Source organism: Syngnathus acus, chromosome 13 (genome assembly GCF_901709675.1).
Source record: "Syngnathus acus chromosome 13, fSynAcu1.2, whole genome shotgun sequence".
NCBI classification, from domain to species: Eukaryota; Metazoa; Chordata; class Actinopteri; order Syngnathiformes; family Syngnathidae; genus Syngnathus; species Syngnathus acus.
Window position 1 is genome coordinate 14,051,014 of NC_051098.1, and position 236,207 is coordinate 14,287,220.

General features: G+C 43.6%; 8 protein-coding genes and 5 long non-coding RNA genes across 20 annotated transcripts; 9 read left to right on the forward strand and 4 right to left on the reverse strand.

Moving 5' to 3' along the window:
- Positions 1-289: 289 nt before the first annotated feature.
- On the reverse strand, positions 290-69,021 carry rtn4rl1b (reticulon 4 receptor-like 1b). Its single transcript, XM_037268641.1, has 3 exons — positions 68,498-69,021; positions 2,707-3,158; positions 290-2,078 (listed from the first exon to the last, which is right to left on the reverse strand). Exons 1-3 carry the CDS (start codon positions 68,508-68,510, stop codon positions 1,191-1,193), a joined length of 1,353 nt encoding a protein of 450 aa, XP_037124536.1. The 5' UTR covers positions 68,511-69,021; the 3' UTR covers positions 290-1,190.
- Positions 31,134-46,707, forward strand: LOC119133020. The gene is made up of 2 exons (XR_005100032.1): positions 31,134-31,467; positions 46,387-46,707. It is a non-coding gene; the product is annotated as an uncharacterized LOC119133020 (long non-coding RNA).
- A 255-nt stretch (positions 69,022-69,276) lies between the features above and the next one.
- Positions 69,277-103,723, forward strand: dph1 (diphthamide biosynthesis 1). Its single transcript, XM_037268642.1, has 12 exons — positions 69,277-69,456; positions 70,189-70,338; positions 77,319-77,382; positions 88,316-88,437; positions 90,613-90,767; positions 92,210-92,331; positions 95,349-95,417; positions 96,102-96,258; positions 97,143-97,243; positions 101,018-101,096; positions 102,976-103,104; positions 103,240-103,723. The coding sequence occupies exons 1-12, from the start codon at positions 69,402-69,404 to the stop codon at positions 103,324-103,326; spliced, it is 1,290 nt and encodes a 429-aa protein (XP_037124537.1). The 5' UTR covers positions 69,277-69,401; the 3' UTR covers positions 103,327-103,723.
- A 2,329-nt stretch (positions 103,724-106,052) lies between these two features.
- Positions 106,053-117,349, forward strand: LOC119132837. Of its 3 annotated transcripts, none has more exons than XR_005099951.1 (3): positions 106,053-106,538; positions 111,842-111,986; positions 117,142-117,349. It is a non-coding gene; the product is annotated as an uncharacterized LOC119132837 (long non-coding RNA). The 3 variants fall into 3 exon arrangements; XR_005099950.1 differs by lacking the exon at positions 117,142-117,349 and adding an exon at positions 112,804-113,329; XR_005099949.1 differs by lacking the exon at positions 117,142-117,349 and having other exon boundaries at positions 111,842-112,075.
- Positions 117,350-119,360: 2,011 nt separating this feature from the next.
- LOC119132929 lies at positions 119,361-139,006 on the forward strand. Its single transcript, XR_005100011.1, has 4 exons — positions 119,361-119,863; positions 124,334-124,567; positions 130,925-131,090; positions 138,584-139,006. It is a non-coding gene; the product is annotated as an uncharacterized LOC119132929 (long non-coding RNA).
- On the reverse strand, positions 126,430-127,267 carry LOC119132930. Its single transcript, XR_005100012.1, has 3 exons — positions 127,171-127,267; positions 126,687-126,856; positions 126,430-126,592 (listed from the first exon to the last, which is right to left on the reverse strand). It is a non-coding gene; the product is annotated as an uncharacterized LOC119132930 (long non-coding RNA).
- Positions 139,007-158,362: 19,356 nt separating the features above from the next.
- Positions 158,363-158,985, forward strand: LOC119132383. 2 transcript variants are annotated; one of them, XR_005099861.1, is made up of 2 exons: positions 158,363-158,545; positions 158,672-158,985. It is a non-coding gene; the product is annotated as an uncharacterized LOC119132383 (long non-coding RNA). The 2 variants fall into 2 exon arrangements; XR_005099860.1 differs by having other exon boundaries at positions 158,380-158,535.
- Positions 158,986-161,563: 2,578 nt separating this feature from the next.
- On the reverse strand, positions 161,564-174,183 carry hic1 (hypermethylated in cancer 1). The gene is made up of 2 exons (XM_037267330.1): positions 173,753-174,183; positions 161,564-169,306 (listed from the first exon to the last, which is right to left on the reverse strand). The coding sequence occupies exons 1-2, from the start codon at positions 173,802-173,804 to the stop codon at positions 167,094-167,096; spliced, it is 2,265 nt and encodes a 754-aa protein (XP_037123225.1). The 5' UTR covers positions 173,805-174,183; the 3' UTR covers positions 161,564-167,093.
- Positions 174,184-179,715: 5,532 nt separating this feature from the next.
- On the reverse strand, positions 179,716-184,713 carry tsr1 (TSR1 ribosome maturation factor). Of its 3 annotated transcripts, XM_037268011.1 has the most exons (16): positions 184,540-184,712; positions 184,203-184,306; positions 183,875-184,103; positions 183,638-183,772; positions 183,120-183,550; positions 182,907-183,051; positions 182,658-182,827; positions 181,763-181,992; positions 181,543-181,702; positions 181,356-181,466; positions 181,145-181,277; positions 180,972-181,088; positions 180,448-180,588; positions 180,303-180,377; positions 179,996-180,206; positions 179,716-179,951 (listed from the first exon to the last, which is right to left on the reverse strand). In XM_037268011.1, the coding sequence occupies exons 1-15, from the start codon at positions 184,655-184,657 to the stop codon at positions 180,028-180,030; spliced, it is 2,478 nt and encodes an 825-aa protein (XP_037123906.1). In that variant the 5' UTR covers positions 184,658-184,712; the 3' UTR covers positions 179,716-179,951; positions 179,996-180,027. The 3 variants fall into 3 exon arrangements, with proteins under 3 accessions (XP_037123906.1, XP_037123907.1, XP_037123905.1); XM_037268012.1 differs by having other exon boundaries at positions 179,716-180,206; positions 181,763-181,996; positions 182,662-182,827; positions 184,540-184,713; XM_037268010.1 differs by having other exon boundaries at positions 179,716-180,206.
- Positions 184,714-186,212: 1,499 nt separating this feature from the next.
- On the forward strand, positions 186,213-197,345 carry taok1a (TAO kinase 1a). 2 transcript variants are annotated; one of them, XM_037268588.1, is made up of 20 exons: positions 186,213-186,556; positions 189,129-189,409; positions 189,533-189,604; positions 189,692-189,793; positions 189,895-189,940; positions 190,029-190,125; positions 190,250-190,363; positions 190,454-190,545; positions 190,629-190,722; positions 190,800-190,881; positions 190,957-191,124; positions 191,216-191,416; positions 191,552-191,680; positions 191,779-192,015; positions 192,098-192,226; positions 192,385-192,588; positions 192,669-192,908; positions 193,132-193,344; positions 193,443-193,625; positions 193,889-197,345. In XM_037268588.1, exons 2-20 carry the CDS (start codon positions 189,278-189,280, stop codon positions 194,447-194,449), a joined length of 3,096 nt encoding a protein of 1,031 aa, XP_037124483.1. In that variant the 5' UTR covers positions 186,213-186,556; positions 189,129-189,277; the 3' UTR covers positions 194,450-197,345. The 2 variants fall into 2 exon arrangements, with proteins under 2 accessions (XP_037124483.1, XP_037124484.1); XM_037268589.1 differs by lacking the exon at positions 186,213-186,556 and adding an exon at positions 186,591-186,802.
- A 1,667-nt stretch (positions 197,346-199,012) lies between these two features.
- On the forward strand, positions 199,013-203,131 carry paf1 (PAF1 homolog, Paf1/RNA polymerase II complex component). 2 transcript variants are annotated; one of them, XM_037268592.1, is made up of 15 exons: positions 199,013-199,225; positions 199,559-199,591; positions 199,675-199,767; positions 199,847-199,968; positions 200,086-200,152; positions 200,245-200,346; positions 200,420-200,525; positions 200,867-200,935; positions 201,046-201,149; positions 201,216-201,332; positions 201,408-201,536; positions 201,621-201,726; positions 201,824-201,874; positions 201,905-201,929; positions 202,188-203,131. In XM_037268592.1, the coding sequence occupies exons 1-15, from the start codon at positions 199,179-199,181 to the stop codon at positions 202,625-202,627; spliced, it is 1,611 nt and encodes a 536-aa protein (XP_037124487.1). In that variant the 5' UTR covers positions 199,013-199,178; the 3' UTR covers positions 202,628-203,131. The 2 variants fall into 2 exon arrangements, with proteins under 2 accessions (XP_037124487.1, XP_037124486.1); XM_037268591.1 differs by having other exon boundaries at positions 201,824-201,929.
- Positions 203,132-204,306: 1,175 nt separating this feature from the next.
- On the forward strand, positions 204,307-209,693 carry LOC119132989 (protein Smaug homolog 2). The gene is given in 13 exon segments (XM_037268590.1): positions 204,307-204,808; positions 205,060-205,536; positions 205,628-205,864; positions 205,931-206,040; positions 206,513-206,599; positions 206,740-206,995; positions 207,231-207,316; positions 207,497-207,612; positions 207,693-207,894; positions 207,978-208,104; positions 209,370-209,453; positions 209,550-209,560; positions 209,562-209,693. Coding segments are annotated over 13 exon segments (2,007 nt in total). The 5' UTR covers positions 204,307-204,612; the 3' UTR covers positions 209,580-209,693.
- A 3,169-nt stretch (positions 209,694-212,862) lies between these two features.
- Positions 212,863-215,134, forward strand: socs9 (suppressor of cytokine signaling 9). The gene is made up of 2 exons (XM_037268593.1): positions 212,863-213,010; positions 213,505-215,134. The coding sequence occupies exon 2, from the start codon at positions 213,511-213,513 to the stop codon at positions 215,005-215,007; it is 1,497 nt and encodes a 498-aa protein (XP_037124488.1). The 5' UTR covers positions 212,863-213,010; positions 213,505-213,510; the 3' UTR covers positions 215,008-215,134.
- Positions 215,135-236,207: the final 21,073 nt, after the last annotated feature.

The following is a 236,207-nucleotide window of genomic DNA, read 5'->3' on the forward strand; positions in this document are numbered from 1 at the left end:
AATATCCCGCACTGTAGTCCGTTCCAATGTTACATCATCAATACAAACTCTGTCGTAGTCCATCAGAGGGAGGCACATAAGTTCGCCGGCACATCTCCTACTTGTCCTCCGGTCAGCGTGTGCTTTACGGAATTCCTTTCGGACCTCGCTTACAACTGTCCTGGAACGCGGCGGTCCCAGAATGAGGGCAAAAGTCTTTTCCCTTTAGCCGTGCTCCTTTTTGAATTCTTCTTTTGTGTTTGGATTAAATCGCACAAGTCAGTTCAAATAGCACACACAGCCCACCAACTTCCCCCCCCCTTGAGTCTTGTATGACCAAGTGATTCAGGAAAAAATGTTTTCCTCAGTAAGTGATGAGCAGCCGGCAGGCAGGCGGGCTCAGTTCGACACCAGGGAAACTGACAAAGCCCTGTTTCACTTGTCCGTGCGGCGCGGGTTCATCGCTAGGTCCACTCTGTGTCTTGGAAAGTAACAAAAAAAACAAACGAGTACAACACACAGACACTCCCCGAGCGAATGGACAGCGGTCCGCAGTTTCGTGACTCAATTAGCAGCTTCGTATCCAGTCGGGCAGGAGCAAATGTGTCAATGAAAAGGCAGCCTCACGTGTTGGATTGCTAGCTTACCGTGTCGTTGGATTGCTAGCTTACCGTGTAGTTAGCTGTTAGCTGTAGCCATTTCTTGCTGTGAATACGCTTATTAGCCGTGCTATTTATGGCCTTGACTCATCAGTGGCTTTAAATTCCTTTTTTTTTTTAGAATTCATATTTACATTTCCACTTCTGTTAATGAATATTTCTGCTCTTTTTTTTGGGACCAACTGCTAGCAAGAAAGGGATTGGAGCTTAATAGAGGCTACACGGGACAGTCAGTCTCGCATGTTGAAGACCAAATTTGATTATATTGACGCCTTTGCCCAATATTTGGTTCTTGGAGCTCCAGAGCTGAAACAGACCAACAAAAAAACACATGAACCTGAAACCTGGCTTTAGTGGCAGTGCACGCTTGGTCTGCATCAACCTTAGGACTCCCTGTGAGTCCTTCTGATGTTTTTATGCTTGTGCTCATCTGAATGGTTACGGTTCCTATACAACAGAGTCACACTCACACATAAAAGACACAGGGGCCAGGAGCGAGTGTGTGTTAAGGGCTTGTTCTTTCCGGTAAACCTTTACCAGACCCGCCGAAGATCAGCGCAGAATAATGTCAATATTTGTTGTCGTCAAGGCAACCGCGAGGGCGAAGACGTACAATAAAGGCCGGAATGAGGTTGCCCTGTTGTTGGCTTGTTGAACCCCGCTCGGGGGTCGAACAGTGGTCCGGGGAACACACTTGTGCTTTCTTCTCGTGACGGTGCCGTCAGGGGACGTATGGTCGTGTTTTCCTCCGTCGGAAAAATCCGGAGAAGAATCCTCCTTGTCTGCCATGACCTCCTTGGAGTGGTGGACCTCGTTGTCACCCTTGCTCTTGCTCCCTCGATTGCGGTTCTTTGAGCAGTTGCGAGGACGGCCGGCCCTGGAGGGGTTCACCACGTTGCTCTGGCCCCCAGAGCCCGCCACTACCCCGCGATTCATGGATGGCGGGCTGACCGTGCCGGATAAGTTGTTGGTCTGGGCTCTGGATTCAGAACTTGAGGAACAGCTGGAGAAGTTCTCCTTGCGCAGATCCTTCAGATCGTTCCCAACCATGTCCACAGGCGCCTGGCAGACCACCGTGGACGTCGAGCCCCTGAATCGTTTCAGCCACTCCCACAGCGTGAGGGCCTTGCAGTCACATGACCAGGGGTTGTCATTGAGACGCAAGTACTCCAGAGAGGGCAACGTGTCCAGGCTCTCTCCTGACAGTTGCATGAGGGAGTTGTTAAACAGATAGAGGGTGGTGAGACGTTTGAGGTCGTGGAACGCCAGGTGGTGAACCCACTCGATCTGGTTTTGGTGCAAAAGCAGACGATCCAGGGCGTTCAGACCCCGAAAAGTGTTCTGGTTGAGTCTCCATAGATGATTTCCGTGGAGGAACAGGTGGCTCAGGTTATGGAGGTCAGCGAATGTGTCATCCTGCAGGAATTTCAGATGATTTTGCTGAGGAGACAAGATGACAAAATCGTGTCATTTATATTCGCTATGGGTTTCTTCAGTACGAGAATGTGTGTGTGGTTGTCATCTGTGTTCTAGTTCTTCCCAAAGGTAGTAATTGTTTTGGTCTCGGTCATGTCCCATAGAAAACAGGTCCTGCAAATTTGAATGATTTAAAATATTTTTGAAGACTTCAGAGGTCTGAAGGGGGACCAAGTCCATTCAAGATCTATTAGTTCAATAATTCAGATGTGCATCTTTAATAGTTTCGGTATGGTGTATGTTCAACCGGTTGTCCTGTGCGGGTGACATTGTCGACCCCGATAAACCGGCTTTTGATTTGAACTCATGCAAAATGTAGAAACCTAATGAGCTGTGCCCAATGAATAGTAATGACTCCGCCTGTCGAAGACGGAAAATCCGAGAAAACATCTGCCGCCCTAAAACACAGTCGGAAATGTTGTGCTGACTTTGGAAAATGACGCCTCCTCACTTATGTAGTCTTGACCCTCAAGCAAAGAAGCGGAAGCATTGCAGATGAACCCATTAAAGATTATTTAAAGAAGCCAGCGTTGATTAAATTAAAATGTTTTCAAGTCAGTCAAAGTGGATTTGAGCAAAGATCTTGGATTACCTGCAAGTGGAGATACTGCAGGCTCCTTAATCCTTGAAAGATGTTATTCGGGAGCGAGCTAAGTCCGCAGCGGTACAGGTGCAGAGCATTCAGCCGGCTCAACCCGTGGAAGGTGTCTTCAGCCAGGGAACGCAGGTGGCGGTTATCTCCCAGATCCAGCTCCTCGAGTAGCGTGAAGCCGCGGAACGTCGACGGCTCGATGTACGTGATGTTGTTGGAGTAAATCCAGAGAGTCACCGTGTTGGTGCTGAAGTGACCTCGGAGCAACCGGTGGATCTTGTTGTTCTGCAGGAAGATCCGTTCGCTATCAGGCGGGATGCCTTCGGGGACCGTCAGGAAGTTGTGGGCCTGGCAGGAGACGGTGCTGGGTGCCGTGTAGCAGATACAGTGACGCGGGCAGGACCAGGAAAACTCCAGGCCGCAGAGAACCAGCAGGAACTCTAGCCCACAGCCTGTGTTGAGCACAAAAGCAAATTAGAATTTCTTGTTGATGAAATCAAAGCCAAGCAGGAATCAAGAGGGACCGTTTCCCAATTTGCTTCTAATTTGTACACAAACATAAGGATTGTCTCCGTTGGCCCATACAGCCCAAAGTCGTTACGTTTAGGCTGACGGCGCCCGAAGAGAACAAATAATCGCTCCGGCGAGTCACCGAGCAACACAAACGGAGGTATTTCAAGCAGACCTAATGAGGACGTGCTATTACGAGGCCATTGCTCTCCATTCTATCGGCGCCACTTGTCAGCCAGCGTACGTCGGGCGCCATCTCTCCATTTGCCAGTTAAATTGGCCGTGGAGCGCTTATTTAAACTTGTGTTAAGAAGCTTCCAGGCACTTCCTGATCGGTGACATGATTTGCCGTCTCCTGGGGGACAGGGGGGGAGATGTGACTTAGCCACATTTCTTCGCCTCTGAAATGAGCTTGACGCTCGGGCCGTTTGGCAAGCTCCGTCTGACAAACCTCCGGCTGCCTTCCACTCACTTTATTATTCAGCGCGCACAAGACGGCTGATTCACTGCCTCTAATCGATACGCCTCCGTTGCCTTTTAACTAACCCTCTAATCCCGGGGTCCTTTATGCCGAGAACTTTCTGCCAAGGAGGCTAGCGTATTTTTCTGCCCGTTCGCAACGAAGCTGTGACCAAATGGTGACATTGAGCGTCTGATTCCACCGACCTTTAACAGTCATTCTGCTTGCTGTTGTGCCACCCGAACAGGCGTGTGCTCGACTTTAATCCCGATCGCTAAACCCTGCCAGTGGGCAACGTATCCTCCTGAACCGGCAACATTTTTCATGTCGACGAGCACTGTCAGAATCTATCTCGGAAAAAAACTATTTTGACCTCTATCAAAACACGGTATCCATTTTTTTCTTCAGTCACCCGGAAAGTAGTTTCTCAATCTTTTGCCGACGTATAGTAATCCCTCGTTTATCGCGGATAATTGGTTCCAAAAACCACCCGCGATAAGTGAAATTTGCGAAGTACGGTCACCAAGTACTGGGCAGGCTAACGAGTTATCGGAAAGATGCTAATTCGCGATTGTGCTAACACGCGAAAACGGACATCTAAAGCAATGTAAACGAACATTTGGAGCAATACTACATTGTCCTAAAGGTTAGACATATGTTTCCTCAATTTAGAAGTTTTATTTTTACTTTTAAATTTGTTTTTATTTGGGAAAAAAATCCGCGATGTAGTGAAGCCGCGATAAACGAAACGCGAAGTAGATCACTGTATCGTGCTCGGCTTCGACCGACGGAGTAAATAGCTTTGCTCGCTCTCGGGAAATAAAAGGTTTGCTTTATTTATTCAACATGTTTTTTTTTTTCCCACTTGAGTTTAGTGTGGTAATTAAGATGGATCTTTCTCATCTTGGTCTGTTTAACGCGAAATAAACATCAAGGCAACAGCCAAAACATTGGCGCAAAGTTTCAGTTTCAAATTTACATAGTTGTTATTACAGTTTCCTGACTGCGACGGCGCATCCATCCAAGAGATTCCATTATTCAGGAAAATGATCTGGCTCTCCTTTCACTAATTCTATTCCTTTTGTACTATTCCCATTAACGTTTTGCTCCATGCATGTCGTCGATGGAATTAGATAATGTCAGGAGAAAGACAGGCGGACGGAGATAAGCATGATACAAAAAGGAGTGTGACGGAATGATAATGTGGAGATTTTGACACACTTTTGACTTGCAACTCGTTTTACGCAGGGAGGGAAGGGAGGGAAGCCCCGCCCCCTTGCTGCACTGATTCTTCCGACTCTCCTGATGCCTTTCATTTGCATGACTGGTTGTCTTTAAAAAAATTCAGAACACAGAGAATCTCGTCATTTTACAAAATGGACTTGCAAGGTTATGATTTGACAATACTACACAAACCCTGCTGATTGTTTCCGGGTCGTGTTAGCTCATTACAAGCCCTGACCCTTCCTGACTGACCAGAAATGACAGACCCTGTCAATTTCTTTTTTTTTTTTCCCCCTGCGGAAGGTTGTTTTGCCCTCTTTTGCCCCCTTCATCATCAAGCTCACCCTTTTTTTTCCCCCTGCGAGGCTGAGCAGTGGAAAATAGATAAAGGAACCCAAATGGAATGGATATAGTCCCTTGATAGACAATGAGAAGGCATCACACAGAATACAAATGCAACAAGGTTCAAACCGGATTTGCCCTTATGAATAAAGCATGTGTGCTAATGGGAAGGACTGCCCAGCTGCATTACGGTGGCTTCATTAAACGGGACAAACTCCTTTTTCCCCCCGTTTCTCCCCAAAGATCGGACCCATTTCCAGCGTACGATGATTGGAACGAACATGGCTTCCCATGCCGTGTTTACAACTGATATCTGTGCTTCATTGCTCAAGTGCATGTCTTGAATTGAGACTTATAAATTAGTGTTTAGATGAGGTTTTCTTAGATGGTATCAAGTGTTTGGCTACCATTCAAAGGTTTAGGGTCTCCCAGAAAATTTTGTATATTCCATGAAAACTAACAAAGTTGATTAAGGGTTTTCTTATCGTACATTAGCCTTCTTGGAAAATTAGCAATGAGCCATTGGAACTCTTGAGGGATGGTTTCTGGGAATGGGCCTTTGGAGCTGTTGCGTAAAAAAAAAAATGTTTGAAGCCAGAGTAGTCATTTACCACATTCACAATATATAGAGTGTATTCCTGATTAATGTTATTGAAAAAATAGCAAATTTATTTGAAGACCTCAATTTTTTTTCAACGGTAGTGTACACAATCATATCTCGAACCGGACTTCGATACGATTCAAGGATGGTTTTATTTTAAAACGACCTTAAGAGGTAGACGAGGCAGTTGCATAGACTACAAGCTAGCTGGTTGCTAGATTAAGCTAGTCTGGCATCTCTCACTGAATTGCAAGAAGACGGACGCCTCAGGGATCAGCTGGCTCCATATGTCAACATCATACAACATGTATGAACACAGTCGTTGATCCCTCCCACCGTTGTAAACACACGACATCGTCATGTGTGTGTAAAGCTGATGTCAAATTGGCACGGGAAGCTGTTTGCCATCATTCAATGATCTATCTAGCTTGTTTACGTGAAGCTTATTTGGCTTTTTTGTTCCCGGTGACAACGCTCAGGCGTGTGGACTGAATGCTAAAACGGCTAACGCTAATGTTGTCGTTTGTGTCGACGGAGGAATCGATGGAGGGCAGCTTCAGTATTGTCCCAACCTGCATTATTAATAAGACTTGTTCTCTTTGTGTCATAACACGCTATGCGAGTCTCTTCAAGTGCAATTAATTATCACGGGCGCAGACTCGAGTCGAGTTGGCAAGTGACCTCGACCGTCCCGCGTCAGCAGAAAATGTCAGACTGTCCGAGATATAGAAGAAAGCAATGTCAAGAACAGTAACATGCCTCCACCCTTGCATCATCTCATTTTATTGAATTTTTAGGATTTAAAAATCTAAAAATAAGATGCGACGTCGATAAGGTTTACGTAGAAACACGCTCTAAATATTCGACTTTATATAAAATGTCCCAGCGGGGAATACATTCCTCTGAATAAAACATCCTCTTCTAAGGTTTTCCTGTGTGAGTCAGTGATTGCATATTTATGCTAATTCAGTTGCGCAGAACACACGAAAGGCAGCCGATTGCTCGCAGGCTTTCCAAAACACCAATCATCTGACGTTGACATTTCCGAATGTTTATGATAATGTTAGTAACGCTGCTTGCCGCCATCTTTGTCTGTATGTCTCTTTTGTCAGGGGGCGGGGCATAAAGTTGTGTCGGGAGTCAGGAACGAAAAAGTAGCAGGCATGGCCATGGAATGAACATTCCAGAAAAGTATAATTGCATTTTGTTGAAGATGTTGGCAAAGTGTTTGCCTTCAATTAAACGTGCACCCATCTATTGTTGTTGTCGCCTTTTGCCAACACTTTAAGAGCTTCATTAGGGACCTTTTTCCTAATAACAAGTAAAAGAGCCATTAAAAAAACTGCTTTAGCTTTGTCAAATAGTCTTTTTTTTCCCATTTGGTGGTTTTTGTGGCTGAGCTTCTGGGTGATTGAGTTTTTCATGCAAATGATGCTCAGAAATGCGGCATTAGAATCCAAATGGCTGCTTTTTAGTTTAATCAGTTCCTGCGGTGGCCCCGCCCACATTAGACCGTGCCCATGGATTTCTTGTCAGTCGTTTGGCTCCTAACGTTCTGCCGTTTGATTAAATCCCCAATGTTGGATTGTTTTCAACTTGAAGTGGCAATAAAAAGCACGAAGCAAGCACACTTGGCCTCTTTTTTTCCCCCCTCTTTAAACTGTTCTCTATTTGCCAGCTCCACTATTAAGCCAAACCTTTTGGGGAATTTTTTTGATAAAAATATTCTTCTTCAAAGTCTTCCTCCATATAAATAAACACCTCCATTTCATATAAGCGTAGCATCAGCTTGCTTTTGTCTCCTTTTTTGTAAGGAGATGGGTGATAAAAGTAACAGTAACATTGTTTGTGCGTGGGAGAACAATAAGAGTCAACTGAAAGGTGGGAAACACACGGATAAAAATCGAATTTGTGCTTATTAGCAAACAAAAGCTAGCAAGTTAAAACAAGCGGAGATGCTAAACATTAAACAAGATGAGAGCCAAATGTATCTGTCAAGAAGCTCAAAATCTGCTTGGAACGATGCAGGCGGATGAGGTTGATTTATTTCAAAGATGGAATTAAATCAAGTACGTTGACATTGATTCTTGACTTAATCAACATTGAATAGTCACTAATTCACCCGCTGACTTTGTCAGACGCTTCTTCGCATCTTCTCTTCATAGAACCCAACCACGCGTACGTTTGGCCTTCACTTCAAAATGAGTCTTGTGACCAGCATCATTTTCATTCATCAAGTGGAAAAACCACTACAGCGCCCGTTGATGCTAGCGAGCTAATGGCTCCTTTTGACAAACATAAATCACCCAAAGTGTTCCTACAGTTTATATACTGTAGTGCCATTACATTGATGGAAAGCGTTGCCGATGCAATTGTCGCCGATCGCAAAGCCGATAAACAACCGTTGTACAGGCGTGCAAATGCGAGCCCTAACTCAACCTTTACGACAGAGTTCCGTTCGCATCGGCCCATCGGTTAACACGCTAATGTGGTTTGTTGCTACCACGCTACTTGCATTAGCTATGGAGGTGAGATTTTCTTAAAGACCTCCCGGGTTCCTTTTCATCGTCGATTATTTCCCGTCCCCAACCTCGAGGTGACCCGGCGCGTTCGTGACACTCTTGAGCCATGAAGACAAGCGTTCAGATGGCATTCTTGAACGCCGCTAAAAGCTTTTTGTGGTTTAATATCTAGCACTGGCACGCTAGCACTTTGGGACCATCGGGTCTCTTTGAAACTGCTCCTGCTTGGAAAAAATCCGATGGGGGGGGGGTCCACTTGAGTGCCCCCCCACCCTGCATCTCCTTGCTGCTGCCTCCTTGCATATAAAATGCACTAGATCCAAACAGATCAATTATTCATAGCAGGTGAGAGACGCTCGCTGCGCTGAGTTACAAGAATCTTCAAAGAGGCAAGAAAAAAAAAAACAGCAAATCAAGCAGAACGATGTTTGTCTCTTTGCGTTGTGACTGATTAGGTGGAGCCACAGGCGGCGGACCCGGCGACCAAGACTGAGCGAGTTGAAAGACACACCTTGAGGGAGGTCCTGTCATTTGGTGGATTGTTATTCTAAGATTAGATTGACATGGCAGCAAGTAGAGGCTTAAAGCTGATTGGACAACAAGAGTAAAAAGGCTAGGGGGCGCTATTTCCCCTTCAGAAATCGATGTAGCTCCAGTTATGGCCCTCTAGCATTTTATTTGATATTGTAAAATATATTTATGAATTATTTTCTCAGCCCCGAGCGCCGTGCCCTCGGTAAACGTTTGATTTCGAAAGTGGATCTTTGCATTCTTCCGCGTCTCCCTTATGGTGCTTTATCCTGGCGCGATTTAATTGATTCCGTCGCTCCTTTCCTAAAAGTACAAAGCGCCGAGGTTCGGCGCACAAGACCTCGTCGCTGTCTAGCGGTGATTAAAGGCAACACGGCCTGGCTGCAGGAGATACCGTGGCGGCTTACGGGATTTAGTGAGTCACGCACACGGCACAATGTAGCCAACCCAAGATTCACTTCAAAGGACTCCCGTCTTCGGAACCTTGCAACATCCAGGCCGCCTTTTCGGGTCCTTTGGCCCGAGCGCTCACTGCCGTTCGCAAGTCTCTGTTTTGCATTTGTCACGCTGAAGCCGATTTGAGTTGCTAGCATGCTAAACACTTTGACTTACATTTCTCTAAGGTGCCTGTGCTGAAATCAGACAACCTGACTTTTGGAGTCGGAGAAGAATAAAAGTAGCGGACATACTTTGATTAAAACTGTAAAAAAAAAAAAAAAAAAAAGTCAGCTCTGGTTGACAGCGATCGGCAAATAACAAACACAGGTTTCTTCCATTAACAAAACAACACTCGGTTTGGCTCTGAGGCGCTTGACTGTATTCTCTGCCGCCGTTCAATATTGACTGGAGGAAGAAATGGCTTCGAAAACAATGTTAGATCAGGTCACTGCCTGAGGACAAGAATAATAAAGTATATATTTTTTAAAGCTGCATTTGGCTGAAGATAAAAGTATGTATTCTCCTGGCATCACTCACAATGCAAGTGCAGTAGATTTGTTTTGAAAGACGTCAAGTCCTCAGTTTGTATTGGAGCAGCTTTACACCCACATTTACAGTCCAGTGTTAAAACTGCACAAAAAATGTGAAATCAATAAAACATCGTTGAGGTATTTTGATCAAAATTTCTTCGTGACAAGAAAAACTGTGTGCGACCATTAAAGATATTCGTCAATTTTGTAACCTTGAATAAACCCTGACAAAAAGTCAACATTCAGTCTGTCTGCAAGTAGGTCGGGCTTTTGTTTTGACTTTTCTTGTCACGCCGTAGTGGTGATTAGTGGTGATAAGACCGCAAGCAAGAACTGAACTTAATGGTCTCTTTGCCATCACCCCGACCCACAACCTCATTGCACTAAATCCAAAAAGTAATTCCAAAAAGCAAGAAGAGGGACGGCTAGATCCGCTCCCAGGAAAAAAAAAAAAGTTCAAGTGGACTGTTTGTCTTTCAGTGTGCAATGCAAAACTCCTTCACAGGAGAGCAGCCAAGCTTCCGATACGGCGAGTTTAGCGCCGTGTGGCGCCCCATCGGGACCATTATCTTCACACCCCTGTGCCCTCTGCGCCTCCCCCCTCATCTCACCGCCAACCTGCCGGTCGGGTCCTTTCCAAGGTTCCAGCGGGCCTCACTCAACCATGGGGGAGCTGTAATGGCCAAAAGCCCAAACTCAAATATGTGGCGTTTGCAAAACTGATTCTTTCTGTTGAACTTGACAAATGGCACTTGTGTCTGTTTGTGTAACCTAGTGGGGTCCTATTTTTTATTTTTTTTTGTAACCTCTCCCCTCCACCAAGACTTCAGACTTTACGATTTAAAAATAGCATTCTACCACTTCACAATGCTTCCACTTCAGTTTCAGGGTTCGCTCGAACCCAGAACCCCCAGACTGCGAGCCGCCACCACTACTCTACCACGCCGCCTGCAATCATGAAATCAATTTCCCATAACGTGTCCTGTTTACTAACCCGCTGAACAGTAAATCAATATGAAAACGATGTTGACGATAATCACCGTCTATTTAATCTTTAATTTCCCGACATTGAAGCCCATTAGCGAATCGCAATAATCTCTCTGCGATTCCCATAAAAATGTAAATAAATCATCAACGACGTCACGTTTTAGCGCCATGCCATAAAACCACTTTGCGGCTTATGTGGCTCGCTCTCACTGCATCGGGCTTTTTGCAAAACAATGCCGCTTTCTCAGCGGCGCGCTAAACGCCCCGCTAATCCTCGGCTACACTCAACAAGTCAACTATCTAGCGCACTCCTGTTTCCCTTGCAGATGTTCTGCTCCACTCCAACCCGCTCACCATTTATTTATTTATTTATTTTCGGGCCCACTGCAGAAAAACACGTGGGCGTCCGAGAGATAAATCAAGAGGTGGGTAGTTTAGCCCGGGGTTTGTTAATATGCGGCGTGCAAGTTATCTTGTCTGGAAAAGCAAATTGGGAGGGGGAGAGGGGGATTAGTATCATGTTAATGATAATTAGAGGTAAAGACAATGAGCACATTTCATGGTGGGATAATGGAGAGGGAATATCATTCATGATGCAAACGCTCGGCTCGGCGCTTTAGTCACGATAAAGGATTCACATAAAGTTTTAGAGCTGCTGCAAGAGTTTTTTTTTTTTCTTTCTCCCCTCCTTCTGCAAGGCGCTGAATAATTGAAAAGCAGAGCTGAAGAAAACAGCCTAAATGAGCAGGCTTATTCTTAAATCATTCGTATGATGTTTGCTAGTGTTTTAATGATCTTGCAATATAAATATCATTTGACTTTTTTTTCTGCACTAGCGGCACTAATCGGTATTAAATAGGTCATTTCTTCGTTTACCATTCATGAAAATCACAAGTAATGATATAAAAATGTTATTGTCAAAAGGGGCTCGCTTTTTAAAGTGTTGCGCCACTAAATTAAATTTAATAATTTAAAGCGGCTTTAAAAACTATTACATTTAGCAAGCATTCAGTAGATTTCAGAGTATTTAATAACTTTTAGGAATTGTTTGATTACATCTAGGATAGTGGGAATTTTAATATATTTAACAGTATTTAGGTAACCATTTGATTATGTCTTATATTTAAATGTCTCTAAATATTTAGAGTACATTTTGTATTTCAGCAAATTAAAGTGCGTTTCAGTAAACCGGCGCTTATGTCATAGAATTAATTAAGTCACTTTCACACTCCGGGTTCTATTTTTGTAGGCAGCCGCTCATGATGCAGCTCCAGCCTCTCAATCAAGAAGAATTATTTGTTGTGTAAATGTTAGATTTGGGACTTTTTAGGTCAGGAAGAAAGTTTGTTACTCTGGGAACAACTCCATTCGATTGGCCCAGTTTGAAATGACGAGAGAAACCGTCAATCCACTTGCCCCAAAGACATTATCATATTAGCGCTGATGTGCACATTTGCTTTTCGGCGGCCGTAAAAGCAGCGGGAGTGCTTTTTATTCCGCTCGTAGATGGTGAACTAGAATCTGTGCAGAATCAATAATTTGATATTGTGTGTTTGTGCGAAGACCGTACTTTCATCAGCAATTCAATATTTGGAAGCATCAATAAGACTGGCAGGCAACACCCAGAGGAAGATTCAATTCAAAATGAGAGCCTTCATTTCTTCCACAGAAAAACGGGGAAAGGCTGCAGATAGAAAGTTTTGCTTCTGATCCTCGGGCAAACCGGAAAACACTCAATAATAATGAATATTGTCTCTAAGAGTCTGATTTCGAGTAAAGATTGAAACAGATTTTCTTGAATGCACTCCCGATGATGGAAATAATACATAGCTTATATTACGATGGTTGTCTTACTTCCTGGTTGCATTTTTAAAATTTTTTTTTTTGCCATTACCCGAATGAAACGATGGATTCCACCGGTTTACTGTTTTGAATGGTGCCTACACATTAGTTTACGGTTGCTAGCATGCAAGCGAGTGCGCTTGCTAGCTTGCTTGCTAGCTCGCTAGCTAAAGAACAGAATGGCGATGGGCTCATCCAATGCGTCACTGACCTGTTTGGTATTTTGTGGGTCAACATAAACTGTCACATAGTTTGGAGTCTTGTTTTATATATTTTGTGATTCATGAAAAAATATATATAACAACCAGCATTCAAAGAAAAGCTGAACATCGCTGAAATGTAATTCCCTCGATTATACCTAATTTCATATCGATTTAATTGTTGAAGTGTTCTTATCTTTCATTGCTAATGATGTTGTTCTCATACAAGTTTTTTTTTTTAACTGCTGCTCCAAAATGCAGTGTACATCTGACTTTTATAATATTGTTTTACTTAATAACCCCCTCCACGTTTTTTCATTTCCAATCGGAAATAATCGACAAGCTCAAACGTGATCAGTGAGAAATGCAATGCAATGCAAAGTCGCTACAGCGAGGCGGAGAACACCTTGCATGACATTGAGGTAATAAACTTGCAGTTGGAATTGAAATGTCCCACCTGATGCAATGTCACGCATGAGTCATTGCAGGTACTGGACTCGAATTTCCCCACGGTTACAAAGCCTCACCTCGGAGCGGTTCGGCAATGCAAACCAAGTAGCAGTAGAAGAATATTTATTCGAACGTCTGCTACGGAGAAAGCGTTCGTGCTTGAGGCCCTTTTACACTCCAAACAATCTTCTTAATGGCTGTCCTAACATACGACAGGCGCTCATTATCTCCGGACAGCAGCTTTTCTTTCAGCCAGCTAATGCTTTTCCCTCCAGAAAATACACGAAAAAAAAGCCCAAATGATTTTTTTTTCCATTCCCGTAGCCTCACACAAACTCCTACCGGCGTCTCGTAGCTCTGATCCGGTGCCATAAATTAGATGTTTAATCGTATCATTAGTAATCAACACAAGAAGCGTCTCTTTGCCGCGCTCTCCTCTGGCGCGTGTGATGAAAGCGGGCGAATGCAAAGCGCCGTGCTGTTTTTTTCCGCGAACCTACATTTGTATTTGCAACTGCAAATTAGGCTGTCGGTGCCAGAGAAGGTACGAACACAAATATTTTAATACTTTCTTGCTCGCAGTGGAAAGGAAATAATAATGCGGAGCCTCGTCGAAGGAAGAGCAAGGCTAACTGCTAGCTTGTATGCTAGCTACATTTTGGTTGCCAACTCATGTTTTATTATTATTTTTAATTTGAGTAGGGACTTGTGACTTGTGAGACAAAACCAGCTTCTCTTTTATTTTCGGGCTGAATAATCGAATTTAAATCGACATCGCAGTGTCGTGGAATGCAATTTCCAAATCGCAAAGGCTGCGGTTTTTGGGGAAGGCTAATCAGCAGAGACATCTAACAATTGGGTCACTGCTGACTTAAGGAGAAAAAAATGTTCAAATTTGGGATCAGCATGTGGGCCTTAATAACGTCTTACATTAGTTTGCTAGCAGGCAGACGAAAACGTTGATGAATCCCAATCAGAATGAACTTGAGTATATTTTCGACTTGATTTGGTGCAATGATGCTGCTTGATGATGCAAATATTTTCATACGAGCTACGGCAGGCCGTCGAGCCGTGTCATCTTAAATTGCGAGAGTAGCGAGCCGCAACCAAACAAAAAGTTGAAAGAGAAGCTCTGTGCTTTGCTTGTTTGCACCAACGTGCTCAGAACTCATTGTAAGTTCTGACTGGGCTCCGTTTAAAGCCTTTCTGAACCTGTCGGCCTCGCTTGCAAATCTCCTGAAAAGCTTAATGTTGATTTTTTTTTTGGAGAGTTTAAGATCCAAGACAAGCAATCTGGCAACAGGCCGAACTTCTCCAGTGCCAGACGTTAATGGATCCCCTTTAATAGCAACTTTACGGCACTGTTGGGAAATGTTCCACTTTATTCTCATGTTCTTTTGGACCCATTTGTCATCTCCACGATGAATTTTTAATAACAACCACGGGAGTTGGAGATCAAACTCGGCGGCAAACGCGACTACTAAGTTTCTTGGAAGAGGAATAGTGAAGAGGGGGGAAAAAAAAATCCTCTTTAAGTCGAAGCGCTCTACACTTTTCTCCTCCGAGGCTTGATTGACTGCAGGAGGATCTTCACGCTCAAACATCGCTAGTCATGGCACATTTCTTCAAGTATCCCCGTGCTAACACGTGTTGCGTTGTAGCAAGCTCCTTCAGGGGCGACAGTTATTGGGAAGAGCAACCGGTCATATTCTTATCTCTCAAGTTGTCCTATTTATTTATTTAATTTTTAGAATTATTTTTATTATGAATCTATTTTTTGTTTTATTTTTCATTATTTATTTATGTACCCATCTAAAAAAAACAAGAGCAACTGGTCATATTCTTATCTCTCAAGCGGTCCTATTTATTTCTTTTTAATTTGTAAAATTATTTTTATTAATTTATCTTGGTTTTTGTTTTATTTTTCATCATTTATTTATATTTATATGTATTTATTTTTTCCATCTACCCATCTAAAAAAATAAAAAACACATCAGCCTTTTATCAATCTTATTCCTCTATATAATAAGCACGACTGAAGGGATCGTCAGCCTTTGCAGGGCGAAAGTCGCCGCTGAGTGGCAGCTCACACCGATGTACTCACCCAGAGTGACTGCCGGCTGAACTCCATGACAAGTGAAGGCACCAACACTCACTCCTACCTGAAGTGCAAACACCTGCAGAATATTCTGGGCAAAGCAGGACTTTGCCTTATAAATCATGAGCCTAACCTAAAAAAAAATGAGTCAATGCATAAGCCTCAGCATTTTGTCCGCACTTTTCTTTGTTTATGCAAAGTAAGAAATGTTTGAGATTGCCGTCTGGACTCAACTTTCAAAAAGCAATTGCTTCCTTTCGAAATACGTCAGCGCCATGATTGATGTTACGACGCCGTTTCACAAAATAGCTTTCACGTCATATTTCATAGTATTATTTTTTCTCGCCTGCACTGCACACTCAGAGCCCAGAGTGATGTAATTATATAATATTATATCGTAATTATTTAGTCAATTACTGACGATTGGCAGCAGGGCTCCATCCCGAGCCCCCTTCAATTCTATAATGCAAACTGAAGACTTGTTTTATTTCTGATTGTACTTTCAATGCACACACAATTTTTTAAAAAAATTTTTATGAATAATGATTTTCTTAACTTCTCACACTCGGCATACAACAGAAAAAATTGTCGTTAAATGGATGATTGTTTCAACTCATCCACTTCGTTTTATCTGAAACGGGGGAAAGTGACGCTCTTTTATCGACTGCGGAAAAAAACATTTGGAGCGATAGATACTTTCAACAACTGCCTTCCATGTTCTCTTATTTGACTTCTCGTTCATTTATTTTTTTTCCCCACCTGTGGCTTATTTGTTTGTCTGCCCTCGTCCTGTTTCCATCAGTGATTGTTCCAGTTCACAGTCTGTTTCTTATTTTCTACCCCGCTTGGGTTTTGAGGGCAGCGAGTCCAGGTGTTCAGTTTTTTTTTTTTTGTGTTCATAAAATTAGGGCAGCTTTTCCATTCCATCCTAACTGTAGAATGGATTTTCAAATTATTAGGGTACAGCCAGACTGAGAAGTATATGTCAAAATCGATATTTCTGTACCAGGTTTTTGTCAATCTTTTTTGGCCTCGGTTGATTTTTAAGCTCTCCGCTGCATCACCCCCTCCGTGTGTCCGCTTCTGTTCTTTGTCTCAGCAGTGTCTCTTTCCTTCCCTTCTAAATTGATTTGTTGGGAAGGATTTAAGTCGGATATATCAGCGAGAGTGTGCATGACTTGAAAAAGACTCCTGTGGAAAAGATTGGCCGGCAAGCTCAGCACTTTGTCATATAATGAGATAGCGAGTGATTTAAGCAGAAGATAATTATAGATTAAACGTGTAATCCTCGTTCTCCAAAGGAAGATGAAGATACCTCGGCAAGATTAGCGCGACAGTTGGGGGACACCTGCGCTACATTTTGGTTGTTGTTGCTTTGTTTTGAAGCACAGTGGGTGGTGTGGTTTGGATTGTTTCCGTCCTCATTTACCTGCCGTGTGGTTACTGCTTGGTTGTGGATTTTTGCCAAGGGCTCCTGTTTTGTGGTTAACCCACAAGAGCGCATGGCGGCAAGCACCACTTTGCTGCTTTTGTTTTTTTTTGGTGGTTTGTCATGTTTTCTGGTGGATATTTGATATTTTTTGTTTTATTGCATTGTGGTAATAGAAACTCAAAATATTTGCTTTTAACGCGTTGACTACCATTGACGGATATAAACGTCAAATGATCAATTTATATACTATATTTTATTTTATTTTATTGTATTTTATTATATATTATATTATATTATATATTATGTTATATTATATATTATATTATATTTGATTATTTTTCACAACACACAACTGGGAATGCATGCCTCAACAAAGAGTTTGTCGCAAACAACAAAAATAATCAGTCTTAACTATTTGGAGTCTTTGATTGGCCGCTGTCACTTTTGCATCATTCTTCTCGCACTTAGAGGACGTTGCGCTGTTCCTTTTTGAAAGCAGGGCAATGACGCTTTCTCACCGCGCAAGTGACGAGTCCCCCGAGAGTGCAGAGATGGAGCTAACTCCATTAATTGATCTGAGGGAGCAGCAAGGCTTTCAAGGGAGCCTGACTATTTTTGCTTTGAGTTATGTAATAGATCCTCTTCATGTGTGTGTATATCTGTGTGTGCGTTTGCACATTTGTATTTTTATTAATGACGCTGCAGTCTGTCAGGGCTGATGACAAAGCACTGGTGGAGTTTTTTTTCTTCCCAGCAGCACAGACAGAACGCCTTGATTGAGATTTCCCTTTGTTGCCGCCGATTGTTTTTGACAGGCTGCGCTTTGCCATTGACAGCCCGCTCCTACTTTTAGTCAATGTATCATTACTTTGGCTGTTTATCATCCGAAGCAAACGCTGACTTCATCTCTCTCTGTCTCTGACATCAATCTGTCCACATGAATATTTTTCTGAGTCTCCAGGTTAAAAAAATAATAATTCAAGCCTCACGAGTGTGAACACTAGGTGGCACTATAACAGTTACTCGGAGCAGTTTTTAGCTAACTAGAATCCTGAAGGATTCTAAGTTATGCAGTACTTTTGTGTAATAGGTATCACTGAATTGACCCACATAGCCGACTGGTATTCACAACTACACACACACACACACACACACACACACACACACACACACACACACACACACACACACACACACACACACACACACACTCTTGCAGTGCTTTGACAGGTTGATGAATCTTTTATGTGTTTATCCATTTTAACTCCATGGCTAGTGTATTATTCAAGTGCTAGTGTGCAGCGTGCATTAACCCTCTCAGACGGAGACCAGACAAGCTCGGACACAGCAAAGCACCCACTGGACCAAGCCCCGCCCCCCTCACGCCACTGCCCCCCCCTTCCCCATCTCCGTTCGCCATATCCTGCCATCCATCATCTCTCATCATCTCTTCATGTGCCCATGTTTACTCGGCTTTCTCTATCCATCTCATCCCCTTATCATTTCCGCCTCCATCTTCACCGTGCTGTCAGAGTCCCCCCCTCTTGTTCACGAGCCGTCAATCAACTTCAAACTGGCCGTCTGTCTTTCGGCCGCGCTTCCTTTGTGTAGGCCTCGCGTCGTGGATGGCAAAGGCCAGACGAGACGGCTTTGAATTCCGCCGTCAGTCGGGTTCCTCTGTCCTGCTTGTTATGATCTGTGACATAAAGCGGCACCAAGGGCGGCTGCATGAAGGCCCATTTGAATCATTATTTACAAAAATCCGACCAGGTTAAGAAAATACAACACTCATTCCTTGCCAGCCCACTTAAAATCGTCTATATCCGTCATTGGCAGTGAATGAGTCACAAAGTCACAAAACAAAAAACACATCAGCAACTTTATATGCTGCTAACGATGCAGAAATGCTACATTTCCAGTACCGACACCCCAAAAATGCACTTGATTTATAGTCGATGTGTTTTACACCAAACGTAAAAGGTCACCATCATTTTCGCTAACGCCCAAGAGGGCCCTCGGCGGACTTTCTCAGCCAAAAACACTTGACTGGCGATCCCTGGTGAACTAGTCACATGCCGACACGCTCGCCTACACACTCAAGTGCGGCGGCGGCTCGTTCCGATCTCATTTGCAGTAAAAAGGGGAAGCGGCCGTTACCACGCGATGAGCCGTACATTCCAGACCGGACACTTATTTGATAAAAACAGAAGAGTGTGTAGGCTGCGCGAAGCTTTATGGCAAGAAAATAATTTGTCGTCTGCTGTTCCAACTAATTGAGGTTGTGCGTGCGAATCAATTCATCGCACTTAATTAGCAACATAAAATGAAGCACGCATAATGATTTGAATTTAATTTGTGTAACTGTTGTTTTCCCTTGTCTCATATCTCTCTATATTTAAGTCACTGACCGTTCCCAATGGATTTTACTCGCTGCAGTTTTTCGGAATTATTCTTTTATTTTGTCAACGGCATACTCCATATTTCCAAAGTATTGTTGTCAATCATTTCAACAACGTAGTGTTACGACGACATGGTGTATCATCTTCTGTTGCTTATAGGATTTCCTCGGGGGAATATTTTACACCGTATTTAACACATTTTATGGAAGGTATTTTCTCACCTTGGCAACACCTCCATAAACACCCACCTTGGCATAGTTGCTATTAAGATTTGACAAGTTTGTGAACAGCTGTAGCTTATTGCCTCTGCAGCTAACAAGATAATAAAAGGATCCAGAACACCAAAAATTTAGCAGCATATATATTTTTTTGTGCGTTGACTTCAGATACGAACATTTATTTATTTATAGAGGCATTTGACTTATATTATTATCATAACTTATATAATTGTAGAAATGTCTTTTCTTCGTTTGTATCTACATCACAGGTGTCAAACTCAAGGCCCGGGGGCCAGATACGGCCCACCACATCATTTTATGTGGCCCGCGAAGACAAATTCGTGTGTCATTACTAGAATTGCAAATTGTCTTCACTTTTAATATCTTTTTTTTAATATTTGACCAGTTTTTACTCGTCTGATTTGAAAACGAGTTATTTGTTTTGTAGCTTTTACTGTGGCCAGGAGGGGCAGTACAAAAAATTAAATTCACCTTATTGACTGTTTTCATAAGGTTGCGGCTTTCTAAATTCCAGAGGTCCTTAAAGGTAGCAAAAGTCATTGGGTTGTGTAAGTAGACTAGACTGAGCTAAAGTTAAGAGCAAACATCTGCCATCTGGAGACTGTCCACGCATCACCCACAATGGCAGATGAACAGGATTCATGAATGGCGTAGCAATTTAGTTGTCCCTCGCTAAGCGGGCTGCGGGCTCATAAACCGGCGGGAGAGCGGAAGGAGAAGAGAGAAGGTGTTAAATGAAAAAGCAGCCTCTGTTCAACATCATCACTTTCTGAGCTTTATTGGATTTCAACCCTGATCTCTTCTTTCTGCTTCCTCTCCAAAAAGACAGATTTTTCTCATCACCTTTCAGCATACGCACAATGTCAAATTTAATCATCCGCCGTGTTGAAATCCCGCCGTACATGATTTCAGAATGACGGGGACATTATTGTTCAGTAAACAGCGTTTTTAACAAATTCTTTGAGATAGAACGTGAACATCTTCATGTGCTATATCACTTTTTTTTTTTTAAATGGGACCCTAATGAGGACCAGCGTTACAGAAAAGCGACAGATAGGATGTTGAGACCTTCAAGTGCAGCTCCAAGACTCCTCTCCTTATGTGACATATCTGCTGCGGGCTAAAATCCAAGCCTAATCTTATCAGGGCATGAAAAGCAGAGCGGGCGGCCTTGCCTCTCACTGTATCTGTTTGACCGGCTTTGACTGAGATTTGCCTCATTCAAGTCCCTCCTAAATTCTCTGTGACATGCCTGAGTGAAGCGAAGAGAAAGACACACAGAGCGCAAGATGGTGCAAATGCTTCCCAGTTCTGTAATCCAAGCGTAAATCAGGCCTTATGTTCAGTTACTTAAACAGAGTTCTGACTCACGGGCCTAATTTGAGCATTTGGCCCCGGCCTCCCCTTTCTTCTCTAAAAGATTCCCCTGTGGTTGAAGGTGATTCCCTTACAGCCACTTCCAATGGCTGGGAAACAAGATCACACCCACAACGGCGCATACACCCCTATGCCTGTCTATGAAACTATAAAAAAAAAAACTCAATCTACTTTGTGCTGGATTTGGCACCAAAATAGAATCCCGAGAGGTGATATGGATGTGAACTTGAGTAATTGTTCCGTCCTACCGCCGCTTAAAGCCCGCAAAGGTCTAATTATCAGATGTCCCTAAAAGATTACCCCGTGGTGTGCTCGTAAATGAGTCCGTCCCGACAGCCGTAAATGTTAAGCCCGTTCGATATTTCCCATCGCAAATCCTTCTGTGATCGGTCAACACCGAGGCCGCTTTTGAAATCATCCGGCTCCAGTCGGCCTGAGCCACTGTAATGAGAACTGATTAGTTAGGAGACGATAGTCGGAGTGAGGAAACGTCGTCCGTCCCTCGGATTAGCGTGATAAACATCGGGATTCTATCTGGTTGAAACGTTTTAATAGCGTGAAGTGGAATCACTGATAGGGCGGACCGAGGGAATGTGCTGACTTTGTAAAGTTCCAACTTTTGCTCCTTGTATCTGCGAGTAAAGGACTTCTTCCTCTCCTGCGGCACTTCCGAAGATGTAAAGGGGATAGTTGGCATTTTAAAATGTCTACACCTTAGCTTGGCTCTTTTATTTATTTATTTTAATGGGAACTCTTATTCAGTGACAAAGAGCACATTTCTTCTTTGCTACAAACAAACACATGAATCCTTGATCTATTTTTAGAACATTTATTCGAAACAATCTTTTTCCACAAATGCTGTGTTTCGTCTCATGGGGGCACGAAGAATATATTAATGCAAATAATTTTTTATTTCTTTTTTGCCTTGAGTTCTCTTTTAAAGTCAGTTGCATGGTTGACAATTACTTTAACATCTATGCTAATTTCCATTAGCTTGTATTTCATGTGAGAATAAAGCAAGTAGATGAAACGATATAATTTGGTCGGTCTACTTTAATTTTAGTGTCCCACATGAGAAATAAGCAGTTTGAAGCAAGCATGCTCCAAATCTTCCGTGAGCAAGAGAACAGGTTGCTAAGGAATCCTTTGAAATCTGTGCTTTATTCATCTTTTAACAGGTGCGAATGGATTTAAAGCGCGCAAGAGGATTAAAACTGCAAAATAAAAATGTTATGGTCTCTCTATATTGCATATTTTCACCTATTGTGGGTGCGTTTCGAATGTATCCCCTGCGATCAACGGGAACTCGCTAATTAGCTTTACTGCTACGATGCTAATGAGCTCCAGCGATGTCCGCGCGCATCCGTTAGCGAACTGACGCTAAAAGCCAAACCGAGGCGACTCGTAGGCACACGGGTGACCTATCAAAGCCTTTTGAAGAATCCGAAAAAGTCTTTCTCTTATAGCGCCCGCTAATGAAGATTTATGGCTGACGGTGTCAAATCTGTGATCATTTACATATCACAACAGGCAGCCTGCCGCCGTTGGGGGCGGAGAGGAGAGCGAGGAGCGAGGCCGCTAACAGCTTGGTGGGTCTCTTGCGGGAAGCGTCAGCCGCCATTAGCATGCGTGCATGGCATTAATTTGCACGCACGTGTGCGTGGACTCATTTCAGGCAGGTGGTCATATCTGTCAGCACATGTGAGCAGGATGCCATTCATTCAAATGGAATCAACTCGTAATTAATCACGACACCTTAATGGTGTTGCGCCTTGAAAATGGCTCGAAAAAACGTCCTTGGTTCTCATTTGCATGTTTGCAGGTAAAACACGTGACGGGAATGCCGAGTACTGCACGACTTGTGTGTTTTATATTTGTGCCGGCAGAAATGACGGTTGTGTTTATTGATCATGACTTAAGTGTGCAATTCCAGTGGGCTGCCTCTAGGGGGAAGCACTGTGTCTTAGGTGCAAGGTCATGTTAGCAAAGTGTATATCAGCACAATCTGCACTTTATCACACCGGTGCAGCGTACTCCTGTGATGATACGTCAAGATGACATCTCTTGTGGCTTGTTCGTCTTTTTTTTTTTTCTTTTTTTATGCCGTTGCAGCAGGAAGAGGGTCACGGAGTTGGAGGAGAAGGATGAATAATTAGAGCTATGTGACAAAAGTTGCAGCTTTGCATTTTTTTTTTTGGGCACATCCATCAACTGTCAAGTTGCCCGCCTTCTCCGTCACCCGCCCCCCATGTCTAGACAGGCGGTTCACAATCCATGGATCACCCGCGGTGACACGCGCCGCTCAGCGGGGCGCCGCCGGCAATCACAAAGCAAGCAAACGAGCGCAGCCCTCGCCGGAGCCGACACGTGTCACGGGTCAGAATATACGGTACGCCTAGAGCCGGCCGCACACAGAGCGTATAAAAAATGGATCCTCCAAAGTCTGCGTTCATGCAGTTAATGAACGAGCTATAATCTCATTAAATGACATACCTAAGGAAGCAAATTCATGTGCCTGCGCAAGCTCCCTGTTAGTGTGCCTGCTTTTTAATCAAAGCACATACAGCATAATAGTTGCTGTGAAGGGTTCGGATGGCCTTCCAAAGAAAGAAATAAGGGCAATCCAAGGGCAGCTATGTCCCAAGAGATGCGAAGACAACACATGAATTAGTGATAGTGTCGACACACACGCACACATTCGCTTAACCCCTCTCTCGCCGCCATTTGTCGTCACATGACCCCAGGCACACTCCAGCCTCGATTCGCCGGCCTTGTTTGAGTGCGGGGAGCATGTTGACACACAATTAAAACTGCAAACAGAGATGTCATTTTTAATTTTTCATTTCGCTGGTGCACAAACACATGTTTTTGTGTGTGTGTGTGTGTGTGTGTGCGGGCGGGAAGGGAACGGAAGGTGAGGAGGATCTCACATAGATTGCGTGAGTGTGTCGAGAGGTTTTGATTTCCTCACACTAAACGTACTTGATGATGATGATGATGTCATCCTGATATTTGCACAAATGTCAAATCTATACATCTAATCAATCCTCCTGATTTACCAACCATACCCATCAGCAACTCGGCGATCACACCGAGTGTTTAAGTCAAACGGCGGCCATATTCTCTCTCGGGGGCATTTTGTCTTCTGTCTAATTTCAGGGAGGTTCTTCGGGATCGCTCAACAATAGATAATACAGTCTTCATATTTTGTTTCGTTGATAGGCGACGTCTCCTCTCTGTTTTGTAAGCTCATGTTATTTTTAGGCGGCTCCTCACAGCCTGCCAGCCGTTGCGTAAGCGCACCTTGAAAAGCCAGAACAGAACTGGCCCGTTCGGACCAACTTTCCCCGTCGGATGTCTTTGATCGCTCTTTTTTTAATTTGGGCGGTTCCATGAGAAAAAGTCATTATTAATAATTGCTGGAGCGCTCAGGTTTTTCAAAAGTTGCTTTGAGCAAAAGCAGAGCACAAAGTAGAGCTGGTCTACATTTCCTCTTCTTATGTGACGGCGAGGTCCAATTCGACCCTGATGATTGGTGAAAACCCGGCTCATAGAGCGACATCCTATGATCTTAAAAAAGAAATGACAAGATTGGAGGATTAGATCCAACCCGCCTCGCCGCCCAGCTCGACTGGAAGATAGCATAGCGGCCACCTCTCGACCTTGCCTGAAGTGTGAGCGCTCAAGAGCTCTATCATCATGCTCATATTTTTTAGAGTGATCAGGCGGATTGGGTTAAGAGTCTTGTGCTCGCTTTCTTCTATTGGCTCATCTTGTCGCCATCTGCGACCTCAGGTGACATCGCTAGGCTGTATCGGGGAAAGTTCCACTACTGCCACAAAATGGGCCAGCGACGTGATGGGAAAATGAAGCTTCGGATTTGCTTCATGAACCAGTTGTATATTTTTTTTACTCCTTCAGATGTCACTGTTGGTTTAAATCGAGGTTTAAGAAATGACAAGTCGGTGTGTTTTCAGCCCAATATTGAACAGACGCTGCCACCTAGAGGAGTCCAAAAATACAACTGGTTCATGAAACACATTTGAAGCTTCATTTGACCAATCACGAGTAGCTCATCCTGCAGCACAATGCCAGATAAAGAAATCTTCTCACATTTCTCACATTTCACCTTATTGAGAATTTGACTAGATATCGGGAAAATGAACTCCAATTAAAAAGATGAACCGTTATTTGAGAGGAAATGGATACATTAGCGACAAGCTTGTCACCAAAAATTAGCGCATTGAAATTCTAATAAGACTTCTGAGCATGTCTGCAAGGACATGAGTCAATATTGTGAGTAAAATATCCCCGTCTGTTTGAGAAGCTGACTGGCTTGAGAGACGCGGTGACAAAGGCTCATTTTCCTGCATCGACTCGGCGCCATCAAAAAGGCTGAGCTCACGCAATCACTGGCTGTCAACGCAGGGCCAGTCGATTGTTGCGGAATAAAATTAGCTGCTAAACCAGCCCCGCGGTGACAAATGTTCACTTTTTTCCTCTCCCTTCTCCTCCTACCGCAGTGTTGTGTTGAGCTCTTTACATCTACAAGGCTATTTGCCGCTAAATAAAGATCAATAGCAAACAAAAGATTTGTGCAGATACGAGGACTCCGGGACAGTCACGGCGCAACGGGCTTACAAGATCGCAATTGTGATTATATGAAAAAGGATGAGCGCATGAATAGTTAAAATGGACAAAAGGGGAGCAATAAACGAGTGTACATATAACACGGAACACTTAACAAGGCAAAATGATACAATTCTGCTAAGTCAGCAACATTTAGGCTGCTAGCCTAAAGCTAGATCCTGTTAGTGCTTTTATTTGTATTACATTATTGCTGCTTTTAGAATTAATTAATTATTTGAGAATTTTGTATTCTTTTTTTTGAAAGGCAGGGAAGAAAAGGATTTTTCTTTTGAATTATGAGGCAGAACAAAAAGAATATCCAAAACATATAAATATAAAAACGTATAACAAAAACGATTATATAACAAAAACAATTCGATTAATCACATTTTGTTGAATATAGCGACACAAAAAAAAAAACTACTCATCTCACTGGTGAGTCATTTTTTCAAACAGCCCCGCAACACTGGTCGATTAAGCTAGCTTGTGACCACTAGCGACCTTGTAACTCCCTCTGTCAGCCTTGTTTCTTTTACTGTTGTCATTTTAAACATTGACTCTTGGAAAGAGTCTCAGCGAGGGTAAATAAACGGAGTCGAGAAATTATTTTCAGAATTCAAATGTCAGGATAATTTAGCTCTAATTAGAGATGACAAGATGCTATCAAGGATGCGAAGGTGCTATGCTAAGTTAGCACCCGAATGTCGACAAGGACTTAAGAAAATGGATGGACTGTCACTACTATTTATTCGCTGTTAGCGCTCTGATTCATTTGTCCTTAGTACCAGTCAGCTTGCCGAAGCCCGGCGTCACCGCAATTGTAATCCAGTCGTTTATTGGAGGCACTGAGAATCTGTTTACTCGTGATAGCGGTTTAAAATGCAATCAAACGCGGCTAAAACCCGCAAATCTCTAAACGCTCAATACTGCCTTTCACAAGCGCTACACCTTTTAGCAGGCAGAGCTTTCACGGATTGAAACCCAAACATGCAGAAGCAAAAGCCTTTCCTCTTCTCAACAGGTACTTGAACTTGAGGCGTGAAATGGTCTTACTGGTCGATATCAATGAGCTGTCCTGGATGATAAAGGCTTAGAGTAGCAACTTTTCAATTTGAAGGCTTCCTCCATGGCTGGATGGAGCTTCCGGACAGCTCGAATAAAACGAACAGCATCAGATGAGCCCCGTGATAGAAATACAGAAATCGCTTGATGTCAGTTCATGGCCGACATTGTAGAAGAAATGGCCTACATTCACCAAATGTGTTTTTAAATCCTACTTTTAGATGACAGCTGTGGCATTTACGATATTCCGTCGGGGATTTGGGAATCCTACAAACAGTGGGACTGTTGTGTTCTCCTCGCTATGGCATCAGAAGGGCCGTTTACCGTTTTGAACTGAAAAAGCTTCAGCCGCTTTTATCTCAATGCAAAAAAACAAAACAAAAGACAGTAATTTTCTCCATTAAAGTGTTCTCGGAATCCACTTGAAACAAGACAAAAAAATTTCCTTGGATTTCTTCCGCAGCTTGTTTTAAGCATTTCTTATCGATTTTACATTTTTATGCGGCGGCTGTTCCTGAAAATGGAAAAAAACAGAACTTGGCACTGATATTCAATCAGTTCCTGCGGGGGTGATGTATGAATGGGACTAAACCACCGGGGGGGGGGGAGGGGTCATAGCAACTGATTGATATAGGCGAGCATAAACCTGCCTTCTTCTCAGTTTTGAGAAATTACTAAGCAGTCCTTCCATCTCGAGTCATTCCGCAGACACTCGCTTGCTTCCACAGACGTCGGCGTGATTATCTCTGACGGCTCGTGGCAGACTTCGGAACGAAAGTAGAGCCGTCTCGAGAAAAGTGAGAAGCTCATCAAACGAGCCGTATTTGCAGCTAACGACGAGCCGGTGTGAAGTCGGACGGTAATGGCTGCGATGAAGAGACGAAGGGCCCCATTACGTATCGTGACGTCCATTTCGCGACAACTTTAAAAGCCACGAAGAGAAAATATTGCATGTCATCTTCACTTAAACATATGCGTAGAAGAAATGATCTGGTTCTCCATGCGAATAATTTCTTTCACTGCGCCCAAATATTGTCTATTTATTGAAAAACGACTTCTGAATCGGAGTTCACTACGATAACGACTCTCGGCTATAATTAGGGCAATGAATAATTCATAATTTGTCCCCACCCAAAAAAAAAATTCACGTGCTTGCTTGCTCCTCACTCTGTGTAAAAACGATAAGAGACGTGATGAATGAATGATGAAATGTGGCTCGGGTTCTTTTGAATAGGACCACATAAAGAGAAGGACTTGTTTCTATTTTCCTGTAGGGCTACTATTAGAAGCTTCTTGGGTCGAGAACCACATGCGGTTTGTAAATGAAAGGCTCAGTCCTTAATGGTCAAGGTATTCTTTTTTTTTCCGGTCGTATACCTCGTTTTTTAGGCTTTCGTTACCATGACGACAGGGCTTATATGTTCAAGCTGAACACACTTCAGAGGCTTTGGTGGCAATTGTTGCTCTCTCGTCGTGATTCAGTCCAACAAGTACACGACATGGAGACGTGAGCACATGCATGGGCCTGTCTCTGATCCATGCGCCTCGTTTACATTTCAACCCGCCGCCAGTCTGTTTCTGAAGGGCGGGGAGTCGAGAGTCGGGAGTCTTCCCCTTTGGGTCGTGAAGCGATTAACGTTTGAAAGATCCAATCCCTTGCATCACACCTCGCAAAACCTCCTCTGTGGGAACCCGCCCTTCGCTCCCTGTTTCCTCAGCTTTTCTTATCTTTTTTTATTCTGCTAGCACGTCGCCCTTGCTCAATCCTGCCAAAATAAGGCGTTTCCTCGATTGCTCATGAACGATCAATTCAATATTTCTTCCGAGAATAAATTTGAATCCAAATTTAATAAATAATAGGATAAATAATTAGGAATAAATAATAAAATAATATAAATACAATTAAAATCATTTAATAAATTCGTCCAAAGTAACTCAGTTGTCCGAGCTATCCTCACAATATTCACATTAACTTGAAAGACATTTTAATGTCATTTGTCCTCTCCTGCACATCCAGAAAATTATGAATCCCACTCAAGAAGCTCAGGTCAAACAATCAGGAAATGGAAAAACTTTCAATTCAATTCCACATAAGCTATATAGATGGCTTTGCTAGGCCATAACGGCTCCGCGTTCATGAGCGCATGTAGCATGTTAGCAGTTAGCATCATGCTTGCAAAGCTTTCTCCTCCAGTCTTATCAGGCTAAGGGCAAAAGTTGACTTGTCCCAAAGCAGAAGTAGAGCTTAAGTGACAGAGTGCTAATCCTCCTTGTCCGAGTCCTCTCCGGTAAACATCACTCCTGCACAACCGAGCCGATATGTGTGCAACGTACGCTGCTTCTGTGTGTGTGTTATGTTCCCGTATTAAATATTGGATGGGAAAAGAGGCTTTTTCCTATCGGCACACAGCAGGAGAATTTCAGAAAAGCGAGGTAGAGTCTGTGTGCACTTAGTGCATCAATACAAAAAACAAAAAAAAATCCCACAAAGATGTCAAGTCCCAGATGAAGGTGGAGCCAGCGATTATTGTGCAGCAATTCAAACGGCACGTGGAAGCTCGCCGGCAGCCATCGCAAAGTTCTGAGAAAAACTCTCAAAAGCTATTTTCAATCTAATGGCATTTAATGTTTTTTTTTTTACTCCGTCGTGATGGTCGTCACGATTCAATTTCTTGGCAATTCTTAAATGACATCTTGAATTAAAAAATGCAATTTACCACAAAACTGGAATTAGATGGAAGACGATTTAAGAAATGTCATTTCCCTGCTACAGCCCGTTATCGAAATATAACAAGATACAAGGGCTCAATAATTCTGCCTTGATGAAAATAATGATCGTCCATTTTGATTGACACGACCAGGGAATTAGTATTTGTGTTTGTACAATCAAGACGGAGAACTTTTAGCTCAGATTAGATGGACATGTAAACATCCTTGTTCGTTTCCTCGACATTTTGAATGGAATTTTGCACAAGCGCTGCTCATTAGCCAGATGAAGTTTCCTTGTTTGCATCTTAATGAATCGATTTAGAGAAAGCAATTTAATTAAAGCAATGAATAGGTTGGAAAACCCTGAAAATGAACATCAAACTTGTCTTCATAGAAAGCAGAGAAAATATTTTTTGCAATTCAGCTTAGGGGGTTGAGCAAGTTTTTTTTCATTTTTCACCTCTTGTTCATTTTGGGTGTAAATTTCACTGTCTATCACTAGATGGCGCCAGACAAATAAATACTCATTTGCTGAAATCAAAAGATATTTCAATCCCGATTGTGTTTCCAGGTAGATGCCTGATTCAGTTTTCGCTTCCATTCATGTGTGCTTGCAAGTGACCCGCATCATCCACTTCTCCATGGTTGGCGTCACCTTTGACCTTAAGGTAATCGTGTCGTTACAGAACGATTATGTGGCTATCGTGGTATGACAATGTGCTCGTTACTGAACCACATCGCCTGCGGAGTCCCACGTATGTGCTGCGCTGCTCTGTTTGGAGGTGTTGATTAATTTTTTTCACTCCCCACGTCCAAAAATATTTCAGCAGCTGTGAAGTCTTGAAGGAATTTAGCAGAAGCGCTGTTGATTGTATTGCCATCAAAAGAAAACAAATGTGACATCTGCCATGCAGGGAGAAGGAAATATAGATGCAGCTGCTTGTCACCTTTCAATGGCATTATTGAACAAAATTAAATACAATTAAATTATTAATAAAATTAGCCGACCTGACGCCGCCACTCAACACGCCAACATTCTAACTCGGCCAGCCAACCTTGACTCCGCCCAACATCACCAAAATCACACCTCAAGATAATCGTTGACGGTAATTATTCAGTGAATTGGAATTTGCCTGCTCGAATTAGGGTTAATCAAAGTTTAAACCCATTCGCATCCCTCAAGGAGTCACTGGGGGGGGATCAGAGTTGGAATCATGATGCGAGACGAGGTGAAGCTGAGAGAGGACGAAAGGAGACACGAAGGATCAGAGACGGACAAAAGTATTGGGACACCACATTGCCTGCGTAGTTATAAAAAAAGGTTTTGAAATGAACTTTGGGAAATGACTGATTGACCCTGTCCAAATACTTTTCACTAAAGTGTGCATCTGTTGAGTCAGGAGTCTACAGCTTCCATTAGTAGTTCCCCCACTTCACACCGCCCCACTCATCCATCTTTTACAACTCAGAAGGAGCTGCAGAGCGCCTCCGAATATTTCGGCCCCGTTTGACAGTTTGCCTAACGCAAGGAGGAGGCTGCTATTTTGCCAGACAATGCATCAAAGAGCATGTGGCCCTCACGACGCGGCGGGGGGTGGATATGAAAAGTTAAGACGACTTAGCGGGCATTGAGCTGGCGCACCCTCGTGCTTGCGTGCGGGCATCCGCCTGACAGTTAACCCACGCAGTACTTTGATCCACTCATTTTCCTCCATCCCAACACAAAATATGAAACCCCCTGTCGACCTTGTACCGTCTCACTTTAAATTCCAAACTTTCACCGTTGATTTGTAGATCTGTGACGCGCGTCGACTTCCAAAGAACTCCAATTTTAAAATGATAATGGAAAGCAAATCAGTCTGTTTTCTTTGAAGTCAAGCTATTTATCAGGTTTAGATATAATTTACAATTCCGACGACTCGCTTAAAAAAACAAATTAGTGCATAAACTGTAGATGTTAAAGCCCAATTAGAGGCAGGCAAAAACAAAGACGACCTCAAGAGAAATGCAATGAAGTCACTTTCCAAACACTATCAATGTAAATAATTGGCTCTTCTCTTCTTTTCAGGCCCAGTTAAAAACAAACTGTTTGTTCTTAAGTGGACCCGACGTTTAAATTGGTGTTGGAAGCCACTACAATCATGTCATCATGAAGAGATGCGCCCACCCGTCTGAAAAGGTGCCGACCACCATTGTCGAATGCAACCACTTTGGGGCTGCCGTGCCAATTTGCTTATCAGCTTTTATGGAAAACTGTTGGGTGTTAAAAGGACAAATTGCTTTGCTCCCTATTCTCTCTTGTGTAAAAAGGAACTAATAACAAATACTGTGCAATTCAATCAATCTTCCTTCAGTGAAATGAATAGAAACACCAATAATGTCTTCCAATCTCTCATAAAATGCATGCAAAAAATTTACAATATTTGCCTAGAACAATATTACCTTACATTATTGTACTTTATAAAAGCACACAATAATGTCAATTAAATAGAATTAAAAAGATTGTAATTTTAAATTCATATTATCTCATTGTTATATGATCTGTCTACATGTTGCTGCACCATTTGTGTTTCTGTTGCCTAAACGGTACCAACGACGCCACGTAAATGCTAACTGTTAGCCCGTTAGCCCACGGAGTTTCACATTGTAGCGTTAAGCTCGCGGAGGCTACGCGGTTGTTTTAAATACACAACATGGCAGCTCTGCTCGCTTTGTTTTGAGTTTTACTTTCACAGTAACCTGCTGAGAGAGTCAAAAACACAGCTTGAAGCCTCTTTTGGGGAAGAATATTTACAAGTGTTATCTGCCAAACTGTTATGCAACTTTAGTCTTCTGCTACCATAAATCGGCTTTAGCGTGGCTCGTATCATCTTGTCTGTTCCAAATGTTACGGTCGCATCATTCAAACAACCAAGCAGGCTCCAAAGTAAAGCGAAGAATCAGATGAAACTTGAAAGAATTGACAGTAAAGGTTGAATGTATAACTATGATGAATCATCAGCGGAAAACCATTTAAAAGCAGCCAGCAAAGCAGAAGAATGGCACTAATGGTGTGTGGCGCTATCAATTAAAGTCGTCAAGTGGATATGGAAGAGTGCAAGAAGGTGTGCCGGGGGCACAGAAAGATTAAAAAAAAAGTGATTAAAAAATGATGAGAGGCCGTTTTGAATTTTAAACTCCATTTTGTGAAATATTTAAGGAGACACCCTGTATTTTCCTTTCACAATAATTATTCTACCGAGCATCAATGTAGCAACATTTAAGAATCGAATTCATTAAGCAAACTAAACTAATTTCCCTCTTGCAGTGCTTCCTAAAGTTAAAGTCCCACAGCTACAGTTTGTTTGTTTGTGTGTGCCCATGTGTGTGCGCGCCAATTGTATCCCCCTAATCGCTTTATCTCATTTTGCAGTGTTAATACGCAATGAGCTGCTGAATTAATTTTCACACCATCGGCGACACAACTGGGTGGCGGCAGACGGCCATCTTTAATGGGCGGAGGGGACAACTGGTCCGGTCGAGCGCTGGGAAAAGTCCGCGTGCGCTAGCAGCTCGTCACATGGCTTTTATTATAAATGAGCGCGGCGCACAGAGGGCAGCTGTACCGAGCCAGGGGCAGCTGGATAATTTAGAGAGTTCCGCGGGCCGCTTTGTCCGTCCCGCTGTGTTAGCTGAGCTGGCAAAGTGGCTCTGTGTCGCATGATAACGCGTGCAAACGGAAAGTGTGTGCTCGCATGTTTGCGCACTCCTGGAAAGGGAAATAATAAAACGTCCGTACGCGGCGGAAAGACGAGAGAAGCCTACTTGATTTCTAATAGTTTGTAGGGTTGGAAAAAAGTTGGTGCATAATGCATTCTGACGGCCTCAGTGTTGACACCTCATATAGGATGCTATTATGTTGAATAAATAAAGAGAAATGAAGCGGGGAAATGAAGCGGTGGACCACAAACAAATACATTATTCAACCTGCAATCAACCCAACGTACACTAAAGGTGGCGAGTCGAGGGCGGGACACGATGGCGGAGATTGTTATTCCTGTTTTTGACTTGAGACAACTATTGGAGTATAAGTTGAGGGAAACTTTTGCTTTCAACAAATTCAACATTCAAAGAATGCAGATAAATGTTCATCATCTACTGGAGACAGGTGGAAATTGTCAAAAGAAAATCCTGAAAATAGCCAAAAGTCAATTAACTGGGGGGGCAGTGCCCCCGCTGCCCCCTTCCTAGCGCCGCCAGTGGTTGCCATACTTTCACAGTCATATCTTGCTGAAATATTTCGGAAATTATTTTCCTGACTGTGTGCTTATTCTTGTGTGTGGAAGACATTCTGCTGTGGGCGGATTTGTCAGCAGGACCCTCGACCTGGGCGTACCCGAGTACCACTTCATAGCCTTACTGGGATTTGTGCCAAAATCTTTTAGTGTCCTCAAGAAATAATAATAAAAAAAAAAACTTTCCTGAAATCTGCTCATGTTGCACTATTTGGAGCCCAATTCAAATCAAACTACAAACTCTAAAAACCGTACAGCCCCATTTTCATTTTGTTGCTTTCACTTTTGAGAAAGTCAAGACACGTCCGACACAAGAAGGAACGGCACAATGATGATCTGACGTGATTGATGATTTGGCTGAGGCCCAGACAAGGAGAAGGCCAATTCTCTGTAGATTCATTTAAGCAGTGAATGTCAGCGGCGACGTGACGATCAACAGTGTTGAAAGGAGAGAAAATGATTCCTGCAAATTGGAAGAGTGAGATCACGTGGGAACTTGTGAACATTCGACTTTCTTTTCTTCGATACTTTTCAAAAATTGCAGATAGTTCAGTCTGACTTTCCCCGAATGGAATGACATCGCAAGTCCAAGTGGCCATTTTTTGATTCCATGATTTTTTGAATAGCGAGTATATCCAATCTGTTCGCCGGCGCATATTTAATATTTTTCCTCATTTGGAAAAAAGTCTTATCATCTTCTGATTCCAAGTGTTATTTTCTCTCATCACCGCCATTAGGCATCTTTTAATAGTGCCATTTGAGAGCAAAAACATTGAAATGATGTCACTTGAAGCATGAAACGTAAAAGCAGACAGCTCTTTCATGGCTGAGCTTTTTTTTTTTTTTAATTAATTAGCAGATTGGGAACTCGTCTAAAAAAAAATCGCCTCTGCGTCAAACAGCACAATTACCTGAATGTAATACGAGGCTGGAAGAGAATAGACGGGATTGTTTGGAGGATTATCTGCCTGCAGTGAAAGGAATATGATTTTTTTTTTTTTTTTTCTCCCAGCCGGGTGTCATTTTGAGACACGTCTGGGTTGAATTGGAATGTAATATAGGCCAGAGTGACAACTCAAGTGGCAAGTGCGCCCCTTTCGAAACCATGAAGGAGAATATTACAGAGCGCCTGTTTGAAGCCCCTCAAAAAATGTTGAGACTAACTCAAAAGTGGGGCTACTAAATTAAATAAGTCGGGGTGTAACTTTACTGCTCTGTGACAGCCAATGCTAGTCCAATGATGCTTGGTGGTGTTATTCCACTTCAGGCCACTAGGTAATCGAAGCAGTCGGCCATTTTGTGCAGATTTTTTTAAAAACGCATTAGCACGACATCAACCCTCTCTGCACTAAACAAAATATTTAATCATATTTTTAACTGTTCTTCCTGTTTAAAATTTACACCATCTCAAATGAAATAAGTATGCCGCCATCTAGAGGTAGACATTGAAATTACACCCAACATAAATGAAAGTTGGACCATATTGGTGATTAATTTCACACAAAAAAAAAATAGGATCGCAAACATGGAAACTAGATTGCACCACTCTTTAAAACCCAGAACAAGAGCTTGAGACTCAACAATTCCTTTTAAAAGGCTCATGAACTCCCGAACTTCGCTCACGTCGTTATAAGAAACCCATTTGAAATCCACTTCCATCCAAAATCCAAAAAACAAGAAAGTATTATATATGAAATCAGAGCAGTTCAACTGTTGGTTAATTACCCCGCTTGTATTTATACGATGGTTGTGCTGGGTCCATCAAATATTCAGCGCCGTTTCAAACCGTCGCGCCGTGATCCGGAGAGACAAGCCCTCCTTAAAAAGCGAGGTCAGCTATCCAGCTCACACCTGTCCCAACACTTTTGATTCAATAATACGCAACGTCCTGTCTGGCCTTGCACTTGACATGTTAAAAAAATAAATAATGGAGATGTGGGAATTATATAACCGATTTTAACTTCCCCACGTCGCTTATAGATTGCCGTGCATACATTTTAATTCCTGAAGGTCGTATTGAATGTTGGAGAGTCGCATTTTCCTCAACATCCTGTCTGGAGAACAATTCGAGTCCGAAAAAAATCTTTCCATCTGATTCAATAGCAGTAATTAAATTCCATAACAATCCAGACATAATAACAAGGAGGTTGCTGGTGTAAGTGGTGATTGGACTCGTAAATTACGATCAAGACCCCGATAATGTGGCTTGGTTAGCAATGAAGAAATAATTTCCTGAGAAAAGATTGTTCATATAAAAATGGAAGTGAAATCCCCTTCTTATTCACTAACGACACTTTGTGCAGTTCAAGTACTGCTACGTGTGATGTATGAAAGTCATGTATATTTTTGTAAAGCACAGGTTGTCATAACAACCAAAACACCCGGATAATATGGCCTTGAGGCAGGAAACGCGTGTCGTTACCTTGTCAACCTTCGTGTTAGAACCTTCGGATTAAGGTAAAAATAAATGCGGTGAATTGTATAACCCCCATTAGAGAACGCTAATCTCCGTAGCCACCAAATGACCCGACAATATTGATAAATAAAATTAAATGAAGGTATGATTAAGTGCATGTGTGGCGACGACGGTAATTTAATTGAATGTTGCGCACGTCACAGACACAAGGCATGTTTTTTAATGAGGAAAGCAATTAAGGGTGGGATTTCAGGAGTCCATGAGCAAGAGATGGTTCATTTTAATTACACAACCGGCATACACCTCACTGTCATCTGAGAGGGAAGTCAAAAATTCTACCAATGGGAAATTAAACAGGGTAGAAACTTGAGATGTGTGAGAGCACTTGAAGTACATTTACTAGTACCTTCTTTGTGCTCACTAGTAAAACAATTCAGTGTACTAGTAGTAAAAATAATAATAAAAAAAAAACTCGAATCAATCGGTGATTTTCTTGACATTACATGTCAGTAGTGAAAGATTTTAGTTTGGCTTCTGTTAGCTTGTTTTGACCGTTCATGGTGGTGGCCATTTTGTAAAGTTGTTAGCATTATAGCCTAGCTTTGTATTCAAGAGTCTTTGTAAAATGTGATTTAATATTGATACAATTATTGAATGGTGTCTTTTTAAGTCACATGAATCTTGCTTGAGTACTTGTGTCGTTCATGTATGAGATCATAAATTCTTTCTAGTAGCAAGCGGTTTTGCTGTCTCGCAAGTTACTGCAAGCGCTGGGTTGACCTTCTGGCTCACATCATCCATTTGGTTTCGCAGGAGCGAATCGCTCATGTCCGCCGGGCTCCGTTACAAGCATCGACGGTGACTTTATAATCGGCGAAACAGGAAAATGTGCACTTTTCTGCTCCTTCCATGCGTTTCAAAGGCTGTAACAAGAAGGATCAAGCGGTCAACAAGGAGCGTCTGCTTCACTTTTGATACAGAAATGGGAGAGATGTTGTTTGGCTTTATATGTGTTGTCAGATTTTGTATTGGAGTGAATTTGTAGCAACAGTGTGAAGTCAGTGCGAATAAAAACATCAAATCAGCGAGAACTCCAGCAGAGTTGCGTACACGTTGCTTGCCGCATACGGAACTAGTTAAACGAGAACGTAAACAACTTCTGTGCTGTGAGACGCATTGTAAATAAATGGATGTAAACGCCCATGCAGTCTTAACACACACATCAGTTTTTCATAATGATAATAATCATTTTTGCATATTTTTCAGAGCAGCCTTGGCTACTCCACCAACGTGGTAAGGCAGTAAAAATAGGTGACCCGGAGGCGGCATGGCTGTGACGACGCGCCACGCTAACAATGGCTCTAATGCTGTTATTATTGGCGGAATGATGTCGGATGAAAAAGCCTCGATACAACACGTCGGACTGTTTATAGTCAGACGCGGAGCGGAGCTGGGCGAGAGGAAAATAGAAATTAATCTAACGAGCTTTGGCTTGTTAAGTACGCCGTCTGTCTCTGGCTGAATGACAATGACGAGCATCCGCTCACCACCAAACGTATTCCGTTGGGACTTCATGACGACGTGAGCAGCAGGCAAAACAAAAGGCGGATGGGGGGGGAATTAATTCAATGACATGAAAAGCCCACGTTGTTGGATAAGCCAAGAAAGCGAAACGGACCAGGTATAAAATACGAGGTGGCGTCCGCTGTTGTGGCTCGCTCGCTTCCCGCATCAATAATTCAGCGTGTCCCCGGTGTTATGTTTTTGGCTGCCTTTTTCGGATAAGCACAATGTAAATGCCAGGACATTTGAAAGGTCAGAGAGCGGTCTGAACAGGAGACAAATTAACCAAAAATGTAACGAGCTCTCGCAGGGTTACGACTACTGGGAATGATGTGTTGCAGCAGAAAATGCAATACGCCAAACGGAAGTAGTAATCGAGCTCCCTCTAGTGGTAGATGATAGTATTACTGAATTGAATGCTCAAACAATTCATCTAGTTATCGTGGCTATAAACGTTTTTTTTTTTTAAATCCACACATGTATGTACATAAGTAATTATTTTCATTATCGATCAGATTTTTTTGTTTGTTTGCAATTAATCGATATATCGGATAAACATTTTTAATTTGGCATTATTATAAAATGACAGTGCAGAAGATGCACAAAATCCAGTTACTGTTCTGGTCTGTTTTGGAAGCTTAAATTCTAGCCTCGAGGTTTGGTGTTTTGGGGGTTAAGATTTTGTGGCCGCATGTCCAGCTTTAATGAGGCCACCAGGCTCTCAATCGGGGCAGCTAAAACAGGCATCTTTGGATGCCGGCCCGCAGAGGAGCCGAAGCCGGAGCCGGCAGGGCTGCTTGTGTCTGATGAGGAAGTGATAAAGACGAAGCTTCTCGCTGCCAACCTCCTCTGAGTCATGAGGCTTGGCTCGGGGGGTTGCGTCCGAAGGGAGTGGGGAAAAAAAAAAATGGCAGCAAAATAGAAGATTTCTGATGTGTTGAACTGCAGTTGGCTGGGATGAATGAGAGGAAAGACTTTAAAGATCCTTTTGTGGCTTCTTATTGTATCTTATTCAATATTTTTAAAAATATTTTATTTTTAAATATTTTTAAAAATATTTTATTAAATATATAATATTAAATAAATTTGAATTTATTGTCATTCTAAACCAATCAATATTTTTGAATCAAACTTAAGTGTAGATGATAACCCAAATGTTCGTTATAAAACCTTTTGTGGGTGAAGTCAACGGAAATATGGAGCGGATTCCTCTCGCCCTCTTGAAATGCCTGCCGAAAAAAGGCGACATAGTATTTAGGCACACCGGTGGAGGTGGAATTAGTGCAAGCCTAAGAATACGCCTGTCAGAAATCCCCTCCGCTTAGACCGTTGCCTGCGGCCCGTCTCGAAAGCTCGAAGTAAATCGACGTGCTATTAGAAATAGTCACGCAAAAGCATTTCAACACAATCGTTTTCCGTCTGGCAAATCTTTCCATAATAATTCCGACTGATATTTTTCAATGATTCAATCACAAAGACTTGCAAGGAGAACGTTTTTTTTGTGTGTGTTTTTTGAGGGGGAGGCGAGGTAATCTGACACCTCTTACTTCTGAAAACACCCACTTAAAGGAAAGAAATGTCTAGACTCAGTTGCGGTGGTGACAACAACAAAAAAAAGACGTTATTTTCCCCTTCCCTGTTGCGCGATGTTAAAAACACTTGAGTCTCAGTCGTGTCAAACAAAGACGAAATGAGTCATAGAGTTCTTGCGAGTATTGAAGCCTTCCCAGGTGAGGACGTCTCCCAGAATAGCGTTTCGTCTGTTGTCGCTTTAAATAACGTTGACGGGTTTGACACAAAAGACGCTCGTGCACTATGGTAAGGCTTAAAAAGCTCGTTTTGTGTTAATCAACTCCATTGTCTTCTATTTTCACTTTCCTGACGTCGAATGGCCTGTCTGGAAGATCTTGCTGGTTGTGGTGGTTGGCGGGAAAAGAATCGTTAACAGTAGTTGTTAGGTGCGGCCACAATGAACACGATTCATTTCGCAAGTTGTTCAGAAGAATCACAACAAACTCTGCGAGAGTTGTTTCTTCTCTTCTGGGTCCTAAAAACGCAAACTGGACGAAGTTCAGGTCTAGTAATTACTGACTGAATTGATTACCGCCCTCTTGTGGCCATTTTGCCACCAGGAAGTACATATTCAAAATAGGAAGAATGGAAAACAAATGCTATAGATCTTTAAAATGATCTTTTATTTTTATTAAACAACATTTTTTGTTAGGGGAGGTGGTATCAAGAGTGGTATCGATACTTGGTATCGGTATCAGACACTTGTACCGGTATCGTTTTTTTTATCATTATTTTGCTCAGAAATGTTACAGGAGTAGTTTGAAATCATCCTTGGACTTCCTCGATCACACCCTTCTCACTATTTCACTTTGAGAGCAGTCTCGCCCGACTCGTCTTTGTCCACATGCCCGAATGTCATGTCTCCATAATGGATGTTGCAAATTTACTCTGACATCGGCTGGCACTAGGCGAGGTGGAAGGACTCGGAGGGGATGGGGGGGGCGGTACTAAATATATATCTCCAACCTCGGTGACTTGGATCCAGTATGAAGCGGCAGATCACAAGCGATGTCGACTGGCCTACTTCTTTTTCTGGTCGTCCATCACTGATACGTGGCCACGCTGCATGATTTATATTGTCCGCACAACACGGCAAAGAAAAGCATGGCAGGCCGCTCCGCCTTTTCCCAGCCTGCTCCGACGCAACGTATCCTTTTTCATTTAGAGAACAAAGAAGGGAGATTGGATGCCGAGCTGCTTTTGTTTTGGATCCCATCCGTTTAATCGGGTCAAATGTGATCACCGGACCCGGGAAAATCGGACAAAGCTTCTCTTCTTAGCATAGTGAAAAAACACGACAATGCTTTTCTAAGATCACACCAGCCGCAAAATTCCAAAATCCAATCAATATTTATGAGCTTCAGCGCTGAATGTGGTGCATTAAGGTTAACATCCCAAACCCCCCCCCGCGTTCGTATTTCAATTCATCATTTAAGTTTGCTCATCAGCGCCTCTGTGTGAAATGACACTAACTCCAAATGGAATGTGTTCCTCTAATCAGAGTTGTGCATTACTTTTTTTATAATCCACACACAATCAAAGTACAGTCATCACAATTAACTTGAAGTCACGCACACTCGGCACGTTTTTTTCTTTTCTTTTTAGCCTTCAACTCTACACGGTCAAAGATGGTTATCATTTGCCAATCAATTCCCTGAGTGTGTTCAACAGAAGAAAAAAAAAAAAAACGAGAGAGGTGCACGTCTCCGTGACCTCCTCACACGATTCTCGTGTATTGATTGATTCCCAAGACCACAACTCAGCACACATACAAGGACACACACACACCTATATCTATATTTATATACCCTCCCACCAAAGATCTCTCAGGTAAACTTAAATAAAAGAAATGTTATTATTATCTGCGCAAGGAAGACAGATCAAACACCAAGTGCGTGAGGAGCTGCAGTGTTTATTTGTTCTCGTCGGAGCAAAGAGCGTAGATGTTAAACCTGAACCATGTCAAAGATTTGTTTTGATTTATGCATAAATCGGTGGGAAATTTTAATTTTGATGACACGGGAGCTTTGAACAATGGGAATCCCGACTAATCCCCATAGATTTGATTTTTTTTTTGTGGTACAAATTAATTAATACACCATTAATTTCCCCTTTCCACAGCACTGACGCATTTATGGTGCACAAGTATTACGGAAAAAGCAGCAAAATATTAAAACATTGCAAAATTAATAATAAAATCTAAAATAATGATAAATGAAATAAAACGCTAAAATAATATTTAAAAAAAATGGTGTGCAAATGGGAATGAAAGCAAGAAAGTGGTCTAAGAATTGACCCCTGTGGAACCTCACATCTGACTGAGACGAAGAAATCCCAATCTTTGAACCTATTTAAAACACTACCAATAAGCTCCACCCATTCTTTTTTTATTCTGATGAACAGCATGTCATTATCAACCGTGTCAAATTCATCGCTGAGAGCAAATATGTAATTTTGGTTGAGGCATGCGTGTTGGAATATATGAGCGCTGCACGGCGTCGTATAGGTCGGAACAACAGGGCAGGGCTCATCGGGGGATGAATGAAAGGTGATGCCGGGGGGTGAGGCAGGGTGCCATGAAGCAGCTGTGCTCTGGACATGATGTGAAGTAGGTCAGCATCTCTGCTCCGACTCTCCGAATACCATCTAAATACGTATCAAGATTTCCAGCACAAAATCAGTCGTGCTCCCACTCTGAGCTAGATAAAGGCCTGCATGAAATCCAAAGTACTGATTTGATTCTTAAGTACATCCAAGAGTCTGTACTTGTTTGCTTGAGCACAAAATGAAGCTTTAGCCTCAATCCTATGTAAGACCCCTATTGCACAAAGACACAATAAAGACTTTGTTTCATGCTGAGTCATCAAGTTTTTTTTTTGAACAACTGCAGGATTTGGTTCTTTTTATACGTTTCGAGTGCCTCGAGTCTCCATCAGTCATCTCGAAATGGCCTCAGTCACAATGGTGATGGCTGTAACCTCGGGGCGGGACGAAGGGCTTTATTCTCGCAGCCTGGTTGCTAGGATACGACATTTGGATGCGATAAAAAAAGAGCACCTGTCTTGGACTTGCACCTGCTACATGAATGAATTTGACGCCAGGATTCTTTAAATCTCTCATGATTTCATGTTGCTCGTTTTAATTCCTACGGTCTGACTCAAAGGGCAAAATCTTCTTTCTATTCGAATATTCTTGTGCCTTGGCGGCGTAAAGTTTTCGAAATAGAGATGAAGTAGCGCCAGCAATTCTCGCAGCTGTTTGTTTTTCAAATGTTGCTCTCTTCTCATTTACTTTACCACCTGCAGGCTTTTCTCTCACATAATGCAATACTTGCGTTTAGCCCGAGAGGCGGTAATAGAACCTTTGAGAGATTCCATAGAAATGAAAAGTAGCAGCGCTTGATATAAAGAACAGATCACTGAAATCTGGCCACAAGTAGCTAGAAATGTCACTGATGCTATATTCCTCCACTCTAACTATCCATCAGGAAGAAGAAAAAAATCCTGGAAATATCTAAAAATACCCCAAAGTCATTTTAATGGCCTGGCACCTGGGTGGCCAGTGCCCCCCACGGCCCCCTCTCTAGCACCGCTACTGATCCGTTATAAAAAAGTGGGCAGCTTTTGCGCTTTGTCATATATATTTTTCTTTGATTTATTCTTTTATGATTTATCAGCACGACTGCAAGTCCATGGGGCAAAATGAAAAGCAATAGCGTAGTAAAGACCTCGCGGAGCTGTACATGAATGCCAACCACGGGCCGCACAAATAGCGCACGTCCCGTTGGAGCGATGCTCCTTGCTGACATTTACCGTATGTACTGCAAAAATGTGCACCCCCCGCCTTCCTCTCCTGCTGATCCTCCTCCGCTCATAAAGTTACTGTATGTCCATCTGTCACTTCATCTTCCACCCCGCTTCTCCTCAAGGATTATTTTTTAATAACCTTGAGTTGTGTTGTGCCTTAGTTTGTGTGTTTTATTTCCCACTTTCCCCTTTGTATCTTGGATCGACAGAGAATGTAACACATTAAGGGTGGTTCCTATTGTGACTAATAGTCGTGTTTGAATTGATTTTTTTTTTTTTTTTAGTGGGGTGAATGTCAATCAATGGAAGGTGCAGGAATTCAATTGAACATTTAATCTCTTTTATTAATTATATTATTACAATTAATGCGTACAAATAATTTTATATAATAATTTAGTTTTCCTACACACTTAAAAAAAACCTTATTTAAATATGTACATATAATATATTTGATAACTTAATATAAAATCCCTAATTGAATTTTAATAAGGGCGGCTCGATGGCGCACTGGGTAGCACGTCCGCCTCACAGTTAGGAGGGTGCGGGTTCGATTCCACCTCCGGCCCTCCCTGTGTGGAGTTTGCATGTTCTCCCCGGGCCCGCGTGGGTTTTCTCCGGGCACTCCGGTTTCCTCCCACATCCCAAAAACATGCTTGGTAGGCTGATTGAGCGCTACAAATTGTCCCTAGGTGTGAGTGCGAGTGCGAATGGTTGTTTGTCTCTGTGTGCCCTGCGATTGGCTGGCAACCGGTTCAGGGTGTCCCCCGCCTACTGCCCGATGACGCTGGGATAGGCTCCAGCACGCCCGCGACCCCCGTGGGGACTAAGCGGTACAGAAGATGGATGGATGGATGAATTTTAATAAGATTAGTAACTAAAAATACAAAATGAAAATTATTTATTTAAGCTAATTAAATGGCCAGCGCTACCTTAACGTTATGCTAATAGTAGCATAGAATGGAATAAATTAGCCGCACCAGCTGAGCAAAACACTCAAAATGGCATTTATACACAAATAATTAACATGTTGTGAAAGCATCTTTTGTATACGATGGAAACTGACTTTTGCGCTCACGCAACATATTGCCTTTCATGTACGCCATTTAAATGCATGCAGCTGATGTCAAGTAGTTTGTCAGATATTGTGTATAGGAATCACATCTTTTCAAACCCACTGAGCCCCCCCCCCCCCCCCCCCCCACACAGTTATGCAGCGTTCCATCTAAAACACTACACTTGTCTCTACTCAGTACCACGGACAGCTCCCTCGAGACATTCCCTGCCTTTTTTTTCTTTTCTTCCAGTCCCCGAATTCGTGTCGCGAAGCTTCCGTCTCCATTTGCCTAGGTCGGCGATGGAGAGGAGATGACAGACGTATGAGCAGAAGAAAAGGCGAAACCAGCTGTGGCCTGAATGTGTCACGTTCAAACGTCACTTTGTGCACCGCCGGGTGCGGGATGGAACGTAAGCGGGCAGAGCACCGGAATGCTTCACGAGCGCCGCCACGTCACCCTTAATGGAGTCTGAGAGGCAGCGACACAATCCATGCATCGTCTCTATTCTCCACAACATTGTAACTTCTGCTCCATTAGAAGAAGAAAATATTTCTATACTTGTCGTAGCGACAATGGAAGATTTCATATTAGAGTGATTTCAGTTTTGCCGTGTATTCATTGTGGATGTTTACCCCTTTGGGTGTTTGATGACATGCAGCACAATCCTTAATGTGTTTTCTAAAGTGTTCTTTCTTCTACTTTGTTGTCCCTTTAAACTTCCTCCATTCTTCATATTAGCGCCAAGAAATGCAAAACGTGTATTGATCGTACGGGTGACATTTGAAGACACGTTTTTCTTTTATATTTGTGTAAAGTAACCTAGGGCTAAAATGGTCATTTAAGTTGGAGCAGCTTTAAAATATAAATTATTGACATTGACATGAGCATCAAAGCAAGCAAGATGTGGTTTTTATTTAACAATAAAAGGAAACTTATTTCTTGTCAAATGCGGGAAAGCCAATTATCACAACAGCTTCAAATCTAACTTAAAATATCTAGTTGGATTCCCCAACTTAACTTTTTGATTGAAATCTTATGCAACTTTATTTTGTGATAGTGAACTGTGGACTATTAATATCTCACACATTTTATTTAATTGTCTTAGCCACTGTCAAAATAAACAAAACTCCGTTATGATAACAATGCATAGGGTGATGCTTGAGAAAGCCGAAGAAAAGACAAAGACACTTTTCTGGCTCAACTGAAGCCTCGAAATGTATGATGACATCTTGCATCACGGTATTGAAAAATATGGTATCATGTGATGTCTGCCAAGTTGTGATCCGGAAAGTTTTGCAGAACTTGCGCTGTACTGTTTTTAAAGCAGTACAGTAAACCTTCACAATAAGCTCATCCCTAAGCAGTCACCAAAAAAAAAAGGCTTAATATGAACTACACACAAAATGCAAAACATGCAAGTGTTTTTTTAATTTTTTGGGGGAGGTTGAACAAATGCCATTGCTGTCTCGGAGGCATTTCAAGAGTACAAAGTGTGAAATTAACAATAGAAAAACAAACACAGGCCTGAGTGAAGGAATTTATCGTCCAGCATGTCCGGCCGGCGACAGGAACATTTTTTGGCAGCGCTTGTTGCGTCAGCTCGATGTAGTTGTAAAGAACTCTGGAATATTTCTAAAGAATGAAATAAATATACAATCCGGGAGTGCTTTGAGGATATTGTGCCTTTGATGCATTCAGGGTTGATGCAAATGAGAATAGATCATTGGCGGCGCCATTTTTTTATTTCTTTTTTTGCTCCCGTCTCACGAAAGTGATGAGTTCAGACAGACGGGAAGACGAGCGGTGGCTGGGAAAAAAAAGCTTGGAAACAATATTGGCTTCGGTCGGCGTAAGCAGCGTGACACTTATTAGAAGCTTATCTGAATACTCTGCACTAGACGCGGAGGAGAAAAAATAGGATGTGCTCAAATTACCCCGGCAAAGTCTGCTGCAAATAGAAGCACGAAATGCAGCTCAACATGATATTTACACTGGCAGAGTAGAAGTTGCTGTTTTATTTCTTGTTAGTTTGCACAAGGCTTCGGTTAAAAACTGTACAATTGTTTGCAATTAGTACGTAGAAGAACGACAAGGAGTCACATGCTGCTTCATGTCAAATGAATTTTCATGACAAAATATTTAATAAGGATGGGCAACAATTTTTTTTATTAATGCCACATAGAACCAATTATTCCTAACCAGACGTATGACAAAGATGTCTCTTTAATTAAATATATGCATATGTTTGTTTATTTATATATATATATATTTTTTTACTTTCTTTTTTTGTTTTATTTATTTATTATGATACATCTCTCTATATGTGTATAAAAAGATCTGCTGTCCTAACCCAACAACAAAAGGTTTGAAGTAAACAAAATAACCACATTTGTTTGTTTTTCTTTCTTTCAGTGAATAAAAAAAAAAAAATCACCATTCAAGGATGGCACAAAACCACTCAACCAACAAAAAAACACAAGATCAGGTATGTTCATCCTTCATATGCTTACTTGGAACAGAACATACTTGGGCATTGAGCCGCATGCTGCTTCACTCCTGTTACATCTTGCACAGTCTAAAAAGTTCATTTGTGTTTCTAAAATTGCTTTATGACGAATCCAACAAGTATGAACACTTGCCGCCATTTGCAAACAGGCCTCATGTATCTGCATGGACAGCCAGCCGCTAGAGGTGATTAAAGCGCAGATGTGTGAATTATGAAACATCAAGCAAGCAAAAAAAAAAAATCCAAGGTGGAGGCAGAATTTGGTGAGCAGCTGTGCTTCGCTGCAGGAAACACAGGTGGAAGATGGCCAGATGAGCCATGTGGACTCAATTGGCTCATCTGTTGCCACCCGCCATGACTCCCTCGGGGGTCACTTTCACTCCTAAACTGCCTCATTTTACAAGCCGGATGGAAAAGTCAGCCAAGTGTCATCCAAAATGAAGCATTGAATTAAGAGTGGAGGTCACAAGAGTGAAGATGACTTATCAAAGTCTTATCATATTTGCTTATGAGATTACGTCCGGGTCTTAATGAGACGAGGCTACCTGAGATTAGCGGCCGTGGGGCGTTTCAACGTCCCGGTGGGATGTGAACCGCGTCGCTATGCTAACGAGGGATGATAAGAGTCAAAACATATGTGCGGAACTGAAAAGTTACTTTGAGACAGGTTTCTCGAGATGTTGCCGTTAAAAGCTTCCGAGTGGTTTGCGTGTCTTGCGTTATTTGACCTCGGCACGGATCGAGGTTGTATTTGCTACAGATGGCCTGCGAGTCACTTTGCTGCTCATTGCTCACCAAGGTAACACTGCTGTCACCTTGCACACACACACACACACACACACACACACACACGCACACACACACACGCACACGAATAGCACCGGCAGCTGACATTGCTCCGAGAGTGCCAAAGGGCCTCGGGCGGGTCCCGGTGCTGCTGGCAAAGATCTCGCGCAAGTCACTCGAGAGAGCTCTCCATGTGTAAACTAATTCCCTCCATCTCGAGAGCTAACTAGCATCGCTCACGGAAAAACATTTTTTATTCATGAGACCGAAACATCGGTGGTGCAAAAATCGGCATGTGACCAACATGGGTTTGATTCCGATGAACGGTTTGTTGTTAGCTTACATCGGCTAACCAAAGGATTAACTTCAGAATAAAAGCTTTTTTGACCCCAATGAGCCACCGTAGTCAAAATCGGTCATGGGCTTCCTGGTAAACTGTCGCCTGCTTATTTCCTTCCACCATCTAATGTGGACGGATCATAACGTTAGTCTTTCTCTCTGGAAAGCTAGGCAAAAATATTCCGCTATCATCCGTTTCCCAAATTGGGCGGACATGTCGATCATAACGGGATGCATAAAAAAGCAGCCATGCCTGAAATTGAACAGGAAGTTGATCATGTTGGTGTCGAAGCTGCCATTTTGGGATACTTCCACGGCTTATCAAGCCCAAATGAGCTTCAATCGGAAGCAGATATCCTCGACAGATGGCCGTGTTAATTTGCCAAGCCGACACCAAATAACGTCGGCGGCGTCCAAACTTGATGTGATCTTGTCGAGGATTGTCTAATAAAAAATGTTGACTCGAGTCACTTCTGGCCTTCGCGAGCTACCGTCAGCCAAATGATCGATAACGTAACGAGACAACAGGCCCGCCGCCGCCATGTTATGCCAGCTGTCGTGTCACGGCTTGTAAAAACGCACGGCACGAACGCCGCCGAGGTTATTAATAGCGTCCTTGTTGAAATCGTGCCACGCAAAGGTCACTTTGTGTGTTTGCGCAAGGAGTGCGCACGTGTGCGATCTTTTGACATCCCGCGGGCGTGTTAAGAGTGTTAATGTGTTCCGAGCGCAGCCCGTTTTCTTTGAAGACTTTGAAGTCGTCAGACAGATGAAAGCGTTTTCGCTCATTGATGCCTCCCGCCGCATCTCGGTCCTCGCTCTCCTGCCGTAATCCGCCGCCGTGTCAGAGAGGCTCCGCCTTCCGCCCTCGCCGTCACGTTGACGCGCACCAAGCCGCTCATTTTCTTTTGGAAGGAAAATGGATTTAAGAGGAGAAAGCCTGAGAGCGTTTTTGTCAGGTGAAAGTCCCTCAGGGGAGCGCGCGGATGGCTACGACCGCGCTAAGAGCAGGTTGAAGGAGGACAACCCTACTTCAAACATGTTTTTAAAACTTCCCATCCACTTTCTACTTCGCTAAATAGATTACCGGAGAAAATGATGAGCGCTGACCACATCAGAAAAAGAAGTATGCTAACATCTGTGCGCGGGCTAGCATGCGCACATTCGCTGAAGACGAGGACGTTGGGCTATGACGTCCCGCATTCATCAGCGTGAATGTCAGCGAGAAGAGATTAGCGTGCCGACGACCTCGGTGAAGGTTAATTCGGGAGCTGGCCAAGCGTTTGTAACCCCGAAAAAAAGAGATTAATTACTGTGACGACGTCCATGAAGCTAGCTGCTTCTGTTGACGCTTGTTTTCAGGCTTGAAAATGTGTGCGGTGATACAGATCACACTTGACTCTTCCTGTTAGAAAGGGCGAGGCAACTTTCTAAAGATAGAAGTTGTTAAAGACACCACAAGGATAACTGGAGCACAAAACAATTCAAACGAGAAGTGACAAGCATGTGGCAGCTAGCCAGTGTCCGGATAGCCCGAGAAGCTAAAGCAACAATCTGCATCTTCATTCCGTGTCTCTTCTTAGAATACAAGTCACAGGCGATCCCAATCAAAGTCGGTTGTTTACAAAATGTTCTGACTGCGAAGGTCACATAACTAGAACATCCAAGCCTTCATTCATTTTTATCAAACGTCATCAACAGATGCTAACCGTATCGTTAGCCTCACAGTAACTTTGCCTCCAACGTTTTTGGAGATATTGAATATTTGCTTCCCTGGATTCGAGTGACTCATTGTGCCATTTCCAAATCCTTAATCCAAATGAGCCTCCCGGCGGTTTAATGATCCTGACGAGCTGTGGCGTCGCACAGTTGCAATTCAAGCCCAACGAGGACTGATCGGAAGCTTCAAAGACGACAAAACAAATATTCGCAGGGGATTCCTCACTATGGCCGCCTTCCAGCCAGGTGAGCAAATATCAGCCGTCTAATTGAGGGAATGACTTTTCGCTGTTTGGCTGATGACAGTCGGGCAACAGGCCATTTTCAATTACCCGCAGAGCAAAGCTGTGTTTGAATACCGTTGAAGTGAGCAATGGGCCGGTTTTAGGGCTTTGCCGATGTACGTTCGCCTCTTTCTTCTCCGGTAATAGAGTGCTGAGTTGAAGTGAACTTTTCAAAAAAAAAAAGTCTGTGATAACTTGCAGATGAGTAATGACGAAGAAAGGATGAGAGGCAATAATAGAAATGTAGAGGTTGTGGCAAGGAGAGGAATACTTTGGAAGTGGATTTAATGGATTTTTGGCATGTCAATCATTAAATTAATCACCTGACCTCGCTTCTTTTTTTTTTTATATAGGATCTGTTTCCTAAAATTTCAAAAGATGTCCCTCAGATCTTTTTTCACAGCGGTATGACAAATATTTGACATATGAAACATTTTTTTTGTGCGCTACCAGAATATTTTGAAACTACATTCAAATGAATTCGATCCAATTAGTTTCTTTTCTCTAAAAGATGTTTTGAAGGATCATTGGAAACTTTTGTCTTCACACTGCGCCTTAGGTTGAAGTCGATTCTTCAATTTAAAAAAAAAAAAAAGAAACACTTAAAAATATTCTCCCACAAGAATTAATGCTGCAATACAATTAATCGTGCTGCTCCCTCCGGTGTACTCACACTGACCACCGGGAGGCAGTATAATACACTAAGTCAGACAAAAATGAGGAAGAATAGTACTTCCACTATTTTTCTTTGCTTATTCGTCATCCTCTTATATTTATATCATCTGTCTACCTGTGTTGCTCCACTCTTTGTATTTAAATATCCGTTGCCTCTTTAACCATGACTATCGATGCTAACTGTTCGCCTGTCAATGACGTTTTGCGTTGTTTGTTAGCATTAAGCTAAGAGGACTTATGGATTGAAGCTACTATATGAGGAAACAGACTAATTCTGTCTCTTTTGCATTCGGCTATTCATAAAATAAGCATAAGGCGTCCACATCGGCAAGCTTCCACTGAGCTCCATCCCGCATCCACATATCCTAAAAAGCAATCTACCCCATTAGCGCTCCTACCGAAAACGCACCTGAGTGGGATTGTCAACGTGCACAATGGACTTTAAATCCAAACGTTCCCTGCGGACACTGCAGCGGTTTAAAAAAAAAAAAAAAGAAAAAAAAAAAGGCAGCTCCAGGCTCGGATTTGTCGTTGTCGCTCTTAAATAATACACCTAAAGAGCATTAAGGGAAACGCAATGTGCAGAGTCACCCTTCAGGAAGGAGAACTATGGCTCAATTTTCTAAACTAAGAACTCATTTGCATACATCAGCATTTTTATTTTTTATTGCGTGCGCTGTGGGGAGTGTTTACTTCATTATCTCGCAAAGACGGCCAGACTTTCTGTTCCTGGATAGCTCACAATGGAAGGAGAAGGAGAAAAAAATAAATAGACAGGATGAAATAGGATCTGCAACGTGGTGCTTTGGAAAGACCATGTGAGCGTGGAGGTCTGATCATCTGGGGAAGGCCTTCAATCACACAGACGTGGATCAGAAACGGGTTCTATCTGGAATTAATTGGGTTTCCTCTTCTTTTAACGACTTTCTGATACCAAAAAAAAAGGCAACGGGAAAAAGGATAGAGAGTTCTTTTTTTTTTTTCCCCCCATCCTCATCTCATCCCAGTCTGTCAAAAGAGACGGATGGATCGCTAGGAGGGAATGGTGATGAATCCTGGAATCCGAATTACACGCAAGAGAACAAGCAGGGCAATAAAAGGCCGCTCTATCGGAGACTCTAATCACTGGACTGCGGCGCTGCAGGTGAACCCGACTCTGATCCGTCATGATAAGAGCGGCGGCGGCGGCGCTGCTGACCTGTAAACTCATTCACAAGAAATGTTCAGCTCTTGCTTGTCAGCTCAAACTTATTAAAATACATTTTCTGCCACAGGAGCAATTTATATTGTAACACAGCGGACGTGGATTTATTAGCCGGTGTTGAAATGTTCAATGTTTAATTAGCTGTTCGCCAACGATTAATCAGTGTCACTTTGGGACTTGAGCGACATCCGTTTGGTCCAAAGGCTTTAGTCCCTTAAGGGGTATCGTTCATTGCTGCTCAAGTTTGTCAGTGAAACTTGAACCCTGAGAATGGAAAAAGGCTCCGAGTTTTGGAAGAAAAGCGGCATCAGCAGCTTTTTGAAATCCTAGCATGGCAACATTTTATCCAAAACAACATCAGAAATGAAGTATTGATTAAGTTACATTGATTGGAAAAGCCAGAAGGGCAACAGCCGAGGGAGACTGTAAAGTGTTTGTGATTATATTTTCGGCTGGTTATTTAAAATCTTTCTGGTTGAAGGAAAAATACAAAAGTTGTGAGAAGAACTAGATGTACTGGAATCTACCATTTTTCGCTGTGGAGGGGGAAGCAACTCCATTGTGATTTGAATGACAAAGTTGGAATACATAAGAAAATGCTGAAATGTAGACTGTACCATTTTTGTTTTTTGGGGGGGGCAGTTACATTGGCACTTAGTATAAAGAGGAATTAATTTCTATAACATTTTTTTTTTCCATTATTTATGGCTACGTTGGGCTAATGGCACATTGGGGTATTTTGGAAAATGGCTCAATAAATAAATAAATAAAAATTGGGAAAAAATGTGACGAGAATTGCTGCAAAATGGGTTTGTCCTAGAATTTAAAAAAAATAAAAACTAACAGCCCGAACAACCGCAATATGTCAAAACATCTAACCTGGAAACAAATAAGTGAGCTGCTTATAAAAATGCCTGGTGGCTGGAATTTGTGTTGTTGCTGCATTGCTGCCATCCGCTGTTAGCGTTAGCCGTGATTGCTTTGCTTTCCCCCTCGACAGTCTGACACCCCGCCACTCACAACCTCGGCCCCGTTTGGGCATTCCAAACCAATTAGTCCGTCCTTGGTCGCGGGAGGCCACGCCCCCTACCCCCACAATCTGCTATCATAAATTGATTTCATTCACTAACGAAAACCCCAGAAAGAAAAAATAACAATGTATCGCCCCTCCTCGATGGAGGTGGCCTTTTTTACGTAAGCTTGTTGTGAGACCGGCGATATTTTTTCCACTCGGAATGGCTCGGGTGTACTAATAAATCAGCAGAAACTGCAGGAAAAAAAAAAAGAAAAAACAGACAGCACACGCTTGTGTCGTTTCCGAGCTGTCACGCAGCAAAAGTAGGAGTCGAGATGTGAGGCGTTTTGAAGTTCATTAGTGCACAAGCATGTCTGCGTGGCGGAAAGAACGCCGGCGCAGCGGGGCTCTTGTGCTCCCTGCTCCTCCTCACATCGCTTCTAATTCGGCATCAATCAAACATTGGAGCGTGCGCAGGGGCAAGCCGAGCAAATAAGCGCAAATGTGGGACATTTATACAATAGTTTATGACATGGCACACACGCAGGAAAAAGACAAAATTGCGAGACCCCCAAGCTTGAAAATTGGAAATCTTTGATGCATAAAACGTCTTGAAGCAAGAAGAATAAATCGAGTTGCCTCAATTCAAAAATGAAACTTGAAGGCACCAGATCTCAAATGTTGGCCTATTGACAAGTCCAAATCCATTTGAATCGGGTCCGTCTATCCGTGGTCGTCGCTGACTGTTCCAATTGATCCATCAATAACAAGCAAAAGTCGTTCAACTTTTACTCTGCCCCGTGGCTCGCACTTTTAGAAGACTCAGCGGACTCTAAAACGGAACCGTTCTCAATTTGTTTGCTTTATAACGGTCAGCGTGGGGGCAGTCCGTTTTATTTGCGACGGCGCTTTACTTATGAGGTTGTGAGCCTGAATGATTGTTCCGCATTTTGGCAATTTGATGACACCCCCATCCCCCAGTCAATTACAGCCTTGCACAGATAAAACATTAATTTATGTGCCCGTCGCCGCGGCATCCTGTCCATCAATGCATCGGGATTGCTGAACTCAAGCCAATAGACGGGCCACCTATAGAAAAGCAATTACATTTTATCTTGGGCCAAAAAACAACAGCACATCCCTGAAAATGTCACAATATTTATTTATTTATTATTTATTTATTCATTCATTCATTTTTTTAAAAAATCTGTTTTTCTGAACTGCTTGGTCATGAAGCGCTGCAAAATGGCCGTCATATCGCCCACCGCTCGTTAGAACTGCCACAACGTATTCAATTTGCAGAGAAATCACACTCTTGACTACTTCACACATACAAATCAGTCGCTAATGGAAGAGACTTCACCTCATCTTTCCGACGCACCGAGAGATAGATTTTATAGAGCGAGCAAGAGACCATCGGCAATATTTATAGACCTCCGACCATCAGATGAGTTTGTTTAAATCACGCTGTGACCTTCAAGAGGCGGCGCGGGGAATTAGGAACATCCAGTCGATGGCCAGGTAACGCTTAGATGACGGCTTGCGGGTAATGAATACGCTCCTATACCACATCAAAAGCTTGCTCCTCGGTGAGAGAGCCTCTTCAAGGACCATTTGCTTTCCCACCTCCCCTACGCGTAAACTCGTTACCTGGTTGCAGTTTTATTGCGGTAAAATACAACCAAATACGGCCGTCCCGCGGTGAGTGAATCTAAAGAAGATATAGTGCGGTAATTAGTGCAGGATTGAATCGCTATTTCTTGCATGGCTGACCTTAAAGCCGCCATTCGCTATACACTATATTTATTATTATATCCGTATTATACAGGGAGGTTTGATAGCGAAGCGCTATTTTTTAACGGCTGGAATTTAGTGGTTGTGTCCTTTGAAGTGCTATTATGACTGTCAATGCCTCATATTATATACAGTTTAGGCTACAAGATGAAATAATAAATCACTCGTAAAAAGTATTTTATTTATTTATATTTTAAACAGATGAATGCTAATAAAAAAAATAGCATTTTTATTAGCATTTATTTTTATTTTTTATATTTTTATTAGCATTTTTTTTTCGAAAAGCGAATTTTTTTATTAGCATTTTTTTTTCCCAAAAGTGAAGACAATTTGCAATTTCAGTTTTGACACATGAATTCGATGCACAATTTGTTTTGGCGGGCCACTTAAAATGATGCGGCGGGTTATATTTGGCCCCCGGGCCTTGGGTTTGACACCGGTGTTCTACACGGATGGTATTTCATGACAGCTGTCAAAACAAGTGTTTGCTCCCCAAAGCGCAGTATCAAAATCTGTGGATTGAATGCTAATGGCTAACTGGAATCACATGGAAAAAACAACAACAAGCTTCTCGGTGCTCTCCAGTGTCTCTTGAGCAAGGCTGATCACGGGGCGCCTCCACCAAGATCTCATTCCAGCGGTCCTTCTCACACTCCAAATTGCAGCTCCTGCGGGGGTGCGATTGGCTGCAATTAGGCAGCTTGTATTTACCCAACACGCCGTTGGCAGCCGGCGTCGACAGATAATATCGAGACGAGCCGTGTCTGAGAGCCTCACGAACAAAAGGCAAGCAAGGCTCCTTATGTCGTCGAGTGCGCGTGGCTGAAATGCGGAGGCGGCACCGACGCTCTCTTCTCAAATAAAGCGAATGTACAAGTTGTGAGAGTCCATGTTCTCCTGATGTCCATATTTTGAACAAGCCGTATCGCTCCCTCATTAGTTCATATTGATCGTAATAAAGGGTTCGACACCGAGACGCTCCGGGCGCCGCGATCCCGCGACATCCACCTCTTTGTTTTCAATTAAAGCGCAGTGCATTAAGCTTTTTTGGGTACTCTTCATTAACGACACTTAACCAAATGTAATTTTCCCCGGTGTGATAGCTCAATCTCTTTGTATTTGATATTAAATGCCCAAATGGTGAGGATCAATTAAGTGTCGCACGAGACTATGAATTAGCAACACCGCTAATGTTTTTGTGTGTTCAACGTTTTTTAAATAATGCGCCAGAAGTGCTGATGGAAAAATCTGAAAAGAAAATTGTTACCTTTGTTGTTTGCTAGCTGCTTGTTAATTGCCACCAAGTAGATTAAAAACATGCACCGCTAACAACCCAGGCTAAACTTAGCCCCCCACCCCCAGCTCCCCAGATCTCTCCTATGAACCTGCCTCAAAGTGGTAAAGAAATGTCTGACTGCGGGTCAAATTGACCCGTATTGGGTGGGTTGGATTTCTAAAGCTACTATACTGAACCCAGCTGCCAACGGATTGTCTTGATTTAACAATCCAACTCAACTCAACACCAAAAAAGCCCCGGGGTCAAATTGACCCGCTAACCTCATTTCTGTTTGTCATGAAACTGCAAGATGTAAAAAAACACTTTCTGATAGATTATTCAAACATATTGCGCTTTAAATTACTTAGATGATATTCAAAAGCACATTATTAATGCAGTCGGGCCTGCAAAATAAAATTTAAATTCATGCGTGAGTTACAAGTCCGGGGCCTGGCAAGCTCGAGAGACCTTGCGAGTCGCCATGTCTTCTTCAATGGCGCTCTCCGTGTATGCAGCTCGTGTTTTCCCTCACCCGCTTATTAGAGCGTTCGTTCTGCCAGGGCCATATTCAAATCCCTACTCGCTATTTTTTTTTTTAGTTTTATCCAGCTCCAACAGCACACACGACATTAATATTCACCCGCAGATCATAGACAAAAGAGCCTCGGACCGCCGTTTGTTGCTCGGACCGGTTTGTCGTGCGTTAAGCGGAGAGGCATGGTGGAGGACGCTTAAATCAAATGCTCGCAGCATGAATTTTTCATCTGCCAGCAGCTGTTTTTGTAACCTTTTCTTAGGACAGCCGCAGTCCCTCGGAGACGTTGGCGCATCAACGTTGGCATCACTGCTTGGCATTTGTTTTTATTATGAGGGAGGGGGGGGGGGATTTTTATTATAAACAAAGGACTCAGTGTTATTAGTTTTGCAATAATGTTTTATGCAACACATTAATGTACACATACTATTCATGAATGCACCTATTTGTTTTTTTGTGTGGAACCTGTCTAAAAAGGGAAAGTAGTACAATAATATAGCTCTCATTTGTATGTTGGCGAGAGGAAAAGTGTAGCCTGGGTTGTTAGCGGAAATTATTGGGAGTCTTCACTCACATGAAATTCTGGTGTTTTTTTTTTTTTTCGGATTTGAATAATCTGGAAGCCATTTTATTTTTCAGCTTAAAATGAGTTTGAAATGTCATTATTTATTTATTTAAATTTTTATGTTGACAGTAACTTTTTTTTCCACTTCACTCAACCAACCACGTCAAGTCACGATATCTCATAACAGTGAATGAAACTTTCACAAGTTTCACACTGGAGAAATTTTACATCATTTTCTTGAGCCAAAATTGCATTTGCGCTCAAATAGGATTTAGACGAGCATCCCGAAACAAATTTCCTTCGACCTTGGAGATTCTACCGCATGTTTGGGTAGAAAACAAGCGTGTGTGTGTTGTGTTGAACGGCCGCCGTTGGCAGGTTCTCCCTCTTGGGGAGGCGACTGGGGCTTGGAGACGGGAGGGAGGCGTATCCCCTGAGAAACCGCCCCGAGACTGTGTGTGCCAATTCGGGTCCCACGGCTGCTGCTACCCATGCATGCTGGGAAATGAAAAAAATATCCATCCTCATCCCCTGTCCTCTGACATGAATACAGATCCAAATGAATAATATTCACACTTAGGACTACGCCTTTTTTTTTTTTTTTTTTAGTAGTCCTCATTCTGCTTCAGGGTTACATTTGCACGTTCCGGAGGACTGCAGCATCACGATCAGGTTTTAGAGATGGCGGGATGATGAGCGGTGGGCGGAGAAGTCGGTGAATAGAAGAAAAACAAACATGTTAAGAGCCTCAGCCCCAGATTCACAATCACACAGGGAATCACAACAGGTTTTTAATAATTCAAGATGAAGAGTGCAAGTCTGCAGTGAGCGAGAGAAGCTAGAGGAATGACAGGTTGGGAGGGGGGGGGAGTAGAATCTAACAAGCGCTATGTGTGTGCGCTACAAGGCTAAGCTATTCATCAATGCAGAGAATCCATTTGCTTTTTTTTGTTGTTTACAACCTTGACTTGTTCAAACTCACCCGAGTCGGGAGTCCATCTCGCTTTGATGACATCATCACAATTTGCCGCTTTGAACCGACAAATGTCGGACGTCTTACATCACGAGCAATTTAACACAGCTAACGAAAGCCTTCAAGTAAATCTCAACAAATGAATCAATTTTTATCGGCTCGCAAGTCTATTAACTCGGTTGCTCCGCTTCCTCCCAATTCTGACCTAAAACACGTCTCATTATGCCGCGCTAATTTTCAGTTCTTACCACAGGCAAGAAGGTATGAGCAGAAGTGAGGAAAATAACAACCTCACCCCCCCAAAAGGAAAAAAAAAATTGCCAATTAGCACAAGTCCTTGCAATTTCTCAACTCTTGCCAACGCTTCCAATTAACATTAATTATTCATTATTTGCGATTGAGTGTCTGCCAGGGAGGCTTGGAAGAGCGGAAGCTGCCGAGGTGAGATCTTTGTGTCGTTAGTACACTACTTGACATCCCATTTTTCTTATCTCGTGTGTGTTCCGCGTGACTAATGCGTGCATCATCCTCAAATCTACGATGTTTTGTTGCTAATAGCATTAGCGTCGAGACGACTAATTGCTTGATGATCCCTTTCGGTTGCTGTAACATTTTTCCCTTACGAACCGCTGTTTACGCTAACGGAGAGTAACGGCCTACTGTTTATCTGTTTCCCACAAAATGCTGTTTATTCTCGTGCCCGGAGATAAACCGGAGCCCCTTTGCAAATGTTTACAACGCAGCGGGCACCCGACACGCTGACCTGTGGCGCCTCCGCAGCCTTTATGGAGCACACGTAAATGGAAAATTCAGACCTTTGCGCATACGACAAGCACACTAGTGCTATTAATTAGCGCCTGACGATACGAATATTTCTTTTTAGGACTATGCCTGTAATTAATCGGTTGATTCTATATAAATATATATGTACGATGAAAATACGATAACTTCTCATTTAGTCCCTTTACGCATACAATAATAAAAATATCAATTACCGGCAGAATTATTAAATGCTTTCCAAATACCTGATTAATTGGTTGAGCCCAACTTTTAATCACATGCCAAAGTTTACCTATACCCGCAGCAGTGATACTGAGAGGAAAAATGAATTGAACTGTGATCCAGATTTAATACACTGATGCCAAATTGATGATTGACAGCTCGTCGTCAATGGTGGCTAATTAGGAGAAACCGCAATGGAAAGGTTCTGCGGGTTCATTAAGGCAAATTGGAAACTCTGAGTCAGGACCAAATTTGGAAACTCAATTTATTAACAGAGTAAAGGTTGTCACTCTTACTAATCCTGAGATTTCGTGAGGACTGGATGAAGGTTAAATGGAGTGCACGAAGTTGTCGCGACTAGCAAGGCACTAGCCTCAACTAGCTTGAAATATTCTTTGCTTCTAAAACCGCAACTTACGATGCTAGCTGTTAGCATGTCAATGATGTCGCTTGTTAGCATTAGCAAAGCTGTGACTTTGTTTTATGTTTAGTTTGGGAGTGACTTTTAACACAATTAAGCCTTTTTGTTGAATTATTATTCACTATTACTGCTGATTGTTAAGTTTACTACCACCAAAGAGCGCTTGTATCTCAAGTCTATGCTCCCAAGTCAAAGCAAAACAATAAATCGTGTCACTTGTATCTCAAGTAAATAAATACAGTATGTCTCCTTTAATATAACTCTGGTCGGGAAACAGGAGAACATCTAGCGAGAGATTGAAGAGAAGCAGCCTGTTCCATGTACCGTATTTTATTTTGTTCCCGTCATACTCACTTGAGTGGGACGAGAGGGTCAGGTCGAGAGGATGAGAGGTAGAGGAAGTCCGGCACACACCTGCTAGGTGGGAGGCAGCGGGAACATCGAGGCTGTCGCATTCGCATATGCAAAATAACAATAGCCTGCATCTTTGTGCATCCGCGGCCAGACAACGCTAAGTGCTCCCACACAGCGACAAGAAACGTTTCCATTAGCGCCATAATATTATCAGAACCCGCTTCAATGTCTGTATGGAATGTGAGTGTTGGCACCTTATTTGTACATACCGTACACTTTTACTTATTCCTGTAATTTGCCAACCAGAAGATTCTCCAGTTCCTTGAAAGCAATATTGTTGCGGCATTGAAAACACTCCAAGCATTGTTCTGTTTGTCACAAAGACGGAATATCAGGGGACCGAGCAAAACAGCCCTCCCCACCACGTATACTTTTGTTCTCCATAATAAGACATTCACAACACAAAAGCCTTGCTCAAGGACAACTTACCAATACCCAGGATGTAAAGCGTTCGTAAACTAATGAGTCGTTTCGTTATTGGAGCTCGTTTCCTTCGTCCAAGCAGACCAGGAGAACTTGATTATTGGTCTTCTCTTTGACTGGACTCCATCAAAAGAGCATCAAATAGCTGCAGCTCATGCAGAAATTCTGACCACACCGAGGAGAGGAGGAAATATAACTCCAGTCCTAAATGCCTTCAAGTAGCCCCAATTGACGATGCCAGATGCTTTGTGGCCGACTATAAACTGAGACAACTCTTTTAAAGTTTTCTTTCTGACTCATCAGCACCTTCAAAGTTGTAGAAGTAGATTGTGTCGGGCTTCTCAGGTCAATAACACGTGTCATTATCGCCCACTTTAGCCCCCGTCACCATTCGATTCCCATTCTTACACCCCATACACACTCTCTTAATGAAGTCAGAAAATCTATTGACCACATATGAACCTCTGGCTACCTTTAATGGAAATCCTATCAACTTAAAAGGGTACTTAAAAAAAAAAGTGTGTATATATATATATATATATATATATATATATATATATATATATATATATATATATTGTTATTTTTTATTTTTTTTATTTAGCACACACAAAATAACACAAATGTCACATGAAGAAATATATATATTTTTATATATATATATATATATTTTTTTTAGCACACACAAAATAACACAAATGTCACATGAAGAAATATATATATTTACATATGTATATATATAATATATATTATATATATTAATATATAATATTAAATATATATATAATATATAAATATATATTTTTAATGACATTCTAATGATATATTTTGCCATCATCTTATATGCTTCCTTTTCTCTGTCAATTACCTCCACAAACAAAATATTCTGGAGATAAGTGTGAGTGGGCTGGGCTCTGCCTGTCAATCTCCATCCAGAGGAGACCATGCACGTTGACTGTCATCTGCAACCTCTTCATCTAGAGGTGGCAAGAGCGGGTGTGACACCAACGCAAAAAGCAAGACCAAAATAAACATCTTTCTTCCATTACTTCCATTAGAGCCCTGACATATTGTGTCCTTGGACTCTCTCTCTCTCTCGCCCTCTCTCTCGCTCTCTCTCTCTCGCAATAAATAAATAAATTTAAAATGTCTAAAAAAAAATAATCTAAGAAAAATGGCAACAGTTTCAAATTTTTGTTTAATAAATCAATTTAAAATTTCTCAAAATCCAATTGTTTCGCGATCTGCTATTTACCCTTTCGATTCGTTTTCGATTCCGAGCAAAACATGGAGCGACGCGACGATGTGGGGTTAGCGGCTTCATTAGCGATATCGCTAAGGGCAAAGTGACTGGTGGTTCTTCTGGGGAAGGGAAAAAAGTATTGATATGGCATTGATTGGGCAGTCCTTCTGTCCGCCTTCCTGTGAGAATTGAACTGCACTAGGCAAGGCCTTGAAGAGGAGCAGCTAGACTGCACGTTAGCGCTTATCTATTCACTCTGCTCTTTTTTATACCCCCCACCCTCTCTCTCATACTGCGGGCGAGGCAAGAAGCGGCTTTCTCTTGAAGGTTCCTCGCCAAAGCAAAGCAGATGGAAATCTCTTTTTGGAATAAAAACAGCTCTGAGCTTTCCCCTTTTGCTCGCTATTCAAATCGGAACAATGAAGGGAGGAGACTTGACAACGCGAGTTTTCCCACACTGACGAGGAGAAATATAACAGAATAAAGTTTCTGTTTCAGTGCGAAACAAAAAATTTTTGTGAAAGACCGATTGGAAAGTCAAACAAATGTGTGTTTGACCTCTTAGAGCTTCATCCGCACTTTTCAAAGGACTTTCCGAGCGTGGATTTAAGCTGCTGAGCAAGGTGGGAGGAGAAGCCTGTCATTGGGATGCAAGAGCGAATCCCTGCAGGGTGAAGGTGGACGGAATGTAAAACAAGCAGCTGCCAGCTTCGCTCGTTCCTCACTATGTGGTCTTCTCCGGCGTGAGAAGAGGACCTCAGGAAGTCAGCCATGGAGCTTTTTACGTTCTTCCCTCGGAGGACATCTTGTTACAGCGGTCAGGCCACCATGTTGTTGATCAATTATCGTGCGCTCCAAACGACACCTTGCACTTGGGTAGGACTTGAGTCGTGATCAAGGACGTAAGTCCAGACAAGTGCACGAGAGGTGTAAATCTGATGTATGCCAAAAATCCAATTTCACAAAGGTGGCCTTTGCGCCGAGTGAAAATGACGTGAGATGAAAACAGCTAATTCCACTTATCCGCGTCCTCACGCAAAGCGTAATAAGGTCAAAACATGCTTCTGCTGCTGTAAATAAGTGGCTTTAAGAGTCTTCTAAGACAATTAAGAGGGATTTGGATCTGAGAACTATGTGACTGGGGAAAGAGTCTTGGAGGATTCTAATCGAAGAAATCACAAGTCAGCCAACCACCAGGGGGCGAACTAGAGGTGAGCTAGATGTCACGTGCAGGTGATGTTGCTCAACAGGTCTAAAACATACATTATCTCAAGTCGGCATATATTCACATCCCCGGTGCAGGACTTTTAACTCGCAGGTTAAGCAATTACCGTGAAAGCGATTGGCGCTAAAGCTCGACACGAACGACGGCAGACACACGAATGGCGGCAAGGCGACAGATGCTCGGAGCTCAGGTGACACGCTGACAGCAGGCTGGCTCATTAAAGTGTGAGCGGGGAGGGCCAACTCTCAGTGAGAGGAGACCTCGTATAGCTGCGAGGTGATGATTACCTACGCCGCCTGTGAAAGGCCGGTGGCTTTTGACTGACGTTTGGTTAGCATGGGATCAAAAAGTAGCCGTTGAGGAATGACTTTTGGAAGTTGACATTGGGAGCCAGTAGATGGAGCTGTGGTGGGAAAGGGAATTGAACACTATTTAATTCATTGATTATCGTTAATATTCAATCATTCACAATCAGCTTAGGTACAAATTGACGTCTATCGTCGTCAATGGCAGCGAACGAGTAAATCATTTTCATTTATGTGACGACTCTGATTTGATGAGTTCTCCCCTGAATTTCGAAACAGGTCAAAACTAAGATCCAACAATCAAACTGGCGGAGTAGTCTGGGTCATTAGCGGAGAGTCATCATCGCATGTACACACACTGAAGTTGTAATTATGTTTCAAATCATCTCTGAGCCACAGTCCTCGGAGTGTATTTCACACATACTTGAGATAATTTGGCGTGAAGTGAGATCAACCTCCGAGATGAACCCTACTTGTTGTTTGCTTCATCGCATCTTCAACCCCGCGTTGGAATTTCCCGCCCGTCGAAATCGTTCATTTCTGAGCCCTCCCTAAATCCGCATGTACTCTCGGGAACGAATTAGCCGGCGTCGGAATGCCGACTCGGACGTGGATGGAGTGCGGGATTAATGGGATGCAAGATAAACAAGCGCAATCGGGGTGGTGGATGTTTCCCCGAAAACAAATGGTGGATACCCGTGCCGCTTGTTCCCTTCTGTCACCGCTTGGCCTTGAGGACACGCTACGGTTCAATGGCACAAGGGCAGACGTCCAGGTGCTGATGCAGAATTGCTTTGCTCAGCACACAGAAGACAAAAGTCCCCGAAGCTTCGGGAAGGAGAAGGGGTGGCGGGAGCAGGAGGGCGGCTGTCACAGTAACAGGAGAACACCTGGGAGAACTCCCGACTCCTCCATGCCTCCTCCTTGCTTCCTTGCCATCTACGCAAGTCACATTGACCTTTAAAGTCCTATTTACCACATCATTAGAAATTCATTATTAATAATGATTAAAAAAACAAAAGGGCTCATAGGTTGTTTATTGCTTTCACCTCATTATCCTCAGCTAAAGACTGGCCTTGCATCTGATTTACGCAATAATGGCGGATACAGTCGATTGCAAATATTCGCAGGGGAAAATGCCGAAAAGCAAAAACATGACCCCTAGAAAATATTATTAATCACATTTATTGATATGTTCTTAAAGCATCTGGTTTCTAAGTAAAGTGGTATCAGTGTCGTTGTATCGGAACTTTTTTTTTTAGTACCGATACTGGTGCCGGAAACTCTGATGTCATCAAAGTTAAATATTCTTTGTAACTCATTACATAATAAAACATTACTAATAGCAATTAATAATTTACACGTTATTTAATTTAAAAAAAAACATGCATGTAACTTCCACTAACAACACAGGCTAAATTTTTGAATGAGAAGGGGGCGGGGCTATGAGCACAGCATTTGTTTGAACAAATTTGCATATTCATATACTTACATGACCATTTCTACTTCCATTATTTCGCTACGGAAAAATTGCCGATCCAAACAACTCCGAGATGGACCCGCATGACTGACTACATTTTGCTTCAACTTAAATATGCTTTTCTTTTGTGGATGGCTCCTTGTGCAAATGTGATGCTTGAGATGCACATCGGTGCCCAGCAGCGCATTATGTGAAAGCCATAGCAATGATTTTTTTTTTTTCCCCGGCATAAGTAAATGTCAGACATCCAATTATTGGTGATGCTCTTCAGTAAATTACTGTTGACACCATGTGCTCCAGGTGAGATCTTCAGACTACCAATTCATCAATTTGCTTCTACTTTTTCATTGCTTTGTTGTTATAGAACGGAAGTATTCCCTCCAGTAGTCAACTTTTTTTTTTACCTCGGTCGTTTTGATTGGCTTAATCTTTATAAATGAACACATTCTGTAACAAGGCAGGAAAGGCAAAGCCCACTCGGGTCCTGATTCGCTTCTCATTTTTCAACCGGCTTATCGACAGCTTTAGGAGATTGCTTTTGGGGGGTTGATATTTTTTATTTTTTTTGCTCAGCTCTCTACATTATCCGAGCCCTCCCGTCAGCGGTCCGAAACGCGAGTCCGACAATGGCGACTTGACACCGAGTGACACTGAGAGGATTAGACAAGCTATTCTCTTGAAATAGAATTAAGGCTCGCCGGGTTTGGACGCCACCTCGAGATGTTGCGACGTAGTTAAGTGACAGACGGGCATTTATTGCTTTCGTGCAAATTCATGTCATCGTACTTAATCACTCGCCCGCTCCCGGGGGCTCGGTATCTCCGGTAAAGCGGCTGTTTGTCCTTTGCTAATGAGCGTAGATTTGCGGCTGTTACGGCGGCCGTTTTTTAACGTGTTATCGTAAACACTTGACGTCCGCGGGTCATAGCTGCGCTCTGAAGGATGGAGGACTAAGAGGGTGTCGGATAAGCAGCTCAGAAGATGATGTTAAAGATGAGATAAACTTGACATTGGAAGGTCCTCACTGATCCGGCCTCGATTAATCCTCCAGAACATGTCGCTGGAATTACATGCCGTGGTCCTGTACATACGGTGGACCTCTTGTATTTTTTTTTTCCGCTGCTGTCAGATGGTAGCATGTGCCGTCTTTACGGACTGACGCTTTCTTGAGAAATATGTGCGGTTGTGAAAAGAATCGCTCGCATGCTTGCAACCTTGTTATAGGTGTCAAGGCCCGGGGGCCAGATCCGGCCCGCCACATTATTTTATATGGCCCCCGAAGAAGACGAATTGAGCATCAACTTCATCTGTCGATACTAAAGTTACAAATTGTCTTCACTTTTAAAAAAAATACAGATATTGCTAGCAATTTTTTTGATCTTTTAAAAATATTTGAACAGTTTTTACTAGTCTCCGGTTTCAAACTTAGTTATTCATCACTTTGTTGACGGTTATAATGGCCCTCCAAAGGAAACTATGACTACAATGCAGCCCGGGAAAAAAAATTGTTTGACGTTTAAAGACACAATTATTGTGGCACGCACTGATTCTTTCCATTTTCATTCGTTTCCTGGGGAAACAATCAAATTATACATAACAGTCGTGTCATGAGTACATGGGAGCTCAGCTTGTCGCCGCAACAATCCACCTCCGTCTCAACTGAACAAACCAGTGGGCAGTCAGACGTCATGTGAATGCCAAATCTACTTTTCCCACTTCGTTAGCGTAATAATTAGCCACAAGCAGCCACCGTGAAAAGTCACGCTGAGCACCGCCGTGTATGAATCATCGAAGACATTTTTTTTTTCTCCTTTCCCTCCTTCTTTCCAATGTATGTGTTTGTGAATGCCGGATGTGTCACAGCCAGTGCTGGGCCCTCATGCATTAACCAGACTCCCTACAATGTGTTATTCTAGGTGCAAAGTCATTCAAATTCACCAGAGAACTTGTTCGATGTTCCTGCCAAAGCTGACACATCTCTGCCTCCCCGCCAACTCAAGACATGCCGCAAGTACGCTTGCATTTTTTGGCAGACTGGGGAAATTTCTACCTCAAATAAATTTGTCTTGAATTCAATGGGATTTTTTCCCCGCCCTCCCACGTCCTGCTATAGCACGGGATGGTGGAGCTGAATGATTGTGAAAATTGCAATCCTCCCCATATCATTTATAAAACAAAAAATGTCTTTGAAAATTGCATGTCGATTCAAATTCGATTCATCTTTCATCCCAAGATGGCTCATTTGCATACAGAAACTTTGAGATTCTTTCGCCCCCACCCCTGGATCCAACTCTAGCCAATCAAATATCAGAAGACCCAATAATAGCTTTCTACCAGCACGTCCATTAGCATGACACACCAAAACAGGACACGCATGCTCGCACGTCCACACACGTCCAACTCCAAAAAAAGCACGTTCATAAATATGCACGGTGACTCACATCGGTCGCAGCAGACAATCGTGAACCATGCGACGACTCCTTTTAAACGATACGGCATCACTTCTTGCACTAAGCTGTCAGAAGGCAGTTTTTCGACAACCCCCCCCCTTCCCTCCCTCCCCCGCCCCCAAGCTGTTCCAGCTATAAGCACTCATCACCGCGGTGTGTTTCATCTCGACTCTTGGAACAGCAATAATCGATGTGATGGCAAAGGAAAACAGGCTGTTTCTCTCGCTGCCCCTGAGGCTCAGTACACACACGCGCATCCAAAACAGATTGGGTCTGACAAAGCAGACTAAAAGCAGTGAGCGGTGGTATCTATCCATACAGTGTTGCAGTGCCAGCATGACCCGCGGCGCAGAGAAGAGACGGCGCTGTGTGTACAAGGCCACCGGTAGATGTGTTGTTGTGGCAATGCTACAATGAGCATTTATAATGATTCCTCAGACTCTCCTTTGCATAATTCACCCGACATGGCAAGCTGGTTGTCATTTTTATGACTGGTGAAACTCCAAGTACCACCACGATATTGATGGACAGTCGCGTAGTAGGTCTATGTGTTGGTGAAAATAACACAATCATGATGCGTAGTTTGAGCAGTAACACTGGGCCTGAATATGGGAAGATTTGACTATAAAGTTAAAAACAACAGAACTGTTCTTGGACAGGGATTATTTGAAGTACCACTAGAGGGACTTAATTGAATTGATGCTAATTGAAATGCTTCTGAATGTTTTTACCTACGTTTGTGAGGCTCTCATTATTCCAGACAAAAATCCCAGCGTAAAATGCAAACAGCGGAAAAATAACAGATGTTGTGGGTAACTGTGGCAACGTAAAATGGCCGCCCTCTGGCTTAAGCCGCGACGGGGCTATTGATAGTCCATTCCACGCCATGATCGTCTAACGTGAACTGACTTCTTTTATTTTATTTTTTTTACAAACTTGCCGCCAATTGTGTTGATGATTTAAAAATAAGAAGTGAGTTTGCTGCTTTTTGTCTTAAAACTACACAAGGTCACAAACAAGGATTTCCATGTGGTTTTGTTTTGTAATCAGTATCTGGCTTTCTGCTACTTATTAAAATTCCAACAAACAGAAAAAAAACATCTAAAAATCCTAAGTGGAATCTATTTAACATGACATCAATAAATTCTGAATAATTAATGTGATTGCTAATCACTGCATATGTATCGTATTTACAACTTTATGTTGGAATATTTTGATCGTTAAAACAGCGCACCTAGTGGTGGCCTCTACTTGTGCAAGGAAGGGTTCCTCAAGTGGGTGGCGGGGGACCTCATCAAAGCCTCCTTGGGGTGGGATGGGGGGGGTCTAGTTTGATTTTACTCCCTCATAATAATTGTTCAGCAGCAGCAGGGATTGCAGTCACTGATCGATAGATGAGAGGACCTATGAGTATTAATGTCTTGCTGATGCCATCCATCTTCTGCAGACAAGCCCTTGTTTTTAAATAAATAATAAAAAAAATCACGGTTTTTTTTTTCTCTCCCTTCCCTAACTTGATGTTAAAGTATTCTCAGGGTAGGGCTTGGTTGCATATGAGGTGAAAAAAGGTCTTGGATTATCATTTGGTGTGTGTGGCCGGGGGGTGAATGACCTTGTGGACCACCAAGTCCAACAATAATAATCGCATAACAATTCTTCAGCTTTGTGACCGGGGCACAAGTCATATAAACTGCAGTGCGGCATCAGCTGCATGGGTTATAACAAGCACATTGTCGTGCATACACACACCACGCGCAAAAAAATTGCACTCGATCTTAGCTGGCAGGCAGGAAAGGAGAATGAACACGCACCCACACCACGTTTGCACGTGTGCGTCAGGAAATAATAATAAATAAAAAAAAGCACATTAAAAGTTCAGTGTCACTCACCCCTTTTGAACATGTTGCCGACCTAAGTGAATTTGCTCCACTGTCCTCTGGAAATCATCGATCCAAATATTCCAGACTTTCGGAAGTTGATCCGATTTTGATGTGTCACTTAAATGTCACTCCCGTTATGCAGGTGTAATTTTATTCTCCACAGTGTTCAACATCGGGGGGCGATGATCCCCGAAACGGACCCACGCGCAGCAATTCCGTCAGTCGGAAAGTCCAGTGAAGAGGTTTGATGACTGAATGCTTCTCCCCTATAATAAAAAAAAAAAAACAATCCTCCTTTCCGACCAGTCAAAGTCCTTCCAGCTGGATCTCTCCCAAAATTAAATAATTATTAGAATAAAAGCAGCCAATTCCATTCATGGATCCTTAAAAATAGCATTTTTTAAAAGCATTCTGATAACAAACGTGTGTGTGCCGAAGTCGGTGCGTTGCATCCGTGCAGCACTCCGTTGCGCTCAAAGAGGGAGAAAGTGATGTTGTGCCGCCTCACCCTCCTCCTTCTTCTCCTCCCCTCTCCTCCTCCCTCCTCCGGGCGCAGCCTCTCTCACTGGAGAGCCAGACAAATACCAGCGGGGAAACCAATCATGCGTGGCGCAAAACTATATTTAAACTTCAGCAGAGCAGAGCGACAAGATACTCAGGCGTCCTGGAAATAAGAAAACTATATCATCACGCAATTTAATCGTCAGATTTAGATCGGAATGGTTATTAAAATTAATACATGTTTGATATTTTATATAATTTCAGCTGCATTAATACTGTAATGTTAAATTAGTTAACCGTCGATTATTCTATCCGTAAATTGTCTATCGGTGCTCGATTCAGTCCGATGCGATGCTCGGTTATCGACTGCTTTGGCCTGGCTAGTGTTTTGTGTTTTGAGCGCTGCTAAAACATGGCGGCGCCCTCGTGTGACGGGCAGCTTGTTCCTATCAAAAAGCCTACAGCAGGTAATTACTTTTTTTTTTTCTTTGGATATTATTAATGCGAATGATTGGGGTAGTTAAAAGTGTCTCCGAAGTAGACGACGGAGTTTACGTCAAAGCGACACATGACGTAACGTTTTGTAAACATCTGTCCTGCTTTAACATGTATAAAATCAATATCCGTTATGGTGAATAACCGTTGCTGTAAAATTAAAAACTTTAGCGTTAGAGACGCTTATGAACGTCGACTGTCTTCCAGTGTTAATCGCTCAAAAATAGCTTTTGTAATACCGTAAAAAAAGTCACCCAGATTTACGAGGGTACCTAAACGTCGCACTCTGGTTTCAAAACATGTCGAAAATCCCGATATTTATTTGTTTTCGTAAACGAGTTTATGTCACTTGATTTTCCACAATCTGTTGATGCAGCTGAAGCTGCACACTAATATTACCTTTTTTTTTTTTTTTTTATAACTTGACTGAGCTATTTAATGATTCAGGCATTGTGCTGCTCATCTCTCAGAAGTCAATTAAAAACGCAGGCAATTAACAATAACTATTCAGTGAACAGATGGAAAGAACACAGCATTTTATCCTAATGAAACGGCAACAGTGGGCTTATCAGAACCAGCAATAATCATTCCTGAACTTTTACTGTACAGATAATCAGCTGAAACTAATGAACACTCTTTTCGGAAAATTTTTATTAGTGACTTGGGGTCTGTATTCTCATACATTCTGAAACTTTTTTATTTAGTCCAAAGACCTCGGCGGGTGGCCAATCAGATTCCGGATGAAATTCTGCAGGATCCCGAGTTGCGGGAAGCAATGAAAGCCTTACCTGCAAACTACAACTTTGAAATCCCCAAGACTGTATGGCGAGTGAGACAAGCCAAGGCGACAAGAGGTGAGCTTGGCAAAGTATCTTTTATAAGCTTGTTTTAATGGGATTAATCACAAGCTGGTACAGTACATTTTTGCTGATTTTGTAAATATGAGAAAATATTTGACATGACCTTATTTGATGTTTTCAATGTGCCTGTTTTGAGGATGTGTGAGGAAGCTGGAATGGAGCAGATGGCAAATGCAGTAGCTCTCAGAGGACTGTTTTTGCTGTGTCTGTTTTTTTTTTTTCTTTCACTCAAACTTCATGTTTTCTCTGAAGTAAGACGACGTATCACCTCTGCCTCCTCCTGTTCCTCTTTACGTCCATCTGTTCCTCTGGCAGCCTTGGCATTGACACACACACAAAAAGAAAATCAGACGCTTCTTTTCAAGTGGCGAAAAGCAATTTTTATTTTGGCTATGCGTATAAATCAGCAAAAGCAGTCACATGATATTAAAATAAATTGAAATTACTTTCTTTTGTTCACATCAGAAGCTTGGAAAAAAATGTTGCTTAGTGTTTCCCATTGTAAAATGCAAATGTCTTATTTTGATAAAACACAAAAGATAAGTTTGCTTTAATGGAGGACTTAAAAATCAAAATGTTTATGATAGAGATTTTTTTTTTGCCACAGGGTCCCTGTAATATCACTATTTGCATCTGCGCATATTTTAAAGGCACAGACTGTACCATAAAATGGTTCTTTTCTTTCGAAGGAATCATCTAACATTTCCATTTCATATCAGGCAGGATTTGGGGTAGCTTGCAGGTCACAACTTTATTCGTATTTAACATTATGAACATTTGCGTGTTTTCTGACAATATGTGGTTTCAGTGTCGAGTGAACAAAATTGCGCTTTAAACATCTTTTCCATCGGTCGGACAGCCGTAAAAAAAAATACGACTACCAAATCAGGCAGGCGCAGAAAAAGCAAAGAGCTAATCAAGTTGTGGATGCGGCCCCAAAGACGGCAAGCAGCGGCCCTGAAGTGTCTCGGCATCCTTGAAAGCTCGCCGCCGTGTTTCCCGGGGAGACTCGTGCACCGCTTTGGGACTTGCTCTGTTTTCCAAGGTCCTCGCACGACTCCGGCAGCCAAATGAGAAGCTCGCTCTTAAATCATTCCCATGGCAACAAAAAAATAAGTCGTACCATGTCATTTTCTTTTTTTTTTTTACCGCCTTCCCATTTTACTTTCTGTGATAAATTTACTTTCTAAACTATCGGGCAAAGCATGGTGGCAAAGAATAGTGCTGAGATTGTTTTCATCTCAAAATATTTTGAAATACACCTTAAGCTGTTTTTCCCATATTTTTGGAAGATTTTCCAACTTAATAAATAAACACGTTTTGAGTCGAGATTGACATTTGCGCGCACTCTTCGTTCTGTGTGATTTTTCTTTTCGTCACGTGTGCTGGAAAAATGACAAAATCAAGCCTTTTTTTTTAAAATATTTTTTTCATATTTTTTTTATTTCGTCTTTTCTTTCCTAAATGAAAGGCGCTTCCCGCAGCATCCTCTTCACCCTTTTGTCGGAGGCAGCAGAGTGACGGCTCCTCACCTCTGTCAGCTGCGGCGAGGGCGTGTTATGAAAACCTTTCTCGGCTAATAAAACCGCCCTTTCTCCTGTAATGACCTGTCTCTCACTGTCTGCCTGTGACCTCTAAACCTTTCCGACGCTGCTTTGGGCTCGGTTCTATACGTCGCACCATCTATCGCTCCGTCTCGTTCTTTTATTATTTACTGCTGCCTCTGCTAGATCTTTGGAAAACGTTCAAACTTTGCTATGTGAGAAAATTGGCGCACTGCAGGGGCTCGCGTTCCCGCGGATAGATTTACCGAGCTGAGGTGATAGAAACATCTTTTTATGCCTCGCCTTTGGAAATACTATTGAAAAGCAGAACTATATACAGCGGTACCTTGACTTAAGAGGTTAATCATCGTGATCACAGCCATAACTCAAATCACTTTAATCACAAACCAACTTAACTTCTCACAGCAACTTCTTCATATTTTCATGGACATGCTAATCCGTGCTAGCTTACTTTCCCAAGTCGACAACATGCACACCTCACTCATGTTTTTCCATTATTTTAAGACCTGCATTTCAGGCTGATAACTTTCAAGGTTCCTCTGTAGAGCATAAGATGCAACTAGGTGACAACAGGACAACTTCGAGAGAAGTTTACCTCTACGTAAATGTCCAAAATAATACTATGGCTTCTCTGGCCCAATAAGTAGAATTGTTTTTGACTGGCCACAGGAACATTGTGTTCCTGTCCCTTTTTCGACACTTGGATCTTCACCTTGAAAACTGGAGAGTCTCTAAAGAGTCAGTTTGAGGATCCATCCTGGTTCCACGGCCCGCTCATATGAATTAACTTCAAATTGAAAATCTGCAAGCTTTACCAGACAGGAACTTTTCCACGTTTGTGTTGTCGATCTTCAATCTTGAACAAGTTGGTTCCTCCATCAGAATGGATCAGTTTCACTTGGCCCCGGATAGCTAGGAATTGCTGATGTGTTGATGAAACTGGAATCCGCACCATGTGACACATCCATCAATCTCCCTGCTCACTCGTGTTGTACCATTAAAATTCCATAAGCCAGCATCTTGTAACGCACCTTCAGGACTGATATTATGTTTCCTGATGGTAGTGCTTGATCAGAAGTGTAGAAACATGGTGCTTGCCAAAAATGATGAGAGCTTTATCTTCTGAACGGGGTTCAGCTTCTCCGATTCGTGACCCATCATTAATGAAAGGCGTTGAGATTGCACGGTCCTGAGGTGGGAATGCGTTCAAACTTCTCTTTTGGTACTTCTCAGACCAGTTCCCAAAGACATGGACACCCGCTTTCTGTGTATGTCTTCAGATGGGTTATCGTCCTGGAAACATCGACGTATGTCTGCTGTCATGGCGACAGCTTCCTTTTGAAGTGTGAGAAAAAGCTCAACACGGTTGTTGTTGAGGCAAGTTCCTGTCAATAAGACAGCATCAGGTGACACGGAATGGTGCTGGATGCTGTAGTAAAACGGCATACAGATGTTCCTTGGATCAGAGTAGCACCTTTCTTCATTCAATGTGACTAGTTCAGCTTGTTTACTTTGAATTTTTTTGGGCGTTAAGCTAAGAATTGTTTGTCTCATTACTAGCTTTCTCTCAAAATTGCATCTCAGAGAGCAAAAAACACCCAAGGCCTGGACTTTGTTGTCAGGGAACTTCAGCCAGATGTTGTTCTTTTTGAAATTTCTCTCTGCGATTTGGAGGAATGGGATGTTACCAATTGATGGACTGTTTTCATCTCTGGTCTCCTGAAGCACTGCAGCTCCGATATCATCGCCTTTCATTCTGTATCCCTTTGAGGAGGTTCCATTTGGGCGATAAGGAGCAAGGAACTGGTTATATGTCTCCTTTAGATGAAAGAAATTTGAGCGGGGCTTGAAGACTCTCGTTCGCTTTTGTTCAGGCTTGCGATCACTTCCAAGATGCAAATTTCCGACAATGACCCATCCCAGGTCGAGTTTCTGAGCATAGGGAGCATCCCGCGGACCATCCACCTGCTCACGTACTTTGTGGACTGAGATGATGTCTCGCCCGAGAAGGAGCATGATGGACGCGTTTGGATCCAACTCTGGGATCAAGTTAGCAACCGATTGAAGGTGTGCATGATCAGCTGCGGCGTTTGGTGTCGGAATTTCGGACCTCTTGTTCGGGATACCGTCGCATTCCAGTAGGGTTGGTAACGAGAGGCGCACCTTTCCATCCATCGATTCAATTTTGTAATTTGAAACACATCTCCCGGTAGTTTTTGTCACTCCAGCGCAGGTTTGGAGGGAGTATGGAGCAGAAGGGCCTTGAATGTTAAAGACCTCAAAAAATTGTGAGCAAGCGAGGGACTTATTGCTCTGCTCGTCTATGATTGCGTACATCTTCAACGCTCTGTCAGGACGGCCACTCGGATATACTTTGACCAGACAGATTTTTGAGCAGGATCTGGAGTTCTGGTGATCTCCACGTACTTCTGTACAACGAGTACTAACCTCCTCACAAGGTTCTGGGATTTTCTCCCCGTCGTCCTGCGTAGGGGCACTTGGTTCTTGGATTCCCGGCGCTGGTTCAGGAGGAATTGCAGAGATGTGTTTGTCACTCTCACACTTTGCGATGAATTTACAGTTCTTGGCATTGTGTTGGGTAGACGTACATTTCAAACACATCGCATTGTCTTTTAGGAATGTCTTGCGTTGCTCCAGCGGCTTTTTACGGAAGCTACGGCATTTCTTGAGCGGGTGAGGCTTTTTATGAATAGGACATTGTGTCTCGGGATCGTCAATCTCGAAGCGTGGCTTGGCAGGAGTAGGAGAAGATAGAACGTCAGTTTTATGAACCGAGACACCATCGTAGAAAATCGGCTTTCGTTGAGTTTTGCCTGCTTTTGAGGTGTCAAGATGAGCTGTGAATTTGAAGCCTGGGTCATTTCGAATTCTCGCTTGTTTTTCAACAAAGTCCACAAAAACATCAAACGGGGGGAAGGATACACGGTGTTGGAGTTTGTAGTTTGTTCCGACAGTGAGCCACTTTTCTTGCAGGTTGAACGGTAACTTTCGAACTAATAAATGTAGTCCACGTGCTGTGTCCAAATATGTAAGGCCAGGCAGGTCTCCATCTGCTTTGGCTGCCTTCAGTTCTATGAGAAAGTCACTCAGCTCATGGAGCTTTAAATAATCCCTGTTGGAGATCTTGGGAAAGCTGGCGATTCGGTCAAACAACGAGTCCTCCACCATTTCCGGTGCGCCGTAACACGTTTCCAGTCTTTCCCATATTCTTCTTAGTCCTCTGTCTGCCGAGTTGACGTGGACAGCCCTGATGCGTTTGCCGTGCTCCGCTGACTCCTCCCCCAGCCAGGCCACCAACAGATCCATCTGCTCGCTCGGCGTCAAGTTAAGGTCCTTGATTGCGTTCAGAAAGGACTGCTTCCACGCCCTGTAACTGCACGGCTGATCATCGAATTTGATCAAGCTCGTCGAAACCAGCTCACGCCGGGCTAAATATCTCGCAAAGTCGGCCATTTTGGTTTGATCACAGAGAGACCGATGAGATGTCTGGCTGGACGGGAGACGATAAGAACTCGAGCTTGATCTGTAAGCTTCACGACTGTCTTGCATGTTGTTGGAATACGGGCGGGTGGCCGGAGTGTCTTGTGACCGCGAAGGTGTTTTGCTTCCGTTCTGGTGATGCGAGTGTTGACCAGAGTAGACATCCGGTGATTCGTAACGCTGCGTCTCATTCCATATCGTCGTCTGTCGGAGCGGCGTTTCGACCTGCTTGGCTACGTATTCTTTGGTGCGCTCCAAAGTGTCGACCGGAGGCTCAAATAGCCGTTCCAGGTTCAGATTGGTACTGCTCCGAAGACTTCCTTCGACGGCAGCTTCCAGGACATCCGCTTCGGCCAGAGCCGCCGCTGCTTCCTGCTGCAACGATAGCATATCCATCTTCGCCTCCAGTTGCGCTTTTTCGACCTTGAGCGACATTTCTTTTCGAGCGTAGGACAGACGTGCTTTTGCTGCCTCTGCTTTCGCCCGAGCTTTGGCCGCCGCCGCCTCGGTGGAGGAAGCCTTTGACCTTACCGAAGCGTGCGAGGCACAAGACATTGTCCGTACTGATCCTTCTTTGCTGGTCATTCTCCGTCCTCGTGCGAGCTGTAAGATTTTCCGCCTCAAAGCCGTTGTTATTGCGCCGCCCTTGGTAAGTATCTTGGATTTACTTTTCCTTGCTTTGTGAACTTCTTTCTCGTCCACAGGTTTATTGATCATAAGGGGGTCAAACTGTAAAATACAAACAGAAACGATGCTTAAAATACAAATAGACCCTGCCGTTGCAGATACACACCAAACTTAAATAATTGACTCTGAATGATTAAGTATTGCTATTTTATTGCCTTATCTTTATCTATATTTTGAAACTAAATTGACTTGTATTACCTAGTAAATCTTTGGCATTTGACCTGTACATCATTCAGTGGCAATGCTAAACCAAGACCTGCATGCCACTAGAATAAGATTGTGAATATATATGATTGAGCTCTTTTGAAGCATTTTTAAAATCCATCCACCCATCCATTATCAATTTCCCCCCCAAAAAATCCCACCTTTTATTTGCTTTATAGACGTCGTGTTTATTAAAAACTTTAACCGGCTTTAAAAGTGTTTTTTTTTCCTCAAGGTGCCAGCCGGCTTTTAGAAGTCGCGGCCCTTTTGCGCATGACTGGCCCCCTGAATTTACATAAGCAAATCTTGCAGAACTTGCACCCAGTCATCATTTGTGTAATCCTTCCTTAAATTAGTATGCATGCCTGAAAGAGCAGCGCATCATCGCCCGCTGTCAGAATGCAGAGGATGATGACGGCCAAGTCGGTTTTTGGCTGCTTTATTAAAATCCCACGCGAACATGAAACCAGGAATAATGCCTTTTCCACCATTGGTTCTTCTCATTCCGGGCGGCGTGTCAGGAAATTGGACAACCCTCATTTGTAAACATGCGGAATCATCAGTAGGACCATCAGTCGTTTATCAATCAGTTCATCCATATTTTATCTTTGCTTTAGGCCTTGTTGGCTGCATAACAGAAACAACAATGTGGCCTAAATTTGTGAGCAAAAGGACAAATCCAGCCGATGGATGCAAACAAAACGTAAGCGATTATCATTGGACGGATGAATAAAAGCATAGCGGCGCTCCGAACCATCAGGAAGACGGCGGCGCCTTGAAAGAAAGCCGCGGGCTACGGGTTCACGCTATATTACCAACAGCCCATCAGCTTGTAAAATAAAGCTACAATGCAAGTGTGGCAGAAGGGAAATTGCCCTGAAATGTCATTATTCCTTGCCAGTGGCGCACGCTGGCCTATGAATAGCTTTGCTGCCTCACACTTAGTTGATATCGTGTTGCCGTTCCTCAAAACACAAGCGGCCGGTCCCAAACATTTGCTTCTTCTTCTCATTGCAGTGGCTCTCCAGTTTCCAGAAGGCCTGCAATTATTTGCCTGCGTCATCGCCGACATCATCGAGAGGTAAAAGTTCGTCTTTAGATGATCAAAATGAGTTTGGGACGAACTGAGAAGAAATTATTCTTGTTAATTACATCTGGTTTCAGTCGAAGTACTCCATCACCCGGATAGCCACTATTTTTTTCCCCTAACCTTCCTTTAGTAAGAGCCTCGATATTAATGTTCTCCGTGCATGATAGTTTGTCTTCTGTGTGGTTTGGCCTACATGTAAAAAAAGAGTCACACGTTCTGTAAAGCACTCACCTGAGACCCACGACGGAATACGCAGACAAAAATATTTCGCTTGCCGCCCCTACGCTCCTCTCTCTGCTCCCAGGGAAGGCTGCCTGCTTGCTAAGTGTCGCCTTGAAGGAAATGCCTCCTGTCATTAAACACCCAGAGTGGGTTCCATTTATAGATGTTAAGTCGATACTAACCTGTTTATAAGATGGAGCAGATATAATGGCCGGCCGGCGCTTCCATGAACTTCGAAACCTCAGCGGATATCAGATCTCTGGATAGCAGAGTCAGGAAAAATGATAAAAGAACAAACTTCATTCTGGATCCATCGCACGTCTATCGTCGCATCTCTAATACTCGCTATTGCACCGTGAAACTTTCCTTATCGTGAAAACAGGAAAGATCCGAGGCTTTTTGGTCTTATCAGTCCAGGTTCTATCTAACAGAATCAAACACCTTACCCGGTCCACGTTGAAAGGTCTGAATGTAACCTTTTATAGAGACTGCTCTATCAACTCTGTTCCCTTTAACAAGATCAGTAAAGCACAAATGACTCGAGTCATTTAATGCGCCGTCTTTCCGAGACTGCTAAGATTTTTTATTTTTTTGCGACGGCGACAGCAAAGACCAGATGGGCTTTGGCACCCGGGCCTCATTCAATCATTCGCCGCGCTATAATCAAGAGTGTTTTAGTAGACCTCCACAGGTCAGTAAAGTGTGATGGGAGTTATTTATCTCTTCCGAAGACGAGACTAATTCTCCGTCTTTGTCCTTTTTCAGCAAAGTCATCATCGCCTGAGATCTAACAATGCGAGTATTTATGTGACGTGATAAGTGTTTAAATAAAATGCAAACGCTGATAAACTTTGATCCCTCTTCACTATTCAGTCTGTCCTCCGAGTAGACTGTACGATAATAGCCGTCTCGGGTAAGCGGGGTCAGAATGACCCTCGTGAAAAGGAGTTTTTAATTAGGTGGTCCAAAGTCTGAAAACATTTAACGTTGTCGAAATATTAAATTCGGGAAGGTGTAACACTAGCTAATTGGCTAGCAGGATTAGCGGTTTTAAATGATGATCTTTGTCTGGACTGAATCTTGTCAAAGAAAAATCGGGCTGTTCTGGTGGTAAATTATCCAAAGAGCACAAGAACTCAAGATGATTAAGTCTATTATCCTCGAACCTGTCCCCCGTTGTCAAACCCGTTGGTCTGGTTTAGCATTTCCCGCTATTGTCAAGCCAGTGACGTAACCTTTGGGGTTTTGGCCCGGCGGGCAGACAGTCTTCAGCTTACGAGCTGACGAGCTCGACTTTTCTCAATGGAGCAGAGGTCCGCAACAGCTAGTGGCGATAAAAAGGGCTAAGCTGCCTTCAGCGTAAAGGAGCTTCTGTGGGATGGTCAGCTTATTCCTACTCAGAACAAATTGGCAACTGCAGATAGTTAAAACACACAATACAGTCAAACTGCTGCACCCAGAATAGAATTCATTGACCGTCTTGTCAGCGTAGGTTATCGAGATTGGTTATCTCTAGACTGAGGCGGTGATGGCCGGTGGGCAGACGGTCTTTTGTCAGCTGAGCTCTTACCTCTTGGATCAATGGGGCAGAGGTCCACAGTGGCCAGAGCAAATAAAAAAGGCTAAGCCGCACTCAGACTAAGGAGCTTCTGTCGAATTGTCAGCTAATACCGACGACAAGCTAGCAGCTGCAGTTAATGCACTTAAAACAACACGATCGTTGTCTTGGCTGAAATCCGACCGATAAATTGTACGCCGAGCTCCCGCCGCCGATTGAAGTTGATGATTTATTGCCACGCAAACGCTCGATGTCGGATTTTCCTCAGCTTATCATTCTTCACTTTTTTTTTTGTGTTTGTTGATCTCGACAGTGCGTGCCAGTCAAAGATGTAAACAAAAAAGCTTTCAGGATAAACGATAGCCCGTGCGGACGGGCGGTGATTCATACGCTGTCACCGCACCATATGGTTTGGAGCTTTTGATGGTGTCAGCTGTCTCCTTATGGCTTTGAAAACTACCTCTACCAACACGCTGCTGCTTGGCTGACAACAATAGCGAGCAAGCTGCACGACTGTCCAATTCCTGGGGACAGCCGTGGCATTTGATGCTTCATCAAAATGTCTCGTCCAAGTTCTGGTCTGCTTCAAGCTAAACACATCGACTTGTGCTCCTGGTCCAAATGAGTTGATCGCACGGTCACAACCTCCAAGCGAGCATGTTTGGAACCTCGCTAACAGATGTCGTTTCATTCTGCCTCAATTGCTTCCGGATGTGATTAATCAACATCCAATTCCAAATAATCGGCACTTCATGTTAATTGATTATGTAACAGTCGATTATGTTGAGGCGAATTCTCATTTTCTATATTTTAGGGCAATTAGCGGCTATCCCCCACACATTTATTTTTATATCACGTAAAAAGCCTTCGGATCCTTCCTGCTAGAATCCGTCAATTTTGTCTGCCCAATTTTTATTCATATAGAAACAAGAGCAGGAAGAAAAAAAAAAAGATCCTCAAGAAAGAAAGATGTGTAACTAAGCCCACACAGACATGTCCTCCAGCCCCGGCTTTCAATCTTTCAGCAACATTTGTCACCATCGCAAAGCCCCGATATAAATAGCGTTTAAAATGCAAAAGAGTCTGAGCTGATGGAGTCACACCAAATCTTCATCATAATTGTAAATTGTGGCCAAAAGCAACACGCGTTGACTCGAGGCCAAGATTTGTTACACTTTGTATTTGCTTGACAAATCTCCGTCTTTTCCCTTCCTCCACTCGGATTCAATCTGACCCGCAAGCTGTTAAAACGCGCTTGGCAGCTTTGTTACTCTATCCTGCCGGTCCTGAACCCATTCTCACTCTCTACCTTGTTAGATGAGATGCTTTAGTGTCAGTGGGATACAAGTGCCAAGAAAAGTGGAAAGGTGCAAAATACCGCAGAAAGAAAAACGCAATGCCACGGCAAAAAAAAACAAAAAAACTTTTCCCGGCTGGACTGAAATAACGTTGACCGGAATTGGCCTAGACCTTGTTTTCTGTTAGCACCTTGAGGGCTAGCTTGAGTTAAGTGCACTAGCAAAAAAAATACTTTTCAGAGTCTCCGAATTTGGGGTTTCAATCCCTAAACTATTCGGACGAAAGACCATCGAGACGGCTGTCAAACACGGGTATTCGATGGCTCAAAGTAAAAGACCTGTCAGAAGCAACGTGTTGGTAAATCAAGGTACGGACTGCCCACACAGCCCCCGAGGCATCCGCGGGTCCTTCGTCATTGTCGTCTCCGTTCCATCAAAATAGATCCATCTGTATTCTGGACAGCGGCTCGAATCGTTTTTTCGCGACAGGCGCAGCATTCCGCCTCCCGGGGTAAATGTCAAGACTACCATTAGGAAGAGGGGGGAGGGGGGGGGACTTGTTGGAGCTTTCATATGGTGGCAGCAAAGCCTTTTATGCTCGGCTGCCAGCACACATCTCAAAGGGAATAAATATCGGCGTGCCAGCGTGCCATGTATTGATTTGCTGGCGTGGATATGATCAGTGTTGTTTTCAATCATTTTCCCAAAAAAAAAAAAGTCCTTCGCTCTCGTTGCCAAGGTTGCGTCATCCAAAAAAAAATGGCTGGTCGTCAAATGAGTGATATCGAAATGACACTCGATTAATTAGTGGTTTCATTGAATCTGCTCAAATGAAAAATATTTTCTGTCAGCTTGAATGAGCAGGATAAATTGTAAACAATGGCTTTATTTTATTTTTAAGACGGTGTTCAACTTGTCTTGCTGCGGGATAAGCGGTAATTGCTGTCTGCTTTTGAGTGACGTCCTTTCCAATTGCCACATTAAGTATTCTTCACTAACTTTGACAATATAATACCAAAATAATTCTCGGTTAATCGTCACCCCCAAAAATAGTGTCTTCATTTGCCGTAACTCACAACGTCCGGCTCCTGACCGGTGGTTTTATTTTTTCTTCAAGGTCAAATCGACTTCATAGTTAGACGTCAGGACAACGTTGTGCTAAGTGAATCAGCGACACCTCTGTTCCTACGAGACCCTTGGACATAAAACCCGACGGTGCACCAAAGTAGTCACTCAGCTCAAATTACATCTCATCCAGGAGGACATGATGTCCAAAACAGACTTGAAAACTCAATTGCTTCTGACACGGTACAATACACTATCTTCTCGCCGGCTCACACGTGGAAATTACCTCAACTGTCATGGCAGTAAAGTAAATTCGTTCTAGCCGAGAAGGAAATACCGCTTCTTGTTCAACTTGGACCAAAAAAAAACCGATTGTTTGTTTATTCCTAATGTGCGCCACTTGGCTTCCAAATGAGAAGTGGCAAATAGTAATGAGCGCAAGATGACCGCCGGGTTAGGCGATTGAATTCTCATTTATGGAGCAATGATAGAAACGTATTTTGCTTTCTTAACGGCAGTAGTGAAGTTGACTCGGCGTGGCCTTGATGGCTTCCTCTCGTCCCACGTGTCCTTGAAATGGCGGATGAATGAGAAATGATCCGCACCACCTGTCAAAACGTTTTAAGCACATGCTTCGAAAACACGTCGTCGCCGTTGAAGTTTGGGTCGATTATTATTCCGCGAGACGACCGCGATTGATGGTTTCACGCTGTACGCTCGCCACTGAGCAAAGAAACGAGAAAAAACGGCCGACTGTTAAACCGTAAATGAAGGACAACTTCATCAGGCTCGGCGAAAATTCAGCCCGAGTGGCCGTTTGCAAACATGGAATGATAGATGAGATGATAGACGGCAGCTCAGGAAAATTGTGACAAGCAACATAAGAGGAGGGAGGAAAAAAAAAAAAAAAACGCCGAGGCCGAAATGACTCGAACCGGCAGCGTGACAGATGATGCGTATCGGCCTTGGGGATGAGCGAAAGAGGAATCAGATGGATGTGTCCTCATCAATTGCAACCAGAAAGAGCTTTCATAATCATTAGCACTATTTATCATCCTTCATGTCACGGGGAGCGTGGCTTAAAAGGCTGCGGCTTGATAAATAATGTTGTCAGAGCGTGAACGCAAAGATGCAAGTACGGTATTTAAGTGTCAACACGTCTTGTAAATATTTGCCAACAATCATATCCAGTCGCTGGAATTTAGACATCGAGTGATAAACTCCAAATACAGTGGTAGGTTCAATTTAATCCCTCCTGCAGGTTCGTTTGGATGTCAAAGCAGTTTTCCCCATTGAAATGAATTGAAACCTCATTAATGCGTTCCATTACACCCCAAAAAACACCAGCATTTCTTTTGAGAGGTTTTTAACCAAGACAAAGTATACAAAAAGTGAAAGTAGCGCTTCAATTTATTCTCCACCTTGCGCTAGCAGGATTTGCTAAGTCAGCGTTATCGTGCCCAAACTATCTCTTCTTCTTTCTTCATCAAAAGTTTCCCTTTTTTTCTCATTTTGTCCATCAACTCTTTTAGCACCTAGCCCATTAGCATCTGTTGTCTCCGAAATGACTACGCCCTTGTCACTAAGTGCGGAAATCACAATCTAATGCTCAATACGACGATACGTGTCCCTCGATGGCCATAACAACACATTGCGGCAAGACGGCGCAATAACGACCCTCTTGATGGCGCCATTTTGATGCCAACGTAAATGGGACTTGACTTAGTGAATGTCAAATTCAATCACGTGGTTATTGCTGGAAGTTTTGGAGCACTGCCAGGCATTTTTTCTGGACCGAGACATTACATTACACCAAGATAAAATGACGCCGGCTTTACCCTGCTCCACTTTCTCTTCTGCTCGGGTCCGGTGCCAAAAGCCCACTCTGGGATACAAAATAGACTGATGGTTACTGATACCTAAAATGTAATGGAATAAGAGATGAGCCAAGGGGGATGGATGCTTTACCCCGCGACTCACTATGCAAATACACCGAGCACGCTTATTTGAGCTGTCAGCGGCAAAGTCGCATCGGCATTCGCGCCTCTCGCTGACCCGCTTGTCTCGTTGCTCGCCGGGAGACCAGTCTTGGATTTTTTTTTTTTCTATCATCTGGTTAACTTCTGCTGGAGTCCATCACAGCGTGGTTTGAGTGAAAGGCAGATGGATTTCCAATTTTCCAAACATTTACCATCCTCCAATTTGCATTTGTTTAGAGTACAAGCGAGCTGCTGGAGGAAAGTCGCACACCCGCTGGGAGAACATGCTAAGCCAACAAAAGTGCCTTTGACTCATTTTGTAAATGCGCTGAGCAAATATTTTGCTGCTGCCAAAACAACATGAGGTTGTTGTGAATGGATCTATATTGCAACATTACTTCAAAGGTCATTCTAATTACGCTGTAACATTACATCCCAAATCCCCTAATTAGAAATTCGTGTCGTTTTTTGTATTGACCGCAATTTAAGGAGTGTGCTCTCCAGAACACAAACTGATTTAAAAAAAATATATATTTTGATTGACACTGTTGCAAATGTATTCGTCCAGCAATATCGGGTTTGATGCAGATGCACATTCCGATGTTTGGCTGAATACGATTCCGATAACCGATTAATTAGTCGAATAATTAAAACGATATATTCACTTTACAACAAAGAGAAACAAAAGAGAACAAAAAAATGGATTATTTTTGTGGGGGTGGACTGTAAATAAGTTTGAAACAGTCGCATAAAAAAATCAACCTGCATTATTGTCGGCAGTACCGACCTTTTCACCGTGCCCTCGTTTAGCAAAAACTCGTAAACAAACCCTCCCGACATGTCATTTGATCAAGAAAAAAAACGATCAAGAAAATGGCCGGCATGATGATTTTAGTCTTCTTCCCAACCGCTATAATTTGAATGAGTGAAAAGGCGCTCGAAAAGTGAAGTAAATTGCTTCCAAGGAAAATGGCACGCTGGCCGTGATTTACATTTCAATGGGCAAGTTGATGCTGAAATGGAAACGCTGGAAATTCTGACATTTTAACGAGATCATTGAGGGAATGACCAAGTGACTTTTCTCGCGTCAATGGCACCGTTATTTTTTGGGATGGACATTGTGTTATTGAATTACTGATATTAGCTAGCATCATAGCAACATATTTCAATGAGATTTATTTTAGGGTCGTCAATTCAAATTTCACATTTGAACTGATTGGTTCAGGAATCACAAATTTGGATCGTTCTGACCAATTTGACTCAACTGAGTCACGCCAAAAACAAACTTTGTGTGGCCGCTACAGATAAAGCTGCAGATGGAGAAATTTCAATTATCCGTTTGACTCCGAAATGACGACATTTTATCCTTGCCTTGCAAGCTGGGTCAACAATCCTTGAAAGTTAGTAGCTCAAGCAAACAAACAGATGGCCGAAGAAACACAAATACAGCACCGCACTGTTTGTTTGGCCTTGGCAGAGGTCCACGCTACTGATTGTCATTTCAGGTACGGTCTCTTCAAGAAAAATATGTGTGCCTATTTTTTTGCCAAGTCGTTTGGGTGCCCATGTTTTGGTCCCGAGTGGTTTTTCTTCCCGGCCTTCTCCTCGCCTGCTGTGACATGCCAACCCACAACGCCAACAAGTTTGAGCTTTCCAGACTCATTCCATCTCCCGCCACGCTAAAATAATAATCATGCCAGCGGCTATTTTTGTCAACCTTATTAATGTCTTCAACTGTTGCTAAAACAGAAGAACAGTACATTCCACTCACACTGAAAATCTTTCTGCGTGGGAGCGTATGTGCATCCATGAAATCCACCCGCCTCGTTCTCGACTTGTTTTTTTTTTTGCGGCCAAGGAGTTTATTACAAAGATTCAGATCGTTTGGTAGTTTCTCATCCGTATTGAGTCTTACGCTGACGACCTAATTAGGAAGAGCTGTTATTCAGTTCACAAGCTTCTCTGACATCTTAATTAGATCTTAATGACATTTCGGTTGGCTCGGAAATGACTGAAACCATACGTAAAACTGAAAAGTCTCTGACATCGGAGATAAGGAAAAGATTCTGACGTTTTCATCGAATTTGTTCCGTATAACGTATCCTAAAAAATGACCCGGCTGTATTTCCTGCGTTAGACGTATTACGAAGGAGATTTGATTAACACCGATGCTCTTTCCATTCCATCTCTCGCTGTCTTTCACTCCATCTCCGTCCCGTCGGGATGCAGGACGGAGCGTGGCTCGGTAATTACCCCGCCGTGTCCGAGCGGCATCGCATGTCTCGTATCGGACTCTTAATCGAATTCCTAGCGTTTATTACCGTGGCAGTTTAGTACACCGGCTATGCTAATGACGAGATAGGAGAGAACGTGAGAACGCTATATCTGGAAGATGGATGGCTGATTAGATACAAACGCCGTGTGCATTGTTCTGCGTACTCTGCAGTGGATTATTTGGGTTTTTCTTTTTATGAATAGAGCGCATATTGTATTTCCATAAGTTGCGGGAATACTAACTGCATCGTTGACAATTTGGCTAGTCTGAGTTAATCTAAGTTTGGAAACTAAAATGATTATTATGCAGTCTTGATGTGATGCAGTGGTCAGACCCGAAGGTTCTGATCCTGACCTTCTGAAACTCTTATCGATATGTCCTTGAGCGAGATACTGAACCTCCAATGACTTCAAAAGCATCAATCAATCGGCATCAATCGTTGACCAAGGAAACCGTGTCAGTACATTTTTCTGACGTTCTCCTGTCATGTAAGTCGTGATAGTCGCAGCAGATTGAATTCTGTAGACCAAACAACCGTTTTGTCTCGCAATTTGCAGAAATGTGCATCGGAACTATCGAGAGAAGCTTGAGCAACGATCGAAAAACACAACAAAGGGAAATTTCAGGCTGGCCAAGTCAATCACCAAATCTGTACCCAATCGAGGATGCATTTTACCTCCTCAAGAAGGAAGGCTGAAGAATGAAACAAAGCCTGGAACAGCAATGGCCCCGGAAAAGCATTTCAGTGGATTTTCAATGGCCAGCCACCATTTGAGTACTTTCCGCACAACCAGCAGTCAGATGTCAGAACAATAGATGGAAGCGAACGAGAATGTTTGGCGAGCGTAATTATCCCCCGCAGTCGGCTCGATGCACACAACAGAGACGAAACCTCGACAATCGTCGGGGTAAGTGATTCCCATTTCCAAGGCAAATATTTCGAGTCGTTCAGTGTGTGTTGCGGGGCTCAGCTGCTACCGCCCTTGACTTGAGAGGCGTCATTAGGTGGAAAAGGGACAGTGAAAATAGGCAACGAAAACGCCGCCATGATGAGCAGCAGCCCCGGGAGCCAACAAACCAGATTACATCAGAGAAAGGAGGGGGACGCTAAATAGAAACTTTGACTGAAGCCCCTTGTGAGGAGCAAAAGCGGGGGATAAACACTGCGAGTGAAAGATTGGCCAGCGGGAGGCTTATTATCAAGCGTCCGTCGGTAACTCCACATTGTTCAGTTTATCGCTTGTCTCCGTTCCCTCGCCCACTTTTGTCTCATCTCTCTTTCACACCTCGGTCAAATCTGCCAGAATCAAGCTTGCTAACGGCAAGCCATCTCAAGAACAAGGCCTCAAGCATTTTCCGTTAACCTTTACGATCCGCCTTAGCATTTTATTTGCCTATAAAGAGCAATGAAAGTATGCAGTCGTTTTTCTATAGGGGGACGGACCATTTGTTCCTAACAAATCTTCTGTCGGTCTTTCGGCAGCGGTATAATCACGTTTTGTTCCAAATGATCTGAGACACGTGCAGTCAGTCATTTATTGTCCTGTTGCTCTGCGTCGACTATTCTCTTTACTGCAACATGTTTTGTCGATTTGTATCATAAATATGTTTGCTAAGAGCCCATTACACGCTAAATTGCTTACACGTAGCAACATGCCAGGCATCTTGTTTCTTTAGTGTCGGGGAGTTAACTGCGTTGTAAAATGGCGAGAGGGGAGTGCAAGTCATCTGTTTCTTCCATGAGCAGAGGTTGCGTGCATTTAAGTGGCAAATGATTGAATTATTATTTATTTCTTGACTTGTTTGGTTTTATTTGTATTATTTTTCAGAGGTTGCATGCATTTAAGTGGCAAATGATTGAATTATTATTTATTTCTTTGTTTGTTTGTTTGTTTTTATTTGTATTATTTTTGAATTAATATAATTCTTTTCTTTTTTTATGTATTTTTATTTGTATTTTATTTGTATTTTGCTTATTTATTTATCTATTTATTTATTTATTTATATTATTTTCTTGAACGTGTCGATTTGAAGTTTGTACTCATGATGCAAGAATCGCACACCCCGAATACCAAACGATCAACTTATCGATTCTTATGCTTACCTCTACGTGGAGCGAATTCAGATGCGTGTACGTTGGCTGGAGCAACACCAAATTTAATTCTATTTAAACGTCCACATTAAAGTTTAATGCGAGGAAGCACTTTATTGATCGGGACTCCAACGGCCGAGCGGGATGTTAATGAATAAAAATTGCAATCCTACCAAAAGGCCTCAATTGATGGAGTGGACTCAGACGGATTGTCTCGCACAGTCTGCTCGAAAAACCTTCCTGATACGCCGCGACTCGGCCATTGATTGATGTCGCGTACTATTTGGTCATTTCTATCCGCTCGTAAGCGAACGCGATTGATCTTATTCAACTCTCCGCTTCTCACATGCCGCGACAATCGATCCGAGCGACGGTTGGCAGCCGAGCGGGATGTGCGTCGGTTCTGTACTAATTAGCGTCGCTCGCCGCCGGCAGGTTCACGGAAGCGGATACCATCGTGATGGGGGACGTGACGTACGGGGCTTGCTGCCTGGACGACTTCACCGCACGAGCCTTGGGAGCCGACTTCATGGTGCACTACGGGCACAGCTGTCTCGGTGAGTCTTTTCTCCATTTGTTGACCGAAAGTTGGATTTCTTTCTCCAGTCCAATCTGCTGTCTCGACGTTCTTAACCAAACCTTGCGTCAACAAAACCCGATCAGCCTTTTAGGTGAGGAAACAGCTCAGCATTTTTCCGTTATTCTTTCAAGGCACAGATTAATCTGCAATCAATTTTAGACAATCAATCAATGCTAACAACCGTCCAATCGGGACGACCTACAAGATGGTTGAGTGCGGACTGAACGAAGTATTGATCAATCGCAACGTACATTTGTACCAGGATACCTTCCGCTCCGTCAGACCTTTCGGAGCCCAGACATGGGCCAATATCGACCCAGCGGATCAATGAGGAACATACATTAGAGGTGTCCTCCGACTTCTCTCGGACCTTCACCCCTCCGGCCCCGGCTCGCCGTCTTTTTTACAGAACGAGCGAGGAAACTCAAATCGATCGCTACTGCTACATCGCCCCGCTTCTTCCAAATACCAGAACTAGTCAGCGGAATTTTAATGCGCTCCACTTTCGAGATGATGTTTTACTGATGCCGCTTTATGTTTACATCCAAGATGGGACACGTTGGTGCGTGGAGAACGCAACAGAAGCAAATATTTAATGGATTTCGAAGTTTGATCTTGTTTGCTCAAGCCGGCGTCCAGAGTGAATACAAGCGATGCGTCGGTTTATTAAGAGCTATTTTTGAAACTTGCGCGGAAGAATACCCATTTTGTCTTGACCTTTCTCCATCACGACCGACACCTGTGAGAGATCAAAAGCGCCATTGTGGCTCATAGCGGACCCGTCTTCCACTTTCATGTTTTCACTCATCGTTCTTCTTTTCGACATCGCTGTCATCCCCCCCCCCCATCATGGAGCTCCTCTAGCTTTAGACCCAGATTGTGAAAACAAAACAAATGAAAATAGATTGCTTTGGAACTCTAAGACAAATGTTCACACGTCCCTTTCAATCAATGCTCAATATAAACAGAGAGAGGAGCCGTGTTAGTTATTTTTATTTTATCAAAGACCAAAAATAAGAACAGCAAACCGGAAGAGTCTAACATCTGAAGGTGGTCTACAGGAACGTCGGCTATAGTCTCGTGTTCTTCTTCAGTCCAAAAACTTGCTGAACTTGAAATGCAGACAATCACACACCGCCTTTTTTTAGTACTTTCCAAAAACACATTTATTCAACAATCCACATAAAAATAATCATAATAAAAAATATTCTCATAAAAATAATTTCAAAATATTCTCATAAAATAATTTCAAAATATTCTCATAAAAATAATTTCATAAAATCATTTCATAAAAAAAATCTGGCCATCACGATAAAGAATCAATGCCCGTCAATGTCAATATAATTAACCCCATCAAGTTTGATAATGAGCCTAAGGTAAGATATTAAGAAAAAAAAAAGTTGAAGTTGAGGCGTTTGGTTAATCACCCGAAATCATTAAGTCACGATTTCCAGCCTCAATAACCGCAGTGATGAGGTCAGTGAGTTCTGTCCATCTCATTGACTGGGTCTCTAATTGTAGGGTCTTAAAAGCCGGCCGGCTGCCATCCTCACTCCAGCGCCAATCGATTGTTTGCCCTTTACCTTTTGAGAGTGCCCATAAACAATTGATGGTTGCAAACTCCATTGCAGACTCCACTCCGCTTCTCCAACCCCTCCCCCCTCATGATGTATTCAAGTCCTTTTTCAAACTCCCAATTCCCAATCCATCCCCCCCCCCGCTCGGAACGGATATCATAAATCACTTGTGTTGTCAGCTCTCTGACAACACGCAGTTGTTTTGTAACGCTCGTAGTCACCGGGATCGTACGGAAATGAAACGCTGTGCCGTTAAATGCTCGTCCTCCATCCTCAATTTAATAACAATTTCTCCTCCCTCTCTTCTCCGGCTGCTTTCGGTTCTTGTGTAGCGATCCATTTCTCATTCCTCTCCCACGTTACGCTAATCTAGGCCACTAAATACGACACGCAACGTAACGGGCCGACGACGCCTCTGCAAATTCATCGCCAGGTTCCGATGCATCACACGTATGTCCTCACCAACATGTGCCGTGCGCTCACGTTTGAGGGCGCCATTAATAGTGCATGTGCTCACCTGACACAACCGTTTGAATTATTTAATGGCTTTTTCTTTTTGTCTTGGGTTTCCGCAGTCCCCATCGACTCCACCGCCGGGATTAAGATGCTCTACGTGTTTGTGGACATCCAGATGGACAACGCGCACTTTCTGGACACGCTCAAGTTCAACTTCCGGCCCGGACAGTCCCTGGCGCTCGTCAGCACGATTCAGTTTGTGGCTGCGCTGCAGGTGATGGAGCTAAAACTGTTTACGATGCCTCCAGTGAATCGACATTGAATCGATTATTTTGTCGATGAATCGGATTTTTAAAAAAACATGTTTTGAGTCCCCTTTATTTAGTTTTCCTAAACCAAAAAGTAAACAATCAAGCGATTGTGAAAAATCACGATTAATTGTTAGTTGTCGATTAATCGTCAATCGATTATTCGGGTCTTCAATTGATGAAAAGCGCCCATTTTTATTTCATACCGTCGCTTGAGGGAAAAGGAGAAGTGGAGTATTCCTCACCCAAAATCGTCACTGTAATCATGCACTTTTTACGTTAATGTGGCTTTTTCGAAAATCTCGGCGTAATCACAAACCTGTGATGCAATCATTACGTTTTCCATTTCACACTATCAAGTATTTGCGTCTTCATTGCGTGAGTAGGCTTGCATCAATATCCCAGCGTATTTCTTGAAAATTTATGAAAAAGCAAACTGAGTTCAACTCTAGAAACCCCTAAAAAAGTTATTTGGGATTTGACGCCTGCTCAGCTGCTTGTTGCCATAAGCTATAAAATTGATTTTGCTTTATTACCTGTCGTTCTATAATCATGTTATCCTTTGAGCAGGCTCCTAAAGGTTTCCCCTCATTTAATTGCTTTTAAACTTAAACCACGCGGGTCATTATTTTATTTTTTTTACTGAGCGAGCGGCCAGTGTACATATTTAGCTGCACCGTATGAACTCCGCCTCCAACCGGCGTAGGCTGCTGAAGCGCTCCGACGGTTTGGGCGGCAAAAGCTCAGAGTTCAGCCTCTCTCCCCGGCGTCGGCTGCCTTAAATTAGCTTTTAATCGTTCAATTCATCCGTCATCCTCCGCGCGCTGCGGCTAATTTCTTCTCGGCCGCTCTCATCCCGTGTACAGTCGGATTTATTCCATGACACAACCCGGCGCTTCCGAATCAACTCGGCAGTCCTGTGACGGAGAAGAAGCCAAGTCGTTAACGACCGAGAGACCATGACTTTCGGGATCACGTCTCCGGCGTAATCTTTTCTGACCTCTTTCTCCGACTTTCTGCCCTAGTTTAATCTCGACATATAATTTGCATAAATCTCCCACTTTGCCTGCTTTAGGCTTCACTCTGCCTCTTGCTCTTATTTATTTATTTTTCCCTCTCTCTTGTATGGAATAGAAAGAAGAAAAGATTTGTAGGCGGAGCTACGAAAACATGACAAAATATGTGTACAAAACGAGGCAATCGTGGGGGGGGCGATGAACAATGATAAAAGCCCGCCGGCGTGTGCAAAGAAATATGAAAAATGTCTGAGTGAAACGACTTGATGAATATGTCATGGCGTGAAAAGCGAGCATAGCATTAATGGAACGCGCACGCTAATGGAAAAAGTGATCGGCAAGCGTCGTCACGGCAACAGTTGGAATTTTTTATCTTTTTTTTTCCCCCACAGGCTGTGAGCGCAGCCCTCAAGCCCGAGTATGACGTGCTGGTGCCACAGTGTCGACCTCTGTCACCCGGAGAGATTTTGGGCTGCACCTCTCCTCGCTTGGACCGTGTTGTCAATGCCATCATGTGAGCATTCCTCTTCCACGCTTCTCTGATTAGCACCGACCGCCATGGCCGTGGCCCTTTTTACTCGACCGATAATGGCTGTGACATCACAGCGTGACAAGTAGATAGGACTGGGTGCCTATTTTATTTTACAGGCGGCCAGAAGCAGGCGAAGCTAAAAATAACATCACTCCGCTCGCTGCAATAGTGGCAGACAAGCGCTCTCATACACCCACATCGACTTTTCAATTATTCTTTTTTTTATTCCTAGTCATAAATTACCTTCAACGACTACAAGGAGACTTATGACATGACATTATTCTTTTTTTTTCCCTCCCACATATTTTATTTTTTTTTTTGCTTTGAGGGGACAGTGATATCTAACCTTATTTCCTGTCTTGACTGTTTTTTTTTTTTTTGCGGGCAGCGAGTCTCAGAGGATAAAGAACAGAGGATATTTTACATCATATTGTTTGTCTACATGCGTTGCTGCATCGTTTGTGTTCAAATATCTGCGACGCAAAAGCTTTGAACAGAACAACATAAATGCTAATCATTGCCTATGTTAGAATTAGCCAGTGGACTAAAGGCCACACGTTTTTTTTTAAGCACACAATATATAATTGTTTGTATTCTGTGTTTAGTTTGACAGTAAACGTCAACTAGAGTGCTGGAAAATATTATCATAGGTCATTTCCCGGAAGAAATAACGCGGAGGCGTATCACTTGCTCCTTGTTGGCCCGTGTGATTTTGAAGCCTCCCAGAGTACGAGATTATACCGACGGGACAAGGCCAAGCTCGACTCTATATGCATAAGCTAGGCCCCGGGGGGAAGGGGGATACAAAGGTGTTTGTGTGAGTATGCGCTCTCCCACGTATCTTTGATGGAAAAAGAAAAAGCGAAAGGGTTGTGGCTCCTCACCTACTAATCCAACGTGCCTTTGCTTTGATGTGTGTCGGCCTGTGATGAGGCGGAGAATCGATTGGTTTGTCTGAGATTCGCTACGCTCGGCTGTCTCCAGCGTTCCCGCTGCGTTGCTCTGTTTCTGCTCACCCGCGCACCTGCATAGCTCGGGAAAAAAAAACAACAACAACACACGGCAGAGTGCATCTAAAGCTGCGTAATTGCCGTGACAACATATTTATTTTGTTTCCACCTCTATCGAGGAGCTGTATTTATATGTTCATGTTTTCCTGAATACAATTAACATGTTGACATCGGCCATGTCCGAAAAATAAATCCACGTCGCTTACGTTCGCTAAACTGTTTTAACATTACCGTCGTGTTTAATTTGAGCCAATTAGTCACGTGGACAAAGCGTTCCGACTCAAATCAACCAAATTGCTTACCCGCATTGAAAGAACTTGAAATTGATTAAATATCGTGTATTCATTTAGGTAATGATTGCATTTGAAAGTTTTCACATCCTTGATTTGTCAAGCCACTATGCGCTGTATATATAATTGATAAATTGACGACATCCACTCATACGCCGGCTGCTAATAGCCCAATATGCAGATGCAAATGCAAAAGATGGCGGCGTTGCATAATGCAAGAACCTTATACTAAAAGCACACTTAATAAGAAGAATACATTATTGATGGCGGCGGGCGGCTGTGATCGACGGGGGAGAGAGAGGTTTTAGCAAAAGCAGCCTCCTCCACCCGAGTCTGTCACAAAAGTGTAGCTAGCTTATTGTTCACGCTATTATCGCGCCGGGGCCTTGGATCTTTCAAGCGCTGGAATAGAGAGACCGCCAGAGTGCATTTATACAATCAATCGTTTGGTGTGATGTAACGCATGCATAGAGAGCTCTTAGTGTGTGCTTTTAACAACACACACACACACACACTCGAAAAGCTATCAAATCTTGGCGGTGTGTGTGTTTTCAGCTAGAGTACACAGCTAAGCATCAACAGCTCTTTCCTGGCAGCGATAAATGTTGGGCAATCGGTGAGCTTATTTGCACACCCTCCCGAGACTGGATGCAATAATGAGAGGGGGGTAAAATTGTCCTCAGTGTGGACTGTCCAGTGTTTACGCTTCATTTTAATTGAACTTCGAAGAGAAAGAGAGTTTTGTTTAGCTTGTCTGTCCAATTTCGATTTGTAAACTACTGTAATGACTCACAGATCCCTGTAGATGGCGCTGTTTTGTCATTTTGAGATCAACACAGCTAATGAGTCGCATTACAAAAAGTCTTCAAACTACATTGAGGAGAGAATAGTCAGAGGAGGTGTTGCCAAGATGGTGACTTTTCGTTTTTGTTCAAAAAGCTGCATGACGCCTTTTTCCAGCGCCTCTCCTCTGTGGCACATCACAACTGGAGGGAGTTGCCACCTCAGGCAATGTCCTCACTCAGGGCGAGAATGTCTTCAATCTCTCTCCAAAGCCTCTTTGCACTCTGCACCCACAAATTCTACCAACAATGTTTTTTTTAGGGCTCGACAATGTGCCGAGTGGACTAATAAATGTCAATCCACAGACAGAGTGGACCGGCTTCGCTCTCCGGGGAGGCAATAACTGAAAACCATCTCAGCGTGTGGAAGAAAAGCGCTTGAGTTAGCAACCCCCCTCCCCCCCCTTCCCATGTAATTAGCATTATTTTTTTTACATTTAATTTCTATTGCTATATGCTGCGTGATGCAGTTCCTTGTCGCTCTGGAGAGAATTGTGATCTAAAAATAGATCTGCCTTGCCTGGTGTTTTCAGGCACTTGCATGCCTGGCTGTTCTTTCTGTTTGTACAAACCGCCCACGCTCGGAGTCCGCCGAATCCCCAGTCGAAGGCCAAGGGTTAATTGAAAGGCCTCGCGATCGCTGTAAACAGCAAGTTCCGATCGGTGGGGGGTCATGTTCCCCGGACAGCCGAGCTAGGCTGATCCTTTACTTTGGCCTCGAGGCGCCGGGCCCGCTTGGTCCCGAGTCGTTGTTTACAAGGTGGCCTGCGGGGAAAGATTGATGGCAAAAGGTTGAAACTGATTTTTGAATTTACATTTCTCCTGATTTCCTGTCTTCATTCTTTTGGTTCCTTTAGCTATTTGGGAGATGGAAGATTTCATCTGGAGTCCATCATGATTGCAAATCCAGATATTCCTGCCTATAGGTATGAGAAATATCCATCCATCATGAAAGAATAATGTATTGTTGTTAGTAGGGCTGTCAATATCGAATATATTATCGGAAAAATCATTTTGTTTTGCATTAGTATCTTTCGAAATTTCTTAATCGACTATTATTGCTTATTTTGTATTGTTTTGTGAAAAAAATGACTCGATTACTAAAATAATTGTTGAATAATTTGATACTCGATTAGTTGTCGATTCACCCGTTAATTTTGTTTGTTGAGTGTCGACCAGGCATACATTTTGCCTTTGATTATCAAAATACAAAAACAGTAATAAACATACTATCGATAAATTAACATCTGACATTATCAATCAAAACTGTGATTTTTTATTTTTTTTTTTCTGTGTGTCCTGATAAGACTCGGCGAGGATAAAATGGAGTTTAGAAGCTTGTTTGTTTATATGCAAAGTGAAATTGTGTTCTAGGTAAACGCTCGGCCGCGCAGCTCAGCGGTCTCCATCACAAACAAGATTTTAATCTCAAGCGACGGCCTGCTATCTAGCAAAGCAGATTAGATACTCTGAAGTAGCTCCAGTTTACACCAACTCCTGTCATACCTGATATGTTTCCATGATTGCATTTTTAATCTCGTCTTGCATTGGGAAAGTTACCCGAACAATCGGCGCTCAGATCGTCGATGTTATTTTTTTCCTACGTACAGATACGACCCCTACAGTAAAATCTTCTCCAGGGAGCACTACGACCACGAGGCCATGCGCGCCTTGAGGCTGGACGCCATCCGCAAGGCTCGCTCGGCCCAAAGGTGGGGGCTCATTTTGGGCACGCTGGGCCGGCAGGGAAATCCAAAAGTTCTGGAGGTGAGTCTGTGTGTGTGTTTTGTTTGTGTCCCGAGGCCTGCTGTGCAATAGTTTGTATTTCACTTTGACATTTTTAGTAACACGAAGTCCCAGCGCTAGAAATCATCTCTGGGAAAGCAAATGTTGTTTTGAAACAAGGTGGAGCACAAGCCAAATAATAATAATGATAAAAATCATTCCTCGGCCACAGATTTAAAATAAGAATGATAAAAAATATATAAATATCTAATAAAATAATATATATATATATATATATATATATATATATATATATAATATATAATAAAATATATAATATGTGTATATTCTGATTTGTTAGATTTGTGTCGATCCGCCGTTGATACATTATCATCGTTATCGAAATTTCTCACCCCGTTCCCGCGGCTCGCCGCTCCAACAGCCCACACGAGCATTATCAAACTTTGCAGGGCTTGACGGTACCTGCAACCTTCATGGTTGAGATACCCCAAGACCCCGCTCGGCACCTAACGTATGATACGCGTTAGCACGTATGCTAATCTACTACGTGAGGCACATCTCAATGTCATCGATAAAATATATACATTCAGACATATGGCGAGAAAGAGAGAGGTTATATTTTAGCATAAAGGAGGAGGGGAAGGATTGAAGCAGGATTTACTAAGGGCTGAACTTCTCTGCCTTATTAATCTGAAGATTAAATAGTGGCGTGCCAGATAACGCTTGAAGTATAGTCTGGGGGAAAAAAAAATCAACTATTCGCAGTCAATTGATTGCTCACCTTGGACAAGACAAAAATGTGACTTTTAATATTGGAGGAATTCAATTTGAGCATAACTTGACAAATCACGCTTTGAGACAAGAATTACAAATTCAGCAAACTTCTACTTGTGTTTTCTCTCGAGCACTTGGAATCAAAGCTGGAGTCGGTGGGCAGGAGCTTTTCCAGAGTTCTCCTGTCCGAGATTTTCCCCAGCAAGTTGGATCTGCTGCCCGATGTTGACGCGTGAGTAATGACATGCGCACACACACACTAACATGATTAAAAAAAAAAAAAGTAGGTCACATGTACATCTTAAGAGTTCAAATGTTCCCCACTTGTAATAAGACGTTTGAGTTTGACGATTCGGTTACATTTTCATGATGAGCGTGTGATTGTGACGACCGAGGGCACTTTTGTGATATTGCGTTTTTTTGAAATTTGTTTGGGCGATGACAATGAATATTAGCTTGCTTTGTGTTGTTTGCTTAAGGCTTGCAAATAAAAGCATCCTTGTGGCCTTTTCCCCTTTTGTTTGGCTGCCACAATGGATGCGTGGGGGATTTAATGTACTCTCTTTGAAAAGGTCACAAGTTTTCCTTATGCGGCCGTAATATGTTCCTTTTATTTTCTGGTCCGTTTTTTTCCCCCCACTTATGAGAAAGCTACAGCCCAATGCTGTGTTTGGGAAACTTTGTTTGAGAAAATACTACTTTACAAACAAACACCAACAAAAAAATAGGCCTACCTAAGTACACAGTGCGCCTTGAGATCTGAATTGAATTTGTTCACATCTCAAATTATCTTTACCTATTGAAGTCAATAGAAATGCCATTAATCCATTCCAGCCTCCCCTGCCCAAAAAGAACAACCTCCCAAAATGTATTTATTCTATAATTATTTTATTTATTTATTTTATAATGCTAATATTCATATAAATAGAATGATAATGATATCCTTGGCCACCTGGTGGCGACATACAAACACTTCTGTACCGGAGGCTCGCCACCTATCTCGTCTTCTCAGTATGGCCGAATTAGTCGTCCTTCTTCACAGAGGATAAAGAATACATGCCTCTGAATCCTCTTTTATTATCTGTCTACATGTGCTGCGGCACCTTTTGTGTTCAGATAACCTGTTGCTTGAAACATTGCAACACCACACAGATGGTGATCAGTCCCCATTGTATGTGTAAAAGTATAATTCTGTTCATCTATTGTTCAATTTTGACAACTTGAACAGCTTGAAGCCTCATTTTATTCCAAGAATATTTACCTGCCACACTGCCGCTTATTGTGAAGTGAGCTGAGTCACCTGCCGGCATACGGCGCTCCAATCGCAAGCTGGTCCTCTCAAGTGACGAGGCGGGGGGACCATTTGTCAATCAGCGATGCAACAAGAAACAATCTTCAGACGGATGGCATCTTCCAAGAGCAATTGCGCATCCTGCTACAATTGATGCGTGGAGTCCAAAGCTCAGTGGGCATCTTCATAAATTGCTCTCTGTAACAAGAAGATAACAAGCAAGGCTATGTCTTCATGAAAATAATTGGCAGTCACGGCGAGTTAGTCAGCTTTTACCGTCGCGGCATTGGTGACACGTTGTCTGCTTTCATCAGCAGACGTGCAAAGCATATCAGGAGCGATTTGTATGTAACTCGCCGTGTATTTGTCGAGTCGCAAAGGATTACCTAAATAAACACCAATTCCTTTGTGCCGTGCAAACTGAAGCCGTTGACGCGCGTCGGCGAAACCGCTGATGAGCTCAGCGTGATAAACGACGCAGTCTTGCTTTTACAATCTAAATAAAAAAAAGTTTCCAACGAACGAGGACGAACTGTGTTTAATCGCTCCCGTGCTCTTTAACACATCAGACCTGGGTAGCCATCTTTTCAAAAGCCAGCGACAGCTCATAATAGCATTCGTAATTCATCATACGCATCGCTTGTGTTTATTTTTGGCTTATCTGATCCACTCAGCTGGAAATTGTTCGGCCGCTTTTTTTTTTTTTTTTTCCTGCCACCTCCCTCCCGTCGTTCCTATGAGAGCTTCTGCGTGAGCGCGGCTACAATAGACGCAACAAGGCCGGGCTGGCGTCTCGCGGTGTGCCCAATCCGTCGCTTTATATTGTGGGAGGCGCGGAAGCACGATGGAGAATTTTCCACGGAGCCCCTTTGCAGGCTTTCTCTGCCTTCAGACACCCACATAGTCATCTAAAAAAGAGCCGCCATTATCATATTCTCTTAAGTGTGTAATTAGCTGATCCCCGAGCAGGCTTTGTACGATTGTACACATATCTGCTCGCCGCACGCGCTTATCTCGACGAGACCGCCGCCATAGCGCCAAAACGTATTGCTGCATTTAATCTCTTTTCCATTGGAGTTTTTGACAACGGCCCAATTAAACGGCTGGTTTTTTTTCCGTGAGCGCCTAACCTCTCGCGAATGTCCAAAGCCTAATTGTGTCAGGGGCGGGTCAGAAAGGCCCGCAGAAACAAAATGAATACAAGCTAGTTGCTTCTGAGACATCTCGCTTTGTCACGCACCCATGGCGGGCGGGTGCGAGGAGGTTGTTGCAAGCAAGCCTTCGTGTGACTCAGCAGGCTCTCAAATTACCGAGGGATGGAGAAAAAGAAACATTTGGAAAGGTTTGGGCGGGTGAGAATGAGAAAACCCTCACGCGGGTGTCAACTTTGGCAAAGTTGGGCAATTTCGACTTACGCTTTAACATCTCGCCTGATCTCCTTAGCCTTTACATCTTTCATTCGAATCAGAGGTGGGCTGCCTCAATGGCAACCACGTCGCAGATGGGATTGATCTGACTAAGCTAACCTGCACCATGGCTTTTCTCCAGCTGATCCCCACCCCCCCCTCCCCTCGTCATGCATTTTCAAGAGTAAACACTCTTCTCTCGCAGACAATCTCTCCTTGCCTTTTGTGCCCCAGCGCCCCGCTCTCCATCTGCTCCATCTTTATTGCTCTTCCTCCCTTCGCTATCTGTGTCTTCCTCATCTCTTTCATACACAGACCCCACCCAGCATCCTCCTTCCTTCCCTCCCTCCCTCCCTCTGTTCTGTCTGCCAGCTATGTAGGCTACCTCCATGGAGACCTGAATGCTGCTTCTTTCTCTCCTTTTTTTTTTAATTCACACTCACCTTACCTCTCCTTCGTATTTTGTTGCTCTTGTCCCCAAATGCCCCCGACCTCAACCCCCCCCTCCCTCTTTTTGCAGTATCACTCATCCCCAAACTGCTTTTGCAGTCACGCCGTGTAAGCGCCACTGCTTGCCAATCAGGACACATCTCACCAACAGATGCCTGAGATCAGGTGGAGAGGCAGAAAGCTGCGCGGCTCCTACGTGTGAGAGCATCCCGCCTCCCTAATCGCATCTTGGCAAACTTGCGAATAGGTTGTGAAACGCTTGAATTGCGACCATTTCAGCCAGCATGGGAACATTTTTACATGAAGATGAAGAGTAGAAGAAATCTAATGCTAGTTTTTGCTGGCCGCTCAATAATGCATTCCATTGAGTGCTAGCATTAAGCTAAAGAAGAAGAACGCTTGGAGCTAAAAGACAACACTTCAGTCACTTCATTGGTTTTTAACCAAATCCATTGTGAGAAAATCATGGTCTAAATACATGAACTGTGAAGTTCTATTGCAGGGGTGTCAAACTCGTTTTTTTGGCGGGCTGCATTGTAGTCATAGCTTCTTTCGGAGGGCCATTATGACTGTCAACCCAAATAAATGTATGAGCACCTCATTATATACAGTAAAAGCTACAAAACAAACTGACAAATAACTCGTTTTCAAATCAGACGAGTAAAAACTGGTCAAATATTTAAAAAAAAAAAGATATTAAAAGTGAAGACTGCAATTCTAGTAATGACACGAATTTGATGCACAATTTGTGCATTTGCACATAAAATGATGTGGCGGGCCGTATTTGGTCCCCGGGCCTTGAGTTTGACACGTGTTCTATTGGGTTGATTTGTTGGAATTTCTGTCGTCTCTCCTGCAGGTGGGTGCAGATTGCATGTCCGCGCCTGTCCATCGATTGGGGTTCGGCCTTTTCCAAACCGCTACTGTCTCCCTATGAGGTAAATGACCCACTCACTCTTGCCGTCCACTTTTCGCACCCCGCCCACCCGCGGCTCTTTAAACGCCCACAGAGGTCGCGCGGCGCCGCTGACGGATGCCTAGTTGTACCATTGTAGCGCCTACGTCGCTAAGGGTGCCAAAAGTGTTTTTAAATGGCGGCAAATTTGTTCAGAGGGGGCTTGGCGGCGGCGAGCGAGCGAGCGGCCGAGCAGCTCCCCCTACAGGCTGCCGGCTCGCACAGCCGCCGGCCGCCCCTCCTTGCTGTCAGAGAGAGTGAGAGGTCCTCAACCAGATCCATTTCAAAGCTTGCTGCTGCTCTATTAGAGAACCCAACCCCACCTCAAAAAAAAATGAAACTGCATTGTGATGAGTTTGGTTTCTGCGGCAGCGGTTTGCTAATGTGAGCTATTAATTCCGACATCCTTGTGAATTGTCTCCAAGGGGACTGGCTGCCTTGAATAAGAAATGCTTATTGTTTTTCTTCTGATTATACGCCACAATGTTTTTCCACACCAGCCCCTTTTTGTGTGGGAGTCCGCTTTACTCTCCCGAGACGCTTTTTTTTTTTTTTTTTTTTTCTTGTAGCATCTGCATTCAAATCATTCGGGCTGCACTTGCATAAGGAACGTATCCCCACATGGTCTCTGGCGAGTGAGTGCTTTTACGTGTGCTGTGGCATTTAGAGAGACGATGACAGCGGCGGGAGGGGAAGAAGCCGAGAGTGAGCTCGGGGAAGAGGGGATGCTGTGTGGGGGGGCACTTATTTTCAGGGCCTCATGTTATATTTATAGTCAATAAGACGCACTCGGCTCTCTTGTCGGAGTGGGGATTAGCGGCGCAAGCTAGCATGCGCGGAGAGGATGGCGAGGCGGGGCGCCAAAATAAGGACAGAAGAAGAGTATGGAGCAAAAACATGACCTTTTCACCCTTTCAATTTGTTCCCATTACCTTCATTTGAACCGATTTGAATCTGTTTCGATTCATCTTTATATAAAGTAGAAAAGTGACCTTGCTGTCATTCAAATTCAATCAAGCGCTCCCGCTTTGACATGAAAACGGCAACTGATAGAGAGAAGACATTTGTCGAGGCCAAATGAATCACACTTAGCTCAGTGCGGGATTGTTCATCTTCGTTTTGTCGCTGTCCAATAACAATTGCGTCCATCACATTTTGGGAATATTATTATATATTATATTATTATGTGTAAAAGAAACACCACAAACGAGCATCAGACATTCGAATCTCAAATATTTTTTCACTTTATAAGAGCATGGAGTCATCATGTTTTTATGCGCCAATCCATTTCATTGTACTGCGCCTTCTGTTGTGCCTAAATTGGCCACCAGGAGGCAGCATTTTACAGTCAGGCAGACACAAACTAGGATGAATAGTACTTCTGTGATTCAGTTCATTGCAAAGGATCAAGAATATTTGCCTGTGAGTATTGTTATATTGTCTGTCAACAAGTGTTGCTTCACCATTGATGTTTTGGATCGTTTGCAAACAATACGCTAAGGAGATTTTCATAAGGCAAAATCTATGTGGTTGTTTGAAATACTCAACAATGTTCACAAGTAAAATTGGAATGAATTTTCCTCTATTTTTGTCAACAAAGTGTCGACAGTAAAAAAAAGAAGAAAAAAAGAGCAGCACTTCTCCTCCAGTGTGCTGTCTTGTCTTCTGCAGACAGCAAACAGTGACCATCTCACCTGCGCCAAGCTGACTATTTTGACACCTGTCTGCTCTGTAGTGTCAATCTCTCTGCTTACCCGCACATGAAAACACTCTTAAAAATTCTCTTTTGCTGGAGAGGAAGAGCAGAAATCCAAATCTCTTGCCTCCCTGAGTGATATCTGCTCTTGCCATCTTTCCCTCAGGCAGCCGTGGCCCTCCAGGAGACAGCCTGGAAGGAGGTCTACCCCATGGACTTCTATTCCAATCAGAGCCTGGGGCCGTGGACCCCCAACCACCCGTCCAACCAGCCGCCTCGCCCCCCTCGCGCCCAGGTGAGGCTATCTTCAAATGCACGTGGCCATACTGACACCTAGTGACGCCTGCGGCATAACCTTGAATTCCAAATCTCTTCTTTTGTGTGTGAAAACTGCTATTCCGTCTTGATTTGGTCTGATTTATTATCTCAGGCACGCTCTCCAGCTGCTTCCCTGCAGAACGCCAACAAACAGTGTACACGGCCGCAATGCGCCCCCTGCAGTTGCCAGGCGGAATGACAAAAGGGACACGTTGAAAGACTTGGACTGGAACAAAGTGGGTATACACTTAATCCAGCCAATATGCCACAAAAAAAAAAAATCTCTCACTTCTTACAGCAAATTACGTTATACTTGTTCACATTTTGCAGCGTGCACGCACTTGAGATAATAGCTTCTACGTGCTCATGTATGAGTCATATTCCCTCGGAGAGGCGGACGGGTGTTTTTACCTATATAGGGTGCAAATGTAAAGTTGGGAAAAAAAAGAGACAATGACCCAGAGTGACTTTGGTCGACCCTTGTGACCTTGATTTAACTTGGGTCCCTTTGTGGCATCTGCTCTTTATTTATTTAACAGAGCTCTCTGTAGAATGTTTATGGGAATTTATAATACAATAAATGAAAAAAATATATATATATTTCTGTTGGAGTTTTTGGCAGCTGTTTTTTTTTCCACCAAATGTAAGATGGAGCAAGAATATCTGCCAGTCACGACTCTTTCCATCCTCATTATTTATGGATGGAGGATTCTGTCAATAAATAAATATGTAAGAAAAAGAAAAACATACAAATTTTGCTGCAGGAAAAGCCGACTGTCCTCCACACAACCTGAGATCCCCCCCCCCCCCACCTACCTCTCTTGCCCCCCCCCCTTTCTTCCCTCGTGGGTGGGATTGGGTTTTAATGCCCCAAAAAAAATTCCTACACTTTTCCCACCACGGCGTCTCCTTGGCAACACGTCGATCCTCCCCGACTTGTGTCTCACGTTGAGCATATGGGCAGATGCACAGCAGCAAAGAAGAAATCATCGGTCTTGCTGAAACCTTTGTGTTGGCTTTTTTTTTTTCTTTTTTTTTTTTGCATCAAGAGACTGCAGGAACATTTGACAATTACAGTTACAGTGTTTCTTTAAAATCACAGTTGCACTTTCCTAAAACAAGATGATTTATGAATTTTATTACCGCCAGACAATTGTGGACATGGTTTCCTATTTGATATGGGAAATTATGTGCAGGCTTTGACCACCACGTTACTCACAAAAAGTAAAAAATAACTATTGATAAGTAAAATAATATTCTTATTAATATAATTCTCAAATATTTTTTTAAACTGACATCTCATCTTTCTTACACATTTTTTTCCCTTGACTGATCAACAGCAAGCTTAAGAGAGCAGCCTACAGAAAATCACGATTAGAAATATCTGTGCTAAACTGCAATACCATGTGTGACCGTTAGATGTCACTGTTCGCACAGTTTATTTTCAATAATGTGAGTCACCTTTTCTCAGGAGTGGCCTTGTGGTTCGGCACAATCATCCTTTACAATTTCCGTGACTTTTTCACTGACACAGAAATTTAAAAGAATTAAAGCAGTGCATGTTTTGCATCTGTTTGGCAGGAAATGCAGAAGTAAATTGGTTTTGTCAACAGTACTCTGCCCCCTCGCTTCCTCTAATTAGCCTGTCTTAATTAGATTTATAGTCACTCATGTTGCGTGTGAACTGTCGAGACGTTTCGTAGGTGGCTGACAAACTGAGAAAGTCTGAGGGAGAAGAATCGATGCCGAGTAGGCTGCTTGATTTTGTTGTGACAATTATAATGACAGCTAGTCATGGAATGCTACGAAGATACCGTACGTCTTTGTCAGGCATTTATGAGCTGCTTCGCATCTTTGGCAATATTATTATTATTATTTTATTTATTTTTTGTCTTTGTGCAGTGCGGGAACACTTGATGGCTAAGTTAGCACATGTGCTAATGCTACCATACTAATATTCTAGACCCCCTGAAATTGGTGACGCTGCTCCTTTACAAACCAATTCTGATTATTTTGATACCATTATTTCAGGGTGTGAATATGCCTTAACCCGAGAAAAGGCCGACAACTTTGTGTAAATGTTGAAATTAGAAGAATTCCAAATGCAATTAGTTCAGGAGTTAAGGCTCATCGACAAAGACCACTGGGGAAATCTAAACAGTAAATACCACTGTGTGTGTGTGTGTTGCGGTTGCCGAGTGCATGAAGCTTGAAAAAGAGTCTTTGAAGGAAAACAAATAAGTGGTATAAAGCGATGACTAATCCTGCGTAGGAGCTCGGCTCAAGCACCCGCCACAACGCACACACACTTAGACAAGCAGCGCAGTGGCATCACTGTCCTCAATTTTCCTCTCCATGAACCCACTTTGACCTTTCCGAGATGTCCGTACAATGTTATTTCAAGGAAACCAGCTCCTGTGATACATTATTTGACTGAGATGCCCTTTGAGAGGGCTGATTATTGCTTTCTGTGTCCCATCTGGTGCTCCAGGAACAAGTGTTGTGAAAAATAATGCTGATTTAGAAGAACTTCCATTAGTCCTCTGAGTCATTGTTAAAAGGGCTGAAGGAAGGGGAAACAAAACAGCAGTAAGAGAGCGAGGAGGAAATGTGACTCATTGGTGAGCGATGCGTGTTGTTGCTGCTGCTACTGCTGCAAGTAGAGCCGAGCACCATCTCATCTCCTCGAGGATGTCTTGGCTCGCTGTGTGATTGTCTTGGAGAATGTTGAGCGTCAGATTTTATTTTTTCCTCCTTCTATTATTAAGTATCTAGGATGGTGAGGCCTATTCTAAAGGATGAGGATTAATTTCGATTTTATTGATCTCAACAACAGCGACAAGTGTCTTAATGCAACATTTTAGAAAAGATCTTAAACCTTAGTGTCATTTTTGATACATAGACCACACTATTGTTTGATTTAGACTAAAGATGGTAATTAAAAAAAAAGGTTTTTATCCTGGAAAACTGTCACGGTAGATACATGCTCCTTGAATAATGTGGTGTACCGCAGGGATCAATTTTAAGTCCGCTCTTTCTTACCCGTATCATCAGAAGTTAACAAATATATTTATTTTCATTTTACCGTCACTCCTGTGTGTTATTTTTTATAACATACAATATAAATTGCTATTTTTCCACCCAAGAGATCCATTTTAGTTGTAACGTTTTCATTACCTCCCAGATGTACAATGAAAGCAGAATTTTTCCTTTGTGCCTAATGAAGCGTCTGGCGAGTATTAGTATTCGGGATGCTGCAGGTGCTTCCTTTCACAGATCAGAGACTTGAGCTGGATGGATGGCCACGATCACGTCAGAGGCTTGGGCTCCACCCTCAGGCCATGGAGATGTATGGACGGATGCGCGTCACGTAACAACCTTCTTCACATGACTCGGCAACAACCAATTAAGGTCAGTTTGTGGAAAGTACGATTCACGATAGCAACAAGTTTATCGCCCGGGCAACAATTGGGAAAAGTTCCTTAGAAAAGACACCGACGTTAACAAGGTAATTGGATAATTGCAAGAATAGAGCTGAATTCGCTCCCCCATTACCGCTGGTTCAAAACTAATTGGGACCCTAAAAGTAGACTTTGTTGTGTGCCAATGCTAAACACTGTATTTTGTTCATAATTGGACTACAATTTCTACCTTTAGCTGCCATCACCGTCATCCTGAGTTCATAAATAAGTGGCATGAACTTTATGACTGCAAGGCTAACCCTGAGCTGTCACATGAATGAATGAAGCAAGGTCACATGCTTGCATGAATCTTTTATTTCTGTTTTGAAAGGCGCATACAGTACATCACATACACACAGCAGAACCGCTCGGGTAGAGATCTTAAACAAACGCGCCGCGGTTTATTTGTAAGGGCCTGACCGATTGATTAATCGTCAAAAGAATTGTAATTGGCCGGAGTTTTACCGATTTGATCTGACTTTGTCAAGATGTTTAAAAGGTTTATAGTTATGCTTAGTATGCGTTGTTAGTGTTGAAATTGAAAAATAATTGAATATATCGGCGGTAACTCGTATCTTTGCGGTATGAGAGATTATTTTATTCACATTTTGGAACAACACCGGTCAACAGCTAATCTTAATCATTAGTGGATTAATATGTCTCAAAATTTATTTTATTAGTTTTTGAAGTATTTTCTTTCTTATTTTTTAATTTTTTATCTAAAAGCTTGCGCAATACAGATTTTGCCATGCATCAATTTAAAGCTCTAACATTTTGCAAATTTTTTTTTACCTGTTGCTGAACCCAACCATTAATTTATAATTATTACTAAATATGACATTTGACATGATTATGTTTTTATTATACATTATATTGTAAAAACTTGATGTGCTAGAAAAATAAACACCAATAAACATTCAGAATCAGTGCAAACAAATTAATCCAAAAAATTAACTAAAATTTGTTGACCGGTGGCATTGGCCGATTAATCACATATGCAAATTTTATACTGTCAAAAATTGTATCAGTTGGGTCTTATTACTTCTAACAATAAATCTTTTTTTTTTCTTTTTTGTATGAACTTACTGTGCTCCTCTCCTTCAACACACATTTAGACCACCAAATTAATTTCGAATAGAAAGTCCTCCACTTGACAGTCCCGCCTTGTTTCCCACCCCCGTCGTGGTGTTTTTTTTCTGCCGCCTAGCGACCATGGCTGTAGACTGTTACCACTGGTGCGGTTGCTACAGTAACAATCTAATGCCACGGTTGCCATGGAGACAGAGGAGAGGTGCAGGCTGCCGCAGCACACCATTGGTCGCCGTGGCGGCTGACGTGGCACCAGTGATGTCGGGCAAAGAAAAAAACTTGACGGGCGTCCTCCTCCCTCCCCCGCTGAGCTCTCGCCAGGCATCAGTAGCCATGACTGTAGACTGTTACTGTACTGGCAAGGACTTTTAGCAGTAAGCAGTCTAGAGCCAAGGTGTTGATGCACTGACCACAATGAAAGGAAGGATGACATTTGACTGCAAGGTGACAGAGAGAGAGAGAGGACAATGATGAGAACTTGGCTAGCAGCTAACTTGGCGTGGAAGCAAGAAGCTGGCAGGCAGTTTGACAATAACAACAAACACCCCCCTTCCCCTCCCCTTCGCGTCTTATTGATTCAGATGCCAATAATCCATGAGTCACACAGGATATGGACGTCCGGGAGCGGCGTGGCTTTGGCGGCTTATGCAAGCTCAACTGACGTCAGAGCTCTCGTCTGATGTGTTTTTGTCCATGGGCCCTTCCTCCTCTTCCCCCTCCTCTTTTGTGGGACACGTGTGTGTGTGTGTGTGTGTGTGTGTGTGTGTGTGTGTGTGTGTGTGTGTGTGTGTGTGTGTGTGTGTGTGTGTGTGTGTGTGTGTGTGTGTGTGTGTGTGTGTGTGTGTGTGTGTGTGTGTGTGTGTGTGTGTGTGTGTGTGTGTGTGTGTGTGTGTGTGTGGGGACTGGAGCAACAGCTGGGGCGGCAAGATACTTGTCAAGTCTTGTTCTTATTTCTCAAATGGGTAAAAAAGACTGGGGCCGCTGTCCATGGTGCTGAAAGCAGCACTTGTACGATTTAGAGTGTAAATGACTTTCTATTTGGGGTGGATTACACCTGATACTGTCGGGGGATTTAATCAGAGCCTTGTCCTATTAATAATGACATCATTTGGGATTCAAAATTATATTTGGCAGGTGAATAATGAAAAGATGTGTGGGTGTCTTTAACATGACCCCAGCCTATCTTCGCTCTCTGTTCCACCACCTGCACTCTCTGTTCCAGCAGTTTTACTCATCCTTCTCAACTTTTTCTTCTTAATTTCTAATTTACATCTTAAATCACTGGAACGAAACGTATCCATCCCAATATTGGTGTTTAAAAAGTTAGCAGGGGTACATGAATGCAGCACCTGTTTTTTTAGTTGCAGTTTTGTTGAGTTGAAAGGGTCTGTTACTAAATTAATTGTTATTTTAAAATGTGGAGGATGGTTGAGTCTATTTTGACGGTTGATACTGTTGACCATTTCTAAAATGGTGGAGGGGCGAGTGTGATTTTATATTTTCAAACGAGGGTCGTTCAGCACCACGGACAGCGCCTCTCAGTATACCTCGTGCCGGATTGAGCTCCGTGGGTCTCCCCCTCCACGTTCATTGTCATTCTGCTCACTGCACTTTCCTTCAGGAGTTACCTTGGGGATTTTGCATCACCCCCTCCCAAATCCTCCCACCCTCCCTCCCTCTCTGCCTCTCCTCTTCGTGGTCCCGCCGCAGGGAGCCCGGCAAACGTCAGTCGTGCAGCCGCCGCTGGTGCACTGTTTCTTTAAGGCTCTCTGCTGCCACCCGATTGGCTGACGCGTACGTGTGCGCAGGAGTGACGCAAACTTGACTTCATCGCAAACGCGTCACGATGTTACACTCCCCCTCCCTCCTTCCCTCCCTCCCTCCCTCCTCCAAGGATGAAAAAAAGGAAACAAGGGGTGAGAGGGGATACAATAGAGAGAGAGGGACAGAGTCGAGGAATAGATATGTACACATAATTCTACCATATTACGTTATTATAGGTTTTAGGAAGCAATGAGTTCTAAGTCGTGATCACTCTGGCCGGTAAACATGCAACGCACGTGCGCGCGCGAGCACGCATGCACGCGCGCGCACAGCTGTGACGCGTCGCCCATGTGCGCAAAAGTGACTCACACTGCAGTAACTTTCAGCTTCTCTCTTACCGTAAAGCTTCTACATGATACGCACGGCAAAAATAATATAGAACGGAGGAAAAGAAATATATCATGATGAAAAATTTATTAGTTTAATATTATCAGTATTATTATCATTTGCAATTTTCACCAGTAACTTCCCATTTAAAATTCAAATCAATCCATGCAACATGCAGAGACTTACCATTTTATGTCCACGTGCGATGGAAGTGAGCTCGCATGCAATGTCCTCGCTTCCGAAAATGATATCATATCGAGATGCGCCGGCACCGTCATCCGCGTGTCATCCGCTGAAATTGGGCGCCCGGCTGTCCCGCGGCTGAGCTCTTATAGACATGCTGTAGTACTAGCGATGGGCGAGGGGAGGGGGGTGGGGGGGCGTTCATTCATTCAGAAGCATCACCTCCGCGCACCACTTACGTGGGCTCCTACGTCATCGAGGAAACTGGCAGGGGTGTGTGTAAGAGGCGGAAGGAGGGGGGGGGGGTTATTTTAGCCCGAGGGGACACGGTGCACACGCACACAAATAAAGTTAAAACTAAAACTATTTTTATCCAATCGCCTTGCTGGTTTCCTGTTTTAGCTGCAGCTGCTATACATATGAATTAATCAATAAAAGAAGAAATGAGCACAGTTCTTATATTATCAAATATTTTTAAAGGAATATTACATACATACAAAATTGCATGACTGGATTTTATTGTATTTGTGTGTTTACGTTTATTATATTTTTCTATTTTAGTGTACATAATGTTTAAGTATATATGTGTATATATTAATTTGGTGTGTGTATGTATATATATATATATATAAATAAATAAATATATATATATATATTTATTTTTATTTTTTTTTAATACGTTTTTATTTTCTAATGCTGTGGCACTTGCAAAAATTTTCCAAAAAACATGGAGTCATCAAGAATATTTTTACACACTTGATTCATTTTTGTGGCAAATTTCACACTCAGGGGTGTTTCAAATCTTATTTAAACCTGAAATATTTATATCCTCATTAGGTTATGATACATGAGTGAGTAAAATGCCCTCAAATGAATAAATTGTTGTGATTGAGCTGTGAGTCATGCATTGAAATATGCTCGAGCAGATTTCATATGTTCGTTATGGCGTCGGCAGACGCTTTGGCGTCTCAGGACAGGAAATAATAACAGCTAATAATAAACAGGGATGACACCCACATTTTTATGAGCAACTTCAATCGAAGCCAAGCGAGAAACATTTGCCAATAATGAGAAAAAAACAATGGAACCTTTTGAAAATAGATTTAAATTGGTTGTGCAATTCATGACGCTTTGTCATGCTGTGACAAACTTGTTTATTTGGGGAAATGAATAATAGAAGGCCACCTTAACCCCCTTGAAAAATAATCTTCCTATTCTTTATTTTATCTTTGAGTCTTTGACATTCAATCATCATTACTGTCTCACACACACACACACACACTTCACTACCTCCTCTCGTCACAATCTCAGCATCCCCGCAATTCATTCCAGACACCCCATTAGATACACTTGCACAATTTAATCAAATTCTGTACATTAAAAAATAGATTTTTTCATATGTAAAATAATATGCATAAAACGTGAAGCAAAAAAAAGTACAGTTCAGTTGTATTTAACTTTTTCGCATAACATATTTGCATTAAATATTTAAGAAGTGAAGTACTATTCTTTTTTTCCCCATATTACAGGAGACCCCAAAACTATTAACATTGCATCATCAATTTTTTTTTTATAAAATAAGAATAAATACTAAATGAAGATGTACATTTTAAACAATTTGAGGGACAATTTGGCTCCAATTCGGCCACAATTATTACAGGACTTGGAAATTGTGATGGACCACGTAAAATAAAAATATATATGACCCACTTCAATTCATACCCAGTTCTAAAATCCTTACTAATTACCATGTCAACCATAGCTCATCATTGGCATGCAAACAAAATAAAAAAGCGTTTCTTACGTGTCATTCATGTCATCTCCTCCCAGGTGGTGTCCTTTAGATGTCCGTTCCCACGTTGATGAACATGCGAGCATGTAGCAGGATATTAAAAGGATTTAAAGGGAAAAAAAAAAGACGGGCGGTCGCGTCACTGATGATTCACCTGGAGCCACGAGCAAGGCAAGCAACAAGGTAAAATATTCACAGTGTGGAGGAGTTGGACTGAACGAGGGCGGGCAAACGCTGACAAAGTTCTCACTTCATTATCCGGTGATGGTCAAGAAAAGGTCTTTAGCTCCACTTATGCAATTGATTTTTTTTTTATTCACTTAAAATATTAAATATATGAATTACAAATTTAATTATTGACTAGGATAAAGGGGAGAAATCGGCAGATTTTTTTCCAATTTTTTTTGCTTGAATATTATTCTTTATTCTGTATTGTATTGTACTTTTAAAAAAACGGCACACACAAAAGAAAATCAGCCAATTTTTAAGAGCTAATATGAAATCGATGAATCGGTCTGACCCTGCTTACGATTCTGCTACACTTTTTAACGTATTCCGTGTGAGGTGAATCACTTTAATCGAATCCAATCAATATTTTAATAAGAACCAACTGAGGGACTGTGATGCCGCAATGCTGTCAAACATTTCTATAATTTTCATCCACTCATTAAATGGTTTGGCACGATTCGTCTCTCTCGGATCCACAAAAAAAAGAAACGTGCCGAGCAGCTACCCGAACTAATGAGGCCAGTCGAACCCAGTTGAGAAATCAAAGGTAGCACCGGTCAGTTCTCGCACACAGATATGCTGCATTCCACCATTGCTCTTCTCAGTTTCATGAATAAATAATGTTCTACATCACTTTTTCACCCCCGGGCACTATTTCTCCACATCACCACCAAATACGCACTCGTGCATCCCACCAATGAAAACATCCAGAGCTTCAAATATACACCATCTTCGATCCTTTTTTTTTTTTTTGCTGCTCCCATATTTTCAGAGGGAGTCAGCATTGGCACATATTGCTCCACTCATCAGTATTCCGCTTCATCACTCGTCGTTCCTCACGGCTCCGCGTCACCGATGGAGGAGGATTCCGTCGTCCGTGGCCTCTGTTGCCTCATCGGAGCTGATAAACACAGACCGTGCCGTTTAGTGCATTGACAAACAAAGAACATCAAATTTTCATCCATTTTTTTGCGTATGTATGCATTTTTGTTATGGGGGTTCTTAGAGCTGTGAAAGATGATGCGTTACGAATCTTAATACAATCCAAGGATGCATTCATTTTAAAGTGTTAGTTTTGAAAAAATAAATAAAAACAACACTTAGCCTTTTCTCTGAAACGCTGGTGAAAGATTAATCGTGTCGTAATTGACTCATTCAGTACCATTGACGGCTATAGACGTCAAATTGAGTTCATGTCAGTAAGTTCAACTTGACTCAGAACTCACAATATGTAAGCCTTTGTGAATATCACCGGAGGCCATTATGAATCCAACAAGCATCAATTTGATCCGGTTTGAGTGCTAGAGTGTTCACATCAACCCCCCCCCCCCAGGCCGGAAGCTTGTGAAACAGTGCTGGCATGGAGACGGCGTGTTTGTCACAGTATGGACGGCGATAGAATACTCAAGTCCAGTCCTGTCTGACTCATGAGGAGGAAGCTAAATCTGAAACTTTGGAACTGCTTTGATCACTCTAGTCACGACCCAAACTGGATGGCGACTTAACACGTCGCGTTGGCCGCTGCGTGAGCGCAATGCAGCAGGTGTCGAAAGAAATGACTTGTGAGGAGGGTGAGAGGAAGTGTGTGTTTTGCGAGGTGAGAGGAAGCCGGTGAATGCCAATGATGTGTTAGCTCGCATCATCACGACATTGTCTCGTCTTAAAAGAGACATGTGGGACAGTAAATGTTTAGGATTGTATCTGTAATTTGGAACTAGCACAGTTGAATATAAATGCAAATTACAAAAAAAAAGACAAAACGGGTTGTTCTGCGGGTAATTCATTTATGGTTACCCCAAAAATTTGGGACTACTCTTTTTTTTTTTTTTTTTTTACCCAATTTTGGGATTATTTTTCAATTGCTTTTCAACCAATTTAAAATTCCAGTTTGACTTGAGCAGATCTGCACGGGATTGTTTGTTTTTAATCAAAGTTGCTCACACTCGTGTCCCTCCGCTTAAATATGGATGAGCCCCCCCCCTCCAGTTCAAAATGTATCGGAGAGGGGGGCGTCGCCACAAATGTAGCACATGCTTAGTGTACACTCAGACAGGTGAAGGAGATGCGAAGGTGTATGAATCCATCCCCTCATCCTTCCTCCCTCCCTCCCTCCATCCATCCATCCATCCCTGAGCTTTCCACACACAATGCACATGACTCATCCAGATGAGTCACCCCGCCCCCCCCTCTCTCCTCCACTCCCCCACGCATGCACACATCTTTGTGTCATCTCCCCTGGATAACCTTGACAGAGGAACACAAGCAGAAAGATGTGTGAAAAGCATAGTCAAGGATCTGCTTCACACCACCTACGTCCTCATCTTATTTATTTTTTTTGCCACCCCATGATGGAATTTGGCCTCAAATATTTAATCGACATTGACCACGTAGGCATGTAAAGCTAAGTGGTGTCTGCCACGCGTTTTCAAAGCGGTGATTATTTCTTCAAAAACACAAATGTTCAATATATGTAGGATTTTTGCATAAATATCTAAAATATGTAATTTTTTTTATACATTTGTGAGAATTTGGAAAAAACGTCCCCCACCACTCTGCTTAAAAATAGCCAACAATATTGACAAATATGTTGAGACGCACCTCCGACCCACCAAGCAATCCTGTAACGTTTTTTTCCTCAAATTGACTTGTTAAAATATGTTTAATTCATTCCATACATTTATATTTAGTATTATTATTATTTTAATTATTTCTGGGTACATTGATTTATTGTATAAGTAAAATATAAATTTTCATTTACTTGCTGTCGTGTATGTAAACATTTCAGAAGGCATCGTCGATGTTTTGCTCTTCAGTATGTAGTGTGACGTGTCCACCAGTAGATGTCAGTGTTGCTCCGGCCAAATTGTCTGTGGCCGCGCGTTGATGTTGATCCATTAGTATAGCTGGTGTTGAGTCATTCTAATGGGCAAAGCGGGGGTATTTATTGAGCACTTGGACAAGAAAAGTGTTGAACCCTTTTGTGAAGCACAGGAAAAAGTCGGGGGGGGGGTTTCCTTAGAATTGCATCTATATTGAAACTTGTTGCTGGGTAAAGGAAGCTTAATGAATCCTTTTACTGGGTGAAATGCGGGTGTTGACACCTTAATCTAGCGTGGGTGTTGTGTTGAAACACCCACAATGTTTCCTTTTGCATGCCCACCTTATTGTATCCTCTCAGCTGCTGGCAAGCTCATTGACTCTGGCTGAATATTCCACAATGCCGGTGTGACGTATTCATGCATAATAAAAAAAAAATAGACATAAAAAATGGAAGGGTGAGCAAGCATACCTGTAGTGTGGGCAGTATGGTGCGAACGTCCGCACTTAACATTCCTGCAGTGAAGGAGTGAGAGGGTCACGACGCCGGGGCCTCATCCAAAGTGATTTAGAGGCGGCACGTCAACCGCCGCGCCGCGCCGCACCGCACACGCCGCCTGTGTAATCTTGCTTTGGTCAACCTCTCCCACAATGTGCCAACACACACTCCAAAGCCGCCCAGTGGCGTCCTTTTCAATTTGGAGGCGGCCTGCTCCACAAGGAGACTAGCACAGGGAGGAGGGTGAGGGGGGGACATTTGTGGCCTGTGCTTTTTGGAAACGGTCATTCTGCTCCAAGCCGGTGGCACTCACCCGGCGCAAAGCCTGTCATTAGAACAGTTTAGTGGGATTTTCAACGAAAGGTGATTGGTTTTGTCGAAAACGGACATATTTTTATGGCGGCGGGGAAAAAAAGCTTTGTTATGAAAATAATTTCTCGCTACCGAACCGCAAAACCATAATTGCTTTGAAAATATGGCAAAATGCAGTGCGTCTGTGGTTAAATATTGCACTTTTGTGGCAAAGTATAGCGTTCTAAACACGGCATGGGTGCTGTGTTTGCCGAGTGCTCGGCTGGAGATTTAGAGTGACACTGATGGAGATAGAAAATGGGGCTTAGCACTTCACAAATAATAAAAAAATTATATATATATATATTCTTATATTGTGAATGTGCAATTATTACAATAATATTCTAAATAAGGGATGACCGATTTGAATTTAATTTTGGTTAACCCTAATCCCAATTTAAAAAAATAAGCAGAACTAAATCCCCCAAAAAACTACCTTAAAAAAATCTAAATAAACCTACCAACCTAAATTCAATCGGACGCAATGCTAGGGATAGCCACCAGGAGGTGCCCGAGGGTGACTGGACGGTGTGGCGGCCATTTTGGAAAAATCATGGTACCGTGAGTGTAAGGGACACCCACAATAAGGTAAGAGCGGATACCAATAAAAGATGCTGTGAAGATTTCAGTGATCCTAAGAAATCACATTAAATGGAACACCCTGCCAATGGGATCCCCAATGTCAAAACTAAAGTACAATATAATGAAATGTGATAATTGGATGTTTGAATTAAAATAGAAGTACCATACCAATAAACAGTAACTATCAAAATAAAATAGACAGCTGAACATTAAAATCAATGAGATCAAAAGTGTAGGGGATAAAAAAAAGTAAAATAGTGAATGGTATGAAATGGATAAGCAACTTTTGTACTCAACAGGGACAAAGGACGCAGCCATATTTGAAGACACACTACTCAGGGTTGAGAATATGAAAATAGGTTTTGACTAATAATCGGAAATCCAATAAAGCCACGCTCAGGGCTGCTTGAAAGTATATCCAAATTTACCTGGAGTAACTGCCGGAGAATGACAGATAGTACACAAGGGATCCACAAGAGGGCGTCACCAGGAACCTGAATAAATGGGAACCGTGAGTGTAGGAACTTTCTGAAATAGTGACCCTCTGGCAGCAACAACAGGTTGGCCTTCCCTGGGGCCTTGCGGTGTATGAAGCACAGGGAAGCGGAAGCAATTAAATCCAGCATCTCCTTAGGTCCTAATGGTACAAAAGAGATTGCTCAAGAAGATAGGAGCATATGTTTGTAGGCTGGTTCTCGCTCTGATCAGGGTGGATTGATCCTGAGCTAATGGATCTAGCGGTGTTAACGAAAGGTCCAGGTGACTCAGGGTGTCAGTGCTCAGGGGCTCCAGTGCTCTTGGACCCTGATCGGGAGGCGAAAGGCAGCTGTGCTGGTTCTCACTCTGATCTGTTCCCTCTAGGTACTTTGTAGGCAGGTTTGCCTTCCCTGGAGCCTAGCGATGTACGAAGCACAGCGAAGTGGAAGGAATGAATCCAGCATCTCCTTAGGTCGTGCGTTGGCATGGGACAAAGAAGATTTCTCAAGAAGCTTACTTTTGTAGGTACAACCGGGAGGAGAGCACTGGAGAGGCACTGCTTAGTCAGGGCTGGCTCCAGTTCTCTCGGACACTGATCGGAGGAGAAAGGCAGCGGTTCACCGCGGCTGGTTCTCACTCTGATCGGTGTGGATTGATCCCCAGCTCTTCTGCCCTGAGTGGCTTGACCTGGATACCTAGCGGTGTTAACGAAGGGTCAATGCAACTCAGGGGGTAAGTATGCGGCCCCCCTGAGTTCCGACTCTAGGAACAAAGCACGCAGGGTGTGGTGGTCCAGAGCGGAAGGACCTTAATCGAGGCTCAGTCTTCTATGAGGGTTAGCCTCGCTCATGCAACAGCACATTGCACCACATACGTTAATATTGGACTTTAAAATGGCAAATTGGAACAGTCTCGAAATTCTTACCCATAATACTCACATCCCCTAGTCCAGCTTAGGTGACTAGGCCGAGGATGCAACCGGGACCTAGGCGAAGTAGAATAGCTTTTCTTTTTCAGCCATTCCCTCAACAATTACTGCAATACAGGTGAGTTCCCTCTAGGTGCTTTGTAGTACCTGGAGCCTAGCGATGTACGAAGCACAGCCAAGTGGAAGGAAGGAATCCAGCATCTCCTTAACAGACGAGGCAACCTAAAAAAGTCGTTCTGGAGATTTAAGATATGAGAGCGCTATGTGTGCTGCAGTACACAGCACGCGTCTTGTGGTCGGCCATGTCGAAAGTCACATCGGCCGTCACCAAGCTTGTGGGAATGTAGCGAGTTGGGCCATAAAACACTTGACCTTGGCACCGGCCCACTTCCCTTGCAGACGGGGAAGTGGCGAGCGAGGGGGAAGCCACACAGGCCCAGCATATCTTGCGCTTCTCTAGAAGTGATACTTTTTTGTTTTTTTCACACTGGTTTGACCACAGGGTCGCGACCTTTGGGTTGTCGCTTGTCGTGGTGCGACGCTTTGTGACTAGTTTCACTTCACCTGCCTCGCAAATGTCACCTCAGAGGAAAAAAAAATGTCTTGTGGCATTTTTGCTCATGAGGGGTTTGCAATTGTCGATGTTGTCCAGCCTAAATTGACGATAGGAAATTAAAATGACCCCAAAAATGTTTCTTGCAATTTCATCCAAAATAAACATTTGTCTCGGCCCTCGCACCACCGCTCCGCAAAATGTCACGGAAAGTCGATTCTGCGTATTCCCGCTCACAAACAACAACAACGCTGGTTACGAAAGTAGGATGTCACGAAACAAAATGGCGGCTAAGTCAAATGGAAATTTACATGGTTGAGCTTTTGTTCCAAAAGTGACTTTTTAGTCTTTTGTGGCGGCGTTGCAGTGTGCAAGTGCCCTGTCGGTGCACTTTGGGGGCCCCCCCACGCACACGCACACTTCGAGGGATAATTAAAAGCAAAAGTAAATGAGCAGTCTCCCGATGATTTATGTCTCATTGCATTCCATGGAGCAGTGGGCCGCAAGTGTAAATTATCATTGACAGCGCTTCATTTTGGAGGAAGTTGAGATGCTAAATCGAGACTTTGCATGGATGAGAGGAATACTAACGGCACTGCCGATCTGCAGGAGTGCATGAATTTTCTTTGCGTACTATTGTAGTATTTGAGTTATGTATTTTTTAAAAACTTTAAAAAATTTACCTGTCTGATAACTTTCTTTCCTTCTATTTAAATGGCAACATTTCCATCATTTTACTTTTTGTTTGTACTTTTTAGAACATTAAAAAAAAGTTTAAATCTATTTGTAATTGTTAATTTTTTTTTAAATTATTTGCCAGGAAATGCTGCAACAATTTCCTTCCAGTTAGAAAGACGTAATTGACATTTAAGCTTTTAGGTGCAATCAAGATGTTTCTCCCCCCCCCTCATGTTGATGACATTGAAAAGCACGAAAACAGGAACATGATTTATTTTGCTGTGAGTCTAACGAAAAGAGGAACATGCATATTTGTTTAAATACATTTTCATACTAACACTTTCTCAGTATTTCAATCTAATGTTTTACATGAATATTTATTTATTTATATTTAATTATATATATTTATTTTTATTCATTTTCATTTTTTTATATATTTTTCTTTTGCTCATTGTCTTGGGACGCCAAACAGGTTTCCTGTGGGGTGTTACCAAGTTGAGTTCCTTGACCTCTAAAATGATCTTAAGGTGTCTTGACCTTTGTGCCTTATTCTTGTTTGCTTTTATTCTCAAGTGCTCTCACACACTATCTCACGCTTTCCATTGGCTTTTTATGCGCCAATAAAACGTACACTTGAGCTTGAAGTCACTCATTCAGCACATCAGCCAAGATGCATTTCTTTCTTTTTAGATTTTTCCTACGTTGACTTTTACATGCTTGCTATTGTTCCAAAGAGGCTGATTGGACGTGGTTATGACGTGCCGTCAGGTCCTGGTTCCAGATCAAACACACCAGCAGCTGTCGTTGGCTTCGACCGAGGTTTGGCTGACCAACGGCGTCTCTCGTCGCCTTTCAAACAACAGACATTATCTTCATCGGCACGTCGGCCGCCCGGGAGGCCTGCGGAGCGCACGGCTGGGTAACACCTGTCCCCTCAAAAGGGGAAGGTAAGCTGTGGAGGATTCTCCAGAAGATGGATTCAAGATGCGTGTTTATGCTTGTTTGGATATTGCTTCCATGTGGCGTTAAGGCCGGCCGAGCAATTTGCCGCGTGTACGAGCAAGGTTTAGCTACAAGGTGGAGACCGCTGAGGTTTTCCATTGTCAAATCAATTTCACGCACTCGAAGAGAACAATTACAAATATGTCTCAAGGGCCTTTTTAACTTGCAGACGATAGACAGAGTCTCAAATCGCGTGTGACGCAAAAAAGAAGAGCAGGCAATGCGAACACACACATTTGAATTGAAATCAACAACGCAGATGCAATCTGGGAGAAGTAAAAATATATTAGTATACTTTTTTGAATTCATTTATGTAGTGTGAAACATGAAAAATTGAAGCAAATAATCCACAGATTTGTTTGCATTATTGTTGTCATCTGAAACAGTATTTAGTTTAGTATTTAAAAACATATCGTGTTATACAAAATCATAAACAAGTTATTTTTATTTTCTTATTTATTTCATACAAAATCATAGATGAGTTATTATTATTTTTATTATTTGTTTATCATAAATCTGATATAGTTCATTGTGATTCAGGTTAATTTATTCCTTGTTTTTCTTCCATAAAAACACGTATGGGAAGCGAGTTCAATTCTTTTAACTTCCATTAAATCTGCGCAGCTCACTCTTGGGGCATCACGGGTAATCGGTTTTTCTGATCATGACTCACGACAGTCGCTCCCTCCGTAGATGCGATGCCCATCAGTGGGTAGAGAGAAACAGTAGCAGTGGCAAAGCAGCTGTTGCTATGGTTACCGCCTCTCGTCATGAGGACACGCAGCGCTCACGTACACGCGCGACAAGCGAGCCTCTTACGCAAACAAAGCCGCTTCTTGGTACAAGACGAGGATTCTTCTCATTACTGTCAACACACACTTGTATTATTTTGTGCGTCACAGCGCTGTTTGTGCGTTAGCAATGTTCTGAAGGGCCTCGTGTGCCTCGACTAAGATCTTGTTTACATTTATTCGTCATTGAAATTTCATATTAAAGACAGTAGGTATTCAAGGTGAAGGCCACTCGAGAGGATTCGATAATTGTAGTTTCATGATTACGGGGACTCGATTCACAATTTTTTTTTTACAATTCTTTTCAAACTTGAAATGACATATAATAACCCAAAATAAATTAGAGGTTTAGACGTCGTTAGCCTAAGAAATGGCTCGATAAAATTGTGTTTACAAGTACTAAAAGCAAACTAGTCGGAAATTAGCTCGTTACTTAGCCCCTTAACAAGCTTGCTGAACAAATTTTTGATAGTTTGTATGATAGTTAGCTGATAGTTAGCATGTCCACTCGCCAGAGGACTTTGGCTCGCGAATGCTTAGGAGAAATTGTTTGATAATACTCAAAGATAGAGCAAACTAGCTGGTTAGTTAGCATACAAAAAAAAGCCTGTTAAAATATGAGCAAGAGCAAAAGCTAATTATTGACACTGACGCAGATTAGCACGCTACTTAGCCTAGCTTGTTAACATTTGCTGATTTTATAACTAGCTCTCTAAATTTTGCTGAATTTTGATTCCCTTTTCTTAAGGCAAATTATTTAGTCGCACGCTTTACAATACAATCCAACTTTATTTCATAGAGCGCATTTCACAACAGCTGCAGCTGTAACAACGCGCTTCACGTATAGCAATGGCACAACCACAAAGAACGTAAAAACAGTAAATCCAAACGAAAATGAATCTTCAGTAGCAGAATAACAGCCAAAAGCCAACAAAATAGCACACTTTTCTTGGTTTTGCTGACCAATAACACATTTTTTATGTGAGCTATTCATTGTGTGCGCTAACTAGCTTATTTTATTTAATAACTCCCTTGTGGATTGTCTTGCCGTTTAAGTTTATATTTCATCCTTGACAAAGGAGCAAAGTAAAAAGTTCAGCTGTCACCAAAGTCATAAAACGTCCTCCTTGAATGTTTACCAAACGTCACTGATCGATCCAACGATCTTTTCTATCATAAGCCACAAATGTGAACCTCATGGCGTGGGGAAAGGAAAATCCCCAATTGCCAAAGTGATTAGGGTGTCACCTCATGGTGATGAATGTCTGACCCAAAAAAAAATCTCTTATCAATTCTGATTTCTTGACATTTTTCAGTCTGGGTGAAGCCACATTGTTTGCAAGTCTGTTAGCTTAGCAATGAGAAAGGATTGTTAACTCATAAAATTCACACAAGTTATAGGTCAAAATAATTATGGGAAAACTTTGTCTCAGTCTGAGGGTGTGTAGACTTTTTATCACAGCAAGACAAATGACCTCACCACTCGCCAAAGTGGCAGAGCCCGTCTACTGTATACACACCTACAAGTGAGTGTGTATAATCTATGGAAACACTCTCAACACTGTGTTGACACTACAGGTGATTTGTGCGTCTCCACTGGCTACCGTACAAACTTGTTTTAATTCTCCCCGCTGTACGTAAGCGTATTGAAGCCGTTGACAAATGGCCGCTCTTGTGGTGCCCAATGTTATCCTTAAACAAAATATTATGGGTCCGAGAAGTAGTCCACATCAGTCAAATATATTCCTAAATACATTCATTTACTTCTGTCGTCTTGCTTAAGTGTTCATTTGTCTCCATAACAACCTCACATGATAATTATTTAGGAGTAAAAAAACTCAAATTAGTAGTTTTCTGTTTGTGTGTGTGACAAAAAAACTAAACATAATGCATAGTACATGCAGTTATCGGCTTATTCCACAAGGGGGCGGGCTCCCCCTGTGACAGGCAGGCTGCGATTGCTGAAATCGCTTCATGGAGCGGACTGACACACTGACACCCTCCAGGAGTGTGTGAATTACACACTATCGTGCTGCATACATCTAGTGGACACAAAAATGAGCTCCATCTCAGCATCTCGTCATATAATTAACCATCCGAAATATGCCCCAGTGGTGTTGTACCGATAACAATAGACAAACAAGTGCGTTTTGTTGAGCCAGTATGATCGTGTCAGTGATCGCTTGGACTGTATCCACAAACATTCCCCAATTGTGTGCCTCCTTTTTCCCGCCCTGCGGCGACGCGGGCAAGTCTGAGCACTCTCACCAGCTCGGCCTCCCGTAAGCGACGTGAACACGCTGGCACCGCGTTGATGCATTCCTTCACCACTTTGACTTTTCTTTCCCCTTGGGCTGCTTTTTTTTTTTTTTTTTTTCTCGGAACATCATACCACCAAAGCAGAATGTGCGTGTGTGTGTGCCCTGACCCGCACATGAACCTTAACCCCGGTGTGCCTGTGGTGTTTCGAGAGTGCTGCCACACCAGACAGAAGTGAAACCTGTGGCTTGCTTACTGACTGCATGCCGTTGGTGTGTGTGTGTGCGTGCGTGTGCATGTCTGTGGGTGTCTATGTATGTATATGTGTGTGTTTGTACCCACAGACGTATCTCCGTTGCATCTCTGACGCCCGTCATTCTTGTTTTTCCTTTTCAGTGCGGTCACAAATACGCACATATTAGTCGTACCACAAGGGCGGAAGTGTCTCGTTTTCACATGCATGCACAGACACACACACAGATTAAGCATGTAGGCCTCTTGTCCATCAGGCTGTCCCCCCACAAGGTCTTTTTGTACATGTTGTGGTTGTACTGCAAAGATTCAGGCCTTTAAGGCAAGCAGCAGCGAAGGCAGAATGCATTTTCACACGGCCAAAGGAGCTCATTGTGAAACCGCGATAGCGACTTAACCTTCAGTACTCGCTCGACGGTTGGGAGGGAAAGCGAAAAAGATGACGGTTTTGACTGTCATTTCCTAAAACCTGCGTTTTCTAATGTTACGACGTCGCTTGGTTGGCCCAACCGACAGCACGCAAATCGGATTCTTGTCACTCAGCTAACGAGTACTATTATTATAATGTTATTGAAGTATTTTGGTAGTATTTTTTTAAATTTAGGAAAATAGAATTTTGTAATTATATAAATAAATAGTAATGATAATCAAATACAATTCAAAATAGTTGGCATTTACTTCATCGGTTTTGCTTCACATTTTGCTGTGAGCACCTTGGCCACCTGGGGGCAGTATAAGATGCAAAGAGTACCACAGAAAAAGAGAAGAAGAATTTGAATTTACATCACATGACTTAATACTACTACAACTAAAAAGTCTGAAAATAGTTTGGACTTTGTCAAATGTAAACTTATTACACCAGAGATTTATTGTAAGTACATACTTTTCGAAAGTGCTTTTTTTTTGTTTACTATTTTCATTACAAAAACCTGTTTAGATGTTTGTGATGTCAGTAAAGTCAAAATAATCAGCATAAAAAAAGCTTCTCCTTTAGGTTTAGTCTCCCCATGTAATTTTTTTTCTGACATTGGTATTTCCGTACATTAACATGATCATTTCCGTTAATACCGGGACTGACTATATTTTCTCTCCGCACCATTTGTTCTGTTGAAGGGCTGAGAAGCTACGAAAATGTGACAGTAAGACAAACACAGCGAGGGCTCAAAGCGCTCTCGCCGCTCGGTGCGGCGCAGCTGAGAGCCATCCAAGCCGCTGATGGACTTTCCAGCCAATCTCTTCTCCACTTTCCACCACCCTGCCAACGAGCAACAAAAACCCCGGTCTCTTTCCTGGCGCTGACCGCGACCCCGGGCGGGGGGGCGATCGGAGTCGAACCCAACATTAGAGGTAAGAAGGGTCAACGGGAAGTGGCGTGTGGGTGGCGGTGCCAAGGGAGCGTGCTGTGATTGGATGAGCAAGGTGGGCGGGCGGGCACTTTTTTGCCATTGTATATTTCTTAACAAACACAAGCAACAAATGAATCAGTATTCCGATAAACAATTTGGACTCGAAGGGGCTGACGGATGCCATAGAGCAGGAAATCATTCGTAGTGAAAAGTGCTTGTTGCAGCTGCCTACGCTCACTGCGGCTGTCACATGCCAGATCCAAGTCAGGGAGGAGCACAGATATTTTCTTTTGATTACGAAAAAAATGTGTTCTTTCTGCAATTCCCAAAGATGCCACAAGATGGCCCCAAAGCTGTGGCTAATAGGAAAGTCGTATTAGGTCTTGGTGAATATGTGAGATTGTTAATGGAAGTTACAGAAAAACTTTGCCACATGTGCACTTGTGGTTCCCCCTTCCTAATCAAATCATCTGTAAGACATTAATTTGAAGAGGAATGTTGTAGGAGGAATTTGCAATGTGTAGCTGACTTTCACAACTGTTCTGTGATTGACAGATAATCAGTCCCGATCTTATCGTCTGCGTTCACGTCTGACGTATGAAACGAGCGGTGCGGTGGCACCTTGACGTTCTTGTTAAAAAAAAAAACTCAAGATAACGCTGAACACATTTTAGTACGTGGAGTAAAATTTAAAAAAAGGTTTTTTGAAGATTTTTATATCATCCATCTAAATCTTTAACTTTTACACACACCCTATATTAAAAAACTAATAGAAACAAAAAGTTAGCGCATCAGCCCTCGCAAACAGCGCACGTCCAATTTTCTCACAAAATAATCTTATAGTCATGTGGTCCAAGCCGCAGATATACAGCAAAGCTTCCCTACAAATGAGGATGCACTTTCCTTGTCAAAATCTCTCCACGCGGCGAGCAGTCAAATGCGGGACGACGCGGCCCGGCCCAGCTATTAGCGGTGCGACGCCCACCCGCTCCCATCGGCTTCACGGCGAGACGAGTGCACCAAACAGCCACTTAGCCAAGAGGCTTGCGGCTTGATGCATGTGTGTGTGTGTGTGTGTGTGTGTCGCTCGCTCGGATGGATGGATGGATGGATGGATGGATGGATGGATGGATGGGGAGGAAAAGTTTGGGAGGGTGGGAGGCGTTGGGGTCTGGTTGGCAAGGAAACGCAGCTGTGTGCCAGAGAGAGGTCTGCTCATCTCATTGCCCTTTCAAACACTCGTACAGTGCGGACACATGCTCGCTCTTCAAGCCACTTCCTGCGCACAGGGCATGGGAACTCCCCTGATCCCCCCCCCACCATCACCCCCCACTCCCCTCCCCTCCCCTCTTCGTCCTCCTCCCACTCGCTGCTCTTCCTCCACATCATCCCTGTCCTCTCACTCACCCTCTTCCCTTTTTCACCCTCTCCGGTCGTATACGGCGCCCTCTACTGGTGAAGCATTTTGGAAAAGATCGCCATTGAATCAAAACGAAATTTGGGAAAATATTTATGGTTGTTGTTCCGATTGCCACCTTTACGATTCAAAAATCGCATTCCACGACATCGCAATGTCGATTTTTAACTCGATTAATTGTCCGACCCAAACCGAGGAATACTCCCCCCATTTTGATTTCCTGCCTCCATCTGTGTCCAATTTATCCGGCGCTAATTTATTTTTCGATTCCCGCCGAATCAGAACAGCGTCGCTCGTTCCGTGGCGTCGAGCGCGCATACATGCACATGCACATTTCTTATTGTTTTATTCCATAAAAGTTCCTATAAATCACTGGATATTAATCGGCCCCAGACGGCCCTCTCCCCCGCCCGCCCGCCCTCCCCCCCTCCTCCTCCCCCCTCGCACAAACACAGACCAGATGCATAGGAAATGGGATGGCAAAAAAGGGCACCCAAGAGACGGCCTCCACTTTTTCTTCTCTCCTCCTCCGTCTTCTCTGAGAACGCTCGTTCACGCCGCAATGCCCCGACCCGGCCGGGCCTCGCAGAGGAAATACAGCCCCCACAACTAAATTAGAAGAAATAAATGAAAGAATAAATACATAAACTGTGTGGGATGGAGGTGAAGACGCCCGTGGGCTTCCAAACGCGGTTTGTTGCACCTGCACAGCGGGGCCCAATCCGAGGCCTTTCCTTATCTCACTGCGACATCCAATGGGGGGGGGAGGGGTCTACGGTTTACAACCGCACTGACACATTGGGGTCAGGGAGTCCTCAGTCCTGTCATCTGACGTTTCCAGGTCACAAATGTGTTGGCGGTTGGTGGCGTTTCCTGGTGTAACCAGAAAAAAACCCGATTTGAACCAAACTGCACTGAATCGACTCAAATGGAATCGTTCCACTTTTAAAGTATATCGACATACGTATCGAATAGTCTTTTATCTGATATATTTTCTTCTTTCGTGTATTTCAACTCACAGCAAGAAACTCTACGTCGTACACTGAGTGGTACCAAATCGAATTGAATCGAACCCAATGTTTAAAATGGAATCTTCCCTGAATCGTGTGCCACGAGAAGAGCTTGAAACAAACGTGTTGCGCATTTCAAACCGGAGAAGACGTAACGGCGCGATCGGTCCAACACACCTGCGCTCTGTTGGCTCGCGTAATCGGAGCGAAAAGGCAAAGTAACCACTAGAGAGACAGGATCTGGACCGAGGGAAACGTGAATTATAGCCAGACGTTGGAGAAAAGAGAGACAGGTCAGGGAGGGGGGGGAGTGGATGTAATGTTAGCGAGAGGACGTCTTTGTCCCACCCTGTCCTGCCTGGGCTGGCAGAAGACTGAGGAGGAAGGGGAGGGGGCGAGGAGGAGGGGGCTGCAGCTGAGAGGGAGTGCGCGAAAGACAGTCAGGCAGAAAATGTGAGAAATGTGAATGTTGGCGGACGAGGGGGAGAACGTTGGTTTTCAGGCACGCAGGGACAGCCTGCAGAGTTCTGCCAAGAGAAACACGGAGCTGCCGTGCATATGCAGGAGCTGTGAGCGATGAGGGAGGGAGGGGGGGGACTAAGAGTTCCCTTGGGCACCCGGCAGGCCCAAAAGATGAGACTAATAAAACTCCTCTTAATGACTTGCAGTGGGTATAAAAAGTCTACACACCCCCGTTTGAATGCAGAATCATTTTGTAACTTTTTCCACTATTAACGTGACCTTTAAATAACACAAATTATTGTTACTTTGTTGTGGACTTAGCCACATCACCAGTTATAAGAGGGTGTGCACACTTATGCAACTGCATTTTTCTCTGTTTTAATTGTAGCGAGAACAGTAAGCAAGTACTTGCATTGCGCCACTCCCCATCTCTGCATGTCTGCTGTCGGCCGTCTGATATTTCGTCTGCGTGGAACGATAAGGTGACGAGGGAGCCAAACGGCCTTTTGCCAGAATCCCCGGGCCCAGATGTCCACTCTCAGCCGTCCCCGCTGACCGGCCGGCCTCTCGCCTGCCAGCACTCTGCTTCATATCCCCACTTTGCGGAAAATATGTAAATATGTTGACTCGCCGAGATGTCCTCTCCTCTTTCTCGACCTTGTAGCACTTTTGGAGAGGAGGCGAGACAGCGGCCAGGAGCGAAAACATCTCCAGAGCGCCATATAAGGGCCGGGTTTGGGCTTCGGGATCGGCTTCTCATCGCTTTTGAATCCGCTGGGCCCGTTACACAAGCCGGGAAACGCACGCAGCGACCCTCAGCTTGACACTTGAACAGGCGTGATGCGCCGTTGTGGGTGTGGGAGGCAGGTCAACGGTGTTCCACACGTTTGCGTTTTGTTGTAACTCAACCAGATTCACTTTATGGAGTCAAACAAGTAACACAGATGTAGAACATCAGAGTCGGTGGTTTTACTCCGGTTGAGATTTAAAAAAGTTTTATTGCGCTGGGTAGCACGGTCGAATAGAAGGAAATTGCAAGGAGGGGAAATGGGACTGTTACGAGTATCATGTCCATCCATCCATCCATTTTCTGGATGGCTTCTCCTCACTAGGAGGCAGAAAATGTGGGTAAAACTTCACAGCCACCTCTGATGTGTTCGGGCCTCGCTCATCTGCCGAGCTTGAACTCTTCGTGCCCTCTCGGGTCCCCCGTCGTTCAGACAAGGAGTGAAGACGGAAACCTCGCTCGCTCTCATTTTCCGCAAGCGTGCCTCTTTACTTGCTATTTGTGGTTGGCGAGCTGCATGTGTGCGGCGGGTATCGTCATGCAGGCCTCTCTGGCTTGCGGTTTGGGTGGGGAGCGAGGGTGAGGGTGGTGGAACGCAATGGCTGCCACACTGCCACAGACATCCTGGCACCACCGGCCCACAGTTCCCCTTTCCAAGATGTAGAAACACCACTGTGTGTGTGTGTGTTTTGAATGTATTTTGGCACCCACAGTGACTTCCCTTTTTTTTTTTATTATTAATCTTCTAATTTAGTTGCTTCTCAGGGTACTCAATGAGGCACTCTAAGCGGCCCAAAAGCCCCGCGCAGTGTGGGCACACACTGACTCTCAAGTTTTTTGTTTTTTTTTGGGTCGGCATGCCTCCCCGGAGCTGGCAGCGCCGTCCGGGCACTCATTTCCCCCGCTTGGCCTTGAACCCGACAGGATGCGGAGATCACTGCTCCAGCGTGTACTTCTGCACTATGTGTGTGTGTGCCTCCTGCTCTCCCCCCTCCCCTCCCTTATTCTGATTTTGCGTCTTGGCTGACTTTTTTACCTCTCGAAGAATTTGGAAAGGTTGTGATATTTTTTCTCTCTCTCTCTCTCTCTCTCTCTCTCTCTCTCTCTCTCTCTCTCTCTCTCTCTCTCTCTCTCTCTCCCCCTTGACTTTGAGCAACGTTGCCTTTGTCTCTCCTTTTCTTTCTTTCTTTCTCATTCTCCCTCTCAGGCCCACGTCTGCTGCGGCTCCTCGCTAATAGATTTCATATGTTGCTGCAGTTGACATCAGTCTTAAACTATTCTACATGTGATCCCAGATATTTCCTCAGGAAATCTGTCAGATATTTATTGAAGGCTAATAAAACAAACTTGCATGTCCTTCTACCTTCTACTCATCTCCTCTCGCTATTCTCCGCTCCGTTCTCAAGTCGATTCTATTATTATGACTCCAGCTTTCTAACTAGGCTTTTTTTTTTTTTTTTTTTTCTATGGAGACAATTTCCTTCCATTCATAAGAAAGCGGCCGGGTCAGACCAGCACATAGGTTGGGTCTGCGTGGGCTGCTGGGGGTCTTCCCCTTCCTCTGTTTCTTTATTCTTCACCCCCCTCCCCTCCCTCGTACATCCCATAATCAGCTTTTAATACTCCTACTTGTCTTGTTCACTTGTGCTGCTTACTTTGTGTGTATGTGGCATAAAAAAAAAAAAAGTTGCGCTGACCCCACGTCGGCCTTAACAGACCATCTTTAGACTGTTAGGTGCTGCTTTTTTGGTTTGCAACAGAGTTCAAATGGGCTCAGCAGTTCAAGTAGTGGGATAATTCTGCCTTTTTTCTCCAAGGCGGCTATTATGGGGACGTGTTTATTTTTGCAAGTGGGCTACACACGGGGACTATTAAAGTAGGGGCCTCTATTTGAGGAAATAGAATAATTTAAATAGACACTTAAAAAACGTTTACATGGGAAAGAAAATGTAATTCTGTGCATCGGTACTCTAGCATATTGGAGCATTTATGATCAAGCCCTATGAACTCTTGCCGAGCAACAAGTGTCTAAATAAGCGTGACTAGAAAAATGTATAAAACCACTTTTGTTGCTCTGCATTACATTTTCTTCGCAACTTTTAAAATTATTATTGGGTGTCTTTAGTCTTTTATTGTATTTTCTTTACTGTTAATAACTTCATTTTGCTCTAATATGTCTTTATATTGCAGTGTAATTCCACTTTTGACCACTAGATGGCAGGACAATTCTCATTTTTTAAATAGTCTGAATTTGAAAGAAGTATGAAACCAGAAGTACACAGCCTTGATTTTGTTGATAGTCATTGAATGTTATCTTTGTAATCCTGCTTTTTACGCCTACGGAAAGGTTATGCATTGCTTTTGCTCTCTCTTACGATATTATCTGTTTAAATTGTGTATATTAAGTTAATATATATTGAATTTAAACATCACTGAAAAATAAATTGTGCTAGAAAAACAGTGTATTTAAATTTTCTCTATTGTTGATTTCACGAATTATGGGGTTGGTCTGTAACAGAACTGGCTTGACTCTACGTAAGATTAATTTTCCAAAAGTTTTTTTTTTTCCCACATAAACACAACAATGGAGGCAAATTGATGTCTAATGTCAAGTTAATAACAAGTGATGTGGCAGAAATATTTGTAAGACTGCTGCTTTGCGTCTACCTTTGCAATTTGCAGCTGCACCGTACGTGTCAGCCGATGATGGAGCCAAGCAGCTAATTCTCCGCCGTGCCGCCCTCCGACGTGTCCCGCGCGTAACCTCGCCGGGACGGGCCTCCGCGTTCGGCGCGCCTGGAGCTGTCGCCGCACGCCACCGCCACAACACGCTGCCTTATAAAGACAGGTATTCACACTTAACGCAAAGTGCTGCACAGTGTTCAAAAAGTAGACAGGTCGCCGCGGGAACGGGGCGGTGAAAGGTTGCAGATTTGAACACGTGATATAAAAGAGCGACCTTTCGTGTCACGTTTTGTTTCCATTTGGCTATTTTTCATCAGCTATTTCCTCATTATCTTTTTTGTCTGTGGTTAGCGGCACAAAAACCCGTTAAAATCGTAAATTTAAACTAATTGCTAACAAACTCTAGTTCTACAAAAAAAATTCAAAAAAATGCTGTAAAAAGTCACTTTTTAAGTCACCAACTTTGCTTGTTTCAATTTTTTGCTGTCTGAATTTGATCAGCTGCGTCGTCAAAGTCATGTGACTTGAGTCCCCCGTCTCTCTGGTAGTAAGAAAGAAAAGCAGCGAAAGCCGCGAGTGCTCCTTGGGGAGGAGATAAGGACCATTCCTTTGTGGAGCCATCATTGCGAAGAGTTGAAAAGTCTGCTTGTGATTTATCAGCGTTACCCTTTTTTCCTCTGGCTCTTTGTCACTGCCCAAAAGAGTCATGATGGAAAACAAACACATCAGCGTTTGGCATGGTGAACCCTGATCACTCCCCCCCCTCCCTCCGGCTCACTCTTTCATCCTTCTCCCAAAAGTACGCTCGTTATGTTCTTTCTGGGTCCCCCTGGCTCCAGTGCCCATAACTCACCCCCGAGCCTCAACAGCACACTCTCGCTAACCTTTCTTGCGCTGCCAGAAAAGCGAAAGCCAATAGTTGCAAAACAAGGACGTGACGACAGACGAGACAAGCGGGCCCCCGTCCCGCTCTGGGCACCGAGGGAGAAGCCGCGGGACAGCTTGATGGATGCTCGCGGACTCAAAGGGTGCCACGGAAGCCAGGGTGAAGGTTGCGAGGCGGGGAAGTCGTGGACGAGTCGGAGAGATTGTCTGCGTGGCGGCTTTTTCCATTTCTGTCACTTCCGTAATGCATTCCACAGTCGGTGCCACTATCGGAGAGAGTTTTTTTGGGTCTCCACTTTGAGCTTGTGACCCACTGGGACCTCAAATACAACATTTTACTCAGTTCTGAGCTTTTTGAACTTGGAGCCTCAAAACTATAAGGCGCACGTGCTAACCGCTAGGCTAACCGTGCTAACCGCTAGGAAATATCTAGCCTTCACACACAGCTGGTGTCTGATATATTTATGCGCCCGAGGGTATGTTCTCCAAGTGGAGGCATTGCACCATGATCACAGTCATCACTGCTGGCACCTTCTTCTCCGGAGCGGCCCCGACGTTGCCCCGAGTATGTTCAACAAACTACAGGCTTGACCTAAATGCTAACTAGGGTGTTTTTATAGAGCGCTCATTGTCTGTCAGCCACTTAAGATACCAAAATTATGGCTTATCTTTGAAGGAAATGCGAGTGAAGTGAAGTGTGCGCGGCAGCTCGGTTCCTGGCTGCGGTTCCGTCCGAGCGTCTCCGGGCGACTCGGGGGCCCGCGTAACAAAAGGGAGCGTTTGGAGAGCGGCGAATGCGTGCTATTGTTGTAAATGAGTGTGACTGAGAGGTTAGATAGCATATGGCAATGAAGTCATCTGGCCTGGCCCTTCTCTGGAAGCCCCACCCGGCCCGGGTCTGGGGGCCAGAGGCGGCCCGGCGAGCAGAGCAAACACTTTTTTTTATCGATTATGATAAGCACCGTTTTAAATCAAGCCGCCCCCCCCCCCCCTCTCTGTTTCCCCTTGTCTCCGCTCCCCTCATTTATTCCAGCTCACTCCGGGGTATTCTCTTTTCTTGGCAGAACGGTTCGGCAAGCCACCTGCAAAAACCCAAACCCCCTCCACCTTCCCAAACTCCTCAACGCGCAATACGACGCTCGCAATCAATCAGACGTTGCAACACGCGTGTGATTGTGTGTGTGTGGACGTTCCCACTTGAGAATCTTTTATAACTAACTTCCAAAATTCTTTTTCTATTCTGGGCTCTTTGGTACTTTTTTTCCCCTCCAAATTCAAAACGCCCTCAAAACAAAAGGGTGTTTTTACTTTTAAAATAACATCAAACTAATTTGTTTGAAACCTTTTTTCCAGTGTGGGAAGCTTGATGGAGTAGCGGTTAAACTGAGATAGATGCTTTATTCATCCCATGAGGAAAATGAAATTGTCAGGGCATTGAATGGATCTCAACTGGATTGTTCTGGTTGTCTTAAAAAGTTTGGCCTCTCACCCGAGATTGAATTCAACAAGGCTTAATTTATGCCCACTTCAGTGATTTCCCCATCATCATCATCTCGCCTATTGTCGTCAAAACATGTGAAAAACACGTAGCTGGCATTCAAGTCGATACATGGAGTGAACGTCTATGCACATCACGTTCCTTGTAAAATGTTCTCTCTCCGGTCATACGTTGCAACATTTCGTCTCCGACTGTCATCCCAAACGCACGAGTCCCCCCGTGATGTCCCCCTCCCCTCAGTGATAAATGTCCACGGTCCAATGAGTCTGTGCTGGTGAGAAAAATGAATTCCCTTTGACATGTTTAAATTCCACCTCCTCATCTGTCATTGCGACCTGCGTCTGCTACCTGACGCGGCAAAAAATATCCTCGCCCGACGGGAGTCAGACGAAGACGAAGTCTTCCTTCGACCGTAGTAGAGTCTTGACGCTGCTGTGTTTGACTGATTATACACCGAGTCGTCGCTGGCCAGTCTCAGTTCTGCATTTAACTGCTGGGGACAGACAGACAGCGGGCTTTAGCGCATGAGCCCGTCGTAGCTCATCCCGGCTAACTGTTTACACAGCGTTCATTTAGTCCCTCTTGGTTCGTGTCAAGTGCGTGTCACAGGTATGGCAGCGTCAAGCGGAGGAGTTTACAAAGCCTCGGTGAGGTGTTGAGCGCATGCTGCTTGACTCTCCGCATGACTGTCTGACGTTATTATTCATAGCTCACAGCATCTGAGTTTTAGAAATAACTAGCTTAACTTGAAAGTCGCTTCGTTCCACGATCGGCCACAATGAATGCCTTCAAGAGAAACCCGGTTTGTAAACATTTCATTAGTCGTCTCAATCTGCCAGTGAAAAGGCACGGTTGGAAAATTTGTCGACAGCAGGCCGTCATTCGCCTAAACCAAAGTTTGCGTGTGGCCTAAGATGTCGTTCATTCATGGATGATCCCGCCAATCATCCCTTTTGCTCTCCATTTGGACTTGTCGCGCATGAGTGTGTGTGTGTTGTGAGGATGGATCAACGATCAAGCCATTTTCGAAGCTACGCTCGCTTTCTCTCGCGCTGTGAACTGGAGCAGTTTTGCGACCGCAGCCAAAACCACATGAGACCAGCAGCCGTGACGCAAGACGCACGCCGGCGAGAAGCCTGGGAAAAAAAAGTGTGTCACCGAGAGTGCAGCCGAGTCCACTTCCTCCTCACGTCTGTTATGAGACGTGAAGATGTTTGGTGTTCTTTTTAACTTTTATACCCTTTGATATTTCATAACTTGGTACGGAAACTTGGAGCTGGTCCTCGATACTATATTTATTAGAATTATTATATTTTACTTCTATTTATGGGATTATCAGTTTTTTCTTATTCTGATCAAATATAAATATAGCCACTGCTGTTCCACTCCAGTCCTGTAGGCAGCGCTAATGTACATTTTATATATCTTTTTATACATTTGTAATATTTTTTTTTTTATATTTTACTTTTAGTTTATTTGCGGGATAATTTGTTTTTTCTTATTTTGATCAAACATAAATACTATATCCACGAGTGGCTTGCTGTTCAACTCCAGTCCTGTAGGCGGCGATAATGTGCATTACAAAGAGTGAACTGTAACTACAAAAAGTGATGTATAAATTCTCCCATCTGCAAGTTTATCCAGATGTGCACCAGTTTTATGGGTTATTTGTTTAAGCTAGCAGGGCACCCCCTACAACGTTGTGTAGAATCGATTGCTTGGCGTGCTAAATGAAGTCGACTGATTTTTTTCGTAGTTCACGCTGTGTCGAAAGCATGCGCAGCGTCTGCCAAACTGTATGCAAAACTCTGGCCAACTCACATACAGATAGAGTGAGAAGTACCGACAAGCGGATGAAGTGTGAAGTCCAAATGATGAAGTCATGAGAAGCTTGCGGTGAGGCCTGGCTGGTGAACTTGCAAAATTATCCCCCCCCCCCCCCCAAAATAAAAATTATTTTCATTTCAATTTTGATTTGCTGCCGGATTCTTTTGTAAATGTTCTTGATGAAGTCTGTGGCCTGATTCTATCAATAGTGCGGAGGTGACTGCAATACAGGTGATGTGTGCGTGTTTTGTTTGTGCGCCCCCTTGAGGTGACGAATGGAAACAACATGTCAGTGGGAGGTCCTGTGACTGAAAGGAGACGCATGCCAGTGTGTTGGTGCTCGTGGAATGTTTGTCTTTGCTCGCTGCGAGGGGTTTCATGTTCAAAGGAAATTCCCTTGAAAAACCAGCGTGAAGTGTGTGTGTGTCTGTGTATGATTGCCTGGAAATTGAAGAATTGCGTCTCGATGCAAAAAGGAACCAAATGTCCCAATCAAGAGCGAGCCAACGGAATGCCAAAAATGATATTTGAGCGTCTTGTGTCAGATGTGCTGTTAAATGTATCAAGTGCTTGTTTTGGCATTGGGACAAAAATCACGAAACGTTTGAAGAATAGTTTAAAAAAAGAAATCATAATATAAATCCAAAAGAATAGAGTTCTTGCTGTGGGAAAAAACGAAACAATCTTTTAAAAATGCTATGGTTGGCAAGTGCAAATAAAGGTCACTGCAATTGTTAGCATTAGCATCAACAACAGGCTACGGAATGCTAATATTAGTTTTATAGACGTAGCATCATTTTAAAAATGAATGGAGTTCATGCTTTGGTAACGAGACTGCAATTGTTAGCATTAGCATCAACAACAGGCTATGGAATGCTAATATTAGTTTTATAGATGTAGCATCATTTTCAATAATGAATGGAGTTCACGCTTTGTTAGCGAGACTAAAAATCCCTCGGAATTGCTCAAGCTGGTTCAAATTGGTGTGGCACTAATTGTTAGCTTAGCATTAGCTTTAACAACATGCTAAATGTTGTAATAGAGAAACATAAAACAGGTATCAGAAAAATGACTGGTAAATATTGTTATCTTAGTGTATCTTGCTATTATTTTAAGATGATATGCAGGACAAATACGGTCTTATTTTCATGAAGCAGCATAGTAAGGTTATATGATCACCACGTGTGGGAAAATATTGTCACAAGAAGAAAGCGAAGATTTTAGGGGCATGAAAATATAATTCCACGACCAAGTTTCTTGATTCATTTGATTTAAGCACAACCAACCTCATGTTTCTTCCAAATTCCAATACAAAAAAATAAATAAATGAAATATCTGCTCCCAATTACTAACATCGCGCTCACTCACTTTGTTTTCTCGCCTCTGACTCATCTTTTCCCCCTTAAAATATTCCACCACGTTCAAACTTGTTGTTGTCCATCTATGTGTGTATTTTGGTAGGAGCGCTACGGCTCGAGATAAGACTCGGCCAAAACGGCCTCGGGAGTCCACCGTCACGGACGTCTTGCAGGCAAGGCAGGCGGGCGGGAGGGAGGGAGGAAATGTTTCCAGAGAGGCCTGAGCGAGTCAGCTGTGTATATATTCAGTGGGGATCTGAAAGTGGCCGTGTACCCGTCCTCCCTCGCCTCCCACCATCGGCTCGGCTGCGCTCTTCGCGTCTCGGGGCAGATTTCTCCCACAGTTGGGAGCGCTGGCTTGTGTGGCGGCCTGTTTATACTGGAGCGTGGACTTCCTAGTGGCAGCCTGCACCTATCTAAACATCCCCCGGCCGCTGCTCTGTGTTCCCGGCCTCACACTGCACCCCCCCCCCCCGCCTTCTCTGCCCGTCTTTCCTCCCCTCCGCGTTCGCTCTCACACCCTTTTTTCTGCTTCACCCTCACCCGTTGTCTTCTGCCGGCATGACTGTTTTGTCATTTTGCCCATTTAACACCGCTTGTCAAAAGCCACTTTAGCCCCGATTTTTTCCCCAGGCCGGATAATTGACTTTTGGGTATTTTACCATTTTCCCCCGGGAGGTTTTATTTTTTCAACATTTCCACAAAATGTCATAAATTTTAATTTTGATTTAATTTTAATAATGACATTTTAAGGAATTGTTTGGCTTTGTTAAAAAAAAAGTTATTATGAGGACCATATGCGAGATCCCTGGCCACCCCCCCGTAACCCCCCCAAGAAAAACATGCTAGCTCCGCCAGTGGCTGATTAACAGCTCATTCTTTCAAATCATATTTAAGAAGCACAACAATCTCTTACTTCTTCAGAAGTGTTGTTTTTCTTCAAATTCGTTCCTGCTTGTGTTTTGTGTGTTGCACGAGTGTTTTTTAAAATGCTAACCATAGATGCTACGTTTGTTTTCAATTGGAACGTCTCCTGCATATGACTGACTCGTATGCCTACGAGAAGCCTATAAACTGCCTAGCAACACTATCACCAAATCAAACACAACATTTTCTGCAGCTGCAAACTGTAGTTGCTTTTTTTGTGAGATTTGCTCATAAATCACCATTCAAGTCATTCTGTAATGTTGCTATCGGAAATCCCCTCGCATGTTCCTTGGTTACATCGTAATCGATTGTTGAGCGAGCCGCTGTAAGAAAACAAAACAAATATAAACAAAAGATGCAGGCTTGAAAATGTTTTGTTTTCGGACAATTGCAATTTTCCAAGCCGTCAATACACACATTAAATGTAAATTTACGTACAGAAGTTTTCAATAAGAACATCACAGATTTCCTGGGATCAAATATACCATCCCAGATTTCACAGATTTGTAACATTTAGTGTAGATCCGAAACTAATTTTTTCCACTTTTAGTTCCTTTAATCTCGCATCAGGCTTTTGCAAATAACGATCCACGGAGCGACGTTCTGATTACCGCGAGGCCGAAACGATTGATGTGGTCTTTGTACAAATTACATAAAACAATTGAAAATTTCATGCGTCATCAAATTGTGAACTTCTATACTCTCCGATGATTGATTTCCTTCGCCGTCTTTGAGCTGCTTTGGATTATTTGGCTGGCCGCAAACCGATGTCGTCGATGCTTTAGTGTGTGACAGAAAATAATGCACGCTGGCACTGCCTTTATTAATTCCAGAGTTGGCTTTATTGTTGCGTAAGTATACCCCCCCCCCCTCCTCCCGATTTGATGCATGCTTAGCACAGTTCATACTGGTGCAACGCAACCCGTTGACTGTCTTGATAGATGAGGGAAGAATGAGAGGATTTGACGTAGGGTCACCTTCCACATTTCCCACCAAATCTCACGATTGCAAATGAGCACCTGCGTTGGGTCTGAAAAAAAAAAAAAAATCTTTTCAACACAGGCTGATGTCAACCTCAGGGGATTATGAGTAGCGCTATGAAGTATGATGGCAATCAGTCAACTACTTTATGGAGAAGTGTGCTTCATATTTCCTATTCAGGTCACATTTCAGTCAAAGTCGAGGAGCGGCTGACCTCAGCTGTCCCGTGAGCCGCACCCTGTGAGCCGCTGGAACTGCTGACAGGGATGACATCATCACGGTGATACCAGTCAGAGGCGCTTGTTCGCATGTAAGACGCCTCCTTTTTGTTGGCTCATTTCAGATGAAGAGATCGATTTAGTCATTTCGGAAAAAAACAGATGTTAGTTGGTCATCTGTTATGTTTTCGAGAAAAGCAGCTGATGAGATGTCATTTGGAGTCATGCGATTTGATCAACTCAACCAGGAAGAGTTCCACTTTTTATGAGCAATTTTGTTTGTCATATCATCGACAATATACAACTGGCGGAGCTAGAAGGGGGGTGCAAGGGGCACTTCCTCCCCCATAGGGAAACATATATTGAATCTTTATCAGTGTTTTCTAAAAAAAAAAAAATTGGGGGGTTTATAAAAATTGTTTTGTTTGTTTTGCGATATCCTTAACCCGCCATCAAGGAAAAAAAAAAGTCAATTTCTGCCAGTGACATGAATGTGTGTGTGAAGAGTGTGAAGCGCGGCCGGCGTTCGGGTGGCCGGAGTGAAAGCGCCGCCGTTGCTGGCGCTGACAGATGAATGATTCTAATTAGAAATCCATAACATCCTGCCACATGGCCGCCTTATCCCCAGCGCGCTTCCTGCTCTGGGCCGGCCTGACGACAGCCAGCCTCGCTTGCTCCTTCCGTCACTCAAAGCCACTGACTGTCTCCTCGAGTGCCTTATCGGCAAGACCCCCCCCCTGCCCCCCCTCTTCTATTTGTAGCCACATGCGTGTTTGTGTATGCTCTTTTGTGTCTGGTTCACGGCTCAATCGTCTCTACCGTTTCCTCTATTTTTTTTTTTGCACCACACAGGGGTTCTGGAACATCTTGGATCCCTGACTGGCGACATAAATGTTGTTGATAATATGAGCATTTGGACAATTTTAAATAAAAAAAAATCCTAAATGATTCATTGATTAATTGTCGATTCATTATTGATTATTAATTATTATCATTAATTATACTCTTTTGTATGTAGCTATGCACTTTTTACTGTGATTTATTTTGTGGACCCCCAAACTCACACACACACACACTGTCTGGACCGGGCCAAGGGCACAAGTTGAGCAAGTCCAGAAAGCATCGCTGGGAATCCAGATGATAACACGAGTTGCAGGCCTGGAGGATTCTCAAGGTGCCAACTCGGAGAATGGGCGGCGGGCCAGGAGAGGATCTGCTGCTCCCATTAAACAAGACAGAATGGACTTTGAGCAGACATCATGAGCAAGCACACAAAAGCTTAATGGCCATGCTGGAACACGATTATGAGGTGAATAGCGCGGCGAGCCACCAGGTCGCTCATGCCCAGCGTCTCTCACACGACAGACGAGTTTGTATCATAGGTGTCACAACTTCAACACTTTTCAGTGTGCAGCAACTGACAGCATGCTGAACTTGGTCTTGATGGAAGCAACATTTTTGCGGGCCTGGAAGCGCAAACCGCGAGGCTTTTTGTCACTGGCCTGATCCGCAAGTATGCAATTCATGCTCACGCATTACGTTACCCCGCAAACAACAATAACGGTGGATGGCGGCGCTGCACAGAAGAATTTAAAAAAAAATGAAAGAAAATAATGAAAATGGTAACAGGGAAAAAAAAACTTCTTTTAATATTGTGAAATTCCAATTTTTTTCTCCACTTTTTGCTCCTCCGAGTTCCTTACGCTGCTCTGTACATTGACAAGCTCATAAAAAGTCCGTCAAACATCACGTCAAGCGAGGATCACTGAGAGCGTGAGGTGAGGTTTTCCCGTTGTTTTTAGCTTCATCAAAGTGTTCAATCAAGTCCGCTTCCCCCGCGGCTAGAAACACCGTCTTCTGACTAGAAGGGGATAAAAAAAAATTTGACTAGTGAGAAAGTTTCCGAAGGATGGAAGCAATCAGCGGGAAATGGTGTTGCATTTGTTGGCATTTATTGTGTCATCCGAGGGGGGAGATTAGACCAAAACCAGAACAGGAAAACTCACAACACCTGTTTTGAATCAGATTTTTTTTTTTTTACCCTCCATTTGATCCTGGCAAGTGCTTTATTGCCTGGTACTCTAAGCTGGTATTCCATTGCTGGATTTCAAATGAAGTGTCATGACCTCAAACAAGGGGAAAAAAAAAAAAAAAAAAGCTGCACCTGAATTTTTTTTTTTTTTTTGCAGCCACGCTGATGTGATGCACAGCAGTCGCCCGCACCCAACATGTGCGTCTGGAGGAAAAACAGCCGAGTCCGAGAGGCGGGCTGGACGTGGCCAGCTTATTGTTTTCATCCCCCCCTTTTCTTTTTTTTTTTTTTTGTCTTTTGGGTGACCTCGCGTACACATGCTCGCAAACACATGCGAGCGCCCACACACAGGCACCTTGAGGATTTCTTGCTTCATGTCTCAAGTATGTCGAACGTGCGTGTGTGCGCCGAAGGGCAAAAATGGGACAGAAGGAAGAAGTCCGCAGAACGACGCAGCTGTGGCACTCCCAGATCCCTCCACGTTGCCCCCCCCAACCTTCTCTCGGTGATTGCTTTCAGCTGGTACTTGAACCTTGGGCCTTTTGGGTTTTGGAGCCCGGCCCAGATCCCCCGATTACCCCCCCAGCACCCCATCCAGCTGCATGACCCCTCTCTGACCCCGAGCTGAGGATAGGAAAATAAGAGGCGTGCCAAGCCAGAGAGACTCTTTTATTTTGCCTGCTGGCATGCTGCCGGTGACCAGGGCTTACATAATGGGAAACATAGCGGGACCCGAGAGAAGGAAGGCAGCCCCCTGCCCCTCGACTCCCTTTTTCCTCCCTTTTTCTTCCCATCTTTTTTATCCTCACGCTCTCTCTCTCTCTCTCTTGCTCTGTTTGTCATATATCTCTTTGGGCCCAATCGCCCAGGAACATTTATTACACGCAGACACAATCCTGAAGTTGAGCCACCAGCAACATCAGCACACACACACACATAAATAAATGCTGTTGAACTCAGATGTGGGCGTGCATTTGCATACTGAAGAATGTTCAGCTTATGTATCCCGGTGCTTTAATGGAAACGGCACACAAAAATGCTGGCTTGCTTTTCAAACCCGCTTGCTGGGTAGCAGATTGGGTTACTTTCATTGTTTTCAGCTAGCAGATTGGGTTGAAGATTGGGCGGATTGGAGAGATGAAGCTCCTCACCATTATCTGTTTTTCTGACTGGGCCGTTTAAAGCTGACATTTTGCACATCTGTGAAAAGGAGGGCTGCGCTAATGTGGCCGTGGTCAGTTGATTTCAATCATGACCAATCAAACCGGTTCCTTTCATTCTTTTTAAATGCGTCGTGCTTGTTGCCCACTAAAGTCTCCAAGTGGGCAGTTGAAAATGATTTAAATTAAATATTATTGAAATGATTAAATTTGGAAGTTATTGCCATGACAGAATGTTTTAGTCGCTCTAGCTGTGTTTTGTTGTGTGTGCTGCTGCTGCTTGACGTCACATTTGTGCTACTAGCAAGGATATCGAATGGCTGACGACTACTTTTGTCTATTTTGGTTACAATGTACTCGAGTTTGGCTCACACTTCTCATCTGTGGTCGTCGGTCAGGCTTCGTTAAACGGGCCTCTCAGAAGAAGTCGGCCGTATGAGCAAAGCCGATATTATGATGTTTAGTTTTTCATTTTGCCGTGGCGAAGCGGCGCTGCTTTTTAAAGCGCCGTGACTTTTCCGCCCTTGTGGAAACCAACGGGAGCCAATTAGGAGGTGACGGCGAGCCAATTAGCAGCACAAGTGGGTTTTGAGATGACATCATCAGAGCGCCGCTCGGCAGCTTAGCGTAGCCCGGACTAGCGAAAAAGAAATACTGACTTTGCCATCTGAATTTTGCTTCCTTAAAGAGTCAACAAAATTATTTTTTGCTAATCGCTAGCGCCGTCACGACCTCGAGCTAATTGTTTCTCACCTTAGCCGAGTCCGCCAGGTTCGTCTCCCCTCTCGCTCATGTGTTGTCGCTCCTCTCACACATCCTCCTCTCTTGGAAAGCTCTCAAGTGGAAGCGAGTAGAATAAAATTAATTGACTGGGCGAGCATTGAGGGAAAACGCTGACCTCTGCTTGTCCCTTTTTCACTATTTGCCCCCCCCCCCCCCCCCCCCACACACACACACACTCCTTGGCGCTGCTTTACACTTCCTCCTCCCCCTCTTCTTATTCTTCCACATTGTAATAACAGTCATAATGATAATAACGGTGATGGGCCCAGCCACGGTGATGTAAAGAAACATAATATTAGAATAACAAACAGCCTCTCCAACCATTGGACATCGTTTGACCTCTGTGCACGTGTGTGTGTGTGCGTGTGTGTGTGTGTGTGTGTGTGTGTGTGTGTGTGTGTGTGTGTGTGTGTGTGAAGACAGCGAGGGAGTTTGCTGGCATGCTGTATATACGGTCACTTCCTCTCCAGTTTAAACAGAGCAGGCTGTGCTGGCAACCTCCGCTCCCCTTTCTCCAAATGGTTTGCATCATGTTTGAGTCCCTCATCCGAGTCGCCCCTCCCCTCCCCTCCCCTGCCACCTCCCTCCCTCCCTCCCTCGGCTCCCTCTCTGCCTTGGTTTGTCTATATAAATCATCAAAATCTCAAAGTTTATGTGCCTGAAAACAGAGACAATCCTTCTCCTTGGAGAGAGGGGCACGCAGAAGAAAAAGCTATAAAACGGATTTCTTTCCACTTCAAACAGGGCCTCTCCGCTTACGGCCCCTCGCTCCGTATCTCGGGAGACTCGGCATCCTGATGGTGGGTACACATCAGAATAGCTGGCTGAGAAACGGGGGATTAACAGTCTACTGATTGTCTGATTATGTGTGCTCATCACACACACACACAAATCCATTTATAGGGACTTGTGGGGACCTGGGGTTGTGATCACAATCCAAACTTGAGCATTAAACACACACAAAAATCCATTTATAGGGACTTGTGGGGACTTAGTGTTGTTTGTAGTGATCACAATCCAAACTTGAGCATTAAACACACTCACACACAGACATGTATATATCAATAATGGGGACCTACTTTTTGTCAAGCAAAAACCTTCATCACACGTGCACACACACACACATGCAGGCTGGGATAAATTTGAAAAGCCAAGGCAGCGCAACATGGGTGGGCACGCATTACTGTCAAAAAGAGCTGATAAAAGACTTGCAGATGAAGACAAGACACAATGCGGGGACAGCACACACACACATATGCACACATATTTATAGTATGCTTAGAAAGAAGCCCCAGTGCAGCAGCATCTCCTGATAAGAACATTTGTTATGTTCCCATGTTAGCGCACTGAAGCCTCAACGTGGAGAACTTTCCCCATGCAGATGGCATTCCCACTATGACACAAGAATTCCGCTCGCTCAGCAATTGATCCGCAGTGATAAATCAGCAGGGGAAATCACCACTGTGGGTTTTGGTGGTATCTGGAAGGGTAGATGAAGAGCAGCAGGCGTTTCTATTTCAAACAAAGTGTTGCCCTGCAGCGTGTCTCAGTGAATTGGAGCAGGATCACAACACCATCCACAGACTCAGATAATGAAGAAAACCACACGCTCCCACACAAGCACACCAGGTGTGACTAGAAACATGTCAGTCTCAAAAGTGGATTCAATTTGTTATACGTATTGAAATATGTTGCTAGTTTTGCCCAAGTCAGACTCCAGGACTAGGGGCATGCTTATATATAATATAATATAATATAATATAATATAATATAATATAATATAATATAATATAATATAATATACGTATATTAAATGTTCTTAATTTAAATAGATAAATAATTAAATTTAATATCTTATATCTCTAAATAATTAAATTGAAAAAAATCCATTTAAATTGTCTTGTTACACCACCTAGTTTCTATTTTTTTGTTCAGTGGTATGAATTGCACCGTTTGAAATTCATCTGTATTTATTTCAGTTTTGATGACACAGGGGCGTTGACTTTGATATTTTTAACTGCCGGAGCTCGTTGCCATGTGTGAGCATTTCCAAGAGAGAATAGTGATTAAACAGCACGGAGGGGAAAAAGCGCATCCTCGCAGCCCCGTCGTAAAGCATGCCCTTGCTCAAGAAGTCTTTGCCATGTGCGGTGCAAGTGTGGTGGTAGGCCCTGCTTTAATTAGCCAAATTAAATAGGAGTCAGCGCTCACTTTTCCTCGCGTCGCTTCTCTTTCGTAATTAAAGTCGTCCCCAAACCGCACGCGTGCGGTCGTCTAAAAATAATGCCAGCGTGTACCGTGATTTTACAGTGTGACATCGCCAGGGGCTCATTTTGGGATGCGGGTCGAAAGGTTAGCTCGTTGCCAGGGTTCACTGGAAAGTGAGCCGGATTTCCCCCCCCCCCCAAAAAGCCATTTAAAACATTGCGTTTCCATCCAAAATTGGTGACTCAGACGCCGTGAAGAGTCCACGGCTTGCGTTAATAGAAAACAGATGAAGTGGAAAGTGGAGGTTAGATAGTCGTACACTGATTGATGACCTCTTGCTTTCGCTGCAAGTTGAATGTTGTCTGTGAGGAACAATTTTAAATTTGGGCTAAATCTAGTCAAACTGAATGAAATTAAACAGATGGGTGCTGTGATGTCATTTCAAAATTTTGATTCTCATATATTTATTTTTTTAAATGAAAATGCCAGATTCTCAACATTCACACGAGGATTACATCCCTTCCAATATGAATCAAAAACGAAATTTACTACCTTTGTAAAAACGGACTTTTTGATACCCCTCTAGCATTGTATTTCATTGTATTTTTTTTCTCACCTCATCTTTCACATTCCAAGAAATTTGATATTAATGCTTTAAGTAGCCCATCCAACCAACTGTCCTCCAAAAAAAAAACTGAATTTATCCTTGAGGAAACATTTACATCTGCTCTTAACCGGATACCGATCCATCACGAAGAAGCTGATAAGTATTGTGAATTTTTAAGAATGCGCCCCCTGGGGGAGGGGCTGATTACTCTAACATATTGATGGCACGTCATCCGAAATCTCATTGAGGATTTATGCACCTGCTGCTCGCTCACTTGAGATATGCCAAAAATTTTCACGTTCAAAGCACAAGTGCCTGGCAGGCTCATGACGCCATTGATTCCTGACAATTACTGTAATCCCAACGCTACAAAGACACTCGTCACCTAAGCAACGTAGCTTAAATGAGCTTCGGGACCCTCGCCGACGTCAGGTGTGCGTGTGCGTGCGTGTGTGCATGTGATTTCTGGCCTCTCTTGTGGCTACAGGTGCTTCACATTACGCCTCATAAACTCCAGTGAGAGAGGAAAATTACTGCCACAATTTGTTCAGGGGAGGGCGGGGGGGTACTTGAGTAGAGCCTTATGGATAAAATATTGACATATGAATTTGTGACTGTGTTGTGTCTGCTAAACGCTTCAGCATTCCAATCCTGTGCCAGGAAAGGCCATATTGTTTTTGAATGGAATGATTTAGCGCCTGTGTGTGTCTGTGTGTGTGTGTGTGTGTTTCCTAAGGCCAGCTGGCACGCTCGTCGGCCCACGGTGTGTATGCCATACGCGTCGGGGAGGAGGAAGGTCACGGGGGTGACGGCGAGTGCACGCAGCCGAGAGGAAGGCGAAGTAATCTCCGAGATGGCTGGCAGCTTCCTGCCTCGCCCGCTGCGCCTTCGGTGAGGAATTCAATCCGATTTCATCCGCTCACTTGAAGGCCTTTTAAGACCAGTACATGAGACTTAAATCGTTTTCTGTGTTGACTTTTTTGTCATTAATGCTTCCATCATGGAGATAATGCAATTTAAAGATGAGCTGCTTTGATTGGCCGGTCGGTGTGTTCACTTCCACAACGGCGCAAGCGCTCTTTTCTAACGGCACCAATGTACATATTTTGACTCCCTGAGTGACAAACATTTGAGAACCACTGGAATACGTGGACCTCATGACAACGGCTTATATGCAGACCTGCTCGTTAGCAACATAGCAACATCTTGTGATTGATGAAGCTAAGCCATTGGAGCAAATCCTAAATAGCACCCCCAGCACTTCAACGTCTGTTGTACATCCGCAGCTGCGATTGTGGAAAAGAAAACACAAAACAGTCGTTATGTCGACAAGTTTTCTTTGTTGATTCTTTTCCTCAGAATTTGTACGTCGGTGCCAAAACGAAATCACTCGGTGGTCAAGTGTGTTTGCGCCGAGCCGTGTTTTACAAAAGCCACCCTCGATTTAGAGCAAGAAAGCCAACTCGGCACGGCGAACGCATCCAACGCGACCGGTAGAAACAGTCGTCAACATTTCAAAGTATCCTGTCACCTTTTTTTTTTATTCGGTTTGCTCAGTTTTGTAAATAAAAAAAAAAAGGTCATTCACGCAGCGCTCTGACCTCATCGTTTATCCTGAAATAACAAAAAAAAATCCCCGTTTTGTGAATGTCTTTGGACTGATGGCAGTTTGATTTGCCATGCTTTTATGTCTTAAGATTTCTCATTGAAGTGGTTTGATCAGCCGCCAGTCGATGTATCGCAGGCAATGATTTACCACTTGAAGGGGATTTCCCAAAGCTCTAAAAATCCTTCTCTGCCATTCACTACAATTATTAGCATCTTTACATGGCTTACGTGATTATGCTCAATTTTTAAGTGAGTTTGTTCACCGCTGCTTTTTACAGCTTTGTTTTTTGAGGGGTGGGGGAGGATTTCATGTGGTGACAAGTATTTTTTTAATTTTCAAAAATAAAAAATAAAATGACAAAACATATATTTTTTTTAATTTTTAAAAAGTTAAAAATAAAAGAAATGACAAAACACACATTTATTTTATTTTAAATCTAAATGTAGCTTCTTTTTTGTTATTTAGCAAATGACTGTGAATTCAGTGTGTGGAGTTCCACAGGGATATGTTCTTGAGCCTTCATGATTTTTGCTAATACAAATTCGATGACTTCAATTCAGTAGATTTATTTAATCATTCTAGAACGTTTGCAAGTGACCTTCAAATTTGTGATGTCGCTTTTATTCTGTAGCCTTTCAATATTTTTGCTTAGTTGTGTTGTGCTGACAGCTTTTAGTTTCCTGTGTACTCTGTGTGCACTCATGTCTGCACACTTTATGAACCCACACAGCTACTTTATGAGCTTTGGTGGTTTACACGTTGTTGTAATTACTGAGCTTAAACCCTTGTTAAATAAAAAAAGACAAACCTGTGCTAAATAACCATTAAACAGTCTTTCATGTGAATTACAACTCAATTCATACAAAGCAGAACTTACATATTGTGACTCATTGCTTTTGATCGGCTTCACTTCAAAACCAGATTAGAAGTTGCCCAGAGGCAAAAAAAAAAAAAATGTCTTTGATAAAGTGTCAGCATAAAATGAAAGGTGGGCGTGCGAGATGTCACCTGGAGCACATGGCGGCGTGCTGGCTCATGTTCTCACAGCGCTACAACACTTCATAATCATCCTTTTCTTCTTCAGAAAAAAAAAAAAATCTGTTTTTGATCATTCTTCATTTAAGTTTTTTAATTAATAATTAAAATGATATTGTTGCTAGGCAGACTTCACGAGGCTCCTCAAATGTCCAATTTCTTTCTTTTTTGTAAACTCCACAGGTGTGCTTTTTTTTTGTCATGCCAAAAAGGTAGCCTGGATCGTAACGAGTGCCCGCCCCTCCTTCGCCTCCTACGGCCCGGCCTGGGAACGGAAGCGTCGGGCCCGGCGGAGAAAACAAGCGGACAATAAGGTAGACTGTAGCGAAGGAGAGGGTAGAAGGGGAGGGGCAGAGCTAATGCATTGGTCAAGCCCCCCCACGGACGAGCGGGGATCGCCCAGCTTTTAGGAAAAGTCAACACATGGCTTTGTTTGTGTGTTTGTGTGAGCATTTCCTCCTCCATCAAAGTGTGCTGAAACATGATCGGATATTAAAGAGAGCGAGTGTTGGTTGTTGAAGAGGACAGGGTGGGCTGGGGGGAGGGCAGCGGGACGTCCCAGAGGGAGGAGTAGATGTTTGTGGTGTCCTGCTTCGACATGGGGGTTCCTGTGGGCCTGCACGTATTCAAAGTCGCTCCTCGGGAAATACGGCTTTGACAGACTTTTTAAAGTCTTCATGTATTTGAACACATGCAAAGAATTGGATAGAAAATACTGTACATATTGTGTACACTGGCGGAGCTAATGGGGGGCCTGCAGGGGCACTGCCCCCTCTGAAATATGCTTGGACCCCCCAGGTGACTGGTCAGATGATTTTTTTTTCCCCAGGGATTTTTTTCCACATTTCCACCCAGACCCCAAAAACAGAAAAATTGAACTTGAATGTGAAGGTAATGTTTTTTTCTGTGTCATCGTAGATTGCCGTACAAACCTGCCGCTCCAAACAACCATTCCAGGTAAATTAGTTTTAATTGAGTTTTTGTTCCACCTACTGTGCAAAAGGCAAGCGCTCTGCCCACAAATCCAAATCTGACAGCCCTCCAACTTGACTTTGGTTTAGTTTGTTTGAATAACATCTGCTGAAAGCGAAGCTCATAATACAATGTTTGCTCTTTTGAAACATGAATGTTTTGAGCTTTTTTTTCCCTCTCATTTCCCGCCCACATTAAACCTCTCAACAACTTAATCATCGCCATAAATCACCTTGTCTGCAAACAACAACGAATGAATAAAAAAAAAAAATAATGATACGCTTCTGGCTTCAGTTCATTTGTTTAGGATGTTTGTTCTCATTTCCGATGGCAGTTCTATAAAGAAAAAAAAAAGCTAACTCTATTTTACACGCCAAGTGCATGTTTCTGTAGTTTGTGCTTGGATTCTTTCGCATATAAATGAAAACTGTCAATGCAGCTACAATTCTAAACGCACAAAATGGACGTTGGGTTATGTTAGCAACGTGGCACAACCGCCGAGCCCCCCCACCGCCCCCTGCCCGGACCCTGTTTGCCCAGAGAAAAGAAAAGTCTTGTTGAAGCTGCCGTTTCATTAAAAGAATGAACATGCTTTAAGAGCTCTTTGCGGTCGCATTAAACCATAAATCTGTCAAGTTGCTCCCTGCCGCTCTCTTAATGCTTTTTTAAGGAGCTCATTGAATGATCTGGTCTGAATTTAAAGAAAAGACCTCGAAAGGGGAGTCCAGGTGATTCGTACTTTTACACTGATTTTTGATACTTTTTACACAAGCTAGTGAATTTCGTTTTTTTTTTTTTATATATTATTTAAAAAAAAAATTTAAACTTGAAGCAAGCATTACTTGTCTCTTTTTGCGAAAATTGGGAGTGCTAGTCAATTATATATTTTCCTCAAAATAATGTTATAACTAAGTCTCCCATTTGTGAAAATTATTTTTTTTTTTAATCCATTAAGTCTTCTCTTATTGTATTTTTCTTTTCTGTCAATGATTTTCATAATTGCAGCTAATGGCTACAACATGTGCTAATGCGATTGTGACCTCTCTCGAGTCCGTACGTGCTCCATCGGCTGTGCCGATTCACAGCAGGACCACTCCGATTGAAGTGCATGAGGGGAGGTAAGGGGGGGACGGACAGACAGCCGAGGGTAATGGGGAGTGTGTTGGTGGCGGTGGTGTGTGTGGACGTGACATCCCCAGCTGGCCCGTGACATCACTGAGGCCAGCCGGGGACAGGAAGTGAGGGACTCGGGAGGCTTTCGGGTACAGTAGGTGACATCAGAGGAGTTCGTCTGGGTCTCTTTGGCTCTCCAGCTGGGTAAACTTGAGACAAAGAAACCGGGGACACACACACACATATACACACACACGGCCTGGGCCACGCAGCATCCACCCCGCCATCCTCGCCTTTGTCTCCGTCTCGGCACCCTCTCTTATCCGCCTCCTTGTTTGTAGACACGAGCTGCCCTCTCGCACCGAGCATGCCATGTGTTTCCTCGCACTGTCTCCCTTTAGCTCACTCTCCCTTTTATGTGTGTTTATGTTTGTGTGTGTCTGCTCCCCATCCGCTCAACACACACCCAACCCGCCCCTGACGTGTTATACAAAGAAACAGTTTTTATTTTATTTTAAGATACAGTGAAACTTGTCGGACTACGTGTTGATGTGAAATGTTGAGTGACCTTTTAATATTTGACAATCAGTCGCACAAGGGTCAAGGTTACGTAGCATTTGAGAAAAACATGGTGGTACTGAAGGATATTTTGGTCCAAGTAAAAGAAAACATGGCTGGCTGTTTCCCTCATAAGCCACTTGTTGAGCGAAAATGTGGAAAATGTGCAATGTGGTGGTGAAAACGTCATTTTTGGCACATGGGAATTTTGGATTTGGAGATTTGGGGGGCAAAAAACTGAATTGTTGCATCAGGCGAGAAATGTCGTGAAAAAAGTGCCAATCACACAACTACGTAATGTTTCTGTCAAACATATTTAGTAGGCGTGGCACCAAATAATCAAGTCAAAAAATAATACCAAACAAAAATTCCCACAGAAAGCCGTCCCACAAGACTGTATGCTATTTTCTCTACAAAGTGGGGGGAACAACTCAATATTTTCCTCACTTCCCCTTTTTTTTTTTTTGTGATTTTGGACCGAGTCCTTCCACATTGTTTTTGCGTTGGAATGCATAATCAATATGGCCGCAGCCGTCTCCCCCCGCGCGCACATAAACAAAAAAATGTAGCATTCTGTTGGTTCTTTCCGAGAGCGAGATGGAGCGAGCTGCCACTCAAATGCGGCGCTTGGCCCGTTGCATCTCCGTTTTTGAATGCGAAACACATGTTCACGTGTGGGTGGGAGTCATGAGAATAGACCAGAGGGTATCCATGTCTCCATATGAAAACAGCCCGTCCGTCCATCTGCGGGAACATTTAATAGCGCACCGGCAGACTTTTTTCCCATTCTTCCCACCGCTCCCTATCTTTTATCACTTTTCGATTCCATTTGTCGGCATCTTATGTTTGGGAGATTTTCTTATAGTCCGATGAACCCACTTTGACCTTTTGACCTCCCCTCTAAAAGTGAAGCATGCTGGTAGAGGTATCACGCTGTAAGGGCTGTTTTTCTTCAGCTGCAGCTTTTGTCGGGATGGCAGCGTTTAGGAGTGGTTCCAAAAAAACGATCCAGAAAGGAAATACCAAAAACTGGTCCGTGTTAGCACAAAACCAGCTGAACTTTATTTGCCACTAATCGGATGCACTTTTAATGATGACTGGTGTGTTGCAATGACAACTGAGACAATTGTAAGGGGGGGTGCACACTTTTGCAACCAGATCATCTTTTAATGCACTTTTAATGGTGACAAGTGTGTTACAATGAAAATTTAGACAATTGTAAGGGGGTGGTGCAAACATTTGCAACCACATCATCTTTTAATGCACTTTTAATGATGACAGGTGTGTTGCAATGACAATTGTAATGGGGTGTGCACACTTTTGCAACCACATCATCTTGATTGCCCTTTTGAATTTTTTTTTTTTTTCTTTTTCAGTTGACTTGGTCCCATAATGAGTCCGAGTTGGGGGGGCGGGGTGACCCTGGCATTGACCGAAGGCGCTGGCACAAGAAAGCCACATCCTCTAATTCGGAAAACAATGACGCACGTACGGAGCGCTAAATCATCGGCGTGTCGCGTACCTACAAAAGGCGGACATCTGCGCGCGTGTAATGCGAGTGTGTCATGCCATCTGTGAGCGTTTAGCAGCTGTGAGCACATGTGGCCGCCGTGGCACATATATGGATTCTTTGGGCAGTGGATTTGAAAAAGAAAAAAAAAAAAAACACACACACACAATAGGGAGGAGAATTCCACAATGCAGATGTCATAAGTGGCCCTGGAGCCTTTTTCCTCTCCTTGGTTTCATCGCTTCCTTGCCAGTTGAAGATGAATGAAGGAACACGGTGGGCCAAAAAAGCCACCCGCCATCCGTTTGCAGAAGGCCATGGAACCTTTTTTTCCATCACTCCTTCCTTGATTGCATTCACGAAGTACGTGCACAGGTAGCGCATATCTCCCGTTGGCCCGGCGGTGAATTTCAAATGTGGAAATCAGCTTGCGAAATGCTTGCCCCTCTCATGCACCTTCCCTCCCGACCGCTTCAAACTTTTTAGCAGTTCCCCTTTTGCGTCATTTTTTTTCATCCGTGCCCTGGGCTTTGCAATTGATAGCCGCCCCCTCCCCCCTACTGAACCCCGGCCAGCCCCAGCTGCCTGGCCAGATGTGGACGCCGAAGCAAGAGGGAGGCGAAGGAACGCTGGAGGACGGGGCTAGGCCACCTCCTGCGGGAAGACGAGGAGTGGACGCAATGGCAACCAATTGACAATGTCGATTGTTAAACGCAAAGCGAGGCGAGCGTGACTTATTCCCATACCTGGCCTTCTCATTAGAGACCACCTACCCAGACTCCCCCCCGCCCATCCTTTCGCGACTCCCTCGAGAGTCAGCAGGGGATAATTCAATGTTTCAGCAGCTTCACAGCACTTTTCACACTTTTAATCACTACACGAGCGTGCGCAAAAAAAAAAAAAAAAAGACCAGAGCGTGCATTGGGCAGTAGGCTTGATTTATGTGCAGGGCCCACGCTCGCTCGCTCGCTCGCTCGCTCGCACCGATCTCCCGGGGCCTGTCTGATTAGAGATAGGGGAGCGAAACCATGTGGTCACACACCCTGCCATTTGGTTCTCATTACACACATGTAAATGCACACACACATACACACGCGCTTGTGCAATGCTGAAGTTGCAGGGCAACTCCTCGTTTGGGTTGTGAAAGTGCAGGGCATCGCCGTGACGGTTGGATGGCTCACTATGAGCAATCATTGTGTGCAATAAGACACATTGGACAAGCCGTTACGCAACGCGGATCCTGCGTGACCTCCGAAATGGAACACTACCGAATTCTAACTATCAATATAATTTAATATCTCAATTTTGGGTTTTTGTCCCAAAGCATTTCAATGGCCGTCAATTACATTTTGATTATTACGATTTTTGCCAGGCCCGTTTCCTCGCAAATAGTAAAGTTAAATACAACCGAACTGTAAATCTGTCATATAAAATCCTCGACGTATTATTATAGCAGCATTTTAAAGACACTTTTAAAACGATACCGACATGTTTGAGCATTGCTAATATATTGGCGGCGATCAAGATCAATCAATATAAAAAGTGAAAGCCACATTAACATAATGTGCAGTTCGAATTTTGAATCCAGTCATTCGCCGACCACTAGAGGGAGCTTGCAAAAACTATGTTCAACTTTAAAAGTTCGTCTTTGTGATAAGCACCTCAAAAGTCTCATTCCTCCTTTTTAACACTCTTGTGTTAATCACCCCGCCGCTCGAGCTTTTTTCTTTTTTTTTTAAACCACAAGCTCCTTTTAAAAAATCAAGATGAATGTTGATCTTTTTAGTGCCATCGGTTTCGTTTTTCTACCTGCTTGCAGGACGCAGCCCCATGCTGTTTAACACCCGTGTTAATAAGAAACAACTGTAAACACTCCAGCACAGCGAGCGGCTGCTTCTCAATAAGAGGAAGCCCGGGGCCCACACAGCTCATTTATTCCCCCCTCCCCTTCCTTAAAAAAGGCAGATTTGCAAATCTAATCTATTCGCAGCCCCTGACCCAGACGCCTCAACCCCCGAGTGACATCAGCCTCCCGCGAATGAAGCAATGGCTGGAAGCACGTCACGGCCCCTGGTGATAGGTAAACCAGATGGACGGACACACAAGCAGGTCGCCCGCCCAGCCGAGTTCAAACTTTAATTAAATTAACTTTTACGCCGCTTGTAATTCAGCAACATATCCAATAAGATTTGGATTTATCGCTTACGGGTGAGAAAGCGTGTGTTCCTATACGTGAATCTTTCAAACCTGCCCCTCTTCCTCTTATTTAAATGGAATTCATCATGAAAACGTTATAAATAACGCCCATTGCAAAGTTATTCCAGAGCAGCTTTAATCTTTTTTTTTTTTTTTTATGAATGGTTTATGACCAACCAGGGTGTAAATATTGTGCAAATAATGAAACGTCCCCAGAGTGGAACCCGAGCAGGTCACTTAAGTTCACTGAGGACTAGCGATACCTCCTCAGGGGCCGAGTCTCCCCCCAGTCGGGATTGGGAGAAGTAGAATTAATCATATTGGGGAACTTCCTGGGGCCTACTCGGGGCCCCTAAAGTTTGTTGGGGCCCAATGTAGGAGCCATCGGTACTGGCAAAGAATCTTGCTGAGGGACAGCAAAAGTCATCAGAGTCCACTTTATAAAGGTTCTGTGAGGGCCCCAATGGGCACGTTTACAAGCTAGTAAAAGTTATTGGCGTTTGGGGACCCCATGTATGCTGCAAGCGCATATTGGATGAAAAAACTTCAGCTGAGAACCTTGAAAGATGAGATCTAGTGACATTCACGGAAACCCACCATGGGGCTTCTAAAGGTGACCTGGGGGTCATTAAAGCCCACCGGGGGCCAGTAAAGCTGTCTTGGGCTGTCCCAGAAGCTGTGTTGTACATCAGGGATGTAGCGCAGACAGATCGCTCTCTGCTGAGCGACTGTTGATGTCTGACAGGAAGCGGGGAGCAGCGTTGGACGTGCGCTCATGTCCAACGTGTGTGTGTTTGTATGTGTGTGTCCATGACGGCGGGTCACGACCGTACAGTCAGCAGGAAATGACCCAAACCCAAATTGCACATGTATCTCGAAGTCCAATTGTGTAGCACGCTCATTACGGTCAAGTCGAAATATGCTTTGTTGGCACCATGACATCATTCTCCCGTATGAAGTAACAAAGGCGCGTACGTGAGCTCGTAAGAATATTTCAAATACTTGAGCGGAGGTGCTAAATTTAGGCTCCCCTTGACTTTCCCTCCCGACACTTCTAATCTGAAACAATGGACCCCCCCCCCCAGCTCCGTCCCCCACACACAAGACGTGAAGGTGTGTGTGTGTGTGTGTGTGTGTGTGTGTGTGTGTGTGTGTGTGTGTGTGTGTGTGTGTGTGTGTGTGTGGCCTCTGGAGTGCCATAAGGAAGAGCACAATGTTTCAAGACTCCTGTACTCACTTTGCAAATGTCGTTTCTATGGCGATAGCAACACGGGAAATGACCTGGGGGGGGGCTGAAGAAATTCTCCGATGGCCAGCCTTGAGTGACATTATGAGCCCATGACCTTGCCGTGACCTTAAATTGGACCTATTTTTGATTAGGACAACATTTTGCAAAATTATTACGTAACAGAAGGGCTGATTTGCATGAGGATGGGTGAAGATCCAGGGCCACCTTCAGGTGATGACCCGAGTCTGACGAAGGCGTCGTGCTTATCTCCCCGTCCGCCCTCTTGCCCCCTCGGGCACGGCGGTCCACGCAAACAAGCGACAACAGGGTGAGCTGAGGTTTCTTCCTGTTTTGGCAAACGGCCGCGCGGCCTTGACGCTGGCGTCACCTCGCTAACAAACAAGACGGCCGTTATCGTCGTCGTTTGTGAGGAAGCGTCATGGCGGCTCATTAGTTCCTCCTGGTTTGCCTTTGCTTCCTCCTGCTACAAAGTTACACTTTGGGTTCTTTTTGAGCCAACTGGTTTTTTTAGTGACCTGGTTTCATTCGAACCTCAGTGTGTGAATATTTGACATCCACGTTGGTTTTTAATGACCACATCAGCTCGCAGATAAAGATTCCCTTCCGCCTAGCATCTTTTTTTTTTTTCCGCTTCCTTTCTGTTGCTGTTCTGCTCCCACTGCACAAATGTGTGCGCAAATGTGTGTGTGTGTGACCATCTTTCATGTGGCAGCATTCCAGTAACAGTGAGCCAGCAAGGGGTCTTCGTCTCACATCCCTCTTCAATCAAACACAAACACTCGCGTCCGGCCAGCCTGGCCCACGCTATCTTTCTCCTGCCTCCTTGTGCCAGATGCACACACACCCTCCTCACCCCCTCCCTCCCTCCCTTCCTCCCTCCCTCCCTCCTCCAATCCCATCAAGGCTCCTCTGCTTGCTTTTTTTCCCCTCATCCTCCCACACTGGTTCAGCACCCCTGTGCATCACATTGTCTCGTGGCTCTTCATCTGTCCCCACTTCCTGTGTCCTCCTTTTTGTGCTACCCCGGCCTCCTCTTTCCTCCCCCCCCCCCGAACCCCGGTCGGTCACTCCCTCGCTCTCTCTCTTCGCGACGTGACTTTCGGCACGGAAAGTCAGGCCGCTGCCAATAAACTGGGGCAGAGGGGGTCGAAAAAAAAAAAAAAAAATCCAGTTTCAAATGACCACATCTTTCTTTGATTATATAATATCACAAGCAAGTGTCAAAAGAAGTGAACTACATGCAAAGGTGTTTTATCCCAAATTTCAATTTGCCCAAATGTTGTTTGTTTTCCCACTTGAGCGTGTTTCCAGCAGATGCGGGCATCGCGCTCGTGACTCAGCACAAAAACACTTAACGGCGAGATCGTGGGAACGCCACGGGAGTGAAAGGAAAGGCGAGGGGGGGGGGGGGATTTTGCAGCTGGCACAGGAAATAGATGATATGATGCCAGTGGAGGGCACACACACACATACACAGAGACAGAGGGAGGCCTGCCTGTGTGTGAGTTATCAAAAAAGGGAGGACATCCAGGACCAGTTCTGGCTTTGTGTTTACACTCCATCCAAACAGCCGAGCATCCACTCAGACTAATGGGCTCCTAATCTACAGATGGGTTACACAATCGCCTTTAGTAGGATGAAAAAGTGAGGCCGGCTGCCTTTTTCTAAAATGGAGGCTTCTCCATTGGAAATATTCTCATATCAAAATGGAACTGGTAGACGGAAGGCCACCATTGATGACACAGCGTAGGGGGGAGGTTGCACGAAATGTCTGTCAAGCCTCTTCTGAGGAGTTTTGATTTGATTTTAGTCGTCATTCCAGTAACAAGTGCTTCAGTGTGACTTTTGCATGCGCTGACTTACTCACTCACACACTTGCGCATCAAGTCTTGCTCATTATTTGAAACTCCCACAAGATTGACACAAGATTTCCCATCCACGCGTTTTGCACTTAAATACAAAGGGTGTTATCGCGTGGGCAAAATAAGAACATTTCAAAATTGATTCTCGTAGAATAACATTTTATTGTCATTAAATTACAAATTCAGTCTTTTTTTCTTATGAAAAGTTTTTTCATGATCTTTTTTTAATTTACATCGATTACTTTCTTTTTGCTTTCTTTTTTTATTCACCACTTTATTTTGAATAACCTACATTTATTTTTCTTAGCATAACTTATTTACACATAAATCCCACGATCATGATAGTCATAAAAATAAATATAATGAGTTTGTTTTGTGATACTCTGGAAAAAAATGCAAAAATAAAAATATTTGCGAGATACGGTGACCTTATTTACATAAAATTATGTTTTTTGATCACCCATTTTTCCCAATACATGAAACCAATGAGACCAAAGAATTCAAGATGAATCACGCAAGTTGCATGACAAATGACTATTTTTACATTGTCACCTGTTTACTGTCTTGTATTTTCTCATCCAACCTGGAGTAGTATTCCCGATAATAAAAACCCAACGACATCCAGTAAACAGTTTGTTTTGGGTGCTCCCCCTTCTCACTTCCAGTATCTTTCTGGTGACGGATTAATGATGCCCTAAAAAGGAAATCTATTTGTCAACGTGTTTCTGGACGCACCCGATTCCAGGAACGACACTCCACTTGTGAGTTCTGCTTGGTTTACCAGTCAAAAGCCACAGAGCGGAGATGCCCTCATGTTAGCCAACGTCCAATCAGGAAGTTGCAACTGGCACAAATAAGTGGCCACCCGATTTGTAACTCGTGAAGCAATAACTTCCTCTCTGTTTCTTTTGCTAGTCGCTACAGGTTTGTCCTGAGTGACTCCTCTTCCGTTGAAAAGACATTTTTAGTCCTATTCCACTGAAAAGGCTTTGTCATTTTTGACAGCTGTACCCGAAGGAGGTAACTGTAAGTGTTGGTCAGAGTTGTTTGGGTGTGACACCAAGATTTAATTTCACTATCAGAAGGGAGAGGAAAGGGGAAGCGTTCCACTGGTGGGTGAGGAACACGTTCTCATGCATGTCTTCTTTGTTTTCAGCTGCAGCCCGGCCGGCCCCACCTTGTTAAAAAAGGAGGACGGGGCGCGAGGGAGCGCTCTGGACGCTGGAGGAGATGGGAGCGGTAGATGGGAAGCCACTGCACTCAACTGGATTCAACCCAACTGGGCACACGGAGCGAGGGAGCAGGCAGATGTTTTCCATTGACTCGAAGGGAGTGGAGGCAGGCCCTCGGACATGCCAGGACACACAACATGGAAGGGTCATGACGACGGCTTCCTTTCCGCCCCTCGTTCTCAAACAACATGGGCTCTTTGTTAGCGCTCATGCAAATAAAGCAATATTTAAATCAAAATGTCACGAGTAAATATGACTTTTTTCATGTTGTGGGGAAATCAATGCATTTGGAAATAAATTGACAGAATGAATACAAGAACGCAATTATTAAATACAAACGGATGGTATTTGATGAAAAGAAGCTGGATGGCCGTGCTGGGGATTTAAGTAGCGCCTATGCTAACCGTTGCGCCACAAGGCCTAAACTTGGAACTGTGGAAATGCCTTTATATGATATAAAAATAGAATGGACACCGAATTATTTCATCACATTTAAACTCCGTCCTAGATGGTACTGAGCACCAATTGTGGTATAAGAATGATAAATTATGCCAGGCTCTGCAGGTCAAAAGGTCAATATTGATATGAGCACTGAGCCCGAGGATTGAGAGTCCAATACTCTACGAGCGAGCCACACTATGACAGTGTGAGGTCATTTCGACATGACTGAACCCACCACCAAGTTTGGAGTCGAACTGAGCCGTGCTTGGCTTGAAATCATCATTGACTAGAAATGGTTGATGGCTAGGAAACAAAACTTAAATCTTGAATCTTATAAGTGAAAAAAACCAACTAGTTTGAAACCCTAACCCTAGTTTTAAACCCTACTTTGAAACCTTAACCCTAGCTTCAGGCATCACCAGAGAATGTGCCAGACTGGAAACTGGGAAAGGTCACGACCTCTTGCAGACGTTGTGCAGAAGCTTCTGCAAGAACATGGTCACATCGTGAGCACTAATTGACACGATGTTTTATGGCAGAATATTATTATGATCAATTCCTGATGTTCGTTTTGCTTCAGAAGTCTTGTGAATGACTTGAACTTGGGCCCACGAAGGAACAAAATATTATTACATAATTAGCCAGCATCCGGACAAATGCGCATTTTATCTTCATGTCTGTCTAGATTTTGTCTCTCTCTTGCTCGGATTTTGACACACACACACACGCACACAAAGTTGGTAAAAAAAATAAAAAGATTTGCAGGCAGGAGTAAAGCCAGCTGACATCAGACACCCTTTTGACATTTAAAGTGTGGCGTCTCAAATTTTGAGGTGCCACCAAGTGGAGCTACAATATTAGGTACCATCAGAAGAGGACAAAAACACAACACAAAGTATATATTTTTTCAAATTTGTTATGCAACTGGACTTTATTGCGAGGAAGATTTGGAGTATAGTGACAAAAGAAATGGCGACATGTTTTCACATTGCGCTTTTTCAAAATAAAAACCTTATCGACATCATTTTGATCATAATTCAATGACATTTTATATTTATATATGTATAAAAAAATCCACAGTTGAAATGTACACAAAAAAATAACTATAAAACATTTGGACATGCAATAAATACATTCATCTCATGAAAAGCATATTGACTTTTTTTTTTGGTCAAAAATAAAAGGCAGAAATACTGTTTTGGTTGTATTGCTTCAATGGATAGACAACAAAATGGCGACATTACAAATGTGTGTTTGTGTTTCCATGTGTGTCCCACATCTGAACTTTGTTCGGGCGCAAGACATCGGAGTCATCCTCATTAGCTCATAATCCAACCAGCCGCCCAATCCATCAATTTTGCACGTAATCTTTGATGCATGTGTTTTGTGAAGACCCCGAGGGTGTGTACGATCTCGGCACGCGTGTTCCCTCCGATCGCCGTTTCTTAATGATGACTTTTCCAACGAGAAGCGACACTCCAAACACGGCAGGGCAACCTCATTAAAGCTGATCTAATCTGGAGGCTGCAGGCTAGCCTGGTTTGCGTGTGTGTGTGTGTGTGTGTGTGTGTGTGTGTGTGTGTGTGTGTGTGTGTGTGTGTGTGTGTGTGTGTCTGGTTTTTATCACAATATGGGGACGCACGATGGCTAACGTGAATTACATTGTGGGGATGTCTTTCGGCAACAAAAGCCTGAAAACCGAATGAGTCTGTTAAGTTTTTGGTATTCGTCTATGTATGTGCACTGGTTTTACCAATTTGAGGGACATTTTATGAGGACCAGAAAATGAGAAAAACACAAAATATGAGTTTGTGATATTTTTAGCTTTTCTCTATGGGGTTTAAAGTGTGTCTACACTTTCATAACTTGAATTCAAACGTCATAATAATCATAATTTACCCAAAAATCAAGGAAAAGCTCCAAAGATGTGACTGTTTTATATGTGTCAATCAAACATGATGATATGAGAATTTAGTAGGAAATGCTGCAAAAATGTTTGTCTTGTATTGTCTGCAGGTTAACCCTGCATCTTGAAATGAAAAGCAAAATATTGCCACAAAAATGCTACATTTTAGCTGCTACGTTTTTTGTTGAAAAAAAGGATACAAAAAAAAGGCATTTTCAAGTACGACAAAAAAATCCTCTGCTAATTGCATCACGTTTTTGTGCAAGATCCCACTAAATTCAAATAAGGCACTCACATCAGACAGTGAATAAAATGTCGGACTCAATTAATCAAATTCAAAATAATATTGCAATGTAGCGGAATGTAATATGCAAATCGCAACGGCTGAAATTTAAAATAAAATGAAACATTTTTTCATCTATTTTTATCTATATTTCTATGGGAGCTTTGTTTGAATGACTGTTAATCGGAATCCAAATAATCGCATATTAAATCATACTGAGGGGAGATAAATTGCAACTAGATTACTTTTCAAAATGATCCTGCCCGAATTAGAAGTACAACAAATATTAGCACTTTTGCTACTCATCAAGCTGCAGCGGAGCTCGTGAGGGCGAGCTGACATGCCAGCTGAGCCGTCTAACAATGACCTGCATCATTTCCTGAAGGTAAGCACACTTTCAAGTTCACCAAGACGCTATTCTTCCCCCCTTCCCTTTCTTATGGTTTGCTTTCTGGCTTCACTTCTTTTTCCTCTTCATCTAGGCGCATGACTTGGCTGCCGGAGGCCCCGGCGCAATTGTGCAATTTCATACATGTTTACTTTGCTGGCATCTTTCTGAAAGCCTATTCCACATTTCCTCTGCTTTTAATCTCCTACTTGAGGCCCTTTTCTTGGCCCGGGGGGCGGAGGAGGGGGGTCAGGGGTGTAACCGTCATACAGCGGAGGTCACCGCATGCGGCGGCAGAGTTCGTTTTGGAAATCGATCAGGGCTTAGCGAAAAAGAAAGTAGCCCTCGCTGTAAACATTTAGACAAGTGTCTTCTTCAACATGAGAAACAGCTGGAAGTAAGTGGATCAGGGCGTGGGAGGGAGGGGGGAGAGGAGGGGGGGGCTTGTGTTCGGTGGAAGGTGAGGAAGATTTAGGGAGGGAGAGTCCGGGCAAGAGGGAAGGCAAAACGTGGGACTTTTAGGGGATGGACGTGTCATAAAAAGAGAAAAACGAGTTTTTATGAATGCATGAGGGAATCAGTTAAAACAGTACAATTTGTGTACTGGTCATTGTATGGGGACTCAAGCTCAAAGTAGGATTGCAGAATTTCATTTTGTGGGAGCCGGGGCGGCTAATTGGATGGGGGGGGCACAGGTGAACAAAGAGTGCCAACGCTGCCGACATCAGCGGCAAAGCTCATTTCATGCACACTCATGCAGGAAGAAGTCCATTCTTAGCTTCAGGGAGGAAAATGGATGCTTTTCCTCTGTAATTTGGCACATCATAAAAAAATAAAAAAAATGAAATAGGCAGTGGACAATGGTGGCTTTGGCTCCTATGATTATCCACACTAAAAGGCAACGTTGCACAGCCGGCGCGTGAATCCATAAAACTGAAAAGACAGTCAAAGGGATTTCTTTTTTAAGTAACGTCGGGTTAGATGCGGCTAAAAAAATTGTTTTTTTTTTGCAATGTTGGTAGGAAGCTTTAAAAGTCTATCTATCTAGCTGCTGGAATATATCCAGACTATCTTTTTAAAATATATATATTATTTCTATACTGACAGTGTTTGAAAAGTTATGGTTCTGGCAATGACATTTAAAAAGGAAAGAAATGGCGTAAGTAATCAAGCATGAGCAAATAAAAATCTAATAACCCACATCGCAAAGACTTTTATTTGGATTCTCCTAATGGATGGAATTTGATAAAAGCCTCTTTGTCACTTTCAAAACAGCTTTATCTAAACTACGCTGGAGGGCGGCTAACGGCAATATTCTGTATCAAATAAATGCAGTTGTCACAACAAATAAAGAAAATTAGACATGTCTGATTAGTCTTGTTTTTGTATTGGTCTATGGGGCAGAATTGGTTGAGCCCTATGAACTCTGCCTAGCAACAAGTGACAAAGGCAGTCTATATCTAAATATTGTTACAGTTGCAAAGTGAAAAATGATTTGTGTAGCCTCCGCGGTTTATTCCATTGCCTTTGGAAGAGAAATTGTTTTTTTTAAATAAGTATACTCCAGTTTTCTTGGTATATCGCCTACCTAAATGCTTGGTAACCCCATCACCCCCCTTCCCTCCCTATAACGATAAATCCACAACATCCTCGCCACAAAGCGCTTGAACGCTTTCCAGTGCGTGCGGCCGTATCACCATAACACTGTTCCCAAACGAGCAAAGCGAGGAAGGAAAAGCGAAGATACCGTCAACTTGTTTTGTGAATGGAGCGTTTTAGAAATCCGTGCAGGCTTGTCATAGGCGGACAATAGCTGCGGCTCCACCGTGCGCGCACTCGCGCTCGGCCCGGACGGCCGGCTCCCTCTCGCTCTCTCTCTCCCTCTATCTGCCTCGACACATCCTGCGCCTCGGCCAAAAGTTCACTTCCTGCTCCTCGGCTCGTCTCCTTCGCACCCGCCTTGATTCCCAGGACGTGTATTAAGCCCCGCTTCGAAAAGCTCCGATGGCATAAACAGACAAGCGAACGCTTCCGGCCCGCTGACTCCCGACATCAGCACCTCGCGCGGGCACGCGCGCTCACGTTTGGTGACAGCACTTTGAAAAGTTAGGAAAAGGAATTTCAGGGAAGTGAGCGAAAAGAGGGAACTGTAGGGCGAAGGCGAATGGAACGGGAGCCAGAATATAGTTGAATTAAAAATATATATTACATTTGTATATTGTTTTAATTCCTGACTTTTATGATCTATGGAAAGCACAATGTGTCCATTGCAGTGATGGAGGTCAATGTGTGGGCCTGGGAGGATTCAAGAATTATCTAGATAGTGCTAGATAAATAAAGTTGAATTGAGTGTTTTTCGTTAGTCATTTGGGAGCTCGGGAACAAGTTGTTTTCATAGTATAAACGCCTGAGCCAAAGCTGTTAGTTCTTAGATTTAAAAAAAAAAAGGGGCCTCTAATTTTTTTCTTCTTCTTCTTCTTCTGAGTACAAGCAGAGTAAGTTAATAAAAGTGGGATTTTTTTTTTGTGGAGAATTTTTTGGTTGTTGTTGTGCCAAGTTATTAAAACAGGAATTTGCTACAATTGATTACATGAACATAAAATGGTTACTTTTTTAGTGTCAGAGTGAGTCAAATGTGTACTTTGTAATTTTTACATCAAGTAAACATTTTAAACTACTGCTACTTGAGTGCAGAGGGTGAGCACTTTGGCCACCTTTGACCCTGGGGGGGCAAAGTTGGGGACCTATTGCAGTCCAAGTAAACAGCTATAATTGAAGTTTTTGAAGTCTTTTTTTTTTCTGCCAGTGTGTGTGTGTGTGTGTGTGTGTATACTGTATACAAGTGTGTGTGTGGGTTGGAGCTTTTCCTTGGAGAAAAAAAAGTTTTATCTGACTTTTCCCCTCCCTGCTTAGATTTGAGGCAACAGAGGAAAGTGTGTGTTATTTTAATGGGGAGGAAGGGGGGCGATTTTCATTAAAACTAGTGAATGAGCGGCTGAAAATTCCCACACTCTCATAACACAAACGCACATCAGAAAATAAAACCCCACAAACAAAAAAAGGGTCCACCAAACACAGGCCGGCTTCCTATGTGGGTGTGTGTATGCTGTGTAAGTGTGTGTGTGTGTGTTGCCTGAAACTCTCTAACACTGAGTCAAACGGGCTGTGAAAAGTCCCTGGAAGCTCCACTCTGAACCCAAACAACATCAACATGGCACGGCGCTCAGCCCCGAGTGCGGTTCTGATGTTCACAGACAGCCCGTGAAGACAGCCACCGACCGGGGCAGACCCGCAGACGCCTCTTTTTTTTTTTTTTTTTTCTCCTTTTTTTTTTTTGTTAAGACAACACAATCGAAAGTGTACGCCGCGTTGTAATAATCATAATGATAATAAAAAAGCAATATCAAATGTCATCGCTCTGCTGTAAAACTGAAATGTATAAACAGACAAGAACCACAAGTTTAAAAACAGAACAACTGCGTGTTTGTATGCGTGCATATGTTTGTGTGGTAGTGTGTGTATGTGTGTGTGTGTGTGTGGTCCTGAGGTAAGCACTAGTTTTCATGTGCTCTAATTTGGCTGGATAAGTAAAAGTGACAGGAAACAACAGGTTTGCTATTGGACATTTGGTACATCAACGAAGCCCCTTAAAGCAGGGGTGGGGAACACACAACAGATGGATTATAAAAAAAAATAATAATAAAAAAAAACTTGAGCGAAATTGTTATAAAAAGCCCCAAAAATATTTAACCCACGAGCTTGTCTGATTCTTTTTTTTGAGATAGTTCCCCACCGCTGCCTTAAATGACTGTTACATAAAAATAAAAAAAAGCCCAAAATGTAAGGCACATTGTTTTTTTTGCATTTTTTTTTTTTTTTGGTTAGTTTTTTTCAGTTAAAAGTCATTCGATCCATCACAGTGTGTTTATGGCTTGAAAGTCTTCACATTCACCCTCTGAGGTTGACGTTGGCACTATAGTGGTCAGACCATCTGAATTAAGAACTAGTCAAAGTGTTTGAGGGGGGGGGGGGGTTTAAAAGTCCTCGGGAAGTTTCTTTATTATAAAAGCATTTTGAATTTAACAAGCTTCAACTGCTCTTGTTTTCTGGCTGCCGCTCGCTCCCGATGGAGGGGGAAAAAAATTGCTTTTCATTGTTGTTTTGGGGGCTTTGATATGAGCAGAAAAAAGTGGGGGGGGGCAGTATTTAAAGCTTCAGACGCTAATAAGTAGCACCAAGGGGATGGCAGCCATGAAATGGGACGTGGTGTGCACAAATTGTCCGGGAGCAAGCGAGATTTCACAGGGATTACTGGCGCACAACAGCTGGGCCGGACTACAACCGGGGCCTCGTGCTCGTATCGCTGACAGATTAGCGGCTTTGCTAAGTGTGTGTGAAATAGAGCGGGGAAGGGCCGGGGAGATAAGGCGCGTGTGCGTTAAACACTCACTTTGGCATGTCAACGGTAGCAGGGGGGGGTCGGGGGGTTCACTGACTTAATTAACCTCAATGGAGCGATTAGTCCTGGTCGCCAGTCAATCGCAGGGCATGGCTAAAGACGGACAGGCTAGCGCTAACCAGGGGCGTAGCTAGAAGGTTTTCGGTGGGGTGGCCAGAGCACTCATACACAAGTGAAAAGTCATTGTTGATCATCCGATCCACAGTCAGACTTAATGTGACTTACTTTAAAAAAATAAAATAAAATTTTAAATTTGCTTTTAACTTTGGAATTGTTCCTGCTCGCATTGTGAGTGGTTTAGTTTTGCATTTTATTTTGTGCAAGCTGACTGCAAATAGCGTGATCAACAATGACTTTGCGGCCATGTTGGTTGATACCATCAGGTAGCTCCGCCCCTAATCCCAAAGCCGAACCACATTCACACCGTCACCGAGCGGGAATTCAACCCACGACATGCGAGTGTACCACGACGCCATCAGTGGTTCCAAATGAACACATAGTAAAAAATTCAAGAATGAAAAACTCCCATTGTTTTTAAAGTCCAGCGGATGTGGACACAAACCCTGAATCTTGTCCATTTGCTTCTCACAGGGTTTAAGCTTTTCTTTGGGTGTCGTCATTATACAAAAAAATAAATAAGCATTTTTTTTAAAAATTGATGCTTTGGCTCAATGGCTTTTTTTTTTTTGCATATACAAACATAAATACTGCTGTCAAGCAAGTGTCCCTTGGTCACAGAATTGATAGCCCAGCGCTCCTTGGGGTAGGAGGCTTCAAAGGTTAGATGCATAGAAAGGCACTTCGAGGGGTTATTTACTTGAGGTGAACGGCGTCAGAATACTGCGTGTGGCATGTGGTGGGAAGCGGTCTTAGCTAGGCGAGTAGCGCTCAATGCTGCGGGCCTCGGAGAGGGCCTGCTGGGGAGGGGGCAGGGCCTGGCACAGGACGTCCATCTTGTCGTGGCCCAGAGCCCCCAGGTGCTCCGACGCCAGTTTGGAGAGCGGGTAGAGGCTCTCCATGGCCTTGGCGTCGGCCACCAACTGCTGCTGCGCCTGCAGGAGGAGCTCGTTGGCCTTCTCCTGCTTGAGGCCCAGATGCTCGGCGGTGTATTTGCTCAAGGGGTAGATGCCCTCGGCAAAGTCCAGCTTCAGCTTGCCCTCGGAGGTCAGGCCGCCGCCGCCCCCGCCGGTGTGCATCTTCATGTGGCTGATCAGGTTGCGTTGCTGGGCGAACTTGCCGCCGCACACTTGGCACTCGTACGGCTTCTCCCCGGAATGGATGCGCATGTGCTCGGTGAGGCGGTACTGGCGAGTGAAGCGCATGCCGCAGGAGTCGCAGGCGAAGGGTTTGAGGCCCAGGTGGCTGCGCATGTGGCGAGTCATGGTGCCGCGCTGCGTGAACTTCTTGCCGCAGATGCTGCACGGGTACGGCCGGGTCAGCCAGTGGGTCTTTTCGTGCTGCCGTAGAGTTGCCGGATCCTTGTAGGACTTATCGCAGGAGGAGCAGCGGTACGGGCGGATCATTTCCCCGATGGTCCCCGAAGCCAAAGACTGGTTGGACTTTGTCTCCAGGGAGAGGCCGCTTAGGACGCCGCCACCACCGCCTCCGCCGGTCAACCCGCCGTAGCCGTTGGTGCTGCTGCTGATGTTCTTGCCGATGTTGCCGTTTCCAAGCTCGCCGCCCGTGTTGCTGTAAAGCTCCTCCTCCGTGTGAGTCTCCACGTGGGCGTTGAGTTGCTCCGAGCTGGGGAAGCCCTTGTCGCAGGGGATGCACACGTACAGGTTGTCGCCGTAACTCTCTGGCTCGTACGGAACGTGGAACCTCCCCAAGGGTCCGGAAGGGGACGGGCGGCCCTCGCTGCTGCCCGTCTCCTCGGTGCCGGAGCCGCTCTTGTCGTCCGGACCCTCGCTCTCATCCTTGTGGTTGTTGTGCCGCCGCTCTCCGTTTTCACCGCCTTCCTCCTCGTCCTCGTCTTCGTCCTCGTCCTCGGCCGCGTAGGGAAGCGGCTCGTGTTTCACCCAGCGGTAGATGTTGCCCACTTCTCTTCCTGCCTCCATGACTTCGGTGAGGGTGTCCGGGCTCGGCGGGCACGGGTAGCGCTCGGTGCCCTGCGAGCCCAAACGATGGAGATGGGGAAGGTGGGGGCCGAGCGGTTGGTTGTGGGGGAACGGCGGCGGAGTGAGAGAACTCGTCTGATCCGTCGTCTCCATTTTTTCAGAAGGAAAGGCCCTGCCGTTGGTTCCCTGCGTTGGACTGGCACGTCCGCTCGGTGTCCCGTCTCGCTCCTCGTCATTGTGGGTGCTGACCACATGGGACTGGGAGGGGATGTGCTGAGACTGGGAATTGGGGCTCTTTTTGGAGAGGTCCAGACCGTAGTTCGGGGAGCAGTTCCTTTCCGGAAGCGCCGAACGTAGCCCAAGCTGAGCCGGCAGGACGGACTGCATGGACGGGAAGGGCTGGGGGACTTGGGTCGAGGTCGGGGCGTACAGCTCGCCGGCGTGGATGGCGAGCCGATGGGGGATCAGCTCCTCCAGCGGCGGGGGTCGGGGCGTGTGGCTGTTCAGCATCCCCCCGGGAGGACACGACTGAATGACGGGAGTGGAGACCCTGTAGCGGCCTCCTAAGCCCATGCCGCCCATCTTTGCGTAAGGCAGGAACGCGGGAGTGGTGCGAGGAGGGTACTTGCCATTTCTTTTGAGTTTCTTTTTGCACAGAGCAACTAAGTCAAGCAGCTGCAGGTAGCTTGCCGCAGCCAAAACAGCACCCAGGTTGGGCTCGTTGGGAGAGGCGGGGTCCCCCTCGCTGAGGCGGCCCGTGTAGATGTAGTCCAGAATGACCCGGAAGACTCCAGGACTCACCATCTCGTGGTCCAGGTTGATAAGATTGTCGTGGACCACCAAGGACTTCAGGTAGAGGCTGCTGGCCGCCAGAATGTTTTTGTGCGCCCGGAAGAGAGCGTTCTGCACCACAATGATGACATCGCACAGGAATCCTTTGGTGCGTTGGCTGTTGAGCTGCAGGAGGAGATCCCGAGCGTGACTTGGTACTTCCATGGCATCCAGCATCGTCTTCAGTCCGCCACCTACAGACAAACACGCAGCAGTGAGATCTCATGTTGTGGATTCTTAGAATGACTACATGAACTTGGTATAACTAGACCAGTGACCAGGACACGTGGTCAAACAAGCAACTATGACTATTTTTAATCTTCAATTAACTAGGCATGTGTGTTTTAGGAAGACGTCAGGAACCTTGATTCGAACAAAGAACACTAGTTAGTTAGCTAGTTAGTTAGTTAGTTAGTTAGTTAGTTAGCAGGGCTGATTGATTTCCTCACTATTTGCTATTCGCTTTAATATACAATTTTTCTCAAGTATTTTCTTAACAAAACAATAATTTATATTTCAATAAATTTGATTTATTATACATAAATGTTTTGGTTTTACAGGTTACATCAATTAATACTGTAATATAAAATAGCCAACCAAAAGTAATTTCAGACAATTTGTTTGGGATTTTCTTTTCTTTTTTTTCAGTTCCAAATCGTACAAAGCAAGACATGCTTTGCGGGGTTTGTATGGAATACTCCAATCAAACACTAGAATGGCGAGAGTGAGCCTGGAGGCCCTCTCTTGGGTCCAACAGTAGACTAGGACAAATCTCCACATTTTCAGCCGTTGTCGGCGGAACAGCCACATGTCACAACACCACAGACGAAGCGAGTCACAAAGCGGCGTACATGTATGAAAGTAATTAATCTGCGGTCCTGCTAAATTCACTGGCGGCATTGTTTGACATATGTCGGCGGTCGTGTCGATTGTGCAGCAGAACAAGCGGGCTGCGGGGCGACTGTGTGGGAAAGGCATACCAGAGGGGAGGGGCGAGGGGGGGGGGCTCGCTCAAAGTCAACGGGAAGCGAAAAAGGTGAGCCGCTGCATTTCTCATCATGAGAAAAAAAATTCAAGTCCGTTCGTCACACGTTCACTTCCTCTGCAGCGGGAGAAACGTGAGACAGAGAAGTCAAGAGGAAACAAAAGACGTATTTTAGAGTCTGCTTGCGGTTTTGAGCACAGATTTGAACAAACGGGCTGCGTCGTGCACGTCGTGACCTTGTGACCTTTTAAAAAAAAAAAAACACAACGCAAAGTATACATTGTTCACTTGCGTTCGATGGCGCAAAGCTTCACACTTTTCGGGCCCCGGGGATCCAACGCACACACACAAACACTCAAATATCACCACTTCCCTCCTAAAGTAAACCATATCACGGGTTAAACATGACGTCGAGGCATCTGAGGACACTTACAAAGTGACCCTTTTTGGGAACGCAAGCAAAGTCGACAATAAATAAATAGCGCGTCACATTTTTCTTCGGACGGGACGGAAAATGACGTTTGCACCTAAAAAGTTTGACAAAGCTGGGATTTTACGGCATGGTTCTGATTATGTTGATTGTTTAGCATGGTAAGAGGGGGAGGAGCGCATATAAAAAGTAATTTGCAGTCACAATAGACATAAAAGGCTAAGAAAATATTTTTGTGAAAGAGGAAAAAACTGCTTTAATTAAAAGTAATGATGTGGTTAAGAGGCAATAAATGTGGGAAAAAAAATAAAGAAGGCATTTGAATCAAGAAGTACGTTTTAAAATATAAAAATCATCTAAAATGCAGATTTAAAAATTGTTCAAAAAAATACCAAATAGGACATGTTTAATTAAAAAGGTTCCAATTCATCTGGAAAAAAATAAAATGTGAAAGAAACTAATTTGACATCACACTTGATCCTTTCCCAAGCTGTCATTTTGGAGCGTTTCCACTTCTGCTTTCCATTAAGGGGCCATCATATTTTAACATAAATTTTCAGCCGCGGTCTAGCATCAAACCCAACGTAGCCCTTTAGTGAACTCTCGCAGTCAAGTGACGACACTCGGCGGCCCAAGAAGGCCTTACTGCCTGTGCAAAAAAAAAAAAAAAAATTCAAAATGTTTAAACATCCGGAACGTATCTGTCTCAGGAATATTTCTTTAAAAGGACACAAACGTGCTGAATGAAATGCACATGGAGCACAATTTACATAGTAAATGTTCCTTTGAAATGTGTCTGCTTAACTTTGTGTGCACTGTCAAAAAAAAAAAAAAAAAAAAAAAGCTGGACTCAAATTTTCAAGTTATGTCGGGCAATTCAACTAAACATTTGAAGTTTTAAGCAAACAACTTGTTTACTTGCTAACAGTGTTGCCATAAACATCAGTCATTTCATTTTTTTCCCCCAATTTAAATGACTTTTATAGGCCCAAAAAAAGTTGTATTTTTTTACAGCGTGAACACACACAATCAAATTCATCTCCGTCACATAAACACACCTGACATCTGCTTTAACGCTATCGGCGTGAGTTAAAAAAAAAAAAGTGTACTCTGCTTGTCTAACATGTTTGCAGAAGAACCCCCCCCACTCACCACCCAAGTATCAAAAGGTGAAAAGGTCACGCTTCAGTCACATCAGCAAAGCCCGTCAACTAACTTCCTGTCTGATTGCATCGAAAAAAAAAAAAAAAATCACACCATCATAGAAAGCGATGACAAAATAGTGATGGGAACCAAGTTGAGTAACACGTATGTCACATTAGCATCAGATCGGCCTCCGATTCATGGCGGCCTACGTTCTCTTCGCACATGAGACACGTAACACCCCCCCTCCCCTCCCCTCCTCACCCCCAACGTCTTCTCCGCACCCAAAAGAGTAACAGCAACAACTGTACTAATGAGACATGTCAACAGTGCACAAAGACACACTGACAAATAAAATCCCTGGCTGTCAGCAGGGCAAGCCAGAAATTAAAAAGGAAAATATGACAGCAAAATGAGAATCTAACTATTCTGAAAACACACACACACACTGATCACACACACACATACAAGCACGCTGGTATATTGGTCAGAAACCTCAATAGAAAAGCCACATCATGAAAAAAAAAAGAGAAGGTCAAATGGAGTGACATATGTACGCCATTAAACTGTAAAATACATAAATAAAAGCCAAATGTTGCACATAGTTGTTTTTATTTCTACATTTATGTCTTGTTAATTGGTGGATTCATGTTCCACGTTGAAATATAAAAGTATGAAAAGATGGAAAAACGATCAGGATGATTTCTCCAGCACTGTTAAGTGTTCACATACTTTGCTGTTTTTCTGGTTTTTACATTGAAGGGTTACTCATCGATTAGGGCGTCAATGCTTTTCTCGGCTTTTCAAACAAAACGCACGGAAAGGCGTTTCGGCACTAGGACTGGCATGTGATGACATGTTTTTCTCTTTTTACATTAGAACATTACTGATTTAAAAAAAATTATTTGCACATTTTATGTACTTATGTTAAAAACATTTTTTGTCGCAAGAATGTTTTGTCTGGTTTGATAAGATGTCAATCTCAATGTTTTTGGCATTCCACAAAAAATGTGGAAAATGTCGTTTTTTGAACAACTAGTGTCAGTTGATCACACTTTTTTGAAAATTTAAGAAAAACTAATCAATAAAGGTCATTTTCAGCACTTTATGTATTTATAAGAAAAACATGAAAATATGGACAAATGTCATTTGTTCATCTGCAACTTTCTGGCCCTCTATATACCTAAGTTATTGATAAAGATCTTTTTTAATAATTGTCAACATTTACTTTTTGGAACAAGCATGAAAATGAAAGACTTGACTTGCGCGGCGTATGAGTGACAGGATCACCCCACTTGACGATTTTTGGATCTTACAGTTCCTGAAGTCATTAAGGGTTGTCATCTGATACTTCAAACACAAAATGGATGAGTGTAAGTTTTACTTTTTGTTTTGTTTCCTCTATTAAAGTGTTGATAATCGTCAATGATCATTTTAGACATACACTCCAAAACAAAAAGATGAAAATATGGTAAAGTTGTATGAACTGAAAGCTTTTAAGGCCATTCTAATCCTATTTTTAATAGTAGAAATGTCAATTTTTTGTGACAGTTGTGTACTTAAGATCACTTCAAACACTTTTTTTAAAGCAAAAAGACGTGAAAATGTGGCGAGTTTTGCACGAGTAGAAGTCAGTATGATTTTTAATGTAGATGATTTTAGACTTATCTTTAAAAAAATAAGCAAATGTGACTTACAAGCTGCATTACTTACTATATTATACAAAAACAAAAATGTGAAAAAAAAAAAGTTGTTTAATCGTGCACTTTTATGACTCCGTGTCTTTTTCCTTGCTATATTTAATGATCACCATCAACAACGGTCGTATCAAGCGTACTTTTAAAAGCAAAAATACGCGAACAGTTACGATTTTCTGCTTGGTATTTTCGCAAAACCATGAAAAAAAAAAGTAGGGGCAACCGCAAATCTGCATCGAAGCAGGTTGAAACAGGTGAGGGCAAAACGTAGAAAAATCAAGGACAAAAACCAATAAATATGAACTATTAAAGCACGAGGTGTTTTTTTTTTGTTTGTTTTAAATGATCTTTCAAAAGTGTTAAATTGCAAGTGTTTGTGGCTTACCTGCATGCCCGATGTCTGCTGCCATCCCATCCGAGTCTGCCTCAATGATCATGTCAGCAGGCTGCTGCAGTCATATCTGACGTCCCGAGTGCCAGCCTCCACTCAGCCATGCCAGCGTGCTTTTCACCAGCTCTTTTTTATCATTATTAATTGATACGAAAGCGCTCGTCGGCGGGATCACGTCCGTCCTCCCACCCACTTTCTCTCTCTCTTTTCTGCCCCTCCTCTCTTTTCTCATCCCCTCCTATCCAAACCAAAAAAAGCATCAGTTTCCTCCCTGTTTTTTTTTTTTTTTTTTTTTTTCTCTCTCTCTCCCCTCTACTAATTTCCTCAGCTATTTTGGAGCAGCAATAACGCGCACACTGAGCGGCGGTGGTGGTGGTGATGATAATGGAGCCTCTGTGAGCTCGCCTCCAGTGTGATGTCAGTCTATAATAAAAAGCAAGAAGGTAACGCGGAGGGCAGGAACTTCGACTGACCCCAACTTGAACTTCTCCACGCACATCGTCTTAAAGGGACAGGCAACTCGACTGGGGGGGGCGGGGGGGGGAGCGCGTAGTTCCTTTACTTCGCGGAAGATAGGGACCAGCCGGCCCGCGAATAGTGAAACTTTACTATAATACTTTGTATTTGATTTTTTTTTTATATGCTTCCCCCAAATAATATAAACCTCCAATAAAACAAAAAACTGGGCTGCGTCCCCCCAAAATAGAAGAAAAAATGTAAACAAAACTGCACAATTATTCTTAAATAAAGAATAAAGTTTGACTCAACCTAACTTAGCTTGGTTTGTCCTTTTGCTTGCAATCAGCTGTCTTAAATAAAGTGAAATATGTCGAGTTGACAGGACTTTTATGACACTTGTGACCAGCTTGTCCTGCTGAGGTCCGCTCGAACCACAGACGGACACTGACACTTTATGCCCCACAGTGACACCTAGTGGCGGAAATATAGCAGGAGGAGCCCCTTGAATTGGGAATTATTATTTTTTAATTATAACCTAATTCAGTTGATGTGTATCTATCCATTATTTGAACTGCTTATAAAATAAATACATAACAACAGCAATAAAATTAAAAATGATAAGGAAAATATTTTTTAACTACGAGTCAAGAACATTTTAATTTAATTAACTTTGGAATATTTTTCCATGTAAATGTATATTTTCTTTCATATACATATATATATATATTATTTTTTTTTCATATATACATATATATGGAAAAACATTTTATCTAATTAACTTTGGAATATTTTTTCATATGTGTATATATAAAAATATATATATATAATATTAATTAGATAAAAATGTTCTTGATTATATATATATATATATTTATATATATATATTTATATATATATATATATATATATATATATATATATATATATATATATATATATATATATATTTGCCTAGCATCACTTCTTTTAACTTTTTACACTACACTTAGCAAAGGTCACGACCTCCATGAACAAAGACTGTTCCTGAGATTTTAATCTGCTCAGTGTCAAGCACTCGGTGTGATTGAAAGAACTAGAGCTGATTAAACGTCTCATTTTTCAACCACGGAACGGCTCGTTCCGAAGCGCGCCTTTGTTTAGTTTTGATGGCAACAGCATGCGATAATGTCACAAAGGCCCCCGGTGGCTTCCTCTGGGCGGCTGATCCCGCCCGGTTCAAGGTGCTGGCCGCCGGTGTGCGGAAGTGATCCGCAACACCCCGAGGAGCCCGGGCCGAGGAGAGGACGAGCGCATTGTCTCGGGCTTCCACGTTACCCTGATGAACTGCTGATAAACTGGCAGACAGACACGGAGCGGCCTGGAGAACGCATACGCTTTGTGGAGGATGTGACTTTTTCATCCAAGGTCCAAAATAGTTTCCACATAGAGTACAGTGTCATTACAAAACTTGTCACATAGATTGTCTTGTGTGGATACTGACGTTTACAGTACAGCGGTCGGGCAAACCTTTTAATTCCACAATCAAATTTTCCCACCCCATCTCTGTAAAAAAATGTCGTCTAATTTCACGTGTGCCTTTCGAGCGCAGCTGTTGTCTTTGCAGACTTTATCTGACTTATCAATCAGCCTCCTGAGGCCTGTGCTGGACTTTTAACTTGTCAAAACACAATTTTAGCGAGCCGTAGTCTGGCGCTAATAAACCCCTAACATTGAACTTTTTATGAACTGCTGAATGATTTATTTTTTATTTTTTTAGAAGCACCAAATTGCTGGTTGTAAGGAATAATTGGGTTACCACTAGAAGAGCGTCCAGTACGGGGCAGCTTTCCACCCAGAACAACACAAAAGTGGACATAAGACAGAAGCTGTATAGCTCAGCCACTAAATTACACAACATTCCTGCAAGAGTTGCAGGTCCACGCCATGTGACGCGGCGCGGAGCTTGCGCAGGGCACGGAAGATCAAGTGGAAAGCATCTTTCCACGCGGACGTCTGGCAGCAGATCGGCCGCAGGCCCCCTCGGCTGCCTGAGGCCCCGTCGCACTTTGGATTTCCACTGGCCTTTATTGTCTTGCGACGCGGCGCAGACACACGGCGGAGACTTGACACGATGCAGGACTGCGCCACATGTAAACTTAACACCTCAAAAGCAGACGCCATCGCCATTTGAGAGAAAATTCTCAAAGCTTGGTCTCTCCTCTTTCTTACGTTGCCATCAATCACTGCAATGTGTTTGTCGGGCAAAAAAAAAAACAAGTTAGTTGGATAGATTCGGTACATAGATGGATACGGGCGAACGTGGAGATGGGTAGAACCCAAAATCCCCGTTCTCGATACGAATTGACGGCAGAGAACGGGCTCCGGTTGTTTTCCCCCAAAAATTTGATTTTTAGTGAAGCATTTTTGACCGCTGTGGATGGATGGATGGATGGATGGATGGATGGATGGATGGATGGATGGATGGATGGATGGATGGATGGATGGATGGATGGATGGATGGATGGATGGATGGATGGATGGATGGATGGATGGATGGATGGATGGATGGATGGATGGATGGATGGATGGATGGATGTCATGCCACACTTGGAGAATCATCGCAGCCGACCCATTTAATGCAAATGACCTTTCAGGCATTCGCTTAACCGTTCACTAGCTTCAGTTCGCAGGGAATAACATTAGCCAGCAGGTGTACCTAATAAAATGGCCAACGTGTGTCCGACCCATGGACCCCAAATTCTCCTCGTTAAGCCTCGCACAAAGCAGGAGCCCCTTCGCCTCCTCCCCCTGCGAATCTTTTGTTTTCCCTTGTCCGACTCGGAGCCACGCGCGCACACACTTCCCAGACCTTCTCGCTTCTTTCCGGCTTGATATTGCTGAAAACCATATGGAGTGTGACATCATGAGGGGCAGGAAGCAAGGGGAGAGATAGAGACAAGCTTGCCAGGTTTCTGCGAGGTGATGTCAGCTGCAAAGCACTCTGGGAGGCCCATCGGGGGTGCGCGCGGCGGACGTTGGAAATTCTATCCCTCCCCTTCGCTTTCTATTTCATTCCCACCTGGATAATCAGGCGGGTGGAAAGTCGGGAGGTGGATGAAAGGTACGCGTGCACCTTGAAGGGTGAGGGGGGGGGGGGACTCGAGGCCAAATAATTAGCGGTTACACGGCAGGTCACGTCATGCCAGCTCGGATCGACTTTGGTGCCAAAACATCCGAAGAATGTTGCGTTCAATGAGTCTCATGTGTGGTTGTTACTTTGCAACGTGTTCGCCAGGCGTGTCACCTTCTTGAACTTTATTGATAACAGAATTGTGAACGTGACTCCGCCGCCATCTTGTACCCCTTATGTACCCCTATAGTTGTGCGATGCCGTATGTATTTGAGGCTCTTGCCCCCCCCCCTCGTCCGGATACTCTTTACGGCTTGTGTGCTGCGGCTCGCTGACCTCGCTCTCAACCCGGTGCCACCCAGCCGGTGCATGATTTAGGCGCGCGAGGGCTCTGCCAAAACCCCACAGCGCCACATCTGCAATCCATAAACGCCAGCCACTCTCCCACATTCTCTCACTATTTTTTTTTTTTATTTTAATTTGCAATTTTTTTTTTTTTACACACACACCCCTTTCCCCTACATTCCTCCAACTCCTTCCGCCCACATTTTTTTTTCAAGTATTTTATATATTATTATTATTAAAGCTGGCCCTTGTCTTATCTCTCTTGCCGTCTTTTTCTCCTCTTCCGCCCTCTTCATCTGCGTCCAATGGAAAAAGATCTCACCCGTTATATCTTCAGCAGGGCGCCTTCCAAGTGTGGTGGCAGTGAAGTGGGAACCGCAAGACATTCTTGGGCCAACCAAGCACTAAGTCACCAGCATTCATGTCTCCTGACTGCAGACATGTGCCAAACACTCAAAGTCACGGCTTGGATTCGGCGCTATGTACCACGTTGCAGTTGGTCTTCGGAATTGAGCTCAAAAGGGAGAGCCGGGGGAATGGAGCGTGCGAGGGCATCCCAATCTGGTATAGTGGGACCTTCAAGTGTGCCAAAAAATTTATATACTTGGAAAAAAATAGCTGAAGGAGGATTTTTTTTTTTTTTTAATCATAGAGCTAGAAACATTTAGGAGGTGACAACATGCAGAAAAATCTTGCACGACCTCAGCTCAGTGAGCATTTCAAGCGGTCATTCTCAAACTGTACCAATAGTGGCATGCTGGCTCCCTCTAGTGGTGTGTGGAAGAATCAGTACAGTTCAGTTGTATTTAACTTGAAAGTTCCAAATATGTGCATTTTTTTAGCTATTTTAGCCATTTTTTTTAATCATTTGTGATACATATGAATCGAATCACTATCAAATGTTTTGTTGAGGTTTGATGACGGTGACAGTTTACGCCTGGAACAAATGAATTCACTTTACATGATTTCCTATGGGAAAAACAACATGGAAGTCAACCGTGTTAGCCTTTGGCGCGTCCGCCGCAAATGTTGCTGCATTTAGGGGATATCCAATTGCGCCTTCCCTCGCCGTGACCTTGAAAACGCACACGTATCGTCGTTATCACCTAATTCGTGCAAATAAAGTGAGTGTTGGCACAAAGTATGCCGCTCCTCCAAAAAAGTACGATACATCACTCGAGTGTATCGTCTTTCTTTTCTAATAATACTTTTATATTTTGGAAGGGGGGGAAAAAAAGTACAAGGTGAACTTTTGCTCTACTTTGTATCACGTTGCCTCCATCTTCGCCCTGCGCTTGCTCATGCAGACATCTTGGCATGCCCGCGGGGATGAATCATGTTTCTGCAAGCATGCAAAAAAAAAAAAAGGAGGGGGGGCTGCGATTTGCGATAAATACTCAGATTCATAAATCAAGCATTTCCCCCGATGCATTTTTTTGGCCTTGGGTCTTGACAGCAACAATGAGGCTGTGAACTGCGCGCTGAGGAAGGGGCTCCATCGGGTCAAACGTGGGGCAAGCCACACTCCCAAACCACATTTTTTTGGGGGGCATAATGATTTCATTTCTCAAGGAGTCAGAGGCGACAGCTCAAAGGATGTGTGCACAAGTATTGTTCGCATGGGTCTCATGGAGGTGCCAGGTTTCTTTGCTAAGCTGCGATGGGTTAGAAAATAAATTGGAAGGCTTTTTCCATCCCTCTCACATACTTGAGCTATTGTTTCATACTGTAACCAATTTGTTATGGGACAAGTGATTAAATACATTATACAAAACGGCTGAAGTGAATTTGTGAATTCAGATGAGCAGCTGTATTTCTTTTTGAAAATAGCTTTTAGAACACACATTGGTATTTTTCTTATTGATTTTGTTACGAAAACAGCAACCAGATGGGTGAAGAAGTCAGCGAAAGGAAAAAGCCCTGATTCAAAAAATACCAGTGTGTTCTAGAAATACTCAGATTTGTATTGTTAGTCATAATTTAAACAATAATGCATTAAGCGAATAATGAAAATAGATGAATAAACATTGATAAAATCGATACGGAAGTTTTAGTTGTCTTTATTCTGCAACTTTTTATACAGGATCATATCTACTCATGGAATATTTATACATTGCTGCCCTCTAGCGGCCATAACCAAGATAGCAATCTAAAGGCTACAGAGTCAAATCAAAAAGTGTGCAGGGTTTAATTTAAGATGGGATTTTATTCTTTTGGAGATGATGATACCAAATCTGAACGCACTTGTAGGTCAAATGTATAAAAAAAAACTAAACTGGGCGTGTCCCAATCAATCATAAGAGGGAAAATACATGGGAGTCTGATTCAAGACCAATTGTGTATTTGTTGTCTCATGCTACTCCATGTCCAAGTCCTGCACGTCCACCGTGGACTCCCGTTTGAACCAGGGCAGAGGCAAAGGCACATAGGGGTCGTACGTCCAGCGTGGATAGATCCTCTTGTACAAGTTCATCAGCACCGTGTCTTGAGAGCACAGCTGACTATCAAACACGCACTTCATGTGACCGTGTGTTCCTGTTTAAAAAAAACAACAACAACAACATATGGGTTTAAAAAACACAGTTCCTTTTTTTCACAAAAATGTATTTACAGCATGAAAGTTTTTCTTACCTAAAGCTTCCTTAATGTGGCCCCTCCGACCCCATTTAGTTCGCAGCTCCACAGGTTTGAACCACATGATGTCATCTAGCACGCAACGGAGACAAAAGCAAGTCGTACTCGGTTCGGTGCAGAAGTGAAAGGGAAGAAGGCTCACCTCTGTTGAAGAACATGTAACGCACGACGGCAGAGCGCCGGTTGATTTTGAACGGGTGCCCGCTCAGCACGATCCTCTTGAGCACAACACGCCGAGGGTCACAACTTAGCAGGCTGCCGGTCGCCACCAGGTCCTGCACGCCTATACAGACATAAATAAAAAAAGAAAGATATGTCACCTGTGAAAAGTCTTCATATCCCAATAAGAGACGTCCATTTTAATGCTGTAATATTCCAGAGAAGTGTCATTTTCAGTTTTTTATTATCTAACAAAAAACAATTTTTCATTTCCATTTTAGGAGGATGATTGATAATAGCATAAGCTATAGATTGTAATTTAGAGAGCAAAAAATGAGAATATCTTGGGTTATTTTACAAGAAAAAAACAAATGTACATTCCTTATTGACAAGAACAGAAAGTGACTTCCGGCTTGGCGCCACAGTGAGCAGCTGGCATGAATCGGCTTGCTATTTTATAAATGTCTTCATTATTGTTGAAATATTGAAAAATTCTATTGATCTCACCATCATCTCTCTGTTTGAAGAGCAGGACTCCTGTTGGGGGGAAGGTGATGGGCGCGTACACTGACACCACAGAGGGGGTGCCGGGCATGAGGAAGCGCTCCATCTTGTGTTTATCCGCTGAATAGCAACGACAGTCAATCCCTCAGTCGTAAGCTTGCACGGTCAGATCTTACCTGAAGTGTGTTGAGAGAAGATAGGCGAGGCCCTGAAGCGGCGAAAACCGCAGTGGAGCACCAGCTCCTCTTTGGATTTGATGGGATCTATGTTGCTGGGGTGTCTCCTTACCAAAAGGTGCATCACTGACATCTAAATATATTTTTAAAAAAAAGTTAGACTTGCTTTTAAAATGGACATTTTGGTTGAAACATGGAGGTGCACAGGGACCTTCTGTTCATGAGGGAGAAGAGACACCAGGACCAGTGGCTTGCCCGCCTGCACGCCTTCCATCACCGAGGAGGGCACGTCACACACGTGGAGCGTGACGTACCAGCCCACCTGCAACGGCAGAGTGTTAGAACAACGCTCCAGAATGATCTAGAACACCATTCAAGCAAAAACTTTTTTTTTTTACCATGGCGCCTTCCTCCTCTTCGGCGGCTTCGGCCAGGATGCGACGGCGGGTACGCTCGAAGCTTTGGAATTGGAAGATGCGCGAATAGTTGTGGGGTAAGTTCTCCATGGGATCCCAGGGGGACGAGCGGAAACTTTTAAGACCCCTGTAGCGCTGGAACCTGGAAAAAAACAATAATAATAAAAATCAAGCACCCTAAATAGTACACATCCGAACCCACCTGATTTTGGCGGCCATGTCGAGAGGCGTGTCCACCTCGTCGGGGAACATCTCGTTGGCTCGCGCCTCGCGGTAACGTTTGAGATCTTCCTCTTCGGCCACCTCATCCACGTGTTCGTCGTAGCGCTGGTCGGGCCCCGCTCGCTCCGTGGAGCACAATTCTTCTTCCTCTTCCTCCTCCTCTTCTCCATCATCATCGTCCTCTTCTGAGGGCAAGTCGGAACCTCCGTCCTGAACAAAGAGGAATTTCTTTCAGAATGTGCCACCTGTTTTCAGCTGTCTACAGCATCCGCGTGAAAAGGAGGAAGTCAGCAATTTTAAGCAAGTGCCACCATGTAAAGATAAATTGCATCAGGTGGTTTCTAACATTATATCCCCAACATTCCTGTACGAAAAAAAAAACGCCATAAAGAACCCCATTGTTACTCACACATTCTCATGTGGGAACTTCAACATCAAACGATTTTTTTCCCCGTTTGACTTGTTTTAAGCAAAGCTGGAAATAAATCATTTTGGGCCAAGTCTCCCCCTCCCTTATTGCTTAGGCCTTCCCGCCCGCGTCCAGACAGGAAGCGAGTTGTGTGCGTCGAGCAGGAAGGCAGGAGGCTCCTCTCGGGACGGCTGCTCTATTGTTGTGGGCTCGGGCCCACCGCGGCGGACGCTTGGATAAACAAACTAACAGCACCTCGTCAAAGCAAGGTGCACCGAGTATGAGTCACGTATGCACGGCAACACGCTAGCCACATTGTCACAACTTTGAATTTAGGAGAGGCAAATATTTGTCAAAGTTGGATTTAGTAATATAAAACAAAATTTGGATAAAATCTGAATTAAAAGAAAAATGCAAATATTTTTGTCGCTGTAATTATTCCAAATAAACCAGGAATACAATTTACTTGGGATTCATTGTCGGGGGCCTCATCCATCATTTCGTCGTCGCAGTCATCGTCATCTTCGCTGCTTTCTTCATCCGGGTCGTCGTTTTCGTCGTTATCCACAATCCACGCCGCTTGGTAGTCGGACGTTCCCTTTGGGACTTTCATCACGCGTTTGTTTTTTCTGGTCTCTAAAAGACACCGATTCAATTTCAATTATTTTTTACATTCTGTCAAACCAGTGGACTGAGACTTGCTCCCATTTTGTACCTTCAGCCTCGAGCAGCTCTGATTCTGTAGGCCAAGTCTGCTCTCCATCCATTGGGTCCACCTCAGCCTCAGTCTGCAGGCTTTCCCTACAAGAGGGGTCGGCTTTCATCAGCACCCGCACGGGGGCATCTGCTTCGCCACCATCCTGTAAAAGAACCCGCAAACATCAATTCATAAAAGTTCTTAGCAATCAGTTTTTAATTTAAATCCTACCATCATGTCAACCGCCCCATCCTTGCCGGGCTTGCTTGCTCTGGGCACAGTTGCGTTTAGGGGGAGTGGGTCCATTGGAGCGTCAATCTGGCTCAGCTGGAAATCTCCGTGTCCGCTGATGTGCACGAGCCTGTCCACTTGAAGAGGCCGCCCACGGACATACCCAGAGACGCAAAGGGTGCCGAGACCGGCGGAGCCACTCGGCGTAAAAGTGACGTGTTGGCCCAGGAGATGGGAGCGTCTGGACCGGAAGCCCAGCTTTCGTTGTCTCTGCGTGCCCAAATGTCTGAGCAGAAGGGTGACGTCCTGCTCCGTGTCCAGAGAGAAGAGCCGAGCATCGGGGAAGCGGATTTCTGTGACTTTGGACAGGGCCCTGCGGCAATCCACCTTCTTCTTTACGGGGAGGTCGGACACGCCCTGACACACAAGAGCTACCAGGGTGTGGATTTTGATGACATACAGATTATCAATAAACCTTGATAATATACAGATTAAGATGTGATAAGGGTTGATCTTACCATAGCTAGGGAGGCCCTGGGCAAAGAGACAGGAGAGACAATAGTCTCCATAACTGTCCCAGCCTTCAGCAGAGTCCAGCACAAACACAAGGCTATCCGCCATCTTTGCTACATCGAGCAGTGAATGGATGTCATCTGGATAGAAAGAAAACAAACAGGCAAAAAGATGATGCATATTATGTTTTTGTGGGAGGGCGGCGTGGCCGAAGATTCTAACACACAAGCACCCATCCTTACCTGTGTTGGTTCTGAGAACGGTAAATCTTTGTTTAAACCGAGGCACAACCAGTCCAAAACTGTCACTGGCGCCGCTGACAGAGTGCTCCTGGTGTACGACACCACCGGCGCCCTCTTGACGAAGCAATTTGGTTACAGCGCCGGCATCGACTGCTGCGTGAAGAGACACCACGGCTACCAGAATAGGAGGACCATCTCTGCTGCCTAAACGCCGCTTCTCTGTTAGAACCTAGGAGGATAAAGAATATATGCATGGGAGTTTTGTAGTATTGGGGATGTGGACCTGTAGTGTAAATACAGCCTCATTGATTATCATTGAAATAAATACCATATCTCTCTTGTTCTTGCGTAGTTGATTAGCTTTGTTCTTTCTGTCAATCTTTCGTTGCTCTTTTCTCTGTTTTTTCGTGAGGGCTATCACCGACACCCTTCCTGCAAGAGATCGTTTAGATAAAGTGGGGGGGAAAAACACAACACTAAACACGGATGTGAAATATCATTTTAAATCAATGTACACAACAATCACATTGGCTTCTCCACTGACATTCATATCCTCGTAAAAGCACATTTGTTCAACTAGAGATGTAAACACGTGTGTTTGGTTAGCCGCCACAACACAGGTTAACGAAAGCTAGCCCGTGTTCTATTCAAAACAAAACACTCACCTTTATTTTCTCTCTCAATTTCGCCTTTCGTCCGATGCTTGCCATGTTTATGACCTTTGTTTTTCTGTTTATAGACACCTGGTCTATGGCCTTGTTGTTTTTCCCCTTGCGCGACCATTTTTCGACATGTGGGCTGGGACAATCGGTCGACTTCCGCACTCGTGACGTAGGGTCATGACGGAGGAATTGCGTCATAGACTTCCGGGATACATTTCTACTTCAAAATAAAATATGCTCAATGGTACTCCTTCAAAATAAATGCTTCAGTGGTAAATAAGAATACGTATGTTGCCGCGTAGCTGATCTTTCTTCGAAAATGGTTCTTGTGAAATCAGCGGTTTCGCCACAAAGGCATTTAGGATTGAAAGCGTTTTTAACATCATCTAATGAGAATACTTGCAGTGAGTTCTGCAACAGAATAGCAATTAAAGCGTATATTGCCATTTGTCACATTAAATTGGGAATCAGACAATAATAATATATAATAATAAATAATATGATGATAATAAGCACTAAAGTGCAGATGTTAGGATCATAACAATTAGTGATAATTGGTTGGATCTTATTCAGAATGCTACAGAGTCTTCTTCCAAACAATATTATATGACACATCAAGCAACTGAATGCAAAAATAGCATGCACAGGGAAGAATGTCATGTCTTTGTCTTCTGATGAAAGATTGGATTTGGAAGTTGTCTGTGTGGGAAGCCAGTTATTGGGGGAAGTCCATTGTTGAGGATGATTCTAATCTGATTCAAACCTGATGATCCTTCTCAGATAGTACAAGCTTGCCACAAAAAATAAAATTGCAGATGATACTTTTCTAACTAGAATTACAGGTCATGTCATTGCAGTGTATTTAACTGGATATTCAGTAACACTTCCAATAAAAAATAATAAAAAAAATAATAAGATTGCTCAAGGGCAGGGAAATAATATTGTCAAAGGAAAAGTTCCTTTGCAGTAGGATGTTTCTATAGATGGACTACCAAAATGTCCTCCTACAGACACTATTGGGCACCCTCCTTGTGATTAAGTGAGTCAACAAACCCGAGAAAGAATAATCTGCAATACCAGGGAATCCATTATTTCAGTCTGCCTTCAAAAAACAAGGAAATTATCAGAACAGGATGTGGCGCATATGGAGATAGACGACCGCAGTGGCATAGTATTCTGAAATTGGTCAACAATTCCTCCATCTGTGCCCAACATGCACACCAAGTTTTAAGTTTTGATACTGCATTGCAACAATGTCATTGCTAAGTGAGTACATATTCATATTGGTCCAGACCAATTAATTGATGCATCAGGAAACTCCTGCAGATACTACCAGGGGCGTCGCTAGCTTTTATGAGAGCCCCCAGGAGAGAATGCTGAAGGGTGGGTACCTTTGTGTGTGTAATCAAATTTTTTTTTTCTGCCAAAAGTCGGCATCAGCCTAAAAAAACCCATAAGGTCACACTCAGGCCCGACTTACGCAACCCTTCCTGTCCAACCTTTGGTGTAAAATAAAGGTCAGAATAGCATCTTTGATTTCACTTGTCAGATATATTGGATGGAGAAATGGGTCGATAAGAGTGGCATTAAAGAGAAACAAAAAAAGGTAGTGTATGAAGTGTTATTGGCCTGGAATGTCTCCACCTCCTCGTGTTTGTGGGTCAGAGAGAGTTGAGTGCAACAGGCAACAGGCAGGGCGGAACTGCTCGAGTGCGTCGAAGCGAGACGGACGCTCGGATCTGACTTGAGTTCGTTCCATCCAAGTCGAAGTTAAACCACGCTGACGTGCTCGGCCTTTTTCTGACGTAACTCGAGCGCACCTCGGATATTATCGTGGCTCGTTTAAAGGGCCGTTTTTGGGCACCGTTTGAACTTCACTGACGTTATTGCCCTCAACTTGTTTTTTTTCTTCTTTTGACGACAAGGGAGGCGGCGGAGGCAGCACTCGGCAGCCATCTTTGGACCTGCCTTGCCTGGGAGTGGGATTCGACCATTCTGGCAACCCAAGTCACTTCTAAGGGTGTGTATGCTCTTTTCTTGATTTTTGTTTTTTTTCTTTCGTCATATTTTTTTGTAACCGAAATCTACTCCGTCGTCTTCCTGTGTCCATCGAGTGACAGCCGAGAGAACCGCAAGAATCCGACACGCTAATTCGGCCACAGGGCCGAGGAATGAGAAAGAAAGGAACACGTAGTTTTTTGTTTTAGTGTTTTGAATTTGACGACATTTCGACAGCACCGCCTGAGAGCTGGCCTGTCACAGGAGGGTGAGTTCGGAGCTAACGTGGCTAAGCTAACGTAGCAAACATCCGTGTAGCTTAGCCCCCGAATATCTCTTATCGCTACCAAACGAACTCGAAGTCAATGTTTGTTCCTTTCATTTCACAATCGCCGAACGTGTGACACGCTCCGTTTTGAACACTACGCGCATTGTTGGGCTTGTTTTATCATATGACACGTAACTTAATCTCGCTAACGTCAAGTTCGGTGCTAACATCACAGCCAACGCTGGGCTAGTTAGTTGTCCGGGGATCTGACCAAACCACATGATTTGAAACGCTTTGCAACACAGATAAGTGGGTTTATTTATTTTCCCCGAGAGTCTGTCGTAGAAAAGTGACAAGGATAAGATAATCTTTAAAGCTACTTGTGTTGAAACTTCACCGGTTGGGGGGGGTTACTCACTAACCACAGGTATAATCTCGTTTGGCTGGCGACAATTGCTGGTCAAAGTGGGCTACTCAGTTAGCATTATCTCGCCTATAACTGCGACATATGTGTGTCGAAACGTAATGAATGTTTCCACATACCGTAACACGAAACTATATAAGCCTTTGGTATCCAAGTTGTGTGTCAAAAGGAAATGACTAATCTGTTTAATCATATGTTTACCAAAAGTGTGTTCTGCCAGTCGATAAGCGTGAGCCAAAGTCTGAGGAATCAATCTATTTTTTATCTTTTTTATTCTATTTATTTATTTTTTTATCTCATGCGCTGATCGGTTGGCACTTTTTAAATTTCGTTGTAGTACATGTGTGACAATGACAATAAAGATCTATTCTATTCTAACCCAACCGCAATACGCGAAATATCGCCATTGGATCCACATATATAAATAAATGACAATACGACACTGCCATTTTTCCGAAGTGCGCTCGCTAACGTCACCGACTGCATTTTACATTTAGTTTCAGACACCACTAATTCCTTTTAAGGTCTAATACGGAGATACTGATAATTGCCCTATAGCTATGTGAACAGGAAGTGGTGAGAAACCCTCCAGCTCAGTCGCCTCGTCCTGCCGCATTCTTGCGCGAGTGCGTGCTGCTGCGCGAAAAGGTGACACGCGTGAAGAAGGTACGAGTGGTCGGCGTTCACGCATGTCGACGTGAATATCGTCACGTACTGTGGCACTAAAGCTTATTCGCTCCATGCCGATTGTTGTGGTGGAAAAATGGAAAGAAAGAGGGCCCCAGGCCTCCATATGCATTTTTTTTACATAATATAAACCACTTACAGGTGTCTTAATAACACGTCCGTGCCATGCTTTCTTTAAGAATTCCAGAAAATTATAGGGTAGTTTTAGGGGTGGAGCTTTGTATTTGGCGAGCCAGCCTTCATAATGGCAGGCATCATCTTGGTCATCTCTTCTCGGATGTCGAGGGTTCATGGTGACTGGCTTCTACTAGCTCAAGGCCAAACCGTGGCAGAGACGAGAAGTCAATTTTGCCGCTCAACTTGTTTGGAGTTGCGACTTGTTTAGTGTTAGAAGACGATAGCCTGATCTGAGGCGCTAGTTGTCCCAGGCAGGCAAAGAAAAGTCTTGTGACTCCCGCCTCGACTTTGCGTCTGCTAGCAGCTGATCGTCTGAGCGGGCCTTAGCGATTTTTTTTACACTCGACATCTGTATGGCAGTTGCAAGAGACGGCATGAATAGCCACCCCTCCGCGACATGAAAGTTTTGACAGGATTTGTTGACCTCGTCGTATGTAATTTTGAATAACACGTAAAAGAAGGTCTTTTCTCACATTGATCTTTCCCCCCTATCTAGAATTAAAGCGAGCTACAATGATTTATTTTTAAACCGTAGAGACCCCCGCATGTGACGATACACAACAAAAAAACAGTGGTAGCTTTGAGGACATGTTTTCCAGGAGTGTACAGGTTTGACGAGAAGTCCCATCACTGGAATGCTTTGTCTCAGCCAGGCATCTGACAAGTGAGGCAGTGTGTTGTCACCTCGGGACCTTTTGTCAGGGGGTGACATCGTTCTGTCCGCATACCACTGGCGGCGGTGTGAGGTGAGGGTTTTCACGACACAGCCCTCCTGATCTCATGACTAGAGTTGTCGCCATGGCAACCCACTTATCTTGCACTACTCTAGGATGTCCTCCACTCCCGAACTTAAGACATTGTTCCCATTACTCGCTTGAATTGAAATCTGAACCACAGAAAGGTAAAGAAACGTAACGACCACCTCAGATGTGGAGTGACCCCCCCCTCCCCTCCTGAAATTTCATTCAAATTTGGCAGCTGATAGAATTTTTTTCAATGGAATTGAACATGTATTTTTTTTTTTTTCTTTGCTTTCAGTGGTGACCACATATGAGGCGACTGTCCTGCAAATGAGCCGTCGGTGGGGGCTTTTTAGTCGCTGTCGCAGACCCGGATAGTTCGGCGGCAGCGGCATCAACCCTCCCCCCCCCACCCCCACCCCACCCCCCGACTACCACCTCCCCACTATGCCCAACAGCAGTCGGACGGGGAGCCTAAAGGACCCCGAAATTGCCGAGCTCTTCTTTAAGGAAGATCCGGAGAAGCTCTTTTCGGACCTACGCGAAATCGGACATGGCAGCTTTGGCGCTGTATATTTTGTGAGTATATATAAAAAAAAAGTCCGGTTCAAGCAAAGACGTGGAAAAAGAAGCTCATGACGTACTTGCATGACAAATGTTTAGAAGTGATTCCATCAGTGTCCTGCTCGCTTTGTCATTTAGGCACAAGATGTGCGAACAAATGAGGTGGTGGCCATCAAGAAGATGTCCTACAGCGGAAAGCAGTCCAGCGAGGTTGGACTCCCGAGAGTTCTTAGCGTAGTCTTTAGGTGTTTTTTTTTTTTTGCCCTCTGACTTACTTTCCCTCTGCATGCTCCTCAGAAATGGCAAGACATAATCAAGGAGGTGAAATTCCTGCAGAGGATACAACACCCGAACAGCATCGAGTACAAAGGATGTTATCTGCGAGAACACACGGCTTGGGTGAGAAGCACCGTGAAGATGTTCCAACTCTGCTGGACCGTTGGAAGCCTTTAACGAGACACTTAATACACCCTTTGACTTTATTTTGTGTATTATTTCAGCTGGTGATGGAGTATTGTCTAGGCTCTGCTTCAGATCTGTTAGAGGGTGAGTGAAAGTTGAGCAATTTACACATGAATCCCTGACCCCCCCCCACCCCTTCTGGATTTGCATGTCTGTTATTTTCTTTCTCCAGTGCACAAGAAGCCCCTGCAAGAGGTGGAAATCGCCGCAATTACACACGGTGCTCTTCAAGGTTTGGCCTATCTTCACTCCCACAACATGATTCACCGGTGAGTGTTCATCAGGAGCGCGTGTTGCAAGCGCCGATGGCCTCGGGCTTTCTGTTTTCTAAGCAGAGTTGTTATCACTCACTCATTCCCGCCCCCCCCCCTCCCGCTCGTGTGTGTTTGACAGAGATATCAAGGCAGGAAACATCTTGCTGACAGAGCCAGGCCAGGTGAAACTCGCTGATTTCGGCTCGGCCTCCATCGCCTGTCCTGCCAACTCCTTTGTTGGGACGCCATATTGGTAAGCCCAACGACACGAGCTTTTGAGCGCCGCATATGTTTTTTTGTAAACGCAGTCATCGCTGACATGTGCTTTTCTTTTTTTTTTTAGGATGGCCCCAGAGGTGATCTTGGCTATGGATGAGGGCCAATACGACGGCAAGGTGGATATTTGGTCTTTGGGAATAACCTGCATTGAATTAGGTAAAGTCATGGTTTATTTATTTATTTTTTTCCAAATCTGGGAGCTGTTCTGATTTAGCCTGACGTGTGTCTTTTGTTTGTAGCTGAGAGGAAGCCGCCACTGTTCAATATGAATGCAATGAGTGCCTTATATCACATAGCGCAGAATGAGAGCCCCATCCTGCTGTCCAGCGAATGGTGAGCAGCAGCCGCATTTCTCTTTTACGTTCAGCACCCCAGAACTGACCGTGTCTTGTTTTTTTGTTTTTTTTTAGGACGGATTATTTCAGAAACTTTGTAGATTCTTGCCTGCAGAAATGTCCCCAAGATAGGCCCACCTCCGAGGAGCTCTTAAAGGTCAGCACAAAAGAAAATCACTGACTGGAAAATCCATATTCCTAAAAGTTGAACACGATGTGTTTCTGTTTTCAGCACGCGTTCGTCCAGCGTGAACGCCCCGAATCGGTTCTGCTGGACCTCATCAATCGGACGAAAGATGCAGTGCGGGAACTGGACAATTTGCAGTATCGTAAAATGAAGAAGCTCTTGTTTCACGAAGCCCACAACGGCCCCGCAACTGAAGCCGCGGACGAGGAGGAGGTCCGTCGAGCTCGGCATCCTTTTCCGTCGCCGTCATTGGAATATATAGCGCGTTTGTTTTTTGACACCGTTCACGTCGGGCTATTTTTAGGAGCCGGACCACAGCGTGGGCAGAACGGGCACGGTGAACAGTGTGGGCAGCAACCAGTCCATTCCCAGTATGTCCATCAGCGCCAGCTCCCAGAGCAGCTCCGTCAACAGCCTGACAGATGCCGGAGATGACAAAAGCGAGGTGGACATGGAGGGGGACCACACTGTCATGTCCAACAGCTCCGTCAAACACGTCAAACCGGTAAAACATGTCCTATTGCTTTGTCGGTTATTTTGTGCTTTTTCAGAGTTCTTTGAAATCCATTTTTTTAAAAATATTTTCTGGCTATCATGTCCAAAATGTAATCTACAAATAATTGCCGTGCTTAACTTTCAGGAGAAAGGAGCGCACAAGAAAGATTCTGAACCTCACGGTCGCTCATCTGAGCCTCAATCCCAGCCCGCCAACGCCCCGCGGCCCAAACGCAACCGTGAACACTTTGCGACCATTCGCACAGCCTCAGTGGTAAATGTCGTTTTCAAACAGCGCAATTAGGGAAAGCTACCTCATTATGTGTCGAGGCAGCACCACGACAAAAATTGCTCTTCTGCCATGTTCACCAGCTCACCCGGCAGATCAAGGAGCACGAGCAGGACTCTGAATTACGAGAGCAGATCTTGGGGTACAAGCGCATGCGGCGGCAGCACCAGAAACAGTTGATGGCGCTGGAGAACAAGCTGAAGGCGGAGATGGACGAGCACCGACTGCGCCTGGATAAGGAGCTGGAGAACCAGAGGAACAGCTTCGCTCAGGAGATGGAGAAGCTGATCAAGAAGCACCAAGGCTCCATGGAGAAGGATGTATGTCTTAAGTGTTTTTAGTTGCAAAACATCCGCTTTTTCTTTTTCCCCCTGCCAACTCACGCGTTTTGCCTTTCGATAGACAAAAACGTTCAGCAACGACGAGAAGAAATTCCACCAACACATCCAGAGCCAGCAGAAGAAGGAACTGAACAGTTTCCTCGAATCACAGAAGCGGGAGTACAAACTTCGCAAGGAACAACTGAAAGAGGTCGTGACTCCAGGACCCTTGTTGTCTTAGTTAGCCGAATACTATTTCAGTTTTCCACACAAATACTGACCGTAATTATTATTGCGGTGGTTTACGTTCTCGTAAAAGGGGGTGAAGAGCACAAACAAACAAACCTCTCGCGCGGTTTCCTCCTACAGGAGCTGAACGAAAACCAGTCGACGCCCAAGAAGGAAAAGCAGGAGTGGTTATCCAAGCAGAAAGAGAACTTCCAGCACTTCCAAGCCGAAGAGGAGGCGAACCTGCAGCGCCGACAAAGGCAGTATTTGGAATTGGAGTCCCGCAGGTTCAAGCGGAGGATTTTGATCGCTCGCCACAACATCGAGCAGGATTTAGTGCGCGAGGTTAGGAATGACACGATTTTATCCCACGCTCGATTGTCTTTATGTCGTTACCCGTCGTTTTCCTCGGTGCCCACAACCAGGAGCTGAACAAACGACAGACCCAGAAGGACCTGGAGCACGCCATGCTCCTACGGCACCACGAGTCCATGCAAGAGCTGGAGTTCCGCCAGCTCAACACCATCCAGAGGACGCGGGGCGAGCTCATCCGACTGCAGCACCAAACGGAGCTCACCAACCAGCAGGAGTACAACAAGAGGCGGGAGAGGGAGCTGAGACGCAAGCACGTCATGGAGGTCCGCCAGCAGCCCAAGAGCCTCAAGGTAATTCAAATCGATACCACAGTTTGCTCAAGTATCAGAAATTTTGGCTCACTGGACAAAGCCTGTAAAATGCTAATTGTGTTTATTTTCATGATCTCTCTTCACAACATAGTGTATTTTTAAATTTAATCAAATCCTATCCATTTAGATTTGGGGAGAAATGACCTCCTGGAACAAATTAGGTTCATGATCAGAGGTTCAGTCATAAATTCTTCTTTGACAGTCCAAAGAGCTACAGATCAAGAAGCAATTCCAGGACACCTGCAAGATCCAGACCCGGCAGTACAAAGCCCTGAGGAATCACCTGCTGGAGACCACACCAAAGTCCGAGCACAAGGCCGTGCTCAAGCGTCTGAAGCAGGAGCAGCACCGCAAACTCGCCATCTTGGCCGAGCAGTACGACCACTCCATCAACGAGATGTTGTCCACTCAGGCGGTGAGTCGTAGCAATACGTCAGAAAAAACAAAACTTCATCACGTGACCATTTGCATGGTGTTTTATTATTCTTTTTTTAATTATTTCTCAATCTCCAGCTTCGGCTGGATGAGACTCAAGAGTCCCAGGGCCAGGGCCTTCGCATGCAGCTTCAGCAGGAGCTGGAGCTTCTCAACGCCTATCAGAGCAAGATCAAGATGCAGACGGATGCGCAGCACGAGCGCGAGCGAAAAGATCTGGAACAGAGGGTGTCGCTACGCAGAGCGCTGCTGGAACAAAAGGTTCGTTCTGTCAAACTCGTCATATAATAATTCCCATAAATTGTAAAACACAGATGATAGAGGACTGAGATATTCAGTCATCTTTATATATATAATCTCTAACAAAAGCACAGATGTGGGCTGCCGCCAAGCGGCCAAAAGTGGAATTACACCTGAGAGTAAAGTCTGAACTAGCTAATGGAATCGAGGGGTCACTGTAATATAATTTTATTTTTTTTCTCAACAGTTGCATATGGTGGTTTTGACCGCTTGTTGCCTTTCAGATCGAGGAGGAGATGATGTCCTTGCAGAACAATCGCTTAGAGCGAATCCGCAGCCTGCTGGAGCGTCAAGCGCGAGAAGTGGAGGCCTTCGACTCTGAGAGCATGCGCCTGGGCTTCAGCAACATGGTGCTATCCAATTCCCCGGAGTCCCTCGGCCACAGCTTTCCCGGATCGCCGTCAAGTTGGAGTGTCCATCTTCAGCAGCAGCAGCAGCAGCCGCCGCCGCCGTCGTCAGGAAGCTTTCACGGGTCACACTGGAGCGGCGGCAGCTCGGGCGCGGGGGGGTCGAGCCGCCAAGGCAGCCACCGCCATTATCACTCCAGTCCCGGTGGGCCACCTACGCCGCAGAGCTGGGGTCAAGGCGTGCAAGTAGGAGGGGCTCCGCAGCCATGGGGTCACCCGTCAGCCGCGTCGCTCGTGTCCCGCACTGGCGCCGTGGTGCAAAACAGCCCCCAAGGAATGGGGAGGACACCGCCCGGGGGCCACGGCGAGCAGGGCATGAGCAGGAGTACCAGCGTCACCTCGCAAATATCCAACGGGTCCCACCTGTCCTACACATAAGTCCTCGGGTTGCTCAGCTGGCGCACGTGTCAAGTGCAACTGAACGCAGCAGCCAAGAAATCTCCCCCGCTCCCTCCCTCCCTTCATTTTTTTCTACTGTGCGCACCCACACGTGGATGTGTGGTTGAATCAATGTTGCTCAGGTCAAATGGTCTGCAAATAGCCGCAGCCCCCCCCCCCTCACATCCTTTAGGTTTATGACGTCAGCACACTTTTACCGATACCCGCTAACCTTCTTTTTTTTTTTTTTTTAATTACATTGTCCTTCACGGCTCCCATTTTGCACATGAAAACACTGTTGAAAGATCACCATATATTCGAATATTACCCCCCCCCCCCCCCCCAATGGCCCGTACTGATTGCGCTTCGAGACAGTGTTGTAATGCCAGCCTGCTGCGATGGCCATCGGGATTCATTTTAGACCGCCGCCAGCCAAAAGTCACAACCAAAAAAAAAGCATTTTTTTCCCCTCCGGGTTCAAGGCCGCAAGCTTGATGACGGTGCCTTTTTCAGTTTGTTCGAATCCAAACATATTAGGTCTTATATGTTCAGAGTCTGCTAAATCCCCAATGGGTCACTTTCATGCTTAACCGTGTACCCCCCCCCCCCCCCCATTTCAAGGAAGTTCTCGTGTTTATAAGTTCTTTTGGGTGATGTTGAAATAGACTCCGCCATATGTGTAAAATGTAAGAGCCCCGGTGGAAACCGTTCGCAGAGTGTGGGTGCGCGTTTGAGCATTCTTAGGATCCTTCTTATTTCCAGCAAGTTCCAATTATATTCAGAAGTTCACGCCGTAGTGATGTGCCGAGTAGTCTTAAAAAGAAACTGTGAGAAGTGGAGAGGAATGTGTAAATAGTGCTTTTTTTGTCTTTTTTTTTTTTTTTTTAATCGTAGTTCTTTTAGAGCAGTGGTACTCTTTTGAGGTGACATATCAGTGTCTACAGTGACACACTTACCTTCAAAAACAATCAAAATCAGATCGTGATTTTTTTATCAGTGCCTTTTTTTTAGAGGAAAAAAAACTGCTGCCTTTTCAAAGCACTTTATGCTAAATGCAAGATTGTTTTTTTTTTTTTTTTTTTTAAAGTAAATATTTGCTTTATTTTGGTGAAAGCACCTGGTCGATGAGCGTTGTCGGAGGGATGCGGCGCAGCCCACGGCAAGCCTGGCGCATGTCGGTTGAAAGCCGCCGCGTTGGCTCAACGTGTGGAGCCAAATTTGGAGTTGTGGCTTTGTTGGTTGAGCAACTTGGTGGAATTGTTTAAAAGCCATGACCATGACAGCAGGCTGGGTGCCACGGCGCAGCCGGGGTGAAGCGACAACGCAAAAGGTGCGACAACACGTCGCCGCTGACTGAATCCAGCACACGCGTGTGCGTTTGTGAGGGAACACGCAAGTATGAACAAATGTGGCGTCGAAGCACTTAGCTGTTTATTTTACACGTTGCAGGAGCAGCCTGCATTGCGTGACAAAACTGTTAGAGGGGCTGTTAATTTTTTTTTTTTTTTTGTGGGCCACATTGTAATCACTAAGTGGAAAATACAAATTTTTGTTTTACCCACTTAGCAAGAATGGTGAGTTCTAATTTACAATGTCGGTGTGCTTCAACTGTGATGGACGCATCTTGGAAGCAAATTGTTCATTTTAAATAATTTGCTATTTTTTCCTGAAATAAATATTTTTCATGTTAATAAATGCATAATGAGAACAGGATAAATGTGTAAAAATTCTAAACAAAGTTGACACCAAGAAAAGTGCTAAAACAGGGTGTTGCTCGGTGACGGGACCAAAGCCAAAAGATCTGAAACAGGAAGTGTGTGGTCAAGAACTTCATCAAACGTTTGACATCGAATTTAAAAATACTTATTCCATGCAATCGACTACGCAATGTGATTTTCCTATTTTGAAGATTTGACCTTTGATAGAAATTAACCCCCAAAATTACAAATCTCTACATTTTAATTTGTGTGCCACAATTATTATTCCCCCCCCCCCCCCCCCCCCCCCCCCCCAAGTGTTCAACTGTTGTCCAATTTGTGTTAAGTGTTTTGGTGGGGTAAAAAAAAAAAAAATTTAAATCTTTGTGCCAAAATCACATTAAACCCAATTAGATCCAATTTGCTTTAGTGGGCCGGGCCACCATAAAAAAATGCGTGGCCTTGAGTTTGACACCATGTGCACTTGACTTGGACATCATGTTAAGCAAATGAATGCACCTTGTTGCCAATCCAAGCACCTGTAACTACCGCCATGTTTTAGACTACCATGACAACTTTATGTCATACAAAGTTTGGAGAAAAGCGAATTACTCTTAACCATCCATTTTCTACAGCAGAACCTCACCGACCCCATGCCAACTTTCATTTTTGTTGTCAATGTTTGTGATTGGATGGTTATCAATGTCCCATCGCTTCACCAACCTGGATGTGTTTTTAATTTTGTCTTTTTCCTTTTGGGGGGGGGGGGGGTCTTACTGACTGACTTGACTGACTGACTGAACGAACGCAAATTGAGGATTCTGAATAAGGCAACAGACAGAGAGGGCTGAAGTCTTCTGTGGTCCAAACACTGTGCCATAGTTGCTTGGCCCATATGCCGCCATGTGGTGACCCCTGCTCCCCCCCTTTCCCCCTCCAGTGAGCTGTCACATCTGATCCAGAGGCCAACACACACGCGCACGCTTTGGTGACAAATACAGTGAGAAGATAGAGATTGCATTTCTTTTGAAGATGTCAGTATTTTTATTTTTGTTGGCGCATTACCACTACAACTTGTAACCTGTATTAAATTGTATAGATGGTCATGAGAGTTTATGAAGATGCTACACATAACGAGATGCTCAAATACTTAAAAAGTCGATTCGAATTGTATTAAAAAAGAAAGGATTCATTAAAAAGAATAAGAATAGAATCAAATCTACTATTTTGTTTGTATTATAATGTACCATTATGTTGGCAGAGGGATTATTGAAAATAAATCAGCTGTAATAAAGTAATTTTAGTATAAACGGCGTTGTGTTTAATTTTATTTATTTTTTTACTTTTATTTTTTGCGTGTGCGCATTCCGGTTCCATAACGCTGATTTCCGGCGTTCATGATTTTTGCGTTCTGATTGGTCCGTGGACCGGAAGTAATCACAGCGTGCAGTATGACGAACATTGTAAACAAATGTTTTAACGATTGAGCGGAGGAATGCCACCCGAAGAGAGACTCGTTTGAGTGAGTACGTTTGTTATAATGTACGCAAGAACACGATCGTGTGCTAACATTAGCCACAACGCTAACAACAGCCTCGCGAAATGGTGGCAAAATAACATTGTGGTATAAAGTGCTATCCTAGCGTTCGACATGTGTGGGCGAAAATATCCGCTTATAACCTGAGCTCAAATGTTTAATCCTGAAAAAAAAAACGGTGTTCCTCAAATTTGAAAATTCCTGATTTACTAGCTAGTTAGCGTTAGAATGCTACAGCTAAGTCGGATTTGTTTTGAATCGTCAAGGGAGCTTGCAAGAGTTACTTCTATTTGATAGTTGTCGTCAATGTAATTGTTTCTTCCCTTTTTATTTTCAGGATGTTGTGCGAATTAATTTTCACGTCACTATGGTTCCTGTTTGTCATCTTCTGGGTGGAGACCAGTGTATGGTTCTTCCTCGCGGTGTTCTACCATGATCGAGCCTTGTACCTTTGGGAAGATGGGTGAGACTTTTACTTCTCAGAATAACACTCAAGTCTTGGTCTCAATAAATAAAATATGTATCATGTTATTCTTCAGCCCTGATACCAGATCAGCATTCTTTTTTAATCTCACCTTGCCTTGTGTTTCTTCACAGAGTTGATTCCCACTTGCAGAGAGGAATGTAGCCCTTGGACATGAACATCTGGGAGCACCTCCTGAATGCACTGTTTTGAGATGTGTGTGTCCACACCGTGCTGCCTTTATTTGTTCGTTTTTTAATACTTATCTGCAATAGATGCACACGGAACAAAGGGTATGGATGGAGCTCTGCTGGGACCTGTTGCCTTCGTGTTTTGACTTTTGGAGATGATGGAGAAATGATTAGTGACTTCTGTGAGTTGATATTCTAGTTTGATATACTAATCATTTTAATCTTGTGGGATGTTTATGTCGATTACACTGCCGTTCTATGCAGCTTCGGTCGTCGCTTTTTGAAGCCATGTTTGAGATTGCAATATATGTTTCCAGTAATATTAGCAAACTGTTTTGTGATGAGATGTAAATGTACATATCGGATATGTTGGAGCCAAACATGATCAAATACAAACATCATGTGATGTCTTTTGTTATCAAGAACGACGGGGGGTGGGCGGTTCAAATATGGATGTAAAATATTTAATTTGAACATGGAATGAATTCTGTTTGGTTCAAATTTTAATTAATTATAATTAACCAAATAAATATAAAACTAAATGTGTTTGTTAAATGATTTATTCTAGTATCTTTTCACATGATTTACCCTAAAGCCGTGACGTACAAGAACCAAAACCAAATGAACCCAATCCTTGTGTTACAGGGCTACAGACAACAGGGGGCGCTCTCACAATCTTCGACTACATTTTAAGAGCAACTCGGTATAGCACTTCCGGCATAGTTCGCTTAATGGAGGGTAAATTTCGATAATTTCGTGTTCCTCTTTATTCAGAGGATCCACTTGTTTTTGTTGAGAATATTATTCAAAGCGGACACTTTGGAAGCCGCTTTGTCCTATAATGGCGCCGACGATTCAGACGCAAGCACAACGCGAGGACGGCCACAGGTAAAACATGTTAGGCGCTAGCTTTGCAGCTAACTTGTCACTTATAGTCTCGTATGAGCAAATATGGCGTAATTGTTGGTTTTGTTTAAAGGCGAATTAATTATGCATCTCGATTGTTCTCATAATACACCAATTGTACCAGGATAACAAAGCATCTGTCAAACTTCATGCAATCTCGTGATAAACTTGAGTTCGATGGTAGAATCTTGCAGCTGCACATAAAACCCAATTGATAACTACTACGACCAAACTAATTATTTTTGCATGGCAGATGACACAGATTATTCATTTTGATTGGTTAATTATCAATTTCTTTTTTTGACCCTCATTCAGTCGGCCGTCATCACACAGAACTGTCCCTGAGAGGTAAGTTGTGCTGATATGGAATTTTTTTTACTTTAAATGGAAGTGTCAAATAATTTGTGACAATCCTTTTGTGTCCACAACAGGTCAGGTGTGGTCTGTCGGGTGAAATACTGCAACAGCCTGCCCGATATCCCGTTTGACCCCAAATTCATCACATACCCGTTTGATCAGAACAGGTACTGTCATTGCCTCTTTCTATTCTTACCATTATGGATGTAAACAGAGTTAGTCATTTTCTTGTTGCCACGGTAACAGGTTTGTACAGTACAAAGCTACATCTCTGGAGAAACAGCATAAGCACGAGCTTCTGACCGAGCCGGACCTCGGCGTCACCATCGATCTCATCAACCCGGACACGTACCGTATAGACCCAAACAGTAAGCTTCATGGCCTCCATTCCACTGGAAGCTGAGTTGTTTTAGAAATGAAACGCAACTGTAGTGTATTTTGTGATTCTTTTGCAAACCAATCTGTAGCGCACATTTTTGTTTCAGTACTCTTGGATCCAGCTGATGAAAAACTGTTAGAAGAGGACATCCAGGCTCCGTCCAGCTCCAAAAGGTAAAAAAAAAAAAAAGAAAAGAGCTCACCCAGATTGCTTGAGAGGCCTTTAGAGATGTTCATACTTTATTTTTTGTCCTCCACCCTTTAAGATCCCAGCAGCACGCTAAGGTGGTGCCTTGGATGAGAAAGACGGAATATATTTCCACCGAGTTCAACAGATACGGCGTCTCCAATGAGAAAGTGGAAGTCAAGTGAGTTGACGGTCAAGTGGCATCGCACGTTTATCTGTGAGCGAGCACAACGTCATCGTGTGTTTGTGCTTAGGATCGGCGTGTCTGTCAAGCAACAGTTCACAGAAGAGGAAATCTACAAGGACAGAGACAGCCAAATCTCCGCCATTGAGAAAACCTTTGAGGACGCACAGAAAGGGGTGAGGGCTCAGTCGCTTGTCAGACACCAATACAGCAATGCTTTTTCTATTGTTGTTTTTTTTTAAATTCTATTTTGGTCTAACGCATCTCTTCAGTGTAATATTCGTGTTGACCACTTTGATGGAGGTACACACAAATGATTTTACTGTGATCCTGCTTTTTATGCCTACAGTAAACAACGGCTGTCGGTTTGTTTTCTAGTGTACATCTTTGGGGATGAGTCTTAATGTGACATGATAAGTTTGCTAGTTTGAAAGAAACAACTGGATTTGTTTACTGCTATCACACAAAAAGATTGGTACTTCTCAGTTTCATATCTAAAAGCGCCTTTTTCATTCAGATCGCTCAGCACTACAGCAAACCTCGAGTTACTCCTGTGGAGGTTTTGCCTGTCTTCCCGGATTTCAAGGTAAGCTTCGAATTTTTCCATCCGCTCAGGTGACATCAAGCGTCACTAAAAGGAAAGTGGCGACTGTTTGCGTATTCCCGATGCATAATGTCGTCCGTGTGCCTCGGCAGATGTGGATCAACCCGTGCGCTCAAGTCATCTTCGACTCGGATCCCGCTCCCAAAGACATGTCGGCAATTGCAGGCGTGGAAATGATGTCCCAAGCCATGATCAGGTAGCGGTCAAAAAAGAATGATCAAAATATCGGGCTAGAGTGACAAACAACTTTCCATGCACGCAGAGGCATGATGGACGAGGAAGGGAACCAGTTTGTGGCCTACTTCCTGCCCAACGAGGACACGCTTCGCAAACGGAAGCGAGACTGCGACGAGGGGCTGGACTACATGCCTGAGGATCTGTAAGAGAAGACGAGACGAGAAGTCGCTTCATTAGGTACGCTTTGTTTATCAGGTGGCTTCTTTTTCCTTTTCAGCTACGACTACAAGATCGCCAGGGAGTACAACTGGAACGTGAAGAACAAAGCCAGCAAGGGCTACGAGGAGAATTACTTTTTCATCTTCAGAGATGGCGACGGGGTTTACTACAACGAGCTGGAAACAAGGTTCGGCGCGGTCCAATGTGTCTTGCGTGTGCTAACCGGTGTTGCGTGTTGACACGTGTTGATGTTGACTCGCGCGTGGCGCAGGGTGCGTCTGAGCAAGAGGCGAGCCAAGGCGGGCGCGCAGTCCACCACCAACGCCGTGTTGGTGTGCAAGCACAGAGATATGAACGAGAAAGAGCTAGAGGCCCAGGTCAGTCTTCACCATCCAAAGACTATTTTTATTTTATTTTTTTCTCTTCTTCCTCCTCCCCCCACCGCTGATGACTCTCTGTTCGTTTGATTGACAGGAAGCCCGAAAAGCTCAGCTGGAGAACCACGAGCCCGAGGATGAAGAGGAAGACCTGGACCTGGACCTGGACATGGACATGGACATGGACATGGACAAGGACTCTGGTCAGTCATCCTTTATTCTCTCAAGTCAGCAGTGTGACACTTTTTTTAAATCCTGAAAATATCATCCCATTTGATATTTTGTCCATATTTATTTTATTGTGATAAGGCCCCAAAATACAATTATTCAGAAATAGTATATATTGCATGTATTTATTTACATAAAATTGCCAATGTAATTGTTTTCTTATATTTTTGTTTAATTAACGTAACGTGTGATGTTTTTTATTTTTTTAATTGTTATTTTTAAACCCCCTCCAGGCGATGACAAAGAGAGAGGCAGCGGCAGCGAGGCGGAGAATTCCGCCAGCGAGTCAGACAGGGACGACGAAGAGCCAGAGAGGCGGGCGCGAGAGGAGGACGGCGACGATGAAGACCAAGACAGAGCCAAGATTAAGAACAAGAGGAGGCGGTCGAGCGGAAGCGAGAGCGGCGAGGACCGCACCCGCGAGTTGCGCGACGAGGAGGAGATCTTTGGCAGCGACGATGACGACAACAGCGACAACGAGCCGAAGAGGAGCAGCGGCGAGGATGCCAGCGACGACGACGAGCGAGGAGGAGGAAGCGGAGGCGGCATCAGGAGTCTCAGCGCCTCCCCGGCTCCCAGTGAGCACAGCAGTGAGCACTCGGAGGCTCAGGCGCCGAGTGCCAGCGCCAGCGAGAGGGCGTCGGATTCCAGCGATGCCAGTGACTCTGAATGATTGCGCAATCATCTTCAAGTCTTCACTTTTCATAATATGTAGATGTCGACTTGTTGTGATGCGGACATCGCTCTTGTGTCTTTTGTCTTTGAAGCAGAACGTAAAAATGTTTTTTTAACACGATGTCATAGCTTCACATCCAAATAAATGTTAAGCTCATTTTTAAGAATTCCACTCGTTTTTCTGGCCTTTTAAAGCAATCGAATTAGTTTTGGTAGTGATTTTTTATTTCAACTCTATATATTCACCAGTAATCTAACCAATACAAGTTGAAAAGTGAAAACTTTGAACGATATTGAGTCACCCGCACGAGTTAAACGTAATATTTTCTTAATCACCACTTATCTTGTGTTTTGGCATTATTGCTTGCCGTCCAGACGTATGACGTCACACGCATGACGCTCGCCTACGTCACACGGCAACTAAGAAAACCCAAAAAATTGAAGTACATTTCTTGCCAGGCGTCTACTCTTGTATTGTAATAAACACTTTTTTTTGTACATACATTCTTTGACTTTGTCGGATCCACGGCGGGAATATCTTTCTCATGGACACCACTACGACGGAGAATCGGAATGTACGCCTCTCGCTGCTACGGCAACATTATTGCTAGCAAAACTTGCTAAGCTACGACGAGGCTAGCGCTAAGCTATGCATTACGCGTTAGCTTCGGCTCGCTAAAAGCACCCACAAAGCGACAAAGGTAAACAACTTTGTGTCTCGTCCGTGTATGTTCAGGTAATAAGAACACCGAGGTCGTGTCGGGGAATTTATTTGACGTGGCCACGTTTTTTGAAGTGTTTTGAGGCAGCAGCAACAGCGTCAACGAAAAACAATACAAATCCCTCCCAATCACTAGCAAGGCCGACTTTGCTAGCTCTGGTTAGCTTATTCCAGCTGTCTGAGTCGTCGAGAAGTCTCTTTTTATTCTCCGGTGACTATTCTTGGGGACAGTATTCTGACCAAAAGCCTCCGTTGGAGTGTTCATATCGGTTGTATAGCTGCGAATGTTACAGGTGTTACCATTTTGTAGTGACGGGCGAGTTTTTGACATGCTAAATTACACTTGCCGGTCGCCCAGTTGTATATAATGTACTGCACTGTACGTGTGGACACATTTTGATTCAGTGGGTAATGTATTATGTGGTATAAATCAAAAAAAAAAAAAATGTTTCTCAGAAATACGGGCACTATGACACCGCCCATTTTATGACTTGAAGAATAATGTATCTGCGATTTCTTTCCTCCCACCCTCAATGGTTCGATTTAATATGCGAGTATATTTTCAAGGTCTTCTTCCCATGTATATATATTTTTTATATTATTAAACGCAAGCCACAAACTAATATGTATTACTGTAATAAACAATATAAGATTCATTATACATAAATGTTTTGTATTTATTAGGGTAGCTTACATTACAATATATGCAACCATCAGATAAAACGAGTTTTACCTACTTTCTAACTTTAACCTGATGACGTTGCGGAATGCAAAAACATTAAACTCACTTTGCCAACACAGGTTGTATTCTGTTATCATAGAGGATCATTTAATGTTTGTATGTAGCTATGATTCTTTTGAAAGTGCTCTATAAATAAAATTGACTTGAGTTTTAGGGTATTAAAGACTGCTCATCCTAATTCAAATGCTAATAATATTCCTTTCTGTAGCCTGCTTTTTTAGGTGACCAATATGAGCCCAAGCATGCAAGAGTGACGACAATCGATTTGGACTCCTCCTATCGGGATTACTTTCCAAGGAAATCCCCAAACAGCCCACACTGCGACTTGTCAAGATTTCCCATTATGTTTTGCTGCACGTGAACCATGTGAGGGTCTCTGAGTTGGCGTCTGGGGAAAAGACTTGACCCTGTCTGTCCCTGAAAATTGTGCTTCCCCACCCCTTGGTCCCCTCCCCCCCCTTCATTCCCCTCACCCCGTCCTCACATTCCCCATCTCCTTACCTAAAAAAGGAGACACGCCATGATGTTCAGAGACCAGGTAGGTATCCTCACGGACTGGTTCAAGGGCTGGAACGAGTGCGAACAGACAGTGGCCCTGTTGTCCCTCCTCAAGAGGGTGTCCCGCACCCAGGCTCGCTTTTTACACATTTGCCTTGAACACTGGTTGGCGGACTGCACAGAGATTCATATCTTAGAAGCAGAGGCCAACAATGCAGGTAGATGAATACATATTTCCATGCTGGTGTACAGTGGAACCTCGGTTGGTCACAAGATAATGATGTCGGAGTTAGAAATGGAAACAAAGCATGTTAAAAATGTCTAATGAGGTTGCCGAAGTCTATTTGGGGAAAGTGCAAAATAAAAAACCGAGGTATGCTGTGGCATCTTTGGAGGTTCCCCTGTATATCCAGCTTGTTGCGTGATCATCATAAAGAAGCAGCACTGATGGAATGTTCTCTGTCCTCAGCCATAGTCAACCAGTGGCACCAGGAGCCCAAGGAGAAAGTGGTGTTCTTGCTCTTGTCCCATCTGCCTTTGTTGCAGCCACGCAACAGCGAGGCCAAATGTGAGTACATGAAGCTGCTGCAGAAGGTGTTGAGTCACACCATTGAGAGTAGCTTGTTTGTGGAGGAGAGCAGACAGCTACTGTCCTACGCGCTAATCCACCCCGCCACCACGCTGGAGGACCGCACGTCCCTGGCTATGTGGCTCAACCATCTAGAGGAACACCTATCCGGCGGCTATGCGCCGGCCACACGAGCGCCCCCCAGCCCGTACCACCCGCGTCAGGGTTCAGATGAGTGGGCCGGCTCGGCCGAGGGCCTGGAGCCCGGCCAGGTCTGGCACGACAAGTCCCCCTCGTCCAGCACGTCTCCTGCAGGCCAGAACGGGCACATGACTTTTCCGGGCGGATTGTCCTCTCCTGTCAACAGCAATAATACAGGTTTATTTTTAGCTCCTGCTGTCAGACCCGCAGATAACACACAGTTTTATTTGAATTTTTTTTGTCTTTACAAACCGTTCCTTATTCCCAGGACTAGGCGGGCAGATGCAGCCCAGCCCTCTGAAGAAATCCGCCATCCCCTCCGGTTCACAGTCGTGTAACTCTGATTGGCTCGGTCAGGATGACATGGGAAGCCGGCAGAACTTCCTCCCGACGGACCACGCGCCGCTCTCCCCGCAGAGCAGCGTGGCGTCCTCGGGCAGCGAACAGACTGAAGACCAGGGCTCGGTACGCAACACCTTCCAGGAGGACGGCAGCGGCATGAAAGGTCAGACGACTTTCTCAGTCGTGTGTGACGCGGCAGTATTTGAAGATGACCTCTGCTTTATTGCAGATGTTCCCGCGTGGTTGAAAAGTCTCCGCCTTCACAAGTATGCATCGCTTTTCTCCCAAATGAGCTACGAGGAGATGATGATTCTCACGGAGCATCATCTGGAATCTCAGGTTTGTGATAGACGCGGGCTGACATTCCAAAAGAATCCCCGAATTTCAATGGCCATCATTTTGATGAAGAAGTCTGCAGAATTATGCACAGTCAGCCCATCCGGACCTTGCAATGACAACACGATTCCACCCGATGGCGCCACAGTATTACGTGCATTGCCTCTAAATTGACTTCAAATATGTATCATTTGTGTTGGGAAAATTGATGGGATGAGCCCCAGCTCACTCAAGGCCCTATAAAAAGCGGATTGATACCGGTGGATGTATCGCTCATCAACGGTAAACACTGATCATCAAGCTGATAATAATACATCACCTTTCAACGAGGCATGAAATGAAAGAATGTAGCCCGCCGGTCACACGATTGTTGTCACCGCCCCCTCGGCTTGAATGAAACAGACGGTGATTATTTTTTAGTTGTGTAGCTCGGACAAGAAGTGACACGTCGTCTTGTTATCGCCTTCCTTTTTAGAACGTCACCAAGGGAGCGCGGCATAAAATTGCCTTGAGCATCCAAAAACTGCGCGAGCGGCAGAGTGTCCTCAAGTCTTTGGAAAAGGTAATTTACACGACAGGTTTGGTTTGCAGGAGTTTATTTTCTGGGCCCAATAAAAAAAGTAGTAGTTCATTTTCAGGCCAGGGTCAGGAAATTCCTTTTGGCCGCTTGGGTTTTAGTTACATCTTGTGGCGTGTTTGCAGGACATTTTGGAAGGAGGAAACCTGCGCAACGCTCTGCAGGAGCTGCAACAGATCATCATCACGCCTATCAAGGCCTACAGCACGTTGATGCAGACCCCGCAGGAGCCGGCCGGCTCCCCTCCCGAAGCCGCAAAGTCGGCCACGGATAAAGACGCGGCCCCCGAGGGATTCCATTCTCACAGCGACGGAGACTCCTCGGTGACGCCCATCTCGGACGGTGACATTGCCGGACAGTTCACCCGAGTCATGGGCAAAGGTAAGAAACACCTCCCTGTTTGTTTGACTACATGTTACAAATCTCTGCAAGTTTAATTTAATTCAGGAACTAGTGTCTCCCTGTGGATATTGTCATTGATTTCCCAGGACATGACTGAAAGGAAGCATACTTAAGTGCTTTCTCGAGTCGATTGTATCATATAATAAGTTATTCATTGTCCTCGTCAGCGTTCTGGACTCATTCCACATGAACGGGCTCGCTTCTTTTGTTTCAGTGTGCACGCAACTGCTCGTGTCCAGGCCAGATGAGGAAAATATCAGCTGCTACCTCCAGCTCATCGAGAAATGTCTAATACATGAGGTAAGTGTATTCCATGTCTTTCCTGCAAATAGTGTCCAGGGGCAGAGGAGTGTTTATTGATTTTGCTACTGATGAGGGCGGAGACCTTAACAGCCGTAAATCTTGCGGACACTGACAGAAATATCGAGATCACTATCGAATGAGTTGGTTGAATTTGTTGTTTTTCTTCATTCTTTGAAGGCTTTCACAGAAACCCACAAGAAACGTCTGGTTTCCTGGAAGCAGCAGGTCCTCAAACTGCTCCGCCTGGTCCCTCGGAAAGCCATGCTGGACATGCCCGTGTACCGACAGAAAGGGTGAGCCCGGCCGGCGCCCCTCCCAATCCGAACCGCCATACTTTCAGCAAAGTCAAAAACGGAGTTCTGTTTTCTTCCAGCTGGGCCTACGGGTCCAACTCCCTCCCCACAGCGGGCTCTGTGAGCGGAGGCGTGGGCCGGCGGGGCCAGAGGCAGTTTCAGATAACCCCCCGCGGACTCCAGGCGGGCCGCATAGGTCTGTTGAGTCCCGGCGGAATCGGCGGCGTCTCTCCTCGCCACACGCTCACCAGCCCCGCCGGGCTGGCAGGCCAAGGTCGTCAGGTCGGTACCGCTACCCGTCGATGGCGGCTCAGCCCAAAGACGACCGACTGACGTGACTCATCGGTACGTTTCTTGTTTTTCAGAGCCTGTGGTTTGCCAACCCCGGAGGCAGTAACAGCATGCCAAGTCAAAGTCGCAGCTCCGTGCAGCGGACCCACTCGCTTCCTGTCCACACCTCGCCGCAAACCATGCTCATGTTCCAGCAGCAAGGTACTGTATCAACCCTCTTCCATCCATCTTAATTCATCGGCTCAACTCCTACCAGGTTATCAGTGGAACACTGATATTAGTCTAAGACGATGAAGAATACACTAACATATTGTTTGTCTACATGTGTTTCTACACCATTTGTGTTCAACCTGTTAAAACTGCAACATAGTTGCTTCAGAGCATTAGTATTAAGCTAGTGGACTGTAAAGCTATCATCGTTGTTCTCTTTGTTTTATGCTTAATTTGAAAGTAAAATTCAACTTGGAAAGAGAATTTTGGTTCTTAAATGATAATATATTCCTCATTTCATCACTTTTTTTTTTTTTAAATGCCCATTTTTTACAGTGCAGTGTGTGTACTTTGTGTGCCATTTTTGCGTATACTTTTTTTTCCGACTATAAATTATGTGCTTTGGCGCAACAAAATTTGGGAAACTAGATGCCTAGATGATTTGCATAAATACGTGATCAGTATTTTTACACGCTGAACACTTGTAAGTGACTCTGCTCATTTCTTTCCATACACCCAATGCTTACCCCTTTTCTTTTCGCACAAAAGTAGCTTCTTACGCAACAATCGTGGAGAAGAAGCTTTGTCGCCTGACAGCCAGTCTGTAGCATCTGTCGTCCTTTGTGGGCAAATAAAAAAGGTACATTGTGTATTTCAATGAATAGGCAGGAAGCAGCTTCAAACATTTTCACAGGCGAGGCTGTGTCGCAAAAAAGGTCAGCGTTGACGCCGTCGGAACACGACAGGGCCATTAGAAGAGAAATCCGCAACACGACATCTGGCGTACCAGCGCTTGTGCGCGCTTTGCAGAATGTGCCGGATTGTTTACAGCCACACGCTGTTCGCTTCGTCTTGTTATTGTGTGTCTGGCACAGAAGGGAGCACGGCGCTCTGTTGCTAGAATACCATCAGTGACTTCTTTGTTTGTTTTGGTTCACTTGGTGAGGCCGTGCAGCATTTGTGCGACGCAATATTAACTAGTTGGATGAAATATTAACAGCTGACACTTTAAATCTCCAAAATTGTGACTCGCCCCGCCCTCTTGATTTTGCGACTAATATAGAAGAAAGATCCTGTTAACATCGCAACTCACAGTAGCACAAATTCACTCTCTTAACCCAACGACTTTCCCCTTCTGTGGTTTTTTTCCCCCCCCATGAATTGCTCCTTCGTACAATCCCATCTGGAGATGATGAAATAAATGTGGATTCAGTCATCCCACAGCAATTTAACACCGAATTATGTTTCTTTATTAGATTGCCAAGTTCCAGGCGCTGACCTGGAGATCAACCCAACGCTGGAGTCGCTGTGCCTCAGTATGACGGAGCACGCCTTAGGCGGTGAGTGAGCCCAATACGCTCTCCCGATCCCAAAAAAGAAGAAAAATACGAGTGGTAAGGATAAAATGTCTTGACACGTTTCCATCCCCACCACAGACGGAACTGACCCGGACATCGACGATATGAAAGAAGACAAAGAGAGGGGGAAGAAAAAAAAAAAAGCTCCTCATCACCCAGCACAAAAATTACGTACGCTCGAGCAAACCAGGCAAAGCAGTCACTACATAATGACAAAAAAAACTGTGTATATGTTCTCTAATATTTTTTGTACTTTATTATATACAGCTAAGTTTATTATTACAAAAAAAAAGGAATACAGATAATTATTATATTGCAGGACAGGCAGGAAGGTTGCCGCCCGTGTCACTTGCAGGACTGTGACATGGCGCAATCGCGAGCGAGACAGATAGGTGCTGTCTTCAAAACGGCCCTTTTTGATTTCTCCTTCTTTTCCTTCTTCTGCGCAGACCTGCACTGCCTCGCGTGTAGATCGGCCACATGTAAGGCACTTGTATACAAACGGCACTGGGCTGTAATTGGCTTATGAAGACACTTTTGAGAGCCCGAAAGGCGTCTGAAAAGGGTCCCCGGCCCTTGTTGAAACGGCGACTTGTCACCTCGCGGTCGTGCCGCCCAAAGGCGGGCGTCGCCTTTTATTTGAAGCGTTCCGCCCTGAAGACTCCTCCTCTCCACTAAAGCCAAAGAGAAGGGTTGTTCGGTCGATGGTTGACTCGGGAAAAAAATCCTGGCGACGGAATGGTTGAACTTTCAAAAGCAGTCGGAGAACGCTCGGCTGCGTTTTGTCTCCGTTATCCTTTTTTTTTTTTATTAAACTCCCTACTGGCGTCAATGATGATGAATTATCACGTTGTGCCGAGGAGCGAGGGCCGGCCGAGGGTTGGGCTATTGCACAAGAGCTGATTTCAAACCTGGTTCCTCTCCAGGGACCCCAAGCACACGGGTCCTCGGTTTTTAACATGCCATGGTCTCTCACTAACCCGCCGGAAAAAAAAACAGTACCTTATTTGAAAACAGGCCATAAATAGGTATAAAACAATCTCATGACAAAAAGTAACCCATTCGTAACATTGTAAAATGAGTACGCCGTATTGACGTAAGATTCTCATCTACTGTAAAAAAAAAAAAAAAAAAACACTGATTGGGAATCCCTAAAATTGTTTCAACTCTTGACAATCGGCCCCCCAAAATACACCCTCTTTCCTCACACGTGACGATTTGATGACTCATGCATTTCCAAGGTGCTCCAAGATGTCCGTATTTTTCCGTTAGTGTCTGTGTTTCAGTAAACCCTCGACATTATCGCGTGGTATCAGTGTTGAATTTTTTTTTTTTTAAAAACAAAATAATAATAATAATGAATAAAGAAATAGAAGAAGCGGTCTTCTAACCCCGGCGTCTGTCTTGGAATGTGGCAGAGCGGAGGTGCATGTACCTTTTGGATATGGTCTCTCTTTTGGATCACTTTGTTTGTTCGGTTGCTTCGTAAGGCAGGGATAACCGTTGGAGTTTTTTATTTTGGTAAAGATGGTCATACAGTGGAACCTCCAAAGTTGACTTCCGATTTATTCCAATCTGAATTTGCTGTTTCTACAAATTAAAATTGTGTTTTAACTAGGGCGGGACCAATTTGGATTTTTGTTAGGCCGAGTCTGAGATTTGGCAGGATAAAATTCAGATAACCATAATTAATCGGTTGATTATTATTATTTTTAAATATATAATAAATCAATCTTTTTGTGTAACGCTTAAAACAATGAAGATTGAAAAGTCACATTACTGTAGCATGTCCCCTTTGGATAATTGTATCAAGTTGCTAGCTATGATTTCAGCTAAATATTTTTGACAAAATAATTTTCTCTGATTGATTGCCATGTAATAAATTCTATTTCTTTGATTGTACAAGAAGCAGCTAGACAATTTTCTATCTCGCGTAACTAACAAAACAAAAAAAAAAATTTGAAATGCCAATTAATTCCAAATTCTTTCATGACTTTGGAAGTTCCACTGTATACACAAACTTTTGGGGTTGTTTTTTTAAACTCTCCCTCGATATGGATAACTTCTGCTTTCTTTCTATAATCGCATGTTTTTACGGCACTGTTGTAGATAAGAGGTGAACGGACATCTTGCAACTAAAGTTGTGTGTATGCTTCAGCGTGTGCGTGTGTTTAAAAACGCCTGTTTACATCTTTCTAGAAAATAATGCCCGTGTCATTATGTGAAAAAACAGAACACCCCCTTTTTTTTTTTTTGCGGATTTTTAACATGTTGGCTTCACGGTGTCAAGTTATATTGCAGTCACGGTTTTCTTCAGAGCAGGCTCTTGGATACATCTGACTTACTAAAAAAAAGAAGGAAAAAAAAAAAGACGCATCACGCTCGTGCCCGACATGGACCTCAAACAACGACAGCTGACATTTTTAGGACTTGTGTTACATATAGCTCGCATTACGAAGCGCTGCGGTAGAATGCGGTACAGTGGCCGTGCAGAATTATGATGCTCCGGCGGGGCATCGCTGCGCTTTTCTGAGCCACGGTTGATGACTAACTTGTCAAACACTATACAACAATACAAGGCCAAGGAGTACTCCATGTTTACATTCCACTGATGCACTTCCAATTTGTGTGTTTCTGCACACGGACAGGGGTGGGGAACCTACGGCCTTCTCCCCGGTGGCTTATGGTACACAAAAAGTTCTGAATGGACCTAAGGTCAACCTAATTCGACCTCTAAACTTTTCATTTTGAACTTCTCCGCATTTTAATACTTTTTAATTTTCTATATTTCTGGGTTCCATTAAAGTCATACTGCGTTTTGGTATCATCCTGTAATTTCACTCAAAAACCGGATAACCTTTTGCTGGATGAGTCAGCTCATGTTTGCTTGAATTTTGGATGGGCCTCAGAGGACTAAGTGGTTCCCCCATCCCTGCAACCGGTGCTTACAGTCATGCTGAGATCATCAATGTCCCTGCCAAGCTTGATTGATGAATTGAATGCAACCAGGCTGTTGCTTTTTGTCTTAACACAATTTATATATATTTTTTCCATTTCATTCAAGACTACCCAAATAGTTTCTGTTTTATGAAATCTTGTGCATCCCGTGCTTGCTTTTGTTTTGTCCTATTTTTTTTATTTATTTTTTTTTTTTTTTTTTTACTAAGTCCTACTTGTGAATGGTCTGAAGTGCAGCATTCGTCAAATCATTGACAGTCCAAATAAAGAGGTTCGGTTCTTTTTGCAACAGAATTGGTGGTTTCTCTTGGTGTCTCTTGATAAAGACCAAATAATATTTCAATAAGGAATAATGCACCCCATTAAAAGTATAATAAAATTATGAGAGGAGAAAACGTTTAAGACTTTTTATCCCGTCATATATTTTAATTTTATACGTCATCAAAAGTACTTCCGGGTTGCTCAAGCTTCCGTGTTTGTAATCTAGCTAATGCGAGCTAGCCGCCTATTGGCAGCGGTATTAATTCATCTGAGATGAAGCCAAAGTCCACTCGGTGCTGAATTCGACACGACCAGCAAAGGTATGCTAACACATCCCGCTCCAATAAACTATTTTTATTTTCTTTTTTTATTTGGTGATAAGAGTGTGTCATGCTAGCAAGTAGCTTCGTGGCCACTCCACGGAACGTAAGGTTAGCATTAGTTTCGATTTGTTATAACTTTTTTTGTGTAAAGATTTGTTGTGGATTCTATCTTTTAAAGTAGGACTCTTGTGTAACTAATCCATGCCAGAATAAGAACCGTAATGTTCAAATAAGGGTAACTCATCCACTTTTGGAATGATTTATATTTTACAAGACTTTATTATTTCGCACATGACAGTTAGGTTGGAAATGGCCGAAACGTTCAGAATTGTGGAAATATTCAAAGTTTCACTAATTAGCCCATTCATGCATTTTATTTATCAATTAGTTTCTACCCATGCGTGAAGATAAGAGTTGTATTTACTGTAAATTAATACGTACTGCTTGTAATATTATGACCCATGTATCAATAATTTTCTTTCTCGTCCTAGTCCACTATGTCATTACCAGAGGAGTCCGGGGCTCGCAGCAAAGAGCGCGAGAGGGGAGCTCGCCCCAAGGTGCGACAGAGCCGTTCAGAGGAGAGACGAAGCACTGGCGGCGGTAACAAAGCTTCTCACGGCAGATGGAAAGGTTTCGGCCCGCGTGAGCGGGCGGCTGAACGGCCCGTCAGCGATGGCTTTGAGTATGGGGACTTTTTAAACGATTTGGAGAGCAGGGACCAGGCGGGAGGCAGCTCCTCATTTCCTCAAAGCTGCCAATGTCACGCTCAGGAAGCCTCAGAAGAGGCGGCGTCCAGTCCGGAGCTGGGAGCAGAGTCGTTGGCCAGCGAAGGCAGTAGCGGTCGCACACTCCGGCAAAAAATCCAAGACGCGGTGGGGCAGTGCTTCCCCATGAAAGCGCACAGCGCGCCCAACGCGCCGTCTCTCCATCAAGCCTTTTCCCTGTCGGCAGGCAGCATCGCCTCCAGGCGGAAGATCCACCTGAGCGAGCTGATGCTGGACAGCTGTCCATTTGTGGCGGGCTCGGAGCTGGCTCAAAAGTGGCATCTCATAAAACAGCACACGGCGCCGGACCCCGCCGCTGTACCGGCGCCGTTCCCCGTGGACGACGTGGATGACCGGCTGAGGGAGCGCCGGCGCATCAGCATCGAGCACGGCGTGGAGCCGCCGGCCAACGCCGAGATCCACACGCTGGAGGTGACGTCCCCGGCTGGCGTGGTGCTCCACAGGCGCCGTGGGCCCAAGTTGGCGCACGGTGCGGCTGAAGTTGAGCAGAAGCAGCTTCTCCTCCAGCGCCATCACCAGCTCCTTCTGCAGAGCTGTTTGGATACTCTTGATGAGGTGGTGGCATCCTCCTCCTCTTCCTCCTCCTCCTCCTCATCCTCCTCCTCCTCTTGCGACATTAGCGCCACGGGCAACCCAGAAGCGGCCCCGAGGGCCACGCCCCCCCACGCCGGACCGCACGTTCACACTCAGATCGACTACATCCACTGTTTGGTCCCCGACCTGCTGCAGATCACCAACCTGCCTTGCTACTGGGGCGTCATGGACCGTTACGAGGCAGAGGCGCTCCTGGAGGGGAAACCGGCGGGCACCTTTCTGCTGCGCGACTCGGCCCAAGAGGACTACCTCTTCTCCGTCAGCTTCCGCCGCTACGGCCGCTCGCTGCACGCCCGCGTGGACCAGTGGAACCACAACTTCAGCTTCGACGTGCGCGACCCCAGCGTCTTCCACGCGCCCACCGTCACGGCCCTGGTGGAGCACTACAAAGACCCCAGCTCGTGCATGTTCTTCGAGCCGCTGCTGTCTTTCCCCATGCACCGCACGCAGCCCTTCAGCCTGCAGAGGCTGTGCCGCGGCGTGGTCAGCAGCCGCACCACCTACGACGGCATCAACGCGCTGCCCATACCCAACGCCTTGAAGAAGCACCTCAAAGAGTATCACTACAAGCAGAGGGTGCACGTTCACAGGCTGGACACAGGGTGGGAGTGACCACTCACCCAACTGGACTTATTTATTTCTCTGTATATCCTGCTGTGTATATTCTAAACACACTGACAAGATACTATGTCAACTGGTTCTTTCTGCTTTAATAAACCTGCTGAATTTATGTTTTAAATGAGAACAATCTCTCAGCAGGTTACCATAAATATACGTTCTGATGATTTGGAAAAAAGATTCTTCGGAACACGTAAGAAAAATCCTGTGTTGAATTCGCTCAAAGTACTTTAGTTAATTGGCTAAAAACAAAAAAAGGAATCATTCCTATTAACCGGCATCATTCATATTGCATTTAATTGATGCTGGAGTAGTTTGAAGGTTCCAGCTCTCGTTCTTTACTGACAGCTTTTGGTTCACTGGCACAAATTTAATGAGATCCAGTCCACTCCATCCTACTTTTTATCAACGAGCTCCCGCTGTGCTTGCTGGAATACAGCCTTAAGCGCTTATTTCAATACGCTTGCTGCTGACACCTCCTGAAAACATATCGAGTCAATACGGGTAGAAACTTCATGCTTCCTCAAGTTTCTTCATAACTTCATACAATTGCGGTGTTAAAAGTTTCTATGGGATGAAACGGGCATAGTGTCCGAAATTGTTGCCCACCTTGGTCACCTGTGGGCAGTATGAGAGACTGCTCAGTGCATGGAGATTCTGCTCCTCTTATAGCTCCTCACAGAGGATAAAGAATAGGACTCTGGAGTCAGAGGTTTGGTTTATTGGACATTTAGAGCTGGGTGTCATTCGCAAAGAAATTAAAGAGAATAATTACGGAAAATAGCCGCAAGGGGCAGGAGGTAGATGATGTAAAGCCAAGGCCCCGGGAAAGAGCCCTGGGGTGCTCCTAAAGTGATTTGTAGCTGGGGATGGATAAAAGCACATGTGAACTGCAACTTTTTTTTAAAGCAGCTATACTGCAGTGAGCACAGCAGGGGGCTGTCTGGAGCTTTGTTCCGTGCTGGGCAAGGATGCGTGTCCCTGCTGCAGCTGCCAACAGCGTGGCACTCATCATGCAGGTATTTGAGCCCCTGAGGCAAGAAAGAAGCATTTCATCCTGGATCAATGAGTCCAGAGGGGACAGCAGCGCTCAAGGAGAACCCCAAGCTGATTGGCTACACATTGTCAGTGTGTTTGAACCTCTCACCACCACCACCATTTTTTTTTCCTCTTCTCACCATTGAGCTAAGAGATTCTTCTATGAGTTTAATCCCCACGTCTGAGCTTCATAGGGTGGAGAATGTTCACACCTGGGGACAAACACACTGGCAAGTCGCCCGGCGGGGTTTGCGTGTCGAACAAATGCTGCAAACGGACTGGCATAGGCCCAACTTGGTTGCTTCTGGCTTTTTGTGGAGACCCCTAAATTCCAGTTTAGTTATAACTCCGCTTTAGGAGGATGGGCTCCATATCTGATGATCCACCAGATGGTACTGTTTTCCCCCTCAAAGGTGAACCTGTCTAGATGCTGTAACCTGATGAATGAAATAAACAATGCTTTCCCAACCACGAGCGGGCGTTGCCACTGAGGAACTGTAATTGCATTTGCATAAGCTTCAGCCTTCGGAATCCTCGAACCAAAAATAATAACACGTTCATTGAATCGTAGCCATTCTACGTCTGGTAGATAGTTGTATTATGATTTTATTAGATTGGATTGCCTTTATGATTTATAACCTTGGAGTTGGAAAAAGATTCATTGAAAAAAAAGGCCTTCAGGGTATTGGTACCCCACCATTGCATTTCCATACAAACTTCATTGATGGAGTGAAGTCAGTTTCCGAAGCGTGCAGTGTATGTAGGCCATTAATTCAGATGAGGATGTATGAAATCCATTCCCAGTTCCTGCAACGATGGTTACGTCTAGACGTGATTTCCTCTGATCCTCCTACCAAGCAGGCCAACATGTGACAGAGGAAATACTGCAGATAAAAGAGACCCCCCCCCCCCCCCCCAATTCTTTTCTTTTTTTTTCTGACGGAAACTCCGGCTCGGTGAATTTCTCCTGCTTGAAAATTAATAGGAACATACCTGCCTATTTTCATCAACCTTTCATACGAAGCACTCCTTGTCAAAAAGAAGGTTGAGTCATTCTCGGGTTATAAAAGTTTAATTACTTGAAAAGTCTTCACAATTCCCACTTGGAGATACACACGGTCACACAGACTTTGTGTAAATGTTGGTTTGACTAAAAGTATGCTTTGGACCAAATATTCTCATTGATGTGCTACGCTGTGAGCTCTTGAAATATGTTTCTCTATCTCTCCAATCACAGCTTGTTTTCACCACAATTTATGTTATAAGACAAATCATTCCCATGTATTTTGCTTTGTTTTTACACTTTCACTTTGATAGCTAGCTGCATGGACAGGATGGAATAATCGGTCGTCCGCGAAAGTACGCCACATATTTCATCGTAAATAACACCAGGTGACCCTTATCCCACGGCTGAGCCTCTAAAGTTATTACCCGCTACTTAATGGAAACAGTCGGGATGTGCCATGGCTTCTTGTATGAGGCTTTGTAAATGATCCTATCGTCGTACTTGTAATGTATCATAATCTGTTTGCCGTAATGCGGTCGACAGATACAATTATAGATAAGCGTTGTTTGTTTTGAGAACAATGCTCCTTTATTACCCGCTTTAACCTTTGCTAAACAAGGCCACATGCGTCATTAATTGGAAATAAAAAAACAAAACCAAAAGCACGTATTTAAATTAACTCATTAATGCTAGGACAGAAACCACAAATTAAAAAATATTTTTTCGTGAAATTGTCCGACTAAACAAAGAAAAATATTTTAATGGCTCCCAACCAATCACAAAGAGGAGTTACGGGTTTGTTGCATAGCGACTGAGTGGAATCAGTGGCCAATCAGAGAAGGAGTAGGGCGGGGCTAAGGAAGACGCAGGTGTCGCATCAAGCTAGGAGCTCAATCGATGCATGGAGATGCAACGACAGAGAAATGTAAGCATATATGTATGAATTTAAAGTCCAATATAAAGCTGAGAGGAAAAAGGCATTGTTAAGACGTTGGTTAAAGCTAAAGACAATGCTAACTGATTTTATTGGACCCAGTCATGCTCAGTTTGTCAGGAATGTTGTACGTTTTCACATTGGCGGTTGGCTAGCTCTTTAGCAATACGTTACCTGGTATAAAATACATCTTCACTAATGTCTACATTTAAACTGCGCTTTGCCCTTGTTGACCTGCTGTTAACACTGAGTGAAGAGGTTTAATGAAGAGCCGCTTAGTGCTCTTACGGACGAAAGTACGACTGTACAGCAATTGCTAACATTTCTCTTATTTGATGTTACTTCTGTTTACTGACGTCATTTCCCCCACTAATATTCGATTAAAGGAAGTACATGGGAAAATACTATACATAAACTTTCTTTTAATTTATTTTGTATTTAATATAGTTTAGGAGTCATGAAGGCTGTGTTGTGGGGAGATGTGACGTGCGCTAAAGCTAATTAATGTATAGCCAAACATGTCACTGTCCACTAGATGGCAGATTTGTTATCACCAGAAATGCTTTGAAAAGTTTAAGAGGGCCTTGGGGTTCGTACAGATTAGTGGGTGTGCCATACCTCTTCGTGTATTCTTGTTCAAGGCCAGGCTGGGATTTATCTTCAAGTAGGTGCGGGACTGCAAGTGACTGCCGAGATCGTGTGTGCGTGTAACTGTTTGTGATTAGGTGTTTCGCCTGTCGCAAATCATTGTCTCTCTCGAGAAATCTTTGCCACGAGAGGTTTTAAGGAAACATGGAGTAGCAGCAGAATTGCCCAGAAACATGTTGGGTGACGATTGCAAGTGGAGTCTAAAACTGTGCTTTTACAGGACGATGTAATGCAGGCACTGAATGAAGATAGATGAATGTAAAATGAGGGCCATTTCTTGGAAACGGGCCTTCACTTAGAATTGAATTGGCCGTTGATTCGTTGGTGTACGGCCAAAGCGGCAAATGCTCAATTTGTTACGTTTTGGCTTTGACGCCAGCCAGCAGCCCAAGAATTCCTTGGCAAATCAAATTTTGTCCGACTATAAAGATATTTTAGTGCCTTACTTTGTTAATATATATTTTTTTTATATATAACCCTGTATGTTAGCTAGCTTAATGCTAACGCTAAGTAGCGTCTAAGGCACAGTGCTGAAACATTTTTTAAAAGATAAAATACAAGGAGGATGTATTTGTTTTTCACAACTTGAAACCGTTCCTTGTTTTTGTCAAGAATGACAGCACTCCAAATTCTTGGCTTGTTTAAGATAAGTTGACTAAAATGAAAAAAAAATGCCCATTGATACATAACACATAAACCGAAAGAATGGTTCAGTTCGATTTAATCATCTGTATCATTGTGGGCAGTCCAAAAAAATTGCCAGCATTTTTCGCTCCACAAAAACAAATTATAGAATGAATGAATTCAACCTTGGAGCGTTTTTCTTTTTTTTTTTTTCCCCCTTCTATTATTTTATTAATGTGTTGAACGTCTAGTCATTTGAGAAAGAATCCACATTGATTAAATAAGAAATTGTAGCCATGAATCCTTTTGTATTCATTTAGCTGCATTGTTACATTAAGAAACACGGCACGCCTTATTTCTCGATTGAATGCGAGGTTATGCGGAACTAAATGCTAATCTAGCGTCGATCGGAAGCCTTGCGCTGAATAGTCTTATGATTGACAGCAGGAAGGCAGACAACATCGATTATTTCAACATCATTGCGTTACTTGTGTTTGTGCGAGTAGTACACAAAAAGGGTGACAAAAGGCATCTCGAGGCGTCGACTACCTGCGGTGTCAAGCCTGCACTTAGTGCTCCCAATTAAAACCCAAACTGTTTATTGGGAAATGAAACGAGTACGTACCCGTCCCGAAACGTCCCCGCCAGCTCGCAAGCGACGACAATCGGGCAAAGTTAGCAACCGATTACATCGATTGGACAACTTTACGAAGCGTGACGCAAACTTGGCTTGATGAGATTACAGCTTCTTAACGCTTTTAATTTTTTGTTGGGGTGTCTGCAAACTTTGAATTGGACTTTGCAGATCTATCATTTGATAGCTATTTTGCATCCCTTGGGTCAAAACATATATTTGATGAATTTTTTTCAGATCGATGGAAACATTGCGATTATAACTTTCTGCGTTAGCGTAGTGTCAACTTGCGTACAAATTCGCGACAGGGGTTGAAACGATGACTGGACCTCGGCGCAGGTTTCATAATTGAACTCTCTTTGAGTTCCGCTCGACTTTGAACTGTAACAAAAGACGGTTTCCACTTGAAAGACAATTCCTCCATCCATCCACGATTGCTTGCACAATATTTGACAGCAAAGATTTGGTTTGCAGTCGCCAGGCAGTTCTTCTCTCATGCTCCTCCGGCCCAGTAATTAGAGAGGGGAGGGGGAGAGTAACAACGGTCTGTGTTCAACCTTCACATCTCCTTGCACTTGTCGAAGTGATCCTCTTGCACAACTTGCGCTTTGTTATGAGAGTTCCCTTGCGGTTCCCCGGCTCGCTTTCCCGAGAATCTGTTATTGTGTTTGCGCGCGCGTGTTCCAACAATGATATCTTCTCGATCGCAATGTCGGATTTGTCAATTCCCAAGACTCTGCCCCCCCCCTCGCGCTTATCGAGAGGACTTGTGTTTAATGAGTTGTAAGGCGTTATCTCCATATTAATGCCAAAAGCTAATTTGGTACGCTAGCTGGGGGAATGCTTGGCCCCCCCCCCCTTTGACGAGGGAAACCCAAATTCCTGCCCAGTGTTGGGTTAACTAGTTCTCCTAATTTGGGCTATTTTCACTTTGCAATACTGAGTGGGGGGAAAAAAATCACTTGAATTATTTTTCATTATATTATTTTTCAAATCCGTACTATTTGTATACAAACAATTAACTCATTGTCTGCCAGCCCATTTAAATTACTCTTTGACGTCTTTTACCGTCAATGGGAGTGAACGAGTTACAAAATCGGTTCGTCTCCCATAATGTCGCCCTTTTGTTCTCGTCATTCCTTCAGCCTCTCCGACCTTCCTGACGCGAGCTGATGCAAGTTTTGATGGCGGCAAATAAAGAAATGAATGTTCCATTTATCCGCTCCTCCCAAAGGCGCCGCAGCATCTGTAATAAAATCAGCCTTGCGCCGCTAACACGCACACGCCGCAGAGATGTGACAGTGTCACTCGGATTGGTCTGATAGCGTCTGACGTGCGCATTATGTCCATATTGGTCGTTCCTATCGCTCCGGGGAAAATTCGATTTGGACCACGGCCACTGGAGTTACTCGCCGCATTTCGATCCCGCGCTATCGCATTTTATTTTTGGGCCCTAATAATTACATTACAATGAAACGTGTAATTATCCAGGTGAGCTTGATTGATAAACAAACTAGTAGGCTGCCATTTTTTCACCCCCCCCTCCTTTAATCTGTGTGCAAGAAGAGAATGAATTTCAAAGGTCACCCCCCCGGCGCCGGCATAATGAATATGTCACTTCACTGTGTGTTTGCCGAGGCTGCGGCCAGAATATACAAGTGCCGCGACAAATATTCATCTTGAATACTCTAGCATGAAATTATATTCTCACCCCATTAGTTTAGCTGGGGTATTTTTCTCTCGCTCAGTTTATTTTTTTTTTTTGGAGGAGGCGATGTTGCTAAACGTAAATTGTACGTCTCGGAGTGAATAGTGGGCTCTTTTTCCCCCGCCTGCCTTCTAGAGCGGAATTTAATAATGGCGACATGCAGCATTAATTCATAATCAGTGAGCCCCTTTTTGCTGGTATGAATAATTGTACTTGTACATGCGCCCAAAATGAGGACGCAGGGAAAAACACCAATTTTTTTTCCACTGATGTCAGCCTACCTGAAGACATTCATTTGACATGAGTTTTTTCTTTTTTTACATTATACATGCTCGATTGGATGTCGGATGTGTGAGGAGCGGAATGACTGTGATGCATTAAGTTAAAGGCTGCCAACCTTTTTTTTTTTTTGCATTTTAAAAAAATTGCCTCGTGATCAGATTTGATGATGGAATGTGCCTGATGGTTTTTAAATGGAGTTTCACACATTGAATTTCAATTGCGACCTAAAGCTCAGTTCTGGATCACCCTTGGTTTGATAGTTTCGCTTCTGACATTGCAGATACAAAGTACATAGGATCAAACCAGACTGGATTTTATATTTTAGAAAAATCTGTTAAATTGAGATCAAATCTGATGACAGTAGAACTTCCGTTACATCTTTTAACTACATAACCTGGATCAGATTGATGAAGCTAAAACTTCTGATATTGCTCCATATGGATTTTTTTGTATGACCTTGCCATTTTTCCTAAAATAGAGCAAAGTGAAAGAGGCACGTGGTCCACAGCTGGTCGAGGGGGCAGAAACAGGGAGGCTCGCCACTTTCCAAAATGGAGACGAGGCCATTCATCTTTGTCTCGGCTTTCCTTTTGCGAGGAGCTTACGAAATTGCCGCAATCCGAGGGACTCTCGGCGGAAAACGTTGGATGAGGTTCCGTGCTGACCGTGGACAACAAATGCTAGCACGAGGGAAATCCACGCTGAATGATGCTCTATTTTTTTTTTTTTTTCTTCATTTTTGTTTGTTTCTCCCTGACTTGTACTTCCATTTAATATTTTTGGGATGAACAGACAAATCTAGCCATTTTTGCTATTACGATTTAATATCCAATTATTTCTTTCAAGGTCGTCATGCATTTTTTTTTACCAACAAGCAACACAAGATTAAATCTATTACCCAAATGTTTTCATCTTTTAAGTTAAATATGAATTGCTGAAGCATGAATTTGTATGAAAGACAATTTATTTACTTCCTTTGTCTTGCAGTGTCAACGTTCACTCCGACAGCCGCTAATGATCACGCCAAAGAAGGTAAGCTGAAGTCATTTCAAACCTGTAAACCTTTTCTCATTCACGAGGCGCTTGCAAATGGCCCGGAAGTAAGAACACATGATTCATTGAAGCGACAATTAATTTTCTATAAAGTTCAAGAACGCAGGTGGCCTCATCCAAGACTACCATATTTATTTTATAATTCATTGGATTCATGTTTTGACTTTGATCAGCTCGTCAGTCAGCGCAGAGTCAATTTATTATTTCACACGAGCGATCGCTGAAATCAGACAAGTAGCAATTAGCATCGTCATTGTATCCTCCTCGACACTAATGCAGACATTTTTACACTAGCCCGATTGTAGTTATTTAATCCAGTCCTCTGTAAGATTCCAGCATGAGTCACTTGGTGCCTGAGGGCTCATTGTGGCGTCAATAAAGACCCCGCTGGGAGCTTTGGCAATGAGCTGGCTGACTCTGTGGACTTTTGCAATATTTAAGCATATTGCAAATAAACAAGCACATTTCGGTATGATGAAATGCCTACAGTTGAAATCATTTAATGTCATTTTGTGGGAAGGTCCCCTCTTAAGTAGCAGAGCCTCAGGTAATCGGAGTATCAGGTTATCCCCAGCCAATGGGGTATGAATGATTCTTCTAATTAGCCATTTATACCTCCTCATAATACTGTAATTATATCCAGCTACAATCTCGTTCTTTGCAGGGGATAGGGCCCAGGCTGATGTAGCATGTAATTAATTTGCGTATAATTAATTAATAATTCACTGCAAACCCCCAAAATAAAAAAATAAAAACATTTTATATATATATATATGTATATATATATATATATATATATATATATATATATATATATATAGTATATACATGTATATATATATATAGTATATAAAAGCAAAGGGGAAGAGAGGTGGACAAACATTAAAAAAAAATAAAAATAAAAAATATTTGCAGAAAAATCCAAATCCACAGGTGGACTGACCATTAAAATACCAGACCAAAACAAAACTTTCTCCTTCAACTAATTCTAATTGGAAACTTCAAAAAGCAGCAAAACTAAATTGACCAAAACAAAGTGACAATTAAAATGCAAATATTTCGAGTGGAAATAACCGAGCTAAGCTGTGAAGAAACAAAGCGGCAAACAATCACTTCCAAAAACTGAGCCATCGGATTCATTTCATTATAAAATTTGTGTTTCTATGAAAATAGTTTCGACATGCAATTAGTGGCTTAGTCTCAGATGTCCAATGGACTTTTATGCTCTCCTGCACTGACCACTGTGTGTGTCTGTGTGGGAGTGTGTGTGTTATGTCACACATAACCCCAATAGACTTAGCTGACCTCCCTCCTGGTGCTAATATAGTCCAAGCTAACTCTCGTGTCCTGTTGGGCTTCTTACGGATCGATCGGGTTCGCCAGAGGTTTGCGCGCACACAAAATTTGAACCGCGACAAATCTAAGTAAGGTTGCGTCGACGTGCTGTGGAAATGATACCATTTCCTCTAATTGATCTGAAAGTGATTGACTTTGGTTCTTTAATTTATTCCAGTGACGGCAGCGGGTAGTTGTCAGTCTTTGCACGTTTTCAGCAATTTTCTTCCAGCGTTCCCTCCGTGCCTATAAAACGCCACCAGGTGCGAGCAAAAGCGACTTACTGTGCAGTTTCCCTTCAGTCGCTAAGATCTTTCGATGATAGGATTGAAATCTTCGAGGCTATCAAACGTGTACGACGGTGACAGTCGGGATGAATTCACGTCAAACCTTTTTCCTAAAGGGAAAAGCGACGCACCTGAATGAAACCATCATCGCCCCGGTTTGAAAACAAGCGACGCTTGAATCACGCAGGCGTAATGTCGCCTTCTAAATTCAGCAGCGGGTCCTCCCGAGTGGAAGCAAAATGACGCTGCCGCTGTTGCTGCTTTGCAGTGATGTAAAAAAAATCTCAATTGCACCTTATTGATCCGCCGGGGGAAGTTTAGTCGGTGCGGCAGCGTTTACAGGAAGCATATGAGCTCGCTAGAACGACGTTGCGGAAAAAAGAGACACAAAGAGAGAGCGGGAGGTCACGATCATCTATAGATATTAAAAATAACTGCACACGATTAAACATTATACTGTAATGGAGAATCAATGCGAGAGGAAATGAAGGGAGCTTGTCTCTTCCTGTTTCATAAGCCTGACCCAGTTTTCTTTCTCGGGCCTATTACAACTTCAGACTGTATTAATCAGCACAGTAAAATTTTGTTGCAAATCATACACAGACGGAATTGCTCCAGTCGCTCTATCAGAAGTTATTTTCTAGTCGGGTGTGCAATTTTGCAGGGCACGCAAATCAATGATTTGAATTTGTGTGCAATTGGTTGGATGATTATTTTTGAAATCAAAGGTCAATACAAAAAAAAAAACAACCACACAATCAAAGGGGGAATAGATAACAAAAAAAAAATGCTCTAAATATCTCCAAAAAGACCAATTGAGATTTTTGGTAGTTTAGCAACAATTACGAAGCACATTACTTGTTTTTGCAGGCCGCATAGTGATGTGGCGGGCCAGATCTGAACCCCCTAGCCTTGAGTTTGACACCTGTGGTATAAAAAGTGGCCACCACAATTCCTTGACCCCGACCCTATTGAGTGTCCCGAACAGGCCGTGGTCTCATTAAGTGTTCAGTGAAGATTATAATGAATATTTTTATAAAATGTCACGACAGGCGTCATAAGGCGAGGAACCCCTCTAAAGACACCAATATTGTCCATGAGCTAAAAATGGAGAGTGGGTGTCGATCCTCTCCAAGAGCCCAAACAGCTGCGGGGAGTCGCAGTTTGGTGAGTCAGAGTCGTCGCCGCCTCTGGGCTCAGACGTTAACGTCATTCCCATTTAATTTTTTCATTAAAATTAATACACGTTGGGGCCCCTTTCGAACAATGTTGGCTGCTTGATGCGTGATGAAACTTTCCCCGTTCTTGCCTCGAGGAGCTTAGCCCGGTCAAGTTAACTTTTGTTATAATAAGGATTAAGCCTGAATAAACTGCCCGACTAAGAATGAGGTCTTCACAGGACAGGACAGGACAGGACAGGACAGGGCGGGCGGGATCTTCTGCCAGACCATCAAGTACCAAACCCCGAGTTCTGAAATTCCTTTTGGTGCACAGAGAAACCTCCAACGATACAATTTGCGATTCAACCAAATGGTTTAACTCCGCTGTCAATCGAAAAACTGTCCTATGGGGTGTGTTGTACTAGTTTTGAAACTAGACCAACTTCAACTCGCTTCACATAATGGACTGTGTTGTCCCGTGTCACCTTTTAATAGCCTTAGCTATCGATGGAATTACTACTCGCAAGTGAATTTATGTTAAAAAAGCAGCGTTTGCTTTCTTGTGTTCGTAGCCATTATTCAAAGTCGCTAGTTTATCATTTAAATGACGCCGCCGCCGCCGCCGCGGCGCTATTATCTCATAAAATGTCTCTTGCTCCTTTTCCGGCTGTAAATTTTTGCCAGGACCCGTTATCAGTTGTTCCCCACAAAAGCAGGAAGCTCATTGTGGTGGATGTCAACAGCGCATTTTTTCATCTTTATTTCGGCGTGAGCATTCGTTTCACGCTAATCGCTGTTGAATTGTTAGCCGTGTGGACGTCCACAAACAAAACTACCAATATCCATTAACTGTTCACACATGAATATCATGAGCCTTTGTGTAAAGCTGGGCGTGCGAGGTAGATAAATGTGTACGCGTGCTGTTCTTTTTCATTCTCTATGTCGGGTGGAGTTAATTGAATAATTGCATTCATTATTCATTGCGTTCCGAAATACAGAAGGGCCATGAAGGGTCATTGAACAGCACTCGGAATGTATTACCGGGCCTCCACATTTTGAGGCCCGATAGAAGAGCCGCGTCAAAGGTTTTGTTCGTACAAAATATACAAACACATTTGAAGATAAAAGATTGTTCGCTTTTGTCAACTCGTTCACTACCATTGACGGCTATAGACGTCAAATATTCATTTTGTGCTGGATGAGTGAACTACAATAACCATGCCACGGGTCAGTCTTAACGACAGCAGACTTGTCGTTCCAAAAATGAATTACAATATTAAAAATTGTGTGTGTGTGCTTTTTTTTAAGTTACAATATGTAACCTGCTCAAAGTCTCTACTTCCTGCCCATGTTGTCACTACTACGCCCACCTTTTAAAGACACTCTGAAGATAAAAAGGAAGAGAATGATGTAGACATTTTTTTCGTTGTTGCCAGCAGCGTCTGTGTCGCCCGATAAGAACAGTCGGTTTCAGAGAATCAAGACCCTCGACTATCTCCGTAAGCCTCGTTGCTCGATGCCAGCCGGGATAATCTCCGGCTTGCAAATCATCCACCTGCTGTGAGGGGAAAAGGATGAAAGGAGAAAATCTGTTCGGATCCGTGTTGTCCAGGTCAGCTCTCAGCCTCAATGGAAGCGCGGGCGCTTCCTCTTTTTGGAGACGACGTATTTTCTTTTGTAAGTGGCGATGGCGGGGGTGTGTTTTTCAGCCTGACAACACGGCCCCGCGGCGGGTGCGAAGATGAGACGCTGTAGTCGCCAGGCATCATTCGTCTATCTTCATCTGTCGTCCGGCGCCACGCTTCTGTTTGCGGCCCCCGAGGGTGACGAGTGGGCGTGGCTAACATGAGTCGGCGAGACTCAGCATTGTCCATTATAAAACGTGTGAAAATGATGGAGTCACCAGTCTCAGATGATGTTCATTCAGTGGTTTAATTTTGCAGGAATAAAAAGCAGATCAGACACGACACAAAAGTGAATTGATTTCAAAACCGCATCGCTAATCACGTTTTCACTCAAAATGAAGTTCAGTCAACTGATTTTCATTGACTTTTAATCATCAGTAGCGGCAGCTGTTTGTTTTCCTTTTTTTTTCTTTTCGAAATACACTGATTGTAATAAGTGAACAGAATAAATAAAGCATCGCCTGACCTGGTTTTTAAGAACGAGACAAAATAAAGCACACAGACTTACCGAATGGAGGAAAGTATGACGCAGAAGCACAACAGTTTGGATGTGCTCTCTGCTCCGGTGCCCATCGCATCACTTTTTGGCTCCAACGGCTATCAAATCAATCATCCGAGTCCGTGCGCAACACCCGGTGACGCCAAGTGGGTACTGAAAGCCTTCACTTGTGGAGGCGGACACAAAAAGTGATTGCACCGACTACAGGCATTGACTGCTGAGAATCTGAAATATTGAGCATTCGGAGAATGTTTTAAATTTTCAAGAGAAAAAGATCGATTTTTAACAATAATCATCGATGGATTCGATGATCGATAAGTTGTTGATTAATCGTTTTAAATGATTGTGTTGGCAAGCGACGATCAAATTAGGATGAAATTGAAAGAATCAAACACAACTTTTGTTTTTGCAGGCTGTGACATTTTTAAAAGGCCGACACGGCGCAGCACATTAAGGCCGAGACGTGAACGCTATTTCTTCTCCCATGCCACCTCCTGCTACTTTTCGCTCACGAGAGACGACATAAATCTTTTATCCACGTTTGTGTATTTGTCGCCGGTGTCCTGTCACGCAGCTTAAAGTAAGATTTATCTGCCGTCAGCGGACAGACAGCAGCGTCTGGAAAACAAATATGTCTGTAGCATCCAATGCCAACGTGGCTAACGACAAAATGCCTGAAATGTGTCTGCTCCGAGTGAAGCTGTTCTCCTTTCATACGGGTGCGTTACTTTGTACAAATCAAGGACTTCTTGATGGAGTTACTGGCTTTTTATTTTTTTCCCCCACAGAAATAAAAGAAGGGCAGGCTGCCATAAATAGCTGCACAGTGTGTGCCGAGAATTTGAATGCGAGCGTGTGCATGCGGGTGCTAATGAGAAGCGAATTCATCGACATGGTTCTATTTGCAAGTGGCACGTTTGAACACAAACTGTGGAGCAACACTTGAAGACAGACAATATCGCAATACTCACTGGCGTCTTTACCTTCTGTAAAAACAACAAATTATAGCAGATTGAGTCACACGAATTATTTTATTTTAATCGTTTTATCATTTTATTATTTTATTTTATTATTTTATTTTATTATTTTATTAACTGTTTATATTGGTAGTATTAAAAAACGGTTAAGAGTAAATATTAAAAAATTCAAATATACATCGACCTTGGTGAATAATGCGTGGTTTCACATTAGCAATCAGGCTAATGTCGGACATCTTGTTAGCGCCGTTAGTTTCCTTTTTATCAACATGGATGTCTATTTGTCGTGGTACATTTCGATTTGTTTCCCCCGTGTCGGCACTCCTTAGGCCCCCCCCGGGCGTTGGATGCTGTCTGCAAACAATGCGCACGTAACACGCCGCAGCGTATTTGCGTCTTTTCATGTCTCACAAAGTGGCTGCCGCTCATCGTTGTCTACAGGGAACAAGGTGATGAAGACTTAATAAGCACAATTCACGTTTCTCATAAATAACTAATTGGAGCAATTTATCTTTTTGTCTCAAGTCGTCTGAGCGCCTTGGGAGTTTGCTTGCAGATGTAACGTTTTAGTCTAGCACAAATTATGACCCTAATTACAGTAAAAAGAACAACAACAGAATTCAACATTTAAAAATTTAGGCTAGTACAATGCTGCTTGTCTTTTCTCTTTGGTCACCTGGGATGCAGAACAAGCTAGTTATGACCTTTGTGCTTCGATCGTGAGTACGTCTGGCGGGCATGTCTGACATTTAAAATCCTATTTTAAGCAACCGTCGCCATACTTTGACAAAACCGGAAGTCGCTAATTTTTTTTAACCAACAGCAGCTTTACCGTTGTTGGTGTTTGGATGAAAAGAAATTTGCTGTGCGTTAGCATACTATACTTTGCTATATATACAAACATGCATGTTAGCATTTTATACATTACAGTTGTGCCTTAAGATAAAAGTTTAAAGGTTAGAGACGATAAAGTATATAGTCCTCTGTCTGTCTACATGGGTTGCTCCACCGTTGGTTGTTTCTACAAATGCAACTAGCGGTGCTAAGCGTTAGCTTGTCAATGGTGTTTTGCATTATCATTACGCGAAGTGGATTTTCCTAAAACAAATCAGTGTGGTTATTTTAAATACAAGGCGTGCAATTCTCTTTTTGTCTCGTTAGATAAACGTCACATGACAGACAACTTGAAGTCTCTTTGTTGTATATTTTTTTAATATTTACCCAAGTGCTGCTTCTTGAGTTTGATATTAGAAATAGAAAGTTAATAGGACAAACCTGTGATCTTCCGACATGTTAGCCATAATCTGATACTCATCAAATGGTACGATGAGCAAGAAGGCAATAATATATGCTGCATTTTTATTTATGTAAATTCATTCAGCTGTGATCAGCAGTGATTGCACTAAGTTACAATTCCATGCTTGACAATTTTGACAAAAATGTAAATAGATGCAAATGCCTCGAGCGCACCTGAGCTTCTCGGGTCACAGCCGCGATGCTGGAATTGCTTCTGACTCGGAATGACTCCTCTTGGACTCGTGTTGTAGATCTCATGAAACTGGAGATGCTGCAAGTATTGTAGGCTTCCTTTTTTTTTTTTTTTTGTGCTCTCCAGCTACTTGAATGAGCACGGGCATAAATTGCCGAGTCCGCTATCGTCGGGTAAAATCAAATGAGATCTGTAAAGTGCGCAGCCGGTCGAGCAAACTCTTCTCAAGTATCGGCAGCGGTGAGACGTGATTAACGTCACGGTGGAAGAAGAAAGCCAGATAGGAGTGACAGTTAGCCTGCCGTCGCCTGATAGGCCATTGTTCATGTCCCTCCTCAGCGCTCTTTTTATTGCAGTTATTTTTTCCCCCCAAATTGTAAGAACAAAAAAAAACTTGTGGACAATGCGTCTAAATTCAATTTGTATCTGTTTGTGTCCTTGACATGTTTTAGTTTTTGCATCTTAAGAACCCTGTCAATTTGCCATACTTCTATTTGCTACCTTACAAACTATTCGCATTCTAGCATGTTATCACTTTTTTTTCTGACTGCAGGGCAATGTGTGTCCCTTTTTTCCCCCCCCCTTCTGTACTATTTTATTGCATGCAGTGTTCCACTCTAACCCTGCAGATGTACATACAAGTAAAAAAAAAATAGGTAGATGGTACTAAATTTGGCATCAGTGTACTAAACACCACACAGTACAGAACGTACACAAGCACCAATGGATTATTTTCCAAAGCAAACAAAGACGCTTCTCTATGAAAAGCACAGCGTGTGTGTGTGTGTGTGTGTGTGTGTGTGTGTGTGTGTAGGGATTTACCCTCCTACACATGTACATCATTGACATCAATAGAACAATGTCCTGAGTCCTTACCACTAAGGATGCCAGTGCTGACGTTGCGAAACAAATGGCAGTTATGAAGTCTGCTGCAAGCTACATTTTGAATGGCCTTGGTTTAAAAAAGTATTTCATAGTTTGTTTTTCATGTTGCTAAGACCCTGTAAATAAATAGATATTTTTTTACGTTTTTTCTCCACTCTCCATGGTGACGCTCTTCACCGTTTATTGTTTATTTAATATTTAATTCTTATGTATCCTTCAAACGACTGATACCTTTGAACAATGAGGTCCCTCTGAAGGTCTCTGCGGACCACAGCGGATTTATGATGTGACTGCGTTAGCTCGCCTCATTAGGCTTTCGAAATGAAATTATCACTAATTAGTTTAGATAAGGAAACCTTTAGTGGTTTACCTCAATATTTTCTGTATTTCTTGCTATTTTGTAACATGTTAGCTTGAACGCTGGTGTTAGCACGTAGCCTGCATTCTCGTATGAAAATGCTCTCTGAGTGACGATTGGGACGTTTGTCTGTTTCGCGCGGCCTTAGCAAGACAGCGAAAAGAGCCATTTGTTAGCATGTTAGCATATTACACATGTCTTTTATATTTGATGTCCCACTACCTATGTATTGTTGTGACCTGTGAGCAACGTTGTTGGAATTTGTGTTTATCGGTTTGTTTTGTAATGAGCAACAGTATTTTTTAATTGCAACATCTGCGAACCTGTTGGTCCTCCTAATGATTCAGCATGGCTCCATTCCCTCCAGCTGGGACTTATCTCTCTGACAGAGTCCTTGAAGTGAGCCAACAAGCTCTCGGCAACAAATGAGCGGCGTCTGCCTGACATTTTTTTTTTTTGCGCGGAAGGAGTTAATAGAGTCTGGCCCCAAATTGAAATTCGGCCCCTGTAAAACACTCCAATGTGGAGTGGAAAGATAACGTGCTCCCTCCTAATCTACCTTGCGTGTGTGTGAAGCAGGTGTTTGTTGTAAAAAAAAAAAATACAGGACAAGGTGCTCCTTCAAAGTGCATCGCTTCATAAATTCAGCCATTTCATCCTGTCAAATGACCTCAAAGCTATTTTGACGTTGGACAGCAAAATAACACAAAGCGCCCTCTCGTTAAATCTTTAAGATGTGGAGGGCTTCGTTTAGGGCCGCTCTAAACGTTTTAATGCTGAGGTTAATAGTTGGTAAAAAAAAAAAATAGCTTTGAGAGGTTATCATCAATTTGAGAAAGGCGAGCAGATGAAATAAAAGTGACTTTAGCTCAACCGGTCCTAAATGGTTTCTGTCAGAATCTACTGGAAGCACTATTGGAAAGAGAATAGGGGGTTTTGTATTTGCTGGAAAATTCCATTCGCAGTACAGACTGTGCGAGCCGCTCTGCAATATCTTTGCCATCGAGGCTGAATTTGTTATCATTCATCCAAAATACTTTGGCCATCTGTAATCAAAACTCGGCAAATCAGAGCGTCCTCAAAATGACACAATTTGACTTGGGGATTCAGAGAAACACTCACATTTTGAAACATGTTGAAAAGTTAAGAATGTGGACTGCCGACAAAATGCCATCATGCCGAAGCAAAAAGAAGGATATTTCTGGTACGAATATACATGCAGGAAGCAGAATTGATATAAAGCTAGCGAGCTAGCTAGCTAGCTTGCCTAACTCGCCGCTTACACGCAGCGGATTGGTCTCTAATTTTGAAAAATCAACCTGTCACTAAAGCAAATTGCACACATGCCGACCCATCAGCAAGTAAATTCACTTTTGTTTGGGGTTATTTCAAAAGATTTGATGGCTTTAATGTGTTTTATGAAAATTGCACGTGCCAATCTGAAAGCACTTAGGATCATGAAATGGTAGCGAAAAGGTTTTTGAAGCAAAATGCATTTTCAGCCAATTATATGTCCCCCGTCGTTTAATGTGCTCAGATATCTCATTCAGTCAAGTTGAAGGTATTACTGTACAATTCTCATCATGCATCACAAGTTGATCAATACGAATAGATTAAAAGGGGAGGGTGTCATTATCACCTTGCATTCTTGCTTGTCTCCTTGGGGATGTGCATTTATGACAATGTGGGTGTCCAAGCCTTGCAACTGAGCTCGCGTATTGAGTCAAAATGCAAAATGTTTCATCAAAAGCCCCTAAATATGCCCTCGTTTGAATCCAGCATTCGTTTTCCAGATGAGACAGGGAAAATGTAGACAATCTAATAACCGTGATATTCTAATATATCTATATACTGTGTATATATATATATATATATATATTTTGCTGTGCTGCAGAGAAAAGCATAATAGTCATTTTTGCTTGGACACATCACTAACATTTTTGAGAGCGGTTTGGAGCGAGAGAGGAAAATATCAGACAAAGCTTTGTATTCATATCATTGTGGTTATGCATGAATGTGCTTCTGTAATGAGAAATAGATTTCATTTCACTCTGTAGACATTCTCCAAAAGCTGCAGTTTTCTCCAATAAAAAAAAAAAAAAAAACATATTTGGTCTGTACTCTGCAAATGAAAACCCTGCGTGCAAATGGTGATGTTATTGCTGCGGTGACAAATAGAGGGCGACAATTTTTGAAAACGTTGAGCGATATCCCGGCAGACGGCATTTGAAATGGGCGACCGTACGATGCCGTCTGGTGTCATTGCGATTACTCAGGCTAATAAGTTGAGTAAAGAGAAGAGTTGTCTCCCTCGTGGAGGTAGACGTCAACACATTGATGACTTGTTTACGACCGTTTCGATATTTTGACAGCAGGATGTAAGTCCTTGTTTATTTCGGAGTGTGACTTTGCAAAGAGACTCACGAACGCATTTACATATGGATGTAAATAACTCATTTCCAAAGTGAAATTTTATTCTAACTACCGCCCCGCAAAAAAAAATGGCAAAAATTGTTTGATTTTTTTTGCCGATTTTTAGCTATGTTGTAAAATCAGATAATACAGAATGACTATGCGTTAAAAAAAAAAAAAAAAAAGGAGAGGGTCAAGTACACACTCGTGTCCCGCCACTGTTTCTGCTCTGATAGCACATCTGAAGGGGGAAAATTGAAGTGGCAACTTCCTCGTGTTCCATGCCTGCATTATACAGAAAAAGTGAAACGGAAAAATCCAATGTTCCGTCTAGCTTTCCTTCTGATATCCCGCTGCAGCACATGGAAACGGGACGTTCCTCATCTGCGGCTAATATGCAAATGAGCCGGCTAGTTTAGCAGACGGGTGGAAATGTTATGTTGTGATGCAGCGCGCGATGCTTTCCGGTGCCCCGAGGCTGTGTTGTGCTGTTTGACAGTCATTATTGGCGCTTAAGTAGATGGTGTGGGGGGGGGGGGGGGTCTTTAGCCTCCAAGGCTACTGCCTGCTTCACAAATTGACTGTTTAGTTATGTGAGGAAGTCCTGAGACACTTATACACACGCGCACACACATGCCCCAGGGTTTTTGGAGGTCCAAAATGACTTGAAACAAAAAAAAAAAGTTTCCCCCCCACAGGAGCTCAACCCTATAGGCCAAAATCAACATATGAGGAAAAACTCATTTATTTTTTTAAACCAGATAATTATTTTTTTTTTAATGGATGAGAGAAGCCACTCAATCAAGTCGTCTGTGTTTATTCCCACAACGGCGCAAACACCCATTTCTAACTGCGCGTTTTTAGTAAATTAACAAAAGAAACAAAAATTGGTCGCTAAATGTCACACTTTTTCACAACCACTATACAATGTGATGAATTTTTATTTTACCCACCCTCAGTTTTGGATATATATATTTTTTTTAATGCATAACTGATTTCTGGACAGATTCCTAATTAACCACTTTCCTTTTTTAAACAGGACTTTGGCGCCATCAGGTCATCTCTGAAAATGAGCAAAAAGGTGAGTTTCTCTCTGAATTACGTTCCAAATCTGTTTTGTTGCATTTGTCGTGTTACAATCTGAATCTAACATGGCGGATTTCACCCTAATAACATTTACCTTCACATAGCAGTTTGCGCTCTCATGTCACAATGATTCTGTTGTCTACTTAAAGAAAGAATACCCCAGCCAAATAAATGTCTTGTCTTGGTGCAAGTTGAGTCAATAAACACCCCAGGCCACACAGGTGGGAAGGAAACGGTAATCAACGTGAAATGCTTCCGAGGCCTTGCCGGTAATTCACCAGCGGCAGGGAAATTAAATGTTAAAAGAAAATGAAGCGCAAAAAGCAGTGAGCTCCATCTTTGCTTCCATTCGCTGACCTTGCTATCCCGCCGAGATGAGTAAGCAGACAAATGAAACGGACCTATTTTACGATACCTATAATTGGCGAGAGACGATCTGGTTTTCATAAGAGAAAGCCGAATGAGAGAAAAAGATTGAAAAGGCAGCGTCCGTTTCGAACAAACCAAAGCACTCGCCACTCAATTCTTCGCAAAGGCAAGTTGATTTTTCTTGCGTTTCCTACAGGCGACAAGGTTTTATTAGCACTACCTGCCATCGTTCCTGAGCCTCGGGCCACGGTTATTGCACGGTGTCGTGTTTGCGTGTATCAAATGGCACTTTTAGGCCTTTGCCATGGATTTTTTGGGGCGAGCTCAAGATGGCTGGCAGATGGCCGTCGTCTCATTATTCTCCTTTGCTCCCGAGCCCCGTCGCCTGACAGTCGATGCGATGCCATTATTTGGAATGCCGTACGCTGAGGTGTCTCCCTATGGGCGTATTAGTTGGATGATTTGTAGCTTCCTACAAGCATTAAATGGCCAAATTAAATAAAAAAAGTCTTAGTAATAATAATAATTCACACTTCTGGAGCTACAGGTAGCGTGTCGGTTCAAATTTAGGCTAAAGCCATTCCTGGCAATACGAGGCGCTCAGCTGCCGGGCAGATTAGCCCAAGCGTTTACAGACGCTAGCTAATACGGCGGCTCAGATTGTTTTCGCAAATTAGCCGTTTTGGAGTTTGAATCAATTTCCGCCACCCTTCACTGCTAATTAG

What these genes read in the sequence shown, in the direction of transcription:
- rtn4rl1b (XM_037268641.1), bottom strand. An exon ending in TGCAGTATCTCCACTTGCAG is followed by an intron (nt 2,079 to 2,706) that starts GTAATCCAAGAT and finishes TTGTCTCCTCAG; the next exon opens with CAAAATCATCTGAAATTCCT.
- dph1 (XM_037268642.1), top strand. Translation starts at nt 69,402, where the DNA reads ATGGCGGCGCCCTCGTGTGACGGGCAGCTTGTTCCTATCAAAAAGCCT. An exon ending in TATCAAAAAGCCTACAGCAG is followed by an intron (nt 69,457 to 70,188) that starts GTAATTACTTTT and finishes TTTTTTATTTAG; the next exon opens with TCCAAAGACCTCGGCGGGTG. An exon ending in CTGCTGCCCGATGTTGACGC is followed by an intron (nt 97,244 to 101,017) that starts GTGAGTAATGAC and finishes TCTCTCCTGCAG; the next exon opens with GTGGGTGCAGATTGCATGTC.
- hic1 (XM_037267330.1), bottom strand. Translation starts at nt 173,804, where the DNA reads ATGATCATTGAGGCAGACTCGGATGGGATGGCAGCAGACATCGGGCAT. An exon ending in AGCAGACATCGGGCATGCAG is followed by an intron (nt 169,307 to 173,752) that starts GTAAGCCACAAA and finishes GTTTGTCTGTAG; the next exon opens with GTGGCGGACTGAAGACGATG.
- tsr1 (XM_037268012.1), bottom strand. Translation starts at nt 184,657, where the DNA reads ATGGTCGCGCAAGGGGAAAAACAACAAGGCCATAGACCAGGTGTCTAT. An exon ending in CTTCTCTCAACACACTTCAG is followed by an intron (nt 181,089 to 181,144) that starts GTAAGATCTGAC and finishes GTTGCTATTCAG; the next exon opens with CGGATAAACACAAGATGGAG. An exon ending in CTTCAAACAGAGAGATGATG is followed by an intron (nt 180,589 to 180,971) that starts GTGAGATCAATA and finishes ATGTCTGTATAG; the next exon opens with GCGTGCAGGACCTGGTGGCG.
- taok1a (XM_037268588.1), top strand. Translation starts at nt 189,278, where the DNA reads ATGCCCAACAGCAGTCGGACGGGGAGCCTAAAGGACCCCGAAATTGCC. An exon ending in AATAACCTGCATTGAATTAG is followed by an intron (nt 190,546 to 190,628) that starts GTAAAGTCATGG and finishes TTTTGTTTGTAG; the next exon opens with CTGAGAGGAAGCCGCCACTG. An exon ending in AGATGTTGTCCACTCAGGCG is followed by an intron (nt 193,345 to 193,442) that starts GTGAGTCGTAGC and finishes CTCAATCTCCAG; the next exon opens with CTTCGGCTGGATGAGACTCA.
- paf1 (XM_037268591.1), top strand. Translation starts at nt 199,179, where the DNA reads ATGGCGCCGACGATTCAGACGCAAGCACAACGCGAGGACGGCCACAG. An exon ending in CAACGCGAGGACGGCCACAG is followed by an intron (nt 199,226 to 199,558) that starts GTAAAACATGTT and finishes ACCCTCATTCAG; the next exon opens with TCGGCCGTCATCACACAGAA. An exon ending in TACCCGTTTGATCAGAACAG is followed by an intron (nt 199,768 to 199,846) that starts GTACTGTCATTG and finishes CCACGGTAACAG; the next exon opens with GTTTGTACAGTACAAAGCTA.
- socs9 (XM_037268593.1), top strand. Translation starts at nt 213,511, where the DNA reads ATGTCATTACCAGAGGAGTCCGGGGCTCGCAGCAAAGAGCGCGAGAGG.